We start from the raw sequence: 224120 nt of genomic DNA, 5'->3' as shown, positions 1-224120 counted from the left end.
AATATATCAGTATATTTAATAACCCTTTTCGTTATTTTAAGCGTCCACTATAAGGAAAACATTGTTTAAAAATACTCTTTATGTGACCTGTAAACAAGTATTAATTGAGGAAGATTAATTTCTGATTTAGTAATAATTTGTCGTTTCATTTGTAACAAGCTACTTTATCTGAGTGTGGTCTACCCTTCCGGCCATGTTTCCTGTTAGTGTGATAAGAAAATATGTAGTTACGGACGCATGCGCAAAAACTATCGATAATTCTGAATAAATTTCAGGAAAAGATTCATTACCTATTCATTTTCTGTCTACCTTTTATAAACTATATTTGTATCTCGTACTACAACACACTTGTCATATTGACGTAACCAGATAATAATTATAATTGGTCTATAAACCTTTGTCATACAGCCATTCTTCACAATCTATCGTAAACATATTTAAATCAATTGAGTATAATAACAACAAATAAGCATGGATTAACATTCTCGAATGGAACAAGAGAATTGAAAAAAAAATTTAATTTCCATTTACTTTTCTTTTTTACTAATTTTCGACAAAGATGTCATCGTGGTCTATTTAACTATAATCTAATTTTCATACCAAAGCTCTTTCGTCCCAAGCCTATATAAAATTTTAGAGAATTTACCGATATTTATTTTAAAATTAATTGACACTTCTCTTTGTGTGATATAAACACATTCAGTCTATACATTTATTGCCAATTAGAAGCTTTTGTTATATTTTCGTGGCTTTCCTTGTAGATAATATGAACTTATTAACCGCTGCTGCTACTATTTATTGTGCATTTGTGTACCAAACGTTATAGCGAATGTTTTAAATTGCGTTTTGATTCATATTTTATTAAAATATTAATGTTACTGTGCAAAACTTAAATTTAATTATTTGTTCTCTATCAATATTAGTTGTTTTTTGATGGGCAGTAAACGCGACGATTTAAGATGGTTAGATAAAAGTAAGGGTATTTATGAATTGAGGTATGTATGATATTTAATTTCGTCTGTCTTTAATTATTGAAAAAAAAAACATATGAAGAATGAAGATTATAGAAAAAAAAGCAACTCGTGTCGATTGCGGCTCATCGTAAGGCAGTTTGCTTGGTTAACGCCAGCTGCCTAGCGAAGGGCAACAAACGACAGAGTTTACATCATAAACTTAACATATAAGAAAATAAAGAAGAACAAGGATACAGAATTAGCAAACAAGGATCGTGAGATTAAGGATTCGTTAACCGTCAGCTATACGTGGCACGATATTCATGGTACAGCGTTATGTGTTGCGTTTAAGTGTTGCTCGAGTCAAGTCAAACATGAAGTTAAGACACGATCCATTCTAGTACACTACATCGTTATAAAATATAGGTTGTTATATGAATTCATACTGAATCAAACATATTAAAAAAAGGTCTTGCTATTACTTTATTGACGTTATTTGATTTTATGACGAGAATTCAAAACCTTTTCAAAAATTTTTGTCAGTTTAATAACATCTTCTTGATTCAAAAATCAACTGAATGGCAGTAATGTGGAAGGAAAATTCTTTAAAAAACTACCACAAAGATATTTTCAGTATACAAAGTAATTTCATAGTTTTCAAATACAAGCAATGGACAGAAATTGAGATAAATACAAACTGCAGGAAATGAGTTAACAATTAACAGTATATTTTAAAATGTACGTTACTTAGACAACGTCTCTTGTTTGCCAAACTTTGTAATTACATTTAATAAATTATTTTCATTGATGGCAAGTCCGTAAAATGTAATTGCGGTTTTTTCGAGTACAATGAATGTAATATATATAATTATTTTTAATATTCACCGCTATCACGTATCAAAGTATGTAATATCAGATTATAAATATTCATTAAAGAGCAAACTATTAAAAATCCCATTTAAATACATATCATAGAAACATAATTAACTGGACCTCGCCGTCGCGGCGTCGCTTGCACACCAAATGGAGGAAGAAATATATCTTTTACTTTCATTACTTTTATTCTGTTTAAACTTTTTTATAGCCCTTTATTTTAAACTTAACTTCTATATATTTTTCTAATTAAAAAGACTATCGTTTTAGTTTCTCCGTTGACTTTTTCTTTTCAATCAACATTTATAGTCATCATTGTAATCATCTCATAGTTTGTTTTTCGTTGCAGTGTTGCTATAACTCTCCTTAATTAAGGTCAATGGCCTCAAGGTCGAGCCTGGAAGGAATATATTTATTTGTAAAGACTTAATGGATGTAGTGCATTTATTTTTTAATTAAGGAATTGTGTCATTAATATATATTATAATTTATATATTTTAATACTTTTATAGTATAGTAAGATTACTAGCACAAGCACAAAATACGTGTTGTATTAATTAATCGACTTAATAATGATTTTTTTTTATCTATCCCGCCATTATTTTTATCCACGGTTGCAACCGCTAATGAGCTTGTCATATATTTATTATTAGTTATGGGATATTTAAAGGGCAAATATTGAATTCAAGCTGCGTAGAACTAAAACTTTATTTATTTATTATTGTGGGGATAAAGGAAATTTATCTAGTTGACCAAACTGGGAAAGCTAATAAAGCCTGGGACACGGCAGGTACTAAAAAAAAGTAATTAATATTATTATTAAACTAAAAAATATAATTTCAGGCCATCTTTTCAGCATGTCATTTCATGAAGTTATGTTATCGTAATATAAATAAAAAAATATACATATTTAAGAGAAATAATATTTTCCGATGCGCTATTGCAATCAAAAATATTGAATTCGAATGGGCTGTTATAAAAACGTCTCTACAATTCACATTTTGCATTTATGGGTCAGTATTGTCAGTCCTTGAAGAAGAGCCCACCGGCTAGGAATGCAGTTCTCTGTTGCCAAGTACATTTTTCATTATCAACCTTAACGTTCTTTATTTGTTTGTTTTTGTTGCACTTACGAATATTATATCAAATATACTAATAACAAGGAATTTTTGACGGCCAGTTAGTCACTAAATGCCAGTTTTGTATTTATAGAAAAATAATGTTCATTTTTCTAATAAAAGTTTTATTCCTAAACGACTGATTCTTAATTTAAAATCGAGGCGTTTGGCTGGATTTAACTTTTTATTTTTTTTTTTCTCAACACACACCAATTCACTTCTTTAAATACTCGATTTTTTGTCGAGTTTTTTTTATAATATAGCGTGTAATTAAATGAAATGGACTTTCTTTTTAAACTATTTTATTTAAAATATCATTACTTAAATAAATATAATGAGAAAATTTATACTTGATTTTAATTAGCTGGAAACCTTAAAGTGCTGTTCAGTAGCATGTAAAGGGAACGTCTAAAAATATATTTGATAGGAATTCTTGATAACATTCAATACAAACTGTTTTTTATCTAATTTAAATATCTTTGTTCTAAGTGTCGTGCAGTTTTAAAATGTCTGAATTTATGAACATGCAATTAATTATTTAAATTAAATAAACGGCCATGACAGACGGGCGGCCAGTGACCACATTAATGTTATGCTCTCTTCGACCTTGCAGTATTCTTCATTTATTTTATAAACAATGATATTCTTAGTTTTGAATTTTTATAGAAGGAAAAACACAGATATTTTTTTTTTGGAACATATGCACCATAATATGTAAATTTGTGTAACGATGTTTTTTTTTACTTATTCAGGTACTTTAATTACTCAGGTAGATTACTTTTTTGTTTGATAAAATCTGAATAAAAATTAAATAAAAAAATGACATTTAGACTAATATTCAACAGTTTACATATTTGTGGTCAACTCTTCAGTAAAGGACAAACCTTTGCTTTTTGCTTAATTTTTGCCGTCACTTACTTTCTTAACTAACCAAAGTTACTTGTAAAATTCCTTCAACTGATTTAACAACAGGAACTGATCTAACACGAAATGATATAGACTGATAGCCATTTTTTTTTTATTAATTAATTATAGTATTCGTTTCATAAAAAAAACTACCAATCTATGGTATGTCATAGTTAATTTGAAATTAAAAAGAGATGTAAATTTTATTGATACGTTTAGAAACATCAGTGTTCGCGATTTGCTAGACGAAAGCGGTTTCCCTAATAAAAGTTGTGAAGCCGAATTAAAAATCGATCGTTTCAAGGTTTCTCTGTCAACAGTATTCGATATTCTTCGTTAAGAGTTAAAAATAAAAAAAACCTTGAGTCTGTGGGTGTTTGGGCGATACAGTCGTACTAAAGGTAAAACCAGTGAAATATAAAATTAACGGAGACTTAAAAATTTCTATTTGCGTTATTAGGGTTGAGGATATTATATTTATATTTATAAGTTTTTAAACATTTTAAGCACGTTCCTTAAACATAGCACCCGATAATAATAACTTACATATTCTAAATATTTCAAAAAAAAATTACTTAAACACAAAACGGTACTCCAAATAATTATAAAATTGTTAAATTATTTGTATTAATTAACTTAAATTTTTGTGTATAATGACATACCACCTGGCAGTTACCATAGAAGACTTACAAAAACCAAGTTACCTTATGTCCAAAAACTTAGATAAATCAATATAAAATAATTAAATTATTGATAGTGGCAATGTTTTTTTATTTAAAAAAAAAGGATTCAAAACAAAAGAAATCAACGGTTTAATCCATAAAATTACAGTTATAACTTCGATAATAGACAATCTCTTAGGTGCGTATTTCAATAGTAAATCCTAACTATAGTAACGTTTAAAATATTTAAATTCTTTTCCTACGGTTTATGTCACTATTTTAGCTATGGGATTTGCATTTTTTCCTTTTAGATAATATTTATATCCAAATTAACATTACAAGTTGATGTGCATATAAAAAGATGACAGTGTTCTTATTTACGTGAAGCATTTTATTATTCATTACATTAGTTATTTTATAATTATAAATCACATTATAGAGGAAGAAATATTTTATATAAATATTTTACCCAACTACGTTGTGGGAATCGTAATAAATATGTACTAATGCGTTAATAATATTGTTATTTAATTCTACATAAACGGTAGAAATTTTAATACCATGATATGCTATTTGAATTACTCTTTGTCTTGAACTTTATGGCTAAGGTAAAAGCAATCAACGGTATTTTTTGTAAACAAATAAAAGAAAAAACGACTGCAAATATATATATATATATATAAAAAGTAGGGTTAAACGATGAAAAATTAAAATCAGTAGATTTTAATGATTCAATGCCAAATTACTGGGAAAATTACGTCAAGTTCAATAGAACAAAACGAATTATGTCTATGTATATAATTTTAATCGGATGGTCACACCGAATAAAACATTAAGTTGTTCTCAGAACAATACTAATCTTACAGTGTTAAACCGAAGTCCAAGAAAAACGAACCATCTTGTCCATACCTGTTGGGTGTTTTATGAAGCGCAGTCGTTATATTGTAAATTGACTAGGTTCTTTATAAAGGCTGGACGTTTCATCCCCACGACTGTTCTGTGATTATCGTGCGTAAAGGAGGACCTTTAAGATGTACAAGTAAGTATTATTTATTTCGAGTTCATGAATATCTCCTGTCAAAGCAAGTACATAAAGCCTACATTAAGAAGCGAATTTTTAAGTGTTATTTTTTTTTTACAAAAATCAAAATATATAAATTTTATAAATAACTATTAAATTTTAAATAATTGTTTCGCATGTTAAGCGTTAATTGGCGCGTAAGCAGACAGTTCCCGCCGCTTATTGTCTTTAAACAATGACATTTTTTTAACGTTTCTTCCACTCTAAGTTACATTGAAAATGCTAGATTTTGTGTTAAATTTAAAAGAATAAGCTATTAAAACTTTTGACAATATTACCATAATCAAATAACTGAAATTACGAGAACTTGTTAATTGAAACAAACTTCATAATATTAAAAAAACTTCAAATTAAAAAAAAATTTCGTTTCCGTAAAACAGTCATTTGCAACATATGTGGGTATATAAAAATTTTGATCAGTTAAGTAAAATAATAAATCGCAATAATTCTTATTGCATTGTTTAGGAGATTAATAATTTTAAAGTGTCTTTTTTTAAAAGTATTTACGGGTATATTACTATGAAATATAATATACATATATGAAATAACGCCAAAAGTATCAAGAGAAAAGAAATCTTCATGAGAGAGACGATCTTATAAATATTTATTTTTTTTGATTTCGAATATTTTAGATCAAATTTTTTATATTTTCTAAAAATTTTAATTCGGCTAGATCTGCTTATTCTACATGTGTAATATTTATTTATAATTAATATTAATTATGTATGTAACCTTAAAACATCTGTCTGTAAACAGTACCTTCAATAACTTTTCATAACCACAAGCAAACCTGACCTTAGCCTAGAAGCATTGTTTACATTCCCACATTAACATCAATAACACCATATTTTTAAGGAAAGGCTGGAAAGTTGTAAAATATACAAAAATTTCGAAATTATTAATCGTGGTTATATTAGAGATTTCTAATTATAGTTATCTGTCGACTTTCACTTGTATTTCTTTTTTTTTATTTATTGGTTATAGAAACATTAATTAAGAGATTATCATAAGTGTTTAGCACAAGTTCGCATGGTCACACTACATACGTAGCGTTTTCCGTTTAACGTACAATAACCTACGTTAATAATGTAATCTTGCAAGATTTATTAATGAGAAAAATGTTTACTATACGTATTTACGGTAGCATGCGGTATTTCTTATATACTGATTTAATATGTATAGCCTTTAAACTAAATAGTTTTGTGTAAAAATATTTACTTTAGTTATATCAAATACTTCATTAAGAATTAACGGCATCCCTATTTGATCGATATACGCAAGCGATAGCATTAATTTAAGTTAAGAATTTGTTCTTCCAAGGAAGGATGGTCATGTGCGAATATAAAATATATCATTAACCTTCTTACCTCATTTCATACAAATCCATTGAATATAAGCTAGTTTAACCAACGGTTTTTTAATATCTTGAAACATATATAGAAAAGGACTTATCCATCCATTTACAAACGGAATTTCTTAAATCTTTACGACTAACTCATATTTATGAGCGTATCTGTATATTTTTATAAATGACATACTTCCTTCAGTGTTGTGCTACACAAAATTCGTATTTTAAAAATAATAAATAAGTTAGTGTAAGATCGTCCAGCACAGTATACACGATGCTAGCCACTTTTCTAGCCAGTACTAGACTTTCTCAGATTTATTTACCCCCCCCCCCCCCAAGGTATAATAGATATGTTTATAAACTTTTGTTAAAATGTGGGCGAGAAAAACACACCACTTTCCATATTTGAAAATCAATTTTGAGCCTAATTGTTGAAATGTTGTTGTTGTCTGTGAGTTGTAAGAGATCATTAATATATTTCTCTTTGTTTTAACCAAACTTATAAAAAAATGTAAAAGAGAAAACAAATAGTTTATAAAAACCGGATGAAGCAAAAGGTGGTCTAATCGCTAAATGACGATTTCCATCTAACAACCTTGGGCCTTAAAACCATTTAAAACTGTTGTTGTTAAGGATGATTTTTGCGAATGCAGTTGGAAAATTTATTGATTTAAGAAATTGATATCAAATCTATAATTTAATAAAATGAACTATGGAACATCTTCCTTTAAAATGTTTAAAAGTCGTTACAACATGGGTGGACAAGCTTTGATAATCTAATAAATAGGAATTTCGTGAAATTTCTTTTGGCAAATCATGCCAGAATATTCACAACATTGTTTAGCTAATATATAATTCATGAATTCTGACAAATTCAAGGATGGCAGGAAGCAAAGGAGGTCTCACCTTCAATTATCACCAGTATAACTTTGTTTTAGTAAACTTTATTATGTTAAGTTAATATTGACAGAGTAATAAATATGAAAATAAAAATCAGTTACGTAATTCTCGATATAGCATTAGAAAAAAATGTTTTATTTTATTTACCTTTATATCAATATTCAATAGTCTTATAAAGTTGAGTAAACAATTTTTCATTATATTTTATTGGCGTCCAAAATGGGGCACATTATGTTACTTCTACCATCGGACAAAGGTAATAAACTATATTATGATTTGTAGATATCTTCTCCCGTATCTCTACCTGGCTGTAGTGACGTCAGCGCCGCAGGATTCCAACATTACCTTCGTTGAAATACAACCGTTACCAGAAGACACAGGACCAGACGTTATCAGCACACAGAGAACTAAAGTTGAAAATCTAACATTGGAAATTCCAATAACTACAACCGATAGTGAACTTGAACAATTTACAACTGAATTTGAAGATGTCCAAACGACGTTAATACCAGAGACAACGACACGAAAAGTTACTCAGTATACTTACAAACCAAAACCAACATCTAGAACGTTCTCAAAACCTCGACCCAGAGTCATATCTAATTTAAACTATTCAAATAAACCAAAATATATTTCAAGTACAAATTTAATAGACAAGAATGATAAACGAAAATTCAAGAGCCACTGTCGATGCGAAAAAATATGGAACTGTCCCAAACTTCAGATTACAATACCCAGGTGTCCCAACGAATATTTTCTATGCTGTTTCTAATTTATAGAAGTAAATCTCTGTATAGATTAAACACTAAAGTGCATCATTAATAAAATCGTAATTCAGACGGAAAGGTACGTTTGCTTCGTTTATTGTGTCCGAATTATTAACACTTTTGTGACATACGTTTTGTATTTTCCAACATTAAAGTTAAAATATGATTTTCATATAAACAAATTTATTTTAAACATATAAAACACATCTCAATATACACATTGAATATGGACCCACCGAAATGATTGCGACGTAACAAATATTTTTAATGACGCACTCACATTATTAGGTCCTGTTTTAATAATCTTTGAAATAAGTATATTATATTATATATTATCATTAGGAACGCACCTGTCTTCGAAAATACCTAACCTCCCGATTTGTTTTCTCATACTAAAAAATATACCAAACATTTGTTATTGAGAGACATTATGATTATTTTATCCTTGGACTTAAATAGCGTTAATGATTTTAAATAATTAATTTGATAGTGAGTCTTAGATAATAAAAAAACGAGAATTCTTTCAGCTTAGTAAGACTAAGATAATATAGTATGTATTTGTAAATTTAAAAATAAAGACAAAAAAAAATTTATAAAAATATTTTCATGTAAATAAATTATTGAAAACAAATAGCCTTTTTTTATATTACCTAACAAACTATTCAGTTTCTATATATATATACTTTTTGTTGTAGCAAAGCACCTAATAATAAGCCCATTAGGTCTTGCCGCTGTTAGGTAAAAAAAAAACATAAACATAAAACATTTACTTTATTCATTAACTAACATACAGACAGTTTACAATATATATTTTGATTACACAATATCTAATTAGTTATAATAAAAAACATTGCAAAGAGTAACACAAGAATAACAAGGATGAAAAAATAGACATTTGATGGCAGTGAAAAGAAGGCACTTATTTAGAATAGTTAAAATTATTTAAATTAAAAAAAATATATCTTTTTGCATCTGTGACACCAGCTCCATGTATTCATAAACATAGAAATTATTTAAACAAAACGAGAAAATCACCTAATACACTATATCGACACAACATACTTAATATCTATTAAAAAATTACCAAATATATGCACCTTATAATAGTAATTAATTAACGGCACCAATATAATTATCCCAGCGGGTTGTACCCAGTTATAATAGAATTGTTTCACACCTAATATATTTATAGAAAAATAAACATTTCATTATCAGTAACAGTTGTCATGCTATTAATATGAAATACACTCTAATTATTGTCATTGTTTTTGGATTTGAGCTTAACTTAATATTTTAGTCTGGAAATAAAATGTTTCTCTCTGCTCCGCAACGTTCCTGTAATTATATATACAAATTAATGCACTAGAAAAGGCAGGTAGGTTGTTAAAAAGCTCTCAAGTTTATTTAGTATTAAAAATATGTATATAATTTATATGAGCAACATAATAGACAATTCTACAACTTTTATTATATATACACATTACACGTATTTCTTCTCATAAAGACACAATGCATCGGATAGCATGAACATATGGAAAACTTTTCAATATATTTGTGTGTGTCAGTCACCTGGTGGTGGCATACGAGATGCACGGGCAACAATCTGGTGCAGAACTCGCAGGGTATGAGAGGCGCGGGGGGATCCGGCGAGCGGGAAGCTCTGCGGGGCGGGGGGCTAGCTGCGGGGGGGCGAGGGCCAGGGGAGGGGGGCGGACTGCGGTACTGGGCCAGGTCCGGCCGGCAACCGGTCTAGAACAGAATTTTGCAAAGTAAATAATTTGTTAGCAAATAGATTATATGATAACCCATTGATAAACCTCACCTGATGCAGGACCAGATCTTCCAGCAGGACGCTGGTGCCGCAGAACTCGCATGGAGCCTCCTCCTCATGACGACTGGATCCATAGAAAAATTATTGTTGATAATCTACGCTTATTTTAAGTACAATAAGTTGGAGTACAGACTTACCTGTGATTGGTGTCTGCGTTTGAGTTTGAATTGTACGGCGCTATGACCTATAACAGATTGATGTTGTTATTTACCAAGCCATTAATTGTGGCCAAGATCAATTGTACAACGAACCTCATTGAGTCCTCTCCTTAGTTCCCTTAAAGAGGTCTTTATCTCTTTGAATCGGTCCTGTCTTTCACTTTGAATGTTTCTATATCTGTCATTGAACTCCTCGGGAGTCATCGGCTTTAAGTTTTTTAGTTCCTTCCTCACTTCACCGGCCACATCCGTCTGTCCACTAAGGACATGACCGATGGGGTAGACATGTGGCCTCGACCACACTCTTCCTTGCAGCCGGTTCTTCCATGACTGGTCGTCTGGTTCCCTTTGGTGAAGAGCGTCCATTTTCCGAAGTCTCTCTAATTTCTCAGCTGGGTTCAGAATCGGCGGCAGACCTTAAGCATAACTTAATTCATGAACTGTCTATACATTTCATTTTACTGTTAATTAATTAATGTTACCTTCCCCTAGTTTTCTTATTAGCATCCTCGGATTACATACTACAACATAATTGTAAAGCTACTGGTCAACTATACTGAAAGAGATCGTCATGGTAGAGAGCTCAAAGTTGTGAAAGAATAAAAAGCAATATGCATACAAGTTTCAATAAAAAAAAAAAGGTTATGAAGAAAATAATCTTGTAATAACACCCATTTCTGGTTATATTTCTGCTGATTTAGGTATAGAAAATAATTATCACTAATCTATAAACTTCATAATATTCATATTATTCATTATATTTGAAGTAGATAAAATATATATATATATTAATCTAAAAAATATATACAGGTTAAAATAAGCTTGTAAATTATATAGTCAATATACATACATGGTATATAACGTAAGGTCTTATGTACCTTTGTGATGTATGTGCTCAATAATCATTGATTTTTGTTGATCAACCTCATTTGTTTTAACACCTAACAATATAAAAGTATTTTATATCAATGGTCCAAGTATCTATTCATTATATTTCAGACAAACTGAAAGGGTAGTGACGATGGCTTGTCTCTTCTCCATTCTTTAAATATATAAATAGCCCCAACTCTTCCGGATTACTAATTCATATAAAACTAAAAATTACTCAAAAATAATTGTATAAAACAATTATGATAATGGAAAAAATCTGAGCGGTAATTTCCCTTTGTTTTTCAAGTTTAAAATTCAAAACTGTTGTTGAATTCAATTTGGGATATTTATAAGAACATTTTAATACTGTTTTCATTCAATTTGGAACATTTAGATGCCGTGCTCCAACTAAAAAAGTTTTTCATACCCCTTGCTAAGTTCTCCTGGTTCTGAAGTTGCCGCTGCGTCTCCTCTCGCTGCTGTCGCTGGAGCGCTGCCTGCAGCACGGGCGCCGAGGAAGCTGGGGGAGGAGGAGCAGGCCGCTTCTTCATGGAACCACGGGAACTGGAAGGATAAGTTATAATAAAAATGAAATAAAGAACAAAATTATCTGATAGAAAACTATTCGTGTGAATTCTGAGAAGTCCGCTCATTGTTATACTGTTGCTTGTTAAAATTAAAGTAGATGTAGACAAATAGAATTAAAACAGACTGGACATCGTTTTGAGACGTCAATGATTATAACAGGCCAAAGATTTTACGAAACTTGTTACTTTTTTCATAATAAGAAACTTTCTTGTATTCTGATTGTGGAAAATGGTGCTTCTAATTATTAAAAAAAAAATATCTCCGTACATACCTAGAGTTCTTTACTTTATCTTTACTATCATTCCCTGGATGCTGTCTCTCTATTCTTTTCGCCCTGGGAATAGCTCCGTTGGCGTTCGTAATATTTTCCTCTTTCGTCTTTGAACTGTTCCCCTTACTGGTACTGGCCATAGCGGTGGGTTTTTGTGAACTTGTGGAGGCTGTTTGATCAGCAGCAATGTTCAAGTCTCTTGAATTGTTCTTCCGTGGGAATGCTGAACGATTTAAATTATTCAGTCCGTTTGACAGAGGTGTTTTATCTGTTGTAACCTTCTGCTTCGACACTGACGCCTTAATACTTTGTATTGGTACTGGGTCTGAAAATTCAATTTTAATCACAAACCATTTATTAAGTGTATTTAATATAATTTTCATAACTATATTATTTATTTAGATGCATGTCCTTATTCAAACAATTCTGAACAGTAATATCAACTGAGTGTTTGCATTAATGTTTTTATTAACTAACCATTAACGCGTGAGATTTGAACAAATAATTGCACATTTAATAAAAGTTGGTCTATGTATTAGTGTGTGAGTGTGGAAGTATGTGTGTGTGGGTGTTCTTACCATCATCGAGTCTGATAAACCCGTGGTTGGAGTCGATGTGCAGCTGCCTATACTTCATCATGACCCACTCGCCACACTCGCACAGCTCGGTGCGCGCGCCGCAGTAACGCTCGTGGGCGGGCAGCTCGCGGCGACGCAGCTCTAGGGTACAGAATCTGCAAGCATATGTAACTACATGAACAGCAAAAGAACGTGATATCTGTTTACGTTTTACGTATAAAAGGTAATAATTATAAACTAATCTTAAAAATATATTTGTAGCATCTTCTCGATGCAACCAGTATACCAAGGAACATCTTGTGAAATTAATAGCATTAACACGTTTTCAGAAATACCCACATAAATGATAAATTAGGGTTGTGATATGATAAATTTTAGACAATTGAGCAACATTCTTACATCCAAAATATTTATTTATTCTGAAACCTCTAAAGATTTTACCAACGAGTCAAAAGAGTACTACGTTGACATTATCCGACCTCGGTGATGGTTTGCGGTTGGTGTTATATATGAGTGATTTAATTCAACCACATTCTTGTGAAAAGAATATCAAAGAAAAGAAAATCATGACATCTTTCTTGGAAAGTAGAAGAAGATTAATACACCAATTAGCATCATCGCGTTTCATAAATAGAAACGGTTCTTTCAACAGAAATCGACGAGGGTCCATAAAGCTCGATTGACCCAATCTTGGTACACGAACGTTCTAGAATCCTTCAGAACTGAAGATTGGCTGTTATCTACCCCTGATCTTAGTCCACTTAATCATATCATGAATATGGTCAGTTTTAGAGCGTAAGTTTCTCTGAACTCCATGTTAAATTAGGGTCCCTATACGCCTGGAAGTTAACATTTTTGTCCTAGAAACAGTGGACGCTGCTATTTATAACAAGACTAAAGATTTAAAAGACTGAATACCAGCAAACGGTGACGACTTAGTATAAGCTTTACACATTTCTAACGTTGTCAACAATGTATCATACACAATGAAATTGTAATATACCTTTCGAACAAAAAAATGTCTTTGTAACAGTAATTTATGGCTAGACTAAGTCCAGACTAGTCCACACATACGGACCTGCAAGTCTGCATGGTGAGTGCGCACGAGTCCCTCACGTGATCCTCCATATCGGTACCGCATACGTCCTCGCCGCACTGCTTGCATGGTACTGAGAGCAAGGTATTTGATACATACATAAACTCATACCAGTAGTGCTGGGTTAAGAGAACGTGAGTCCAATAGCAAATATTTTTCATAGGCCCTTAACCTGCTGTGGGTTCTTAAGTGTCTTTATACAAGTATTTTAAGTAGAAACTCTGCGTATAGATTATAATTATTTTCTGAAATCAAGTTTATTTAACATACTATCATTTTATATATTTTAAAATAGTGAATTAGTATCTTTAAGAATGAGCAGGTTTATATAAGGAAGGCCCCATTTCGCACGGGTACCCTAAGCAATTGTTTCTTTTGCTATTTGGTTCATCCGGCATTAGCAGTCGGAAACATATAATTTTATTTATAACTTTCGTCTCAATCGTATAAATAAAATCTATCACGATATCGAAGCTAAGTTCTGTTAATTATTCATATTTCTCAGCAATACATAACATATTATATAACAGGTTGAGAAACTGTTTTATAGGATACAACAATCAATGACAAGCATAAACAAAATATTTACTTCTAAAAATTACCATACGTTTTATTCGTTGGAGTTAAAAAGCATCGCATTACGAAAATCACCGCTAGTGGTCACTATTATCCAGATGTTAAGACAATGTTTGAGATATAACAAGGTATTTATTACCAAGCTTGTGTTGGTCGTCATGATGTTGCTGCAAGTCCTGCACAGGCACCGGCTCCTTGCAAACAGGACAAAGTCGGATGTTGCGAGCGCAGTGCACCGCGTGAATCGTGAAGTTAGCGAGAGGTATCTCACGCTTGCTGTAATTCAAAATAACAAACATATAGGACTTCTATATTAGTTTCATATATTATTTTTAATTTTTATATACTCATATATTTTTCACTTGAAATACAACTTTCCATAGAAACAATCGCTGCGTTACGTATAATTATTAATCAAATATTTTTTTATAAAATTTATAACAGTACAATGCCGATTAGTCTAAGCTATCCTGCTAAAATGACCTCTTAATTGCTACTCTGCATTAAGATTCGAGGAAGTTATAAAATATCTTATGAAAACATATTCTGTAACATGAGTTGCAAAAAAAACTTTTATGGTTAAATCTAAGATTAGATCGTCACATTGCATACTAAGCGTTTCCTGTTTACAATACAATAAGCTACGCTCTACAGAAATACTATACCTATTGTTCGAAGAATTGTGAAAGATGAACTGTTCCCCTGTGGAAAAAGTCTTATAAATTTTTGATACGAAACAGCTAACTGGGTATCAGAATTTATCAGTTAAAAAATATTTATAAGATTGAAAAAAATTTCTGATACAGATTTCTATAAGAATCTATCAGTTATGAGAATTTATGAGACCGTTTCCAAAGGGTCGTCGTGTACAACGATCTGTACGTCGTGTGACGATGCTAACTCTGACTTAGCAGTAAGATAAGAATACGTATAAGCATTCCAAGTTAAATAGACACAATTAAAAATGTTAAATGGTATTAAATTCTTTAATTAGTTATAAATTAAATAAGGGATGGCACAACAGTAATCATTCAATACATCTGCCTAAACTCGGCAATTGTCATATATAATGTTAGAACATATTAAGTTCATAATAAAATTTTATACCAAGATTAAGTATATATATATATATATATATATATATATATATATATATATATATATACATAAAATTATATATCAAAATCATAAGGCTCGAGTCGTACTACGTTGCAAGCGATGTGAATAATTACTAGCTAAATATTCCCTTCAAATTTGTGACGTCAATAATTTATATTCAGCAAAATTATATTTAAGTCACATTCATACGAATTTGTGTAGTCCTATTGGCTATTACCATAGTAAATATACAACCATTCTTTAATCGCCCAGTTTCAAAGAAATGAACCGTAATAACACACAAAAATAACTAGCATTATTTGCATTTCAAATAATAATACGGAATTTACATTTGCGTACGAAATAATTTACTTTTTAAATAATATTACGGAATACGGAATTTTTCAGCACGTGCCGATTAACGGTACTTCGTCCGAGTTGTTTTGTTTTGTTAAAAAAGTTTACGTAAACATCGTTGATTCCTACGTCATTGTTAACATTATATAAAATGAATATACCGCACTTTTTTTATATGAGAGCCAATCGTATAAGAAATAAAACTTGGAAATTGTAATAAAAATCTAAGAGCAGCACATTTTTATGTATGTTAATATTCCTTAATTTTTTGATTGTTATTTCATATAAATATAATGTGAATCATTAATAAGGTCTCTATCATTTACAAGCTTCCTATCGACCTTATTTTCGGTTATGTTACTTAAGAAAAAACCAAACTATTTTAATTTTTAATTAAATTGTGATGCCAGATATTGTCTTCCAATATTCTTAAAAGCGTTGTCATCGTCGCTTCAAACTAAACCCTGTCTTTCTTGATTTAATGTAACTTCTATGGAGATTTAAAAAATACAAGAATATAATATATGTATGTAACTAAAAATACTGTAAAATACATTTTACATAAACCCCTAATTTGTCTTTTGTAAATTATGATAAATTATCAGAAATCCTTAGTGCGAAAATGTGAACTTACGTCTATAATAAGACAAATAATTATTAATTTACATAACAAAATTTCTATGAACGAACGATAAGTTACGGTACATCCGATCAATGTATTAGCTTAAAAAATATCAGTTAACGTTGCGAAATTTTTAAATTAGTCGCGACCGTTAATATTATATTTTAATGATTATTTCGTATTTATTTAAATTTCTTTATGTGTAACATTAATAAGGGTAGATAACGAAATGACTTCAAATCGGAGGTTTCGTTAAATTTAGATAATTAAAAATTTCTTAGTGGAAAGGTAAACAACCGAGAGCAATAGCTGCGAACACATGTAATTCGTTCCATTTATCCAAAAATAAACGGATAACGTATGCAGTTATAAATAGTCATTATTGACACAACATAGTGTTGATGCAATATATACTCACCAGTTATGGCAAACCTTATTCTCCGCTTCTTCCATTATTCACAGGAAATTCGAAGGATTAAATTACTGATTACAATAATTAACGGTAGAAGACAATGACTAAAACATTATACAATCATATTCTGAAAACGAATAAAGCTGTCATAGTTTAGAAATAATATTTGATATAGATTTTCTCTCGTAACTATTTAGATTAAACAGACACGATGACAATGTTTTAAAAACGTAAAATTATTAAAAGTAAAATTTAAATCCCTGGGTTTAGAAAATATTATGACTTTTGACATTGACAACAAAAATCTGTATTGCCAACTACAAATAAATTTATATTGAAATTTGCTTCTAAAATATAAATCTATTTTATAGTAATGATCATATCCATTCCAAAACAGATATACATATTAATATATATATATATATATATATATATATATATATATATATATATATATATATAGGGAACACACATTTAATTCGAACCGAACCTTTAAATTCCCGACCGCACCCGAAGTGACGTTAAAGCGACGACATTTGGTTTGTTCCCATTTACGCGGGAAAGTATTGTGGCTTTTTAAATTGAATTTTAATTATTTAAGGTGTTTAAGTTTAAGCCGTGCGTAGGCAGCGTGGACTCCCTCCGCGGGGAAGAAGTGAAACTACGTAATATAAAAATAAATAGGGGCAGAAATTGATTTTCAGTGAACTCATATTGTTACTTTAAGACAAACCTCATAAACATGACTTCCAATTCACAATTGACGCATCCAATTATTCTCACTACATCTCTTTCTATTACCTCTCCCTAGGAGCGTTAAACATTTAACGCGACCTTGTTGGAAGTTGCATTAGGAAACTACTTAAAAAAAATATATAATATAAAATTTATAATTGTACTGTATATTTATAGATTTATTGCTAAGGATTGTCCCTAGATAAAAATTGTCTACAATATAAAATTCTTAAGTAATTTAAATTCCATAATAAATTTAATATAATCCAGAACAGTTCTATTAGACTTTCCTATATTAACTACATTTTTCTTAAAGTAGGCAAACATTTTATTTAAAAATATATATATATTTTTCTTTCTTTTATTAAAACTACCGATAACATACCTCATACAAAACTAAAAATATCCAATTAATTTTGGAAGTAATATGTACGTGTTTCACCAATAAAATAAAACAAGTATGTGATAGTATTATTTATTTTACATTTTAAAGTAGTACACACTTTTGCAAACTACCATTAATAATGAAACTTAACTAACTACCAGGGAACTACATTTACGACAGTGTTTACAACCCCTACCTTTATACCAATATCACACGAACGCCGGCAAACACTTATTAAATTTTATGATAGGGTTTTAAATAAGTTCTTTTAAATAGCATAGTTTCCTTACTTTACATTATAGTTGGGAAATCATAAAATTTGACACATTATTAACACGCGAAAGGAAAATAGTAATATTTATTTAATGTAATACATGTTGGGAGAGTACTTGCACCATTAGACATAATATACCTCATAACTCTATTATTGATATAAGAAAAATTTGTAAAAAAAAAGTGAGAACGTAATCAGAAGGAGGTTCAGAAAAAAACTATTCATCACATACATTGTATACAATAAAATATATCATACGAGGTTTAAGATTCATATCTCAATAAGTAAGTTATGAATCAGGAACCATGAAAATGAGAAAGCTATAAAAGTTAAAATCTACCCCCACAGGTAGTTAAAATAGTATATTTAAAATTCCATACATATTTACTTTGAATAGAAAGTAACTAGTAAATAGGATAACCATAGAATTAAAAATATTTAAGCCTGAATAATTAAATGATAATCTTTTATCATCTTCATATTCAATCATAAACTTCTACAGACAAATACAACAAGATATTGTCATGATAACACTGTAGAGTCTTAGGGAGACATAGAAGTTACTAAGACAAGTGACAACTAACAAACTACTCCGGTAATTTGAAATTTTTATTTGTCTTTGTTATATAATAAGATTTTACATTTTCAATAACCCAATCAGTCAAAGCTGTCACTGCCTCTCGCATAGTTTACTATATACATTAGTAGTTCCCCCGTTGAAAGCCGAGACCGACTCCCCTCATGGTGTGAGTAGTGGCTCGAGCCACCTCATACTGCGCTTGCATGGCTTGGAACAGCTCCTCTTGCTTTTTATTCGGGTCCGCCACTGCTGCCTCGGGTTTCGCGGTAGCTGCAGCTGTGATTCGTAATTTGTAGGTAACCAAATGTTAAACAATTTTTTCATTTACTTTTCAAAGACAGTTTAGTGTTTGTGAAATATATGTGTATTGATTAATAATGCACACTACTACAGTAATTATGAAATGTATGAGTATATATGGCTAGAAAAGGTATGACAGGTTAGGATAGACCCAAAGCAAATCTTAGAGACTACAAATTCATTACTCTATGTATTCTCAATTACAGATTATGAAATATGCTCATATTTTATTTAGATATGACTGTTTTTTACTAATATGAAGTGTATTTGTCATACTACCATCCTTGATGCCCATAAGCCTCATGAACTTAGAGACTTGTTTCCCATCGGCGTCCTGTGCGAACCTCGCTCCTGACCAGCACGCCGCAGTGGACTCGCTCTTTTCTTTATGAGACCACAGCAACTTGCGTTTCTATATATACACAAGATTTGTTTTAAAATTTTGTTAGTGGAAACTGGAAAGGTATAACCATCAAACCAGTCAGTAGAAATAACAATATCCTTTTGTCTCTTGGTTTGTGATTACTAATTATGGATGTACTATGTACCTGATCAAGTGCCTTGTTGCTATGTACAGCTGCAGGGTTGTAATATGGCGGTAGACCGCTTGGAGCCTCGCTGGCCGCAGCACGTAGTTGCTGCGCCGTAGCCATCGACCCATCCGGGGTTTTAATTTGCAGCCCTAGAGAAACAAGAAATATACATACAATATTAATAATTAAAACAAATATTTTAGACAAACTCAACCTTTTTTCCCTCTAAAGTATTATTATTGTTATCCATAAAAATTGTTATACCCATTTTTTCCATGACATCAAGTTTCCTATTAACTTTGTATGAAGATGGTCTGTAATCAGCAGATGGTGGTGAACCTCGTCTGTCCCTGTCTGAACTGTAACAGGATAGTTCAAATTAACCTCAACAGTTTACTGCACTCAGTTAACAGCATGTAAACTCGAGTTGTGATGCCTCAAATATAAATATAGAATCCGCGTTTTGACAAAATACATAGCAATTTAATGTTTTTGTGTGTATGTGTCTAGGTGACTTTGTTACATGAATTACAAAGAACATATTTTTATTATAGCTCATGATTTTTCTTTGTGTTACATACGCTAATGCTTGTGGTGGGGGATAGGCTGCCCCACGAGAGCGCGACCGGTCATTTCTTCCTGACCTCCTCTCATCAGATCTCTGTGAGTGTCTGTTGTCCCTGTCTCTGCCTCTTTCCCTCTCACGCTCTCTATCCCTCTCGCGACGACCTCGCTCTGTGAATCTAAAACATTAAAATAAAATATATGTAATTATTTGGATAATTTATTCAAAAGTCAATTGCATTTAAAAAATTTCCTGGTAATATTGACAATATCACTTTAATGATAACATAAAGTTTTAATACACGATTATTAATTACTTGCTGAAACATCAATAACTAAAGAGTTTTTATTCCATTTTATAATAAAAGATACAATTGAGCCATAAAAATCATTCTACAAGTATCATCTATTTGTTATATATAAGTGGAGATTATATTTAATAGAGTTGTGGTTTCTAACCACAATAAGTTACTTATTGTTGTATAGTTATATAGGATGCATGATTTAATTTATTGTTGTTTGTTATTTTGCCATCATCTCAGAACATTATTATCTTTTTCTTAAAGCTTAATTTTTATTCATTTATGCAGAATAAACAAGCAAAAATATAGTTGTGATTTTGTAGTAAAACTAGCTTTTTTCAAAAACACTAAATATTTGTACAATACCTGGGGGAGACAGCATCCCGTGCATCATGGCCTCTTCCTGGGGGTGGTTCCCCATCATAGGGCTTTAGATCCGTCAAGGCTGGCATCTAAAATATATATATATATACATAAAACTGATATGTAATTTATGCTAATATTAATGCTTGCTACCTTAAATATTACTTTGGTAATGCTGTGTTGGTCGAGGTTTTATCAAGCCTGTGGGTCATGTTTTTAAATAAAGCAATTGGCCAACTTCGTTTTCTTTAATTATTATTTAACATCTAATCTAGATGACATTATTGATAAGGAAAAATAGTTTGTACATGAAGATGGGCTATGAATAAAAACAAAATTTCCTAAAGTCTCTATAAAAGTAATGTAGACAAGAAATGTTTTACAAACCTTATCAGTTTTTTCATCTGGTCTATCTCCTAACAAGCCACGGCGAGAATCTTGTGCTCCCCGAAAGCGATCTCTAAATGAAAAAAAAAACGGTCTATTAATAAAATGTTTGCATCATATGGCAGTAAGGTCATAAGAGTAGATTAACCTTTGATTCACTGAACATAAAACCCTTGGTTTTTGTAGCAATTTACAGACGTATATATATATTCTCACATACCTATGCCTGTCATCTCTCTTGGGTGAGCGTCTTTCCCGCTCGTCCCGCCGCCTGTCCCTGGGACCGTCTCGTTCCCGGTCTCTGAGACAGTCTCGTTCCCTTTCCCTGGGACCGTCCCGGTGTCGGTCCCTGTCACGCATGTCGTCACTATTGCGATCGCGACCCATATCACGTGTACGATCCCTCTCGCGAGTGTCATCTGACAAGTAGGAAGTGTTAGTTATTGTATGAAGTAAAAGATTAAGTTATTGTCTGTTAACAAGTGAAATTAGCTACTGGTTACTTAGAGATGACTATTTGTAATCATTTGTTATAACCTCAGAAGGACACCTCCCACCAAATTCACCCGTCCTCCTAATCTATTAAGTTTTTCTATTATCCTATAGTGCTTCATAGTTCACTTACTAGATTCTCTTCTATGTTCTCTAGACGATCTTCTTGTACTGGAAGCAGCCGGTGGCAGCTCAGGCTCCGACTCCACACTCTGGGATTCCTGCGACAAACAATTTTTATGTTAGACACTCTAACACACTATTTATTTCAAAATAGGACAACATTCCATATTGTATTTTTACTAAAAGAGGTATAAAATAGATATGAACAAAATATATTAGTGCAAAGAAGGGTCACACAAACTATTGTGACATGCTCTCAAACCACATCATAATAATAATGCCTCTTATAGATATGATAAAATTCTCTATTTTGAAATAAATGTCATAAATTTTATAAATGTTTATTACATAAATTAGTATAGAACCTATGTTTACCTTTCCACCACTTTAAAATTAAAAAAAACAGACATTATTAGACCTTTTTAGTCTAATGTATCTATGTGCCTGTCTTAAAGCTATGTACTCACATGGCAGGGGAGACACCTCAGGGCGGGGGCACTCTTGATGCAGCGCGGTGACGGTATTTGACTTTTTTTGTGTCAATTTACAAATGGGTAACATATAAAATAATAAAAGTGTTAATATCATCGTTGAAAGAAGCGTTTAAATATTTTTGTTTAATTTTTCTTCTTTTTGCTAGTTTTATCTCTATAATTATGATGAAACCTATCACATATAAGAAGATATAACACACTGATATAATATGTAATCCCATTTAGTCATAAATAATACATAACTGTTGCAAGTTATTAGTTGAAATGAGTGCATCATTGATGTATAGTTGTATTAATAGCTCTAACTATTAATACAACTCACAAAAAAAAAAACCTAAAGTTAAATCAACACTTTAATACCACAATAATACAGAGTTACAATACTTATAATTAATGATGATTGATGTAAACTTATAACATAACTAAATATCCTAAATCAGACATTCATATATATGTAATATTAGCAGAAAATTTAAAACATCCAGGATCATAAACATATATTAGCTAAGGGTATGATTATGGAACCTTGCTACTTATATAAGTTATGACTCTTTAAAAACCCACCATTAAGTTAATTGAAGGCTATCCAACCAGATAATTTGCAACATTCAACTTCAAATACTACAACTGAGCACTATTCGATCAGTCAGCCTACTGATTTGGTACTAATACTATGGTGCTTCAAACCAAATAATTAATATGGGACTCACCTCACTCAAATCCATATTGACGTCATCGTAGTTAGTATCGTCCTCCCGACGCCTGGAGGATCCCACCTAAAATATCAGTCTATTGTCAAGCAGAGAAGGCAGATTAATAAGATGATCTTAGCAAAAGTTCAAGATATAATAAATTGCGACGATTTCTCAAAATGAAATCAACAACATACACTTCATACGCATACACAATATAAGAGCTATGGCATCTAGCAATCATTAAATGTAATTTCATGGATCCTCCATTGAATATCATAACAATATTTCATGAACATTTTAATTACCTCGCCTCGTGTACAGAAATACCAATATCATAACGAATTAAAAAAACTACAAAAACTTACCACTGCGTGTCGACTGCTGCGCTCAGTTTCAACATCGTCATCACTTCCGTAACCAATAAGGGATTCCATTACGTTTTTGATATTTTGACTACTAATTATCAATTGAACAAAAATAGTTTTTACGAAAAATATTTTCACAAATACACTACATTCAAACACAGTGAAAATAAAAGTTTACAATATGGCGTCTTCTCGTCATGGCTTATATGACTTTGAAAAACATATAGATTATAAAAATATAAAAAGTAAATTCTTTATGTAGCCATAATAATGATATAGTCCTTGATCATATTATTATTTCAAATTAGATTAATGATAGTCTAAATAAAAATATATTCATACATAAACTTAATCTTTTATTACAAAAATATTTTCTTTTGTTTCTTATTAATAAAAATGATTTTAAATAAGCGATTTTAAGGCGCCTTCGTGAATAATTTATTAATTTTTAAAATATATATGACAATTGACGATCGCTGTTGATCTTAATCAGAATATTGTAATATGCATTATGTAACCTTAATTATTTCATTGTATTAATTATTTTTCTGACCTTATAAATGTGTACTCGTTACATATTATATAAAAAAAACTAGGCGTTAATCTTTATATCTGTATTCTGTTATTCTGCAAATTAAAATCTGGAAAATAATATTTCATGCTAGTTCAGCAACAGATGCACTGGTTTTCTAAAGTAGTTTTATATGCATTGTTAGATTTACATTTAATTGATAATTACGTATATTTCTTATTGCAATAATATGTATAATAATTATAACATATATATTATTCGTTAAAAGAAATTTTCATTTTATAAGAACTGCTTCAAAATAATTTTTTTAAAATTCAATTGGATGATAATGAATTTGAAATATGTTTAGCTCCACGCTTTCAAATTTATTTCAACTCATTTAAGTTGGTTTTGAAAACCTTTTTTATCAGAAAATTTAATAAATTATTTTATAAAAAAAGCAATGCAAAAATAATACTTTTTATTTTAAATTTATTATGAAATACAATAGCCTATTATTTCAAAAGTATGTTTTTTTTTAAATATTTATCATATTTTATTGTTGATATGTATGTGATTCTGAATGGGAGGTAGCGTTTTGCTTTCTTTACATTTAGAACTTTACTTAACAAAAATGAATAACTTTATTGTCTTGAATTTTTTAATTCCCATTATGTAATAAAAATACACATTCATTAAAAAAACTTATCAATGGTTAATAACAACATAATATATTCAGTCGAGAAATGTTTTTACTCCGTAAAATAAGGTATTCTTAACTTTCGAGGTACGTATTATTAAAAACTACAGATAGGTAACACTTTTTTTTACACTTGTGTGTTTCGGCATGCGCCATAGCCATTGATTTAATATCGGATACATTTCCTCTAATCATGGTTTTGGTTTAAGATACAAAAAATATTTTTTTTTCTGAACAAAATATTTATTAGATAATTTAATAGACATTTTTCTATTTGGTATTATTTAAAATATAATTTTATTTAATTTTAGTCAGAAACACTCATATGAGACTCTAATATCCAGTACTAGTATCCAATCGTGTGTAAGTGATTTTTCTTTCTCTCTTGTTCACTTTTTTAATATGGCGGAAGCAATGACCGCCGTCGGGTCGTCAGTTTTTTTATGAAGTGCAAAATAAGAAGTTTCCTATTTTTAAGGACGCGTGTTATACGTGTGTTAAATTTTATTGTATTTTTCACGAAGAAAGCAAAAATTTGTGAATTTTTTAACTTCTGACCATCATTCTATCTTAAAAATGGTAATGATAGTTTTTTGTTTTGATACTTTTTACAAACTGTACATTGTTCGAATTTATACATTTTTTTATTTTCACAACTTTACATTTGATATTCATATCTATAAATGAAATATTAACGAAGTAAATATGATTATTTTTTTTAAAAAGTATTAATAGTATTTATTTTTCTTTGTTTTTAAGTTTTCTAACCAAAAAAAGTGTCATGAGGTGATGGCTGTTTCACATGTGATGTTATTTTAGTGTTTTATACCAAAATATGGTGTGTCTAAGGTGGTCTAAGCATTTAATTATGCAAGTTGGGTGTGGCTGTATTGATTTTCTTGGAAGGTTCTAGGTCTAGTGTTAGAATACGTCCTACTAACTGCACTTTACCTATGCATAGCTCACTTGCACAGGTATACGAGATCGCGTTTCCTTTTTTTGTGTTTCTGTATGGGTTTTAGTAAATTATAACATACGTATAACTAAAATAGCCAAAATTGCGTAATTTATTAGAATTTTTAGAGTAGAAACAGTTATGTCAAAAGGTGAGCTCAGTGTGAGCCTTACGATGTTTTCATGTTTTGTTATAAATTGTATATAATAAAAAAGTGTTATAAAACTGTGTTATCAGTTATATAATAACAATGTAAAATGTAAACTTGTACAGTTGCCAGAAGTAACATTTGAGGTGAAATATTTGAGCCAAACCACTGCATCATGCTACATGTAAATAATAAAAATCTGTTTTTAACGGCTTTCATCACATTTCGTGGTTTACAGTAGTCAATATCCGTAAAATTAGTTTTTAAATTTTGCAAATGCAATTAAAAATATGGTATGATTACCAATGTTTATGGTTGTTTTAGCGGTTTATATGTGATTTAAATATTACTATAGTGTTTTGGAACTAGGATTTAATTTATCTGAAAATATTTTTATAACTGAGTAATAATATTTTGTTAAAATTGTTTTCAATGTTTCTATAAACAATTTTCTTATCATACTAGCAATTGGTGACTATTGTTTTTATTAAACAAAAGAGTTTTCCTGAGTTAAGGTTTTATATTTGGTTAAGTTTAGTTACTCTGCATAGAAAAGTTTTGTTTTAAACAAAAACAATAAGCACATGATAATTAATCTTTACCTATTTAATGTCATTAATTAATTTGACAATTAATAAGTTGTTGACCAGTACAACATTTTAATGGTTTGTGTGCACTGTTTTACATATATTCCTTAATGATTATAAACCTGACTTAATTATTAAATGATCATAAGTTTGGGGTTCATAGTAATTCTGTTGTAAGCTATAAGAATAATACACACATTGGTGTGACTTGAGATAGGCAAATTTCATATATGGTTATTTATTATCAAACACTTATATTCAAATTGTGATTTTAGTCAAAACGCAGCACATTCCCCGCTCCTTCAGATGATGACTCTGATTTTGATGATGATGAGGACCCAGACAACTTGGAAGTGCCAGGTGTGTTAAGCAATTAATTATTTATTGAATAATCAGAATTAAAATTGCAACACTTGTTCACCAAGGCAATAGTCTTTTAATATGTACGCTTACAAAAGTACCTGTGGCTGGATGTAGTATCAGTAATTTAATACATAAGTTTTGTTTTTATTCATTCTCCTAATAAAAGACTTGGGCCTGTCCAGAAGTAATATCTATTAATTCTTGGAACGTACTTCGAAGGCAGCCCTAGTAGGTTAGCCCTAGAAGCCCATAACCTACATTTGGGTCACAAGTCCTAGGCACTGTTAAAGCTCTTCTCGCTGCCACACGATGTATCCGGCACCCGCACGGTGAATCCATTGAATACTACGAAGTTTCGTCTTATTGTTATTAATATTTGTATGCAGGTGGAGGTAAGACTTTGGCAGCGGCAGCGAGAATGGGCACTAAAGCAAAGGTGCTTCAACCTGTAACTGTGAAAGCTACAACTAACCCACTAGCTGGTGAGTATAATTGTAGATAGTGGATGTCAAAATAATACCAAATGTCAGGGATTGCCAAACTTATTTTGTTTACTCCCCCACTTTAATAATATTTTTTTATGCCACTATAACTTATCCTACCTAAAAGAAATTACTAGTCATCCATCACATCTCTGCACACTACCACACTTTGGGAAAGGCTGCCATATATGTTCATATTTTTTACACTATCTATGACTGTTAGTTTCTTTGAGATTTGTATTATATAAATCATTCTTCCATCAAATTATTAAAACTATAATTGACAATTTCTTTAAATTATTTGATATATAAAATAATTTTAATCTATGTTATAGTAATACTCAATGTTCCTCTTCCATCTATTAATGGTTTTGGGGGTCTATGTAATAGTATGTATGTAATATTAAGGTTTCATCACATACAATGTATTTGTAAAGTTTAAAGTTTTCTTATTGGCCATTATTCAAATATAAACACTATATGCATGTATATATGTTCAATCATCCAATTATAGGAAGAATAATGTAAGTGTAATACTACTGGTATTACTCATATATAGTATTGGAAATATAAAAAATATTAATTTTATGTGTGTACACAAAAAAGATCTTATATATTTTTCAAATAAATCTATAGTTTATACACATAATTGTGTATAAAGTGGTAGTTAACAATAGAATATTCTTGTAACGTATTTTTATGTTGATGTAATGTCTTCAATGTTAATTGGAGTAGAGATAAAGTGGATCGATGCCGCCCACTTAAGCGGATGAATATACAGTCAACGAATTCATAGGATTTATATTTCAGGCATACCCACCACGATAGTCCACCGTAACAAATGTTATAGTTTAATAAATATATCTTAATAATCTTAAATGGCTAGATCAAACGTAATTTCTAACCTATCATCACATAACAAGCGACGACAATTTTGTATATTGGATTACTTAGAAATTTATTAACTCTTATGTGCTTTGCATTAAATACACCTATAAACTCATACAATTTATCTTTTTTTAAAATTACGTTTTATAATATAGTATTACGTAATTTTATAATTTGTTTTCATTCTAGCGCCCTCTGGTGTGGCGTTCGGTCAGGCTGCAAACATTAAGCCCATCAAGATATCAGCAAATTCTCTCAAGAAGCCCATCAGTTTACTGGGATTGGGAGGTAGTTATAACGTTTTATAAATTTATTTTTTTAAATGTGACAAATTTATGTATTACAAACTTTACTTTCCGTTAAAGTTAATGGTCTTCTGTAATCATAAATGACTTATAAAGATTTTTAGTGTATTGTAAAAGTTAAACTTTTTCCAGCCGGTGCGAGCTCCTCTGTACCTGTGATGCAACATTCACGTAATCATAGTGAGTATACCGGCAGGAGTAACAGCCGTTACATAATAATTATCATGCCTTTAATGTATAGGTAAAAGAGTAATAATATGTAGTAACTCTATTTACTTGTATTATATTTGCATTTTCATATTATTATTGCCTGCAGTATCAAACAATAATTATTTATTATATAATTATTGATACTCCGGTGTATCTTTCAGTGAATGGTGCAGGAATGACTAGCATGAACTCGTTCTTGCTCCAGAACTTGAACGATATTCTAAATTCGAGCATAAACGGGGTATTGGGTGGGTCTCTAAGCGGAGTGTTGGGAGGGTCGTTGGGTGGTTCGATGAGTGGCTCGATGGGAGGCTCAATGGGAGGCTCGATGGGAGGCTCGATGGGAGGCTCGCTGGGAGGTTCGTTGGGAAGCTCATTAGGAAACTCGTTGGGTGTTCCCCCTTCCCTGGCCGGGATGTTGGTTCAGGTGGCGCAACTGCAAGGCGGTGACAAGGGTGGATGGAATCAGGTTAAGGTAAGATAAAAGTTAATGAGTATTGCCATGATTATATTATGAACCTTATACATCTCTTATGCAATTTAAATATCTCTTATATTAAAACCAGCTACCTGGCGAGGAGGAGGAGGTGGACGACGAGGAGATGGGAGTAGCGGAGACCTACGCCGACTACATGCCCACGAAACGTGAGTGACGTGACATTGTGACTGTAATTATAAGTCATTTCTTGGAGATGCCATCGGTTATACATTGAACCGTACATTTGTAGTGAAGCTGGGTCGTAAGCACCCGGACCCGGTGGTTGAGACGGCGTCTCTGTCGTCTGTGGAGCCGGTGGACGTGACTTACACACTCAGTCTGCCTGACGACACGATCCGCTCCGGCTTGTTGTCCGCTCTACAGTTGGAGGCCGTGGTCTACGCCAGCCAGGCCCACGAGCACACACTACCAGACGGCACCAGGGCCGGATTCCTCATCGGTGAGACTAAATACACTATTATTCTTTAAAACATTGCCTGTAAATGATAAACAGTTATTTTCTCATTAATTTGGAATGATTCATATGTATTCCACTCTGACCTCCAAACGCTTTTTACTACGTATATATATAATTTTAAAATTTATTGTTAACTATATAATAACTGATATTTATAAAAACGACAGATAACTCAAAATTGTACCATTCCACTGTGTATTTGTATTTAACACTTATGAATACATATATATTATAGGAGTTGGAATATGTTCCGTTGTCGCTCAGTAGTTGACGACGAACACGATATTGATTTTTAACGGCTTTGCTATTAAATGAAGTAATCAATAACTGCATATATATTTTTTAATAATTATTATTCTTTTATAGTATTGAATACTGTCGGTGTGTTATTTAAAATGTAATTGTCCGTTCAGGCGACGGCGCGGGAGTGGGGAAAGGTCGTACCATAGCTGGTATAATCTTTGAAAACTATCTGAAAGGTCGGAAACGTGCCGTGTGGATATCCGTATCAAACGACCTCAAGTACGACGCCGAAAGGGACCTTAGAGACATTGGTGCATCTAAGATCGAAGTACATCCTTTGAACAAGGTGATTTGCGAATAATATTACATTTAACTCTGTTTTTTTTTTAACTTTGGAAGTGAATATGTATGTACATAGTTTTATAATATGTTATGAGTTTAAACTGTTGAGGGCTGAGTATTTTATTTTTAAAAGTCTTGCTAGCAGTATAGTATGTATAGTGTTGTGATCATTGCGCAGTATATGAACAATATTTTGTATCATACAAATAAAGCGAAGGCATATTTTTTTTAAAACTAACCGACGTTGGTTTTAATTTACTGCGTCACTTCTAGTCATTTTAGAAAGGAATATTTTACTTTATTTATATCTAGTCAATAAAACAAAAAAAAATAGTTCAATGCATGTAGTATAATTATTATAGTCGTAGTCTCTGCTGTAATGGTTTAGTTATAATTTTATTAATTTATTTCAACATAATTAATAGAAGAAATATTTTTTTTGTGTCTATTGTGGCGAAGGAAATTAATTAATTACCTTGCATAACATATATTATTAAAAAAGGCTTAAAAAATATGCTTTCGACTTAAAAAAAAAAAATTAGTCCCCAGTACTTAGATATTTCAAACAAATAAAAACTATTTGTTAAAAAACTATGTTATTTGAGGAACAATATATAAATAATATATCGCAAAAAAAAAGGAAAATAAAATCCATTTGAAATCAGAACCAATGATAGTTTCTGTTTCAGCGTAATAAGTGAAGTTATTTCATTATTAAAATTAAAATTGATTTGTTTTATAGAAGACTTGTTATAATTGTATTGTTATTTATAGTTTCTGAATATATTTTAAACAATTCTCATCTTTTATTCCTCATACAGTTCAAGTACGCTAAGATCTCGTCAGCTATCAATGGTAATGTGAAGAAGGGCGTCGTGTTCAGTACGTATTCTGCTTTGATAGGGGAGACCCAGGCCAATACTAAATATCGCACCAGACTGAAGCAGCTGTTACAGTGGTGTGGCGAGGACTTTGATGGAGTCGTATCCTTTAAAAAAAAATACTATATACATTATATATATTTTAATTTTATATTTGCCCCTTTAATATTTATTATCACAGCATATATAAGATAATTCGGAAATGAAATCCTTAACGTGTATTAGATTGTATTCGACGAATGTCATAAAGCTAAGAATCTGTGTCCCGTTGGATCGGGCAAGGCGACCAAGACTGGCCTGACAGCGTTGGAGTTACAGAACAAGTTGCCCAAAGCTAGGGTCGTGTATGCGTCGGCCACAGGAGCTTCAGAGCCTAGGAACATGGCATACATGGTTAGATTGGGTATATGGGGCGAGGGTACACCATTCCCAACGTTCATGGACTTCATCAATGCTGTGGAAAAGAGGTAATTTATATTAATATATAAGTAGCAAAAGGTTACCCGTATAAGGTTTGTGGACAAAATTAAATTTAATAATTATTTGCGTGTTATTTTAGAGGTGTGGGCGCCATGGAGATTGTAGCTATGGACATGAAGCTGAGAGGCATGTACATAGCTCGGCAGTTGTCCTTCCACGGGGTTTCTTTCAAGATCGAGGAGGTGCCGCTTTCGGACTCGTTCAGGGAGACTTACGATAAGGCTGTATCGCTGGTTAGTTGGCAACACTAATGTTGATACTCTCAGACTGTGATAGACATGACAGTATTTAGTACAATATTGTGAATATAGTTTGAAATTTCGAATTATCTAAGGCTGGGACTATGGGTAGACGGAATTTGGAGCTTCAATTTCGTTAAGAGATTCGAAACTATCATATAAATGCTAGTATCAAAAAATAAGAGACGATGTCAGCGAGATAGATTTAATAAAAATATATATATCGCATTTTTAACAGTGGGTGGAGGCCATGCAGCGGTTCACTGAGGCTGCAGAACTGATCGACGCTGAGCCCCGCATGAGGAAGACCATGTGGGGTCAGTTTTGGTCGGCTCACCAGCGTTTCTTCAAGTACCTCTGTATCGCGGCCAAAGTCAACCAGGCGGTGGTGACGGCACGCGAGGCCGTCAAGTGTGGCAAGTGTGTCGTGATCGGTCTACAATCAACCGGAGAAGCCAGGACTCTGGACCAGCTAGAGAGAGACGACGGGGAGCTATCTGACTTCGTCTCCACAGCTAAGTAAGTAAATTCGTGTATTAATATTTAATGGGATCCCGCTTTTATTAAAACATAATCTACAAAATTACTATATCGTTTTCTTATAGTTAAAATGAAGGGTGATGTTAAAGACGTTTTGTTAGTAAAACAGTACTATTATACACCTAATGGACATTATAATAATACATAAACTATGTTCCTGCTTTAATTCCAGGGGTGTATTTCAAACGTTAGTAGAGAAACATTTCCCGGCTCCGGACCGCGAGCGCATCAACCGGCTCTTGGGGCTGGAGAAAAATAAGACGATCGCACCTCCTCCGCCAACAGTCAACGGAAAGAATGGACTTGGAGATAGTAATTCTAAAAGGAAATGTAAGGGAGCATTTTATAAGATTCTTGCTGTCTCTGTATAGAACGACATTTCTAATAAGCTGTGAATTGTACCTATTTTTGATTTAATTTTTCCTATTGTAAAATTTTTGTAACGTATTGCAATATTCTGGAATTTGATATGTACAAAGATTTATAAATTCCTTAGTATCAGCAAGGCAACAAGTCAATATGGAGGCGAAGCGTCTCAGAGGCAGGTCGTCATCGGACGAGTTCGTACGTTCAGACGGCGAGGAGGACGGGGACGGAGAGGACCACTCGGAAGACGATCAGCGATCAGACTCGGAGCTCAGTGACTTTAATCCGTTCAAAGCGGGCAGCGATAGTGACGACGGTTAGTACATTGATTATGTTAAGGTTTTATATATGAAAATTAAAAACAAAAATCACTTTAATTAAGTTGTAATTGTTTTGAAAAACATTCTTTGTGCATCTCGTTTCTTCTTCTATATTCTATAGGTCACTAAACCCTAAAAATTATTTATGAAATAAACGTTCCTAAATATAAAACTATGTTATTTTTCAGATCCATGGATTGGCAGAAAGAAGAAAGTTCCAAAGAAGAAAAAGGCAGTGAAGAAGAAAACTGCTAGCACACAGGATAAGATTGAAACTATGTTCGAACGTAAGACGCAGCCAGTGACAGTTAACTCTGGAGGCAAGACTCTCATCGGCACACCGGTGGGGACTAACGGGCTCTATCTTGGTGAGTGTTCAATCTATGACAATACCTGTATGATGAAGTTCTTACAAAAACGGGATTAATTAAATAATTGATAGATTTTTGCCTATTATTTAAATGAAACAACCGGAAATGGGGGTTCATAAAACCTATGTGATTGTTACATCAGGTCCGGGTCGCGGTGCTCCTCCAGCCAGATCAGCTATCGAACGAGCATGCAGCATGAAGGAACAGCTTTTGGCGGCCGTAGAGAGGCTTGGACGCCGCCTGCCGCCTAACACACTCGATCAGCTGGTGGACGAACTGGGCGGCACAGACAACGTGGCTGAGGTTAGATTACACCGCTATATATATATATATATATATATATATATATATAACACAACGTTTCAAAAACAGAGAGACAAGAATATACAATTAAAAGGAAATCAGAGAAGATATTTTATTTGTATCATAGTTGCGCTTTGTGTTTTTAATCGTGATTGTAAGCGTGTAACAGTTTTGGGAGGGTACTTTAAAAGATATACGATAAGTACTGCTTATAAGGAAGGATTTAATAAAAAAGTGGATTGATAGGTTTTTTTTTTTTTTTGGTGTACTTTAGATGACGGGTCGGAAGGGTCGTGTGGTGCAAACGGAGGACGGTCAGATCCTATACGAGAGTCGGTCGGAGGCTGATGTGCCTCTGGAGACGCTCAACCTGACGGAGAAGCAGCGGTTCATGGACGGAGAGAAAGACGTCGCTATCATCTCGGAAGCAGCCTCCAGTGGTATATCGCTGCAGAGCGATCGAAGGTAAAATAAACACACATTTACTTAACCTTTTGTGTATACATTATTTTGTCCTTTAACATTGGATAACGTTTTAGAGCACGTAATCAAAGGCGAAGGGTCCATATTACGCTGGAGTTGCCGTGGTCGGCTGATCGAGCGATACAACAGTTTGGTATGAAAACAGTGTCTATTAACCGTCTCATTTACTTAAATAATATGTAAAACATGTTTGGTCATGTGCCTTCGGTGTATATTTTAGGTCGAACACACAGATCGAACCAGGTAAACGCGCCGGAGTATATCTTTCTTATCTCGGACCTGGCCGGCGAGCGACGGTTTGCTTCAACTGTTGCCAAGAGGCTGGAGTCACTTGGAGCACTTACACACGGGGACAGACGAGCCACGGAAACTAGGGACCTCAGCCAGTTCAATATCGATAACAAATACGGTTAGAGATACACATAATAAATACTACAATCATAATACTATAATTATGATTGTAATCGAAGTCCTATGATTATAAAATAAATTATAATTTTAGTGAAATAAATCAAATGGAATGTCTGACAAGATACTACCAATCGTTCATTAATGAAAACACTAGTATGACATATATAGTGTTTCGAGGTGAGATCATTATAAAATTACTGTACGTATAAAATTGTGTTCAGGTCGTACGGCACTGGAGGCGGTGATGAAGGCGATCATGAAGTACGAGCCTCCGCTGGTGCCCCCGCCGCGGGACTACTCGGGAGACTTCTTCCAAGACGTCGCCTCCGCCCTCGTCGGCGTTGGACTCATCGTGAACAGTGAAGCGGCCCCAGGGTTGCTGTCTCTTGACAAGGTGACTGTGATATACTAAACCATGGGCCCGTGCTAGGTTTTTGGCGGGAAATATCCCGTTAGTATTGTCTGAATTTTACATAAATACGGCACAACTTTATTTTTCAATAGTGGTAGTGGACGACTTCTTTGCTGTTATGCCGTTTATTACCAGCTCCCTGGTGAAAATGCCGCTTCAATACTTCGGAAACTTTCAAAGAGTAGGAAAATTTCGGGGAATTATGGATGGGAAAGAAAATGCTGTCTAATATATATCTATTAGATTTCTTCACTACTCGACCAGTGCATGTGCGAAGAAAAAAATTGTCAAATTGTTATTTTTATGATTTCATCACCGATTCTGATAATAGCCATAAACATTTTAGAAGCATTTTCTATTCAAAGCCACGACAGAGCGCCATATTTTATTTACATAGTATCCTTGTCACTTGAGGTAATTGAATTATAATAATTATATAACTTCAAGGATCCGTGCACTTTTCCTACAGGTTATTTTAATAACTTAAATGTCGAATTCTTCTTTTCTACAGGACTATAACAACATGTCAAAGTTTCTGAACAGGATTCTGGGAATGCCTGTGGAATTGCAGAACAGGTTGTTCAAGTACTTTACTGATACACTCACCGCCGTCATGGAGCAGGGTAAGGGATGAGGTTTATGCTTTCCATAAAAAAAAAATGACGATATGACGAAGTGATTTGCATAAATTATGTATGGTTTGTGTCTGTAAATAAATAGAAAGAACCTTTATCATTTAAGAAACGCCTCCAAATAAACAAATTTTACTATGTAATATATAGCGAAACGCAGCGGCCGCTTCGACCTTGGTATCCTTGATCTCGGTAGTGCCGGCGAATGTGTGCGTCGTGTGCGGTGTGTGAGGTTTCTTAGAAGACACGCAACGGGACAGGCCCCAGTCGAGCTACACACCGTGCAATCAGAAGTATGGGCGGTCATTACCTTTCTTCTCAATTTTTTTTTATGATATAAAACTAGACGATCTACTTTTTATAGCGAGGCATGGAATGGACTGAGGCCCTGGACAAGTTTTCTCAGGCGCAGTCTCAGTCTATGACAGAGAAAGCCGAGGAGGGCTTCTACGTGTCGGCAGCGCGCGGCGGAAAGGCCTCTGCCGTCCTCTGCCTGGCTGCGACCGCGCCTCGTGACCGACGAGAGCGCGCGGACCGCGTCGCAAAGAAGGATCGCATGTTCCACGTGTATAGACCTAACACCGGACTACAGCTGCGGCTCGAGTCGCTCACGGAGATCGAGAAGAAGTATCGCAAGGTGACGCCAGACGAAGCTGAGGCTGCGTGGCGAGCACAGCACGGGGCTTCGCTACGGGTGTGCGCGCACGCATACTGGCGCAGCACGTGCAGGGCGCGCGACACGTGCGAGGTGGGGTTGCGCGTGCGCACGCATCACGTGCTGGCTGGCTCGCTGTTAGCCGTATGGGCCCGTGTAGAAGCGGCGCTGGCTGCACGCGCTGCAACCTCCAAGATGCAGGTGGTACGCCTCAAGACAGACGACGGTTTAAAAATTGTTGGTCGGTACACGACTTGAAACTTTAATGGCTTTGGTGCTATAGTTGTGGATATGACGAAGTCGTTCCATTCCAGGTACACTCATCCCCAAAAATTGTGTGGAGATTCTCAAGGAGACGTTGTCGTCGGATGCGGTGTCGGTGACGGAGCAGACGTTCGACACGACGGACTCGCTCCAGTGAACACGTCGCGGCCCGTAGTTCCTGTCCGTTTATTTTTATACTATAGGCTGTATGGTCCTTGCCAAAGAGACGCGACGACAAACGACACGGGCCACCGGTCCGGGCGCGGTCAATTAAGGACGATACGACGCGGTACGACTGATTTATGTAGGCTCCTCATCCTAAATTTCATTTTATTTTGCTTAAGCGAGATTATGGTATTTGGCTTGATTACAGGGTATGATAAATCTAAATGAGTTCGACCGTTTTTTATTAAGACAAAAAAGTTTCTCGTACTTAAACGTTCAAACGCTGTGTGACAATTAAAGATTTCACTTTTCCATTATAAGGCATCATACTACGTGTCAAAGAGATCTCCACAATATATTAAATGACAGTTTTCGTTTGAGGATAATACTCATCCGGTGTTCAAATAAAAAACAAATTTTTCGGGAAGGTCGTATTGTTGGATGTGTTTTTATTTAGACGATGTATGGTTTATTCCGTGGCGAAAATTGTTCCTTATATACTACTTTTAAATTATATGCATACATGCATGTATCGAATATAAAATATATTATTTATATCGACGTGGTATGTAAACTGCCGCGCCGTACGGCTTTTATAAATTTAATTTACGCCTCGTTGACGCCTTATTCCGCGGTAATAATATACGAAATAGTTTTGTATTGTACAAATATAGTCTGTTAATTTAAAGACTTAGCGTTAGTTTTTATTACACATAGTGGCGATACTTATACCGATAGATTAAATGTTCTACAACCTTTGGAACGGAAAACATTAGTAATAATGTAATATTCAATTATGTTACGGAAGCGATAGGTTGGTACAGCGTGTAGGATTATACTGAGATGCATTTGCGAAATTGCCAAATTGCACTGCCCATTGCAGCAATAATTTTGTCGGCACATGGTTTTCAAATTGAAACTATTAAATTTCTTATCTCACACATTGTGAGCATTATAGTTTTAATCTTGAAATCAATAGATTTTTTTTTATATATTGCAATTATTGTAACGATATTTGTCCCTAGTCCCTTAGAACTGTTGTACATAGTGTTTAGTGTATGAAACTTTACATTTGCTACTTGTATTGCGTACGACATATTTGACTTGTTTTTAATATTATAGTAAATGTATTATAAAAAAAATAAAGTTTCTAAAAGAATAACAAAAAATTTAGAAAAAAAAATATGTTATCAATATGTAGAGCAGTTCAATCAATTACGTCATAGTAAAATGTAAGTCGCACCAAAATTGTTTTCTAAAGTTACTTTCCGTAGGTTTTTAATTATTATAATAATTGAAATTCGTCACAACTCTTTTAATGTAACTTGATAGTATAGTTTAGCGCTGGATCTTACAGGTACATACAACATTGTCACACTTCGTCGGTTATTCATAAGAGTGTTTAATAAAGACTAATAAATGTATATAGTTATAGTGTTGTTTCATTTGGTGTGGCGTTCGTAACCTATTATCAGAGTACAGCGCGACCGCATGAGGCTTTGTATAAGTATATGTTGAAGAAGACTCACTTAGTTTATATAATTCACCGAAATATTGTTGATTTTCATTTAATAGCTACATACAATGTGGACTTGTCGGTACGTAAATAATAAGAATAATTGTTTTGATAGTTATCATGGTGAAGTGGTTGCTTAAAGACGACTTTTTGGACCAAATATATATGAATTCCGCTTGTCGCAAGAAATTTTTTTAGTTTTCTGGGTATCCATCCAAAAATAAGTAAATTATTTATAAGCTCTGTTATATACATGTCTTGTGATTAAAATAGTTTGTTGAAAATTTTTCTTATTCTATATAATGAAACTGAACTTCACGATTAAATTTAACAACCAGTAAGGAAAACCACATTAGAAAACTATCTTCTAGGGACACTGAATTAATCTCTGTTTTGCCTCTTATAAACGTGTATCAAGGATGTTGAGCTTTCGAATGTAAATTCCATTCTGTTTTATTCGTCTTTTTGGACAGTATAAAGAGGATTTGATGTATTATTTGTGATGGGGTTGTAAAAGTTATGAAAATTATATTTCTAGGTTTTTAGTGTACAATCTAGGCTTAATAGAAAAGGAACTGTTTAAAAAATATCCAGTATTTTGTCTGTAACATTCTCGTACCTGTTAATTTTTCCCTTACCTTAACATTATATTTGAAAGATCAATCTTACCAATTTAATATAACGAAGAGTTAATGAAATGATTCTTGTTAACTTATGCTTGAAAGGAAACGCTCTTGACATTTTACTTTGTGTACTCAAATGTCAAATCTGTCATAAAAGTCAATTTTAAAGATGGTCGATTTTGTGGCTCTTTTTGTATTTATTCTGTAATTTAAATTGACTTAAAAATTTGAAGTGCGTGAAAATCATGACTGAAAAAGCGATGACCATGGAACAGCTGGAGGAAACAGTAAGTCTATTATTCGTTACTGAGTGAATACAGTATAATTCTAATAAGAACGTATTTAGGTCAAGCGGCCGCTTTTCTTTATATCAGATTTTTCTATCTTCTGGAATTCGGAAAGACTCACAAATATTTAAACGCATTATTGACACGCTCTACAATAGGTTTAGATAAGCTTGTTTGTCTCATTTAGTATAGATAGAGCTTGTGTCTATTATTAGAACATAAGCTCAGTACATATAACATAAAAACAACAGACGTATTTAGTTCAGATTTCGTAATTAAAGTAAAATGTCGATCAATTCATCAAAGATTTGAATTATAAATATATAATACATATAAAAAAAATATTATATAAATAGGTGAAACATACTGATGAACAATTAGACCTAATGGAATGGAAGATGGACAATGTAGAGAAACAAATGGTGGAGCCCATGGACAATCAGGATGTGTGCATTGTCAACTTACTTAAATCAGTCTCTGAGGTACTAAAATTTTTTACACACACTGAAACAATAATAATCATAAAGACTTACCAAAAGGCAATTCTAATATACCAAATTGCAGAGTTAATGTAACAGAACAATATTTTTCAACGAGTAATCTAACATGTGTCAAATTCAAGTAATTAATAATATTGGAAATATGACTAAAATTATTTAGTATGAGTCATCAGTAATAAAGTCTCTCATTCATGACGATTACCAAAATAATATATTACCAATACTTTAACATGGGCTCTTGATACAAAACATGTGTTAATAACAATTATAAGGAATGAAATTTATTTTTCAGTGACTTGCATATAAGTATTGATAAAGGTCAGAAATGTTAGTGTACCTATTTGTCATGTTGCACAGGGTTTGCTGTTTCTATGGAAATTAATTTTACCTCGGTTATTTTAAAGGAAGCAATGCTACATAACTTCTAAACGGAAGGCTTATAAGCTTGTTTGTTAATATGAGAAACAGCAGACTATGGCTATCATGCTTCTTTACTAGTTGAGTAATGTGGCTTAAATGTGGTACAAGTTTAAGCCTATAAAGCCTAAAGAACAGGGCTGCTTCAATTAGGGCTTTGAAAATTTGTGGATGCCTTTTGAGATATTGTTCACTGTCTATTGATATTATCTATTATCTACAAATGTTTATTGTGTTAGCTGAATTCGTTAATATTCTATATTAAAAATAACTCATCATATACCTTTCTTTTTGTAATTTAGCTAACATGATTTAACTATTTTCTAATGCTTACCTCATAGGATTTTCCTTTTAATCGCATTTTCATACTCATATATTACTTCAAATGCCACATCATGCCCATTTCTTTCTACCATGTTTATTTCTATGTTGGGATAAAAGGAGGTATAGGATTTTTTATTACGCACTAATTTGGAATAAAGTATCCTATACATCTTTATATCTTGATGTTAGTTGAAACAGATAATAGAAATGTCGCTTTTAACACACAATAAAAGGCATACAAATTGTTATTGTAATTTTTTTACGCTCTTTATATATGTGAGGTTCTTTATAAAGTGTATACTTGGCGGCGGGTGCAGGTTCGCTCGGACTATCAGCAGCTAAGACGCGAGCTGGTGGAGGTCCAGGCTCTGCAGCGCGAGCTGTCCACACGTCTGCGCTCCCAGTTGCGTATAGTCCACGGGAAGTTCGCCAGGCTGAGACAGCGCATCGCCGCCGCCTCACCGCCCCGCTAAAACTATGTGACTGCTGTCATACGTCCTTACATTTTATGGCGGCATATATTTTTTTGGTATCTTTTATGTACTCGGTTCTAATATTATCTTCCATTTTTAAAAAAGATTTCTATATGTCGTGGTTTATAATATTTCTTTCTTTTTTTGTAATGTCATTTTAATTGAAACCACGGATAATCGAACACGTGCCAATATTTAGATTTAGGTTATAGAAAGCACTATTAACAAATACATATATCCCACTATTTAAAGATAAATTGATCTCATAGGTAGTTGAAAACTTGCGATCACTAGTTCGTAATATTTTGTAATAGTTCTTAGAACATGAATGTGTGAAATGAGAAACGAAAGGTAAAAAAAAAAATAGTTTTTCTTTCATTAATGCTACTAGTCGAACCTTATGAGTGACATCAGTGTCAAATTTAATTAGTACGCATTTTATAGAACAGTGTAAGTTGGTGCTAATGCAATTCAAGAATTTGTATGTGTGGATGAAAATAGTATTTGATGTTTAAAACTACGGCATCTAAAAATATAGTAACTTGACACATATACGAAGTGTCGAAGTATATTTTTTTTTAATTATTATTATTATTATTTATTATTAAACCTTCAAAAGCTTATGTAGTTTATTTGTTTGTGCTTTATTGTTTAATATATTTCTTTTATAAGAATGTTTCTTAAAATCTATACAGACTTAGCTAAGAAATGCGCTGGCCCAAATAGTAGTTTTTTTTTTTTATATTTTAAATTGAAATTTTCTTATGGAACTATTATTTACAAAATTGAATGTCTATGAGACGGTAATTTAAATTTTATAATGGAATTAGACATTGTAATAGTAATTGGGAATGAGGACCAAAGGAAGGATCCACCCCAGTTACATCGTAGCTTAGGAAATGTTTAGCATTTTTTTTGCATTTATACATTGTAGATAAATTATATTAGAGTAATTATTGTATCACTATTATCATAATGCACATATCTTTTATTGCATGATTGTTCATATAAATGTCATAGAAATACGATCACAGAGTCATATAATAATGATTTTTAATAACTCTGTGATTATTTTCTTTTCAATCATCGTAGTGTTTAAGGAAAATACATGTCTGAAACTATGTCTAAGTCTCGAATGTCTAAATTAATGATTATACCTAATTTAAGTAGTCTAGGATAGATCCCGATCATTTTTGATGTATTTTTGTGAATATTCTGACTCGTTTATAAATTATGAAGTCGGAGAGGCGTGCTTGTGATGGTTGTGAGTTCGATGAAAGTTTAGCGGAGTATGGGCAGAGGCAATACGTATCTTAAACATTTTATACGTTTCAAAAGTCCCCCTAAAATATTTCAAATCGTAATTCTCATCAAGGAATTGAATAAATAATTTATAATTTTCATAGTCAATTCATATTAATCACATTTGATGTATGTTATAAAAATTATTAGATTTTTTCAGCACTTTAAGAGCACGTTGAAAAATTTTTCGTATATCATGATCATAATTTAACTGCACTGGGATTAATATATTTAAACGCATTAAATTAATTACTGTTAAACGTCGTCGTTTATAGAATCGTGCCAAAATACGATTTCACTCTTCAAGTCCAATATTGACAATATGCACTATTCCTATTTATAAGTAGTTTGTTTCTACTTAGTGTGTATTGTATAAATTGAGTTTATTTTTTCTTATTAAGATCGCGGTCTTATCCATTATTTTGATCTGTTTTTTTTTTTAAATTATTTTCTAATAAATGATATTTTACAGTTAAGAGTAGTTTCATTGTTTAAAATCCTTTTGTCAATATGTTTAACAAAAAATAAGAAACTTTTTGTTCTTTGCTAACATCGAAACCAAGACATACTTATCATTTCTAATAGTTTAAGTAATTCTTAAGATTGAAGAATTCTATAGTCGTATGTGTGGTTTTACAGTACAGTAGATTATATATAGTTACTTCAAAGAAAATATGGGAAAGTTTTATAAATTAACCTACTGCTACAAACTCTAGAAATACTTACGAATAGTACCTTTTTGATTTCCATTAGAATTAAATTTTCCTTTAAGTGCCATACTATATTTTTGTTAATATTTAAACAGTAAACGGGACTTGATTTCAGCGTAGAGTCACTTTCAAGCCTTTATTATCAATGATTTTTATTTCTTAAAATGAACAAAGCTTTTTATATTAACAGAATAAAATTATAATGTTTAGTATAATATGCTACACTTCGTTCAAAAATATCTTTAAAAAAAAAAACCTTTCATCTGTGAGTATTAGATAAATAGTCCTTTTTTCGTATACAGTTTAAAAATAATTTGGCATTAATTATTTTGAATTTTTATGTTATTTTAAAATACATTAAAAGTATTGTATTCAGATAGTTCATTCCATGAGTACAAAATACATAAAATCTGATATTTTAAATTTTTTTATTTGAAAGATAGGCCAATAGTTCAACATTTACTTTTTATAAAATAAATAAATAAATATATATATGTATATTTTAAATTGATATTTTATAAACGTACACGGAAAGAGCAATTCATGTCTTGTGCTGGAGGGGGTGAAAATAAATGTCTCTCTGGTCCTTAACTTGGCATATCGTTTACGCCTTAAGCTGTCAACGTGGGAGCCAATGTGTGAGGATGAACACCCCGGCGATGGAGAGAGGAGCTAAGATAAAAAGCAACCTTGGCATCATGTCAAACAGTTCCCCGGAACACATCTCATGTATACAAGTATTAGAACAGACACAGCGAAGTGAGATCACTCCTGAAACTTAATGGCTCAATGCGGCCTGTGAGTACGGGCTCGTGGACGATACTCACTGCTCGTTTTTGAATAAATTAAAAAAGACCACGTTGGTGTGTCTGTGTACCATTCCAGTACTATATATGAGGTTGAACTTGAGCTTTCTATATTATATATTATTTCTAAAGTATTCACTTTTGCCCCGAGGGAGGTAATGCTTTTTCTCTGTTCACTTCACATCAAGTTTATTGGAGGCTAACTTGGCTGTTTGACATTGCTGGAGATTTAGATTACAAAGACCTCAATATTTTTATAGAGTACTATGAGAGTGTTTGGGAACTGTGGGCCCATAGTGATATGGGCTTTCTTTGGAAGATTCAGAGACCCTGTAAATGGTTCTTTCGATTCGATTCGACCATCTTCCACAACTGTAATATGTAAAATTTAAGATACACATATGCATTATTTTTACTTCTAGGACTAAATGTTACATGACCGAAGTTTGGAGATATTTATTATTTTAAAATGTATAACTTGTCAATACCATAAAAACATTTTCCAAATTGGCGGCCCTGAGACCAGGGTTGCAGTCCCACAAACTTAGATTCAACTTCAAAGCAAACCTATTTTTGATATGTAATAAATAAAATGATCCTTTTACAAATATAAAATTAAATAAACCTGTTAATGTATCCAGAGGTAGCGTCATAAAAAAAATGCACGTGAATTTTATATGACCATTTATTCCTTGTACTTAAAGTTAAAGGCGTCTGGAATGCAAGAGACGGAGCGTCCTCACAGCGGATGGTAGTACATTATGTAACTCGACACTCGCTTCAATAACAATTTACAAACGAAATGTATCACAGATAAATTTATATTACTGAGCACGAGATTCAGTGATCAGATTAGATTTCCTCACCCAGATAAAGAATTCCGGGTGTAAAGCATAACTTGCAACTTAACATTCTTAACATTGTTCCTTATTTTAAAAAATGGCACCCTGTCGCTAAATCAGCCTTAAATAACGTCACGCTACTTAATATGTTAATAAATTAATGTTGTTAGCTCAATAAAAAATATAGATATATTTATAAAATATAAGAGAACTAGTAATATTAGAAATATAAAATTAGATAGTAAAAATGGAAAGTTACTGATGTAATGGATAATTTCAAAGCACTTTTTCGATATAAATATGAAAAAATGTATAAAGTATTGTTACGTTGAAAATTTAATATTCAAAAAACCTATTACGTAACATTTGTATATGAGTAACAATTTCTAATATAATATAAAACATGCTACGTTATGATGTCTTTTAAAACATTTAGTTTCTCTGAACGCTTGTGCGAAGCCTATATTGGAATAACAGGTATATGCGATAATAAATCCTTTATATACTCTAATAATGTTATGACACACCTGTGTGTGTGTGTGTGTGAGGGGGAGGGGGATATAAAAAGCTTTTTCTTTTATATGAACCTTCACCTAAGTAACAAGCGTAAGTAAATATTTTTTTTTATCCCGACGTAAGTACAAATCGACAGTTGTATATAAAAAACTTGGCAAGAAATATCAACTACATAATCTTACATTGTTTGCGTTTAGCACGAAATCACCCTAAGGAATTAAAGATATTTGATAAAAAATATCAAACTCTACGGACAACGGTGACCAACTTAATGCTAACATCTCAATATAAAACAGGAATATATTTAACTAGAGGCGAGCACGAGGAGCCAATTTCCTATTACGATAAACTATAGACATATTGCTTATTAAATATCTAATATCTTCAAGTTGGTCACCGGTCAACAAGTATATATATATTACTTAATACTAAAGACGTGTTTTCTCTCGTCATCTTTCTAGTTTACACCAGATGAGCCCCGTCCTTGCTAATCCTTAGATTCTCTAGCTTCACGTAGTTGCTCCTCGTGATGCCGATCGGTCTTCGTTTCACCGCGTCCTTACCGTCTTTGTCCTTGATTTTTTCCGCTAACGTGATGATATTGTTCTTGTTGTCGGCCATCTTGTCCGGGGGTCGAGTCCGGGGCGGATCGAACCTTCTCTCGCGGTAACTGAACCTGCCGTCCTTGAAATCCCTGTCCACGGGTTGGTGTCTCCTGAACGTGGGCGTCATGGGCGTGCCCATGTTGGCCAGCTTGATGTCACATTCAAGGACGTTCCTGTTCAAGTCGCTACGCTCGTCACTCGCGGGTCTCACCCTGTAAGCGGATCGTACAGCGCCAGCCGGCTTCTGGACGAAGAAATTGCTCTTGGAGCGGTCTTTGTCCGTCTCCGGCTTATGGTTCGCATCGGCATTGTTCGGTCGGAATAACCTACGAAGCTTCGGCGAGCCGAGAGTTTTCGTGAAGAATCCGGTTTTCTCCGGCGGTTTGGCCGCTTGTGCCTTCGGAATGTTTTCTATCCATTTAGCTGTGACCGGAGACTTCTTGTTATATTTCCCGGCGTCGTCGTCGGTCGCGCCCCTCTGTTTGCCTGGAGCCTCCTCCGTGACGTCATACCTGCCCCGGGCCGCGAGCAGGGCGCCACCCTTCTTCATAATATCAGTCAGGAGCGGAGCAGCAGGGAGGGGGGAGGGGGACAGGAGGTCATCGTCCGAAGAGTCTGAGTCTGAACACGCCGGTATACTATCGTGACGACAGAACGGAACGCTGGGACGGATCTGACGACATAATAGAGAGATACAAAGTATATTTAAATTATATCATGTATTGAGGTTATTGAAACAGGATAATACTACATACGGAACAGCATAAAACTATATTTTTTTTATTATAAACGTACCTCTCTCTTGGAGCTCGTCTGCAATCCCTCCTCGGACTGGTTCCTCATGAAGGCGGGCAGGTGCGGGTCCACCCAGCAAGAGATGTCGTCGACTCTGGTGACGTCGATGCCGTTTTGGTGGGGTCTTAGTATATAACCCGGCGTGAGTGCCTGCGTGCTGCGAGCGCGGCGGGCGGGGGGCCCGGGTGCCGCGGGGCCGGCGGACCACAAGGCCCCAGCTGACACGCATTTGCCGAGTGCACGACCTTCACTGTCGCGCGACTGAAGCTCCAGCTCCAGTGTTGATTGACTCTTTAGAGGTCACAAATTACATCAGTTGTGATAGATAACAAACAGTTGAGGTTTTTATTAGATATATTATTTAATAATTTCAATGTCTCACCTTAACGACCCCCTGTCCCTCCTGTGACCCTGACTTCTGTGACTCCTCCGGACCGTCGTCCGCGTCTCTCGTCATCACGCCGTGCCTTCCTCCATACTGTAATACGTCTCGTAGTAACGCTTGCGGCAGAGTTCCTCCGGCAGACAGATGCCTCACGAGAGAATCCAACCAAACTTCCATCACCTCGAACGGTGGTCTATAAAATGTAAAAAAATATTTGGAGCAATGTTACCATTGTCATGTATCGTTTGCTACCACTAATTGTTATTTAAATCATAAATATATGTAAAAAACTAGCAGAACCGATATTCAAACTCTATGTATTTTGTGTAACTCACTGAGTATAATTTGGGTATAAAATATTTTATAATAATGACCTGGCGTCCGGGTCTAGTTGACAGGCGAGGAAGGCGAGCCTGTAGAAGGGCTCCGGGCAGGTGGAGCAGAACTTGTCGCGGAATACGCGCTCGTTGAGACCGAAGTCCGACCGCCGAGGCATGTAGTCAGGGTCGGCTGACACGCGACCGATTATCTTAAACAAAATCTTAATAAATACCTTATATACATATATAAATATTAACAAAAGAAGATTTCTCTCTTAACTGATGTTTTTTTTGAGTGTTAGTGTTATAGACGAGAGAGATTACAAAAGATATTTAACTTTCGAGTCTTCTTACAATTTTTAATTACTTATCGAAGACAATTTCGTTCCATTTATAAATTAATATATTTTTTTTATGAATTATTTTTTATTTAATTCTATGGTTATGATGTATTTTCAATTATTAGGATATACAACCTCACAGAGTATAATCCCGAACGAGAACACGTCCACCTTCTCATCATACAGGTTCCCGTTCATCATCTCAGGCGCCATCCAGTACGGGTTGCCGACCACCTGGGTTGTTAAACATACATTATCTATATACATTTTAATCATAGCTTAAAGAAATATTGTACATGTGAATCTAAGTAAGGTTGTGTGTTTATTAATTCAATTCTATAACTTTGACGTACATATAAAGGAATGCTAATCTTCATTTAAAATCATCTAAATAATTTTATGTGTAACAAAATTATAAAAGTAAACATATATAATATGTTAAGTACTAAAGTAATAGACAGTATTTGTTATTTACGAGGTTTAACCAAATAACAATATTAGATTCAATTGTGAATGCGTTTATATCAGATGAAATTTTAGAATTTAAAATTTTATTCCATCCAATGTAAAATCTGTAGTTTGTTGAATGCATTGATTACTTGCGAAAAATTATTGTGTGTGTGTATGTGGGTCCGTGCGTGTATGTGTGTGCGTGCGCGTTCGTGTGTGTATGTGTGTTTGTGCGGGCGTTCGTACGTGCATGTGTGTGTGTGTTTGGGAGTTAGAGTGTGTGTGTGTGTTTGTGAGTTAGTGCGTGTACGAGTGTGTGTGTATTTGTTTGTGCTGACCGTGTACCGCTTGCGGCTCGAGGCATTACGGTCAGTTCTACGAACGATCCGAGCAAGACCGAAGTCCGCCACTACCACTGTCAGCTCCTGTTACATAAAAAACATATCTGCCGTCACTATTCACTTGTGGATCTTTCGCTAATGATATTATTCCCTTTCCTTTCACTAAAAACACGAAAAATGTTGACAAAAACTTAACTTGCATATACGAATATATCAGTTTATAATTTAGAGGCTGGGTTGGAAAGTTACGTCTCGCTAAACGATATCCGTGTTCACAAAACATATCATATTATTAAATATTTTTTGTTCGCTTCCTCCACCGAAGATCTTACCTCACCGGGCCGTATGAGACAGTTGTGTGAGTTGAGGTCCCTGTGTATCACGTTCCTGCAGTGTAGGTAGCCCACACCAGCCGCTACATCCCGCGCCAGGCGGACACGGGTCTCCCATGATAGAGGACGGGACTTGTCCTGGATCAGTCAACATTTTAATGATATCAAAAGTCATGATGATTTATTGGGATAATAATAAAATGAATCACCAAAATAGGTCTTATTGATATGAAACTAGTATTATCGGATTACTAAGCATCATTTTATAGCTACATACTCCTGACGTTTCGGTTACTTCGCAGCAACCGTGATCACGGGCAGACGAGATGTGTGACAAGATCTTGCCAACATGTGTCATAATAATACCTAAAAAATACCTTAAACATAGAGGCAGGATACTCCACCAGGCAAGTAAACGGTAACTTTATCAGGTCTTGTAAGTTATAACATACGAAAAATTAATTAATCCAAGCGTAGACTACCCTCCGACAGGAGCAATAGCATCTCATCATCATCATCAGCCTATAGGAGCCCAGTGCTAAGCAAAGACCTCTTCTCACATGGAGAAGGTTAAAGCATTAATCACCACGCTTGCTCAAGACGGGTTGGCGATTTCAATCTTATAATTTGAAATTATAAGACCAGGTTTCCTCACGATGTTTTCCTTCACCGTCCGTCAGTGGTGTCTAAATACTCTTAGAAAGTATATATGATTCGGAAAAGATCACATTGGTGCTTGCAAGGTTTCGAACCCGCGCCCTCTCGTATGAAAGGCGGGCCTTTTAACCTCCAGGCCACTACGATTTACAATAGCATCTGTGGATGATAAATATCAGTTTGTTAGCTCACCTGCAGTAAGTCGTGTAGAGTGCCGCCCGCCACGTACTCGGTGACGAGGTGGAGTCGCTCGCGGTACAACACTCCCTCGAACCGAAGAACATTCCGGTGCCTCAGTGATCGCAGCACAGCCACCTTGAAATGACGATACTATCATAATACTTGGTAACGGACATCGACTCTTATAGTCGATTACTAGAGATTTGGATGAAAAATTCTAAGTATTAAGCGTTTGCTTAGTCGTTAGTTAAGTTTTAACAAGACTTAAGGCACTTTTTTTATTGTATAACTAGATTTTGTCCGGGGCTTCATCCGATTGGACTTAAGAGATAAGTGTGAAGTGTGTTAAAACAATCGATGTGACAAAACAGACAACGACATTTGTGCCACGTCTTTTCATACAAATACAACAATTTTGCAGTGACAGAGCAGGAATTCCTCGAAATTCCGGGAGCAATTGTATAATTCAGATATTTAAGTGGCACTGTAAAATTTCATCGATATTTATTAAGCAGTTTTCGCGTGAAAGACCAATAAACATCGATACATCCCCAAAGATTTTCGTATTTAGTGGGTTTCTGACTACACTAACTGCTCCAAACCATCGAAGATACGTTTGGTGGAACTTCTTCGACTTACACGTATGTATGTCTCTAGCCACATATATCTTCAAACAGATACCCGTAAAACAAGTAACGATTTATATAATAAGTGATTAAAGGGTTTTTGGACATAATATAATGATCAGAATTCTGTGTTCTGCCTGTAGGAAGGTTAACGCATTAGTCCTTATTTATCTTGATATTCATAGAGACCTCTTTAAGGAAGTTGTTCTGGGCGGTGTCATCGACGCGGTACAGTTGTTTGAGCACCATGAGCTCACCGGTAGCGCGGTGAGTCACCTTGTACACGTGGCCGAAGAAACCAGTACCCAGGAGTTCACCCTGATGATGGATTCAATGGTCAAAGGATTTGCCAAGCAATGCGGAACAGATTCCAACAAATTTATTAGAGCTAGACCCTTACATCGAAATCCTATATTAAGTTTTAATATTTCCTTTGAAATTATATTTCAAATATTATCTAAATATATCACAGTAAAGAAATAAACAATTGACTGACACAATCTAATCATTCTCAGCTTACCTGTCCGCTGAAGCCCTACCTGTATAAGATCCGCGTCCCTGAAGACCCTCTGTTGCGTGTTTGCGTGTGTCCTGAAGGAGCGCGCACGACTCAGGTCGTCCAACACACCAGGAGCTGCGGGTGGACCGCCCTCCGAGCTACGACAACGAGGACAACGTTTTTATAAAACACAAGTTCTTCTAAGCTGTAATATTCGATTATAACGACTCAATTATAAACTTTTAATGAACAGTATAAACATTTTTTTTAATTAATATTTTCGCATCTAATCTTATTGAATTCATATTGAATAAACTTTCAATCCGTTATTAAAGTCAAACCTGCAACTTCAGATTTAGTTGTCTAACGTTTGATCAAGTATCGATATATGTGACATTCATAACTCACACGTCCAACAGTTTAGACATGCTGCTACTTTTCTCTTTCTCCCCCAATAGTGGTGAGGAGGGAGTCTGTCTCCTCTTAATGACCCGCACCTTCCCCCCGTCCTCCCCCTTCCTCTTGAACAGCCGCTCTCTTTTCAGCCCGGCTTCCTCTTTCTTATTCTCTTTCTTCATATCTTCTCCATTACTGGACGTTTTCATTACGTCTGATGATCCCCGTTTAACATTTATTGTGTCCGGATTATGTTCTATCGGTGGCTGTATAAATTAAGAGACCGTTAAAAATATTTCAATAATATTTTTTGGTAAAATTTTCGTAACCTAAAACTCTTTTAGATTAAGAATCAAATTTCGTTATTAACATGATATCTGTACCTGTATGTGATGGATCGTCTGTTCATTGCCTCTTTCATCTACAACCTCTTTGCCTCTCCCCCTAACGCCCTGGAGTACTTTGCCCTCTCCTCCTTTCTCCAGCACACACTCCACTCGCAGCGCTAGGGCTCCGCTGGCATCCAACCTGTCATACCGTACACATTTCTAAGTTACCAAGATTCTACGGCCTATATGACGCCTATATGATATCACACACATGCAAAACCATGCTTTCCATCAAAACCTCAAACTGTTATTTTATTAAATGAGACAACTGTGTATACTATTACGAATAGGGACCATTAAATTTATTACACTAAGATTATCAAAACCATATAAAACGAACGTTCACAACAAACAAATAACATTATAAATAAAGTATGTGTAATATTTATTAATTTCATTGAGATGTTTAATGTGGGCCGTTATTTTATTATTCCTTTTGTTAGTTGTAACAAACATAAAAAAAATCGCTGAATTCAAATTTTACCTTCACATTATAGTAATTCGTTCCCATCTTATATGATTCTAGAAAACATACCAGTTATATATATAAAAAAAAACATAGAATAAATAAATAAATAAATAGAGTACAAATATATTATGTAATAACTGAATGGACAGCTGAAAATCCAAACATCTAAATCAAACAAACAAAAAAAAACAATACATAAAATGTATAATAACGTTAAAGAGAAACAAATCTATCATGATATTGTTCGGATCAAATAAAATATATATAATACTTCACTGCACATAAACAAAACTTTTACTGAAAACAACTAAACTTAATAGGAAACCAAAAAGAGTAGAAATACATCGGAGGAAAATAAGGAAGCTTCAAGATGCAGTTCCAAATAAAAAAACCATACAAAGCGTAATTGTATTAACATTCAACGATTACAAATAATATTAACTATAATAGGAGGATACGGGGTGTGACTGCGCTATGATATCAAACTTGGCGTTTAAAGCACTCGGCGCTATAGCGGCTCGTACCTGGAACAAACTAGCTGGAGACAGGCGGCGAGTGCTGCTCGGAGCAACGCGCGAGGGGCCTCGCGAGGGGGACTGGGCGGGGGACAACACTTTATACATACTAGTAACAACTGAGACAGTTCCCTAAATTAGGGCCCTAACCATGTAACAATAGATTTCTATTTACCATCAGGTGGAATACCGTAGCACTATCGAGTCTTAATTGAAAATATCTATATCTCGTTGATGAATAGGCTATGTGCTGCTGTCGTACATAATTCTATTTGCCAATTTTGTTTCCCTTTATAACAAATAAGATTAAAACAAAGCATGTTTTGTAAGTACGCCATGGAACGTCCGCTACAGTCCATTCAGCATGTTACCTATACTCCTAGAATGCTCAACTACCCGCAATTAACGGCGAAGTTATAAATTTTTCTGTTCCTATAGATATTTGCACAAGAAAATCGTAGTGTAAAATGTTGCAAAATAAAAGAAAATAAATATGTCTGAACAATTTCGATTAGCAAAGAATAGATTTGATGGATTTTTATTTCGATTTGGTTAGAGTCTGTTTGCGTTTAAAACAATGACGATGTTAGTATTATTAATAATAATTTTACCATTAATTTATATTTAAATTACTATATAGTTGTATCTTTTTAATATATTCAAAAATTTATAAACATTACAAGGCATAAAGTAAGTACAATACACATTACACACACATGAAGTCCTTACATATATTTTCGATTGGTACTATATTCTGAGTAAAATTCACTTGGACATGTTTTATTGGTTCCCTGGTTCAGCGTCTGTATAAATTTTTATCATATAAAATAATCTCCTAAGGCCTAGTTGTGTGTCGTCTAGTTGTTACAATATATGGACCTCTAACAACAAACAGGATGAGCGAAAAACACTATCATCATCATCAGCCTATCGGAGCCCACTGCTGAGCAAAGGCCTCTTCTCACATTAAAGCCTAAATATAGTGTACATTTGACAGATTATTTAAGGTATAAGTGACAGAACAGTCAAAACCATTACCATTTTTAATACTATACAAACTTTATTAGTATTTATTTATACATGAATAGTTGAAATAGTGATTTTTTCATACACTTATATTAAGAAAATCTTAGAGTTAAAATACTTACTGAGGTTGGACAAGTGCGGTGGATCTTGAGGACGAAAGATTCGGAGAGCAGCCACCGCTAACATACAATAATATGAATTTAATATATTACACATGAAAACTATACACATACAGACAGCGCTGATTGACACGATAGCTCAATTTATAGTATGGCGGTAAATAACAAGCAGTAAAGACAATTAAATCTCGTAACATTAGTGTAATACTGCTATTTTATTTTACTTAACAATTAACTTATAACTTATAAAACTTTGGTCAGAAAAGGCTTTATTTTATTGATGTAAAAATTCAACTTTTCTTATTATTATTATAGCTGTTTTATGAAAGGAGAAATAATGTATATATATGTTTACATCTTACCAGTACAAAGTGTCTCGGTCCACGAGGGCGTAGAGTTCAGTTTCACCCAACAGCGATCCGCAGGCGGCGCAAGCGAAGCACTCGGAATGATACCTCAGCTCGCCCGCCGCCATTGAGGATCCGTACACCACCTCCATTGTGTAATTAATAAAAAATATATAAATATCTCTTGAATATATTATAATATACGAGTACCTAAAACAACTGTGTTAGGACAAGAACATATAACAATTACGTTTATTTGATTCATGATATTAAGTGCTTGCACAATTATTATTTTTACTTTTAGTTTTTTAATGTTGAAATTGTTTGATAGTATAAATGTGACAGTTGAGCAATATCGTTCTGGTGTCGCGCATGACTTGACCGCCCGTCCGGGTGCTAATCGTGTCACAACGTACGTGAGCTAAGGAATAATACAATACAGAGAATTTTGTAGCAACTTTTCGAAACATGTTAATAAATATTTTATATGTATTTAAGATTTCATCTCTTTAGAATTAAATCGAGGGTAATAATTATTGAAATCTTAGAATCAAACTAGTTATTATGAAGACACACAGATGTAGAGAAAGGACATCAAAGGAGGCTTATTAATTTAATCAATAAAAAAATATATGATTCAAATCGCTTCAATACTTCTGCATTTCACGTAACATTAAAATATAAACTTTCGCAATTTGAATATAAGTTAACTAGAAATTAAAAATTGTCTTTTAGCGCTCATCTCAGTTTCTTAATTTACTTAATATCTAAATAAACATAAAACTTCTTAGTAATGTAAACATCCGTTAAATAGTTTTCCGTAACTGAGTTACTCACATTAATATACAAGTAAAGACTTTCGCGTATATATCAAAATCTTCAAAGACTTAGAATTTGTTTCGTCAAAGTAAAATAAAAGACAGTAAATTTTTTTTCATGCATATATCTTGGGACATGACAGTACTAGCAGCGGCTGCACGTTTTTGACGATACAAACTAGTGTTAGGACCTCATGACTTACAATAGTTTGTTCTTTTTATTGCTTAGCTTATTCGCAAAGAATCTGTATAAAATACAAAAAAAGGACTGTGTCGCACCAATCTACGTCATAATTCAGCCATTTTGAATAAGACGTCTAAAAACTAACGGTGACAGAAGTATTATTTTATAATCTATAAGTGTTCAAGCAAATAAATCGATTCACTTTACCAAAGTGTGAAGTGAATCGATTCTATTGTTTATTTCACTTTACGTTGTATTTATTATATTTACATGAAGATTTTTTGGTTCCGCCTTCCACTTAAGAATTTAAAGTTTTTCAGTTACTGAATTAGAAATACAGAGACAAACGAAAAAACTTTCTTTACTAGCAGGATAAGGTGAGGAAACTTCAATTTATAATTCATTAGCGGGTAACTAAATAATAAAGTTTTTGTCAATGCTATGCTACTTGTATTTTTTCGCAATAAGAACATATGTTAGGTTTCATTCGCAAACATGATTTAAATATTATATATATATATATAGAAAAAATAACAATAATTTTACAACAGAACCGAGTACGAAGAAAAATTAATAAATTTATCAAATGATAAAAAATTCCATAATACAATACCTGTCCACATCTATGGCAGACATCCCCGAATCTGGTCCAGTAATCCTCGCGGCAGAATAGCAAGCCGCCCTTCTCAAAGAACCACGTCGTCAACTGAGCGTCACATACTGAGCACCTAGAATCAATGTATAAGAAATGAAAATACACATATCTTAACAATGTCACGCTTGTGGATATGGCTTAACATAATATCTTATAAACTTAAAAAAAAAGATATATAAAAGACGCTTCGTTATAAAAAGTATGAATCGAAATAGAATATTTACACCCTGTATCTTTATCGGTAACTCAAACCACATACATTGTTTAACTTCCGTAACAACAAAAACTGGGCGACGGTACTACCTCCATCAGGTAGGCCGTCTGCTCGTTTGCCCCCTTAGGTATAATATATATTTATATTTATAATATGGATGGAATAAAAGTAAAAGACAATGTATAAAACAAATTGCATCTAAGTAAATTGCTACAGAATTTGCTTATAAAAAACTGTTGCAAACAAATAAAATACAAATAGTTGCTGCTGGGCTACTATGTAATTTGAAATAATTCTCATAATCTTTGATAGAAAGGATTGTTTCAAAAAAAAGGCATGCTCATGAAACGTCAAAAAGAAATTGATAAATATGTAATAATGAAGAAATATTTTTCAACAACTTGACATGTTTATAATTAATTTGTTCCTTTGGTTATTTCAATTATAACTTAGACATTAATTATTACTGTCTCTGATATTTTAAATCATAAATGTTTTATGGAGAATGTGCGAACCTTGGGAGAATGTTATATACACTTATAATATACTTTTCTTGTCTCTTTAGATAGAATCCTATTTTTATTAAGCTTACAAAGGTTGTTGTAACATTACTTAACATTTGTTAAATAAATTGTGAAACAATCTCAAAACTTCAACAACAATTGGATGCCAGTTACTCTATTATATCTTGTAAGGATATGGATTAGAGAGAAACATGTCTCTTGCCAAATCTTGTTTTTTAATATATCTGTTTTGTACACATTAAGAGGCATTACTGAGCACGGCCAATGTCATTATCCTCATTCCTGGAAAAGGATAATAAATTATGTAGGTCACATTAAACGGTTATTGACATACCGAAAGCAGTCTCTGTGCCAATCCTGGCTTAACGCCGATACATAATCTTCATCGCTGATATCATTTAAACAGCCTCCACATATCAGGATTTCTGAAAGATAAGAATGTTTCATTAATTCTTAAACCAAACTTTTGGTAAAATTAATCAATAACTTAGCTTAATATGTATAAACTACAGTTAATAAATTCTATTTACATATTTTTTTTATTGATGCAGTAACAACACACAAACACATCAACTCACACTCACACACACACAAACTCACAAACAGTACTATCAGGATACAAAAAATTACAACACTTCATAACATTGGTTGACTCAGTTCTCCTATCTGGTTATCATATAAATATTCATACATAGACATATAAAAACAGTTCTTTTTAAGTCATAATGTCCATTCTTAGAAAAAAAAAAACTTATTTACAAGTATTGGCAAGAAAATGTTTAGGTTTTCCTCTCTTAATAAATATCAATACATTTTCCTTCTAATATTATCCACTATTTATAAACAGTCATAAAATCCATTAACAGTCAAAGCCTTTTTTTTGTTATAGTATTTTTCTATATAACTTTCCAATCTGTATGTCTATAGAATAGTTATTATTTAATACCGAAAATCTTTGTTCACAACTATGTCCATAAAAGCTGAATTTACAACCAATATAATTTACATTATGGCTAAGGAATCTTTATCATAAACTTGATTCTATTTTTTCAACAACAACATGATGGAACAAAACACTGATTTTTTTTTAAATTATACTATACTACTACAATATTAATTATAAGAAAAGTTTAGTATTCTTTACTGTTTAATTTTGTTTTTATTTATTACATGATAAATATATTTATGATATTTTAAATTTTTATATCTATATTATAAAAAGCATATTAATAAGTCATTTAAATTTTGTAAACAATATGAAGTTTCAAAACTTTTTTGTTACATAGATTATGTATGGAATAAAAATATATTTTATGTATTTAAGTGCTTGTATTGTCTTTGAGCATTTATATAAATATACAAATGCGGAAGTTTATCATAACTTTAATTACATTGTAATTACATGTATATCCAAGGATTTTTAATTTACCTCTATCAGAACAGATAAATTATAATAATATATAAATCTGATATTGTTAAGTAATAAGCTCGTAAAACAAAAGATAATTACTTTTATGAATATAAAACTAGTTTAACCCACGCAATTTTCAATGTCAAAATTAAAAAACACAATAATAATAATATATTTTCATTTTAACAATACAAATTGATATTAAAATCACGAAGAGCACTCACCTTTTTGATTCGATTCCTCCATTTCATTATATAGTGAATCACTGATGTTTTAAAACATAAAGAAATAATACAATTTATTTGAAGTGATCTTTTAAGTAGGTAGGTAGTACCTACTCAATAGAAAATATTTTCATAGAATTGACATTTACATCATTTACAGAATGACTAATAACCAGAGACATAAGCAAGAGATACACTGTTTTTTAATTTATCTGTATTTTTATCTGTTGTGTCTCAATTCGATCACGACTATTATAGTCAATTGTAAAAGTGACTTTTAATCAAGACTTTAAATAAATCTCACAGTAAAATTTTTATAAAATTAAAAAATTGGTTTCGGTGTGTCTTAAAAGACAACACAGAATTATGTACTCCCAGCTTAACAAAAACTTTTCGAAGCCAGGAATAAATATTACTCTGCTTTCTCTGCCTTAAGTTGATGATGTAAAATATTAGAATGGTGTTATTTCATGTTTGATCTTAGATAATTATGATCTCTATTTTGACTATTTTATAAAGCACTTCACTTAATATTTTTATAACCGATAAAGAATTCTATATACTCGCAGTGTGTACATATCCCATAAAATAATATTTTTTACCATCCACTGCTAATATTAGGTATTGAAAAAGTTGTAGTCTATAATAATGCACTGCTAATATATAATGTTTCTTCTTCTTCCTGGCAATTATCCCAGCATTAGCCAGGGTCTGCCTTCCTGCTCAAACTCCTCCACTTTGCACGGTCTTTAGCATCCGCGGTGGTAAGTCCATTGGCTCTCATATCCTGCTTCACGGTGTCCAGCCATCGCTTTCTTGGGCGTCCTGGGGGTCTTGCTCCAGGGACCGACATATCAAGGCAAATTTTTCCGACGTAGTTCTCAGGCCGGCGTGCAACGTGGCCATACCATCTCAGGCGACTCTCTTGAAGCTTATCCGCTACGTCACGGTCTCCAAGACTACCTCGGATAAATGTGTTACGTATACGGTCAGCCCGCGTTACGCCACACATCCACCTCAGCATCTTCATCTCCGTGACGTGAAGCTCCTGAGTGTGCCTGGACAGTGTTGGCCAACATTCGCTTCCATATAAGAGAACCGGTCGGATTATGCTCTTGTATATTATTCCCTTGAGCTTGGTAGGTATTCTGCGGTCGCAGACCACACCTGTGACCTCACGCCATTTCGCCCAAGCAGCGCTGATCCGGGCTTGGACATCGTGATCGATGCCTCCGGACTCATGCAGAATAGATCCAAGGTACCTGAACTTTTCCGACTTAACGGCTGGTTCAGGACCTATATGGATAGTGCAAGAGTCCGGGCTTCCGCAAGCCATGTACTCGGTCTTCGTCACATTTAGTTTAAGACCACCGTTCTCAAGCGTATCCTTCCAGAGGTTCACTCTTCGCTCTAGCGTCAACCTGCTCTCATCAATGAGCGCTATGTCATCGGCATACATCATCAGCCATGGAGGCTGGTCCTGGATGTTAGCCGAGACAGTGTCCAGCACTATATTGAACAAGAAAGGGCTAAGAGCCGAGCCTTGGTGAACCCCTACTGAGATCGGAAAGGGTTTTGTATCGCCAACAGCAGTCCTAACCATTGAAACGGAATCGCGGTACATGTCTCTGATGATGTCAATATAGGCCTCAGGGATCCCTTTGAATCGCAATGCCCACCAGATACATTGACGAGGCACGCAGTCAAAGGCCTTCTGCAGATCTAGGAATGCGACATGCAGAGCTCTCCTTTTTTCCCTGTATGCCTCCATCAGAGTTCTGATGGCAAAGATGGCGTCCAAGGTGCCCGATCCTGGCTGAAATCCATATTGACATTCCGAGACAGTACACTCTCGGCGGAGCCTGAGGTCGATCATACGCTCAAAGAGCTTCATGGTGTGACTCATGATCTTAACGCCCCTATAACTACCACAATCTTGAACACTGCCCCTGCCTTTGTATATAGGGGTAATGTAACTGTAACGCCACTGATGTGGCATAGTCCCAGTGTTCAAGACGCGGTTAAAAAGGTCCGTCAGTATGAGCACACCAAGAGAGCCCAATGATTTTCACGCTTCGATCGGAATATCGTCGGGTCCCACCGCTTTCCGATTCTTCATGCGTCGAAGACAATTCCGAGTTTCGTCAGGTGTTATCGGGGCAATAAGTCCAAGATTAGGAGGTATTTCGGTTGGAAGACTGCACGGGTGCTGAGTATTTAGCAACTCCTTGAAGTAGCATCTCCATCTCTCCTTCACAGAGGCATGATTACACAGCAACGTGCCTTGGGAATCTTTGACGCTAAGACATTTTGCGATATCTTGCGTCGCCTTATCCCGAGCTCGTGCCAATTTGTAAATGAGCTTCTGCCCCTCCGCAGTTTCAAGTGTATCATATAATGGTGATAACCTAACACTGCGGGCTCTGGCAACAGCCCTTTTACTGGCACGTTTCGCTGCTATGTACTCTAGTCTGTCTTCAGGAGAGTTTGATTGCTGCCACTTCTTAAAGGCAGTCTTCTTTTCACGAATCACCTCCTGCACTTCGTCATTCCACCACCATGTCTCCTTGTCAATGACCCGTCCTCCCTTAGAAAGGCCTAGAACTCGTTTACCTGCTGTGATAATTGCTGACTGGGCTCGATCCCAAACTTCCTGAGCAGTTTCGGTATTAGTCGACAGATTTTGACTCTCAACCTCTGCCCGAAAGCTGGTCTGCATCGTTCCATTCAGCAACCACCACCTGATGCGAGGCTTACGTTTCTCGGCCACTTTCTTTTTCGGGGTAACGACATAGTCCATGACAAGAAGCCGATGTTGGGCCGTCAGGCTTTCACCAGGAATGACTTTACAGTTAGTCACCTTGCCGATATGACACCGTCTGGTCAGCAGATAATCTATTTGGGTTGAGTGGGACCCGCTCTTATACGTGATAAGGTGCTGTGGAGTCTTTTGGAAGAACGTGTTCACGACGGCTAAGTCAGACGCAATACAGGTTCTGAGAATATTTTCTCCCTCTGCATTGCGGCGACCATAACCAAAACCACCGTGTACACGATCAAACGTTTCCGCAGCCCTACCTACGTGGCCATTTAAGTCCCCCCCAACTATGATTACTTCAGCAGCTGGTATAGCACGTAGAACCTCTTCAAATTGCTCCCAGAATGACTCTTTTTCGGACCCGTTACATCCAGCCTGAGGAGTATAAGCACTGATCAAGTTAGTAATCACTCCCTCGATCAGTACCCGCACCCGCATCAGGCGGTCGCAGCGACGATCAACTTCAAGAAGACCATTCCGAAGCTCTTCAGATAGCACTACCGCTACACCAGCTTTACCTGAAGGCGACCCAGTGTATATCAGCCGGTAACCCTGTCCGATGTTCCGAGACTTATTACCCTTCCAGCGAGTTTCCTGGAGGAACGCACACTGGACCCGACGTCTCATGAGTACATCTGCGAGTTCTCTGCATCGTCCGGTTAAAGAGCCAATATTCCACGTTGCAAAGCGGAGTTTCCTTTGGGGTACTAACGTCTTTAGCCGTGCCCGTACTTGACACGGTAGCCCTTGCCCACTTATCGCAGGTGTAGGGCGATGTGCCTGCGCGTCGTTTATCGGCGACGCCCTAGCCGTACCCGGTCCATAAACTTTTGCAACCATAAGAGTGGCGGGAGTGGTTTTAACGGAGCGACTGCCGTCTGACCTCCAAAACCCCGTTTTACGGGTAAAACCAGTAAAGGAGAAGATAGAGAAGGGGGGAAAGAGGTTAGGAAGGGGAATGAGGGGAGGTACAGGACACCACCTTCATGGACTGAGGATAGAGGTATGAAAGTGGTGGCTCGAGGATCCGGGGTCGCGTACCCGTATGCCCAAGACTAAATATCGGAAAAATACTTAGTAGGACACCCTCTGGACATAATATATAATGTTTATATAGTGGGAAATGTTCGGATATGAATGGCGAGAATACTAAAGCTTTTTACTACATACTAAAAACATTTATTTTCTAAAACGGCACATTTAGCTAAAACGTTAAATTTCGGTAAAACAATAGTAGGTTTCAATATAAGAATTGTCTTTTTCAGTTTTCCCGATTTTTAAAGTCGGTATTGGGTTTATCAATTCATTTCAAAATTCAAAAACTGCTTGGTGACAAAACACGCCTAAATCGTGTATTTCGAGTATAATATAGAAAAAAAAAAAATTGTATAGTTGTGATTTAACAGATAATTAAATAAGTGATATATAAGCTTGTCCCAGACATTATGCAAGAATACCATGATAAAATTATTTTAATATAAATGCTGCTGTTAGGTTAGTTTATAGGCAACTAGACGATTTTTTCAGGATATGGTATTATGTCGTCATAAATAATAATAGATACCTATCGGGTATCAGAAACATAAACTATAGAAGAATGCCAAGACATTGTAATTATGAAAAATAAAAATTATAAATGGACGGGCCCAAATCTTATGGTAGTTGTAGAGAGATTTTGCTGTTATACCCCTCGCTCCTACTTCTACAGCGTATAAATTTACAACGAACCTATAATAGGTTACCTACTAACGAACTAACGAACTCACTAAGAATAGGTTACCTATTCTTGGTGAGTTCGTTAGTGAGCTCGTAATACTTATTGGCCTTGTCTTTTGGGATGCTGATTTCTCAAGGAACCGTGAGCTCTTTTAGCACCGCTTTAAAATTTGCAAATATAAATATTGCTTATCATACGTATCCACCATTATAGTCAAATCTGAAGCCGCTTTAATAATACAGTAAGGCTTGACGTTGTATTTTGTAGCCCCAGTATCTTCTCTCACAAAACCTATTTATAGCTTGTTTGTGGTTATTTCTTTTTGCGCTCTGGCTACCGAAAGACTAACCGCTTCACGTATGATTTCTAAACCCCTATCGTGAAGGAGCGAGTATTGACTGCTATCCAAGAGTACCCTACATCCCGCCAGTAAATGATTTGCAGTTCCCACTGCCTCCCCGCAGATGTAGCAAGATTTTTTGGTACCTTTTTTGAGTCATCTGGAACGCATTGAAATAAAATTTTAGCAATGCCTGCAACCAATCAGGAATTAAAGTGCGCCATGTTAGTGCTAATGGGATGCAAAAATCTCGTATGTGTAGTTACTTGCTCTGCATTTCTAAGCTCATTGCATGGATCTTATATTTAGAATTCTCGTCTTGCCGAATAAAAGTCTTAAATATATCCAGATCTTTGGCCTGCCTACTAGATCCTAAACCTACTCTGTTACTCTGTGCTTCCATCATAAATTGTTTATGGAATTGAAGTCTTGATTCCACTCTAGGGCATCGTTTTCTTTTGGGAGTGATGTAACGGCGTTATCATGGGATTTCCCCGGGATATGTCTCTTGGAAACTCTTAGGTATTTATAGAACTCCCATGGCGTTTTTAGATTCATCCCAAAATTATTGCAATACCTGAATAACGCTGACGAATAAGCCGACATGACAGCGCGAATCGAGCCATAACTTCAACATCTTTTTGACGCTTGCATATAACTTGGACAAGAGGGTTTTAATTATCAACGAGAAAGATATAATTTTCAAGGAGAAAAATCATAAACAAGAAATGGCCAATTCAAACGTGATATTTGATAATTATCGTAGATCGAAGCTTGTTTGACGTTACTTATAGGTTGGTTATCAACCTTGTTGAGATCCTTCAAAAAGCTATATACTATTCCTTCTAAGTATGACGTACGACCTATATTATCTATCTTACGACATTTTCCGTAACCGTACAACGCATTGACCGCCTTACTATAATCCCGGATCATATGAGGTATACTTTGTATTACGCCTACCAACACACAAACAGTGACATTTATTTGGTAATGTCCTCAATCCATATGTCCAGTCACAGAATTTATTCACTTCATCCAATAGTACTTGGCAGTGTTTGGGGTTAAGTGTTAGTATTGCGAGATCGTCAACGAAGGCTAAAATGGATTCTGTGTATTTATTATTAAACTTGAACTGATAACCCCATTTTTTTCGTTAGTTATTACTTATTTAGAATCTCGTTACTTAAGGAGAAAAGGCAAAATTAAATTATTATAGTTGGGGTAAAAACAAAAAATAATAATTAGTAATTGAAGGAAAAATAAGTAATAACATATAATATACGAGCAGGTAATTTAATTGATAGGTTATCCTTCGACCGATTCCGATAAACACGGATTTTAAAAATTAAATTGCATATTAAACAGGACATAGTTCATATGGTTATTCTGAAAGCTCATAGGCCAGTACAGGAGGAATAAACAATTCTACTGTTAAAAACAAATAAGTAAAGGAAAAATAATTCATTATTAATCAATTAATGAATGAATTAATTAAATCGCTATTAATTAATTCACTATTAGTCGATGTCGTTAAAAAATTTAATCCAAAGCTTGACTATCAATCAAATTGGAATATATGTACCTAAAATTTTTACACTTATAGTAGAAGAGGACGTATCTCGACAGGTGTGGCGATTTTGGAAAATATATGGACCTATCACTACCATAGCACAGATATTATGAATTTAAACTTTTTAACGTATATCGGCTGTTTCAGAACCATGTTCAATAGGGTAGGGTAAGATATAAGGTGTGTGGATGAAAATGATTAAAACATTAATCGTTGAAAAAAAATATTACATAATTTTGCCTTTTCTAAATAAGTAACGAGATTTTAAATAAGTTATAACTAACGAGAAAAATGGGTTAATCGGTTCAAGTTTCATAATAAATACACAGAATCCATTTTATCCTTCGCTGACGAACTCTCAATACTGACACTTAACCCCAAACACTGCCAAGTACTATTGAATGAAGCGGATAAATTCTGTGAGGACATACGGGTTGAGGACAAAAAACGTATCTTAATATATAGGCATGTGCAAGAAGAGAGTTGTGGTTGAGAAACAGATGTTACATATATTCTTTAAAACAGTCATCTCTTTTTTGGGCCTCGTTAATGTACACTCAAATTTTAGAAAGCGTTTAAGTAATGATGAAATTTCTAGTATTTTATATGAAACGCAATCTTTATATCAATTGACAGGTATCATATCAACTAAACTATTTGAACTTGATATTATTTATATAAAGATAATAGTAATGATGTCTTAGAAATGATTAACATCTGCCTTTTATAATAACTTTAATTCTCATAATACTAAAATTGAATTCACTAGAGAATTAGAAATAAATAATTAATTCTTTTGCTTTGCTTGACATATTTGTAATTGATGATCCGGACAATACTCAAAACAACTACAAAAAAAAGTTTAATACCTACTGTTTATAGAAAAACCCCCATTTGCAGATTGGCATCTCAAATGCCACTGCCTTGGTCAATTAGTTACCACTGCCAAATCTTTTTCTAGAGGATGACACCACTGCGACACTGAAAATCTAGAGGCCGAGTTGCACCATGTAAAGCATGATTTGACCGTCAAAAGCTTACCGTCCCTTGCTTGTTTTGCAAGGACCCTCTGTAGCCACCCACACCCACAATCTGCCACAGTACAATAGGTAAAGTAAGTTACTGCCACATCAGATAACACCTTGAAAAATGCTACAATAAAACAATATATAAACCATATAAACAAATAATATATTTTTTGAGACCAATTAAGAGTGACATTCCTTTACTGTTGTAAAGGAATGTCACTCTTAATTGGTGTATTCAAACATAACAGTTAACTAACTGGATAAATTAAGAGGAACATCAACACTCGTTAGCAGTAGGTGACAACAAAACATGACGAACTGAAAAACATTATCACCTCCTCTAAACGTAGGTCACTACATAATAGTGGAAAAATCAAGTAAAATGTAAAATAAAGATATCTCGAAAAAAAGTCCAAAGATGGAATTTTTTTTTAAATAAAATAGTAAATTCTATGACACGAGCGTTATTGAGAAAAGTTCTAGAGGAATGGGAAGGCAGAATTTCAATTTTCGTTCAAGTATAATCCAAATCGGTTATATAATTAAATTTGCTATCTATCAGGACTATTTTGCACTCAAATATTTTTATCTACAATTATAAGGTTTTCTAATAGAAAAATAGCGTTAACTTATGGTTTAATAATATGATGTTATCTGTTACATTTTTTATCGAGTACAAACATGAGCCGTAAAAAGCAAGTATAATCAATAGTGGTATAGACAGTATGTAGCTTATATATGTAAGGAACAAATATATGTATTAGTTACAAAACAATATATAACATAAAATACGTGTCATTTTTGTTAACTTGTCTTAAACTTTAAAGGAATTCAGGCGCTACTAGTTTGAAGAATGTTAAGACCTGAAAGTTCAAAAAAATCCAAGAGAAACATTCTTGCCAACTTTAATATTTTAGATGTTATGCTTTTTTTAATATGCTTAGGTAGTTACTGATTGCTATAAATAAATTTAATATATATTTTCTCTGAACTTAAGTATTCCTAATTAATTATTGCATTATAGAATAAACTTAATTAAACAGGCTATTGGCATGTAAGTATAGGGTTTTCCAATAGGGACGCTTGAACTTTGACAGCTGATTGCGGCCATGTTGTTTGAGTGACAGCTGTCAAATGCAGTGTGTTATATTCATTCCGTCCTCCCAAACCACCATGGCAGGTTACAGTGTCGAGCAGCACGTGCAAATCATAAAATTGTTTTATGAAAATGGGTCTTCAGTTCGAGCAACGTTCCGCGCACTTCGCCCGTTTTACGGTCGCGGTGATCGTCCTGCCGAGTCGACTATCCGTCGATTGGTGGACAAATTCGAGTCAACCGGGTCAGTTAAAAATCAGCCGGTTCCCGTGCGTCAACGTAACGCGAGATCTGCCGAGAATATCGCCGCTGTGCGCGACAGTGTCCTCGAAAACCCGCGGCAGTCAATTCCGCGTCGCGCACAGGAACTCGGCCTTTCGCAGACGACAACTTGGCGAATTTTGCGTTGTGACTTGAGCCTGCACCCGTACAAGATCCAACTGACCCAAGAGCTCAAGGTTAATGACCATAGACAGCGCCGTGTGTTCGCTGACTGGGCATTAGAGCAGTTGGAAGTTGACGCCGATTTTGGCAAAAAAATCATCTTCAGCGACGAGGCGCATTTTTGGATGAATGGATATGTCAACAAGCAAAATTGCCGTATTTGGGACGAGACCAATCCACACGAGGTTCACCAAGTGGCAATGCACCCGCAGAAAGTGACTGTTTGGTGCGGATTTTGGGCCGGAGGCGTGATTGGTCCGTATTTTTTCGAAAACGATAATGGTGTGGCCGTCACCGTCAATGGTGAGCGATATCGGTCGATGATAACCAACTTCTTTTGGCCTGAAATCGAGAATATGGATCTGGACAACATGTGGTTTCAACAGGACGGCGCTACGTGCCACACAGCACACGCTACGATGGAAGTTCTGCACGAGCAATTTCTGGACATGGTCATCTCGCGCGGAGGCGACGTGAACTGGCCACCGAGATCGTGCGAATTGTACCCCGCTGGACTTTTTCGTGTGGGGTTTTCTTAAGTCGCAGGTCTATGCCAACAAGCCGCAAACCACCGATGCCCACAAAGTCAACATACGCCACGCCATCGATCAAATACAGCCCGATTTGTGCGCCAGAGTCATCGAAAATTGGACCTTTCGTGTGCGCGCCACCAACCGAAGCCGTGGCGGTCATTTGAATGATGTCATATTTCATACATAATGGGGTCGATAGACAATCCAAATAAAAAAAAAATTTCGCAAATATCTTTCCTACATGTATTTTTTTTTGCATTTCAAAGATCAAACGCCCTTAATGGAAAACCCTATATAAGCTGCTAGGAAGAGCTTAAAAGTTGAAGCTTAAGGATTCTTTTCATCTTCCTTACAGAAAATTTTTAAAACTTAAATTTTTTTAGCTTTCATTGTTTTCATTTACCAAAACGTTGTTCCTTTTAACTAAAACGGGGTTTTAAATCGATTTAAAATTGGTTGTCTATTTTGGACATATTTTTCAAACCCACATATAAACCATAAGGTTAATATAATAAATGTATTCTCTGGATGCAGCGTTCACTTCATTTTCCAACACTGTTCTATGAACAGTGTTCCATATTTGATTATCTGCTATTTAACTAACATCAAAATAGTCTATTTTGCAAACAATTAGTAATACTGATTGAAGAGGAGATTCAACAAATATTTTGAAAATTAGTTAGTTTCCTTTAAAAACTTTTATGTCCTAATTCAGGTACGGATGACAATGAGCTTTCAAAATTTTATATATTGTAGCACTTACTTAATTTTTAGACTATATATTCTGAAGTTTTATATTTAATTTTATGATTTAAATTTTACTAGTCCGTGATTATTTTTTTTTATTTTGTAGTAAAATTAAAATGGAGTTAAATGTTGAAAATTAAATATTTTTTGCTTATAATTTACAACTAGTTTTTTGGTATTTCATTCACCATGTATAAGTCTATTGTTTCGTGAAACCCAAACTAATTTTATTGATTTAGATTTCTATTTATGATTTCCTAATTATTATTTTTCTATGATTATGTGATTATTGCGAATTTTGATTAATAAGTATCGTTACGGTCAACTTATATTATATTTATCAGTATACCTAAGAATGTTGTGGCTAGCGGTAGCGTTTGTGTTGGCTCTGGCTACCAACCAGGTAAAGAAAGAAAAATATTCTCGATGCAATTTTCATCCTAAAAAATCGGGATTATGGCTGAAAATCCTATTTAAGAAATTTATTTTTTATTTTGATTTCAGGTCATAAAAATCCCCAAAAATCATGTTTCTTATATTTTAATCCAAAATATCTGTGTTTCCAAAACCAGACAAGATGCAATAACTTTTTTAAATATTTAAAGTATCCTATTACAGGTACTAGGAGAACAAGTAACTCCAGGATTTTTGGAAGACATTGACAATAAAGGTAGATAAAATTTGTTTTTAATTATTATAGGATTTGATAATTTAAAGAGATGGTAAAGAGGGTCGGGTTATCTACTTTACGACTCTTCACATATTTATTGTCATTTTCATATTTTTTGTGTTAATACGACTTCACAATGCGAATGTAAACTCACCAAAAAAAATATTTTGCCAAAAAAGCTTCTCGTTAATTTTTGTTATTTATATCCTTATTTGATTGATCTTCTGCATCACCATCGCTCTCATTATTTTGTACAAACGTTGTTTATGGAAATTAAAATGGCAACTGATTCATATTAATACTGGAGTTTTCTCATTACTGAAGAATTTAGATTTGGTATTGAGATGAATTTTTAACCTTTCAGTACGCTAAAATCAATTATTCGTCCCCAAACTGCATACTGCATACTCTTATGGTCTTGCATTCATAAGTCATTGCACACTGTAATACTAACGTAGTTTACTGAATGCGAAAAGGCTTTCTCTAAAGAGTGATTGTGTAAGCTTGCGCTAAACATACTGGACTAAATTTACATCTTCGGTTTGTTCATCCACAAACATCTATCATCTAGGGTAAGATCTATTAAAATCTGATCAGTTCCTGACGCCGACCAATGATAATTTTTAAAACAATCTATTCCTCTACGGCTAGCGTTATAATTGTCATCTAAGCATGATATACATAAAATAATTTTGTTCAATATAATTTTGTCTTTATTGAAAGCGTAAGAAGCTATTAAATTTTCTTTCAGTTATTGTGCTAAGGCAGGCGTAAATTTTAAATCTTTTCGTTAGCAGGGCTTTGTATTTTGCAAAATATTAATAGGTACTATCTAGTAGATCAAGATTTACGGTATCGCTATCAAAGAAGATTAATAGATTTTTATCGCAACTTATAAGAATAGATATAATGAGAAGATTATTATCGGTATTTAATGATTTTTAAATATAAATTATAATCGAATGTTTATAAGGATTTAAAGATATGGATATTTGTTGCCCTTTCACGCAAAAACTACTTCACGAATTATGATAAATCTTAACAGTAACGTAGCTGGACATGAGAACATGGAATGAACTGTAATTTGTACTCTAATTCCATGTTTCGCAGTCAGATCACGGCGAAACAGCTGTAAATTGCATTAAGTCACTTGACTCAGACGTTCTTAGATGTTGGTTACAATATTTATTGTTTTTGAGTTCTTCTTTTTGAGCTTAATTCTGAACTCAAGCGGACAAAGTTACGGGCAAAAACTTATATGTAATAAGGGAAACAGACTTATCTTTAACCTGGTAACTATCAGCAAAACAACTGTAAGAAAAGTTAGCGAACGAAATGGGCTTATGACATTTTCAGCTGTAAAAATTATTCTCTCTATTATAGTATTTGTTGATATTTGTTGCTTGTCAGTTAAGTACATAGGTTTAATAAAAGGATTTGCGAATATGCAGTTAAAAGTAGGTGTTATTCTAATAATTTATTCGAGGCAAAATGTATGACGAAAATAACTCTTATTTTTTTAAGTATTATTACGTAATAATTGTAATAAAACAAAAATCTATGAATTTAACAGAAGCATGGGACGCTCGGATTGTATCAGGCTGGAAGGCCTATCCTGGTCAGCACCCACATATGGTTTCTTTGCGCATGGTGAATAATGTGGGAACCGTTCAAGCCTGCGGAGGAAGTATCGTTTCCCGACAGTGGATCATCACTGCAGCGCATTGTACAGCAGCGTAAGTTAAACGAAAGAAACACACAAACTACTGGTCTAATGATCAAAGAAACCCATCTAAATTATTACAAACCTTTAAAACTTCACGGCCATCATTGAAAAAACAATATTACAATCAAATGTAAATATGTGTATATTTACAGGCATTACTCCATTAAACTACACAACATTTTCTACCATGACGTGGCTAAAAAAATATTATTTTTTTCAGACAAGTGTCGCTCCTCGTTCGGGCCGGTGTTACTAATCTAACTCGACCAGAAATTTTTACAGAGACCCAGGAATATTATATGTATCCAACTTATAACCCAACAAATCCAGGTCTTGTTCAGCCTAACGATATAGCTATGGTAAAATTGCAGATTTCATTAACGTATTCGCGTAAGTTAATAGTCATTTAAATTATTATACACTACTTAATTAATATTATAGAAGCATTTTTTTAAATAAGTGGCTGAATAGTCTTTATTCTGTTTCAAAAAACTCATAGCTTTAAAGAATAAAAAAATGTAACATTTGTAGACTACATTTTTGGTTAGTTTAGTTAACACTATCGAGATAGTCCTGGTCCATCAGAGCAAAAGAAACAGTAAATAGATTATTTTCATAAGTTTCTGATAACTGAGAAAATATATATTTTTTTTCAGAATATTTAAAGCCTATTCGTATCCAGTCCTCAGTTGATGCACACAAAGACTATGACAACTTAATTGTATATGCAAGTGGATTTGGTAGAACCTGGACAAACGGTAATATTTAACGGAAAAAATATATAGATACATATTTAAAGCTATTATTTTTAATTATAATATGTATTAAATTGATAATTTTTATAGGTCCCACTACTGAACATCTCCTCTGGGTCTATCTCCGTGGAGTCTCAAATGCTGCATGCACAAATATATTTACCTCAAAATACGTTACTGAAAACACCGTTTGCGCCAAATTCTTCAATGTTACCTCTCAATCTATTTGCCAGGTATTTCCAAACTGTCGTAGTAATATACATTTTAGAATACAAATACTAAACAATTTCCTAAATAACCAAAGATTGCTTAGCAAACTAATAGCAATTAATAAATGTCATAAATGTTCTACTTAACAAAAAGAATCGTTGAAAAAAATACTTTTTTTTAAATTTTTAAACAGGGTGACAGTGGCGGACCTTTAGTGCACGTTTCTTCAGAAAATGTACATACCCTCGTAGGAGTGAGTTCATTTGTAGCAGCGTCACCCATCGGCTGTCACTCAGGAGTACCCGGAGGTGAATATTTATAGACTTAAAAGAACATCCTTTAATCATTAATTTCAAACAAAAAATTTTTTTTCAGCTTTTATTCGTCCTGGAGCTTTCCATTCTTGGTTCACCCAAATTTCTGGTATTGATTTTGAGAATCCTGTAGATGATAAACCAACTACAACGTCTACTTCCACAACCACAGCCGCTCCAACGACAAAAGCTTCTACGACTACTGTAACTTTCGCTCCGTCTACAACTTCTACTTTCGCCCCTTCTACAACTAGTAGTAGCACTTCCGCTCCGTCTACTACTAGCTCTACCTCCGCCCCTCCTACTACTAATATGACTTACGCTCCGTCTACCACTAGCTCTACCTCCGCCCCTACTACCACTAGAAGCACTTACGCTCCGTCTACCACTACTCTGAGCCCTATCACTACAACTTCAGCACCATCTACTACAACTGCAGCACCTTCTAGTACTACTTTATCACCTTCCACCACTTCTTTGGCTCCCACTACACCTACCACACCCGCACCAGAAGAAGAAGACGAAGACGATGCAGAACTAGAGGACCTTCTCAAGAGATTAGAAGTGAAAGTAAAAGTTAGGGTCATATTAAGTAAATATTTAAAGAGGAAGAAGCAAATACAAGAGAAAACCCTTTAAATAGAATTGTTTATTATTAAAGTTATCACAGAAAACTGAACTTCTTGAAACTGGTAGACAATTTTTTTTCTCGTTTTGCTCCTTAACTGCTTCTGTGTAACGTACTTAAAAGATGTCAAAATAATAATGTATTATAATTTATAGACATGTATTTTATAAAAAAAAAAAATTCACTATTATAATGAAAATATTATTTTATATTCCTCAGACTTTTACTCTTTATTACGTACACATTTATAGTACATATATAAAAATATAAAAAATTTCTTCTTATATCCACAATTGTATAATAAACACAATTATTGTAATCATATAAAAGACATTATCATTATTAAACCATTACTATTTTGGGCCTGTTTATATCGAAGCAAAGGAATTGATTACCTCTCTTATGCAATGATAATACGTATGACAAATAATGATTAGCGGCTCACTACAAACATGAAATAAGATATTATCGCCTCATTAATATTCGTATTAAATCAAAACGTTATCAAAGATAATTTTGATTCATTGTATGATTTTAGCTACCTACAATTATTACGATAATATGCCACTTGCAATACATAATTCACTTTATAATTTTTTTTTAGAATTTTAAAAAATAACTACCATTTTAATGTCATTGTACCTATAATAACATACCATATTTTCATTTTCGGGATAAGTAAGATTTGTATAAGACTGAATTTACAGATCTTTAATGAGACTGAGGTTGACATTGATTAAACAACATTAGTTTGGAATACACCAGTCGAATATTCTCGATAGAACAGTATATGTAAATGTATGTATATATATATATACATAAAATACAGACAAACTTTTACATTCCTATAATTAGTGAAATGGAATTATATGTAATCAAACGAACTGATATCATAATTGTGAGATTTAAAAATATTCAAGTTGAAAATTTGATTGTGTCCACTTCTTATTTTTTTTCTCTTTCTAATAAAACATTCGAAGATGGCTGATACAATGTGTATATTCCATTACTTACTTGACTTATTATATAATTGTATAAATTATGGGTTAAATTTTTAAGAAAAAAGAGGTGTATTGTTATCTTATGTAGAAAACTTCGAAGAAAGAACCTTCGAAGTCTTTTTAAACTTTAATTATGTTATGTTTTTAAACCAAAAATAGAGACAATGCTACATACTACCACTCATAAATATTGACTTCGGGTCTTTCCTCATAATATAGGTACAATTATTATTAAAAAATATTAATATTTTTAAACGGAGTTTTCTGTATTATTATATTTCAAAATATTTACTATTTTTACTCACTGTAGAATTAACACTAAACGATTTTTAAATTCAAAGAAGCTGTAAATAAATAACAACACCAACTGATTACAAAATGCTATTTATTATTACAAATAAAATTTTTAATACATTTCACTATCTCTATTCACTACATGACTTTTATAAAGTACATATAAACTGGTAACACTTAAACTTTACAAAATGGCAATCAATCACCGAGTGACATTTAACTGTTATAGAAATTTTACATCTATTACGAATGACAAAAGTTCAAAACTATTAAGCAAGAACAGTAAAGTTTGCTTGACAGATAAAATCTATGGTCACTGAAAAGAAATATATGAAAAACAATTTTCAAAAAAGGAAGATTGTGGGTATTTGTGAAGTATTTATGTTGTAAGTATAAATTTTATTAAGCTGTGGAAGACTGTATTAGATGCATATGACAAGTTCTAACAATTCCTTCACAAAGCACAGTCCAATTTTTATTACATCTCTGACAATTAAATCCGATATTATTTTAAAAAAAATTATATGCCGATTTATAAATGTAAATCTATTAATACCAGTATATATGACATTTTCACAATAATGACCCTATAAAATAAGCTCGAAGATTCAAGAAAACCCTAGGCTTCGAGACTCGCAATTAAATTTGGTTGAAATAATACTGAAGATACAAACGGAAGATTTGAACCTCAACAAAAGCGACGAAACATTTTTCTGAAATACATTTACTGTGCTCCAAGATCCTATGCAGTTAAATATTTCTTATAATAAAAATAATTTATTCCATCAGGCGATATCTGAAGTAGCTAAGTGGTGAGAAGAGAAGTATAACCCAATAACAGCTATAATTTTAAATTATCACCCCTTAGACAGACGGATAGAATTACTTTCTCTAATGTCATGACACACTTGATGAAATCATAGTATCATAGGATCTTGGAGTATTCCTAAAACAAAGTGACCAGTAATGAAACCTCATAAACACTACAAAGAATACGTAACACAGAATAACATATTTATTTAAATGCTCCCATAATATAAATTATATCAAGGAAACTTTATGGTGTCGTTTATAACATAAATAAAGTATATATAAATATAGATTATATCAGTGTACATAACAGGTACATTTATGAAATAAGTATATAAACATAAAGAAAATGAGAAACTTGATTTCTCTACTGTTTACAGCAAGAAAATGAGGACACCTCATCTTTAACGACTGATGGATTTATAATCAAATTATAATTTGTACCACATTTACCACTCTCATGAAATATATTTCAGCATTATTGTATACTATTAGACTTTTCTATACAAAATTCAAAACAAATCAACAATTTTATATATATAGTATATATAGTATTTTCATTATGGTCAGACGCAGTAAGTTAACGGAAACAAAAAGTTTTGAATTCCATAGTCGAAGGTCAATCAATTCAAAACTTGATTATTGAAAAATTAAGAGAGTGTAAACGTTCATATGACAAATATATTTAGTTTACCAAATACTTAATGACGTCGCTGTTCTGCCAACAAAGCATGTAGAATATAAGGAATAGTGTACAAGATGGAGAACATTTTACAAGTTTTATTTTTTTAAAGCATTATTTAATAGATATTATAACTAAAATTAGATTTCATTAAATGACCTCAGTGTTCATATATCACTCATGTGTTACTGACTTAAAAAACACTTGATAAAAAATTAAAGATAATTTTTTTGCTCGATCTGAAGAATTTCAAAACGGCGTTATCGGAAACTTAATGGAATAATATTTTGATCTTCTGGTATGTTTTAATAAAAGCAATGTCATTCTCGTATTCAACAGTAATATATATATATATATTAATATAAATATTAAATTATAACCGAAAATTCCAATATTAATTGTCGTATGAACGTCAACGTCTTCTACATCGTATAGGCCGAAACAATATAAGCTCAAATTACATACAATATATGAATTTGTAAAACAATCTCAAAGACCAAAACTCCAGACACTTGAAATATTACTCTAAAGTTATATGTAACTTATATTGAGACAGTGACAGCTTTAAGCACTATGTTACATCAAACTTATAGCAGAGCTAAATTTATTTGATATAAATAAATTTATTGCACCAGATTGTTTGTTAATGAACATTTTTTTTTAATGCTATCGCTTCGCTCGCACTGGAATCGTTGAATATTCTGCCAATGTGAACGTTTTTATTTATAGGACGAATTATAATCCTGAGTACTGTTTGGAGGAAACACGAACGGTTTTGTCGAATTGAATAAAGGCGCTTATACTCTGTGAACTAAGATAATAAATTTATATAACATTTCAAACGACTGTAACCCTGACTTGAGTCATTTGAGCAAAAAATCGTTACAACATGGACGTTTCACAAATATTCATTCTATATATAATTTTCGTTTAAGACAAAAAAAAAACAAGATCATTACAATATTCGATATTGATGATAGAAAATTTACCATAAATAATAAAGGCCATTTAGAATGCTTACATCGTTATGATAAAATATATAAATATATAATATAACATACAGAACTTATTTAGATTCGAGATTATATAAATTTTAATATTAATAACATTATATTATGAAAACTTAAAGCATGAAAACAAATGCAGAGAAACGTTAAAGAATGTTTGATAGAAATGCTTCGGTATCTTTTGTTTAAAAAGCTCTCTATTAACGGTACATGTTCTAGAATGTTCGATGAACATTTCATAACAGCTTCTACGTTTGTGCGTTTCATTTACAGCGGCCGCTACAAGGCACGACGAATTTAATTCTTTGGTGGTGTCCAATTCGAGGCGTAATTTATTAAAAGACGTAACAAGCTCTGAATTTTATATCTAGCGACATCCGACACCGATATCTCCACCACCATATCACACGCACTCTATAAATACCATAAAATAATTAAAACTAAAACATATCTATCTAGTGCGTAGAATACAGCATCCGGTTGTAGCGGACGCCGTAGAGGCCTCAGTGCCTCCGGATGCTCCGCCGAGGGCATCATCTGCGGCGATCCGGCTCCCGGCCGCTTCCGGTGCCGAAGAAAACCTTCACGGCTCCCGCGGACATTAGGTAAAACCAGTACAGTTGCGGCAACAGCAGAATGCAGATGGAAATCTTGCAGCCGAGAGGCAGAGTCGCTATGGCGTCCAGGTACGGTAGGCCCAGGCGACGGGAGTACAACAGACACACGTACGGAAGGCTAAGGACGCGGCACAGAAGAAACACAACCAGCATAGCGAGACCGTTAGCGAGGTACGCGCGGGAACTCTTTAGGCGGAGGCGAGAAAGGACGCCGCGGAGCGAAACGCACGGAGTCGACGCTTCCATCAGATACACGAACCCGAAGACGCAGTCGCCCAGCCCGCCGCGGAGATACTGAGGGGTATAGACACATACACATGTACGAGGGTTCGATACACAAACATTAAAAATAAATATGTCTTATAAATTTTTATTAACATTCTGTTTTTTTTTTTGTTTTTTTTAAACAGGTGCGTTATTTTTTCTATTATTCAGTCCTGCTGACTACAAGTGTTTTTTTTAACTCTTACTTGATCAGAAAACGCTAGCGGGTGCCAGATTTTTTAAATATATACTCCTAAAATCTGAATAAGGATACCAGGACACTATTTACAACACGCGTCAAGTATTGTCTTTATCTGTTTATCACGATACTAACATACGCCATTGATCAGCCAAAACGCTGCAACGGCACACGACTTGCATTAAAAAAATTAATAAGCAACATAGTGAAGGCAAAGATTTAACAGGACATTTCAAATGTGAAGATGTCCTCATTTATTGAATTTGCATGATCCCAACCGATACACAATTTCAATCTAAAAGATTACATTGCCAATTTCATTCGCGTTCTCAGTCACAATTAACAAAGCTCTAGGTCAATCTTCACAAACGAGTGGTTAAGATTTGAATTGCTTTCCACATGGACAACTTTATGTTACTTCTTTCCATGTTGGAAAACCAGATAGCCTAAATATCTACACAAACAATGGGAAAACAAAAAATATGGTATACCCATGAAAAAGTTAACTTATGCTGTCTTTTGTTGTTCATTTGCCACACATGCGACCACAGCGAAGCGTGACAGGCCACATCTAGTTATCAATAAAAGATCAATCAGCAAACTCACCACTATCACCAAAAATCCGAATCCTCCGATGAACAGATGATGCATCAGGATGACGGGCTCGTGTCTGCAGTACGAGAGGAACGAGGGTCGCTTGACCGGCTCCGGGGCTGGACCCTCGGGCTTCGATACTTTACGGATCCTGTTCTTAAAGTAGTCCGCGTTCGTGGTCATGTGGACGTGGACCTGAAAATGATAGAAAGCATCTCGACTTCAGACCATGTTTTAGTATGAAACATCTCACACAATATGTTCTCACATTGCCCTATACTAGTAATACAGATGATGATGTTTTATAGTTTTAGTTCTGAGAAAGTACGTGATTTAGTTTTGTGTGTGTTGCCTAAATTATTTTATATTTACATAGATATAATACTTTTGAGTAATCTGTGTACAAGGCACGTAAATAGTATATCATAGTTTTGGTACAGAAGCTTATCAATGTGAAGAAATTCACAATCATAGTGCCATTAAAGTTTGTGTTACATATTAATACTTACGTAAATAAAATTTAACAATTTGTCTGTCGTCTGAAGCGGGAATCCTCCAAATTTATCTTGATAGTTATTCATCTCAATGCCAAAATGATCTCAAATCTTTTAACTACGCAACTTGTACAAACTCTCACCATATACATAGACCATATGTCATAGAAGAAGTATGCGGCACCGAACCATGCGTAGGCCTCGGACATGAAGTGGGAGGACTTCAACAGGTCACGTGTACACGACCAAGCACACACCACAGCACCAGTCACGCATGAGAAAGCCGCCTGGATAGCCGACACCAATCTGGAGAGAAAAATCAATAAGTCCAGATATCCGGATAAAGATAATCTTCGACAAAGTAGTTTTTGGAGAGCTCTAATATATAAAGCCAAAAAGAAATCATGACCTTTGAAATTCTATTGTAGGAGCTCTTGTTACCATATCAGTGCGTAAGCTGAGAGACTCGCCAATTATATCATAAGAATATTAGTTACCTGTCCTTTCTATTGATGGAGTGTCGTTTTTATAAGAGCTGAACTCACTTGTTACTAATGTCGAGAACCTCTCCGCAGCTGAGCTTGTACTTTTGCCTGAACCGCGCACCAGCCTGGGTGAACAGGGCCGCCATGTTGATCAGCTCAAACAAAGTCATGAAGTACACGAATCCCAGAGCCGTCAGGACAGCCCCACGTTTTATTGAAATTCTGTAATGCAACAGACGCTGCAATAAGTCCATATTCCTAGTCCTCGACTTTCTTTTTATGAACTGAATTCTAATCGAATTACGCATTCAACTATTTAAACTTTATGCGTTCTGAATGAATTTGGAAAAACATTATCAAGTGGAAGACTGTCAATCAAAAAGATACAAAAGCTAATTCGTACCAAATAAGAAATATAAGAAATTTAATGCTCTCCATACAGTTATTACAGATTCAAAACCAATTCATAAGTATTTAAATTTGAAATTCAAATGGCTTCCCAGAATTCTATATAACTCAAAGCACAATGGTTTTTATCAGGACAGAATGATCTAGAATGTCATAATAAGCAGTGCAATGTAAACAGACGAAAGTCGCCATCATAACATCCCATGTTCTAGCGAGCAACTTAACAAATAATATTATAATACAACAAACAATGTATCAGCGTCATCATTGTCTGCGAAATGTTTCTCTATTATTGTATGACTTTAGTAAAGCCACATCACTTGAGTATTATTAATTCAACCTCGAAGTCGACCTTCCATGAGGTCGATGTTGCCACGTGAATCGCTCATATAAACATTTATAACTAAACGAGCTGCACCCGCGGGAAACGGTCGCTTTAGTTGACTGATGACCTTCATATTCTATGCCTTCAAGCTAAGTGGCAATAACGTAAATAGGTTTAGAAATTATTATTTTTTTTTAATTTAATCTGCAAATGTTTTTGATAAACCTCCTGGCTGAGAATTTTAAAACTGAGAAAAGTATTTTTATATAAAATCGAATAAAAATAAATGTAAGAGTAATGGAAAATTCTGGTTGTGGTCCCAAGTTTTGATAGAGACTTGTATGTATATGGGAATGATATTCAAAGAAGACGTCAGAAGCCTTTCCTACGTTTCATAACCATTTAAACATAAGGATTTCTATATATATTCCTGTCCTACCAATAATTTTATCATATTATTTCTACTTCGCTTGCACGATATCATAAAACTAAATAAATAATGACCGATGACGAAACAACAACCTAAAAATTTTGTAATATTTTATTATTTTGTAATTATCACTTTTGAAGAACCATTAAGCATGCTTTAATTGTTCACTTTATCGAGGTTATTCTTAAGATAATGTTAAAAAATTGTCATTGTTATCGTTAAATTTCCATCGCAGGAACATTTTTTATCACTATCGTAAAACTATTTATCTCGCTCCATAAACCTGTATAAACAGTTCGGCGTTTACTAATCGCTACATATGCTGGGTAACATTCGCTTATTTTTAAATCATTCATGTACTCAATGTTACGTAAGACTTTTTTAAACTTACGTAACAATAGTTATTAAAAAAATATCTAAGTGGTGTGTTTTACGTATTCGTAAAACACACCACTTAGATATTTTTTTAATTGAAAGGTATTAAGTGATTTACATTTGACAATGGCTGGCTAAACATTAAACAGTAAAAAAAAATTGTTGGAATAATTCGCCAATAACCTACTTATATAAATATGTTATGTATATAGTCAATATTGGTATATAATATCATCATATTTCCTCATTGCCAACCACCATCCTTGTACTTCGATCTCAATTAAATTTTAACGACAAATATAATCATCTACTAAATATTTTAAAATCTTTTTCCTTGAACTGTAAGGGCATATTATGTTAACACAATTCGCAGCAGCTTCATGAATGTCAAAAAAAAATCGCATCGGCATACATTTTCTTTTAATAAATCAATGTAATAGCAATAGATAAATTTTAAATAATAAGAATTATCGATCACTGTATTGTTCATAATATTATGTAGAATTTATTTGTTAATGGGTTGATTAATTTATGAATTAAATAACGCTTAGCGTTCAAATAGTTTGGACTGTTGAAATTAAAAGAAGTCATAAAAGGAGTCTACCTAAAAAAATTATTAATTATGTGTACAAATATATTTAAAATGTAATTAAACAGCTAATTTCTCTATATTTTTTGTTCTTTTTCATATGTTCCCGTGGGAGGGAACCTTTCTAAAAAAGGTATCAAAGCAGAGAAAAAACCAAGTTCAAAGGCCTTTAAACGCAGGGCTGCTCAGTTTTTTATTCAAGTAAACTATTAACATTCCAATAACTATATTCATGGTGTTAAGCAAGATGAAATTATTAAAAGCAAGTGGAAATTTCCTTAACAGCATCGTTAAAGTAACAAACGAATCCATTACCTTCAAAAATCTAAGAAAACCTAACCATTTAGTATGTTAGATGCAAGTGTTAAGGAGACGCTGTGACGAATCCTTCACGACCTCGGTTACGTTAACAATGTTAAGAATATCGAGTGACCCCAATTTTATACAATAAACACAAAAATCACATACAATATATTCATTACCGTTATTTGATTTTATTTCAAATGATATTGTAATTTTTTTTTTTCATAACTAAAATAACTATATATTTAAATTTTAATTATAAAGTATTAGTGCTTTCGATATCCGAGAAGAATAAACAAAATGTCTTTTTGAGCTTAAAATCTGCATTTATTTTTTTTATTTAAAAAGCAATTAATAGTTTTGAGCAAAAATTAATATAAAACCAACTTAAGGACACATCATCAATATTTCCATTCTCAATAACATTTTACTTATCAACTTACTACATCCCCGAAGCAAAACTTTAAATATATAAAATAATTTTAGTTGCACAACATGCACCATGATTACTATACCCAAATAGGTACATACATTTTTATAGCATAATTTATTTTAAATCTAAGATACTGGTAATTTAAAATTTAGAACATCGTTAGGTGCCGTAATAGATATTTATATCCATAAAAAAAATAGTAAAAAAATTATATCCACACTTTTCCTAAGAGTAAAACATTGACATTTAAAAAAATAATAGCAAAATGTTTTTAATAATTTTAAAGAAAATAATAATTTGACTGGTCCTTTCCATATAGTATATTTACACATAAACTATAGGGTAATTATACCTATAACAATGTCTTGTAACAGCTCTAAATAATTGCTTCTACAAATACTCTAAAATAAATGTGTTTAAAATGAAAGTTGAATATATTTACCTGTCGTCCGGATTAAGTATGATCACCAGATTGATTGCTGCAGCCAGAGAACCAGCATTGCATACACCCAGCACTGACATCATAACTCGGTAGTGACGAGTCTAAAAGACAAACACACCTATAAACACTGACCATTTGTTGATAAGCATATATTAATGATCAGAAATGAATTCAATTAAGAAGAATGCAAACCTGTGACTTTTGACCTGCCATTGTTATCTGTTTTTTGTATTTATCTTCTGTCTCTAACTCTTCAAGTTTCGTTTTTCTTGAAGGCTCTATTTTGCTTTTTGAAGGGATCTTGATTAGTCGAAATATTCACATGCACATACACTATCTTCAAACTGCATACACTATTTAACAAAATAATAGATGCATTTAAATTTTCATTTTCCTTTGTGTCCAATAAACTCTATCTATCTCAAATGACACTATTCTTTTAATTTATGACATAATTGCAATTACTATACATAATTGATATTTATATAAAATATACAAGAAATACGTGATAAGTAACACTTCAACATGTAACGCCAGGAATCAAAGTTATGACTAAAGTTGATAATACTGATAAAAAATTAAGCTGTGAAACTAAAATAAAAAAAAACCTACTCTTAAAGGAGGCAATAAAAATGGTGTTGATAAATATTTTTGACATTTGATGTGATAAGTTAATTCGTCATAAATTGTTAATACCGTTTCAAATAGCTTGAAATACCTGAAAATGGTTTATGAGAGTTATAAAACAAAAAATGATTAGACATCAGATCAAATTACCTTGTTAATCATGTTGTTCTTTGAATAACAGGAACACTAAATTAACAATATCACTAATGCATTCTAATCGCAATTATAATATAGACCGAAAGTAAGAATATGTTATAAATAAATAATAATATACAAATATATTTCTCTGATAAAACTTCGAGGACCGCTAGTGAAAAAAAGTGACAGACCGAAAAGTGACAGTTGACACTGACATAAAATAACGGAAATAGACAAGCCGATATGTCTCTAGAAAATGATTTGGATGACGTTGGCAAAACATTTCACTTTTCCAATGTGGATGAAGCCATGCCATGAAAAAAAAAATTGGCAACAAGTCGCCATCGTAACCTATCATGCAAAATGAAAAAAATACTTATTGTTGTCATACAAATTTTATTACACATTATTTCTTTATTTTTAATAAATCTAGTGAATTTTTCGTTATTATATTCGTAACAAAAGCATTTAATTTCTTGTTATTCCTATTTCAATGTTAAGCAAAGGAATTGAAATGTTAGGCTACTTTAATTATATGGAAAACTTAAAAAAAAAGGAATTGTTACAGATTTCTTGTTTTAATATATTTTTATTAGTAACCTAACTATTATTTTTTTGTTTGTTTCTATTTATTCACATTTATTCGTGTTATGTTTGAGACAAAATTTACTTTTTGTACAAAATAATGTATTACGAGTTCTATCAACAACATATAAAAGAGTTCGTCTCAAATAAATATTTCAACCTAGAGCAAAAATTCTCGAAACGAACCATTTATTGGAAAATAGTAAATAAAGAGTAGGCTAAACCTAAAACTGTAAATTTAAAAATAATATTAATACTAGTGTACAGTGTACGTAATAAATATAAGGACAATTGAAACTCCCAATATTTTATAAAAATGACATAGCACATAACACCATACTTTCAAACTCATTGCTAATAAACATAATTGCTTTGATTAGTTATCTCATGTAAGAATAAAGGACGCAGAACTAAATACATACATATTTTTTTATGTTTTATAAAAATAATTTGAACATGTTTAAAATGAAACGCGTTGCAACCTTAATGATAGAACTCAGTTAATTTAATGAAAAAAATTTCAATCAAAAATCATTAATTTCTTTTTAAAATCTCTCATGAATCAAAATATCATAGTAAGCCGTCATTACGCATCCATTTTTATTATAATTTGTTTATACAAATTATAATCATTAAATGAAAAGTATTTTTTAAGAACAGTACCATTTATAAGTAAATATTTTATTTATACTTCTTTTTTTTACAATAAATATCTCTGTTTACTATTATTTCTACCTATTTATATTTTATATCAGACACTTGAGTAAGAGTGCACGACAGTTATATAGTCATCCAAACACTAACAAAACTACCCTCCATTTAGATTAAAAACTAGAAAGTATCATTTTCGATCACCTGTTAAAATTCCTTAGTTCATCATTTCGTTAATGAGATTCATTGTAACCATATTTTTAAATTAAGATAGTGAAGTAACGCAATGGAAATTGGATAAGGTGGTTAAAATATTATTGACACTAACTAACTAATTTCTAAAGCATTACTATTATTAATTTTAGTCAGGACCCTATAAGACACTCCATATTTCAATTATATACATAAATCCAATTTCAATATCAGAGATAAAATAGGAAGAGAGACTATTGTAACGATAAAACACAAGGTATCAAGAACGCAGCTCAACTTTTGTTCAGACCTACGACGGTAAGTTGATATTATATTTTTTATAAATGTTTTCCTTTAAAATTGAGGTCATAATTTTATTTGAAAGCGAACATAAAGAAATATTTATTGAATATAATATTATTCATATCTGGATGAAAAAAAGATAATTAAGTGAAATGAATGAGTTTTAGTAATTCTATGAATTTGACGTTGATAAGGTGCGTTCGTAAATAATATTTTATTTAGAAATGAAAATCTTAAATTCTTTTATAAAAAGATACCAAAATTTATAAAAAAAATCCTCAATAATATAAAATTTTATTTAGAATAATATTCGAATGTCATAACAACTGAATTATCTTATCGCCAAAAATTTATAATCAGTAAATGCAGTGGCTGTAGGCATTACCAAATATGGAGTTTGCTCGTTTTCCCAACCGTCCTCCCTTCGTACCTTAGCAGCTCTCAATTTTTATTTTCTATATAACATTTAGGGTTACTCAAATGATTTCACTGACATATTTGGCGTAAATAATATAGTTCCTTGTTATAAACAAACGTGAGTTAATTTTTTAAACAATTATAGCTAATGTCAATATAGGTCAGTCAAATATTTGCGTATAGGTTATGTTTTAAGTGAAATTATTAGAATTATATCGAAGTGTGTTCGGGTCTATCGTTGAATGTGCGTATTTTGGTTTCCAGATGTCGTTCAGAGTGGTTCGTAGTTCAAAATTCCGCCATGTATATGGTCAGGCCCTTAAAAGGGAACAGTGTTATGATAACATCAGAGTATCGAAAAGTTCGTGGGACTCTACGTTTTGTGCTGTAAACCCCACTTTCCTGGCCATCATTGTAGAGTCAGCCGGCGGCGGAGCCTTCATAGTTTTACCGCATAATAAGGTAAGTTATTTATTTTACTCAATTACCCGAAATTCATCAAATATCACGTAAATACTATATATTTAAAAGCCATACAAATTTATATAATACACCATTTACTTCAAACTAGAGTAATGAAGTGTTCTAAAGAACCAAACGTTTTTCTAGAGATGTACCTTCTATTATTGAATCAGTTAAGAAAATATACTATTTGTTGGGTACCTATGTCTAATGCATTTTTTATATCTGTAATTGACATATGATTCAAAGTTATACTTTATAATTATATATCATTCATAGCTATTATTAAATAGTAGTTAAGTGAAATCCAAAAGTATCATAAAACTACCCTAATTTACATCATCATTTTATTTTATCAAACTCTGTATGTTTGAATCATGATTTGAACTCTGTACCTTCAACTGCTCCAGTCATAAAATTATTCTGGGCTAGATTATTTCCACAACTACAATCCTTGGTTATTATTGGTTCATGACCATGATTAGTCATCAAAAAGTTTTACTTGAAAAGAAACATATTATTTTAAAATTAAAACTTCCCAGAATCTTTATTTTTAACATTACTAAACACTAACATACAACATATTTCCACTACTATATCCAATACATTTCTATTGTAATAAAAACATTGGACTTGTTATGAATCTATTTTTATTCTCCAAATTAGGTTACATATATATTTTTTTAATTTAATGTACTCTATACAAATTTAGCATTTTTTATTCAAAAATAATTTAGGCCTCTTATAAGACAATTTCTTCTGTTTTCGATGAAGCCACTCCTTAATTTGTTGAATACGAATATACCTGTTTATCACTGACTTTCAGAGGTTTTTTATAAAACATTAAAAAAAGCATTTTCTATATGTCCATATGTAATAACGTGCTTATAAAATATTCTCAAAATCTTTATCTATAGTAATAATTGTGCATTAAATTGGCTGGCGTGTTTCATGATTAATGACAAAAAAGATATAACTTATCAATATATATTTTTATGCAATCTTATTTTATTGATAAACAAAGCTAAATCTTACTAGAAGCAACAGATAAATAATTACATTTTAAAATAACGGATTAAGTAAAGCGACTCATGTTCCTTGCGAGGTTTACGGTGTGCTATGCTAAACAAAAATTCCCCGAGATACAGTTGTGACTATCGTGCTTATATTTTACTGATGAAAAAGTATGAATTTGGTCTATGGCTATGTTTCATAATCTTTCACACAAATACACTGTGTTTTAACAAAATTTTATTAACATCACCCATAAATTGTGAATAGATTATTAAATGTTAAAATTTGTACTTTTTCAATACAGCTCATCTGCTCAATGATGATAATTTTAAAGGTATTATTTGTATGCAAGCTTATATATTAGTTGTTTTATTTAAATTTATAGTTCCAATTTTTATAGACATGATTTCAGACATAACATATCGCAAATGGTAGAGACGTCAAATTATTCTACAATATACACATGGTTTACTAGTATGGAACAAGCACCATAATGTATAGGACTGCAACTGTTAGGAACGAATCCTGTCCATCAATACTAGCCAGTGTTACTATACCATTAAAGCTTATATTGATTTGAATGACTTATGTTATATGCCAGCCGTACATTCACATTGTGCAACAGATATAGGACAATGGGTATTCAACAATCGTTCAAGTTATTGTCTTCTGGGAATGTTTACTTTTTGAGTGAATTCCTAAGAGTGTGTCATAATTGTGTGTAATGTGTTTAAAGCCTTATGATTATGTGAGGTTGCTCAGGTCGTAGAAAAATTAATCTCCTTATTGGCTGAGACCTAGTCAACGAAGTATGCCATCCTTAGTCTATTATTTATATATGAACTAAATTTCATAGTAGTTGTTATGATTACAATAAAGCGAAAATGTCTTGAGTGACAAATTTGACAGGCTTTCTGATGAAGAGATGTAGTTTTGATTAAAATTTTAATCGTATGGTAACTTTGTGATAATTTTGTGAAGAAGTGATTATATTCTTGCTATATCCTAACAATAAACAACTATAACACCTAAGAGAGATGACATTGAATCAGAATAGCAGTAAGCTATTTCATGTTAACGGTGGTCAATAAATTTGATATACAATTCATTTTATAGAAATTGTAATCCTTTTATTATACTGTAGTTTGACATTTCAAACATGATTAAATGACACAAATTATAAGAGCTTAACATAACTCGCGATGTTTTTTTTTTATTTCTTAATCACTTTTTTATGAATGTAGATGTCATTGAGCCAGAATTCAGGTTAAGTCTAAGAGACAATAACAATAAAGGATAATTCAACCTATATTACGTCTAACGGATCGTGTGCTGGATTCCATGACATATGTCTAGGAATGGAAATTTCTGACATTTAATACCGCTCATTCTAGATTTTAATAGATTTCATGTGTTTCTCCCATACTTTATAATTATTGTTTCAATTATATAAGAAGCAAATCCTTAATTATGTTTCCAAAATTTCTGTCAAAAGTGTCGTTATAAAGTCAGGTTATAAAATTAGAGCATCCTTATATTCTATATGTTCTTTTACATGTGAAACAATTTTTTGGCAGTCCCACGAGGAAGATAGCGTGAATCATTATTTTGAAACGATTATCTATATAAAGAAGTCTGATGCGAGTATATAGTTTAATCTCTTTACTAAATATAGTTCGAACGCATTATTGTATAATATTTTTTTTAGCGATGATTCATAGCATAGGTTAGGTGGTATTAAGTTTGTTTTCAAAATGTCTGTTATATTATAGTTATATTTAATATATGTTTTTATTTAGTTATTTATAAACAGCGTTGGGAAATAATTCGCCAGCGTGCGGAAATCGAGTCACCACCCACGCCTGAGAAAATCGGTCGACGTGTGCAAAGGCCAACTATGCTGTAAAAACAGCATCACGAAATTCACAAAACAGACCCTTATACTAACATATGAAATAGAAAATAGAATATTGTAATGGCCAATGATGTATCGGTGTTTTGATTTGAATAAAGTAGATTTATATCGATTTAAATATCGATTAAGAATTTTTTTTTGGTCTAAGTTAACGAAAATACACGTTCAACCGATATAATAACACAGTTCGGACTGTGCAACCAGACTTACACAACATTTGGTGAGATTAACTTTTTTTTCTCTAACGCCATGCCACGCAGACTGGAGCAGTGGACATGCAAATGTGTTCCATTATTATTAATTATGCATCGATTGCGCGGTGAAAATTATAACAATCGTCATTAAAGAGCACGAGGCTTGGATCTAATTCTGAATGCGATGCGTTAAATTATTAGAATCGCAACACGCGACGGTATTTTTGGACGTAATTAGTGTGAATATTTTTTATATGACGTGTGTTTAAAGGCTTTTAAACATAAATTTAACATTACTTTATTACTCTTATTGGGTCTTTTCGAACGTATACTTTATAATATTTAGATCGGGTAATATTACACACTGCGTCTTTAAATGTCAACGGAGAAATGTATTGCACAAATGCGAATTATGCAAAATTGGTTTAAAGGAAAGTAAACTTACATATATATATAAATATATATATATATATATATATATATATTGTTAAGTATAAATGTCAGTATTTATAATAATGTTTTTTTTTTTACTATAGAATTGATTAATTATATATTTAGTTTCATTTCATTTTTTTGGATGAACAAAAGTTTATTATTATTATTCACACGTATCCAAAAATATCTGTAATGTTATCTGTAGATGTATTCATCAACGTTCTTTTTTATATTTTTTTATTATTCCTTATTAAATATTAAATATGTGCAAACCGCTGCATCTTATTAATATATATTTAAACTTAATCAAAGTGTTATTATATTAGCAAAGAATATTTTTTATCAATTTTCGGTTCGAGCGTTCCTTTTAAACGTATTATGCTTCTAAATGTTCGTATAAGCAGAAAATTTTCTCAAAATTGTTCAAAAACACAACTCACGTGTACAAGTAATTTTAATAGTTGACAGCCATAGAATATTTTTTAATATTTAATCGACAGTGATGACGGTTTATGACTGAGAAATAGCTCTTAAATGATTCGTTACTGCTGCGTTGCTTACATAAAAATATATTAAAGGTTAGGAGCTCCGAAGAAGGATTTTAAAAATGAGGTCTAATACCTTATAAATTCATTATTATTGTTAATATCCATACTAACAAAAATTGCAATAAACCTTCTATTCCAAGAGTTTATATAAAAAAAATGATAAGATTTTATAAACAAGATTACTTAATTACTTATTTTAACTATAATTGACATGTCTATTTTTATAGTGTTCTATATTCATACCGCTTTGATGATTGTGTGACATAGTTTAACAATAATAAATGTTATATTTAGAATATGGATATAAATCAGAAGGCAGACATATTGGCGGCGGCGATGATAACCTCAATATAAACGTGTGAGCTTTCATAAAGCTTGCTCCTTTGATATACTATGGCACCCAATGGTGACGTAATAGCAATATCAAGCAATTATTATTAATTTTATAACATATTTTACTATTAATTTATGTTTTACGAAAATTTTGATACAATCAGCCTAAAAACTGATAGATAATATATAGTTTTTTACTGATAAATTTCTTACGAAACGTAATCGGGAAAGATCTATGAATAGAGCTGAACCCGTCAGTGTTCACTGTAAAGGATGATGGTGTTAATGGTAGAAAGTAAATCATTTAAAAAGAATTTGTTGTAAATATTAATAAATGTGATTCGTAAATATATATATATATATATATATATATATATATATATATATATATATATATATATATATATATATATATATATATTAATATAAATACTCCTTAGAATATTAATCCAGCTTAAATGATAACATATTATATTAAATTTTATAAAATGTCGCATCAAGTTCAAGATGAATAATCACAACAGTGTCGTAACTCGTATCAGATATCCACGTAAACCGCATGCAATGTTTCCCTCGGACCATTATAATGTTATGAGTTTCAATAACTCATATACATATATTATTAACAGACTTACATAAAAAAAGTTCTGTTTTCAACAGCTATCTGTGTGGCCGTTTGTATGTGTTTTTTTTAGGTTGGGTTTTCATTATCGAAACGTATATTTTTCAACATTTCATCTTTCGGAGAATAAAATTTGATTTTCGCCATATATATATAATTATGACAATAATTATATCTTTCTCTCTGAAGTCGGCTGTTAAAAAATAGTGTTGTAAAAATTTATTTATAATTCATAATATTATAAAATTTTGCATTTACATTTAATGAATGTAACAAAACTTCTACTGTTATTTGGTAGTTTTAATGCAATCGCAGGTCATTAAGACGTCATAAGCAGAATTCCGATCTTATCTCCGTTTTCTACTTACAAAATTATTCCCAAATCCTCTGTTGGCGATTTTGGAATTTAAAATTAAACGAAAACATCTTTTATGTGTGGCAATAAATCAAAATTCTAAAATAGGAAGTCATTATTACATTCTGCAAAAGATACTGTATCAGATCTTATATATTTCAACCATAGATCATATGTTTTAATATGTGTTCTGTCATGTGCTAAATATAGCTGTCTATTTAAGATGTAATACCTATTTTAGCATCACGAGTGCTACATACATAAACACAATTCTCACGAATAAGATTCATTTTGAAGAACCAGAGAATGGATACATGCATTTTTAATGTGAAACCTTATATTATCATCTACAAACTTTTATATAATATTATGGAGATGAGTTGATAAAATTTTATCTCCAGTTTAGAAATAGAATCAAAATTTTGAGATTTTTGAAGGGCCCATTATATATAAATAAAAAGTAAACTATTGTATAGTATTCTATTTAATCACCGATAAAATTTACTATTTTACCTCTCACATTTACCTTTACCTCTCACACCTAACGCTTCTATTTTTAGCCTAATAATGAATTAATATCTTTGAACATTGAAAACGAACAACATTAAAATCTGTATTCAAACAAATAGTAACAACGCATCACTGACACGAATGTGACTTTCAAAAAAAAAAAAAACTCCGCTCTCAAAATAATTCAGTGAAAGTAATGATTACCGCAATTATATCGGAGTATGTGCTTTCTCACCTTTTGCAGTAACATTCCCCGCAGTTTCCTTTTATTGGTGCCAACGAAATGCATAATGAATTGTAATTATCTCGAGCGATACGTCCAGTTTGAATATATTTTCTACTTTTTCTTTAGGATATTTATGAGATGGACGGCTATCTTCCGTTTTCTATTTGTTAAAATCTTATAATTTTCTTCTATCTAGTATTATATTTACTCAATCGTCCTCACAGTGAGTTTCAGTTTCACTCATTTGATTACCACCGAACGAGTACTCATTCTGTGTCACGTTATTCATATAAGTTATATTGTACGTAAAATAAGTAAATTTCCTTCTTGTCAATCAGCTCAGAGGATGAGAGAAGTGGAATTATAGGCATGCGAACAGATTTAATTGTGGACTATATTTAAAATGACGAAACTTTTAATAATGTTGCATTGGGTTGAAAGGTCGGCCGCATACCAGCAGATCATCCTCTAGTGGGAGGACACAAGGGTCCAGTGTTGGACATAGCGTGGTGCCCCCACAACGACAACGTCATCGCCAGCGGCTCCGAGGACTGCGTTGTTAAGGTATACTTTGGCTCAATTGATAATAATTGATGATTTCGATGAAAAGGTCATGGATGTAAACATTAAGGATTCAAAAGTTGTTTTACTAATATAAAGACGCTTTCCAACCACAATGTTATTGAACAATTTGTTTTAAACAAAGAACAGCGTTAAGATAAATTCTGGTATAAATTGTAAAGTTCCAAGTCTATACGAGTTTTTAATTAACATTATTAAACGTTCCACTAAGCTCTTATAAGGATGGAGGTCACCATACAAGTTCGCTTAAACAGTTCCCAAAAAAAAGCTACATTAAATTAATTGGTTTGTTTTAAAAATATATAAGACGCCAACTATACTTACACACAGTTATAACGCACACGCAATATTGTTATATACACTCAGACAAATACACACAGACGATTTATTTCTTCGAATATCAGGTATGGCAAATACCGGACGGTGGACTGACCCGTACGTTGACGGAGCCTGTGGTGGATCTCGTGTATCATCAGCGACGCGTGGGCTTGGTGCTATGGCATCCAACCGCTCAGAACGTGTTGCTCACTGCTGGCTCCGATAACCAGGTCAGTAGCAAAATCAACGGGATCTTTAACTATTAAAGGTGACAGGTTCCAATAGTATCTCTTTAAATCTTTCCTGCATTCTATTCCAGGTTCTTAGGAAGATAATATTTTTTCGCGGTTTTCTATTAAAATTCCGTTCCTATCTAATCATACCATCATGAATCTGCTAATATTTAAAAAAAATTAGGTTTGGGGGTATAGAATTCTTACTGAAAATAAATTAAACTTCCAACGACCAGAGAGATCGTGCACGTGATTATTTTAGCCGATAGCACATAATTTCCATATAATATATATATATATCAGCTGTTTCATATTTTCCAATAAAATTGTGCCCCATCACAGATAGCGATCTGGAATGTTGGCACTGGCGAGGTCTTGCTGAGTCTGGACTGTCACCCTGACCTCATCTACTCCGCTTGCTGGAACTGGACGGGCTCCAAGCTGCTCACCACCTGCCGTGACAAGAAGATTAGGTATATGCACTTCTCTGAGATAAACAAAACCTATCAGCTATAGAACTTCATAAAATTTTAACTAATTAAAACTGTATTTCTCATATAATCTGTAGGTTTACATGGTGTAATAAAATTAGCAAAATACAACTATTTATGCTTCTTATTACGTAATTGGGTAGAGAAATTTTGTATGACATTTTACTAATGATCATGTGATATTTTAGGATAATAGATCCTCGCAAGGGAGAAGTGGAATCAGAGGCCATAGCTCACGAAGGCAGCAAAGCGTCCAGAGCAATCTTTTTAAAGCATGGACTGGTGTTTACCACTGGGTAAGATATCTTCAACGTTTTGAAATCACCCAATACTTACATTTTATCATTATTAGGAAATATCACAAGAATGTTCCTTAGACTAATAGAAGAAAAACTTGTTCTACCCAGATTCAGTCGCATGTCCGAGCGTCAGTACACTCTCCGTACACCGGACGCCCTCGGAGAACCTATCGTGACGGTGGAGATTGACACAAGTAACGGAGTCATGTTCCCACTCTACGATCCCGACACCAATCTCATCTACCTCTGCGGGAAGGGCGATTCGGTCATCAGATATTTTGAGGTTCCTATCACCCACCACCTGTACCTTAGTCATATAATCAACCACGTACAAAACAACATATGCTAAAACCAATATCATCTAAATGAAATTGCCGTTTTATAGATATAACCAAATTGGAGTCATAAAAACGAGCCCCAAAAAAATTTTACACAAAAAGTGCAGTTTTACACAATTTTTTTTGTGCAGGTCACCCCAGAGCCGCCTTTCGTCCACTACATTAACACCTTCCAAACACCGGACCCACAGAGAGGTAAAATTTATTGTAAAATATTATAAATCTTGTTTTATATCTTTTTATATAACTTTTTTGTTTTAGGTATTGGTATGATGCCCAAGCGCGGCTGTGACGTAGCTACGTGCGAAATAGCGAAGTTTTACAGACTTAACAACTCTGGTCTCTGTCAGGTAATCAATTAAACTTAATCAAATATTATCTAAAAGGGCACGCGTCTTATTGAATTACTATAGCTACATAAGGAACAATTTAAAACAAAATTTATCGTTAATGTTAAGTCACAAACCGAAAAAAAACTAACCCTGGCATTAAATATATCAGAGATGTAGCTCGACTAACAGTTAGCATTAGCGCATTGTTAGCTAATTGTTTAAGGTTAAACATCTTGTTATTAGATGCGAGATCAAATACGAGTTGCATACTTTCATTATATATGAAGATAATATATATGTCTATATATCGTTTCAGGTGGTTTCGATGACCGTGCCGCGTAAGTCTGAGTTGTTCCAAGAGGACTTGTACCCTGACACATTGTCCGATGAAGCTTCATTGACGGCCGACGAGTGGCTCGCGGGTGAAGACGCCGAACCCTGCACCATGTCGCTGAAGGTGCGCCCCCCTCTCCCTCCCTTTTTCCCTCTATACGCCCTTGGTTTGTAATAGAAATCACGAATGTGTTAGTAAAATCGTCGTACCGATATTAATTAATTATTTGACTAGCCAAAACCAGCGTGTATCTTTAGACCAGATTCATATTTTAAAAAACTCAAAATGTACCTTATATATAGATGTCGTTGGCAGTTGATAAAAAAAAAATTATAACGTAGAAGATAATTATCGCTCGAAAACTGAATACTTTTATTTTTCGTCTAAGAATCAAAATCATCCCTTAATATAAAGGCCACTAAGCCTAATAGTATGTTTAGCGGACAGAGAGATAGTAGACATAGAACTTCCAAATGACATAAACACCTGTGGAAGAGAGAAATAAACCTACCACATATTTCTTTTATTTAATAATAAGTTAAATTCATTATTTTTATGTATTGTATTTTAATTTGATGTGAGCATGACATTTTAGAAAGGCGGTAAGTACATGTTAATAGATAAATAATAATAACCATTTTGACGTTATTTGTGATTAATTTTTCTCATATCATACATACATATTACATAATATTAATATGATTATACAGCGCAAAATAAAATGTTCACTGTCGCTTTTTCATTCATTGACATTAAATATAATTTTTAAATACATTTTAAATAATAATAGCAATTATATTTAATGTCAATTTATTTATATACTAAGTAAAATATATGAGTGTGTTGTGTTTGCCTTTAATGTTTCTGTTGGCTTGTTAACAATGAGTGTTATATTACTTTTTTTCAATAACTAAGTACTGTTTTAACCTTTAATATCTTGGACTGTTTGTTTTTTAATAACTTGCATCAAAAGCCTTTATAATGTTAATATTCTCTATTACTAGTTACAATTTAGTTTAAATGGGACTTAACTCATATTTTCATCAGCCTGTATAAATGAATTACTTTGAAAATATTCATTCAAAGCATTAAAATAAAATGACATGCAAAATTGAGCAGAAATCTATTTTTTGTGTTTAAATAAGTTACAAGAATCTTTCCTATTTGCAATATAAGTTATTGGACACCACAAAATTTATAGAAGTAAAAAAAAATATCTATGGTTATGAATATTTGTGTAAGTGGTGATAGTTTACATAATTGCTCCCCCACCAACCCAAACAGCCAACAGGAATGTTATAGACAGATGCTATAGGCTAGGTGGTACCTAACCACGCTACAGGAGCGTGCGCTTATTGTACAGGGTGGTTACGTAGCGGGAAGGGCGCACAACCTCACCGTGACCAAGAGGAACGCGCTGGCGACCGCCAGGGATAAGGAAAAGGAGAAGGAGAAGGAAAAGGATAAGGAGCCCGAGAGGAGCCCCACCCCGGGCCAGAGGGACACACCCGCCACGCCGGCCGCCACCCCACCGCCAGCCTTCACCGCTATGGTGGTAAGTAGCTATAACATTCCTAACACTCTATGTAATGTATAGCACGTATATTAGTGTTAATGTCCAAAATATAATGATTGCACAAATCTAAACGGAATGTTCCTTGAAGCCTTGTCAATAGTTAAAATAATGTATCAAAACAAAGCAGAAGAAAAAACCTACCATTACTACTTTAAATTAAACAGGAGTGGTATAAATCATTGTAGGTACCAATAATATTGACCATTCCCAAAAGATTTTCAGCGTTTATGTTAAAAACATTAAAGTTTGTGGTGAGTTCATACTATCCGTTTAATTTATTACTAATGTTTTTTGTTTTTGTTTTGCCGAACACACACACACACAGGGGCACAATGGTAGTGTTATGTATGTATAACACTACTCTAGCCTTTATAACTGAGTGTTATGCTACACCATATAGCAATATACTATACAATTGGTGCTACCAATTATGCCCGTGTGTAAGGAATATAAATTTTAAAATTAAATAAATACCATCCGGACAAAACCCAGCGATTCTCATTAAATTTAGACCCATAAAACCAACATCATCAATTCCAGGAGAAACAACTATCGGACCTGGTGGAAGAGATCCGTAAGCTGAAATCGGTTATAGTGAAGCAAGAGAACCGTATACGGGCACTAGAGGCTACGGTTAAGGGACAAGTGGCTGCAGCCACACCAGTACCCGCTGATCACAACCACGACGACAACATGGCGCCCGACGAGGTCTGAACACAAGCACACTAAAAACAAACCCCCTGTACCATCATCATACCAGGACATCTATACAACAACCTGTATATACAATCAGGACTAACTGTGACTCATTTGAAACACACCAGGATATCTTTACAACCTGGAATTAATTCAGATTTTATAATGTTAAATATTTGTTTATGTTTTTATATTTCGATTAATCGACACTACTATGATACTTCCGGTTTTTTTCGATGTCTTTAGTCCGTGACGTATGTATATCAAAATTATGCATTAGGGATAAATGTTTATTGATATCGATTGCACATGCAAAATAAAAAAAAAAACTGATTAAAAAGTATTTATACTTTATACAGATTATTGTTTTATACAATTAAAACTCTTATATCAGAACCATTTGTTGATGACTAAAATTTTGTATTTTGATTGCAATTGAAGACAATGGGGGATGGAGGCTATTAAAAAAATATATGACAAAATTGAGTTCATAGATTCGCTGAAACATTCAGACGTATATCAAAACATATCTTACGCAGTGGTTCGAAAAAAAAAATGTGTAAAGCTTTGTAAGTACTATCATATTGTAATAATAAGAGAAAAAAATATTTGCATATTTTATTTGAAGAATTAGTTTTTTTAAATATGCTCATAATAATAAACAAATTACGATCTATAAGATTCTTCCGTGCCTCGATATCGACCTTCTTACAAGTGACATCTTGATTTATATAGACGCTTTGTGGGAATCTTATCAACTTTCTTGTTATCACCTCATTCATAGTTACTTCGTCATGTGTCTCTCTGTATAATTGTCTACATCAATTCTGATCCATAGCACGTCATTCTAAAACTTACTTTTTAATTATCCGTATCCTTTTGCTATGATCCACTTGTCATTCACTTCAAAGATATCTACTACCTTAATACAGTCAGTGAATGTATTTTTCATGAACCTGGTTCTGTAATGCTTTGATAGCGTCCAGGTTTATAAATTTCATAGCCTTTATGCACGTACTGTTCTCCAACAATCCCAAACGGAATCTGAATAAAAATTTACGTGGTGTAGAGTATTCACCTGTAAAGTATTTATGATCAATCTTTCTTTATCTACATATTCACTCCATGCCAAAGACAAATATCTCATCATTAGTCAGTTTCTGTATTTTTCTTCCGTCGACTACAACTGCACATTTTTCTTGTTTTGGTCACCAGTACCATTCCTCGGATATCCCAAAAAGCAATTCTATGACATTTACTTTATTACATACAGGCGATCTTCTTTTCGACACTTGTTCAGTCCAGTAATTTGCAGTCCATTTCGGTGACATACGAAACAGAAATTACAAAGTGAAAGAAAAGTGACATCTCTAAATATAGACTAACTATTAACAAAATGTTGCTATTTCGATCTGCAGTCCAGATTTGTTGACTTAATACCGCTTTTCATATACGCTTCGGAGTTTTTTGTTTGTCGAACACACAAAGTATAAATATAATGCCAAACTTCCTCTATAACTTTCACAAGTGAAGCGAAATATTAACTTGTACGATATTCTTTTAAGGTTTTTGAAATTACTACAAAGGGAATTTAAAATGTTAGGTAATACACAAAACCTTCGTTCAGCCAAGTCTTCAGTTGCTCCTGATTTATTGTAGTCATGGATAATGGATAGATATTTTAAACTGTGCCTTATGAATAACTGTATACAGGTACAAAGAACTGAGATTAAAACTTACCAAAATATTTAATTCTAAACACTATTGATAGATTGTATTCCGACCTTTGTTATCACATTATGAATACAATTACCTTTAATCGTCATGTGAACCATTTTTTTATAGTATTTATAACACTTTCAATATAAATAGTAACTCATAGTTTATAAGTTTATTAACAAATGTCTTATAATTGATAATGGTGCTTTCTATTCCTATCAGCTTCTGAATTGAATGTAACATAGCTTTTATTATATAGAATGTTTCTAATATAAACAAGCTTAAGTCTTAATGCAGTCATGATGTCAATGGCAGGCATTACATTAAAATGTACTATCGCGACCGTAACACAGCTAGTCAAGATATATTTTGACAGGTAAGTTATGCTCCCGAAGCAAGTATTATAGTTTAAAAGATAGTATTATTATTGAACCCTTTTTTTTTTTGTAATATTAAGATGGCGTAATTTTAGATGTTCTATTGTAAGATCATGACAAGGCAGTGTATTTTAGATTGTATGAAATGCTTTTTGTGTAAATTATTTCTTTGTTATTTTGTATGTGATGCTTCTTTGTATTACTGTTTTTTTTTTTTTTTTTGAGTAATGTAAACCTTACATTTTGCAGGAATTATGAGCTATTGTATACTTATTACACATTTTATTTGCGAGTTTCATTAATGTTTTCATGACAATAACATTTTGACAGAAGATGTGCCAAATCTCATCAGATGCATGCTCAATGTCTGAAAGTTTGTAAGTGCTCTTTCACATGGCCGGTTGTTTCTTCTTTAAAGTTCTTTATATTAGTTGTTTGAGTTTGAAAGTATTTTGATTTATATATAAAAAAGTCGTTAAATTTCACACAAAAACGGCTAGTGTGGTAGAGCACTGACATTGTATTTCATATGAACGAACTATCGCTTTTGTACTAAATAAATATAACTGTCTGTATCCGCAGACGCTGGTCGTGTAAATAAACATAGGCGTTTTTATAAAAAAATATGTTATAAATTGAAAATAGTAAAATAAAAGCGCACAATATAGTTATCAGTATCTTAATTTGTAGATATCTTTCATAATCATCATTATCATCAGCCTATCAAAGCCCACTGCTGAGCAAAGGCCTCTTCTCTCATGGAGAAGGTTAGAGCATTAATCACCTTGCTTGCTCAAGACGGGTTGGCGATTTCAATCTTATAATTTGAAATTATAAGACCACGTTTCCTCATGAGGTTTTCCTTCACCGTCTATCAGTGGTGTCTAAATACTCTTAGAAAGTACATATGAAAAGATCACATTGGTACTTGCCAGGTTTCGAACCCGCGCCCTCACGTGTGAGAGGCGGCGGGCCTCTAACCTCGAGGCCACCACGACTTTTATCTTATATATCTTTGAGATATTGATTTATTTATAAGATATTTTCTTTTGAAATTATTATTCTTATTGAAACATATTTTTCTTAAGTATTCATAGATATCTTTCATGTAATAATTATTTATTTCTATATATAAAAAAAAAAATCAATAAGTGTTCACTTAATGTTAAAACGAAAACTATTTTATAAGAATAAATGCAGGATCAATATTATCTATCGTTTATTAATATTGTCGCAACAGAATCGTTTTTGTTTTGAATGTTATTATTTGGCTCTTACCAATTGAAATACTGGTGCTAGATATAAACAAGTGCTAAATGTAGGATAGAAAACAATGGGCGGCTTTTATAAAATAAAATTAGCCAATACGATGAATGATCTATGTAATGTGATTTTTTTTCAGCAATCAAAAGATCGAGTGATTTTTTTTTAGTGCCTTCTTGTTAATACTCAATAACAATCTTATTATACAACTGGAACAGAAATAAATATCTATTTTACTATTTTCACTGCTTGTATTATTTATTTAACCTTTTTTCTTATTATATATTTTAATTGCTATAATTCAATTATTGTTTTGGAAGTCTTTTTTTAATTTATGATTTAATTTTTTTTTTTTTTTTTGGTTTATTCTAATGTAATTGGACTTATTAATAAAACGCATATTCGACTCACCTTAAATTTGAAGAGTATTTTTTTCGTTACCATAAAATTACAACTTGTAAATAGGCGAATTCCAGAGCTAGATATATATCGAAAATATTTTACTTGTTTTATTATATGCCATTGTTAATCAATATAAAATATAGTTAAAAATGATGCCATTCTTTTGATTTTAAATAATGTATTAGTAAATGAAATTGACAAATGATTCATAGAAAGTATAATGATATCGATAATAAAGATTTTTATTCAAATAACCCACAAGAGATTTAGATTTCAAGTTCTGCTGCAGTTAAGTCACTTGTTAAAGCAAAGAAGAATTATTCAACTAATGTCACATACATTAAGTACAAAATCTAATACTGAAGTTGGCTCAGAAAGCTATCAGAACAAAGTACACCTTCCTCAACAACCACAGAGTTATTAGTTTTCCATTGTTGTGCAATTTAATTAAATTTTAAATAAAACTTATTTGATGTAGAAACACAATTCTACAAATATAAAGGCTCATTGTAGGGAGATATTTTAATTAAATGAAGACAAGTAAATAACATATTTTTTTATTTTTATTATTTGTCCATATCAAATGCTTGGTCGAACTGTTCAGCTGTGATCTTCCTCTTCTTCAGCTTCTTTATTAAGGCCACATCAGCTGCCAGCTCATCAAGTTCCTCTTGAGTTACTGTTTTCCGTTTCTTCCCTTTCTTTCCTTCTTCGTTTAACTTCTTTTTTAACTCTTTCCTTTTCTTCCTTTTGTCTTGCTTTTCAAGCTTGTTCTGTTTCGTCTGCTCCCATGGCTTAGATTGAGACTGGAATGAAATTTAAAACAAAAATTACATTGCATGATTATTTTATAAAGATAAAGAATTTCCTTTAATGAACTATTAAGGATTACAAAAACATTTTGAACCTATTGGTTTTGTTCATGTGATATTCATTAAAAAACAGTGAAGCCACACACATTTTCTCAAAATAAATATTCAAATGTCTCTACATTGTTGGTTTATATATATATATATTTATTTCATACAATGAAGATTGAATATATATAAATATATATATATGCAACTCGATTGCCAAAAACATTAATGTACCATTTTCTTTTTCTTTTTTGATGGCCACGTTCCCGTCTTCTTATACTCTTCTAACTTTTGCAATCTGCTTTGTTCCTTCTGTTTGTCTTTATACGGTATGCTGTTGAAATCTATCGCCTCTTTGGGACCCACGAACTGTTTCTTGTGTTCGTCTTTTATTTCTGGCATGAGGGGCAGTTTAATGAGGCCATAGCTTGTAGCAATGTGACCCAAAGGTAGTTCTTTGAGTTGTAAAAGTAAATTGCATTCGTGTTTAGAGTAAGCTCGCATGTGGGATACAAAAGCCCTCTGTCCCTTATCAAATACAGCCCTGTCTTTAACTTGCTGATCGTGAAGAATGGATAGAACCTGAGAAACAAGACGAAAAATACAGTAACTAAAATATCCTTTATTAGGTTTGTTTATTATTTTCATGTTTAAATAATATTCAGTAATGTTGCAGATTTTCAACAATCACAAATGATGGTTCCCACCTTATCTCTGAGTTTATCAGTTATCTTGATCACATCGTTAGAACTCTTGTAGTCTTTGAGCTCCACTTTCTGGTTGTTCTTGATAAAAGGCACGTAAGAATCCTCAGTGGGCAGCAGCGGTAGGAGGGAGGCGCCAGCGCAGCCTCCGCGGGCACTTCTCCCTGCGCGATGCACCAGCGCGGAGGGACTGGTTGGAGGTTCCCACTGGAGCACCCATTCCACCGAAGGGATATCCAGGCCTCTAAAATATAAATCATTAAACGTATAATCTTTTCTATAATTTTGTTTCTGACCACATAATTATCAACTTTTTAACAATGAAATGTTAAAGTAAACTATGACACAATGAGATGTGTGTGTCTGTTTAGAATTCAATATGTATTTAATATTACAAAATACAAGACGGAGTTATATTTTAATATAATTGCAGTAGTACATACAGCATCGCTATTGATTTACTCACCGTGCTAACAAGTCCGTGCACAACAAGATGGTATTTTCTGCAGCTCTGAACTTTTCCAATATTATGTTTCTTTTCTGCTTCATTTTACCGTGTATAGCATATATCTTCATGTCTGGTAAGAAACCCGGCAGAACATCCGCCCAGTAGTCAACACACGCGCAAGTTGGTAGAAAGAAGAGACCCTTTGTTACCTTCCTATTTCTGATGAAATTAAGAAGAACTAAAAGCTTATCTTGGGGTTGCACGATGATGTAAAAATTTTCTAATGCGACAGGGGTGCTGATGCTGGATTTTTCCTTAACACTTATCAGCACCGGGTTCCTCAAACCAGCTCTAACAAGATCTTGCAACTCTTTGGTCTGAGTTGCTGAGAACAGGCCCGTTCGTCGCTGTCTCGGTAAGTATTGTAAAATTGTTGTAAGGGTAGCACTGAATCCCAAATCAAGCAGTCTGTCAGCCTCATCCAGGACTAGGAATTCCTGGAGCAAAAACCTTTAATTTACAAAGAGTTATCCATGATTTTTTATAAAATTGATACACGAATAACAATGGCTATGTGCAAATGTAAAAAAAATTAAGAAATGTTATTTCTTTCAAAACCAGTTTTATGTTATTAAAAATATCAATATTTACTAATTTGCACCTAATTGAATCAATGTTTTAACATAATTATTACCAGATCTCTTAGTCTCGCCGACAGGTTAAGGTGTTTCCTTTCCTCTAACAAATCCTGAAACCTCCCCGGTGTGCAGACAGTAATCTGTGCACCTTTCATCATACTCTCAGCATCCATTTCTATTGGTCTACCACCGACAAGCAATGAGATTGTTAAGTGCTTCAGCTCCGGTTCCGCCAGAAATAATTCTATAACCTGATAATAATTTTAATAATTGCTTATTACTGATTATATAAGACATTTCAATATGGTAATTATGAATACTTAAATCCTACATAGGTCCTTACACTATATATATGGGATAAAAGTAGTCTATGTATACCCTAGGTAATTCAATTTGCTAAATTCTGTTTTACTAAGAGGAAACACTAGGTAATAAGTTCAGAACTGTTACCATATATATTTATACTTTTTACTATGTTTTACATTAGAACAATATAAAAAAAAAACTTTTTAATCAATCACAATATACAAAACAACTGTGTAAATCATTTAGCAGGTTTAAAATTAAGGTTTAATGTTTACATACTATTAGATGGCTAGGTTAGTTTTTCTAATTACTAGCTATCTGTGGTTCTGGTGACATCTACTACCATTAATATTGTGGATTTTTAATTTTCTTATTGAACGCTACAAAAGCCCTAACACCTGCAGTAAAATATTAAAGTTAATTTTAATAGAAATTTATGATATTTTTCATAATTTCTAGAGGAATTCAGATTTGCATTGATGTTAAGTATAGTTGTTATATTGTTTATTTTTATGTAGTTTAAAGAATACTAATTTGAATTAGATTTAAAATTCAACATGTTGGTTTTATTATTACATCACAATATATTTTTCATTTCATATACCTTTACTATTTGTGTAGCTAGTTCTCTAGTAGGAGAAATAATGACAGCATAGATATAATCCTTACGGAGTGGTGAATCCTTTGCTTTCTTCATTAACATTTCTAATAATGGAACCACAAAAGCCAACGTTTTTCCTGAGCCTGTTACCGCTTCAGCTACGACATCCTTACAGGTTAGTATAAGAGGAATAACAGCCGCCTGTATTGGTGTCATAGTTTTAAAACCCTGTTTATCAATACAATTTAATACAGGCTGCGAAAGTGCAGGTGACACTTTGGTCCAATCTTTTATCACCATTGTTACTTATTTTATCATTCCTTAACTTATTGGAACATTATCCTTTAAAAGTAAGCAATTGGTTGGTTGTTTTAAATGTGGCATTCATCCATGCAAAAACGTGCACAGTATATTCTACCAGTGTCGTGTTGAATGGAGGCGACACAATCCGGGATTAACTTAGAAATGTAATAAAATTTAACAGCTTCGACTGAAGTCACAATGAGGAACTTTGTTAGCAGATCTAATAGAAAAAAAGTAAGCGATAATATTGAAAATATAAGTTTGATTTAATTTCTAAGCACATGAGTTTGACAGTGACAATTGACAATTCAATCATCTTACGCCTCAGTTATACCGTTTCGTCTCCTCGTATACTGACTGTAAATAACTATTTGTTTTTTTTCTGATTTCACAAGTATATATCACGAAATATGGAGTATATTTTCTTTAAATCGTATACTGTTTCATTCACTATCTAGAAAACTTATTGCATTGGTCTTAATGTAGTGCAACATAAAAAAGTAGTCCTGGCTCAAGTACTTTTATAGCTACCATTAATTATAAAAATCTTCTTCATCCTCTTTATTCATAAATTTACAATATATAAATTAATGAAAAAATAAAACAAACATTTTTTTAATTAAAAATACAAGTTTCTAAAATATTATTTTCAAACGTTAAGCAATAAATAATCAATATGGCGCTTGTTGATACGATAAATTGACAGCTGTGTTTTGCTTTCGTACAGATAGTACCTACGTTAGGTTGTAATGTTTCTTTTACATCTCCAGCTCGTTAGGAACAAAAATTAAAAATGACAAGACCTTTCGGGAACAGCGATAAACGATTTTCTATTGATGATGCTTTCGAAGAAGAAACCGACGAAGCTATAAAAGTGTACGGCGCAACGGGCGATAGGTCTCCCTTGCAGAATAAATTTAAGAATGGAGGTGACTACCTATCCAGGTAAGTTTATTACCAATCTTTCATATTGTCTTTTTTTTTTGCCTTTCTTATTTTCTAGTATGTACAGAACATTCATATTGCAACAAAAGTAATTTTCTTGATCAACTGTTCATGACCTTTAATGATTCATTCTCATAATGGGGCAAAGACTTCTTTACTGTTGCGGGCGATATAATTCACGCCCCAAAGACCTAATTTGTGTTTTAAAACACTTTAATTACGCTAATTATTTAGGCATTTACGAGAAGTCATTAACCTAACAAAATTCTGCATTATAAAAATTATTGAGGAATTTTAGATAAATCAATTCTAACATACAAAACATAGTACTGTATAACAAAAGGAAACCTATTACATGCATTGTGCTAAAAATAATTATTAAGCCAATTGTTATATGTAAAAACAATCCAGTATATTTTATACTATAAATCTTTATTTATTACATGTTCAGTACATTGAAACAAAGGCATACATTATTTATAATTAATTGAATTGTTTTAATTTAGATGAGTTCTTGATATTGTCTTAATGTTTTAATTGCATTGCTACTTGTATTATATTTTAAACCTTCATTTAATACACTGAAGTCATTTACAAACAAAGAATTAAATAATTTCACCTACATTAAATACTGTTTTATGAAAGTTACATTTATTCCTTCCTTATTTTTGTACACATCACTAATCTGTTGTGTATAAGATAACATTTATTTTTTATTTACCAACTTATTAAGGTCATATTACCAGGGTTACCTCAATGATGCTGTGTTTTAGGTTTGTTTATTTATAATCTATGTCTGTTTGGTATCTGTGATAAGCATGTCTGATACCACTCTGTGTTTAAAAAAACACACAATTTTGTTGTATATTTGAGTTAACTAGAATCGTCAGTATAATGATATTGTATAAACTTTCTAATTATTATCTATCAACAAAACAAACAACAATAGAATGAAATCAATGGATTGGCAAATCATTTCTAGAAAAAGCAACATATTATCTAATCATTATTTCTTGGGGACAACTATATTACTTTTATTCTTGTTACATATGTAGCACTGAAAAATAATGTAGGTATGAAAAATTTATATTTTTTATCTGTCTAATTATTTTCCTTCAACTATTATTTAATTGTTGAATTTTAATCCAGAATGCACAGAGTAAAACTATAATAAAGAAAGTCAGTAAGGACATTTTTCTCCCATACTAAATTATGATTATCATAAATACATAAATTAAAACTCTTTTCTACAAAAAGTTTTCATCTATTTTTCTTAATCATCCACCTAATAGATCTGCTGAAGATGTCAAAGTTATCTGATTTAAATTTTCTAAGTCTTTATTATGTCTACTGTCCACTTTAAGAATAAATTAATTTTTTAGCACCCCCCTTTTTTCATCTACTGAAACATCCCTGTAACTTATGCTAACTAAAGGAAATTACAAAACACCCCCAGGCCTTTCACCATGCCCCCATTTTTTCTGAGTTTCACACTGGCCCCCTTAGGCCTGCAGTACCCACAAGGACCAACATCTCCATAACCTTACCATTATGACAAGCGTCTTAGTCCTATAAATGATGATAGCTTTATATATGTTGCAAAGCAACTCTCTAACATAATGACCTAAATGACGAAATAATGACCTAAAGTTTGTTGTCATTCTATGAAGTTACATTTCAAAACCAAAATTTAGAGTATATAACTCAACCAAATGTTATCATGCAATGAATGTATCTTATTTGGTAATAAAATTAAATGAATACATTTTTTTTTTAAATATTGGCTATTTTATAGAAAATTTAGTTTTAATCTTTAAAATAATTTATAAAAATCGTGATTACAAATATTAAGAAAATCCTTGATTTGATTTGATTTGATCTCTTTTCTTAGTTTGAGATTAGCTAGCAGTTTTATGTTCAGGATTAACTTACATATTCAGTCTTTGTTACCTTTTTCTATTTTATCTTATCTAAGGTCGACTAAAGTACAAGGTGGACATATAAAGCTATGTTAATTGAATTGAATATAGTATTAATTTTTTTGTTAAATATTATAAGATATTTATCTTCCGCATGTCATTTTTGTAAAAATAAAATTGCTCGTTATTACATGTAATATTCCACAATATTTGTGAAAATACTAGATATGTTTAGAAAATAATGAAAAAAATTAATGTAATTTTCTTATACATAATATAAAAATTCTATGAAGCCTTAAAGAAAATAGATGTAAACTTTTTTTTTTTCTAAATCTAGCACCACATAAATGACCGGTCATTGGATAAGTCTACCTTGCCTACAAAGTGTGGATATTTTTATTGACCTACTTAACAAAATAGAAACTAATTCTTTCATTTTTCATAATTAGGTACACAACGTCGAGTTTCTGATGAGATTTTTTATTCTATCAGGGCTTTAATCAAGGTCTTATTTTATTGAGAATATTTATGTATTATGGATCTATTTTTTTTCTAATAATCGATTAGTCTTTGTATGATTAATATATGTTGTTCTTATTGAACTGTAGTATTTCTGTCTATGTATATTATCTGAACTTTTCATTTGATATCCATATATTAGAGAAGTGAACATAAAATAACTATTTCGCCGTAAGACTATTTCATGTAGAGTGAATTTATTTTTGTCTTAGTATTATTAGCCGCGGACGCTTTAAATTTTGTTCCAAAACGAACAAACAATCGTTATTTATGGTCCACGTAACAATACAACTGATTAAGATAGATTACTATCAATATTTCTCGTGCTCACGCTAACTCTTGAAAGCACATCTGCATACAAATTTTTCTATTGTATACCAAGTTCTATGTATGCCCTAAAAATATTTGTCATTTATATAATTATAAAAAAAAATATTCTAGCTGTTGCAATAAAACCAAACAAATTATAAAATGCCATAACGAAGCTCGCACTGTTGATCCCGATAAAAGCATTACGTATGTATAATAAGATTATCTTGCTTAATAGAATCATGTGAATTTGCGAGCACCGAAGTACATTTTTTATATAACCTGTAATATTAACTTTCAGTAAAACCTACAAATGTACGGAAGATACGACGTCCAGGGATTCGGACTCCCTCATCCACGAGTACGTGGAAGCGACCCAGTCTCTCTACTGCTGGAACCATCCTAAAGTGAGAGAGAATTGGAAGACGGTCTGCGCAGCGGTCATACTCCTCGTAGTCGGTGTGGGATTACTTGGTATGGGAACTTTCGCGGTTGCAGAGCCGGAGAATGGATTACAGGGTGCAGTTTTCTTTGTAGCTGGTATGATTTGCTTTGTCCCGGGAGCCTACCACGTAGTATACATATGGCTTGCCGCTAGGGGACAGAGGGGCTACGATTTCTACCACCTACCACTATTCACTTGATTCGTCTTACAATTCTTATGTTTTATTTGAGTTTCTGAAAAGCAATGGAGATGTAATTGAAAAATTAAATTGTGCGTATTTATGAAATGGAAAGCTCTCTACATGCCAGAAATTTGGCCATTATAATAAAAGAAATATTAACATGCGGCATATAAAAAAATTGTAACTTAATTTTTTTTTTTTGTTAATGTAAAATTATACATATTTGTTAATTTCAATAATTAACGATCAACTTTTGCGACACTAACTAAAATAAGATCATAAAAATCTATATTTGAAATTTCATCTACCTGATGTTATAAAACATAAATTCTAGAAATTAAAAAAAATATATATTCAGCTTGAATCACACTATGCAAGGAGTAGGATTAAAAAATAAAAAAAATGTTAAAGTGCCTCTGAATAGATTAATAGCTACAAATTATTGTAAGTTTTTGAACAGCAGATTCTTTAGAACAAATAACTGTATCTATTCAAAATTGTTATTTCATTCGGAATACCCAGCATTTATTTATCCCCTATTCCTGATACATATGTTAAAATATTTTTGTAACTGAAACAGATAAGTGGAATATTTGAAATATAAAGCAGTCACACCACTGAAAGCTATTCTATAATACCATGCATAATATTAATAAAAAAAACTTACAATCTGGTCTTAATTATTTATACTACTGTGACTCAACCCTTATTATTATTAGTATTTGTGTTGTGTTTTATTATCTAAGTTTTCAAGTTTAGGCTAGTCTAGTTTGATGTGTTCTTTTTGCCATTAACAGTTGCATTTTAAATATTAGGATGCTTCCCTAAACATGGTATATTTTAAATTTATTTAGTGCATAATATACATTACCTGTGTGTAATTTTTTTTTTATATTTTATTACAACACTAGAATTGTGTCACATTATTGTATGTACATATGCAAAATTTTATGTAAATCGATAGCATTTTTGTTTTTTATCTGAATTCAGTAGTATATACAAATATATGTACATTTTATATAAAATGTTTTTAAGTCTTTAGTTGTCAATGTAAATAAATATGGTATTTTATTATTTGTTATATAGAAAAAAATCAAACATTCTTTTTATTAGCATATTGTTTAAAACGGTATCCATTTGTGCAAAGAATAGGCTTTTCATTTTTTTTTATGTAATGACTTAAATGAATTTCATTCAAAAGTAGACATTGTCTTTATTCTGGATATTTATGTTTTCAATGAATATGTCACCTTATTTAATTTGTAAATATTTAATAATAAATGATTAAATCTCGAACCTCCCTTTTAATGTCAGTTAACTCCTATGTGAATGGTATTAATATTTTAAACTGCTCATTTCTATGCAATCATCTAAGTTTAATTTCATATGTGTGATACAAAAGACCAATTTTTTTTTACTTGTTACACCTGAAATCACCTAACATTTCAGATATTTTACATTATAATGATACAAATATCATTGCAAAAACCAAATCTTTTAACTTGGACTGCTTACAATGTTAATAAGATAGAAATCTCAAAACAGGGAGTTGTCATAATAAAAACAAATTTAGAATCTTATGAAACATATGATATTGAATACTTATAATTTCAATTACTTCAGCTTTATCAACTGTCTTTTCAGCATTTTCCTTACTAATGGTTATTCCCTAATTTTGTAGCATAAAATATTAATGAATTAAAAAAAAAATTTTTTTTAAGGATATTTATTTTTTATATCTTAACAAAAATGGAAAATTATATAAGAACGTAAACTTCAATATTAAATTAAATGTTTTCTAGCAATTCGTTTTAATTTGAAGTTCTGTAAAAACCGAAGTTCGCCATTCCAGTTCATTAATACTTCCATTTGTTGAGCATCCATAAGGTCTGGCATTTCCAGGCCACAGGTTTCGAATTCTTCCACTTCACGTTTCTTAGTTATATTTATAATATCCTCTCTACTCGCATGTTGTCTGTTCTTTCGTTGACCAATGGAATTTTTCAATGATATTTGCTCTAACTCATCATCAAAGCGACCTAAATATTTTTCAATTAACTGTAACGTCTGTTCTTTATCTAGAATTACACAGCCTTCCGGTATTCTTTCTTTGAACCAAAGTATTTTTTCACCAATTAAATTATTTTTAATATGCGTTCCAAGTTTATTGTTGTTCTTTTTCTCTGTTTTTACCATATTTTTAACCAATGAAATAGTTTTTCTGCTATTTGGATGTTTAAGTTTCTCAATATTCTTTATTTTCGGCATTTTACGTAATTAAACAAGTATTCCTTGTCTGAATTATTATATTAAGTAAAACCACGTGTTAAGTAACAAGTAAGGTCAATTCTGCTTTTTAATAAAATTCTGTCAGTTTGACAGTTACAAAATCACAATCGGATTTCTAGCCTAGGTACTTAAATTAATTTCTCTCAAAAGTTCCTAAAAATATGTAAAGTGCTTAAAAATAGTTATTAAAAAAGAAAAAATCGACATTAAATTTGAATTGCTACAGTTTATACTAGATTTTTTTTTTCTAAACACACTATTAAATTTACATTTAGTTACATTGTTCATTAATTGGGTATTTAATGAACATTGTTTATAGACGTATTCAACTTTTTTATTTTTCTGTTTACGAACATATCTATCAAATACTAAAACACATATAATCATCTAAGCTAAGATAATAAAATATATATAAAAATAATTATTATATATAAAAATAATATAGGTATTATATCTACAGTTTACACTTTTCTATAGGCAAATTTTAACTATCTGTAGGTCATGAACCATAAGTCAGAACTAAATACTAATCAGTCAACAAACGACATTATACCTAGTGTCAGAAGTTGAAACCTATAATTATTGTTTTACAACGAAACATAAATTTACTTGAATTATATTTGTTTTGTTGAATATATATTGTCTTCTTTAAATTACTAATAAAATGATAAGACGTCCCAAAAAAGGTGAAAATGAAGAAGATTTATTGCGAATGCAAGAAGAATTTCTAAGAGAAAAAAATGCGCCTTCAGCACAAGTGGTAAATTTACGTAAAACCGAACACCAAACAACTAAAAGAACTAATTCTAGTACTTCAGACAGAAAGCTATCTAAATATGCTAAATCTAAAGGACTTCAAAATTCGGAAAAAAGGACTAAAGTTGAAAACAGTACTGGTTCCTTTTTTGGAGACATAATGGAAAAGAATGTGTCTGAAGAACCACAACCAGAACGTACGGAATTCGAAGATGATAAAGTTTATTATCCTAAAGTGCTTCCATTTGTTCTTGGTGATATAGTGGAAAAAAGCAATGATGACATTTTAAGCTTGGATTTTAAGATGACACCCCAAGGCTTTCCAGCTGCTATCAAAAATGATTTAAAATTGAAACCTATCCCAAAGAAAGGGTCCCTACCCTTTAAAAAATTAGGTGACATTGAAGAAGAAAAGATGGATATTGATTCGTCTTCCGATCATCATGCAAGTAATACATCAAAGTTAAATATTCCTAACAAAAGTTATATTCTCAAATCAAATGAGGCAAATGCTATTCACAGTGAAAATGTGAATACGCTCAGTAAAATGACAGAAGAACAGATATTATCTGAACAACATAAACTGTTGTCTAGCTTGGACCCAAAACTGGTAGATTTTATAAAAAGTGTGAGGAAACCAAGTAACACTGATCACATACAACTTGAAAATCAGTCACAAAATCAATTAATGGATGTTTCTGAGCCTAAACAAGAGGAGACAGAAAAAGTTGTACAAGAAAATGATCCAGTTAATAATGATATGCTATGGGAGAGTGATGTGCTTTCTCATCCACATATCAATCAATGGATTCATTTTAATGATTTAGAAAAAGAAAAATTAGAATGGATGAAAGGCATTGAAGAGAGTAAAAAACTTAAACCTAATGAACCTTTTGAAGCAAGATTTGATTTTAAAGGCTACCTTCTACCTTATACTATGGAGTATACTGAGGAAACAAAAACTTTGTTTCATCATGGTGAGGAACCACACCGACCAGGCTACTCCATTACAGAACTCATTGAGCTCTCTCGCTCTACTATCATACAACAAAGAGTTATGGCTCTAAATACTATAGCTGAGCTTTTAGAATATTACATTTCAGGTTTTTATAAAGATGTGATAGAAATTCCATTGAGCAAACTATTTTTTGTTATCAGAATTGCTATGGATGAAAATAAGACCATTCTGTTACAAGCAGCACTTAAAGCTATGAGAAATTTACTGTACAACAGAATTGATGAAGCCTGTCTTGATGCTTTATTGGGATTTGAAGAAGGCTCTTATCAGCCTTGTTTAGAAAATGATAAATCAGAAATTTCTGAAATAGAATCGGAGGAATCCGAACTAAAAGATTTTCACTTGGCTGAAATAGATCTTTTGTCCGCTGTGCTTAGAACAGATATATTACAAAGACTTTACTATATCTTGGAATGTGTAAGACCAAGTTTTAATTGTGTGCAGTATTCATTGCAAATACTGACAAGGATATCACGTGACTCAATAGAAGCGGCTCAAACTATTGTCAACATAGAACATTTAATGACTTCGATTATTCAAAACTTTGTTCCAACTACAAGTATAAATTTTTCATTTGGTCCGAACATTGTTTATAGTGGCAAACCTATTATGGCAGCCTTAAAATTAATAAGGATTTTGTCTTTGCAAAACAAAGACATTGGAGAAATTTTAATAACAAAATATAATATATTAGAACCTCTATCAGAATACATACGATCAGGTGTAGATGGTACTTATGGTTTAAGACTGCAAGTAGAAGCATTCAGTATTTTGTCCAACCTTATAAACTATGGACTTGGGGTTGATAAGGCATTCTCATTATTTCCTATAATTATCACTACAATATATAAACACGTTCAAGGCACAGACATCTTTATTTCTTCATCAATAATATCAGCACAACATGCAGCTGTTGTTCTACAATTGTTAAATAAAATGTTCAATTGCAAGATGATTAATTCAGATAATTACAAAGAACAGGCTTATCCATTATTGAAAGAAGGATTGCAGAAATGGTTGATGCAAACGGCTGCGATGGATGAATACACATGTGGACATTTGAGGCTATTATGTTCAGCTCTAGACTGCTGTAAAACAGTCTTAATAAATGAGAAAGTGACACTAAAATTCCTCAATGACTCCTTGACAACATTTGCAGGTTCCAAAGGTTTTAAAAACATTATTAAAAACCTTATTCCAAGCTCTAACCTCGTGTCCAATATAGATGAAAATGATTTAAATTATTTTAAAAATCTTGTCAGTCTTGGTGGATCTATCATCGATTCTACTCAAAAAGTCCTTCCAGTATTGAATATTTTGTCCCCTATTCCAGTTTTGGTGTCATTGTTTAAATTGTTAAACATTATAAATGATATAAATATATCAAAATTATTTTTAGAACAGCTTACAGAATACTTAACAAAGTTGTCAAAAAAAGAGCAAAGTTTATGCAGCAACTGGTTTACGAGAATGGAAATTGATTTTGTATTTAACATAATAAAGTTATATACAAAGACTAACACTTCAGAATCATGGAAAGATTTAATTTACTCTGTAGCCAGCACACTATGTTATATACTCAGGGTTGATAAAAAATTAGAATTGGATTACCTATTCAATAATATAATTTATAACAAAGATTGGTTTACAGCAGAGAGATTATTGAACATTATCTCATTATCTGAAGAGGATGGAATTGGTGAAGTGTTAGTGAATGTGGATGATATTAAAGCATGCTATACAAAAGTAATAAATGCAAACAAAATTGAAACTAGTGGTAATATTGTATTAAACGAGTGGCGGGATCCTGTGTTACCGAGGGACTGGATTTACTTGCCAATATTATCTCTTTATAGCAGTAGCCAGACAACAACAAGCCCGGAAGTAATAGGTGAAGATGCAACACGAGTTAAGCAACAGATTGCAGCTGAAAAGGAAATGTTAGTAAAATGCAGCCTTGAATGGATTGTGTTCAATGAAATCTGTTTTCCTGACTTGTTGAAAGACATAGACATAACAGATAGATTCTGTAGAGTAATGTGTGTATACTTATGTGATAACTCCTTATTTTTAGATAAAACTATACAAATGTTGTTAAAGAAATGTACACAATTGTTATTCAAAAAGGGTAGCGAGTTTAATTTTGATAAACAGTTGACTGGCCTGAATAATTTTCAAGATTTCTACACTCAGTTTCTGGAGCAGTTCCAATCAGTGAGTTATGGAGATCCAATATTTGCTGCCTGTGTTTTGGTTCCATTGGCCCAGAGACATAATGTAAAATGGCGAAAATTATTATGGTCCGAATATGCGGGTTGCTTAAGGGCCTTAGACTGCCCGGAGAGATTTTTATGTTATGAGTTAAATGAATATTTGTGTCCAGAGGAATCAGATGAATCTCTTATAAAATCGTATTTCAGAGCCCTTTCTAGTAACTTACTAAGAAATAACACACTCGCTTATAGAATAGCTAATCATCATGTTAATAGCTATAAAAAACGAATGAACAAGTAATTTGTTATGAAAATAAATGAATGATTGATAGTTTTGTTGTTTTGTTTTTTTACCTTGTGACAATGTGTATTAATTAATTATGTATGTTATTTAAATAAACCTAAAACTCCTACATGTATATTATTGAATTATAAGGAAAAGATTATATGTTCTAAGTGTCGCATCGGTCTCATGATAAAGGAGAGTAGAGATTATATTGATTTTAGTTGTTATTATACGTGTTTAATTTTACATTGAAAACTTGGGTAGGGGCCGTTCATAAAATACGTTCGCATACGGGGGGGGGGGAGAAGGGTTCTGGCCGAGTGTGAAAAGGGGAGACGGGCAATATATGGCAACGTGACGTTCGTCGTTTACTATTTTTTGACACTAGCGCTAGCTCTGTGGCGCGACTCTAGCGGCGTTGCGATCCGTCACAACTGGTTTCTTTGTTTTTCCAATACTTGAGAGAGTAATTTTTCCACGTACTCTGCGCTCTCGATTCAGTAACATATGAAAATACTGTCTCTAGAAGTAGTTTGAGAAATTTACTTCCAAACGGATTTTTGCCTCCACCAATTAAATTACAACAAACTCAAAACGGATTAATGGTATCGGAAGTGAATTCTGATGATGGCACATATTTTAACCTATTTGCTCGTCGCGCTGTGAAACTTCAGCCTGAAGCTCCTGATTTTAAACAAATTCTTTACAATTAGTTTTGTCCGTCAGTCCACGATAAATTGGCGAGTTGAACATGTAAAGAATGTGGCCTATATCACACATCTAATAAAACCTTACTACAGCATTAAAAAATTTACATCCAAAACAAAAACGAAAGTTTGAAGTAATTCGGCGCGTACAACCAACTCGTATAGCAGCTTGACGACCTCGAGAACTGTTATGCATAATAGGAGATGAAAACGATGGCACGGAAGATTCAGAATGGTTAGATGACGATGAAGTGGACGGTAGTTTTGAAGATGAAGAAGAAGATGGTGCAATACCGATTTCGGCCCATTTAGAAAATCCTTGGATTTCTGAATAATAGAAATATTATTTAAATGTTCGTTGTGAAAGATATTAATTATTTTATGTAAATTTTATTGTAATAATTAAATAAATATTTTTTATTTTCAGAATTTGTGTACTATCATTTAGAATTTATCACACTCAGCATGGGCTTTGTTTTTATGACGAAATATTTCTAGGGGGATTACAGAAAGTGTGACACAGCGTGACAATAGAAGGGGGTCAAAAAAGCTGATTTTAGTGTGACGAATTTTGTGAACGGCCTCGTAAATGTAATTAGAAAAGATGTAACATTTTTTTAATATCAGTATAAGGAATCCTATTGTTAACTAAAATTACTAAGATTATAAATGTGAAAGGATCAAGTGATGTATTAATTTCCATTAATCAAATCAAAAGTTAGAGATTTTGTTTCCAATAATTATTTGTATAAAAGTAAGTTCTTTATAATAATTTTCTGAACGCATGTACAAGATTTGGCGGGAAAAATTCTAATTTGTAACTTTGAAGTCTTAAAGTGATCAGTGACAGTTATTAAAACAACTTTTTGATAGACAAAAGTTGACATTGAATTGTATACTCGTGTGGATCATTTGAGCAAATGTTTTTTGTGTTACAAATTATTTGAGAGAGTATGATTCCCTAGATTTATCCGTATATTGATAGAATAAAATGTTTATAGAGGATATACGAAATGATTTTTACAATGTAGTTCTCGGAAACGTAAGTATAGCATCTTTGTTACATGTGTATCAATGGGTACTTTAAAAAATAATTCATAAATAAATTTTGCAGAGGGTGTTGCTACTTGTACACTACGATGTGGATGCAATTTGTGCTTGTAAAATTCTTCAAGATCTATTTAAATGTGATAACATATCATATACATTAGTCCCAGTTGGGGGTATATCAGAATTAAAGACTGCATATGATGAGAACAACGAAGAGATTAAATATGTTGTTTTAGTGAATTGTGGTGGGACTATAGATTTAGTGGATATTCTACAGCCAGAGGAAGATGTTGTGTTTTTTGTTCTGGACTCTCATAAACCAACAGATATTTGCAATGTTTATAGTGATGGCCAAGTAAGAACATTTTGAAATGCATGTAATTCAAATTACTTTATAAGAAGGCAGAAATAAAAAAATAATTTAATGTTATATACTTATTTACATAAACTCTTAATATATGCATTTGAATAAGTAAATTTGATTACCAAATATTAATACTCCATTGATTTATAGGTAAGGCTTATTTATAAGGATGATGAAGAAAACATTCCAAACTTTGATGATATATTCAGAGATGAGGAGGAGGAGGTGAGCTATTTAAATTCTATTTATACAAAATGTACATTCTTGATATCCAAACTAACAAACTTAATATAAGTCTCTTCAAGTAACATGATGTTTTCATTTTCTTAACTTACTTATCTCTCAACATTGTAGTTATGATAATACAATTAATGAGAATCTTTGTCTGGTGGACTCATTAATGTTTTGTGACCCAAAACCTTATCATCTAAAAAGCACTTAATCCTGAAACCTTTTTAAATTATTTAGCAAATATATATGATAAATGTTGCTATCAATAGTAAAGTCACTTGGTTATGGTGCCAATATGATATTTTATATCATGAAGAACTTACAATATACCTGACACATCTTTTGTTTCCTGTTACAGGAGGAAGAGGAGCAAGAGGGTCGTGAAGCTCTTGAGGCGGTTATAGAACGTCGTCGCACCCGTAAAGCATGGGAGGAGAGACGCCACACACTCATGTTTAATTATACTCAGTTTAGCTACTATGGCAAACCGGTATAATATATTTTTGCATAGATTTAAGTCTCTCTATATTATACTTAATGTTTGATATTATGTTTATAACTAAAAATTATTAACATACAGTATTTAGTTGACACATACAGTCAATGATATCATTAAGCTATAATATTATTTTAGAAATATGATATATATAAATAATTGTTTGCTTTAGAGTTCATGTGTGGTCTTGGAGTTGGCTGTGCGGGTGTCGCGGGTGGACGCGGGCGTGCTTTGGGGCGCGGCGGTGGGAGGCTCGGCGCAGGCTGCGCTCGCTGTACGCCCACCAGCAAGAAGGTTATTAGACATGGAACCTCTACAGAGACATGTGGCCGCAGCATCTAGAGGTGATGACCAGCGGGTGAGGAACACTACGTCATTTACACACACACACTAATAATTGTTTTATGTATGTACTAGTTTATGCCCTCGACTTTATCAGAGTGGACTTTGGTATCGGGTTCAGTGAGTAATTCATGTTGTACACCTAAATAAAAAAGATATGGTAACCAAATTATAGCAACATGTATTGTTTTTGACATGATTTCATACAAAACATAAATTTATGCTGTGATCCTTTAGGAACTACACAGAGGTTCTGATCATGTTACTCTGATGTCTAAGTTACATCACGGGCCTATATTGCTATAATCTATTCAATAATTTTTTCATGAAAGAGAAACATACATACATCCTCACAAAGTTTCGCATTAATAATATTATTTGGATTGACTCAGATTTTTGTAAATAAATTTCTATATAGTTATTTAAAAAAAATTACAATGGATGCATTCATGATTGTTGTAAGCATGTCCTTAGAATGTATTTAAAGGAAAAAGTAATTTCGTGAATACTGCAAATAAAATTAACATCAGACTTCAAGTGTCTTAAGCAATCTTTATATAATTAATCATGGAAAAATTTCACAAATTCATTTCTGTATCTCATATGTTCTATGTATGCTAGTATATATAAAATTCCTTTTTCAGTATGCTCAAGTTGTTGTCGATAAGGATCTAAACCTGCCTCTATATCGCTGGTGGTCGGTTGAAGCGGCCCTGAGACATGCTCCATTGATAGCTCCCCTATTGAAACTTCACACGGCCTCAGGCAACGCCAGAGTACGACAACTGCTAGCTGATATGGGGTTAGAATATCGTTGGATTTTTTTATGGTTCAAATATATATTTTTTATAAAATCTGCAATTTTTAAGAACATTAAAATTATGAATTCTTGTTTGAACTCGCTGCTATATAATTCATATGTTTATATTAAATTTTTCATATTTAGGTTTCAATCAAGTGTCTCAAATTTACATACAAAATTTTGTGATTGTGTAGTACAATCACCATATAAAATGAAACATTATCTACTTTCCTTAAACATGTGTTTTTGATTTTGTCTATATTTCGATTTTTATTTTTGTTTACTTATATATATATATAATATAGAAGTACATATATAGATAATCTATTAAATATGCCTTATCAATAAGCTCAATATTTCTGTAATAATGTTTCAGGTTCCCACTTCAGCAAGCTCGTCAGGCTTATCGTTCTATGGATGTGGAACTCCGTCGTTCATTACTAACATCACTAGAGGGTGTCGCCCCTCGTCACCAGCTGCCTCCGCCCGCCCACACAGCCCTATTACTGCGGAGGGCGCACGCCCCTCCTGTATCAGCCCTAGATGCCGTATACGCCATCATGGCGCTGATAGAACATGTACTATATCTACCATATATGATTAATCTTTTTCCTACCATTATATAAATATATAAATAATATAAAGTAACAATTTAAATATGATAGTATGTATGGTTAATTGGTAATTTGAATCATAGTACTATAATATTTTTGTAAAACTGGAGTTATAGAAGAGTATGGGATAAACTAAGATTTCTGTAAATATTTTTTTGTATAAATAATAATTAACCTGTTTTAAATGTTGCCGTTTTTCGTCTATATTTTATTTGATCTTCTCTCATATCCAATAATACCCACAGGAAGAACAATAAGGCATGATATTATGTAAAATTTAATAATTTAACTTACAGATACTAAGAAGTTAAAAAATATATTATCTATATATATATAAATATGTTGTGATTTGGTTTAATTGCGTATAATATATTTAATGAATGTTTCAAAAATACTAATTCAAATCTTACGTGTAACAATAAAACAAAAAGCCATGTATAATAATAACTATGTACAGGAAAACATACCCCGTGAGGAAGGTTTCCAATTGGCGCTGGCGTCACTTCAAGTCTGCGGCGAGAACGACAGTCTCAAGCAAGGCATCACCGCAGCTAAGAAGTCTCTAGAAGCTGTAGCTCGTATGTCACAGAGCACACTCGCCTCCCGGGGTCTCATGCTGGCCGGACCTTTCAATTATTTCATAGTACAGGAGGTGTGTTACTCACAAAGATTATTAATGTAGCGACATTCATGTTGTTTAAACACAAACCTAATTTAAGTCAACATCAGTTTACATAACCAACCCTCATCTTCATCTTCAAATTAATCTTCATCTTATTTATCCATCAATTCAAGCAATAGTATTATTTTAAATGGTAATATTTTTTCACTGTGCAGCTAAGTTAACATTGTTTTCTTTGTTTATTCTATACCTGACGACCTAAGCGTTCGTTGTATTGTCCAATGTTTATGTTATTGTTGTTATTGTTGTTATTGTTAAAATATGGCCCTCACCAGTGTAAAGACGCGCACAGTATATTCTATCAGTGTCGTCTAGAATGTAGACACGATCCTGGATTATCTTTTGAATGAAATAACATTTAACAGCCTTGACTGAAGTCAAAATTATGAAATTTATTAGTGGATCTAAAACGACACAAATTCAATTAGATACAAACATAGCAGATATATACTGTATAACAAATGTAAAACTTATACTTATATTATATACAGGTAAAACAGTTTATTGAAACTTATTTCTATTGATTTTAATATATTTACATATAAATTTACTACAGGGACCAAACACCAACGACAACAAAAAATCGGTTTTTAAAGGACTGGGAATCTTCATTTTAAGCGACCATTTCATTCTTTACCTGTAAATCTAAGCGACTAACATAATATTCAATCCCTATATTAAGCGACCATTTCATTCTTTACCTGTAAATTTAAGCGACTTATATAATATTCAATCCCTATATTAAGCGACTATTTTATTGTCTACCTGCAAATCTAAGCGACTTACATAATATTTAATCCTTATATTAAGCGACTATTTCATTCTTTACCTGTCAATTTAAGCGACTTACATAATATTCAATCCCTATATTAAGCGACTATTTCATTCTTTACCTGCCAATTTTAAGCGACTTACATAATATTCAATCCCTATATTAAGCGACTATTTCATTCTTTACCTGCCAATTTAAGCGACTTACATAATATTCAATCCCTATTTTAAGCGACTATTTCATTCTTTACCTGCCAATTTAAGCGACTTACATAATATTCAATCCCTATATTAAGCGACTATTTCATTCTTTACCTGCCAATTTAAGCGACTTACATAATATTCAATCCCTATATTAAGCGACTATTTCATTCTTTACCTGCCAATTTAAGCGACTTACATAATATTCAATCCCTATATTAAGCGACTATTTCATTCTTTACCTGCCAATTTAAGCGACTTACATAATATTCAATCCCTATATTAAGCGACTATTTCATTCTTTACCTGCCAATTTAAGCGACTTAAATAATATTCAATCTTTATTTTAGGCGACTATTTTATTATTTTCTTTTCAATCTAGGCGATATACATAAAGTTTAAACTCTATTTTAAGCGACTATTTTAATTTTTACCTGTCAATCTAAGCGACTTATATAATGTTCAATCCCTATTTCAAGCGACTATTTTATTCTTTACTTGTCAATCTAAGCAATATACATAATTTTCAATTTTTATTTTTAAGCGATAATTTTTTTCTCTATCTATCAATCTAAGCTTTCGTCATATTGTCCAATCTATATTCTAAGCGAATGTTATATTATATTTCGGTTAATCTAAGCAGTTGTCATTGTTTAATCATTATTCTAAGAAAACATTTTATAATATTGTTTAGAGCTTAAAGTGATTATGTTAAGCGACCAACGTATACATTTCATTTTAAGCGATCATTAATTTCTAAGTCATTATTATTTTTCTCTATAAGTCTAAGCAATCGCAATGTTTGTTATTTAACTTCATCAAGCTGAACAATGATGATATATTAATTTTGTTTATATACAGGGTGCTACGGAGTCGTTGTCGTTGAGAGGTCCACTATGGCTGGGTGAGGCAGCCCGGTGGGCGGCGCGGGCGGGCGGTGCTCGGCGGCCTCTGCTGGCCTCATCACCGCTGTCAGACGGACGATGTCTCCTGCTGGGGATACCGCCGCGGTTCGATCAAGAGCCACGGAAGTCAGTTAACAATCATATATAAGATTAACTAAAGAATTCTATCAAAAATACCATACAGCAATATGTATGCAGCACATTCTATTCTATACAGTAGAGAAATGCAAGTATTGCGTTTTAAATTCAATTAAGTTAAACCGATGTTGTTAGCACTCTAAATATACATCATCATCAGCCTATATTGGTCCACTGGTGAACATAGGCCTCTCCAATTGCACGCCACTGAGATCTATTTTCGGCTACTCGCATCCTGCTCCTGCCAGCCATCTTGCTCAAATCGACACTCCACCTTGCCTGAGGACGTCCTACACTACGTTTGCCGAGACGCGGTCTCCACTCAAGAACTCGTTCACCCCAACGGTTGTCGGTTCTGCGGCTAATATGGCCAGCCCACTGCGACTTCAGCTCGCTAATCCGGTGGGCTATGTCGATGATTTTGGTTCTCTGCCGAATCACCTCATTTCTGATGCGATTCCTCAGAGAAACGCCGAAAATAGCACTTTCCATAGCCCGCTGAGCGACTTTCAGTTGGTGAACTAGCCGTAACGTTAGTGTCCACGTTTCGGCACCGTAAGTCATTACGGGTAGGACGCACTGATTGAAGACTTTCGTCTTTAGGCATTGTGGGATCGACGATGTTAAGACTCGGCGTAACTTCCCAAACGCTGCCCAACCCAGCTGAACTCTTCTACTCACCTCGTGCTCGAAATTATTTCTACCCAACTGCAATACTTGCCCCAGATAGACATATTTTTGAACAACTTCGAGAACGACACAGTGGACTACAATCGGTTCCGGTAGAACATGTTCACTGAACATGACCTTCGTTTTTTCCAAGTTCATCCGTAGGCTGATGCGTATAGAAGAGTCAGCCAGGTCATCAAGCATCTGTTGTAGGTCCTGCAGCGTTTCTGCCATAACGACGATATCGTCTGCAAATCGCAAGTGAGAGATGTGTTCGCCATTGATGTTAATACCTCGTCCTTTCCAGCGCAGCGTCTTAAACATATCTTCCATTGCATTTGTGAACAATTTCGGGGAGATAACGTCCCCTTGTCTCACTCGTCGATGCAACGGTATGGGACTTGTTTGCTGATTCTGTACTTGGACGGACATGGTGGCGGCTTTGTAGAGACATCTTATCACTTGGATATATCGCCAATCAACTTGGCAGAGCTGCAGGGACTCTAGAACAGACCAGGTTTCAATCGAGTCAAAAGCTCTCTCATAGTCCACGAATGCTAGACAAAGGAGCTGATTATACTTTTCGGTCTTCTGTATAATCTGCCGCATCGTGTGAATGTGGTCTATGGTGCCGTATCCGCTCCGAAACCTAGCCTGATTCAGTGGTTGGAATTCGTCGAGTATTCGCGCAAGACGGTTTGTGATCACTCTTGAAAACAGCTTATAGACGTTTCTTAGCAGGGAAATGGGTCGATAGTTCTTCAGCAGGGATTTGTCTCCCTTTTTGAAGAACAGGATCACCACACCCCTACTCCACGCCTCCGGAGTTCTCCCTTCGAAGAGGACAGAATTGAACAGCTTTTGGAGCTCTCTCAGTACGGGTTTACCTCCGGCATTGAACAATTCTGTTGTTATGCCGTCCTCTCCAGGGGCTTTTCCATTTTTAAGCTGCTCAAGAGCCATCTCGATTTCGCCAATACTGACTTCTGGCAGGTCTTCGGAAAAGTGGCGTGTTAATGTGGCTCTAGGATCCTCACACACGGGATCAGGCCGAGATGTCTGCGATGCGTAGAGCCGGCTATAGAAGTCTTCCACTTCTGAAAGGACTGCCGGCATTGAAGCAACGACTTCTCCACTTGCTGTAGTCAACTTCGTCAGGTGGCTTCCTCCAAGAGATTGTAGGAACACTTTTGACCCCCGGTTCTGCTCGATTGCTTTCTCGATCGAAAGAGTATTAGAGCACCGGAGAGCGTGTCGTACGTGTTCGTGGATCTTTTGGTTTAGAGTCCGCCTTGCCGACGAAGTGACGGGTGGGTTTTCGCGTCGTTCCTTCATTAGCCCTAGAGTCTCCTCAGAAAGTTTGGACTTCCTGCTCTTACGCTGCGTTGCACAGAAACTCGTACCCTCTTCCCTAAAGATCCGAACCATATTCCCGAGGGTTTGGTTTACGTCCGTTGTGGTTTCCGCGGCAGCGAATCGGTTCTCCAGATTTGACTGGAACGTTTCGGATCTTATTATGGAATGGAGCAGGATAGGTCGGAGCCTGAATTTCAGAGAGAATCGTACCAGTCGGTGATCACTACTGGTATTAAACCTGTTGATCACGGAGACATCTCTGAATATGTGCTTCTTGTCCGTCATGATGAGATCGATCTCATTTTTAGTCATAGTATCGGGGCTTTGCCACATCCACTTCCTTTGGGGCTGTTTCTTGAAGAACGAGTTCATCAAGAAGAGACCCTCTCATTCCAGGAAGTTAACGAGCATTTGCCCCCTATGATTCCTGCTTCCAAATCCATGGGATGCTACTACCGATTCGTTGCAAGTCCGTACTCCCACTTTAGCGTTAAAGTCCCCCATAACAACGTTGTAGTGAGTCTTAGTAGTGTAGTGGAGGGCCTTCTATATATCATCGAACATTTCTTCCACTTCACCATCCGAGTGTGTCGAGGTCGGAGCGTACACTCGCACCACCTTGAGGCTGTATCTCTCGGTGAGCTTTACTATGAGGTACGCATGAGTTACCCTGTTCGACACACTAGACATTTCCACAACGCTATCGGATAGGGATTTATTTACCAAAAACCCCACGCCACCTTGGGATTGTTAGTCTCCCTCGCGAAAGTACATTAGGTGGCCCGATTCAAGGGTTACGGTGTCCTCCCCCGATCTTCGGACTTCACTTAACCCTAGTATGTGCCACCTAATCTTCCCAAGTTCCACCTCGAATTGCGCCAGATGCTCGTCAAGCCGTAACGTGCGTCCGTTGTACGTCGCCAGGGTCAGTTTATTTTGGTGGGCTCCCGTAGCCCGTAGATTCTTCGCACCCACCGTCACGCCGTTACCATGGTCGCCACCATGACCAGGAATAGCGGGAACGTCGAAAACTGGGGGCCGTGGCTTTTTTGTCGTACCCATTGGATGACTTGCCCATAATCGCCACGCTGGGCAGGCGGGTTGGTGATCGCAGTTGAATGATGTTCGGTTTTCAGAGATCGCTGCCGCCCGGTCTCTGTAAAATGTATACTCCCTTAGTCGGCTCTTACGATATCCGCGGGACGAGAAGGAGTAGTGACACCTGTATTCTAAGCTGCCGTCACTATATGGCAAATACATAAATAAATATACATATACGTGCAAATTAGATATATGAACAAAAATTATGAATGTAGTAGCTTTTTAACCTTGGTTTGCTTGAATCGAACTATTTGAAATCATAAACTTTCCTTCTATAACTAACTTAGTACTTGAAACACGGCTGTAGGTATGACAAAGAGTTATCTAAGTACCTCAATTTTATTATTAAACTTAGTTTAATGATTAGTCTCCCATTCTTATTGACTTATCTACATTTCCTAGCACTAATTGAAGTAAAAACCACAATTAAAAATAGAATTAAATAAATCAATGTTATATAGCGAATGCAATTTTGAAATATGTATATTTACAATAAGTACCATATATAATGTAAATTTAAAGTAAAATTTTTATTTTATTTCCGACGTAGGATGAATCGCAAGCACAGCATTAAAAATAAAATAAGGTGTAATAGAAAAAAATTAACATCCGGTTCAATCTATGATATGAATTTTCACTGCAATTAAGAAATTTTACTAAATTAAACACAAGTAGTTAATTTAGATAAGAATTGATATAATATGAAAGAGCAATCTAAAAATAAAAGTCTTTTATTTTATTTATGAGAGACATGACAAAGATTCAATAATTATTTATGGCTAAGAAAATCCTTGAAATCTTATAATTAGATATAAATTTAGTCAGGTAACTATACATTATTGTTAATTATGTAATTATTGTTTAAAAATGAATGTGGATTCTGAGAAATGTATGTTAGAGACCACATAGTGATAATTCTACATACAGACTGCTATTGGGCTTAGAGATATATCTTGCGGAGGAAGAAGATTTTGTATCTCATCAAAATATGTTATTGTAACAGTATTATTTTTTTAAAACATTACATCTGGTAAAACTTTATATGCTATATATAGTATATGTTAAAAGTGGACTAAGTTTCTTGATGTTATCCTCAACTAAGATAACTTGAGTAAGAATGAGAACGGGAAGAGAACATGTTATTTTAATTTTCATTAAAATTAATATAAAATATCCCATTTGTCATAATGAAGTGATATTAAAATATTTTTTTTATGTTACTAATCCTTATAGACCCAGACTGTGTTCAGTCCACACATTACTCAAGAATACAATTTGTATTACACAAAGTATTACACGATTCCAGTGTGAATGAAGCCACAGCATAAACAAAATAGATCCAAATAACTTTTGATATAAATCTCTCACTAATAGCTAAGCTTATATACTATGATATAGTTACATTCTTGTTAATAGGAAGTTTCTGCCAATCAACTCCTGCTATCATACTGGCAGCGCCACCCAGAATTGTTTGTGATTTTGCAGAATTTACGTTACCAACCTTCCATTTGTAGTCTTGATTTAATCAGAAATTGCAAAAAAATATCTGTCTGTCTTTTATGCATCGGCATAGATATCTGTAGTGTTACACCAATGAATTTTTGTTCTGCGTTCACATATAATATTGTATGAACAGAATCCATTGACTTGGACATTTACATATGTAGATATGTATTGTATAACTGATATTATTCTACCCTTATATGAGCAATAAGCTTTATACTATCCATCATTATTTTTGTTGCGACTTGATACTTGATTAGTTTTTTATTAATATTTTCCTTTTGTAATGATTGGGACAAGGACCGGTTGTTTAAACTGCGCCCTTAGCACGTTCTAAACAATGAACATATTTTGTTGACGTATCAAGCCTTTGCATGACTATAATATTATTATAAATTTATCGTTAACTAATTTTTGTCCGTGGTTTCGCTTGCGTCAGTTTCGGAATTAGAAATGTGTCGGATTAACTTTGTTCTGCCTAAGGGATAGCAAATGAGCGGATTTCGGATTTTATTAAGTCAATTTTCTTTTATTTTTCGTTCGAACGACATGAAAAGTATCCTATGTTCATCTCCGGGTTCTTAGCTACCTTCACATAAATTTTCAGCCAGATCTGTACAGCAGTTCTTGAGTTATAATTAGTGTAATTAATACGATTTTCTTTTATATACATAGATTATTAGTATTTAAGATCAACTGGTGTGATCATTATGTTCACTCATATCACACCTTATTATACCATAAAATTATCCTGTAATATTGTTTTAAATTCTTGTTATATGTATTTTCCAGTCTGTTTGGAGCGGCGTTTGAGCAGGCAGCTGCTAAAAGCGGTGCATCTGTGTCTTTGGACTATGTGGACACATCTGTGGTATCACTGCCAATAGCACAAAGAGCACAATTCCTTGACGCCCTCACTGCACTATTGGCTTGATATATCATAATATATTAGTGTCGGTTTGTAACAGACTAATCATGTTAAGATTAAGAGTAATCATGTTAAGACCTAGAAATATCACTTTTTCCAATTTTTTTAAAATATATACATATATCTCATCCGCCTTATAATAAATTAAAAATATGTATTTTTTAGGCTGATATAATCGTTTCAGTTTATGCACATTTTTGTCATCTCAACTCTCCTAAATAACATTAATGATATTAATATGATTTAAGTCTGTTTAAGATTTAAATTACATTTGATAAATTTGTTTATTGTATTTAATGTAAGTGATAAGTTAATTATTTTATTGACTTAGCTTTATTATTATTTATGAGCAATTGTTCGGAATAATGAAATAAAAGTATGTCAAAAATTTTAATGTTTTTTTTTTAATAAATAAAGACAACAGTCATAGTGCATCATAGATACATCAGAAAGGCATAAAAATATCACAAATCGTGTTTTATCTCAAATTATTATCAGATCCAATTCCAATAAAAAACATGTAAGGAATGACTACAAAAACAAAATTATAATGAAAATACATTAAAGATATGAGAAAAATAATAAAGCTGTACTTTGTTCATTAAAAAAAACCAAGTGTGTGGTTATGAGGGGCATTATAATTGATTCTTAATAAATCGTGTTATAAGATCAAACATCCACTTAGGCTGGTCATGTGGCACCATATGACCAGCATTTCTGACTAAAACCTCGGTGAGATTACCAGCCTTTTTTATATATCCCGCAATTTCATCTCCGACCCTCCAGATTCTTCTTTTAGCCACTTTATATTCAGCTGCTGATGAAAAATTTAAGTTACGTAGGAAGTTTTCTGTCAATGGATATGCAACTATAATATCCAACTGGCCGTTGTAAAACATAAGGCGATAATGTGAAAGAAGTTCTGATATTGATAATGCAACTGACTTTAAAATGTCAAATGCTAAGTGCATTTGAACATCTTTACCAGAGTGAAATGGTAGACCGCCAACATGTACACTGCGCCTTATTTTATCACTGTTTAGAAGTGCCTCAAAAATACTAACATTTGTTTTATCTATAGGCTCTAGTATGTTGTAATAATTCTCAAAGCCTGTATAGTTGTTAAAATACGAGAAGTTAGTGAGGTCTCCATCCATTAATGTGTTCATTAGAATGCCAGCTTCAGCCCAATTCTGTTTCTTGATTTCATCAGATATTTTCTTCTGCATCTTGAGGAAAACTAATTTTTGTTTATCATCTATCATGCCATGTTGGTAGAGATAATTTCCATAATCCATCTGGTTCAACGGATCACAGTAAGCATTTCCCAAAGCTAGTCCCTTTAAGTTTATCTTAGTCAACCCTCGATGGTTTTGCTGATGAATTTCCATAGCTAAGGAGGGAAGGTATTTCCCTGCATATGATTCTCCACTAATGAAAAAATTATTATTCCTTAACTGTGGAAAAAGCTTGTAAAATTGCTGCAAAAAGTTGTACAAACCTTTTGCTACACAATTTTCGTCAGAACAGTAACCATTTTCATTATCTGTAAAACTAAATCCTGTTCCGACTGGGTTGTCAATATAAATAAGATGATTTTCATGAGCCCAATGGTATTTTCTCAATGAGAATCCATCTTTTCTGGCTATGAGGGGACCATTTTCTGTAAATAAGCCAAACAATGAACTTCCTCCTGGACCACCCTGAAGCCATAATACAACAGGTGCTCCAGTGTTTTCATTAAAAGGTGGGAAGTACCAAAAGTATAGGTTGGAATTATACTTAGCATTAATAGTTAAAAATCCTGCATGACTTCTAAAGCCGATTTTTTCAGTAAACAAAACACGGGACATATTTCTTGCTGATTCAATATCGCCGTTTTCTATAAAAGGTGTAAGCAATAGCGGTTCACCCGCATCTCCATGAAGTTTTGCCTCAAACTTTATTCTAGGGTAAACGTAAGGAAAAAATATACCAAACGTGAAGTTCAACGAATTGAGAATAATAAACGAAACTACTATAAAATATTTATGTATAGCCATTATTGTGAGAAATATTATTTGTAAGCAAATAGCAAATTACAAACTCTGAAGATAACATAAAACTTAAAAATCTGATTGTTTTGACATTCGTAGTCTATAATTTCTTGACATTAGAGGAGGTAATAAACAATTTAACTTTTACTGATTTCCACCATTAGAACTACCTTTGAAAACAATTTTATAATCTCTGCTTTGAAATTGGAAATCATTTAGAAATTAGAGAAAATTTAATTGGAAAAATCTCAATATTTTTTCTAAGATAGAATGACTTTGTGAAAACAAACAATTTTTGTACCATGTGTTAAGTTTTAAATGATTTCGTGGGCAACATTAAGAGATTAATACGAAATTATTGATATTGCTGTTTAGCAATATCAAAGTATGCACTAATTTTCATAATATTTTTGTAGAAATTATTTTTAATTAAACATTTATTAGATAAATATAGGTAGTTCTCTAATAAAACAGCTCATTATATTGTTATATGATGTCTCAATAAATTTATAGTATTGTTATATTGACTTTTAATATTATATACGTTTTTCATTAAGAGCATTCATGTTATTTTTTATATTCTTCTTATTTTTAGAATCATAGTTATATATTTCTTTCATTTTTCAATGTAAATTAAAACAATAGCAAAAAAAGTGATAATATATATAATAATATATAATAAAAATATGACAGATTCTCGCTATTGATAGAATACTAAATAAATAAAATAATAGTAGACAAATATATTTTTATGTTTTCTCATAAACTTGCAGTTATTGTTATTTGCAATTTAAATAGTAATTGATTGGAAGCTAGGATTTTTTAATGAAATGTAGATCTTTGTCTCTGAACCTAACCTAACCTAACCTTTGTATCCAGTAAGACAGTCGGATATCTGAATTTTACTAAAAAATTATATTATTATACGAAATCATTGTTTCATTTCATACATGATTCACATAAGTTGGTGCAGATTTGTATTAATATGAAGTAAGAGGTTTTCGTTTCTCCCATATTGATAATGTAAGACCTGATCCCTGAACTCATGATTATTTATGTCATTCTCATATTTGCGTAAAAGAGATAATCGGAACAACATTTATTAAGTTGCTGTAAAATTATTTTGATAACGTTCTTTATAAATTAGAAAATACAATTTTTCTTTAAAAAACAAAATTCTGCTATATCTTCGGAGTTTCGAGCACGTTATAATATTTCTAAATAGTTGCTTTAAATAGAATACTGATTGTTTTACGAAGATATCTTGGTACCATAAATGTTTGATCAAATGACTCATGAATGTAAATAAAATATTATTAGTAGATGTAAATACTTTAATAAATCATTCATCTTTATGACAGAATATTGGAACAAATTTTTATGTATTACACTATTTAGTAACGGACTTTATAAAATTCTTTTCATATTCTTTTCAGATTTGTGGTGGTATGGTGTGTGTTGGGTTGCGACAAAGACAAAAGATATTGAGGTCATTTGGTTACTTATAAGGTTAGTGAAAACTAAAATATGCTGCTAATTTTAAGATTGTAAATAACACAAACATTAATAGACAATAAATATTGATCGTTAAACTTGTTAGGAAAACATGATAAGGAATATAACAACAATTATTAACATAATGTGTTTTAGTTATTCTATTATTTTAAGACAATGTGAAACGGGTACGTTTTTCAAAAAAAGGTACGAATCTATTGGAAGGATTCAATAAAAAAAAATTGGATAATTTTGGTTAAATTTCTCGTAAAGATTTTATTAAAAAAATATTTTTTAAATAAATGTTCATTTTACTTTCATGAAAATAATAATTTTATTAAGGTAAAGACTAACAATATATAAACATTTAAAATAATCATTGATTCGTTTCGGCACTTTCGCAAATACAACTATATAGTAGGTAAATAAAAAAACAGTACCTATGACTTGCCAATCGTACCGTGCGTAGGGTCATCACGAAGGTCAATAAAATGTGGTCCGTAATAAATAATTATTACGATAAATGATAATATTAACTGTTTTATTTGTTACAGTTCACAAAACGCGAACAATCAAGTAACATGTGGAGTTTAAGAATTTTGGTTTTTCTACTAATACAAATATCCGCATATGGATTATTTCATAGATACCCGAAATTAAATTTGAGTGTAGATGGTGGTGATCCTGGAAAGCCTTTATTTTTGACCCCGTTCATTGAGAGTGGTAATATCACAGAAGGAAGGCGTCTTGCTCGCGTTGCTTTTACTGAGACTTTGCAAATTAAAAGCTATGCTGGATACTTCACTGTGAATAAGGAATATGATTCCAATCAATTCTTCTGGTACTTTCCCGCCATGTTGGCCAACAACAAAGATGCACCGGTGATCGTATGGCTACAAGGAGGGCCAGGTGCGTCTTCACTATATGGTCTCTTTACTGAAAATGGTCCGCTAAGGGTTCGTAATAATAAATTTGAGAGGAGAAAATATAACTGGGCTCTAAGCCACCACCTTATTTACATTGATAACCCAGTGGGAACTGGTTTCAGTTTTACCAAGGATTCTCGGGGCTACTGTCAAAACGAAACCCAAGTAGGAGAACAGCTTTACTCCACAATTATACAATTCTTTCAGTTGTTCCCAGAATTGCAAGGCAACAAATTTTTTATTACCGGAGAGTCATATGGTGGTAAATATGTACCAGCATTTGCCTATACTATACACAAGAAAAACCCATCCGCAAAATTGAAAATCAATCTCAAGGCCTTGGCAATAGGAAATGGATTAAGTGACCCTGAACACCAATTGGTATACAGCAAATACTTGTATCAAATAGGACTTTTAGATTGGAACCAAGCCCAAGTATTTGCTGATGCTGAAAGCAAAGTTGTTGATTTAATCAAACAGCAGAAATTTGATAAAGCATTTGAGGCCTTTGATACTTTACTAAACGGAGATCTCATTGATGGAAAAAGTGTTTTCTATAACATGACTGGTTTTGAGTTTTATTTCAATTTCCTTCACACCAAGGACTATAAACAGTTTGAAGACTTTGGTCCAATGTTACAAAAAAGTTTTGTTAGAAAGGCAATACATGTAGGAAATATGACATTCAATGATGGGAAACTAGTAGAACAGCATCTAAAACAAGATGTAATGAAGTCAGTTGCACCTTGGATAGCAGAGTTACTCGATCATTACTATGTTGTGGTATACAATGGGCAGTTAGACATAATAGTAGCATATCCAATGACAATTAATTATTTAAGAAATCTCAATTTTACTGGATCTGATGAGTATAAGAATGCCAAAAGATACCAGTGGTATGTTGACGGAGAGCTGGCTGGATATGTGAAACAAGGAGGGAAATTAGTCGAGATTATGGTAAGAAATGCTGGCCACATGGTACCCGGTGACCAACCTAAGTGGGCTCTGGATTTGATTACAAGATTGACTCATGAGAAAACATACAATAGTTATGATCATAAGCAGTCTCTTGGAAATCTATAAATCTTTCAACCAGAATTTGTGATTGTTTTGTCAATTCTATAAACCTTTGAAAGAATGTTTGTAAAATCTCTGGAACTTACTAACAATAAATGATAAAATAAAAATATTTATTTATGGCTTTTATTTGAGACAAGATAATCATGATCAGAATGTTAATGAGTTTTTACTAAAATGTACCTCAATTATTAAAATATTCGTAAAAACAAGACTGTTTTTATTGCAGGGTGTTATGATAAAATAAAAAAGTTAATTACACAATACCAAAAGAGCTTTAATCAAATCTTAGGTCTAATGTTGTTTATTTATTTGACATAAAATTCCTGTCACTTAGTTACTATAAACAATCTACTAATAATGTAGCCGACAAACATCAAATTACAATCAAGGTGATGGGTAGCAATCTAAGTGATAATATTAGTCAAATAGTAAAAGGAATGATTTGTCATTTTATCGTCCCTCTATGTAAGTGGATAGCTCAATCTCATCAGGTAGCTCTGTTATGTTGACATCAAAACGGTCCTGGACTTCGTTCAGGATTTTTGCATCATTTTCATCCGATACCATTGTTATGGCTAGACCTTTGGTACCGAATCTTCCTGCTCGGGCCACTCTATGGAGGTAGGTATCAGAGTCTTCAGGCATGTCATAATTAAATACTATATTAACTCTTTCAATATCCATCCCTCTTCCAAACAGATTGGTTGCTACCAATATTCTCTTTTGGAAATCTTTGAACTGTTGGTAACGGGAAAGACGCTCGTCTTGTGTCATGTTTCTATGAATTCCAATGGCAGGGAAGTTTTGGTCCGTCAAAAGTTGTGCTAGAGCTATGCATCTTTGAACCGATTTTACAAATATAACTACTTGGTTGAATTCCAACACATCTAAGAGTTCAAATAACTTCTTATTCTTCTCATTTTCTTTAAGTTTCACATAGTGCTGCTGAAGTCCATGCAGAGTAAGTTTTGCTTCATCATCAACATACACTTCCATGGGGTCCTGCATGAATTTCTTACATACGGGTCTGATATCTTTACTCAAAGTGGCAGAAAACATCATCACTTGTTTCCCATGAGGAGTGTTTCGGAATATTTCTTGCACATCTCTTCTCATATCCAGAGATTCCAACATCTTGTCGCATTCATCAAGTATGAAATGTTTTAGATGTTTCAAGTTTAATTTCTTATTGTTAACGAGGGCTAAAATACGTCCTGGTGTCCCAACGACGATATGAGGGCATGCAGTTTTTAAAACATCCTCATCTTTTTGAATCGGCATGCCGCCAAAGAAAACTGACACACGGACGCCGGCCATGTACTTAGAAAAGCGTTCATACTCTTTGCTGATTTGAAAAGCTAATTCTCGGGTGTGGCACATGACAAGAACATAAACATGATTATCCGAAGGCTCTAGTTGCTGTAACGTGGCTAGTACAAACACCGCGGTTTTGCCCATACCGGACTTAGCTTGGCATAAGATATCCATACCCAGTACCGCTTGAGGAATACATTCATGTTGAACTTCTGATGGATGTTCGAAACCACAGTCCACTATGGCTCGTAGAATCTCAGGCTTAAGGAGAAAGTCCCTAAAGCCAGAGCTGTGAATCGATACGTAGGAACCCTTAACCTCCTTTTTTGGCGCCGCTTCGGTCGCTCCGTCAACGTTCTGTTGATCTGCCTGCTCTTCATCTTCATAGTCGAGAAGATCGTCGTTATCAGCCATGTCTTTAGTGATTATTGGAAAATGCACGACGAGTAAATAACAGTATAGATATAGCACGTGAAATATTGGAAAGGAAGAGTTTAATAATGGCGTCGGTTGAATCAACGAAACCAAGCGGCAAAATCATAGACTAGATCAAACTTACTATAGAGTATACATAAACATTGCGCGGCGAATGTGGTGTTGCCATTCACTTATACAATTAATAATATTAGAGTAGAATTTTCGGAAACACACTAAGTATGTAATACTAATTTAATTAAAAAGTTAATTTTGTCTTTCTGAAGTATTTTTCATTGTCAATCTTAAAATTTAATTAAAAGAAGCTCTAAAATTCGTATTAAATACAAAACATAGAATTAGCATATTGAAAGTATGATTAGGGTTTTTCTTATAAAATATTGATGTTATTAATCATTATTTAAAAAACTAATATAATAATGCAATTAAATCAATTACATTTAATGAAAATCTAATAAGCTATAAGGCTTTTTTTAGTTTCATAATTTTTATGTATGTTCTATTTATTAGCAGATGGTTCATTGGTTATCGATGCTTAAAATAGGAATATTCATTAAAGTGGCGTCGGTTGAAGTGCATTTGGTATGGGGGAACGTTAGCGGGGTTCGTTGAATATATTTGAATTGTTTTCACTTTTTTAAATTCACTTTGTCAACTTTAAAATTGAATAAAATTCGATGACTTAGTGAGACTTTGCAAGTTGTATTTTATAAAACTTTTATTTTAACTTGAACTATATTGTTATTTTACTATTTGTTAAAAATTAAATTAAAAACCATATTTAAAATAGCTTTTCTCAGTAGGTATATTAGATAAATGTCTCAGTACTTGAAGCTTTTTTTAATTTCAATACTCATAAATTATCGAGTTATTTGCTTATTTTTAGGATGTTAAATAAAAGTCAACAAAATATTATTGAAAGTTTATTAATATATTTCATTAAATGCGCCCGATGATTGAGATTATTATATAAAACGTGCTGATCGTATAAACAAAATTAAATGTGATAAATTATTTATTGATTGTAGTTCTAAACCTGTAATGTAATTTAACAATAATCCGTTCAAATGTAATATACTCGAAATTTTATACGTAATGTAAAATGAAACACCATTACAAACTTCATTTGAAAAAATCTCAAAGTATGTAATATGGATACATTAAAATACATTGTGAATAAAAAAAAAAAAAGTCAATTTTTTGTAAGTGAAACCTTTTTAGTTGCATTGAACTTATATTTAGAAACTTTCAGTGCATTCCTAGTTTTGTTTAATATATTATACTAAGTTTATGAAATAGTATTCTTGTATCTGGTATCTACCACTACACTATACCCAGAAACAGAATCGTGGTGTTTATAATGCGGACATTACAATGAAACAATTGACAGCCACAGATTTAACATGTGTTAAATTTAGTACAAAACAATTGTCGCAGTTTTCAATATATAGATATTATATTTCTAATAAAAATTAAAAACCGATTTGAAATACAAAAACTGACCAACTAAAAGACTTCATGGTCAGTAAATTATGTTAGGATCTTTGAATTGATCTGGACTTTGGATGAATGAGGAGAACTAGTTAAGAAAATTTCGTAATATAAAAATTATACAATTATTTTACGTATTCTATTTTTTCTCTCAAAAGTCAAAGTCTCAAAAGTGGTGCCGATATTGGTGTGATATTAAAAAATATTGTAAGTTTTCCGAACATTGTTAGTACAAAAGTCAGGTTGGTGTTTAAATATCTAATAGGCAGTAAAGTTAATATTTCCGCAGAGCAATGCTTTAATCGACCATTAATTAGTATAAAATTTGTATAGTTGATAAATACATATTATTCTTTATTATAGTAGAAAGATTCAATCCGTGTATAAATTCTAATGATAGTAAGAAAGAATTATCAAAACCACTTCATAAACAAGGAAACTGCACAAACACACAAAAATACACAGTTCAATTGAAACCTCTTCGTTAAAAGTTAATAAATGCAATTGTATAAACTTTTGCAATTGTATTATTTTATTTTAATTTAAATAGCTTGGCTTGGTATAACGCTATTCACGTAGTCAATTTTAAAAATGTATTTTTCGTCGGTTTGTGCTTCGAATTTTAATATTTTAAGTTAAAATGTAGTTGAAAAATCTAAACATCTAAATCTACAGATCGATTACAAAACTATATTAAATCTAACGTTCTCTAATATTACTTAATAAAATTCTAATGGAAATAATTTTTGAAAAACCTCAGCTGAATCTCTTAATTGTTACAGCCGACTACGTCCTAGAGCTAGCAATTTCTACTATGTCAACTCTGTTTTAGCGAAGAACGACATAAGTGCTATTTCTCTAATATGATTATTTCGATATTAAGAAAAATGATTTCCTAGAAATTAAATATTTTTTTTAATTTCTCAACATTTCTGTGTATACGGTTTGAGGGGTTTGAAGTCGGCGTTGCCACTTAGGAATGCATCGACGAAATTCTGCACCGAATCAGTGGTGATCTCGTCTCCATATTTCATGGTGACCATGCGTTGTTTGGGGAAGTCGATGGCTGTTAGCAATGGGACGGCGTCGTCTAGGCCGATGTGCTCCCTGATCATGTCCGCGCTGTCCGTGCCGTCTATACCGATGTAGAACATCACGTGCTTGAAGGGTTTCTTCTTGCGAGAGGTCTTGGTGGAGTAGTCGAAGTCCATACTCTCGTCGTCGGAGGAGTTCTGGTACGGACAGAATCCTGGATACTGGATGCTGCACTCCTCGTAGTAGGATTCGGCCGATGGAGCCAAAACGGATTCGGAGAATTCTATCTCGGCGTCCTCGTCGTCTGTGAAATTTTAAATATTTTGGCCACGTTTACTTGAAATCGTCGTGTCTTTTATAATAAATGTTGGAAATTGTTTTATTTACCAACGAACAGCACAACAGCGGGGTGTCTCGCCATTTTGAGGAGCGCCTGTTCGTTGAGGGCCGACACGGGTCGCTGCGACCATGGGAAGTTCTGAGGGTGGTTGAAACGAGATAAGTGCATATTATATACATATATATATATACATATATATATATATATATATATATTACTTAGCTATGATAGCTAGTATTTCTAATTGCTTCAGGATATCTGTTTTTGAAGTGTCTAACAGCATAACATTTAATGTTCTAAGTTTCGTACATTATCTTAAAACATTATAATACATAAGATTTTATTGGATAGTTGGACGAGAAACCCTTTTAAATTGTTCCAAAATTAACCAAAAAATAATTTTAAAATTAACGTTTAAGAAAGGTGAACTTATTAAAATACAAAATGTTTATAAAAATAGTAACTCACAAGTCCTGTCGGATCAGCGGTGAGGTGTTGTCTTCCATTGGCGGTGAGTATCTTCCCGGTACCATCAGCTATAACGAGCGCTGGTATACCCGCTACGCCTAGGGCTGCCGGCAGTGCCAGGCGAGCCGGGGATGACCACGGAACGGATAGTGCCAACCCTGGTGTTAGGGACGCTATCGTGCGGGCGTAGGATTGCTCCGATCTGAACGTCAAAATAATCAATATATATTATATTTAATCACCACATCATCCAACCTTTATTGGAATAGTTAGTAACAGTAGTACTGTTTGTTAATGATTTTTTCCATTTCTTTGCATTCGATGTGGGTAAAGTGTTCTTGAAAACTCTGCTAGATATTTTCTCATGTGTAGGCGTCATTTTAAAGTTGTTTTGATATCAGAATATAGATAATAATTATAAAGTACTTATACTCGAGGCAGTGTTGTAGCTAAAACAATTTAAATTATGGTGTTTCGTCATAATATAGACGCTTACCTACAAAGAATTACAACAGTGTTATAAGTCGGAGGAAAAGTTAAAAAAAAAAAATTGTCGCACTTTGAATGAGCAGTATGAAAAGGGAGAAAAAGGGGTTATTTAGAGTCAGATGATAGTTGTTTGTCTTTGAGTGTAGTTTCGTCTGTAGTCGGCTAGTAAAACCTTTAACAACGACCTGCAGTGGGGTTCAGGCAAAATTGCTTCAGGGTAATATACCGGCTAAATTGTATGTTTTGCTTTCAGCGCTATTTTATTACTAATTGCGTAATACCGGCTACCGACTTGTATGCTTTCATACTCATAGTCTGATGCCTCCTTTGTTGTTAGGATATTCAATACAAGCTACTACGTTAGAATAAACAGGCTTTGAAGAATTCTGTCACTGATATTCTTCGTGAATCGCGTATAACATAAAAAATATATTCAAATACGTATTAATTAAAAAATATGATTTTAAAGCAAAATTTTTTCTCTTGGTGCACATAGCATTTTGCATTAATAAATGTGGTTAAAAGAGAATAGAGTAGGTAGCCACTTAGCAGTAAAAGTCAAGCGACCGGGAAGTCCAGTCAAAATATGAATATGTATTGCATATATTATTTATTTGAAAGATCTTATTTTTGGATCACTTTATTTTGTTCCAGCACAATAACACTGAATAGGAATCCACCGCGTTGTCCTAAACAATGGTAATATCAATAAAATGTCTCTGAAGGGGAGTTTTAGGCAATTTAAAATTGCCTTCCATTTTATATTTTTCCATCTGTGCTACGTTTCGGTTAGGGGTTGAAACTACTCCATTGTTTTTTACGTCACCTTTTACGTCAACTTCAAAAGGAATATTCGATTGTGACGGTAGAACATTTTATTTGTTCAATTTGTACGCAGACAATAAATTTCTTTGTAAACTGAAGTTTGTATGTAGATTATAATGTGTATATAAAGTTGTAGATCATTTTAATTTCAGTTCACAATTCAATTAAATGAATGTTAAAGAAATGTGAATCATTGTTTCGTGAAGATAAGTCTCGCAAATAAGATCTAATAGGTATTGGTTCGTCCGCTATAGAACTAATTACAATACTCTCAAAGACGACGGCATATAAGTCAAAGTCACAGACGTTCACAGCACGATTTGATGTGATACATTTCTTATAATTAAAACATAAAAAAAAGAATCTTGAATCCCTGTAATTCCTTCCAATTTAAAATAATTATATTTAATAAAGAAACTTTATCCATACAAAGTCAACTATTAAGACTATTATATAGGATTTCATTGTAAACGTAATGAGTTCAAACATATACAATTTTACGTATCGGTGGTAATTTTACGTCAGATCGTCAATTCACTGTACAATTTCCAAAACGAGAGTCGTCAATTTTCCCGCTGTCCCGGGAACATTCACTGGCGTGGTATAACACGTACGCAATAAAAGGAAAGCGTCCCTGAATCTTGTATATATATTGTTAGAACCAAGTTATGAGTGAGCTTGTGCATATTACGCTGTAAATTTAATGAAATTTCAGCGAAAATATACTTAGTCTGACTAATAAAATTTTATAATATAGCAATTATAACTTTGAAATTGCTGGGCCAAGTTGCTAGAATAGTTTTAATTATTTAATTTAATTGTATTTCCTTATCATACGAGCCATACCCTAATTCTACAAGTTACTGCCTTTATCTATGGCAGTTTATTCGAATACCCTCGCAGAGGGTAAATAAGGTCGTAAACCTGCGAGGGTAGCGGAATAATCCGGGTAACGTTGGATAAGCGGAGCGTTACGGTTTATTGAAACCATAAATCTCTGCATTCTATTTGAATTTAAATTCCAAAGGGTAAGATGACTTACTTGGACTTGGTTTTTATTTTAATAATTTAAACAAAATATTATTATTCTTATGACAAATGTTTAATAGCGAGAATATAATATCACAGTGCTATACACATGCTGTGGTTCCGCTGGGGTTAATTCAAATTTTCCTTAGATACATAAGATATTAAGATAATGAGTCTTGAATTATTAATTCAAAGAGAATTTAGAATTATGTATAAATTGATTGATATCATAAGTGTGTTAAATATTTTTCTAAAAACTAATATGAAGGTACCATCATTTTTTATTCAGTAAAATAAATACTTATTTTCTAAAACGACACTGACATAAGTATGTCTCCCATAACATACATACGATTTATTAATATTTATTAAAAGTTACATATTAAAATCAAGTAGATATAGAGTTAAAGCGAAGAAAGTTCTATCAACTTCCAAATTTGATTTTATCTTTTATCAGCGAAAAAAATGCTTCAAATAAAAGAATGTTCAGCGTAGGATATCAGGGGTTGTAATCAAGGGGCATTATTACAGGCTTTCAAGTCGAACTCTATTAATTGCGAGGGGTTCTATAATGCATGTGGGGAATGTTTTGTCTTGACTGCTTTAAAGGGTTTATCTTGAGCTACGGTTAGTACCACGAAATATATATTTACTGTTGTTAATTTAAAACTGCTACATTGTTATTTTGAAAATATTATAATTAAAAAAAAAAACAGCAATTGAAAGAAAAATTACGAATAAAAGCTGGCTTGTGGTGCTTTCTATCGCTGTTGCTTAATCTTTGTTTTTTTTTTTCAAGGCTAAATCAGTTTTAAATTTGAAATTTGACTGTATTATGTAGAGAAACTGCTTTATCATATTTATGTAATTATAAAATTCAAATAACATTTTCCGTTACAATATAAATTTATTAAACAGTAGATATGAAATATTTCCATCTACCTACCGTTTTTAATTTCACGATAGTTTCTAACAGACTCCACCAATGAAAAGTTGATAAAAAAAATATCAATTTTCTTTTCATCACGAGGTCCTATTGACTATTACGTTAAAACATTTCACATAGACTTACAAAACATTTTATCAGATTTTGTATAAATGAAAGGGATAAATATGACAGCGTCACAAAGGTGAATAGCGACGACTGACATTTATTGGCATCTATCGAAATTTAATTCAACCGAAAAATTTGAGTGTTTTATTCAGTCGATTTTATTTAATCCAGATGTTGAAAGACTTTATATAGTACTAAGACTGAACAGCACTCACGAGAATTCTGGTGAAATGTCGTTTTCAACATTGTTGCAACTAATTGGCACTACCACTTCAATTTTAATATCACATGCAAGTTTTGTACCGTCTACCCTCAATGTCTACCGTGTAGAGCACTTACTTTCAAAGAAATGCACCTTTTTTTTTATTTATATTTGAAACTGAAATATGAATTGACTAGCTTTTTTTTTATATAATTTAAAAGTTATATGAAAATCAAAACCAGTATTTTCTTCAGGTCTATGATATGAATATGAATGTTTGGAGAGCATCATTGAGTTCAGTTTATAAGACATTTTTATTCATAATATTATTACTTACTTTTACCAGCGACTTCGTCTGAGCGGACATTTAAATTGTGAAGTAGAAACAAATAATGTGTGCTAAAAAAATACAATAAGCAACCGGTAGACCCATAATCCGTTTGTCACTTGTCATAAATGGTATATCGCTTTTCCCTCGGGAACCACACGGAATTTCAGAACAGACATATATTTTCTAATCAAAGTTACAATCTATCTGTGTGGCAAATTTAATTCAAATTCATAAAGTAACTTTTGAATTACAGAATGACGCAAGTCTAGTACGTATGTATATTTCGAATACGTTTTTTTAAATATTTCAGGATTCAATAATTGTAGGTGTACCTGAATGAAATTATGAAATGATAAAATAGTGTGAAAGGTAAATTATAAAGAGGTTGATTTTTGGTATACTTATGCAGAGCAAAACCATTTATAATTATTTGAAAATATTAAATAATATCGAAGTCAAATTATTTATGGGCGTTTTGAATTTTTTAACGAAAGAATATATTGTGGACGAAGCTTAGTTTCAGCAATTATATCTGAGAGAGAAAAATGGTTTAAATTCACCTCAGACTCATATTCAATTCAAATTCAGATTTAAGTCTAACGATATCGTTTGTTGCTGAGGTATTTTGATGTAATTGCAGACTTTATTATGTATTGCAGACTGTATTGTAGACTTTACTATGGACAATGTTCACCGCGCGGTCGATTTTCGACCACAATTTTTAATTTTAATAGGTTTAATTTCGTTCGTTTTCCGAATTGAAAGGACCTTTCATCCATCAGTTCATTAATAATAATAATTAAGTGAATTCTGCTAGCTTAATTCATTTTACGGACATCGACATATCTTTCTTGTCTTGTAAATTGCGTTATTAGTATTAGAAGAAGCAGTAATTTTAATAACATATGATTTGAGATAATTTATTTAAAATTTATAATGTTGTGTATATATTGTATATGCTAATTTAATGCAAACTATAGGTTAATTTGATAAAGGTTAATCGCGTAGTAAGCGGTCTAAACTTTGAGTTTTACCTATGAAGTATTAATAAGATAATGCTAGGTTTTGTTTAATTTTTGGTTGCTTTAATGGTCCCTGGTTATTGGTTACCACCAAATATAAAAACATTAAAATTTTTTAGTCAAAGTCGCCTTCTCACGTAAGTATCTTAGTAGTAGACTGTGGGTATCGATCGAGATACACTAAGCACCGTGGATAAAGACGTCTGTCGGATAACAACTGTGACAATATAATGACGTCCTTCATAACAATGAATATTTAAAACATCAGATCATTTGAGGGGCGACTTATATCTAATTGTTAATGAATTATTTATAGGGAATAATTCAAATATATATATGTATATATAAAGTCAAGGAGTAGTGTATTTTAGTATACCAAAAAGTTTTTATACTACATCAAACAGCCCAAGAATAGTTTCTATCCTTTATTTTTTATGAAATACGCACGTCAACCAATACTATACTTAAATTGTATAAACATAAGAAATTAACAGTGTGAACGCTTGGTTTAAAGAAAATAAACAAAGGAATTTCTGTATGCTTTGAACGAGGGTGCAATTAAATTATTGGTGTAACGACGTGGGGATAGAGCTAAGCCACTGTGACCGCCATGTGCATATTGTGGCTATAAATATATATATTTAACTTAGTTCACCTTTAAAAATATAATAGGCTAGCAAGTTTTAAAAATTGAGGTTATAATTTGCCGTCTATTAAATAAATAGAGCGAGCTTAAACAGCGGCCATGTTTCACGGCAGTTAAATAGTCAGTGAAACGGAAATCATAATAAACTCTTATTAATTTGTTAATTACTTGCAACTGGATAATTAAACAGTCGAGCGGTCAAACGTTGTATGCAACTTGTAACCTGTGTGTTTAATTTGTTTAAAGGTTATTTTTAATAAGTGCTTGTTGAATGGTTTGTTGGTGTTGAATTTCATTTACGAAATTATATTGTATATAATGTACGTGTTACTGTACGTTACAAACAGACGTAAAAAACCGCTTCTATCGATATAAATATTAATATCAAGCAGAAAGGCCGAGCATCCTCGCCTTTCTCCGATCCTCTTGACGACACGCGTATCAACACTTGACACCGGTGAAATACATCACATAATTGATTTTCAAATATGTAGGCTACTTCTATGTTATAAGGTAGATTTCCGAGTGACTACTTTCCCCCATTCATTTAGATTGCCTTCAGACCCCGCTATTGTAGGGTAGTTTGTAATTATTTTTGTGGGCGGGGTTGCGTAAACTTGATAAAATATTTTGTTTTTTGATAAAACGTTCAGTTTATCGTTGTTCTGGAATACAACAAGTTTTCTTATACCCTATACAATGGTTAATATCATAGAAATATTAAATCATCTCATTTGTAGATACCTTTAATTAAACTTTTACTAAGATGCGTTCAGTATAAGGAATATATAACTGTTAACAAAAATGTTATTAAGTTTGGAATGTTGTAGGTACGTAAATCAAGGAATACCTACTTTTTGTAACATTATTTTGAGTTAAAATGTTGAATTATCAGAACAATGCGGTCCTTGAGACAATGGCTTTAGTTTCAAACAATTCCCAGTACAAGGTTGAGGTTCTCTTTATTTCGTATAGTAACAATGAAAGGAGATTTGTAACTATAGTTCCCTAGTCTTGTGTTTTCAGTGGCTGTTTAATTGTTATAACTACTAAAATTACAAAAGAGTTAGGAATGTTTAGAACCTTCCAAATGCCTATATATATTTTTACTTTCATATTAAATCGTACAAGTTATTCCTTGCCCGACGTTACATTTTTTATATGCGGCTCACACTCCGATGAATCATACCAAATTTCTCTTTCATTCGCTGAATTGGATAGGAAACGAATTGAATTTACGCTTGTTAAATGTTGCTTGAAAAACTTTTGTTTAGACAATCCGGCCTTATTTTGAGAATTGGAAAAGTTTTAATGTATACTGATTGAGTATTGTTACTTTTTTTTTGCAACGAAACTCTCTGACAAGTAGGTTCATATTTATTCTATGTTACGTATTATTGAAACAGCTGTAATTATTGTTGAATTAGTTGATTACGGAGATAGCTGTGTAGAATATAGGAGAATTAATTAATTTAAAAACAAAACACAACTTTACAAGCTTTTGGAATCGAATATTTTTGGTAAAAATATACCTACATTTGGCAGTATAACAGAAAAAAACAGACTTTATGAAACTAAACAACTAACTGGAATCGATAGTCGATAGCTATCAAAATAGTTAACCTCTCTATGAGCACATAAACGAACAACAAAAAAATTACCTAGCCTAAACTATTTAATTCAAGCGTTTAGTTAATTTTAATTTATCACTAACAATTTACAGTAAACATTAAATTCTGATAAATTACTTTAAATCATATATCAGATTTTATAAAGAAACTCATTGGCGAGAGTATAAGAGTATTTTGATAGTTTGGTGCTTGAGGCACAAAACTATCAAAATCATTGAATGAGTCCAATGTATTGTTTATGCCTTCATCCGACACATACATATCACGTATTATCTCTCATTACTCTTTAAAGACACAGTAAAGTAAGCTCACAATTTAGTGTAAACTCAATACATGCGTACTTAAATATTTAAGAAGTTTCAGAGAAGGAGACGGTCCTAATTGTTAATGATTTTCACCGTCTACGGTGTAATAGAAGATATAGATGTTGATACTTCGAGATTAGTCTCTCGATGAAAACACTTAGTGCTGTGACATCAGTAATTAATTTAGTTTGTTAGTTTTTACTGTTACTGTTACTGTTTAGGTAGTTTAATAATTATCAGTATAGCTATAGAGGAACAGAGAAATTGTTAATTTATACCATGGACCTTATTGTATTTGCATTTGTGTCATCAACGTATTGGGATTTTGGAAAAAGAGGATTAACTATAGGCCTTAAAATTTTCACTCGTCGAACGAAACGAAAAGTACATCAAGCTGATCTTCTATGAGGATTTGTACTACATCGATCGAGTCCATCTAAATAAGAGCTTTAACATTGATTATTAGTGTTTTATTAGAACAAAATATAATAATTCTCTCACCGATCACTGGAGACGACTATAAGCTGTGTGTTCGCGTACTTAGAGCGTCTCTTGCGCACCGCAGACAAAGCGGTGCACAGACCGGGAGCGAACGATCTACAGGGCGGGCACTGGAAAAATAAATATTTTTGTAAATAACTTTATAGCAGCATCAGGCGAGGGTCAGATTAAAATTGTCTTAACTTTTAATAACGCTCTCCATTTCCTAATTACACATTTACTGATTACAAACATTTTATCACATATGGTTTTCTTTGGGTCTAAAACATAAAGAATATTCCACTCAAAGAGGCGACCTGGTTACATTTTTTCATTTTATAATACATATATCACGTATAAAATCTAAAGAGCATTATAATTGCTTAAAATAGATTAGCAATACCAACTCACCCAATGAGCTGCAAAATAGAAGACCCTCACAGCATCAATAGGTAGTTCCTCATACAGCTTCTTCTCTGCTCCTTCAAGCAACACTCCTTTCAGTACTTCATCCAGGGGTGGCGCTGGCCACGGAAACCTTTCACCATTTGGATCCGATAGCAAAGCGTCCCTAACGGCTCGACCGCGGATAACAAGGGTCGGCACCCCTACAGCAATACTGTACTTTTGAGTGAGACGACGCTGAAAGTAAAGTTTTTTATTATTCTTAGTACTCTAGTAACATTTTGTTTAATTAAAAATTACTGTGTTGCAATTTTTTTCAATTATAATTGTTCGAATTACGAAACAAAACGACTATGAATTTTTCCGCGAATTCTAGAATACAAGTAATATAGTTTCAGCTTCATTATTATTGGATTTAAGAGGTTTATTAATGTTTATTGAAAAATGATGAGTATGATCCTAAAAAAATTAAATCGCACAAACTCAACATGAGTGATATTACCGCACAGACACTATGATCAAAACCGTCGAGACAAACAGACATACCTCGTAAATCAATTCTGCATATTAATGTGTGCCCCTCTTAACACGGTTCAACGACGCGTCTGTGTTGGTGTATCACGTTATGGGGTATGTAGGTGCTATATTGAGAATTGAATTTCATAATACTTTTACGGTAATAAAATACGAAGATTAACATAAACATAACAATGAAAGTGTAAAATATTAGAGCTGAGGGAAATTATTCTCTTCTTCGGCGTATTAAATTATAATTAGCCTATATTTATCGGTGGCATCAAATAAATAATAATATCGAGGGATATGAATTCGAATAGGTGAGTTTCCAGAAAGCATATTTTTATTTTTAATGAGTCACAACAGAAAATAACTATAGCGGTGGTCGGTTGTAAGCAATTACTTAGTTATAAATAACATTCACCTCCGGAAACTGACGCTTTTGATGTTAGGCAGAGTTCAGTTACTGACCAATTATAATTACTAAGCTTTCTTCAATGCGGTTTACACTCTTATTTAAATATACCTAATCTTATATATAATACTTTTTTTATAACTAACTTTGTTGCTGATTTATTTAAATTATTTTTTTTTTTAAGTAAAACGTTTTTTGTTTAAGCTGTCTATTTAAATGTAAGGTTGCTTTTTTTTAAAACAAAAAAGAATTACAATAAATTTATTTTTTTAATATTATAAAAAAAAACTGTTCCATGTATATCTATTATCAAATATAAAAAGAGGCAAAGGACCACACTAATTGGAACGTTAAACAATTTCAGCATTATATTTTTTCAAATTTATATATTCGTGTATACAAAAATAAATATATTAAATGTGAAATAATATTGCATTTAAAACACGATACATTAAAAACTAGAAACAGAAATTCTGTAATCCCAGAAGGCTTTTAGCTGATTACTAGGGGTATTGTAGTCCTGATGTAGAGTGATGAACGCATGGATGGCAAACTATGCTCATTTCAAAACAGTTTCTTCATTATAAAAGACTATTTTAAAACTGGAATTTTAAAAATGGGTCAGGCTCCATTCATTTCGGGATATCATTTCAGACTTTTTTTTACATTATACGTGATTAAGTTGTGTAATCTTCTAGCTGTCTTGTTGACGTTTACAAATTTGCCTAACGCAAAGTGAATGATTTATTTTTAATATTTAATAAGTATGATCTATAAGGTTGTCTATATACGGTATAAGCAGGCCAAATGAGATGCTAAAGGTAAAGAGGGAAGATACTATCAATAAATACTATCTACTTTATTTGACGAAACAATTCCAAATTTAAAAATACTATCCCATTAACTGTAAACCCTTTACTCGAAAACGCATAAAAAATATTGTTATATTACGATGTTAATAAATATGTACTACAGTATATATATTTTTTAGAATTATCTATGCAAAGAGGGACAATTAAAAAATGAACACAACATTTTAATATAATTAGTTGAATTACATTTAAGAATATGCTTATATTATTATTTTTAAAACAAATCTTGTAATAAATTATAGGTTGAGATATAATTGTAAAGTGTTTTTACATCCAATACTATTTCTTCCGTAAAATAATATTACATCCAATATGGCTGCCTTGTTTTTTTTTTGTGAACTCAAGATGGGTATAAAATTAAAGGGTAGCCAGGAAGAATACGAAAAATAAATGATTTCAATCAAAAAGCAATATGGCCGACAGCTGGAAATGGCGGATCTATATTTCTATGTACTATAGAATTTGTTTAAATAATTACAAACTAACATATTAAAAATTAAATTATTATCTATCTATTATTCATAATAAGTAATTTTCGTTTTACACTTGATTAGCCCAGAACAGGCCATACATACATACATAATTTGATGAAATATTTTTTTTTATGTAATGAAATGGGGTCTTTTACAAACATTAAACATTACTTTATTATTCAAAGGGATTTCATTACTATTTCTAATATATATTTTTGATATTCGTTTTATCAAGACTACGGGAGTAGAACGCACGGGTGTTCACGAGCAGATTACGCTAACGTACACGGTATAGCTACGTACACAAGAAGAAGTCACCGCACCGTGAAATTTCCTACTATGGCGCTTGGAAGAAAGTCTAACCATTCCTTTTCATTTTTTGACATTTTATTACAAAACATTCGAAATTCTGAGCTACATTAGAAGACATTTTCAAGATTAAGTCTAAGAGATAGGCAAATCCCCCTTTGTCCCGTTCCGCTCTGAACACCCCTCAATTATCGCAACTCTATCTATGGATTGCTTAAAGCCAGCTGACAATTTTATTCTCCTTTTCGACTAAGTAAATAGTCAACGTTTTAATTGTAAAATTATAAAGAAAATTCATTATATCAATTTTGAAATTCATATCTAATGTTAAGACAAAATGAAATTCAACCAAAAATCTCAAGAGACCGCGCTTAATTCAATTCAAAATGGCTTAAATCATTTTATCTTAAAAACTTCACTCGACTTAAAAATATCCTGAAAGTCATTTAGATTGCATCGGAGGTATAATTATATGGTATAAAAAGCATATTTAGCAGCTGAAAGCGGTGTAAACGAGCTGCTTGAAGAGGTCGCATTGAAGTGCTCTCGTGGAGACGACAACCTAGCAGGTTTTAAGTATTTTTGCATAAAACATCGGGGAAAATGCATGTTCTTGGTGGATAGAAATGATTTTATTTAACATTGTGCTATGGTTGAGTTTATCAAAATATATTATTTTTAATTATGATGCCAGCACTTTTGTTTCGATCTCTCTATTTGCCAACATTTTTAAAAAACCTACATATGCATGGAACCTTTTTCTTATTTTAATACCCGTTTCATTTTGTATTTTTTATACATTATAATAAGAACTTTGTTATAATCATTTGTTATACTGGAACTGAATTGTTATTAGAAAATATCGAGTAACGAAATTAGCGTAATTTAATTATTATCGATGTCTTTATGTAAAAATATAATGTATTTATTTTATGCTCACTAAATTTTAATTAGTTAGAAATATATTATTTATGTAAACATGTTAATTGTACCGTCTAATTTTAGGAGGCTTTTTGTAAATGTAATTAGTTATTGTGGTCCCTAAATTCCTAAATTCATATACCCAATAAAAAAATATAATTATCAAAATAAAGCTATTTGAGTTATTAAACATTTTGTTTCACGGAATACACAGTTTGTCACATACGCATTAAAAGCTAGGGAGTTAAATTCGCACAGATAGAATTGTATAAGTAGGTACGTTGATACACGTTTATTTTACTTAAAATACAAGAACGTTCCTGCAGATCGACAAAATATATTCTCAGTTAAATTCTATAGTTTCCAGTCCACAACTTTAGTTTTCGATTTATTGTTATAGAAGAGCTCTCAAGACTTTTTTTTAAGTCCACAAGAGCTTCAATTACTAATGTAACTTGTGTTTCTTCTGAAAATATAAATTCTTTTATTCATCAGAAATCACTGGATTGACATTTATTGAAGAGGTCTCTTTAAATATAAAGGGGTTTGGTCACGAGCTATATACTGTAACCCTGACAATTTAATACTCTGAATCATTTCTTCTTTGTATGGATTTACTGTTGAAAAAACTACGAGTAATTCAGTCAGGACCATACATTTTTATTAATATTATCACCCATTCATTATATTATTCTATTTGTGGACAAAGCTTCAGTATGAACTATTAGGTAATTGAAATTGTAGCTTTATATAATTCCACATCAAAAGGTGAGCTTTGTATACACATGCATTCATTACGGCTTACAACAAATAAAAGATAAATATAACTAATGAACATAGAATTCTAGGTATTTATTTATCAGTTAGAATTACAAAAACTGTAAGTATAAATAAGGTATGGACATTATTTTTCACATTAATTTAGAGTGAAGGATTATATAAAAATAATGCTGAGAATTGATAAATTTTGATGTTGAAAATAAGAATAACTCAATCCCAGCCTGCGATCTGAGATCCACAGCGAAGTGAATAACTCTAGAACATATTCAGAATTAAAAAAAAAATAGCGAAGAAACCATAAGTGAAATATTACAGACATCATTTCGTATAAACCCTTCCTTCTTTGCAAGGTCTAAACCTATGGCTACTGGATTTAGTAGTCGATGCTTATAGAAACTGTAATATTTTTACGTAATAAATTATTATAATAATAAATAATGTTCTTGCCGAAATTTCATAAAATTTAAGTACTGAACATGCCACTCTGTGTTCGTTATGAAATTAAAGGCATATGCTTAGTATCTATAACATGAGTATAGAAGGTGAGCGCACAGTATAGGTATACTATCTCAGCATTCTCGCAGGTTGTATTCGAGTCCGCATTCCGCCTCGTCCGCTTTTGGCATCCGTGACGTCATCCCTTTGTATAATACCATCTAGATTTACATTCTGAGTGATTAAACACTTCGCTGATATTCGTATGTTATCAAACATACATTAACGTATTTCGTGTTTCTAGTGACTTCATTCTACTGTTGACCTTTTCATTATATTTACTTAGTCTCTATTAATGATTCCTGTCCTTAATTTTATCTATTATGTATTGTTGAATACATCCATAAAGCTTCATAAAAAATGTACTACTAACTTAAGTGAAATGTCACATTGATAAAATCCCTTATATGGCGCTGAGCCAAGATTTAACCAATCTTACTGACGCCGTATTGAACTATTTGTCCGTCTAAGACATCGGTTTTTCAAAGAAATCTTTTTGTTTTATCTGTAATTTTATCTGTAATTTCATTGGTAGGAATGAATGTGGTTGATAAATATGTGTAATTTGTATATGTATGAACAAGAGTATAATCAATTTTGATTGTCATCTAGAGGCTCTTCTTCACTCTAGTGGATGGCAAATTGTCGTTACATCCGCTTAATTTCACTGGCAATTGGTAATTGCGCCTGCATTCAAATGCAATTCCAAACCCCTCCGCCATAAACTGATTGAATTTTTATCAGAGCATAAAATCAGATACTTCAACTTATGATATTGAAATTTTTAGTCTAAGTAAGTTTTATTATGACAATTGCCGTTGTTATCTTATTTTGGAGTGTGTTCAATATTTTGGGTCCATACATTTTAAAATGCCTATTTCCAGAAGCATACTACAATTTTTAATAAACAAAACATTCGCCGGAAATCTCTTGTATCCATAGACGAATAAAAAGGTTTTTAATTTTTGGATTTAAACTATTTTTTTTTTCATTTTAAGGCTTTGGATTCTCTATGTTTTTTAAATATTCGTTTTGTTGGTAGTCAAAAAAGTATCGACATCGGTTCATGTGCGGTGCACAGGAAGTTATTGTTGCAATGAGCGCGCTCTGTTGACTTACGTACAATGTGTACTTTTGAAACCGTTTTATAATATTGATTCACATGTACCGTGTTTTACTATCATTTTCAAAACTTTAGTATGTTACTTTTATATTTATTTCAATTTTGGCAGGTATAAAATTGTAAAATTTTATTATAATACATGAGTATAATTGTTTTATTTTAGGACATCAAATTATGACCTTGAATTAGTCTAATTATTTATGTGAGGCCAGTATTTTAAAACTTGATTTGGCTAAAAAGGAGGCATGGTCTATTTTTATTTTTCTTATTTAATTCCCTTTTCTGTACTCCAAGTTTTTTGTGTGTCATCTAAAACATATGACAATCACGATGATCACTACGATTGACTTTGCAAATGAACAACCTGAGGTCATGCATAATAAAAAGATTGGATATTAACTTGTAATAACAGTAGTCTGTGCTCTACAAACAATTTTATTCATTCAATACTACAACAGATTAAAAATAGGAAAAAGTATCTTTAATTCTGAAGAACATTGAAACTTGAAATGGGAATAATTCCCGTCAACGATAAGGTGACAATAGATGCTTCCAACAATAGCCATAACAGTACACCGTGTCGAATGATGCTTGGAAAGTCTGAAGCTCCCGTCTATTTTTCTTCGTTTCATCGAAATAAGGAGTTAGCTATATATACAGACAATAATATTGTAAGATTAAAATGCTTTTAGTGGTTAAAATTACCTTCCTTGACATACTGTTTTAGGTACAAAATGTGTGTATGTCAGTTTCAATATTTTTAATTATTTGATTTAATTGCAAAAGAATATTTATGGTACAAGACAGTGTAGCAGTTTCAGTGTTTTAGAAGTGAAGTATTCATGAGGTGGATGTGGACACTAAGCTCTGGTAGCGTGTACAGATAGACTAGAAAGAAATCGTCATTTGCATAATATGTTAGTGAGTGCTCTGTATTCTTTTATGTCCAACGGCCGTAAAAGCTTTCTACTTATATGACACATAATACTTGTCTGTGTTAAGTCATGAACTATTAAAATAGATAAATAGTTTAAAACCCCAGATCGGTACGAAATACAAAACAGTATAATTGTTAATCTTCGTTACCATTGTGCAAGATATTTTAAAATTAGAATATCTTAAATATTATAAACAACTTCAATGTAATTGAGTTGTAATATGAACAATAACTCAAGATTATTTATACGACCCGACTATCTAATAATTAAAATAAAGAAGGTCGAAGATCTCGCCTATTATTCAGTAATAAAAGATAATCATTAAGTCTATAGTTTTGGTATTTTAAGCATTATTATCCATATCGTATAGCACATTGTCGATATATTTTAAATCGTATCATAGAATAAACCTGTCTTCATTGGTTTTAAAAAAACAATGAGTATTCAACGCCTCACCTCCAAAGCACAAGACGGCATCATAGTGCTGTTTTTTTTTTTTTTTGTGAAAATCGAAATAATGCTCTATTGCAGAATTAAAAACCCATCTCGTTTCTCTGCCACATCTACAAGCTATTTTCGAGAGTCATTACGAACCGTCTCGAGCACTGGTTTTACGAAAAGGCTTTAGTTTTTCAGGCCAGATACATAATATACGTCTGGTTACACGGAACGATCAGACGAAGCGATATGACTTTTGTGAAATGTAAAAAAGCAATCAATTCGATTTAGACCTGGCTTGTACTAGAATCTCTCTAATAGTCCAAAAAACGCAACAGTTCATTGAAGTCACTACTTCATTCTTCACGTCACTACGTGTTTGTAATTTAAAGCCATAATAGATCCTACAGAAATTCCATATTCAGGATCAAGTTTCCCGGTGCCTCCAGTTTCAGCGAGGAGCATGACGACATACCTAATGTTATTTTTCGAATACTGCTTTTTTTCTGCATTTGATAATCTTCGACGCTTCGGACTTTAAAAGACTAGCGGCTAGCCTAACGTTAATGTAAAATAAAAAATCAACCATCTATTTTCAGATGATGAAGCAGTAAAGGCTAATTATAAGAAATAATAATAATATTTTATCAAAAAAATCGCAATATCTAATAGGTTAAGTATGGTTTGTTTGCTACAAATGGTGACTTATGGATCTCAGACATACCCTAAGAGAACCTGACAATAATGGTGATAGCATCAAAAATTAGGATATCTGCAGGAGGATCAGCTCAATAGATTCACGTGGATTACGAGGTTAAATAGGCAGTAGGGATGACACACCCTTGCAAAACAGTTGATAGATGATGCCAAAAACTTCTGGAGTGATGGGTATCTACCGGAAATGTAACGTGGGGATGATTCACAAAGTCAAGTCCGCTGAATACTTGGCCAACACATTACGGATCGCGCAGGAACCGCCAAGTATATATATAAATCAGGTAACCGACGAATGAGATTGAAGAAAATATTATCTGGACAAAATGAAAAAGGGTGTAAGAGGTAGCAATCAAAAGATTTGTTTGCTTACTCAAATGGCCATGATTATTATAGATATAATTACGAATGTTCGACTGCTAATCTTGTTTAATATTTTTATAAGGCGTATCAAGCAAAAGTGTTCTTAATTTCTTAATAATAATGATTTTGAAAAATGTAAAAGTGTTAAATTTATCACATTTTCACTTTTTTTTTACATTTTTCTATTCACCCCGTGAAGCTTGTGTAGCACAGACAACTATGTAAATTTAGATCAAATCGGCAAACACGATTTCCAATTACGAACGAAAATATTAACACGCTCATACACACACACGTTCAGGTTAAAAACACAACCTTCCCCCATTTGATGACTGGAGGCGTATAAAAAGAGACTAGCCAGCCATTGTTTACTGGCACGTCGGCTTACGCCCACTATTGTAGTTATATAATAGAAGGAATTATAAGATAATTTCTAACTTGAAACAGTTAAATACTATTATTAAATAAATGTTTATGTGTAAAAATTATTACTAAATATTTTGAAAAATTTTAAATGGTGCTAATTATTATAAATTCTAATCTTAATGCAAAATTTACTTGGTAGATTTTTATGACTGCAGTAAAGTAGTGTTAACAGTAGAATAACACAAAGCAATATATATATATATATATATTATTTATATATATATATTGCTTATTTATATTTACTACCTATAATAATAGGAGTAAGTAAATTTTTATATATACATACATATTATAAATTTTACTGACTACCTATTATTCTCATGTGCATATGTTTTCCGAGACTGCAGACTAATCTGCAGGAGTTAGTACAATAATCCTGTTAAAAGTACGACTTGTAAAATTAAATTCAAAGTAAACATATATTGTGTTTCTTTTTGTTCTGTATTTTTCAGTTGTTTTACAAGTTAAAGAAGCAGATTATATTATTTATTGTCACGTGACGTGCTGGCGTTCATTGGTCATATTTTTAATATTCTATTTTATCGTTTTGCACATGCGTGCAGGAGCCAGACACCCCGTGTATGGGTTCATAAAATTTTAATATCTATCGGCGATGACCCCCCGCATAGCAAATAAAAACTTAAATTATACATTCAAATCAATTATAAATGGCGTTCAAATTGTTTTTGTACGTTTAAAAATTTTATTAATAATCTATTAACGATTTATATTAATAATGATATACCTGTTATCAAATAATTCGTTCAATCATTTTAACATTGAATTTTCAGACGGAGAATAGGATATTTATTTTTATTAAAAGCTGGTATTCTCTACAAAGCCAACAGAGACGTTGCAGACTGTGTAGATTTAAACAGTGTTATTGGGTTTTTGTTGGTATTGCGATGTCCTTTGATACCCATCTAGCTTTGATAAAACCAATATGTACATATTCGCGTCTGTACAAACTCAACAGAACAAACATAGCCCATGTTTAATTAAAAAAGCTGTATTCAAAAGTATCTTTCGTAAAAATAAAACAGATTATTACAAGAATCTCATTGAAATTCGCAACTATTGTATCCAATTACGAACTTTTTTTTTCATTCCAGCCATTGTTACTAAACTTTCGAATGAAATTTTATAAAGCTTTATTACATTTGTTAGTGACTATTTTATATGTTTTACTCGGAGCCTCAGCCTAAATCCTAATTAATAAAAGTAAGGCGTCGCATGACCGTTATAAAGGAAATGCGCTAAGCTTATGACAATTTTATGGCTGCACTCAGTCGTTCTGGAACTGTGGGGTGGGATCAGTTTACGTTGGTGCAAACACCCCGCTCTTATCGTTATTATGGGGTCGTAAAAAGAAAACTGTTTAGACTGTAGGAAATCATAACTTGCTAAGTTATTCTATGTTTTAAGTTTCAAAACGCCCTTAAAGACCTGTGTTATTTTTCTGGTTGGGGTGTGTTTTTCTTTGTAGGTGAGCTTAGTTAAAATGTACATCTGTTACTTCCATCTTCGTTCAAATGTGTTATTTGTGATTGCTGTACCAGTAGTACACGCTTTGTGTTTTCTCTCTATTTACATACAAATTTATAGTATCATTGTATGTAAACCTTATTTATTTTTTAAAGTATCTTAATTATTGGATTCTTAGCTGTTTAAATTAATAAATTTATACTTTACACACTTAATATTCTAAATGGATAGATTGATTTGTTGGAATTTTATTGTGGGTAGGTAGACATGTTATAAAATATCAGTTGTTTTTTATTTTTCTTCTAAACTAAACAATTATATATTTTATATTTGTACTCATTGAATAAGTATAATTTTTAATAGATGTAAATAGTAATTGTCAATCTAAATATTAATTATTCATATACAAAAGTCTATCTAGGTTTTCAGTCAGTATTTTTATGCTCATTAGACAATAATTGTGTCTATTTACCTATTTTTCTATTTACTGTATAATTGTTAGTTAGCTTTGGACTAGCTAAGAGTGTTATTATAACTGTAACTTTTAGTAGTAGTCATAGAATAAAATAAAATTAAAGGTCCTAGTAAAGGCTTTCACTCCCTGTACAGCCTGACTGATAAGTTGAGTAGATGAATTGTTTGAAGGGTAATTAAAAATGAGAAATTCATCCACAAAAGCAAGATTCAAACCAACAACCTCCGGTTTCGCGATTCGATATCTTTAACAGTTCCGAAGATCCAAGGTTTGATTCTGGCTTATGGCGACGAATTTTTTATTACAGAAGTAGTAGTAGTTTTTGCAAACAAAACCAAACACACAAATATACATAAAAGTTCCAATTTACCATTACTATTTGTCTAGGTTTTAGAAGCGTCGACTTTCTCTTCTTCGCTAACGGAAGCCAAATAGTCTTTATCCTCTAGCGTAAATTAAATGAATAAATTACAATTTAGATATAGTTTTGGTAATTTTCGCATTGCAAAACGTAGCACAGCGTCGCAAACTTTCGCATTGATCATATATAAGTAGCATTTATAAATCAGTATAAATTTCCTGATTGATCGAAGTTAATGTTAAAAATATATATTAATAAAAACGCAGGTGTGAAATAAAGAAGCGGACAAACAACGCTGACTGAATATATTAGAACAACAGATAAAGCAATTAAATTGAAGCGAACATATTAAAATGTTGATATCATTTGTAGCCACGCAACGAGAACCCCAGGTTTAAGGGGGACAAAACATTATTATAAATCAAGATGACGTTTATTTCTTTGTTTAATTTATTATACAGACGTGATTGGATTATTAAAAAAAAAGTGATAATGTTTTCCAATTAAAATAACGCAAAATTCTTCTCTTCGATTTTGTTAGGTAATGTTAGCTTATAAATAATTTATGGTCCGGTAGTTAAATGTTTGTTTCTCGTGATTTGAAATATAAATAAGGACACGTTCAAAATAAAGAATGCCAAAGTATAAAATATATACTATATAATTGTAATTAAAAATAAATATGAAACGAACCTTAATATCCACATCGTGAAATGGCACAGCAAACCATGATTTTCCCGTCAGGTTCCTAATGAAACCGGCTTCCCTTTCTACTGGACCTTCTGGAGTTCCGACGTGGGCCCACAGCACTACTTCAACAACCTTAAGTCTTGGCAAAACCTTCTTGTACATCTCCTCCAAGCGAACTCCGAAATCATCACTCTTGTCACTTATGTTAGCGAATGAGAAATAAATACCACAGACGGCACCCTCGCCATCCTCCACGCAATCCGACAATGCTTCTAAAGTTTGAACAGTTTCAAATTTACCATTCTGAGTGCCCGACGAATCGCACTTGATAAGAACACGGCCGAAAAGTTTTTCCCGCCAATCCATGTTTCTTTTTTTTTGCTCTCTTTACATTTTTAGCCACGGATGGTTATTTTTAAACAACGCGAGGTTACCGAATTTAAAATATTTCACGTTATTGTCTTATACCACCCGTAACGTAGCCGAATAAATTACATTAAAGTATGAATTATATTGTTTAATAGACGCGGTATAGCTGTATATACCATTCGCGCCAAATAAGTTTTATTTTTAAAATGTAAGCTCGACACAAGCACGCGGAGCAACGGCCGAACGCCCTCGTAAACAAAGACGAACTGGAGGTGGAGGGAAAATGAGGGAACCCTCCGGCAAAGAGCAACGACTATACGCAGAAAGTCCTTTGACTTTATTTGATTTTATTATAAGAGCTGCTTTAGATTTTATTTCGAATTTGCTGCATGCTAATGCTCCTTTAAAGTATGGTTAATGAAATGAATATGTATAAATTTATGATTTTTATGTAATTAGGAAAAACATTCATGCGATTTTGTTTAACATTTATTAATTTATTTCCACAGTATACACTAATTGTCAACACATTAATCGACGTAGTTATTTATTTACTGATTAAAGATTGCCGTTACTTTGTACGTTATTTATTTTAATAAATAATAAGGATAAATTCTTATATTTTTAGATACATTTATGATACCTAGGATTATGAACTATGACACGACATAAGTGTTTTAAAATGTTTTAATATTTTTATCTATTATCTATTCGTCGTATTAAATATGTATGTATTTTTTGTAAGTAGAAATTTTTTGGAACCTCTACCTCACATAAATTTATATTGAATCAAATTATTTAATTTTTAGGTCTATGGAAAGCAGGATAAAAATACATATAATTTTTTAATGGATGTAGTTTTTTAAAAATGTATTATGTATTTTATTTTAAAATTATCATATCATATAAAAACGTATTAAAATTACATATCATATATCATATACAATATACATCATTATTCTTTGACTGTGCGATATATATTTCATATATCCACAGATTGCAAAAGACGAATTAATTCATCCACGTTTAAATTCCTCGCTGCGGGCAAAGCAAGGGCAAACAGGTTAACTACTTAGATTTACGTTTTGCTTACAAAATTTAAAGTGTTTAGATCGATAGAATTATACAATGAATATCAATATGTAACACAAATTTTGAATGTAATTATTTCACAAGTAATTATTGTAAATGTAATTATTTAAAAATTATCTTTAAACGTATAAAAAAATAATTTCACACAATTATATATATTTTTTAGAATTTTAAATATTTTTAAAAACTAAAAATGTATTTAATAACGTTTGTGCGGTTTTGTTGTACGTTTTTAAAAATATTTTGGAGCTAATAATTATTTGATAATAAACGTCCATTTGATATTTCCAATATTCTCATGAAAAGTATTAAAGATTTATGTATAGATATCCGAGTTCCTCGTTTTAATTTTTCCTTACAATTATTTTTTTGTCTATAATTTATAAAAAAAAGCAATCAGTATTTATTAAAAAAATGTTAATTCAAAAAAACAAAACTCTAAAATTCATACAATAAATTAAATCAGGCCCAACACCTTCTTTACATGTTCATATAAATATAATGTAGGTATATTATAAACACTTAACTATTTATACTTTTTTATTGTTTATGGTATTCGTTTACCAGTGACGACTTACTATAAACAAAAGTTTCTTAAACTGTTAATGATTGTAGATTAGGTAATTAGTACAAAGCTCCCATTTAAAATTATTCCCTCCACTGGATTCACAATGTAGATAAAATATCTCTTAAAAAATTAAGTAATAATGCCATAAAATTTCATTAAAACTATGTCATCAATTAAAATTAAATCTTTAAAAGTAAATAAAGTTATTTTTTGTATAATGATGAAATTTTATTGTTATTGAATATTTTCTCTAATAAATCGCGAGAAACATGTTTTAAAGGTTTATCTTTATTTATACAAACAAGCAGAGGTCATTTACAGTCTTCAGAGTCGTTGTCTAGGACACACCATGATTTATATGAGGGATTTATGAGAAATCAATACTCCAGCGACAACCGTACGCTCGACATTTGCTTTTAGTATTAGTAATATTTGTATTTGAAGTTCAGGCTTAAGAAGGGTTGATTGTTTTCTGTTACTTCTGTAATTAAATTTATAATTGAGAAGTACAATAAATTATTATAAAAATAAATATAACTATTTATTTTAATAATAATTTATTGTACTTCTCAAAATAAGAAATCGATGAATTAAAGGGTTAAGACTTTTTAATAAAAGTAAATAAGATTATTAAGACTTATTTAAAAAAAATCAATATAATGTGATAAAAAATAAAAAGGTTTTTGAATTGTTATTTGGTAACTCCATATTTCTTCCGAAATTAATTTAGATATTTTTCGTTACTAGAAATAAAAAATTAATGTCAAAGGCTATCGGAATTTATAGGATTTTTTATAATATTCATATGTTTGTTTTTATTAAATTACTATATAGGTATTTTCATTTCGAATTACTAATCTGTATTGGTAAAGTCAATGTCAAATTTAAATAGTGTTTAAGGCACAAAGTGTTTATTATTATCTATTTGAATTGAAACTATCGTTATTTTATAGAAGGTGTAACAAGTTGCTTAATAGAGTGATATCTAAATTAATTTTAAACTTTGGAAGGAAGAACAAGTAACTCAAAAATGTCTTCAGATGAGGAAATTTATATTGCGCCGCCACCGAACTTGTTTTCTAGGCCCTCTACTTCAAAGTGTATGCCAGAAGTTATAGGTGAATATTATTTTATTTAAACCTTATTTTCTTATTTTTATCAGTTAGAATCATAAAATAAATTATTTATTCTTGTTTAGTCATCGACTCAGATTCAGATCCAGAACCAGAACCACCAAAACTTGCCAAGAAAGAAGAGTTTACAAGTCGAGTACTCCGTTCAAGTAAACGACCTCTTTCGATCTATGGAGGTGAGACTACAAACACTGATTTGATAGCTATAACCTTAACTTAATATTAATAATAATATATGAATTATGGTATTTGCAGTCTAATTAATCAATATTCTTAATCTTATACCATTCTCACTTCATTTCAGGGCATACAAAAAAACCCATACCTCCACTTCTTCCAATTTCACTTATAAAGAAAAAACCCAAACATCCAAAACCTGTAAGTGAGAATGAGATATTTAAAAATAATTTAACAGTTTGTAAATTTTTTATTGCTATTTCATTATATTATATGTATATATATATATGTAATATTTGATTAAGAAATAAAGATCTTCTAAAGTAAATGAAATTAAAAAACCTACATGAATATTTAAATGAAACTAGTATTATTCGGATTTACTATGCGGATTTTATTATTTAAAAACTGGTTGCTGCAAAGTAACCGAAACGTCGGGATTATGTAGTTTTTAAATAATAAAATCCGTGTAGTGAATCCGAATAATACTAGTTTCATTTAAATGAATACTCGCGAAAATCTTAGATCTCACTACATGAATATTCACTATATTTTAGCAGCCCAAAACAGAAGTAGAAACTGTTCAACCTATTAAAGAGGAAGAAAACTCTGCAGAGGTGAGTTGAATCATAGTTATTTGATACAATGATAAATCAATAGCATTTATCAATAATTTAAAAAAAATTGTTTAATACTGAATTAATACATATAATAAGTCTTGATTGTGATCTGTTTGTCATTGGTAGGATGCACAGCCTTTTATTATCTTCACCATTATTAATGTTTATCTTTCTTAAATTCAGATCTCACATATTTTTTATGTTTTTCTTTAATACATGTATGCATTTTAATAATAATTGTAAGTAAAAAGAGCTAAAGCAGATCTATTTGTTCTTAGGATGCACATATCAATAAATTTCTGGTGATCAAGGAGCTCAAACTGAGGAAGGGACCGTTGAAGGTATGAAACACAGAATTAATTGTTATGAATATAGTAAAAAGGTATTAATGTCATTTTCTTTACATCGCTTTATTATTATATTATTAGTAAATGAAAATTTAAATACACATGAACTTTTTTGAGTTTTAAGACAGTTTGTTACATGTTCATGGTCAAGTTTTAATAATTGAAGAGATAAGACCTCTTGTTGTTCCTTTATTTTTGTCCAATAGCTTTATTGTTTATTTTGCGACCTTCACCTCCCGAGAGCTGCAGGCTTAAGATATGCTATACTTGGGACGTCTGAAGTATGTTTCACCAAGCAATCAAAGAATCCACTTCCTCCTATACATAAGTAAACATCTCACAACTTATCATATCAACCCTATATACAACTAACAAGAATGTAGTTTTGCGTTTAGGTAATAACATTACTTTAATAGCTTCCAAGGACTATTATGAATAATTGCTAATGAATATCAAACTGTCAATAAAGAAATAGTTTAAAAATTATGCAGAATAATGGTATTGTGGTTATACCACTTGTTTATTAAATGAAGAGAAATCAATGTATTATTTTAATATTGGTCAAGATAATAAATTTTATAACATCTTTGACAGCTCTTCGTTGATATAGATCCGCAGCTCAAGGGCAAATGGTATCTGGCCAGTCTGGACGGTGAGGCGGAGGCTGCGGGTATTAACGTGCGACCCGACTCGTTTCTAGAAGGGACCGGGCTTCTGCTGTGGAGCAAGGCAGAGGAGAGTACACTTGTTAGTGCACAAGGAAAGGTGAGGATATCACATTTCGTGTGTTGTGTGACTGTAAATAGATTTAGCCAACTGAAATCAAGTTTGTAATGGTTTGAACTTTGGTTTTATGGTCTACATTAACTCTTGAGTATATTTCACCAGGAGACATCATGTGCTAAACCCCTCAGATGGAGCTGACTCCCCCCGAGGTCCGCTGTCCCCATGGACTGTATATCTGTGAGATGGTGGATGCGGTGCCGCGGGTGAGAGATAAAGTGTTGGTCAATCACATCAAGAATATAGAAGCTATTGCCTGCTGTAAACTAACCCTTGTATTGTTTGGATATAAAGAATATTTTAGGTAAATACCATTTTCATATACATGTTTCATGTTTTTGTCACAAGCATTTCATGAGATTATAAATCAAATTTCATGTTTCTTCATCATTGTTAATTTTGTGGGTTTATTTGTCTATTTAACTATATTTAAAATATTCCAGAACTGCTTGCAAAAGGTATCCTGTAGTAAAAGGCTTTGATATTGAGACAGCCATAGGAGGTACAAATTTGTTATCTGGCTAAAAGAAATCATGTAATTAAAGTAAATTCTTAGGAAGAGATAAATTTTACTAACACCATATTTTCGCTTTGCGATTTTGTCTTTTATTTTTGATACATGATTATTATTCTGACATTTAAATGTTTCAAAATGAATACAAAATGTCGTTTTTCCAAATTGCAGATTTAATAATCAGCACCAATTGTGATGCTATCATTATTGATGAACCAAGTGAGTTGGTGATGACAGTACTCAAGTTCAATAAGGGATTTACATCTCTTTACAAGTGAGTAGGTCATGGATTCTATTTTACAAACATTTCTGTTATGAATTATATAATTTAAAGTTAAATTCAATGCACTTCTTAAACACATCTAGCCCAAGAGCCTACGGTGGCCAGACCCTCAGTATTTTATAATAGTTGAAACTGTCTCTGTACATGTCTCCTGTACAGGTAAGAACTATTAGCGACTAAAGAGTCTGGATTGTGGTTACTTGGACAGGTAATAGGTGATAAAGGTCTCTAAAATAGGACCATACTCTCATTATAAAGCTGATTTTTTTACATTTTCTTCAAGATAACTTTAGTAATGTCTTCAACGTTATTGGGACACTTATGACGGTTGCTACCCCCTACCAGATACCATAAAACTTTAATTAATAATAATTTACTTCCTTTATAGTATAAGAGCATGTTACAAATCTTATTTGAAGACCTATAAAAATATGTTACCTTAATAATTATTATTTTATAGATAGATACGTCTAAAGTCTGCTGTAAGTGCGAGTGCGAGTGCGATGTAACAACTGTGTAACCGGGTGCGAGTGAGAAAGAGCGCTTCGTCTTAGTATATTCATAAGTTATGATTTTAATCTTGGTTCTTTAAAAAAATGTTCGAGTACCGGGAAACTTTCAAGAACTTCGGCAACAGCGAATTTATTGAAAATTTCAATCATCAGCAAAACATTTTCAATATTATTCAGATATTTATATACAATGTTTACAATGTCCCCAATATAATTGTCATTGATGCGAACAACAGTCTCCGAGGAAGAAGCTTTTGACCGAAAGAAATTGTGAAATTTTGACGGTAGCAACTTACCACCTGCAGGTACTGGAGCAACTTCTGCTAGCAAATTATATATGTACCATTTGGAATAATGTTTATTTGAAAAATCTATTCTTATTGGTATCTTGGTAATATATATAATATCAGCATTTAGTATAACGACAGTATAATTATAACTTATTAAAGTTTTGCCAGGTGATTGGCAAGAGGAAGCAAAGGTCATAAGTGTTCGACGATGGATTCCGAGATTTGTAAATTTATCCCGAAGAAATTATAAGAAAGTTGAGCTTGATACTTTGAGGAGAGTAAGGTTCTTTTTTAGATACCTTTATAATCGCTGATAGTTTAAGAACTACAGGTAAGCCTCTACAGGATACATGTACAGAGAAACTTTCAACTTTTATGAAATACTTAGGGTCGGGGTAATACTCAGGGTCGTGGGCTCTTGCTCTAATTAATATATTATTTTAATCTGAGAAAAAATATCTTCACACATTTAAAAATGTATGGTTAAATTTTAACAGGTATTTTGATTTTTCTTTATTCAAATAAATTTTAACTTTGTAAATTGTATTGAGTAAGGAGTTATATTTCATTGCTTTTAGATATGAGCCTATGAATGCTATTAGTGAGAATGCAGAGTTCTTTATGAACGAATTTAACAGGAGATGTGTTCCGGTTGATGATGATGGTATGTTATATTCAATTGAATATAATTATATTAGGTAATATGTAAAGTTGATTGGAAAAATGACTTTTTGGGACATTAAAGGGTTGCTTTAAAAACTATATATAAATAACAATATATGGTCAAATATTATATTTTAAAGGGAAAACAAATATTTATTTAACAATACTTTATGATGAGACACAAATTCTCAGATTACTATCAGTATTTCAACCAAATTTATTAAATGGTTTGGAACCACAAAGAGTGTAATGTTTTTTTTTTGTATAAGAAGTTTGTAAACAAAAATGTCAAACCAGCAAATATAAGACTTCTTCAAATTCAATATCTTAATATATACTTGTGTATATTATAAATCAATAGTTATCATATGTTCCAGGTGTTGGTCTTGCTCGTCTATGGCAGCAGATGGTATCAGTCCTGCCTCTTACAAGTTTGGAATCTGCTAGAGCTGTGTGTGCCAAATACAAATCACTAAGGAGCTTATACGAGGTGTCATTGCTATAATTTAACAATTATTTTGTTTAATAGCTATAAATTTTAATAATTATGATGAATTACATTGTCAGCGAGGTAGTTTTTCAAGTTTTATGTTCTGAAAATACATTTGATTCGGCATACACAGACTTAATACAGCACTTATTACTAGAAAGATGCTTGTTTACACTTAACAATTAAATAGTTTATAAATGTTAAGACGAGCATTTTTACTTTCAAATTTATAATCACATAAATATAAACAAATTATTCTTGGTTTTAGTCATATTTCATAATTAACTCAGTGTACAAACCTAGGCTTTAATAGTGATATTTCTTGCAGGCTCTTTTCACTCCGAAGGGTTTTAAATCGATTGCTTCTATCGACGCGCCCCGGACGATACTCTCAGGGAGACGTGTTAAAAAACTCGGCCCGGAGATGGCGGAGAGACTTAAGACTCTTCTGATGGAGAAGGATCCGACCGTCATAGTCAGATAGATGTCCAGTATAATATCAAGTTATGTACTAACTACTAAGTATATACTTATGGTGTTATCGATACCGTTTGATCTCGTAATTAATTACTCTTTATGTCCACTAATTCGGCGCACTATTAACGAAATGTCTCCGGATTTTTCTCACGGAGCAAAATTATAAAATTGTCAATAAGACGTCGAATTTAATCTTATGTGAATATTATGTAAATGTAATTGTATCAAGTATAATTAATAAATTATTATTATTTATTATTTGTGTTTAATTTTTTTTCTTAAAGATATGGAAGAACGATTTATAAAGCGGTTAGCGTTAATATCAATGTTGTTTTATAAGACAAAGTCCAAATTACAAAAAGCGTCTTTTTATACAAGTTTCAAACATAAAAATATATTTTTGTAAAGTTAATTGTAAAATGTTAGGAAACCATAACTTATGTAATATTAAAAAATACTGTTATATAAAACTATCATCAAATAAATAAAAATATGCTTTTTAAAATAGTTTTAAAAGAAAAACAGTTATAATCATTTGTGGTAACGAAAAATCCTAGATTTTATTGCCACTATCCAAATATATTTTTGGACCTATTATAACGTGAAAAATGCAAATATTAAAATTGGATAAACTTTTATGCTATAAAACAAAATAATCAGAATTTATGAAGTCATTTATGTAGATACTCTGTGGAAATGGATATGTTGTCTATGTCAACTTCTTGTCAAATTTCAAAATAAAAATAGGTACATTTGCGATCCAACTATAACCTAAACTGATAAGTAGGAAATCATTTAAAATATTAATGACTTTTTGACAATAATTAAATTTCGGTATGAGTGTGTTGATAACTAAAATTTTTACGTCGTCTTTGAGGTGTATATCTGCTAGAACAGTTATTTGTAATACATTTGGCGATTCTGTACCAGTGATAAATAAATTTCTTTTCAATAAAAATGATATTTTTCGCATTAGACAACAAGTTTCTCGAAGCTATTCTAATGACACGATACTACCAACGTCTATGGCTTTGGACAATACAAGTTTGCCATTGAAAAAGAAAACTGTCCACAAAAAAACATTACTCGAAGATGTGTCGCACAAAGAAGGCCATTATTTAACTTTAGCATACGCCACAGCAAATAATTACGATTTGAAAGCTTTAAGAGAAGGACTGGTTAATCAGAAGTTATATGAACCAGAAACGTGAGTTTTCTTTAATCACACTATATTTTAAAAGTATGACGTAATGTAGTAACTGGTCTGTATTTAAAAATATAGCTTAAAGAGCCATTGAAATGCTGTTAAATTTTAGTTTAGGGAACATAAAGACAAACATATTATATTTTCAGTTTAAAATCCCAAGATCTAGGTGATGTGGTGGTCGCCCATGCTGTTTATTCTATTGGACATGAACCGCGTGAGATCATATTCTTCCGCGAAGGTGCTGTCGTATTTTGGAATTGTACAGAACTTGAAGCTAATAATGTTCTAGATTTTGTCAGGCCGTAAGTATATTAATGCCTCAACAATAAAATTTTAAATACAACATATAAAAGTGAAGAGCAAAGGAGAAAAACAAATGTATGTTTTGTTATATTGCATGCGTCACCTCATTTTTGTATTCATTGTGAAATAAAAAACTGATGTATTAAAATGAGACTTCATTTTATCCTATTCATTCTAAACAAAAAAAGTCATGTGTTCCATTTCTGAAAAACTTCAATGCTGTATGAAATATGTAGGTAGCAAATTAACACATTTAATGACTAGCTTAAAAGAAGGACGAATCCTGCAAACAAATTTTGGTAATTACATACATACATTATATTTGCCTGTTTTATAGATTTGAAATGGGGAGCTACCCAAACGAAGTAGTCAACAAGGAAAGAGAAGTGATGAAATATGAGTACCAAGTAAATGTGTAAGCCATTTCTATTATTTTATAGATGATTAATGTTTCTTATATAATAAATTAAGGGAATACAGAATAATTATTCTTATATACTTTTTTTTTTCAGCAAAAGATGTTCTCTACATGAATCATCTAATTGTTTCGTCCTTGTTCCAAACTCGGATAACTCGCTGGAGAGATATACTTTCAGGTAAAATATATATATATAAATATATAGATTATTAAATCCCATTATTGTAAATGAGATATTTTCCCATATTAAAATAAGTAAATGAAAATTTAAATACACATGAACCTTTTTGAGTTTTAAGACAGTTTGTTACAGGTTCATGGTCAAGTTGAAATAATTGAAGAGATAAGACCTCTTGTTGTTCCTTTATTTTTGTCCAATAGCTTTATTGTTTATTTTGCGACCTTCACCTCCCGAGAGCTGCAGGCTTAAGATATGCTATACTTGGGACGTCTGAAGTATGTTTCACCAAGCAATCAAAGAATCCACTTCCTCCTATACATAAGTAAACATCTCACAACTTATCATATCAACCCTATATACAACTAACAAGAATGTAGTTTTGCGTTTAGGTAATAACATTACTTTAATAGCTTCCAAGGACTATTATGAATAATTGCTAATGAATATCAAACTGTCAATAAAGAAATAGTTTAAAAATTATGCAGAATAATGGTATTGTGGTTATACCACTTGTTTATTAAATGAAGAGAAATCAATGTATTATTTTAATATTGGTCAAGATAATAAATTTTATAACATCTTTGACAGCTCTTCGTTGATATAGATCCGCAGCTCAAGGGCAAATGGTATCTGGCCAGTCTGGACGGTGAGGCGGAGGCTGCGGGTATTAACGTGCGACCCGACTCGTTTCTAGAAGGGACCGGGCTTCTGCTGTGGAGCAAGGCAGAGGAGAGTACACTTGTTAGTGCACAAGGAAAGGTGAGGATATCACATTTCGTGTGTTGTGTGACTGTAAATAGATTTAGCCAACTGAAATCAAGTTTGTAATGGTTTGAACTTTGGTTTTATGGTCTACATTAACTCTTGAGTATATTTCACCAGGAGACATCATGTGCTAAACCCCTCAGATGGAGCTGACTCCCCCCGAGGTCCGCTGTCCCCATGGACTGTATATCTGTGAGATGGTGGATGCGGTGCCGCGGGTGAGAGATAAAGTGTTGGTCAATCACATCAAGAATATAGAAGCTATTGCCTGCTGTAAACTAACCCTTGTATTGTTTGGATATAAAGAATATTTTAGGTAAATACCATTTTCATATACATGTTTCATGTTTTTGTCACAAGCATTTCATGAGATTATAAATCAAATTTCATGTTTCTTCATCATTGTTAATTTTGTGGGTTTATTTGTCTATTTAACTATATTTAAAATATTCCAGAACTGCTTGCAAAAGGTATCCTGTAGTAAAAGGCTTTGATATTGAGACAGCCATAGGAGGTACAAATTTGTTATCTGGCTAAAAGAAATCATGTAATTAAAGTAAATTCTTAGGAAGAGATAAATTTTACTAACACCATATTTTCGCTTTGCGATTTTGTCTTTTATTTTTGATACATGATTATTATTCTGACATTTAAATGTTTCAAAATGAATACAAAATGTCGTTTTTCCAAATTGCAGATTTAATAATCAGCACCAATTGTGATGCTATCATTATTGATGAACCAAGTGAGTTGGTGATGACAGTACTCAAGTTCAATAAGGGATTTACATCTCTTTACAAGTGAGTAGGTCATGGATTCTATTTTACAAACATTTCTGTTATGAATTATATAATTTAAAGTTAAATTCAATGCACTTCTTAAACACATCTAGCCCAAGAGCCTACGGTGGCCAGACCCTCAGTATTTTATAATAGTTGAAACTGTCTCTGTACATGTCTCCTGTACAGGTAAGAACTATTAGCGACTAAAGAGTCTGGATTGTGGTTACTTGGACAGGTAATAGGTGATAAAGGTCTCTAAAATAGGACCATACTCTCATTATAAAGCTGATTTTTTTACATTTTCTTCAAGATAACTTTAGTAATGTCTTCAACGTTATTGGGACACTTATGACGGTTGCTACCCCCTACCAGATACCATAAAACTTTAATTAATAATAATTTACTTCCTTTATAGTATAAGAGCATGTTACAAATCTTATTTGAAGACCTATAAAAATATGTTACCTTAATAATTATTATTTTATAGATAGATACGTCTAAAGTCTGCTGTAAGTGCGAGTGCGAGTGCGATGTAACAACTGTGTAACCGGGTGCGAGTGAGAAAGAGCGCTTCGTCTTAGTATATTCATAAGTTATGATTTTAATCTTGGTTCTTTAAAAAAATGTTCGAGTACCGGGAAACTTTCAAGAACTTCGGCAACAGCGAATTTATTGAAAATTTCAATCATCAGCAAAACATTTTCAATATTATTCAGATATTTATATACAATGTTTACAATGTCCCCAATATAATTGTCATTGATGCGAACAACAGTCTCCGAGGAAGAAGCTTTTGACCGAAAGAAATTGTGAAATTTTGACGGTAGCAACTTACCACCTGCAGGTACTGGAGCAACTTCTGCTAGCAAATTATATATGTACCATTTGGAATAATGTTTATTTGAAAAATCTATTCTTATTGGTATCTTGGTAATATATATAATATCAGCATTTAGTATAACGACAGTATAATTATAACTTATTAAAGTTTTGCCAGGTGATTGGCAAGAGGAAGCAAAGGTCATAAGTGTTCGACGATGGATTCCGAGATTTGTAAATTTATCCCGAAGAAATTATAAGAAAGTTGAGCTTGATACTTTGAGGAGAGTAAGGTTCTTTTTTAGATACCTTTATAATCGCTGATAGTTTAAGAACTACAGGTAAGCCTCTACAGGATACATGTACAGAGAAACTTTCAACTTTTATGAAATACTTAGGGTCGGGGTAATACTCAGGGTCGTGGGCTCTTGCTCTAATTAATATATTATTTTAATCTGAGAAAAAATATCTTCACACATTTAAAAATGTATGGTTAAATTTTAACAGGTATTTTGATTTTTCTTTATTCAAATAAATTTTAACTTTGTAAATTGTATTGAGTAAGGAGTTATATTTCATTGCTTTTAGATATGAGCCTATGAATGCTATTAGTGAGAATGCAGAGTTCTTTATGAAGGAATTTAACAGGAGATGTGTTCCGGTTGATGATGATGGTATGTTATATTCAATTGAATATAATTATATTAGGTAATATGTAAAGTTGATTGGAAAAATGACTTTTTGGGACATTAAAGGGTTGCTTTAAAAACTATATATAAATAACTATATATGGTCAAATATTATATTTTAAAGGGAAAACAAATATTTATTTAACAATACTTTATGATGAGACACAAATTCTCAGATTACTATCAGTATTTCAACCAAATTTATTAAATGGTTTGGAACCACAAAGAGTGTAATGTTTTTTTTTTGTATAAGAAGTTTGTAAACAAAAATGTCAAACCAGCAAATATAAGACTTCTTCAAATTCAATATCTTAATATATACTTGTGTATATTATAAATCAATAGTTATCATATGTTCCAGGTGTTGGTCTTGCTCGTCTATGGCAGCAGATGGTATCAGTCCTGCCTCTTACAAGTTTGGAATCTGCTAGAGCTGTGTGTGCCAAATACAAATCACTAAGGAGCTTATACGAGGTGTCATTGCTATAATTTAACAATTATTTTGTTTAATAGCTATAAATTTTAATAATTATGATGAATTACATTGTCAGCGAGGTAGTTTTTCAAGTTTTATGTTCTGAAAATACATTTGATTCGGCATACACAGACTTAATACAGCACTTATTACTAGAAAGATGCTTGTTTACACTTAACAATTAAATAGTTTATAAATGTTAAGACGAGCATTTTTACTTTCAAATTTATAATCACATAAATATAAACAAATTATTCTTGGTTTTAGTCATATTTCATAATTAACTCAGTGTACAAACCTAGGCTTTAATAGTGATATTTCTTGCAGGCTCTTTTCACTCCGAAGGGTTTTAAATCGATTGCTTCTATCGACGCGCCCCGGACGATACTCTCAGGGAGACGTGTTAAAAAACTCGGCCCGGAGATGGCGGAGAGACTTAAGACTCTTCTGATGGAGAAGGATCCGACCGTCATAGTCAGATAGATGTCCAGTATAATATCAAGTTATGTACTAACTACTAAGTATATACTTATGGTGTTATCGATACCGTTTGATCTCGTAATTAATTACTCTTTATGTCCACTAATTCGGCGCACTATTAACGAAATGTCTCCGGATTTTTCTCACGGAGCAAAATTATAAAATTGTCAATAAGACGTCGAATTTAATCTTATGTGAATATTATGTAAATGTAATTGTATCAAGTATAATTAATAAATTATTATTATTTATTATTTGTGTTTAATTTTTTTTCTTAAAGATATGGAAGAACGATTTATAAAGCGGTTAGCGTTAATATCAATGTTGTTTTATAAGACAAAGTCCAAATTACAAAAAGCGTCTTTTTATACAAGTTTCAAACATAAAAATATATTTTTGTAAAGTTAATTGTAAAATGTTAGGAAACCATAACTTATGTAATATTAAAAAATACTGTTATATAAAACTATCATCAAATAAATAAAAATATGCTTTTTAAAATAGTTTTAAAAGAAAAACAGTTATAATCATTTGTGGTAACGAAAAATCCTAGATTTTATTGCCACTATCCAAATATATTTTTGGACCTATTATAACGTGAAAAATGCAAATATTAAAATTGGATAAACTTTTATGCTATAAAACAAAATAATCAGAATTTATGAAGTCATTTATGTAGATACTCTGTGGAAATGGATATGTTGTCTATGTCAACTTCTTGTCAAATTTCAAAATAAAAATAGGTACATTTGCGATCCAACTATAACCTAAACTGATAAGTAGGAAATCATTTAAAATATTAATGACTTTTTGACAATAATTAAATTTCGGTATGAGTGTGTTGATAACTAAAATTTTTACGTCGTCTTTGAGGTGTATATCTGCTAGAACAGTTATTTGTAATACATTTGGCGATTCTGTACCAGTGATAAATAAATTTCTTTTCAATAAAAATGATATTTTTCGCATTAGACAACAAGTTTCTCGAAGCTATTCTAATGACACGATACTACCAACGTCTATGGCTTTGGACAATACAAGTTTGCCATTGAAAAAGAAAACTGTCCACAAAAAAACATTACTCGAAGATGTGTCGCACAAAGAAGGCCATTATTTAACTTTAGCATACGCCACAGCAAATAATTACGATTTGAAAGCTTTAAGAGAAGGACTGGTTAATCAGAAGTTATATGAACCAGAAACGTGAGTTTTCTTTAATCACACTATATTTTAAAAGTATGACGTAATGTAGTAACTGGTCTGTATTTAAAAATATAGCTTAAAGAGCCATTGAAATGCTGTTAAATTTTAGTTTAGGGAACATAAAGACAAACATATTATATTTTCAGTTTAAAATCCCAAGATCTAGGTGATGTGGTGGTCGCCCATGCTGTTTATTCTATTGGACATGAACCGCGTGAGATCATATTCTTCCGCGAAGGTGCTGTCGTATTTTGGAATTGTACAGAACTTGAAGCTAATAATGTTCTAGATTTTGTCAGGCCGTAAGTATATTAATGCCTCAACAATAAAATTTTAAATACAACATATAAAAGTGAAGAGCAAAGGAGAAAAACAAATGTATGTTTTGTTATATTGCATGCGTCACCTCATTTTTGTATTCATTGTGAAATAAAAAACTGATGTATTAAAATGAGACTTCATTTTATCCTATTCATTCTAAACAAAAAAAGTCATGTGTTCCATTTCTGAAAAACTTCAATGCTGTATGAAATATGTAGGTAGCAAATTAACACATTTAATGACTAGCTTAAAAGAAGGACGAATCCTGCAAACAAATTTTGGTAATTACATACATACATTATATTTGCCTGTTTTATAGATTTGAAATGGGGAGCTACCCAAACGAAGTAGTCAACAAGGAAAGAGAAGTGATGAAATATGAGTACCAAGTAAATGTGTAAGCCATTTCTATTATTTTATAGATGATTAATGTTTCTTATATAATAAATTAAGGGAATACAGAATAATTATTCTTATATACTTTTTTTTTCAGCAAAAGATGTTCTCTACATGAATCATCTAATTGTTTCGTCCTTGTTCCAAACTCGGATAACTCGCTGGAGAGATATACTTTCAGGTAAAATATATATATATAAATATATAGATTATTAAATCCCATTATTGTAAATGAGATATTTTCCCATATTAAAATAAGTAAATGAAAATTTAAATACACATGAACCTTTTTGAGTTTTAAGACAGTTTGTTACAGGTTCATGGTCAAGTTGAAATAATTGAAGAGATAAGACCTCTTGTTGTTCCTTTATTTTTGTCCAATAGCTTTATTGTTTATTTTGCGACCTTCACCTCCCGAGAGCTGCAGGCTTAAGATATGCTATACTTGGGACGTCTGAAGTATGTTTCACCAAGCAATCAAAGAATCCACTTCCTCCTATACATAAGTAAACATCTCACAACTTATCATATCAACCCTATATACAACTAACAAGAATGTAGTTTTGCGTTTAGGTAATAACATTACTTTAATAGCTTCCAAGGACTATTATGAATAATTGCTAATGAATATCAAACTGTCAATAAAGAAATAGTTTAAAAATTATGCAGAATAATGGTATTGTGGTTATACCACTTGTTTATTAAATGAAGAGAAATCAATGTATTATTTTAATATTGGTCAAGATAATAAATTTTATAACATCTTTGACAGCTCTTCGTTGATATAGATCCGCAGCTCAAGGGCAAATGGTATCTGGCCAGTCTGGACGGTGAGGCGGAGGCTGCGGGTATTAACGTGCGACCCGACTCGTTTCTAGAAGGGACCGGGCTTCTGCTGTGGAGCAAGGCAGAGGAGAGTACACTTGTTAGTGCACAAGGAAAGGTGAGGATATCACATTTCGTGTGTTGTGTGACTGTAAATAGATTTAGCCAACTGAAATCAAGTTTGTAATGGTTTGAACTTTGGTTTTATGGTCTACATTAACTCTTGAGTATATTTCACCAGGAGACATCATGTGCTAAACCCCTCAGATGGAGCTGACTCCCCCGAGGTCCGCTGTCCCCATGGACTGTATATCTGTGAGATGGTGGATGCGGTGCCGCGGGTGAGAGATAAAGTGTTGGTCAATCACATCAAGAATATAGAAGCTATTGCCTGCTGTAAACTAACCCTTGTATTGTTTGGATATAAAGAATATTTTAGGTAAATACCATTTTCATATACATGTTTCATGTTTTTGTCACAAGCATTTCATGAGATTATAAATCAAATTTCATGTTTCTTCATCATTTTTAATTTTGTGGGTTTATTTGTCTATTTAACTATATTTAAAATATTCCAGAACTGCTTGCAAAAGGTATCCTGTAGTAAAAGGCTTTGATATTGAGACAGCCATAGGAGGTACAAATTTGTTATCTGGCTAAAAGAAATCATGTAATTAAAGTAAATTCTTAGGAAGAGATAAATTTTACTAACACCATATTTTCGCTTTGCGATTTTGTCTTTTATTTTTGATACATGATTATTATTCTGACATTTAAATGTTTCAAAATGAATACAAAATGTCGTTTTTCCAAATTGCAGATTTAATAATCAGCACCAATTGTGATGCTATCATTATTGATGAACCAAGTGAGTTGGTGATGACAGTACTCAAGTTCAATAAGGGATTTACATCTCTTTACAAGTGAGTAGGTCATGGATTCTATTTTACAAACATTTCTGTTATGAATTATATAATTTAAAGTTAAATTCAATGCACTTCTTAAACACATCTAGCCCAAGAGCCTACGGTGGCCAGACCCTCAGTATTTTATAATAGTTGAAACTGTCTCTGTACATGTCTCCTGTACAGGTAAGAACTATTAGCGACTAAAGAGTCTGGATTGTGGTTACTTGGACAGGTAATAGGTGATAAAGGTCTCTAAAATAGGACCATACTCTCATTATAAAGCTGATTTTTTTACATTTTCTTCAAGATAACTTTAGTAATGTCTTCAACGTTATTGGGACACTTATGACGGTTGCTACCCCCTACCAGATACCATAAAACTTTAATTAATAATAATTTACTTCCTTTATAGTATAAGAGCATGTTACAAATCTTATTTGAAGACCTATAAAAATATGTTACCTTAATAATTATTATTTTATAGATAGATACGTCTAAAGTCTGCTGTAAGTGCGAGTGCGAGTGCGATGTAACAACTGTGTAACCGGGTGCGAGTGAGAAAGAGCGCTTCGTCTTAGTATATTCATAAGTTATGATTTTAATCTTGGTTCTTTAAAAAAATGTTCGAGTACCGGGAAACTTTCAAGAACTTCGGCAACAGCGAATTTATTGAAAATTTCAATCATCAGCAAAACATTTTCAATATTATTCAGATATTTATATACAATGTTTACAATGTCCCCAATATAATTGTCATTGATGCGAACAACAGTCTCCGAGGAAGAAGCTTTTGACCGAAAGAAATTGTGAAATTTTGACGGTAGCAACTTACCACCTGCAGGTACTGGAGCAACTTCTGCTAGCAAATTATATATGTACCATTTGGAATAATGTTTATTTGAAAAATCTATTCTTATTGGTATCTTGGTAATATATATGACGGCGTATCAAGAAAATATCATATAACTACCTCATTTTAAGAAAATTATTTGATTATATTTCTTTTGTTTATATTTAAATGTGTTCGTTTATTTATGTGATTATATTTAGTTGATAAATATTACAAATGTAATTTTAAAAAGACACTCAATTTATTTTAATTTTGCTAAGAGCCGACGCTAACGTCAGTTAGATTGTCGAGTGGGGTTGCTAGTGGCGCCAACTTCGTAGCAGTCACCAAGGTATATAAATGGGAGCAGTCGCATTGTAAGGGCAGTGTTCACTTGGACACGGTGTTGGACGCACACTCGCCAATCCACGTGGCTCAAATTCATAATTGCTATTCTATAATAGTAAATTACTTTCGTGGTGTTAATCAAATAGTGACAAGTGAAATAAAGTTATTGCAAAGTGTATTGAAGTGTTAGTCATTGGATTGCAATATGAGTGGTTCACAAGACCCTAATGGGCTCGGCGCTCCGACATATATAATATCAGCATTTAGTATAACGACAGTATAATTATAACTTATTAAAGTTTTGCCAGGTGATTGGCAAGAGGAAGCAAAGGTCATAAGTGTTCGACGATGGATTCCGAGATTTGTAAATTTCCTTTTTATTTATTTTTTGATTCCGGTGCTCAGTGCTAATATCTGTGCTAATATGAGAAAGCGTAGCAAACATTTTTTTCTGGTAAACGATCTCATAATACTGTCGCTTTTGAAAGATATAGGTAAGAAAAGTTTAGTGTGTCATTTACAAATTTTGTCAACGTTATTGATTCAAAACCACAACATTGAGTTATTGTTTCACGTTGTTCCTGATCAGTCACTTTAAAATGATATTTTAGTAGGACGGGATCTTGTCACTTTAGGTTTTACAGTTGAAATATCACCTGAACGGCTAGTTATTAATAAAACTAAAGTCGCACTGTTTAAGATTAAGCATAGATGAACGAATAGTTATTAGGGATAATATTCGTGATCTCAATGCCGGTGTCATACGGGTCATATGTGTGTGTGTGTAATATGTGTCATAAGTTGTTTTCCGTTTTAATCCTGTGTTACTAGGCAAGAAAAGGATGGTACTGATAGACTCTGCGTTGATTATAGTGAACTTCATATTAATACAGTTTATGATAGATACCTATTGCCCCTAATTGGAGATCAAATACAACATTTGGTTGGTGCTAATTACTTTAAATTCCTATTCATCCCGAGTCTATTGAGCGTACTGCATTTGTAACACCAGATGGGCAGTATGAATATGACACTATGCCTTTGGCCTTCGAAATGCACCATCTGTTTAACAACGCGCTATTAATAAAACCCTTGGTGAATTTTCTGAATCTTTTGCAGTTTGCTACATTTATGACATCATTATCCCGTCTGTCACAATTGGACAAGGTATTGAGAGACTTAAATTAGTCATAGACACTCTGACCAAAGCAGGATTTTCATTTAATCTCAAATAATGTGCCTTCTTGAAAAACAGAAGTTGATTACCTTGAATATCACGTTTCTTCTGGTCAAATAAGACCAAATCCTCGTAAGATTTTTGTTCTTACTCAATTACCTCCACCAAAAACTGCTACTCATCTTCGTCAATTTATAGGGTTAGCTTCTTATTTCCGGCAATTTATCCCAGGATTTTCTCAAATAATAGCCACACTTTACAGGATTACATCTAAAAGGGAGTTATTGATTGGAATCCTCAACTAGAGGAAATACGTCAGAGAATCATTACCATTTAACCAAAAGACCTATATTGACTATTTTTGACCCTAATTTTCCGATCGAATTACATACAGACGCTAGTGTTGAGGGTTATGGGGCTATACGTATACAAAAAAATTATAACAAACCTCATGTCATTGAATATTACAGCAAAAGAACTTCTCTATGTGAATCAAAATATCATTCTTACGAATTAGAAACGTTAGCAGTTGTTAAGGCCATTAAACATCCCAAACATTACTTACAGAATCGAAAATTTTTAGTAGTTACAGATTGTAATGCAATTAAAGCTTCTAAGACAAAAATGGACCTTACACCACGTGTGCACCGTTGGTGGTGCTTACTTCAAATCTTTGATTTCGATATAGAATATCGACCAGGTAAAAAAAAAAAAAAAAAAAAATGGAGCATGTAGATCTTTTATCGCGTAATATTATTCCCAATAAAATTACAACAAAAATTAATCAGAAACAAATAAATTTTACTGAAATTTCGGAAAACTGGTTAATGCGGAACAACAAAAAGATTCGGAAATACTTGATTTAATTTCAAAACTTAACAACAATTCCCTAGATAAGGATATAGCAAAAACGTACGAGATGAGGCACGGGGTTTTGCATAGAAAGAAACAATCGCAGTTTCTGGCTACCAATGGTACCTCGTGATTTTCAGTTGGCAGTAATAAATAACATACATGAAAGTCTAATGCATTTAGGTTGAAAAAAAAAAAAAAACTTTAGAAAAGGTATTCTGTCATTACTGGTTTCCTCATATGAATAAATATGTCAGGAAATTTGTGGATAATTGTATAACTTGCTAATCATCTAAATGTCATTCTGGCAAAATCCAAGCTGAATTGCATACCATCCCAAAGGTTGCATGTCCGTGACATACTACACACATAGATGCAACTGGAAAATTGACGGGTAAAAATGACTTGAAAGAGTATGTTTTCGTCTTAATAGACGCTTTCACAAAATATACGATCCTTTATCATGCCAAAAAATTGATTCTCCTAATGCTATATAGGCATTAAAATACAGCGTTTCTTTACTTGGAGCTCCCAGTTGTTTTATTGCCGATCAGGGTAGGTGCTTTGCCAGCAAAGACTTCAAAGAAGTTTGTGATTCGCACTGTATTAAACTTCATTTAATAGCCACAGGTACGAGTCGTTCCAATGGGCAAGTAGAAAGAGTATTGAGTACTCTTAAGAATATGCTTACTTCAATTGAAACTCAAAACCATAAGTCCTGGTAAGATGCCCTTCCCGAAGTCCAAATAGCTTTAAATTGTACTTTCTGTCATGTGACCAAGTCTAGTCCATTAGAAGTGTTGATATAGTCCATTAGAAGTGTTGATATAGTCCATTAGAAGTGTTGATAGGGAAAACGGCGCGTCCATTAAATTTAATGATTCCAAACAGTGATAGAAATGATTCTGTAGATTTACCTTTGGTAAGAGAGCGGGCGGCCCAATCAATACTGACTCACGTTAATACTGATAAAGTAAAGTTTGATAAGACAAAAGTTAAAATTAAACATTTTAAAGTAGATGTTTACGTCCTCTTAGAAAACCATAAACGCAATCAAACCAAATTAGACCCCAAATTTAAAGGTCCTTACCTGATAGCTCAACTTCTAAGCGGTGACAGGTATCTCCTGAAAGATTTAGATTCTAATCGAACATATAAATATGCCCATGATCGCTTACGAGCCTTGCCCGAGTTTTATGTTCCACTCGAATTAGATCCTAATCTTATTGGATGCGCCGGTGACGGCAAAAGTATGTAATTGACTTTTATGTTTTGTGGTAAAATTCTATACTTTCTTTAATTATTAGAAATAAAGATCTGTGTGATTAATATCTTGTCAAAGATCTGTGTGAATAATATCTTGACAAAGATCTGTGTGGTATATATCTTGTCAAAGATCTGTGTGATTAATATCTTGACAAAGATCTGTGTGGTTTATATCTTGTCAAAGATCTGTGTGAATAATATCTTGACAAAGATCTGTGTGGTTTATATCTTGTCAAAGATCTGTGTGATTAATATCTTGACAAAGATCTGTGTGGTTTATATCTTGTCAAAGATCTGTGTGAATAATATCTTGACAAAGATCTGTGTGGTTTATATCTTGTCAAAGATCTGTGTGATTAATATCTTGACAAAGATCTGTGTGGTATATATCTTGTCAAAGATCTGTGTGATTAATATCTTGACAAAGATCTGTGTGGTATATATCTTGTCAAAAATCTGTGTGATTGATCTCTTGTCAAAAATCTGTGTGATTGATATCTTGTCAAAGATATCAATAGTAAGATGTTGACAGTCTTTAAAAGGTTTATGATGGTTTCTGTCAGAATAGCCGAGCGTAACCAAATATCAAATTTCTTTATTTGATTTTAGATTCTGTTAGGACACACGAGGACGTGTGATGTTGCAGGATGGCCGTGACGGCGTATCAAGAAAATATCATATAACTACCTCATTTTAAGAAAATTATTTGATTATATTTCTTTTGTTTATATTTAAATGTGTTCGTTTATTTATGTGATTATATTTAGTTGATAAATATTACAAATGTAATTTTAAAAAGACACTCAATTTATTTTAATTTTGCTAAGAGCCGACGCTAACGTCAGTTAGATTGTCGAGTGGGGTTGCTAGTGGCGCCAACTTCGTAGCAGTCACCAAGGTATATAAATGGGAGCAGTCGCATTGTAAGGGCAGTGTTCACTTGGACACGGTGTTGGACGCACACTCGCCAATCCACGTGGCTCAAATTCATAATTGCTATTCTATAATAGTAAATTACTTTCGTGGTGTTAATCAAATAGTGACAAGTGAAATAAAGTTATTGCAAAGTGTATTGAAGTGTTAGTCATTGGATTGCAATATGAGTGGTTCACAAGACCCTAATGGGCTCGGCGCTCCGACATATATAATATCAGCATTTAGTATAACGACAGTATAATTATAACTTATTAAAGTTTTGCCAGGTGATTGGCAAGAGGAAGCAAAGGTCATAAGTGTTCGACGATGGATTCCGAGATTTGTAAATTTATCCCGAAGAAATTATAAGAAAGTTGAGCTTGATACTTTGAGGAGAGTAAGGTTCTTTTTTAGATACCTTTATAATCGCTGATAGTTTAAGAACTACAGGTAAGCCTCTACAGGATACATGTACAGAGAAACTTTCAACTTTTATGAAATACTTAGGGTCGGGGTAATACTCAGGGTCGTGGGCTCTTGCTCTAATTAATATATTATTTTAATCTGAGAAAAAATATCTTCACACATTTAAAAATGTATGGTTAAATTTTAACAGGTATTTTGATTATTCTTTATTCAAATAAATTTTAACTTTGTAAATTGTATTGAGTAAGGAGTTATATTTCATTGCTTTTAGATATGAGCCTATGAATGCTATTAGTGAGAATGCAGAGTTCTTTATGAAGGAATTTAACAGGAGATGTGTTCCGGTTGATGATGATGGTATGTTATATTCAATTGAATATAATTATATTAGGTAATATGTAAAGTTGATTGGAAAAATGACTTTTTGGGACATTAAAGGGTTGCTTTAAAAACTATATATAAATAACAATATATGGTCAAATATTATATTTTAAAGGGAAAACAAATATTTATTTAACAATACTTTATGATGAGACACAAATTCTCAGATTACTATCAGTATTTCAACCAAATTTATTAAATGGTTTGGAACCACAAAGAGTGTAATGTTTTTTTTTGTATAAGAAGTTTGTAAACAAAAATGTCAAACCAGCAAATATAAGACTTCTTCAAATTCAATATCTTAATATATACTTGTGTATATTATAAATCAATAGTTATCATATGTTCCAGGTGTTGGTCTTGCTCGTCTATGGCAGCAGATGGTATCAGTCCTGCCTCTTACAAGTTTGGAATCTGCTAGAGCTGTGTGTGCCAAATACAAATCACTAAGGAGCTTATACGAGGTGTCATTGCTATAATTTAACAATTATTTTGTCTAATAGCTATAAATTTTAATAATTATGATGAATTACATTGTCAGCGAGGTAGTTTTTCAAGTTTTATGTTCTGAAAATACATTTGATTCGGCATACACAGACTTAATACAGCACTTATTACTAGAAAGATGCTTGTTTACACTTAACGATTAAATAGTTTATAAATGTTAAGACGAGCATTTTTACTTTCAAATTTATAATCACATAAATATAAACAAATTATTCTTGGTTTTAGTCATATTTCATAATTAATTCAGTGTACAAACCTAGGCTTTAATAGTGATATTTCTTGCAGGCTCTTTTCACCCGACGGGTTTTAAGTCGATTGCTTCTATCAACGCGCCCCGGACGATACTCTCAGGGAGACGTGTTAAAAAACTCGGCCCGGAGATGGCGGAGAGACTTAAGACTCTTCTGATGGAGAAGGATTCGACTGTCATAGTCAGTTAGATGTCCAGTATAATATCAAGTTATGTACTGACTACTAAGTATATACTTATGGTGTTATCGATATCGTTTGATCTCGTAATTAATTACTCTTTATGTCCACTAATTCGGCGCACTATTAACGAAATGTCTCCGGATTTTTCTCACGGAGCGAAATTATAAAATTGTCAATAAGACGTCGAATTTAATCTTATGTGAATATTATGTAAATGTAATTGTATCAAGTATAATTAATAAATTATTATTATTTATTATTTGTGTTTAATTTTTTTTTCTTAAAGATATGGAAGAACGATTTATAAAGCGGTTAGCGTTAATATCAATGTTGTTTTATAAGACAAAGTCCAAATTACAAAAAGCGTCTTTTTATACAAGTTTCAAACATAAAAATATATTTTTGTAAAGTTAATTGTAAAATGTTAGGAAACCATAACTTATGTAATATTAAAAAATACTGTTATATAAAACTATCATCAAATAAATAAAAATATGCTTTTTAAAATAGTTTTAAAAGAAAAACAGTTATAATCATTTGTGGTAACGAAAATCCTAGATTTTATTGCCACTATCCAATATATTTTTGGACCTATTATAACGTGAAAAATGCAAATATTAAAATTGGATAAACTTTTATGCTATAAAACAAAATAATCAGAATTTATGAAGTCATTTATGTAGATACTCTGTGGAAATGGATATGTTGTCTATGTCAATTTCTTGTCAAATTTCAAAATAAAAATAGGTACATTTGCGATCCAACTATAACCTAAACTGATAAGTAGGAAATCATTTAAAATATTAATGACTTTTTGACAATAATTAAATTTCGGTATGAGTGTGTTGATAACTAAAATTTTTACGTCGTCTTTGAGGTGTATATCTGCTAGAACAGTTATTTGTAATACATTTGGCGATTCTGTACCAGTGATAAATAAATTTCTTTTGAATAAAAATGATATTTTTCGCATTAGACAACAAGTTTCTCGAAGCTATTCTAATGACACGATACTACCAACGTCTATGGCTTTGGACAATACAAGTTTGCCATTGAAAAAGAAAACTGTCCACAAAAAAACATTACTCGAAGATGTGTCGCACAAAGAAGGCCATTATTTAACTTTAGCATACGCCACAGCAAATAATTACGATTTGAAAGCTTAAGAGAAGGACTGGTTAATCAGAAGTTATATGAACCAGAAACGTGAGTTTTCTTTAATCACACTATATTTTAAAAGTATGACGTAATGTAGTAACTGGTCTGTATTTAAAAATATAGCTTAAAGAGCCATTGAAATGCTGTTAAATTTTAGTTTAGGGAACATAAAGACAAACATATTATATTTTCAGTTTAAAATCCCAAGATCTAGGTGATGTGGTGGTCGCCCATGCTGTTTATTCTATTGGACATGAACCGCGTGAGATCATATTCTTCCGCGAAGGTGCTGTCGTATTTTGGAATTGTACAGAACTTGAAGCTAATAATGTTCTAGATTTTGTCAGGCCGTAAGTATATTAATGCCTCAACAATAAAATTTTAAATACAACATATAAAAGTGAAGAGCAAAGGAGAAAAACAAATGTATGTTTTGTTATATTGCATGCGTCACCTCATTTTTGTATTCATTGTGAAATAAAAAACTGATGTATTAAAATGAGACTTCATTTTATCCTATTCATTCTAAACAAAGAAAGTCATGTGTTCCATTTCTGAAAAACTTCAATGCTGTATGAAATATGTAGGTAGCAAATTAACACATTTAATGACTAGCTTAAAAGAAGGACGAATCCTGCAAACAAATTTTGGTAATTACATACATACATTATATTTGCCTGTTTTATAGATTTGAAATGGGGAGCTACCCAAACGAAGTAGTCAACAAGGAAAGAGAAGTGATGACATATGATCTTAAGATTTCATGCAGCTTCCCATTGTAAGATAATAAATACTGTAATAGATATTACTAATAAGAGGTTTATTATATAATTGTATGTATGTATGCAGGTGGTTCGTAAGCTGGGTGAGCTTTTCTCTCTCCGTCACCAGCTGTGCTTGGAGTCAGACCTGTTGGATACACTGGACTTCTACTGGGAAGAGGAAAGGCTCGAGCGCCTCTACTCACACACAGTCGCATACTTCACCATACCAAGACGTACACGGGTTAGTATGAAATTAATGAACGCAAACTATGACAAACTTCTAGAAATTTATCTAAGACCATCCCTAGCAACATTTAAATAAATACAACTTACGTTTTTTGGAATTACTTCCTTATATAATAATATTTTTAGTAACATTTCAATTAACAGACACTTCGATCTCAACTGCTCGTTCTCCAGTTTCTGTTAATTAATTAGAAAACTAAAAAAATGTTTAAAATCTAGTGCTATTTTCTCAAAATTTTATTAGATTGATTTGTATGATACAAATACAGGCAATACGAGAAGGTACTGCCGATGTTTAATATCCTCACCCGAGAATGAATACTTCTTACATATTCTTGTCAGTTATTTATTACTTATAGGAATTCCATTTGAACTGACCATGAATCAACCTCATGCTATATAGTTGTCATAGATTAATATTCTGCTAGTGTATTTGTGGTTATTTAAGTTCCATTCCTAACTTATAAATTTTTCCAGGTGTTGAACGAGCGTCTCTCCCATTGCGTTGAGTTGTTGGAACTGTTATCCAGCTGGGCGGCTGATCGTCACCACGTGCGCCTGGAGTGGATGGTCATCGCTCTCATCCTGGCCGAGGTCTGATTGTAGATTAGGTAATTAGAACAAAGCTCCCATTTAAAATTATTCCCTACACTGGATTCACAATGTAGATAAAATATCTCTTAAAAAGTTAAGTAATAATGCCATAAAATTTCATTAAAACTATGTCATCAATTAAAATTAAATCTTTAAAAGTAAATAAAGTTATTTTTTTGTATAATGATGAAATTTTATTGTTATTGAATATTTTCTCTAATAAATCGCGAGAAACATGTTTTAAAGGTTTATCTTTATTTATACAAACAAGCAGAGGTCTACAGGTCTACAGTCTTCAGAGTCGTTGTCTAGGACACACCATGATTTATATGAGGGATTTATGAGAAATCAATACTCCAGCGACAACCGTACGCTCGACATTTGCTTTTAGTATTAGTAATATTTGTATTTGAAGTTCAGGCTTAAGAAGGGTTACCACAGCAGAATCGCCTTGCGGGCCCTGTGGCTTAGCAGAAGAGCGGCGCGTGGGACAACCCGTGGGGTTTTAGTCGGTAGTGCGTCCTTATCAGGACGAGAGTCCGACATAACTCCTCTTTCTTCCTCCCCAAGCAAGAGAGTATGCATTAAGCATTTCCCCACGAGAGAAAAAAAAAAAAAAAAAAAAACAAAAAAAACAAAAAAAAAAAAAAAAAAACGCTTAAGAAGGGTTGATTGTTTTCTGTTACTTCTGTAATTAAATTTATAATTGAGAAGTACAATAAATTATTATAAAAATAAATATAACTATTTATTTTAATAATCATTTATTTTACTTCTCAAAATAAGAAATCGATGAATTAAAGGGTTAAGACTTTTTAATAAAAGTAAATAAGATTATTAAGAGTTATTTAAAAAAAATCAATATAATGTGATAAAAAATAAAAAGGTTTTTGAATTGTTATTTGGTGACTCCATATTTCTTCCGAAATTAATTTAGATATTTTTCGATACTAGAAATAAAAAATTAATGTCAAAGGCTATCGGAATTTATAGGATTTTTTATAATATTCATATGTTTGTTTTTATTAAATTACTATATAGGTATTTTCATTTCGAATTACTAAACTGTATTGGTAAAGTCAATGTCAAATTTAAATAGTGTTTAAGGCACAAAGTGTTTATTATTATCTATTTGAATTGAAACTATCGTTATTTTATAGAAGGTGTAACAAGTTGCTTAATAGAGTGATATCTAAATTAATTTTAAACTTTGGAAGGAAGAACAAGTAACTCAAAAATGTCTTCAGATGAGGAAATTTATATTGCGCCGCCACCGAACTTGTTTTCTAGGCCCTCTACTTCAAAGTGTATGCCAGAAGTTATAGGTGAATATTATTTTATTTAAACCTTATTTTCTTATTTTTATCAGTTAGAATCATAAAATAAATTATTTATTCTTGTTTAGTCATCGACTCAGATTCAGATCCAGAATCAGAACCACCAAAACTTGCCAAGAAAGAAGAGTTTACAAGTCGAGTACTCCGTTCAAGTAAACGACCTCTTTCGATCTATTGAGATGAGACTACAAACACTGATTTGATAGCTATAACCTTAACTTAATATTAATAATAATATATGAATTATGGTATTTGCAGTCTAATTAATCAATATTCTTAATCTTATACCATTCTCACTTCATTTCAGGGCATACAAAAAAACCCATACCTCCACTTCTTCCAATTTCACTTATAAAGAAAAAACCCAAACGTCCAAAACCCGTAAGTGAGAATGAGATATTTAAAAATAATTTAACAGTTTGTAAATTTTTTATTGCTATTTCATTATATTATATGTATATATATATATGTAATATTTGATTAAGAAATAAAGATCTTCTAAAGTAAATGAAATTAAAAAACCTACATGAATATTTAAATGAAACTAGTATTATTCGGATTTCCTATGCGGATTTTATTATTTAAAAACTGGTTGCTGCAAAGTAACCGAAACGTCGGGATTATGTAGTTTTTAAATAATAAAATCCGTGTAGTGAATCCGAATAATACTAGTTTCATTTAAATGAATACTCGCGAAAATCTTAGATCTCGCTACATGAATATTCACTATATTTTAGCAGCCCAAAACAGAAGTAGAAACTGTTCAACCTATTAAAGAGGAAGAAAACTCTGCAGAGGTGAGTTGAATCATAGTGATTTGATACAATGATAAATCAATAGCATTTATCAATAATTTAAAAAAAATTGTTTAATACTGAATTAATACATATAATAAGTCTTGATTGTGATCTGTTTGTCATTGGTAGGATGCACAGCCTTTTATTATCTTCACCATTATTAATGTTTATCTTTCTTAAATTCAGATCTCACATATTTTTTATGTTTTTCTTTAATACATGTATGCATTTTAATAATAATTGTAAGTAAAAAGAGCTAAAGCAGATCTATTTGTTCTTAGGATGCACATATCAGTAAATATCTGGTGATCAAGGAGCTCAAACTGAGGAAGGGACCGTTGAAGGTATGAAACACAGAATTAATTGTTATGAATATAGTAAAAAGGTATTAATGTCATTTTCTTTACATCGCTTTATTATTATATTATTAGTAAATGAAAATTTAAATACACATGAACTTTTTTGAGTTTTAAGACAGTTTGTTACATGTTCATGGTCAAGTTTTAATAATTGAAGAGATAAGACCTCTTGTTGTTCCTTTATTTTTGTCCAATAGCTTTATTGTTTATTTTAATCCAGAGGGTGTCCTACTAAGTATTTTTCCGATATTTAGCCTAGGGCATACGGGTACGCGACCCCGGATCCTCGAGCCTCCACTTTCATACCTCTATCCTCATTCCATGAAGGTGGTGTCCTGTACCCCCCCTCATTCCCCTTCCTAACCTCTTTCCCCCATTCTCTATCTTTTCCTTTCCTGGTTTTACCCGTAAAACGGGGTTTTGGAGGTCAGACGGCAGTCGCTCCGTTAAAACCACTCCCGCCACTCTTATGGTTGCAAAAGTTTATGGACTGGGTACGGCTAGGGCGTCGCCGATAAACGACGCGCAGGCACATCGCCCTACACCTGCGATAAGTGGGCAAGGGCTACCGTGTCAAGTACGGGCACGGCTAAAGACGTTAGTACCCCAAAGGAAACTCCGCTTTGCAACGTGGAATATTGGCTCTCTAACTGGACGATGCAGAGAACTCGCAGATGTACTCATGAGACGTCGGGTCCAGTGTGCGTTCCTCCAGGAAACTCGCTGGAAGGGCAATAAGTCTCGGAACATCGGACAGGGTTACCGGCTGATATACACTGGGTCGCCTTCAGGTAAAGCTGGTGTAGCGGTAGTGCTATCTGAGGAGCTTCGGAATGGTCTTCTTGAAGTTGATCGTCGCTGCGACCGCCTGATGCGGGTGCGGGTACTGGTCGAGAGAGTGATTACTAACTTGATCAGTGCTTATACTCCTCAGGCTGGATGTAGCGGGTCCGAAAAAGAGTCATTCTGGGAGCAATTTGAAGAGGTTCTACGTGCTATACCAGCTGCTGAAGTAATCATAGTTGGGGGGGACTTAAATGGCCACGTAGGTAGGGCTGCGGAAACGTTTGACCGTGTACACGGTGGTTTTGGTTATGGTCGCCGCAATGCAGAGGGAGAAAATATTCTCAGAACCTGTATTGCGTCTGACTTAGCCGTCGTGAACACGTTCTTCCAAAAGACTCCACAGCACCTTATCACGTATAAGAGCGGGTCCCACTCAACCCAAATAGATTATCTGCTGACCAGACGGTGTCATATCAGCAAGGTGACTAACTGTAAAGTCATTCCTGGTGAAAGCCTGACGGCCCAACATCGACTTCTTGTCATGGACTATGTCGTTACCCCGAAAAAGAAAGTGGCCGAGAAACGTAAGCCTCGCATCAGGTGGTGGTTGCTGAATGGAACGATGCAGACCAGCTTTCGGGCAGAGGTTGAGAGTCAAAATCTGTCGACTAATACCGAAACTGCTCAGGAAGTTTGGGATCGAGCCCAGTCAGCAATTATCACAGCAGGTAAACGAGTTCTAGGCCTTTCTAAGGGAGGACGGGTCATTGACAAGGAGACATGGTGGTGGATTGACGAAGTGCAGGAGGTGATTCGTGAAAAGAAGACTGCCTTTAAGAAGTGGCAGCAATCAAACTCTCCTGAAGACAGACTAGAGTACATAGCAGCGAAACGTGCCAGTAAAAGGGCTGTTGCCAGAGCCCGCAGTGATAGGTTATCACCATTATATGATACACTTGAAACTGCGGAGGGGCAGAAGCTCATTTACAAATTGGCACGAGCTCGGGATAAGGCGACGCAAGATATCGCAAAATGTCTTAGCGTCAAAGATTCCCAAGGCACGTTGCTGTGTAATCATGCCTCTGTGAAGGAGAGATGGAGATGCTACTTCAAGGAGTTGCTAAATACTCAGCATCCGTGCAGTCTTCCAACCGAAATACCTCCTAATCTTGGACTTATTGCCCCGATAACACCTGACGAAACTCGGAATTGTCTTCGACGCATGAAGAATCGGAAAGCGGTGGGACCTGACGATATTCCGATCGAAGCGTGGAAATCATTGGGCTCTCTTGGTGTGCTCATACTGACGGACCTTTTTAACCGCGTCTTGAACACTGGGACTATGCCACATCAGTGGCGTTATAGTTACATTACCCCTATATACAAAGGCAGGGGCAGTGTTCAAGATTGTGGTAGTTATAGGGGCGTTAAGATCATGAGTCATACCATGAAGCTCTTTGAGCGTATGATCGACCTCAGGCTCCGCCGAGAGTGTACTGTCTCGGAATGTCAATATGGATTTCAGCCAGGATCGGGCACCTTGGACGCCATCTTTGCCATCAGAACTCTGATGGAGGCATACAGGGAAAAAAGGAGAGCTCTGCATGTCGCATTCCTAGATCTGCAGAAGGCCTTTGACTGCGTTCCTCGTCAATGTATCTGGTGGGCATTGCGATTCAAAGGCATCCCTGAGGCCTATATTGACATCATTAGAGACATGTACCGCGATTCCGTTTCAATGGTTAGGACTGCTGTTGGCGATACAAAACCCTTTCCGATCTCAGTAGGGGTTCACCAAGGCTCGGCTCTTAGCCCCTTCTTGTTCAATGTAGTGCTGGACACTGTCTCGGCTAACATCCAGGAACAGCCTCCATGGCTGATGATGTATGCCGATGACATAGCGCTCATTGATGAGAGCAGGTTGACGCTAGAGCGAAGAGTGAACCTCTGGAAGGGTACGCTTGAGAACGGTGGTCTTAAACTAAATGTGACGAAGACCGAGTACATGGCTTGCGGAAGCCCGGACTCTTGCACTATCCATATAGGTCCTGAACCAGCCGTTAAGTCGGAAAAGTTCAGGTACCTTGGATCTATTCTGCATGAGTCCGGAGGCATCGATCACGATGTCCAAGCCCGGATCAGCGCTGCTTGGGCGAAATGGCGTGAGGTCACAGGTGTGGTCTGCGATCGCAGAATACCTACCAAGCTCAAGGGAATAATATACAAGAGCATAATCCGACCGGTTCTCTTATATGGAAGCGAATGTTGGCCAACACTGTCCAGGCACACTCAGGAGCTTCACGTCACGGAGATGAAGATGCTGAGGTGGATGTGTGGCGTAACGCGAGCTGACCGTATACGTAACACATTTATCCGAGGTAGTCTTGGAGTCCGTGACGTAGCGGATAAGCTTCAAGAGAGTCGGCTGAGATGGTATGGTCACGTTGCACGCCGGCCTGAGAATTACGTCGGAAAAATTTGCCTTGATATGTCGGTCCCTGGAGCAAGACCCCCAGGACGCCCAAGAAAGCGATGGCTGGACACCGTGAAACAGGATATGAGAGCCAATGGACTTACCACCGCGGATGCTAAAGATCGTGCAAAGTGGAGGAGTTTAAGCAGGAAGGCAGACCCTGGCTAATGCTGGGATAATTGCCAGGATGAAGAAGCTTTATTGTTTATTTTGCGACCTTCACCTCCCGAGAGCTGCAGGCTTAAGATATGCTATACTTGGGACGTCTGAAGTATGTTTCACCAAGCAATCAAAGAATCCACTTCCTCCTATACATAAGTAAACATCTCACAACTTATCATATCAACCCTATATACAACTAACAAGAATGTAGTTTTGCGTTTAGGTAATAACATTACTTTAATAGCTTCCAAGGACTATTATGAATAATTGCTAATGAATATCAAACTGTCAATAAAGAAATAGTTTAAAAATTATGCAGAATAATGGTATTGTGGTTATACCACTTGTTTATTAAATGAAGAGAAATCAATGTATTATTTTAATATTGGTCAAGATAATAAATTTTATAACATCTTTGACAGCTCTTCGTTGATATAGATCCGCAGCTCAAGGGCAAATGGTATCTGGCCAGTCTGGACAGTGAGGCGGAGGCTGCGGGTATTAACGTGCGACCCGACTCGTTTCTAGAAGGGACCGGGCTTCTGCTGTGGTGCAAGGCAGAGGAGAGTACACTTGTTAGTGCACAAGGAAAGGTGAGGATATCACATTTCGTGTGTTGTGTGACTGTAAATAGATTTAGCCAACTGAAATCAAGTTTGTAATGGTTTGAACTTTGGTTTTATGGTCTACATTAACTCTTGAGTATATTTCACCAGGAGACATCATGTGCTAAACCCCTCAGATGGAGCTGACTCCCCCCGAGGTCCGCTGTCCCCATGGACTGTATATCTGTGAGATGGTGGATGCGGTGCCGCGGGTGAGAGATAAAGTGTTGGTCAATCACATCAAGAATATAGAAGCTATTGCCTGCTGTAAACTAACCCTTGTATTGTTTGGATATAAAGAATATTTTAGGTAAATACCATTTTCATATACATGTTTCATGTTTTTGTCACAAGCATTTCATGAGATTATAAATCAAATTTCATATTTCTTCATCATTGTTAATTTTGTGGGTTTATTTGTCTATTTAACTATATTTAAAATATTCCAGAGCTGCTTGCAAAAGGTATCCTGTAGTAACAGGCATTGATATTGAGACAGCCATAAGAGGTACAAATTTGTTATCTGGCTAAAAGAAATCATGTAATTAAAGTAAATTCTTAGGAAGAGATAAATTTTACTAACACCATATTTTCGCTTTGCGATTTTGTCTTTTATTTTTGATACATGATTATTATTCTGACATTTAAATGTTTCAAAATGAATACAAAATGTCGTTTTTCCAAATTGCAGATTTAAGAATCAGCACCAAACGTGATGCTTTCATTATTGATGAACCAAGTGAGTTGGTGATGACAGTACTCACATTCAATAAGGGATTAACATCTCTTTACAAGTGAGTAGGTCATGGATTCCGTTTTACAAACATTTCTGTTATGAATTATATAATTTAAAGTTAAATTCAATGCACTTCTTAAACACATCTAGCCCAAGAGCCCACGGTGGCCAGACCCTCAGTATTTTATAATAGTTGAAACTGTCTCTGTACATGTCTCCTGTACAGGTAAGAACTATTAGCGACTAAAGAGTCTGGATTGTGGTTACTTGGACAGGTAATAGGTGATAAAGGTCTCTAAAATAGGACCATACTCTCATTATAAAGCTGATTTTTTTACATTTTCTTCAAGATAACTTTAGTAATGTCTTCAACGTCATTGGGACACTTATGACGGTTGCTACCCCCTACCAGATACCATAAAACTTTAATTAATAATAATTTACTTCCTTTATAGTATAAGAGCATGTTACAAATCTTATTTGAAGACCTATAAAAATATGTTACCTTAATAATTATTATTTTATAGATAGATACGTCTAAAGTCTGCTGTAAGTGCGAGTGCGAGTGCGATGTAACAACTGTGTAACCGGGTGCGAGTGAGAAAGAGCGCTTCGTCTTAGTATATTCATAAGTTATGATTTTAATCTTGGTTCTTTAAAAAAATGTTCGAGTACCGGGAAACTTTCAAGAACTTCGGCAACAGCGAATTTATTGAAAATTTCAATCATCAGCAAAACATTTTCAATATTATTCAGATATTTATATACAATGTTTACAATGTCCCCAATATAATTGTCATTGATGCGAACAACAGTCTCCGAGGAAGAAGCTTTTGACCGAAAGAAATTGTGAAATTTTGACGGTAGCAACTTACCACCTGCAGGTACTGGAGCAACTTCTGCTAGCAAATTATATATGTACCATTTGGAATAATGTTTATTTGAAAAATCTATTCTTATTGGTATCTTGGTAATATATATAATATCAGCATTTAGTATAACGACAGTATAATTATAACTTATTAAAGTTTTGCCAGGTGATTGGCAAGAGGAAGCAAAGGTCATAAGTGTTCGACGATGGATTCCGAGATTTGTAAATTTATCCCGAAGAAATTATAAGAAAGTTGAGCTTGATACTTTGAGGAGAGTAAGGTTCTTTTTTAGATACCTTTATAATCGCTGATAGTTTAAGAACTACAGGTAAGCCTCTACAGGATACATGTACAGAGAAACTTTCAACTTTTATGAAATACTTAGGGTCGGGGTAATACTCAGGGTCGTGGGCTCTTGCTCTAATTAATATATTATTTTAATCTGAGAAAAAATATCTTCACACATTTAAAAATGTATGGTTAAATTTTAACAGGTATTTTGATTATTCTTTATTCAAATAAATTTTAACTTTGTAAATTGTATTGAGTAAGGAGTTATATTTCATTGCTTTTAGATATGAGCCTATGAATGCTATTAGTGAGAATGCAGAGTTCTTTATGAAGGAATTTAACAGGAGATGTGTTCCGGTTGATGATGATGGTATGTTATATTCAATTGAATATAATTATATTAGGTAATATGTAAAGTTGATTGGAAAAATGACTTTTTGGGACATTAAAGGGTTGCTTTAAAAACTATATATAAATAACAATATATGGTCAAATATTATATTTTAAAGGGAAAACAAATATTTATTTAACAATACTTTATGATGAGACACAAATTCTCAGATTACTATCAGTATTTCAACCAAATTTATTAAATGGTTTGGAACCACAAAGAGTGTAATGTTTTTTTTTTGTATAAGAAGTTTGTAAACAAAAATGTCAAACCAGCAAATATAAGACTTCTTCAAATTCAATATCTTAATATATACTTGTGTATATTATAAATCAATAGTTATCATATGTTCCAGGTGTTGGTCTTGCTCGTCTATGGCAGCAGATGGTATCAGTCCTGCCTCTTACAAGTTTGGAATCTGCTAGAGCTGTGTGTGCCAAATACAAATCACTAAGGAGCTTATACGAGGTGTCATTGCTATAATTTAACAATTATTTTGTCTAATAGCTATAAATTTTAATAATTATGATGAATTACATTGTCAGCGAGGTAGTTTTTCAAGTTTTATGTTCTGAAAATACATTTGATTCGGCATACACAGACTTAATACAGCACTTATTACTAGAAAGATGCTTGTTTACACTTAACGATTAAATAGTTTATAAATGTTAAGACGAGCATTTTTACTTTCAAATTTATAATCACATAAATATAAACAAATTATTCTTGGTTTTAGTCATATTTCATAATTAATTCAGTGTACAAACCTAGGCTTTAATAGTGATATTTCTTGCAGGCTCTTTTCACCCGACGGGTTTTAAGTCGATTGCTTCTATCAACGCGCCCCGGACGATACTCTCAGGGAGACGTGTTAAAAAACTCGGCCCGGAGATGGCGGAGAGACTTAAGACTCTTCTGATGGAGAAGGATTCGACTGTCATAGTCAGTTAGATGTCCAGTATAATATCAAGTTATGTACTGACTACTAAGTATATACTTATGGTGTTATCGATATCGTTTGATCTCGTAATTAATTACTCTTTATGTCCACTAATTCGGCGCACTATTAACGAAATGTCTCCGGATTTTTCTCACGGAGCGAAATTATAAAATTGTCAATAAGACGTCGAATTTAATCTTATGTGAATATTATGTAAATGTAATTGTATCAAGTATAATTAATAAATTATTATTATTTATTATTTGTGTTTAATTTTTTTTTCTTAAAGATATGGAAGAACGATTTATAAAGCGGTTAGCGTTAATATCAATGTTGTTTTATAAGACAAAGTCCAAATTACAAAAAGCGTCTTTTTATACAAGTTTCAAACATAAAAATATATTTTTGTAAAGTTAATTGTAAAATGTTAGGAAACCATAACTTATGTAATATTAAAAAATACTGTTATATAAAACTATCATCAAATAAATAAAAATATGCTTTTTAAAATAGTTTTAAAAGAAAAACAGTTATAATCATTTGTGGTAACGAAAAATCCTAGATTTTATTGCCACTATCCAAATATATTTTTGGACCTGTTATAACGTGAAAAATGCAAATATTAAAATTGGATAAACTTTTATGCTATAAAACAAAATAATCAGAATTTATGAAGTCATTTATGTAGATACTCTGTGGAAATGGATATGTTGTCTATGTCAATTTCTTGTCAAATTTCAAAATAAAAATAGGTACATTTGCGATCCAACTATAACCTAAACTGATAAGTAGGAAATCATTTAAAATATTAATGACTTTTTGACAATAATTAAATTTCGGTATGAGTGTGTTGATAACTAAAATTTTTACGTCGTCTTTGAGGTGTATATCTGCTAGAACAGTTATTTGTAATACATTTGGCGATTCTGTACCAGTGATAAATAAATTTCTTTTCAATAAAAATGATATTTTTCGCATTAGACAACAAGTTTCTCGAAGCTATTCTAATGACACGATACTACCAACGTCTATGGCTTTGGACAATACAAGTTTGCCATTGAAAAAGAAAACTGTCCACAAAAAAACATTACTCGAAGATGTGTCGCACAAAGAAGGCCATTATTTAACTTTAGCATACGCCACAGCAAATAATTACGATTTGAAAGCTTTAAGAGAAGGACTGGTTAATCAGAAGTTATATGAACCAGAAACGTGAGTTTTCTTTAATCACACTATATTTTAAAAGTATGACGTAATGTAGTAACTGGTCTGTATTTAAAAATATAGCTTAAAGAGCCATTGAAATGCTGTTAAATTTTAGTTTAGGGAACATAAAGACAAACATATTATATTTTCAGTTTAAAATCCCAAGATCTAGGTGATGTGGTGGTCGCCCATGCTGTTTATTCTATTGGACATGAACCGCGTGAGATCATATTCTTCCGCGAAGGTGCTGTCGTATTTTGGAATTGTACAGAACTTGAAGCTAATAATGTTCTAGATTTTGTCAGGCCGTAAGTATATTAATGCCTCAACAATAAAATTTTAAATACAACATATAAAAGTGAAGAGCAAAGGAGAAAAACAAATGTATGTTTTGTTATATTGCATGCGTCACCTCATTTTTGTATTCATTGTGAAATAAAAAACTGATGTATTAAAATGAGACTTCATTTTATCCTATTCATTCTAAACAAAGAAAGTCATGTGTTCCATTTCTGAAAAACTTCAATGCTGTATGAAATATGTAGGTAGCAAATTAACACATTTAATGACTAGCTTAAAAGAAGGACGAATCCTGCAAACAAATTTTGGTAATTACATACATACATTATATTTGCCTGTTTTATAGATTTGAAATGGGGAGCTACCCAAACGAAGTAGTCAACAAGGAAAGAGAAGTGATGACATATGATCTTAAGATTTCATGCAGCTTCCCATTGTAAGATAATAAATACTGTAATAGATATTACTAATAAGAGGTTTATTATATAATTGTATGTATGTATGCAGGTGGTTCGTAAGCTGGGTGAGCTTTTCTCTCTCCGTCACCAGCTGTGCTTGGAGTCAGACCTGTTGGATACACTGGACTTCTACTGGGAAGAGGAAAGGCTCGAGCGCCTCTACTCACACACAGTCGCATACTTCACCATACCAAGACGTACACGGGTTAGTATGAAATTAATGAACGCAAACTATGACAAACTTCTAGAAATTTATCTAAGACCATCCCTAGCAACATTTAAATAAATACAACTTACGTTTTTTGGAATTACTTCCTTATATAATAATATTTTTAGTAACATTTCAATTAACAGACACTTCGATCTCAACTGCTCGTTCTCCAGTTTCTGTTAATTAATTAGAAAACTAAAAAAATGTTTAAAATCTAGTGCTATTTTCTCAAAATTTTATTAGATTGATTTGTATGATACAAATACAGGCAATACGAGAAGGTACTGCCGATGTTTAATATCCTCACCCGAGAATGAATACTTCTTACATATTCTTGTCAGTTATTTATTACTTATAGGAATTCCATTTGAACTGACCATGAATCAACCTCATGCTATATAGTTGTCATAGATTAATATTCTGCTAGTGTATTTGTGGTTATTTAAGTTCCATTCCTAACTTATAAATTTTTCCAGGTGTTGAACGAGCGTCTCTCCCATTGCGTTGAGTTGTTGGAACTGTTATCCAGCTGGGCGGCTGATCGTCACCACGTGCGCCTGGAGTGGATGGTCATCGCTCTCATCCTGGCCGAGGTCTGATTGTAGATTAGGTAATTAGAACAAAGCTCCCATTTAAAATTATTCCCTACACTGGATTCACAATGTAGATAAAATATCTCTTAAAAAGTTAAGTAATAATGCCATAAAATTTCATTAAAACTATGTCATCAATTAAAATTAAATCTTTAAAAGTAAATAAAGTTATTTTTTTGTATAATGATGAAATTTTATTGTTATTGAATATTTTCTCTAATAAATCGCGAGAAACATGTTTTAAAGGTTTATCTTTATTTATACAAACAAGCAGAGGTCTACAGGTCTACAGTCTTCAGAGTCGTTGTCTAGGACACACCATGATTTATATGAGGGATTTATGAGAAATCAATACTCCAGCGACAACCGTACGCTCGACATTTGCTTTTAGTATTAGTAATATTTGTATTTGAAGTTCAGGCTTAAGAAGGGTTACCACAGCAGAATCGCCTTGCGGGCCCTGTGGCTTAGCAGAAGAGCGGCGCGTGGGACAACCCGTGGGGTTTTAGTCGGTAGTGCGTCCTTATCAGGACGAGAGTCCGACATAACTCCTCTTTCTTCCTCCCCAAGCAAGAGAGTATGCATTAAGCATTTCCCCACGAGAGAAAAAAAAAAAAAAAAAAAAACAAAAAAAACAAAAAAAAAAAAAAAAAAAAAAACGCTTAAGAAGGGTTGATTGTTTTCTGTTACTTCTGTAATTAAATTTATAATTGAGAAGTACAATAAATTATTATAAAAATAAATATAACTATTTATTTTAATAATCATTTATTTTACTTCTCAAAATAAGAAATCGATGAATTAAAGGGTTAAGACTTTTTAATAAAAGTAAATAAGATTATTAAGAGTTATTAAAAAAAATCAATATAATGTGATAAAAAATAAAAAGGTTTTTGAATTGTTATTTGGTGACTCCATATTTCTTCCGAAATTAATTTAGATATTTTTCGATACTAGAAATAAAAAATTAATGTCAAAGGCTATCGGAATTTATAGGATTTTTTATAATATTCATATGTTTGTTTTTATTAAATTACTATATAGGTATTTTCATTTCGAATTACTAAACTGTATTGGTAAAGTCAATGTCAAATTTAAATAGTGTTTAAGGCACAAAGTGTTTATTATTATCTATTTGAATTGAAACTATCGTTATTTTATAGAAGGTGTAACAAGTTGCTTAATAGAGTGATATCTAAATTAATTTTAAACTTTGGAAGGAAGAACAAGTAACTCAAAAATGTCTTCAGATGAGGAAATTTATATTGCGCCGCCACCGAACTTGTTTTCTAGGCCCTCTACTTCAAAGTGTATGCCAGAAGTTATAGGTGAATATTATTTTATTTAAACCTTATTTTCTTATTTTTATCAGTTAGAATCATAAAATAAATTATTTATTCTTGTTTAGTCATCGACTCAGATTCAGATCCAGAATCAGAACCACCAAAACTTGCCAAGAAAGAAGAGTTTACAAGTCGAGTACTCCGTTCAAGTAAACGACCTCTTTCGATCTATTGAGATGAGACTACAAACACTGATTTGATAGCTATAACCTTAACTTAATATTAATAATAATATATGAATTATGGTATTTGCAGTCTAATTAATCAATATTCTTAATCTTATACCATTCTCACTTCATTTCAGGGCATACAAAAAAACCCATACCTCCACTTCTTCCAATTTCACTTATAAAGAAAAAACCCAAACGTCCAAAACCCGTAAGTGAGAATGAGATATTTAAAAATAATTTAACAGTTTGTAAATTTTTTATTGCTATTTCATTATATTATATGTATATATATATATGTAATATTTGATTAAGAAATAAAGATCTTCTAAAGTAAATGAAATTAAAAAACCTACATGAATATTTAAATGAAACTAGTATTATTCGGATTTCCTATGCGGATTTTATTATTTAAAAACTGGTTGCTGCAAAGTAACCGAAACGTCGGGATTATGTAGTTTTTAAATAATAAAATCCGTGTAGTGAATCCGAATAATACTAGTTTCATTTAAATGAATACTCGCGAAAATCTTAGATCTCGCTACATGAATATTCACTATATTTTAGCAGCCCAAAACAGAAGTAGAAACTGTTCAACCTATTAAAGAGGAAGAAAACTCTGCAGAGGTGAGTTGAATCATAGTGATTTGATACAATGATAAATCAATAGCATTTATCAATAATTTAAAAAAAATTGTTTAATACTGAATTAATACATATAATAAGTCTTGATTGTGATCTGTTTGTCATTGGTAGGATGCACAGCCTTTTATTATCTTCACCATTATTAATGTTTATCTTTCTTAAATTCAGATCTCACATATTTTTTATGTTTTTCTTTAATACATGTATGCATTTTAATAATAATTGTAAGTAAAAAGAGCTAAAGCAGATCTATTTGTTCTTAGGATGCACATATCAGTAAATATCTGGTGATCAAGGAGCTCAAACTGAGGAAGGGACCGTTGAAGGTATGAAACACAGAATTAATTGTTATGAATATAGTAAAAAGGTATTAATGTCATTTTCTTTACATCGCTTTATTATTATATTATTAGTAAATGAAAATTTAAATACACATGAACTTTTTTGAGTTTTAAGACAGTTTGTTACATGTTCATGGTCAAGTTTTAATAATTGAAGAGATAAGACCTCTTGTTGTTCCTTTATTTTTGTCCAATAGCTTTATTGTTTATTTTAATCCAGAGGGTGTCCTACTAAGTATTTTTCCGATATTTAGCCTAGGGCATACGGGTACGCGACCCCGGATCCTCGAGCCTCCACTTTCATACCTCTATCCTCATTCCATGAAGGTGGTGTCCTGTACCCCCCCTCATTCCCCTTCCTAACCTCTTTCCCCCATTCTCTATCTTTTCCTTTCCTGGTTTTACCCGTAAAACGGGGTTTTGGAGGTCAGACGGCAGTCGCTCCGTTAAAACCACTCCCGCCACTCTTATGGTTGCAAAAGTTTATGGACTGGGTACGGCTAGGGCGTCGCCGATAAACGACGCGCAGGCACATCGCCCTACACCTGCGATAAGTGGGCAAGGGCTACCGTGTCAAGTACGGGCACGGCTAAAGACGTTAGTACCCCAAAGGAAACTCCGCTTTGCAACGTGGAATATTGGCTCTCTAACTGGACGATGCAGAGAACTCGCAGATGTACTCATGAGACGTCGGGTCCAGTGTGCGTTCCTCCAGGAAACTCGCTGGAAGGGCAATAAGTCTCGGAACATCGGACAGGGTTACCGGCTGATATACACTGGGTCGCCTTCAGGTAAAGCTGGTGTAGCGGTAGTGCTATCTGAGGAGCTTCGGAATGGTCTTCTTGAAGTTGATCGTCGCTGCGACCGCCTGATGCGGGTGCGGGTACTGGTCGAGAGAGTGATTACTAACTTGATCAGTGCTTATACTCCTCAGGCTGGATGTAGCGGGTCCGAAAAAGAGTCATTCTGGGAGCAATTTGAAGAGGTTCTACGTGCTATACCAGCTGCTGAAGTAATCATAGTTGGGGGGGACTTAAATGGCCACGTAGGTAGGGCTGCGGAAACGTTTGACCGTGTACACGGTGGTTTTGGTTATGGTCGCCGCAATGCAGAGGGAGAAAATATTCTCAGAACCTGTATTGCGTCTGACTTAGCCGTCGTGAACACGTTCTTCCAAAAGACTCCACAGCACCTTATCACGTATAAGAGCGGGTCCCACTCAACCCAAATAGATTATCTGCTGACCAGACGGTGTCATATCAGCAAGGTGACTAACTGTAAAGTCATTCCTGGTGAAAGCCTGACGGCCCAACATCGACTTCTTGTCATGGACTATGTCGTTACCCCGAAAAAGAAAGTGGCCGAGAAACGTAAGCCTCGCATCAGGTGGTGGTTGCTGAATGGAACGATGCAGACCAGCTTTCGGGCAGAGGTTGAGAGTCAAAATCTGTCGACTAATACCGAAACTGCTCAGGAAGTTTGGGATCGAGCCCAGTCAGCAATTATCACAGCAGGTAAACGAGTTCTAGGCCTTTCTAAGGGAGGACGGGTCATTGACAAGGAGACATGGTGGTGGATTGACGAAGTGCAGGAGGTGATTCGTGAAAAGAAGACTGCCTTTAAGAAGTGGCAGCAATCAAACTCTCCTGAAGACAGACTAGAGTACATAGCAGCGAAACGTGCCAGTAAAAGGGCTGTTGCCAGAGCCCGCAGTGATAGGTTATCACCATTATATGATACACTTGAAACTGCGGAGGGGCAGAAGCTCATTTACAAATTGGCACGAGCTCGGGATAAGGCGACGCAAGATATCGCAAAATGTCTTAGCGTCAAAGATTCCCAAGGCACGTTGCTGTGTAATCATGCCTCTGTGAAGGAGAGATGGAGATGCTACTTCAAGGAGTTGCTAAATACTCAGCATCCGTGCAGTCTTCCAACCGAAATACCTCCTAATCTTGGACTTATTGCCCCGATAACACCTGACGAAACTCGGAATTGTCTTCGACGCATGAAGAATCGGAAAGCGGTGGGACCTGACGATATTCCGATCGAAGCGTGGAAATCATTGGGCTCTCTTGGTGTGCTCATACTGACGGACCTTTTTAACCGCGTCTTGAACACTGGGACTATGCCACATCAGTGGCGTTATAGTTACATTACCCCTATATACAAAGGCAGGGGCAGTGTTCAAGATTGTGGTAGTTATAGGGGCGTTAAGATCATGAGTCATACCATGAAGCTCTTTGAGCGTATGATCGACCTCAGGCTCCGCCGAGAGTGTACTGTCTCGGAATGTCAATATGGATTTCAGCCAGGATCGGGCACCTTGGACGCCATCTTTGCCATCAGAACTCTGATGGAGGCATACAGGGAAAAAAGGAGAGCTCTGCATGTCGCATTCCTAGATCTGCAGAAGGCCTTTGACTGCGTTCCTCGTCAATGTATCTGGTGGGCATTGCGATTCAAAGGCATCCCTGAGGCCTATATTGACATCATTAGAGACATGTACCGCGATTCCGTTTCAATGGTTAGGACTGCTGTTGGCGATACAAAACCCTTTCCGATCTCAGTAGGGGTTCACCAAGGCTCGGCTCTTAGCCCCTTCTTGTTCAATGTAGTGCTGGACACTGTCTCGGCTAACATCCAGGAACAGCCTCCATGGCTGATGATGTATGCCGATGACATAGCGCTCATTGATGAGAGCAGGTTGACGCTAGAGCGAAGAGTGAACCTCAGGAAGGGTACGCTTGAGAACGGTGGTCTTAAACTAAATGTGACGAAGACCGAGTACATGGCTTGCGGAAGCCCGGACTCTTGCACTATCCATATAGGTCCTGAACCAGCCGTTAAGTCGGAAAAGTTCAGGTACCTTGGATCTATTCTGCATGAGTCCGGAGGCATCGATCACGATGTCCAAGCCCGGATCAGCGCTGCTTGGGCGAAATGGCGTGAGGTCACAGGTGTGGTCTGCGATCGCAGAATACCTACCAAGCTCAAGGGAATAATATACAAGAGCATAATCCGACCGGTTCTCTTATATGGAAGCGAATGTTGGCCAACACTGTCCAGGCACACTCAGGAGCTTCACGTCACGGAGATGAAGATGCTGAGGTGGATGTGTGGCGTAACGCGAGCTGACCGTATACGTAACACATTTATCCGAGGTAGTCTTGGAGTCCGTGACGTAGCGGATAAGCTTCAAGAGAGTCGGCTGAGATGGTATGGTCACGTTGCACGCCGGCCTGAGAATTACGTCGGAAAAATTTGCCTTGATATGTCGGTCCCTGGAGCAAGACCCCCAGGACGCCCAAGAAAGCGATGGCTGGACACCGTGAAACAGGATATGAGAGCCAATGGACTTACCACCGCGGATGCTAAAGATCGTGCAAAGTGGAGGAGTTTAAGCAGGAAGGCAGACCCTGGCTAATGCTGGGATAATTGCCAGGATGAAGAAGCTTTATTGTTTATTTTGCGACCTTCACCTCCCGAGAGCTGCAGGCTTAAGATATGCTATACTTGGGACGTCTGAAGTATGTTTCACCAAGCAATCAAAGAATCCACTTCCTCCTATACATAAGTAAACATCTCACAACTTATCATATCAACCCTATATACAACTAACAAGAATGTAGTTTTGCGTTTAGGTAATAACATTACTTTAATAGCTTCCAAGGACTATTATGAATAATTGCTAATGAATATCAAACTGTCAATAAAGAAATAGTTTAAAAATTATGCAGAATAATGGTATTGTGGTTATACCACTTGTTTATTAAATGAAGAGAAATCAATGTATTATTTTAATATTGGTCAAGATAATAAATTTTATAACATCTTTGACAGCTCTTCGTTGATATAGATCCGCAGCTCAAGGGCAAATGGTATCTGGCCAGTCTGGACAGTGAGGCGGAGGCTGCGGGTATTAACGTGCGACCCGACTCGTTTCTAGAAGGGACCGGGCTTCTGCTGTGGTGCAAGGCAGAGGAGAGTACACTTGTTAGTGCACAAGGAAAGGTGAGGATATCACATTTCGTGTGTTGTGTGACTGTAAATAGATTTAGCCAACTGAAATCAAGTTTGTAATGGTTTGAACTTTGGTTTTATGGTCTACATTAACTCTTGAGTATATTTCACCAGGAGACATCATGTGCTAAACCCCTCAGATGGAGCTGACTCCCCCCGAGGTCCGCTGTCCCCATGGACTGTATATCTGTGAGATGGTGGATGCGGTGCCGCGGGTGAGAGATAAAGTGTTGGTCAATCACATCAAGAATATAGAAGCTATTGCCTGCTGTAAACTAACCCTTGTATTGTTTGGATATAAAGAATATTTTAGGTAAATACCATTTTCATATACATGTTTCATGTTTTTGTCACAAGCATTTCATGAGATTATAAATCAAATTTCATGTTTCTTCATCATTGTTAATTTTGTGGGTTTATTTGTCTATTTAACTATATTTAAAATATTCCAGAGCTGCTTGCAAAAGGTATCCTGTAGTAACAGGCATTGATATTGAGACAGCCATAAGAGGTACAAATTTGTTATCTGGCTAAAAGAAATCATGTAATTAAAGTAAATTCTTAGGAAGAGATAAATTTTACTAACACCATATTTTCGCTTTGCGATTTTGTCTTTTATTTTTGATACATGATTATTATTCTGACATTTAAATGTTTCAAAATGAATACAAAATGTCGTTTTTCCAAATTGCAGATTTAAGAATCAGCACCAAACGTGATGCTTTCATTATTGATGAACCAAGTGAGTTGGTGATGACAGTACTCACATTCAATAAGGGATTAACATCTCTTTACAAGTGAGTAGGTCATGGATTCCGTTTTACAAACATTTCTGTTATGAATTATATAATTTAAAGTTAAATTCAATGCACTTCTTAAACACATCTAGCCCAAGAGCCCACGGTGGCCAGACCCTCAGTATTTTATAATAGTTGAAACTGTCTCTGTACATGTCTCCTGTACAGGTAAGAACTATTAGCGACTAAAGAGTCTGGATTGTGGTTACTTGGACAGGTAATAGGTGATAAAGGTCTCTAAAATAGGACCATACTCTCATTATAAAGCTGATTTTTTTACATTTTCTTCAAGATAACTTTAGTAATGTCTTCAACGTCATTGGGACACTTATGACGGTTGCTACCCCCTACCAGATACCATAAAACTTTAATTAATAATAATTTACTTCCTTTATAGTATAAGAGCATGTTACAAATCTTATTTGAAGACCTATAAAAATATGTTACCTTAATAATTATTATTTTATAGATAGATACGTCTAAAGTCTGCTGTAAGTGCGAGTGCGAGTGCGATGTAACAACTGTGTAACCGGGTGCGAGTGAGAAAGAGCGCTTCGTCTTAGTATATTCATAAGTTATGATTTTAATCTTGGTTCTTTAAAAAAATGTTCGAGTACCGGGAAACTTTCAAGAACTTCGGCAACAGCGAATTTATTGAAAATTTCAATCATCAGCAAAACATTTTCAATATTATTCAGATATTTATATACAATGTTTACAATGTCCCCAATATAATTGTCATTGATGCGAACAACAGTCTCCGAGGAAGAAGCTTTTGACCGAAAGAAATTGTGAAATTTTGACGGTAGCAACTTACCACCTGCAGGTACTGGAGCAACTTCTGCTAGCAAATTATATATGTACCATTTGGAATAATGTTTATTTGAAAAATCTATTCTTATTGGTATCTTGGTAATATATATAATATCAGCATTTAGTATAACGACAGTATAATTATAACTTATTAAAGTTTTGCCAGGTGATTGGCAAGAGGAAGCAAAGGTCATAAGTGTTCGACGATGGATTCCGAGATTTGTAAATTTATCCCGAAGAAATTATAAGAAAGTTGAGCTTGATACTTTGAGGAGAGTAAGGTTCTTTTTTAGATACCTTTATAATCGCTGATAGTTTAAGAACTACAGGTAAGCCTCTACAGGATACATGTACAGAGAAACTTTCAACTTTTATGAAATACTTAGGGTCGGGGTAATACTCAGGGTCGTGGGCTCTTGCTCTAATTAATATATTATTTTAATCTGAGAAAAAATATCTTCACACATTTAAAAATGTATGGTTAAATTTTAACAGGTATTTTGATTATTCTTTATTCAAATAAATTTTAACTTTGTAAATTGTATTGAGTAAGGAGTTATATTTCATTGCTTTTAGATATGAGCCTATGAATGCTATTAGTGAGAATGCAGAGTTCTTTATGAAGGAATTTAACAGGAGATGTGTTCCGGTTGATGATGATGGTATGTTATATTCAATTGAATATAATTATATTAGGTAATATGTAAAGTTGATTGGAAAAATGACTTTTTGGGACATTAAAGGGTTGCTTTAAAAACTATATATAAATAACTATATATGGTCAAATATTATATTTTAAAGGGAAAACAAATATTTATTTAACAATACTTTATGATGAGACACAAATTCTCAGATTACTATCAGTATTTCAACCAAATTTATTAAATGGTTTGGAACCACAAAGAGTGTAATGTTTTTTTTTTATATAAGAAGTTTTAAACAAAAATGTCAAACCAGCAAATATAAGACTTCTTCAAATTCAATATCTTAATATATACTTGTGTATATTATAAATCAATAGTTATCATATGTTCCAGGTGTTGGTCTTGCTCGTCTATGGCAGCAGATGGTATCAGTCCTGCCTCTTACAAGTTTGGAATCTGCTAGAGCTGTGTGTGCCAAATACAAATCACTAAGGAGCTTATACGAGGTGTCATTGCTATAATTTAACAATTATTTTGTTTAATAGCTATAAATTTTAATAATTATGATGAATTACATTGTCAGCGAGGTAGTTTTTCAAGTTTTATGTTCTGAAAATACATTTGATTCGGCATACACAGACTTAATACAGCACTTATTACTAGAAAGATGCTTGTTTACACTTAACGATTAAATAGTTTATAAATGTTAAGACGAGCATTTTTACTTTCAAATTTATAATCACATAAATATAAACAAATTATTCTTGGTTTTAGTCATATTTCATAATTAATTCAGTGTACAAACCTAGGCTTTAATAGTGATATTTCTTGCAGGCTCTTTTCACCCGACGGGTTTTAAGTCGATTGCTTCTATCAACGCGCCCCGGACGATACTCTCAGGGAGACGTGTTAAAAAACTCGGCCCGGAGATGGCGGAGAGACTTAAGACTCTTCTGATGGAGAAGGATTCGACTGTCATAGTCAGTTAGATGTCCAGTATAATATCAAGTTATGTACTAACTACTAAGTATATACTTATGGTGTTATCGATATCGTTTGATCTCGTAATTAATTACTCTTTATGTCCACTAATTCGGCGCACTATTAACGAAATGTCTCCGGATTTTTCTCACGGAGCGAAATTATAAAATTGTCAATAAGACGTCGAATTTAATCTTATGTGAATATTATGTAAATGTAATTGTATCAAGTATAATTAATAAATTATTATTATTTATTATTTGTGTTTAATTTTTTTTTCTTAAAGATATGGAAGAACGATTTATAAAGCGGTTAGCGTTAATATCAATGTTGTTTTATAAGACAAAGTCCAAATTACAAAAAGCGTCTTTTTATACAAGTTTCAAACATAAAAATATATTTTTGTAAAGTTAATTGTAAAATGTTAGGAAACCATAACTTATGTAATATTAAAAAATACTGTTATATAAAACTATCATCAAATAAATAAAAATATGCTTTTTAAAATAGTTTTAAAAGAAAAACAGTTATAATCATTTGTGGTAACGAAAAATCCTAGATTTTATTGCCACTATCCAAATATATTTTTGGACCTGTTATAACGTGAAAAATGCAAATATTAAAATTGGATAAACTTTTATGCTATAAAACAAAATAATCAGAATTTATGAAGTCATTTATGTAGATACTCTGTGGAAATGGATATGTTGTCTATGTCAATTTCTTGTCAAATTTCAAAATAAAAATAGGTACATTTGCGATCCAACTATAACCTAAACTGATAAGTAGGAAATCATTTAAAATATTAATGACTTTTTGACAATAATTAAATTTCGGTATGAGTGTGTTGATAACTAAAATTTTTACGTCGTCTTTGAGGTGTATATCTGCTAGAACAGTTATTTGTAATACATTTGGCGATTCTGTACCAGTGATAAATAAATTTCTTTTCAATAAAAATGATATTTTTCGCATTAGACAACAAGTTTCTCGAAGCTATTCTAATGACACGATACTACCAACGTCTATGGCTTTGGACAATACAAGTTTGCCATTGAAAAAGAAAACTGTCCACAAAAAAACATTACTCGAAGATGTGTCGCACAAAGAAGGCCATTATTTAACTTTAGCATACGCCACAGCAAATAATTACGATTTGAAAGCTTTAAGAGAAGGACTGGTTAATCAGAAGTTATATGAACCAGAAACGTGAGTTTTCTTTAATCACACTATATTTTAAAAGTATGACGTAATGTAGTAACTGGTCTGTATTTAAAAATATAGCTTAAAGAGCCATTGAAATGCTGTTAAATTTTAGTTTAGGGAACATAAAGACAAACATATTATATTTTCAGTTTAAAATCCCAAGATCTAGGTGATGTGGTGGTCGCCCATGCTGTTTATTCTATTGGACATGAACCGCGTGAGATCATATTCTTCCGCGAAGGTGCTGTCGTATTTTGGAATTGTACAGAACTTGAAGCTAATAATGTTCTAGATTTTATCAGGCCGTAAGTATATTAATGCCTCAATAATAAAATTTTAAATACAACATATAAAAGTGAAGAGCAAAGGAGAAAAACAAATGTATGTTTTGTTATATTGCATGCGTCACCTCATTTTTGTATTCATTGTGAAATAAAAAACTGATGTATTAAAATGAGACTTCATTTTATCCTATTCATTCTAAACAAAGAAAGTCATGTGTTCCATTTCTGAAAAACTTCAATGCTGTATGAAATATGTAGGTAGCAAATTAACACATTTAATGACTAGCTTAAAAGAAGGACGAATCCTGCAAACAAATTTTGGTAATTACATACATACATTATATTTGCCTGTTTTATAGATTTGAAATGGAGAGCTACCCAAACGAAGTAGTCAACAAGGAAAGAGAAGTGATGACATATGAGTACCAAGTAAATGTGTAAGCCTTTCTATTATTTTATAGATGATTAATGTTTCTTATATAATAAATTAAGGGAATACAGAATAATTATTCTTATATACTTTTTTTTTTCAGCAAAAGATGTTCTCTACATGAATCATCTAATTGTTTCGTCCTTGTTCCAAACTCGGATAACTCGCTGGAGAGATATACTTTCAGGTAAAATATATATATATAGATATATAGATTATTAAATCCCATTATTGTAAATGAGATATTTTCCCATATTAAAATATATTTATACCATTAAAACTGTTTCTATATCTATTATGGTCAGCATAACAATATTATAGATATATAAGAAAATATCAAAACTATAAGTAATAATAAATTATTATAATTTCTTTCATATATGTTGAGGAATGGTAATGTGTTGATGGGGGTTGGGTATCCGGTGTGATATAAAATAATATTTTACTATCAGTCATGCTATGGCACAGTCAGCTCGTCTTGGAGCGTGGGAGGCTCGTCTTGAAGCTCTCGCTGCTGACGTAAGAGCACTCTCTATGCACATGGAGAGGGACGGAGCTGCACATGTTGACAAGAAAGTGGTAAGTACATTCCACTTTCAACAATTTTTCTACCTCGACAATAAAACTCATGCCGTTACTGTTATGGGTTATTGTATGAAAGTACATTTTAAATGTTTAAGATAAAATTACTATTAATATTTTATGATGTTTACAAACAACTAAGAATATAGAACATTTTCAAATTTTAAGACTTATTTAAACAAACAATCTTACTTATTCAATCTGGTCAATGCTACTTCACTGAATTAAATATTTGGCAGAGATAATGTTTTACATGTATCTTGATCGAGTTCCTGATAAACCTGTATTGTCTCAAGTAACTTATTTTTTAATGATGTAATAATCAATGTGCGGGATTGGTTAAATACTATTTGGGTTATTTGTGTTGAAGGTCCCAGTTATTGAGACAAATGTTGTATTGATATTATTATTATTAAATGTTGTATTGATATATTCTGAGCTTTTCTTCATAACTACAAGTCACTGCGAGTTAAGCAAAGACGATACATAAAATATATGTATATCTATACAAGTACATATTATACAAAATACATGAAGATCACTTGATCTTAAGATTTCATGCAGCTTCCCATTGTAACATTACTTAATAAAATACTGTAATAGATATTACTAATAAGAGGTTTATTATATAATTGTATGTATGTATGCAGGTGGTTCGTAAGCTGGGTGAGCTTTTCTCTCTCCGTCACCAGCTGTGCTTGGAGTCAGACCTGTTGGATACACCAGACTTCTACTGGGAGGAGGAAAGGCTTGAGCGCCTCTATTCACACACAGTCGCATACTTCACCATACCAAGACGTACACGGGTTAGTATGAAATTAATGAACGCAAACTATGACAAACTTCTAGAAATTTATCTAAGACCATCCCTAGCAACATTTAAATAAATACAACTTACGTTTTTTGGAATTACTTCCTTATATAATAATATTTTTAGTAACATTTCAATTAACAGACACTTCGATCTCAACTGCTCGTTCTCCAGTTTCTGTTAATTAATTAGAAAACTAAAAAAATGTTTAAAATCTAGTGCTATTTTCTCAAAATTTTATAAGATTGATTTGTATGATACAAATACAGGCAATACGAGAAGGTACTGCCGATGTTTAATATCCTCACCCGAGAATGAATACTTCTTACATATTCTTGTCAGTTATTTATTACTTATAGGAATTCCATTTGAACTGACCATGAATCAACCTCATGCTATATAGTTGTCATATATTAATATTCTGCTAGTGTATTTGTGGTTATTTAAGTTCCGTTCCTAACTTATTAATTTTTCCAGGTGTTGAACGAGCGTCTCTCCCATTGCGTGGAGTTGTTGGAACTGTTATCCAGCTGGGCGGCTGATCGTCACCACGTGCGCCTGGAGTGGATGGTCATCGCTCTCATCCTGGCCGAGGTCTGCTTCGAACTGCTCCACTGTTATGAGAGGTCTGTGACGTCATGTAAATAACTAACGTTAGATTCGTCACGAAAGCTGATAGTGCTTAGTAGAGCAAAGAGGTCACAGTTGAGATTATATCGACAAGTCTCCAGTCGGTCAATAATTTTTTTTATACTGTGGTACAGATTCCAAATTTAATGGTATATCAACGTGTGTGAATTTTTTGAGATGTTATTTAATACTTTTTACTATATCCATGAAATTGTTTGGAAATTTAGAGAGATTATGTTGACAGATAATAACTAATTAGTTGCGGCAGAAACTACAATAGATGTAAAATTATTGATAGAAATGTGAGGTAGTGTAGTATTGCAATTTTATTGAATTTTTCCTATTAAAGTGTTAAGGCCTCTTCTAGCAGAAAGACATGACAAAGATATTAAAAATTTTACTTATTCTTATTTTACTTATTCCTATGTTTAGATACTTGGTGAAATATTTATTTATGAAATCAATCAAATTTCTATTTATTGGATGTATCATAATTTTAAATTCTGTGTGGTCAAAATACAAAGGAGATAAGTCTAATGGAATAAAGACGTTGTTTTAGGGAAATAATTGTTAAAGCGCCATCTATCGGGGAGTAGAATCAAATTACTTAATAACGCCATCTTGTTTCATAATATTAGTAAACAATAATGTGAGAAGTATTTTAAAAACTGTTGATACAGAAAGATTGACTAATAATAATATATTTAATCTTTACAGGTATATGTGGAACGATTCAGGTCATAGTGGAAAACAGCTGGCGCCAACTTTGGGATGAAAAATACAAACAGAATTGCTTGATAAAAAAATATTTCAAATTCTTTAGGGGTTTGTTATTGTTTAAACAGATGATTAGTAGCAAAGAAAATTATTGAAAAAATTTATAACCAAAGGCTTAGATTATTGTTATATAATCAGTGATACGTAACTCTACAACTCAGAACATTATTATTTTGTAACTAAATCGACAGAAATGAAACTTATTGTATATCTTAGTGATACGTCTGTAAGATCAAGCACTGAATGTGAATGTTAAAGTTTATATTTACAGTAAGTGATGTTAAATAATTTTAGTTATTAAGGATAAATATACAAACAATAATAAAGTACTTTTATTATTTATCTCTTCGAAAATCGGTACTCGAAATTTATTTGTCATATATAGATCACATGGAAGTGAAGTACGTACGAGTATAATAATGACACAATATAGTATAAACCTAAAAAATATTTTTATTTACTGATCTACATAATTTTGGTCAGATTAGAAAAGTTTACCAGTCATTCGTTACTTTATAATTTTTAAGTTTCTATTCATGTAACACGAAATTCACTGTATATAATACTAACTAGTTTTTTATGGTCTAGTTTAGAATTCTTAAGAACTATTAATTTAAATCTCAGTATATTCCCAGTTTTCTAACTTAATTATCGCAAACACTAACGGACATCCGTTAAAAGGGAATGTTATGTTGAAATTCGTTGAAATTATACGCATATGCTCTCGATAGTATCCAGAATGATAAAAAATTAATATGTATATATATATTGTATATTTACTGTGACAACACTTGAATTTAAAATTTTCAAATAATAAGTATGGAACCTTTAACCCGCATATATAATAAATACCCTTCTATGTGTGTATTTTTTAAATATTAGTAGATACTATACCAAAGCCTAAATATATCCCGTCATCATGATACGATAAAAGATGTACATCAAAATCACAGCACATGCGTCCCGCGGCGTCCAACCAAATTTGCCATTCAAGCTTTAATAATTAATAATGGCTTTCACGAAGTCGTAAATAGTGAGGACGTCATTACACTGTAAATCAATTTTTTGCTCACATGATAGTACAGATCTCGAGATAACAGAGTAATTAAACAATGAACTAATGAAATTTAACGAGCAAAAAGCAGAGGAATGAGCTTTATGTTGGTTCTGGAACATCGGATGTAATCGACGAGATGCTGCGATAAGGCGGCATTTTTAAAGAATTGTGGACAATCGTTCATTAGCGATCGTTATTTTTAATTAAATCGATGCGCCTTCAGGGTTATATAAGATAGTTTTTTGACGTCATACGAATTAGCCGAATTGTCCAATTCATTGTTAATATATGCCCAAACGTTTGTGTTGTGATTCTGAATCATAAATTTAGAGAACGCGTAAAGAGAATTATTTTTTAGTTAATTTCGCTGACTATAACCGTCGATTGTGATTCGAACATGCAATAGGACAGGGCTAAATGTTCCGTTACACTTGTTAATTATGTGCCCCCGACACACGCCTCCAATAAACGTTTTATAGTGGGTGGTTGACCTGATTTTGTATTACAAAACAATCATGCATCTACAAAGACAATGGCTCGTGGCACCTGTCATGTATGGTATATGACACGCGTCTATACGATAATATCACGAACTATGACCTGCTATGCTAAAACCATCCATATAGCTATGGAGTTTAGGCGTTTATTGTATGCTAATAAACAGGAAGTGCTGTCGTATTGAAGAGCTGCAACACGTTTGTCATTTCCGTGCGAATGCTGTTCAGCTTTAATTGATTCGGTATAAACTGTAATGCTGACCGTTGCTGTATGGAAATAATGCAGATATTCTGTGTCTTTGATTATATTTATAAATAATATTATTCTTATTTTCATATAGCATTACGTTACACCGCTTTGATTAATAAGTGTATAACATTGTAGATAATAATATGTAAATGTTTATATAAACAGATTTTTGTGATCAATATTATACTGAACGTAATCTGGATGCGTTGTTTTAAGACCAAGGCTTCGCAAAAAATAAATGTTCTGTCTTTGCATCTATTAGTTGTTTTATTTTATTGAAAAAAAGGGGTTTTCATTCATTATATATAAAGAAAACACTTTTGGTAAAGAAATTTGATTAGGTATTACTCTTTATAAGAAGTTAAATAATAAGTTCAACGAAATGCTGACACACATTTTTACAAATTCGAAAAAGCGTTTTATAAAAACTAAAAAAACACTACCTCATTGTACTATGAAGATATTGAAAATTTTGTTTCTTAACTGTTTTCCTTTGGTTTCACTTTCCCTTTGAAGGTAATTAAAAGTGCGTCTTATGAGTCCAACATAATAAAAGGTTTAATGAAATGTAATATATTTTTGATGTATACGGAAATATACAAAAAGTTAGTTATAAATATCAAAATGTCTATAAAACCGCGCTTAAATCGTTTTTAAATTTTAATGGGGCGATTTATATAAGAAGAGGTTTATTAAATATGTTTTTCAAATTTTTTTATATGTAAGCACTGCCTATATAAATAGATCAAGGAAAAAGTTACATGTTCAACAAGTGTTCTACTTAAATATTTTAAAATTTTAATTCAAAACCAAATTGCAGTATATCAAATACTTATAACATTAAGAGATTTACGACTAAAAGATAACTCGGGCATAAAGTTTTATATAAACAAATTTGTTAATAAATCTTATTGAAAATCATCAAAATCATTATTACAACAGATTCAAAATCACTTCAGAGTCCCTATTGTATCCCATCTTCTCCGTAGTCCGTACATATGACGGTACAGGGGCGCATGCGCGGAGTCCTACGCATTTTTTTTGCGCCAGTCAGCTGTCAAACGTCGAGGGTGGGTTCACGTTTGATTTTAAAGATATCATAACTAAAAAGGTTTTATATTCAATAATAACTATCGCGTGGTGTTGAACTTACTAATATACTTTACTACTGTGGAATAAAAGTATAAGTCGTTGTTCTTAAGGCTGACTAAAACTAAGTGGTGATTACATATCCTTTTATTATTTATTTAATATAGTGAACATTAGCGCAAAGAAAACACAATCTTGGAGGTTAGAAGGTTTGTATTTTTTTTTGTAATGTAGTTTTATTGTTGCTTTGGCGATATTCAAAGAATTGTTTTTTTAAACCGATGTATACTTATTCTGTAATAACATTACTTTATATTTTTGTTTGATTAATATTTTAATTTATAGTTTAGGAAATTTATTAAATGAAGATTATTTTAGTAAGAATATAAATTGTAATGGAAGCCTATAAAATGTAAAACTTAAAAAACAATTTTTTTTTTAAATCTCGCTTTAGATGGCGTTAATTCTTTTATAAATATAACTTAAGGAATAAATTCTTAAAAATAATATCTTTTTGTTCAACAATTTTCTAATCGTATGTAATGAAAAACCTGATTTTTTACTGTTGCTGTTACACGAGAGAACAGATATTTATTACACAACATAGGTATATACTTACATATTATGTTGTGTAGGTACCTATAGCATTTTTAATTGGCTTATTTTATTTTCTAGACATATATTTCGATCTGTGTCACAAAACATGTAATTCCTATTGATCACAAATAATCATTACATTAATAATAACCTGTATTTATTTGCGTAAATTTTCGTTTCTACTTCATTAACAGATTTTTATTCTAAATTATTGTAACTTAAATTATTTTTCCTAAAAACATTTTTTTTATGAGTCCGTAACTTTTATAGATCCTTTAATTACGGCCACCAGACATTCATTAGTACTCTGCAAGCTTAATATAAATCTTTTCAACGAATGAAAAGAACAAATTATACTCCAGAATACAACTCTCAGTATCAACATCACTTCGAAAATATAAAGGGAGTGAAAAGCTTCATTTAAAACTTCTATTTTAAGTTTGTTTTCTAAAGTGACGCTGTGTTGATCACTACGTTATTTAAGACAAAATAAAATGTTTAGCTAATAGTAAAATATGTATATATTTCTTATTTTAATGTTCATATGATAGACATTTTTGTCATTTTAATTGCCTATGCAGTGAAACGGATAATTTGCGGATTTTCCGCTAACCGGGGTGGGGATTATGGGAAATACCATGACTGTAGTGTTGGGGTTACTCTATGTGATTGGGGTTTAAATTACTAAGGGGTTTAAAGCAATTAGTATAAACATAAATTTTTGCGTAGAAAAAGCTCAATAATTTCTAAAAAAGTGTGTAAAAATATAAAATATAGGAAATTATATTTTAAAAATGTTAAAAAGTGTTCTAAAAAATGAAAATCGGAAAAAAATTTCAGTCGACCCTGCCAGGATTCGAACCTGGAATCTTCTGATCCGTAGTCAGACGCGTTATCCGTTGCGCCACAGGGCCTACGTAAGAGTTAGTTAAATTTATCAGAGTATTAGTACTGTTCGAATGTCTTGTGAACTTAAAACGAAAACTATTTTAATTTAATATTTATCTATTTTTAAATTCAAGTCGAATTTCACTACATGTCTATGAAAATATATTTTTTTAATAATAAGAAACCAGGATTAACAAGATGGTTTACTATAATAAATGTTAATAAAGTTAAATATATTCAAATCACTTTCGGGAAATTGTAATAATATAAAAGGGCGAGACGAGACCGGGGGCAGCACGCGACGTCTGGGTATAACGATTCCACCATCCATTTCGTATGACGCACTGTAATTATATATGTAACAGTTCCATCGCCAGTTTATGGGGTTTTATGCCCTCTAATCACGTAACATTATTAGAAAAATATAAAAATTTAAAGTAACGCTCATTGCTTCCTTAAAACCGAGTATTTTTTATATATTTATATATAAAATATAATTCCAATAGCGTAAAAGAATATATTATTTTTATGAATAAGCAAAGAATATTTATACAACTATATTTACAACTATGTCTATATATCTTTATTGTTTTTTATCATTTTCTAATTCTCTATACCGCTGTGATCTTTATCCGCTCTTTATAGATGTTATTGTAAAATTTAAAAAATATATATATGAGGAACTTAATATTGTAAATACTATTATATCTACTAATCAGGTATGATGATATATAATATAAAATTAAAAATCTACAATTTAAGGCAATAAATTCGTGTAAAAGTTAATTTTCATGATCATCTAATGTATTTGGTATTTGGTACGTTGTACCAAGTCATTTTGATTGTAAGTTAATTAAATTATTATTTTATTCCCATTACTATTAAATATTAGTTTTCGAGCAGGTACTTTTTTTGATTTTATTAATAAAAGAATCACAAACATTAATAATGTTATCGATATCAAATAAAGACAAAATCTCAATTTATAATAGTTCGTACGATACAAAATATACTGTGTCGTAAATCTATTGATTGCAAGTTACAAATAATTAACTAGTTTATATGTGAAGAGCTGTTATTTCTATGACAAATTTTCTCATAGGTATGATTTACTTTGTCCCAAGCGCATTATGCATAATTAAATATTTGAAAATTCATGGTTAAAATAGTGATTTTATATAACATAAATACAATTTTGTCAATACGTCTCTCAGTCATTTTTTTTAGTTTTACCAAGGAAATAATTAAAGTTGAACCCTTGGCCATATTAGGAATACGTTACAGCCAAAACACGAAATATCTCCATATTAGATATTTTATTTTTTAAAGTCTGTTTCTTAGGCGTTCAGAAGGCATTATTTTGGAATGTTTTTACTTTGTTTTCCACTTAATAAGTGAAGTTTTGATTACAAACATATTCATTCACAGTGCCAAATAAACGGTGTCCGATATGGATTTGTGCACAATAGTTTTAAAACGATAAAAAACTATCAATCCTTCCATATTTCTTTATGTTTTAAATTAACTTGTTTGAATATAACCAAGATTATTACAACTTTAAGTTATTCACCATTTTGTTTGACATTACTGATTTTTATATTTTTAATCTTCATATATATTATCAAATATACCAAAAAAAATTGGTTTTATTCGTGAGTTTAAATTGTTCCTAACAAATAAATTACATATCAATTTACTGACCCTATTTCCAGTTAAGATTTCGTTCCCGTCCAAAGCGACACTCATACGCACTTCCGCCGCACCCACTGATAGTGATGTACCGTGAATAATCGATAACGTTAAATATTTACTGTTCTTAAAAAACTCATCGTGAGTCACGGGAATTGTTTTAATTTGATTAATATTATTATTAATAATATCATTATTATTACAATGTTACTGCGTTTTTAACAAAAACAGTTTTATATAAAAAATGAAACCATCACAATGTTAGTAAATTATTAAACCTTACAAGTGTTGTTATAAATGGCGTATATAAGTGAATTAGATCGGATTTGAGATAATGAAGTCGTCCTGCAAGGTCACAGTCTAATTTGATTGTATTCAACATTTTGTCACCGCTGTACTCTATTCTTTTAATCTTAATGACGTTTATTTATACTATGTACTTCATAATACGAGCAGTTTCGCTATATAATTATGATATGCAATTCATTGCAGTATTATGATTAATATTTTATATATATATATCTTATCGTTATCATACATCTAATCATATATATTAGAGTGCACGGGTGTCAAACGTTTTCACCCTTTCGTTGCATAAATATCGAATATTTTTATGAAAGTACTTACACATTGACATATATATATATATGTATATTTCATTAGCTAAAACCAATTAACTCATTTCACAAGCTCTTTTTGACGATGAATAAGTGTCTCTATTGATTATATTTCGACTTTACATTGTTTAGTGATTTTTTTTGGACAGAGTAATATTTTCAATAAAACCTTCCACAAATGAATTATTTTCCTATTTTTAGTTGCGTGTGATGTTTTAATTAAATAAGTCAGATTATCAGTCGTCTTGACATTGACCGTCTGACGTCACCACATTATTGTAAATAGTTATACATGTGAATGGACAAATATTATTCCTTTATTTTATGTACTTAAATGAAATGAACATGAATGTTAAAAATATTTTTATTTTTAAACATTATTGTGTTTTTGAAATAACAAATGAATTAAACAAGAAAATACATTTAAATATGTAAAAAAATATATATTATACATTTTTTACAACCACAATACTTGCTTCTTTAACAAGAATTAATGAATTCTGACTCCTCGATACTATATGTCGATGTTCGTTGGTGTACATCACTATCGGATATGCCCGTTTGACTTCATTGCTCTCGGTCAGATGGAGTGCACTTTATTGTCTAAATGGGATATTGACGATTCGCTTTCAACAAACCTGAACTGTTGTATATTATTGAACAGGATTCTAGGCTTTGGTGTAGCTGTTATAAAGACTAACATCGCGTAAAGCAATATGAAAGAATGGCTGAATCGTTTTGAATAAACTAGTTATAGATTGCCTTATTTAAAAAAAAATATTTTATTGGAATAAGCATCTTATATCCACTGCACTAAGTATTACAATTCCTTAATGAGAATGTCGCAATGGGTTTGTTGTTCAAAATGTTTAAGTGTACCGAGAGGGCTTTTGATTTGAAATGAATTGTGCGTCCATTAAAGGAAAGTTTAATATTTATGTTTAATTGTTAGTTCAGGCATTGTATTTATCAATAGCACTTGAGTATGTTTGTTTTTCTTGAGAGTAAATCACAAAGTACCTCATAGAAGTAATATGGTGTAGTTAAATAAAATTAATATTTAAAATAAAATTTCCGTACCTACTGCGGTTAAAATGGAATTCTGTTTGTACGCCGTCGTCATGACTTCGGCCGCTGAAAAAACTAACATTCTATGTCTGGGTGCGATAAAAAGAAAGGTTTTATCGTTTCACTCATAATTCTCAAAATGAATTTTATTGTTTTTTCATCAACATCAAAACCAAAAACGACTTTTTTCGTATTATGTTTTTGTGTTATTTTTATTTATCATACCATTATTTTACTTACCCCTTATCATATAAGCACTATTACTCTCTCGTTTTACGAACTACTTACTTCCTCTTTCAAATATTTAATTTACCTAAATCATTATCAATTGATTAATTATTTATCAATCAAGCATTTTAAGTCGTATTGGATAATTTTTTTACGAGTTCTCTTATCGGTTATATTATTTTTATGTTCCGATGGAGTACGTGCTTGCCATCACATACACATGTTACTTTGTTCTAATAAACTTCTCATAATATTGCAATAGATGGCGATGTAATAGCATGAAGGTTTTATTTAAAAAGTGGAATAATAACTTATGTCCATCGTATTTACGAAGTAAGAATTAGTTCGTTTGTTAACACTCGTCGCCGTTAGCGATCGTTTTCGTTGTAACTGCTGGTATATTGAAATTCTAGAAAATACTTGATAATTTTCATATTTCTGTTAAATGAACTTAACTTATTCCGATCCTCATTTTCACTAATAATTATTATTACTGTACAATATTCCTTCTAAATTGTTATTTAAATATTTTGCGGTCATTTTATATAGTTCTTAGTTTTATTTGCCTTATATATTTATTTATAACATTACTGTTATCTACGATTATCGTGATTGTAAAATACATAAGTCGAACAACTTGTCTTCATTAAAGAGAATTCATTTCGTAAAATTATATATTTATATTTCTGGGAATAAAAATTGATATAGTAAACAATATGAACGTGAAATATTTGTTTACGATAATATAATTGGTGTAGCATTTCATTTAATAGTGCCATTAAAGTTATCCAAATTATTTGTGTAAATAAAATAACTTTGCTTCGTATAAGGCGTGCTGTGCATTTCCCGATGGGATTGTTGACATTTTATTCATTCGTGAGCAAGGAAGCATTGTGTCGTGATCAATTGATTCTGAGGCTCGAGTGTCACCAGCGTCTATTATCTTTAAGGATGTGAAATATTATAAAAATATTTGCATGAATTTGCATCCTTTGGCTGATTAAAAAAAAACAGTGAGTCAGTTATCTCTGCCTATACGTATAATATTTCAATAGATACTCTTTGGTTTAAATCTCTTTTCTCTTTCATACATTTAAATTATCTTTTCAAGCGACGATATCCAAAACTGTTATTTGATTTAATTATATCTACTTACGTTCCGTTAGTATTATAATTACTTCTTGTTTCATTATTACTACGATAATATCAAACCGGTATAATTTACGTAGAATATTTTACAAGGACGTCAACTGGTTACAATATTTATTGATCGCTGATAAAATACGCTCATTAAAACGAATTATGAAATTAGATTTTGTTTTGAACGACAACATTGATTCAATATACTGAGTGATATGTTCGATTTACATACAATTTACATGACGATTAGATTTTTAATTGATTTTAACGAAACTTTTTGGTTTTGACCTCTTTGTTTTATTGGCTTATATAACTTGAAATTGACAAATATGATATATAAAATGACAGATCGAAGTTGAGAAAAATAATACATTTTATCTTGTTTATGTTTATTGAAGTAATTCTATAATTTTTAGTTATTTCTATATTCAAAGAACTTCAGATCCAATCGTGGTTACTTTTATTGTTTTTATTGAATTTTGTGAAATTAATTAGACGAACGAACATATTGATTTTAACATAAAGGATGTTAATATGGATATATCGTATATACTACATAGTTACTGCATTACATTGGACGCGGCGCGGCGCAAGCGTCGCGTCTATTTCGAAACAACCAAGTTCATTATCGTCGGTTTACTACGCACTAGAGATGGCCGTCACAACGATATCGATAGATTAAAAATATACGATGCCCCATATATAATATACTAGTACATTATTGTATAGCACAGAGACTTAATTTTAAAA

General features: G+C 32.7%; 27 protein-coding genes and 1 non-coding gene across 55 annotated transcripts; 18 read left to right on the top strand and 10 right to left on the bottom strand.

The window, feature by feature from the left end:
* The first annotated feature begins 836 nt into the window (after positions 1 to 836).
* On the top strand, positions 837 to 8686 carry LOC116777991 (uncharacterized). Of its 2 annotated transcripts, none has more exons than XM_032671826.2 (2): positions 837 to 995; positions 8124 to 8686. In XM_032671826.2, exons 1-2 carry the CDS (start codon positions 934 to 936, stop codon positions 8611 to 8613), a joined length of 552 nt encoding a protein of 183 aa, XP_032527717.2. In that variant the 5' UTR covers positions 837 to 933; the 3' UTR covers positions 8614 to 8686. The 2 variants fall into 2 exon arrangements, with proteins under 2 accessions (XP_032527717.2, XP_032527718.2); XM_032671827.2 differs by lacking the exon at positions 837 to 995 and adding an exon at positions 5196 to 5551.
* Positions 8687 to 9362: 676 nt separating this feature from the next.
* LOC116777936 (uncharacterized) lies at positions 9363 to 17343 on the bottom strand. The gene is made up of 11 exons (XM_032671747.2): positions 17072 to 17343; positions 14716 to 14852; positions 13983 to 14073; positions 12905 to 13059; positions 12327 to 12651; positions 11895 to 12031; positions 10691 to 11013; positions 10577 to 10623; positions 10431 to 10503; positions 10178 to 10357; positions 9363 to 9943 (listed from the first exon to the last, which is right to left on the bottom strand). The coding sequence occupies exons 1-11, from the start codon at positions 17104 to 17106 to the stop codon at positions 9902 to 9904; spliced, it is 1545 nt and encodes a 514-aa protein (XP_032527638.2). The 5' UTR covers positions 17107 to 17343; the 3' UTR covers positions 9363 to 9901.
* A 920-nt stretch (positions 17344 to 18263) lies between these two features.
* On the bottom strand, positions 18264 to 23867 carry LOC116777460 (arginine/serine-rich coiled-coil protein 2). Of its 3 annotated transcripts, none has more exons than XM_032671013.2 (11): positions 23658 to 23867; positions 23308 to 23373; positions 22114 to 22201; positions 21709 to 21907; positions 21489 to 21561; positions 21105 to 21190; positions 20454 to 20615; positions 20137 to 20231; positions 19888 to 20021; positions 19616 to 19751; positions 18264 to 19315 (listed from the first exon to the last, which is right to left on the bottom strand). In XM_032671013.2, exons 1-11 carry the CDS (start codon positions 23724 to 23726, stop codon positions 19161 to 19163), a joined length of 1263 nt encoding a protein of 420 aa, XP_032526904.1. In that variant the 5' UTR covers positions 23727 to 23867; the 3' UTR covers positions 18264 to 19160. The 3 variants fall into 3 exon arrangements, with proteins under 3 accessions (XP_032526904.1, XP_032526905.1, XP_032526906.1); XM_032671014.2 differs by having other exon boundaries at positions 19619 to 19751; XM_032671015.2 differs by having other exon boundaries at positions 23308 to 23386; positions 23658 to 23851.
* A 1394-nt stretch (positions 23868 to 25261) lies between these two features.
* On the top strand, positions 25262 to 38301 carry LOC116777178 (protein strawberry notch). Its single transcript, XM_032670574.2, has 25 exons — positions 25262 to 25447; positions 26834 to 26918; positions 27308 to 27403; positions 28481 to 28579; positions 28729 to 28776; positions 28968 to 29281; positions 29373 to 29451; positions 29535 to 29744; positions 30176 to 30351; positions 31169 to 31330; positions 31454 to 31695; positions 31788 to 31941; positions 32186 to 32466; positions 32660 to 32817; positions 32984 to 33169; positions 33362 to 33541; positions 33687 to 33847; positions 34122 to 34312; positions 34387 to 34463; positions 34551 to 34739; positions 34963 to 35135; positions 35665 to 35776; positions 35936 to 36078; positions 36150 to 36681; positions 36755 to 38301. The coding sequence occupies exons 1-25, from the start codon at positions 25445 to 25447 to the stop codon at positions 36859 to 36861; spliced, it is 4158 nt and encodes a 1385-aa protein (XP_032526465.2). The 5' UTR covers positions 25262 to 25444; the 3' UTR covers positions 36862 to 38301.
* A 773-nt stretch (positions 38302 to 39074) lies between these two features.
* Positions 39075 to 42787, top strand: LOC116777882 (uncharacterized). Its single transcript, XM_032671657.2, has 3 exons — positions 39075 to 39295; positions 39652 to 39777; positions 40854 to 42787. The coding sequence occupies exons 1-3, from the start codon at positions 39254 to 39256 to the stop codon at positions 41007 to 41009; spliced, it is 324 nt and encodes a 107-aa protein (XP_032527548.1). The 5' UTR covers positions 39075 to 39253; the 3' UTR covers positions 41010 to 42787.
* Positions 42788 to 44496: 1709 nt separating this feature from the next.
* Positions 44497 to 58150, bottom strand: LOC116777467 (LIM domain kinase 1). Of its 2 annotated transcripts, XM_061526189.1 has the most exons (18): positions 58008 to 58150; positions 56707 to 56797; positions 55593 to 55707; positions 53993 to 54123; positions 53634 to 53690; positions 52495 to 52566; positions 51496 to 51640; positions 51125 to 51378; positions 50757 to 50874; positions 50407 to 50535; positions 49604 to 49726; positions 48755 to 48892; positions 48420 to 48506; positions 47767 to 47865; positions 47345 to 47499; positions 46968 to 47163; positions 46586 to 46876; positions 44497 to 46463 (listed from the first exon to the last, which is right to left on the bottom strand). In XM_061526189.1, the coding sequence occupies exons 1-18, from the start codon at positions 58027 to 58029 to the stop codon at positions 45648 to 45650; spliced, it is 3039 nt and encodes a 1012-aa protein (XP_061382173.1). In that variant the 5' UTR covers positions 58030 to 58150; the 3' UTR covers positions 44497 to 45647. The 2 variants fall into 2 exon arrangements, with proteins under 2 accessions (XP_061382173.1, XP_032526913.2); XM_032671022.2 differs by lacking the exon at positions 52495 to 52566.
* A 10464-nt stretch (positions 58151 to 68614) lies between these two features.
* On the top strand, positions 68615 to 72826 carry LOC116778138 (collagenase-like). Its single transcript, XM_032672043.2, has 8 exons — positions 68615 to 68706; positions 68922 to 68973; positions 70547 to 70709; positions 70920 to 71089; positions 71356 to 71457; positions 71545 to 71687; positions 71858 to 71972; positions 72040 to 72826. Exons 1-8 carry the CDS (start codon positions 68659 to 68661, stop codon positions 72615 to 72617), a joined length of 1371 nt encoding a protein of 456 aa, XP_032527934.2. The 5' UTR covers positions 68615 to 68658; the 3' UTR covers positions 72618 to 72826.
* A 1149-nt stretch (positions 72827 to 73975) lies between these two features.
* Positions 73976 to 83321, bottom strand: LOC116777332 (ceramide synthase). Of its 2 annotated transcripts, none has more exons than XM_032670825.2 (7): positions 83136 to 83321; positions 82551 to 82711; positions 82359 to 82459; positions 79114 to 79275; positions 78712 to 78874; positions 78087 to 78269; positions 73976 to 77311 (listed from the first exon to the last, which is right to left on the bottom strand). In XM_032670825.2, exons 2-7 carry the CDS (start codon positions 82569 to 82571, stop codon positions 76934 to 76936), a joined length of 1008 nt encoding a protein of 335 aa, XP_032526716.2. In that variant the 5' UTR covers positions 82572 to 82711; positions 83136 to 83321; the 3' UTR covers positions 73976 to 76933. The 2 variants fall into 2 exon arrangements, with proteins under 2 accessions (XP_032526716.2, XP_061382174.1); XM_061526190.1 differs by lacking the exon at positions 83136 to 83321 and adding an exon at positions 82971 to 83079.
* Positions 83322 to 85229: 1908 nt separating this feature from the next.
* On the top strand, positions 85230 to 100688 carry LOC116777306 (coronin-6). 3 transcript variants are annotated; one of them, XM_032670781.2, is made up of 12 exons: positions 85230 to 85389; positions 85536 to 85733; positions 92327 to 92449; positions 92872 to 93015; positions 93361 to 93491; positions 93698 to 93805; positions 93917 to 94091; positions 94278 to 94341; positions 94408 to 94496; positions 94795 to 94935; positions 96176 to 96367; positions 96929 to 100688. In XM_032670781.2, the coding sequence occupies exons 2-12, from the start codon at positions 85536 to 85538 to the stop codon at positions 97100 to 97102; spliced, it is 1539 nt and encodes a 512-aa protein (XP_032526672.1). In that variant the 5' UTR covers positions 85230 to 85389; the 3' UTR covers positions 97103 to 100688. The 3 variants fall into 3 exon arrangements, with proteins under 3 accessions (XP_032526672.1, XP_032526669.1, XP_032526671.1); XM_032670778.2 differs by having other exon boundaries at positions 96155 to 96367; XM_032670780.2 differs by having other exon boundaries at positions 85252 to 85431; positions 96155 to 96367.
* Positions 100689 to 101386: 698 nt separating this feature from the next.
* Positions 101387 to 105006, bottom strand: LOC116777830 (probable ATP-dependent RNA helicase DDX55 homolog). The gene is made up of 6 exons (XM_032671576.2): positions 104403 to 105006; positions 103549 to 103743; positions 102873 to 103351; positions 102410 to 102650; positions 101937 to 102284; positions 101387 to 101651 (listed from the first exon to the last, which is right to left on the bottom strand). The coding sequence occupies exons 1-6, from the start codon at positions 104697 to 104699 to the stop codon at positions 101412 to 101414; spliced, it is 1800 nt and encodes a 599-aa protein (XP_032527467.2). The 5' UTR covers positions 104700 to 105006; the 3' UTR covers positions 101387 to 101411.
* A 371-nt stretch (positions 105007 to 105377) lies between these two features.
* Positions 105378 to 110316, top strand: LOC116777809 (transmembrane protein 134). Of its 2 annotated transcripts, XM_061526455.1 has the most exons (3): positions 105378 to 105647; positions 108527 to 108601; positions 108696 to 110316. In XM_061526455.1, exons 1-3 carry the CDS (start codon positions 105496 to 105498, stop codon positions 109036 to 109038), a joined length of 570 nt encoding a protein of 189 aa, XP_061382439.1. In that variant the 5' UTR covers positions 105378 to 105495; the 3' UTR covers positions 109039 to 110316. The 2 variants fall into 2 exon arrangements, with proteins under 2 accessions (XP_061382439.1, XP_032527422.1); XM_032671531.2 differs by lacking the exon at positions 108527 to 108601 and having other exon boundaries at positions 105384 to 105647.
* A 422-nt stretch (positions 110317 to 110738) lies between these two features.
* On the bottom strand, positions 110739 to 111402 carry LOC116777484 (translation machinery-associated protein 16 homolog). The gene has a single exon (XM_032671046.2). The coding sequence runs from the start codon at positions 111286 to 111288 to the stop codon at positions 110803 to 110805; it is 486 nt and encodes a 161-aa protein (XP_032526937.2). The 5' UTR covers positions 111289 to 111402; the 3' UTR covers positions 110739 to 110802.
* A 445-nt stretch (positions 111403 to 111847) lies between these two features.
* LOC116777679 (RNA polymerase II-associated protein 1) lies at positions 111848 to 115627 on the top strand. Its single transcript, XM_032671353.2, has one exon. It carries the CDS (start codon positions 111974 to 111976, stop codon positions 115595 to 115597), a length of 3624 nt encoding a protein of 1207 aa, XP_032527244.2. The 5' UTR covers positions 111848 to 111973; the 3' UTR covers positions 115598 to 115627.
* Positions 115628 to 117157: 1530 nt separating this feature from the next.
* LOC116778051 (cell division control protein 45 homolog) lies at positions 117158 to 128832 on the top strand. The gene is made up of 10 exons (XM_032671903.2): positions 117158 to 117331; positions 117404 to 117694; positions 117854 to 117928; positions 118293 to 118424; positions 118603 to 118788; positions 119417 to 119574; positions 119951 to 120152; positions 120646 to 120840; positions 122704 to 122873; positions 128307 to 128832. Exons 1-10 carry the CDS (start codon positions 117281 to 117283, stop codon positions 128446 to 128448), a joined length of 1602 nt encoding a protein of 533 aa, XP_032527794.1. The 5' UTR covers positions 117158 to 117280; the 3' UTR covers positions 128449 to 128832.
* On the bottom strand, positions 128826 to 130626 carry LOC116778053 (venom serine carboxypeptidase-like). Its single transcript, XM_032671907.2, has one exon. It carries the CDS (start codon positions 130482 to 130484, stop codon positions 129078 to 129080), a length of 1407 nt encoding a protein of 468 aa, XP_032527798.2. The 5' UTR covers positions 130485 to 130626; the 3' UTR covers positions 128826 to 129077.
* Positions 130627 to 131223: 597 nt separating this feature from the next.
* LOC116778052 (venom serine carboxypeptidase) lies at positions 131224 to 134091 on the top strand. 4 transcript variants are annotated; one of them, XM_032671905.2, is made up of 3 exons: positions 131224 to 131468; positions 131915 to 131987; positions 132527 to 134091. In XM_032671905.2, exon 3 carries the CDS (start codon positions 132554 to 132556, stop codon positions 133979 to 133981), a length of 1428 nt encoding a protein of 475 aa, XP_032527796.2. In that variant the 5' UTR covers positions 131224 to 131468; positions 131915 to 131987; positions 132527 to 132553; the 3' UTR covers positions 133982 to 134091. The 4 variants fall into 4 exon arrangements, with proteins under 4 accessions (XP_032527796.2, XP_032527795.2, XP_061382564.1 ...); XM_032671904.2 differs by having other exon boundaries at positions 131224 to 131501; XM_061526580.1 differs by lacking the exon at positions 131224 to 131468 and adding an exon at positions 131633 to 131779.
* Positions 134092 to 134231: 140 nt separating this feature from the next.
* On the bottom strand, positions 134232 to 135841 carry LOC116778054 (ATP-dependent RNA helicase WM6). The gene has a single exon (XM_032671908.2). It carries the CDS (start codon positions 135704 to 135706, stop codon positions 134429 to 134431), a length of 1278 nt encoding a protein of 425 aa, XP_032527799.1. The 5' UTR covers positions 135707 to 135841; the 3' UTR covers positions 134232 to 134428.
* A 796-nt stretch (positions 135842 to 136637) lies between these two features.
* On the bottom strand, positions 136638 to 159900 carry LOC116777387 (nucleoredoxin-like). Its single transcript, XM_032670906.2, has 6 exons — positions 159278 to 159900; positions 147487 to 147717; positions 147097 to 147206; positions 139062 to 139263; positions 138641 to 138731; positions 136638 to 138557 (listed from the first exon to the last, which is right to left on the bottom strand). The coding sequence occupies exons 1-6, from the start codon at positions 159638 to 159640 to the stop codon at positions 138142 to 138144; spliced, it is 1413 nt and encodes a 470-aa protein (XP_032526797.2). The 5' UTR covers positions 159641 to 159900; the 3' UTR covers positions 136638 to 138141.
* A 2051-nt stretch (positions 159901 to 161951) lies between these two features.
* LOC116777120 (uncharacterized) lies at positions 161952 to 167847 on the top strand. Of its 4 annotated transcripts, none has more exons than XM_061526311.1 (12): positions 161952 to 162421; positions 162502 to 162612; positions 162741 to 162814; positions 163174 to 163230; positions 163512 to 163574; positions 164175 to 164345; positions 164495 to 164667; positions 164807 to 164865; positions 165049 to 165151; positions 166541 to 166626; positions 167003 to 167115; positions 167444 to 167847. In XM_061526311.1, the coding sequence occupies exons 1-12, from the start codon at positions 162334 to 162336 to the stop codon at positions 167597 to 167599; spliced, it is 1254 nt and encodes a 417-aa protein (XP_061382295.1). In that variant the 5' UTR covers positions 161952 to 162333; the 3' UTR covers positions 167600 to 167847. The 4 variants fall into 4 exon arrangements, with proteins under 4 accessions (XP_061382295.1, XP_061382296.1, XP_032526382.2 ...); XM_061526312.1 differs by having other exon boundaries at positions 161953 to 162421; positions 162502 to 162585; positions 163171 to 163230; XM_032670491.2 differs by having other exon boundaries at positions 161953 to 162421; positions 163171 to 163230.
* A 469-nt stretch (positions 167848 to 168316) lies between these two features.
* Positions 168317 to 170426, top strand: LOC133319928 (required for meiotic nuclear division protein 1 homolog). 6 transcript variants are annotated; one of them, XM_061526242.1, is made up of 6 exons: positions 168317 to 168469; positions 168569 to 168799; positions 168946 to 169101; positions 169440 to 169517; positions 169615 to 169698; positions 169824 to 169955. In XM_061526242.1, the coding sequence occupies exons 1-6, from the start codon at positions 168429 to 168431 to the stop codon at positions 169948 to 169950; spliced, it is 717 nt and encodes a 238-aa protein (XP_061382226.1). In that variant the 5' UTR covers positions 168317 to 168428; the 3' UTR covers positions 169951 to 169955. The 6 variants fall into 6 exon arrangements, with proteins under 6 accessions (XP_061382226.1, XP_061382228.1, XP_061382225.1 ...); XM_061526244.1 differs by lacking the exon at positions 169824 to 169955 and adding an exon at positions 170290 to 170426 and having other exon boundaries at positions 168321 to 168799; XM_061526241.1 differs by having other exon boundaries at positions 168321 to 168799; positions 169902 to 170023.
* Positions 170319 to 173962, top strand: LOC133319929 (uncharacterized). 2 transcript variants are annotated; one of them, XM_061526246.1, is made up of 7 exons: positions 170319 to 170460; positions 170584 to 170782; positions 170922 to 170980; positions 171164 to 171266; positions 172656 to 172741; positions 173118 to 173230; positions 173559 to 173962. In XM_061526246.1, the coding sequence occupies exons 2-7, from the start codon at positions 170610 to 170612 to the stop codon at positions 173712 to 173714; spliced, it is 690 nt and encodes a 229-aa protein (XP_061382230.1). In that variant the 5' UTR covers positions 170319 to 170460; positions 170584 to 170609; the 3' UTR covers positions 173715 to 173962. The 2 variants fall into 2 exon arrangements, with proteins under 2 accessions (XP_061382230.1, XP_061382231.1); XM_061526247.1 differs by having other exon boundaries at positions 170325 to 170460; positions 170610 to 170782.
* A 469-nt stretch (positions 173963 to 174431) lies between these two features.
* LOC133319963 (required for meiotic nuclear division protein 1 homolog) lies at positions 174432 to 184753 on the top strand. 6 transcript variants are annotated; one of them, XM_061526366.1, is made up of 11 exons: positions 174441 to 174914; positions 175061 to 175216; positions 175555 to 175632; positions 175729 to 175812; positions 175938 to 176574; positions 176724 to 176895; positions 177035 to 177093; positions 177277 to 177379; positions 183449 to 183534; positions 183910 to 184022; positions 184351 to 184753. In XM_061526366.1, exons 6-11 carry the CDS (start codon positions 176777 to 176779, stop codon positions 184471 to 184473), a joined length of 603 nt encoding a protein of 200 aa, XP_061382350.1. In that variant the 5' UTR covers positions 174441 to 174914; positions 175061 to 175216; positions 175555 to 175632; positions 175729 to 175812; positions 175938 to 176574; positions 176724 to 176776; the 3' UTR covers positions 184474 to 184753. The 6 variants fall into 6 exon arrangements, 3 of the variants coding, with proteins under 3 accessions (XP_061382350.1, XP_061382349.1, XP_061382348.1); XM_061526365.1 differs by having other exon boundaries at positions 176698 to 176895; XR_009753429.1 differs by lacking the exons at positions 177035 to 177093; positions 183449 to 183534; positions 183910 to 184022; positions 184351 to 184753 and adding an exon at positions 177849 to 178383 and having other exon boundaries at positions 174432 to 174584; positions 174684 to 174914; positions 176698 to 176797.
* Positions 184754 to 185738: 985 nt separating this feature from the next.
* LOC133320000 (uncharacterized) lies at positions 185739 to 187276 on the top strand. The gene is made up of 5 exons (XM_061526506.1): positions 185739 to 185743; positions 185850 to 186005; positions 186344 to 186433; positions 186505 to 186660; positions 187143 to 187276. The coding sequence occupies exons 1-5, from the start codon at positions 185739 to 185741 to the stop codon at positions 187147 to 187149; spliced, it is 414 nt and encodes a 137-aa protein (XP_061382490.1). The 3' UTR covers positions 187150 to 187276.
* On the top strand, positions 187151 to 197267 carry LOC133319962 (uncharacterized). The gene is made up of 13 exons (XM_061526363.1): positions 187151 to 187276; positions 188477 to 188584; positions 188665 to 188748; positions 188904 to 188977; positions 189334 to 189393; positions 189675 to 189737; positions 193596 to 193766; positions 193916 to 194088; positions 194228 to 194286; positions 194470 to 194572; positions 195962 to 196047; positions 196424 to 196536; positions 196865 to 197267. The coding sequence occupies exons 2-13, from the start codon at positions 188497 to 188499 to the stop codon at positions 196985 to 196987; spliced, it is 1197 nt and encodes a 398-aa protein (XP_061382347.1). The 5' UTR covers positions 187151 to 187276; positions 188477 to 188496; the 3' UTR covers positions 196988 to 197267.
* Positions 197268 to 197738: 471 nt separating this feature from the next.
* LOC133319898 (required for meiotic nuclear division protein 1 homolog) lies at positions 197739 to 199793 on the top strand. 2 transcript variants are annotated; one of them, XM_061526012.1, is made up of 6 exons: positions 197739 to 197890; positions 197990 to 198220; positions 198367 to 198522; positions 198861 to 198950; positions 199022 to 199177; positions 199660 to 199793. In XM_061526012.1, exons 1-6 carry the CDS (start codon positions 197850 to 197852, stop codon positions 199664 to 199666), a joined length of 681 nt encoding a protein of 226 aa, XP_061381996.1. In that variant the 5' UTR covers positions 197739 to 197849; the 3' UTR covers positions 199667 to 199793. The 2 variants fall into 2 exon arrangements, with proteins under 2 accessions (XP_061381996.1, XP_061381995.1); XM_061526011.1 differs by having other exon boundaries at positions 197746 to 198220.
* Positions 199668 to 209786, top strand: LOC133319897 (uncharacterized). Its single transcript, XM_061526010.1, has 13 exons — positions 199668 to 199793; positions 200997 to 201104; positions 201185 to 201268; positions 201424 to 201497; positions 201854 to 201913; positions 202195 to 202257; positions 206116 to 206286; positions 206436 to 206608; positions 206748 to 206806; positions 206990 to 207092; positions 208482 to 208567; positions 208943 to 209055; positions 209384 to 209786. Exons 2-13 carry the CDS (start codon positions 201017 to 201019, stop codon positions 209504 to 209506), a joined length of 1197 nt encoding a protein of 398 aa, XP_061381994.1. The 5' UTR covers positions 199668 to 199793; positions 200997 to 201016; the 3' UTR covers positions 209507 to 209786.
* A 471-nt stretch (positions 209787 to 210257) lies between these two features.
* LOC116777816 (required for meiotic nuclear division protein 1 homolog) lies at positions 210258 to 214579 on the top strand. Of its 2 annotated transcripts, XM_061526402.1 has the most exons (9): positions 210258 to 210409; positions 210509 to 210739; positions 210886 to 211041; positions 211380 to 211457; positions 211554 to 211637; positions 211903 to 212029; positions 212683 to 212838; positions 213321 to 213469; positions 214191 to 214579. In XM_061526402.1, the coding sequence occupies exons 1-9, from the start codon at positions 210369 to 210371 to the stop codon at positions 214246 to 214248; spliced, it is 1080 nt and encodes a 359-aa protein (XP_061382386.1). In that variant the 5' UTR covers positions 210258 to 210368; the 3' UTR covers positions 214249 to 214579. The 2 variants fall into 2 exon arrangements, with proteins under 2 accessions (XP_061382386.1, XP_061382385.1); XM_061526401.1 differs by having other exon boundaries at positions 210266 to 210739.
* A 4002-nt stretch (positions 214580 to 218581) lies between these two features.
* Positions 218582 to 218654, bottom strand: Trnar-acg (transfer RNA arginine (anticodon ACG)). The gene has a single exon. It is a non-coding gene; the product is annotated as a tRNA-Arg (tRNA).
* Positions 218655 to 224120: the final 5466 nt, after the last annotated feature.

This window comes from Danaus plexippus, chromosome Z (genome assembly GCF_018135715.1).
Source record: "Danaus plexippus chromosome Z, MEX_DaPlex, whole genome shotgun sequence".
Classification (NCBI taxonomy): domain Eukaryota; kingdom Metazoa; phylum Arthropoda; class Insecta; order Lepidoptera; family Nymphalidae; genus Danaus; species Danaus plexippus.
Note: the sequence above shows the minus strand (reverse complement) of the source record. Positions and strands in the feature narration are given on the sequence as shown.

Bases quoted from the DNA above. Each gene is read 5' to 3' on its own strand.
- LOC116777991 (XM_032671826.2), top strand. From the start codon at position 934: ATGGGCAGTAAACGCGACGATTTAAGATGGTTAGATAAAAGTAAGGGT. The intron at 996-8,123 runs GTATGTATGATA...TATGATTTGTAG, and splicing joins AAGGGTATTTATGAATTGAG to ATATCTTCTCCCGTATCTCT.
- LOC116777936 (XM_032671747.2), bottom strand. From the start codon at position 17,106: ATGGAAGAAGCGGAGAATAAGGTTTGCCATAACTG. The intron at 13,060-13,982 runs GTCCGTATGTGT...ATATGCTTGCAG, and splicing joins CTCACCATGCAGACTTGCAG to ATTCTGTACCCTAGAGCTGC. The intron at 9,944-10,177 runs GTGACTGACACA...ATATAATTACAG, and splicing joins ATCTCGTATGCCACCACCAG to GAACGTTGCGGAGCAGAGAG.
- LOC116777460 (XM_032671013.2), bottom strand. From the start codon at position 23,726: ATGGAATCCCTTATTGGTTACGGAAGTGATGACGATGTTGAAACTGAG. The intron at 21,562-21,708 runs GTATGTGAGAAT...TTTTTCATTTAG, and splicing joins AAGAGAGATGACAGGCATAG to AGATCGCTTTCGGGGAGCAC. The intron at 20,022-20,136 runs GTATAACAATTT...TTGTTTCTCTAG, and splicing joins TGATGTCATGGAAAAAATGG to GGCTGCAAATTAAAACCCCG.
- LOC116777178 (XM_032670574.2), top strand. The intron at 31,331-31,453 runs GTATCCTTTAAA...AACGTGTATTAG, and splicing joins GCGAGGACTTTGATGGAGTC to ATTGTATTCGACGAATGTCA. The intron at 33,170-33,361 runs GTTAGTACATTG...GTTATTTTTCAG, and splicing joins GGGCAGCGATAGTGACGACG to ATCCATGGATTGGCAGAAAG.
- LOC116777882 (XM_032671657.2), top strand. From the start codon at position 39,254: ATGACTGAAAAAGCGATGACCATGGAACAGCTGGAGGAAACA. The intron at 39,296-39,651 runs GTAAGTCTATTA...TTATATAAATAG, and splicing joins TGGAACAGCTGGAGGAAACA to GTGAAACATACTGATGAACA. The intron at 39,778-40,853 runs GTACTAAAATTT...CGGCGGGTGCAG, and splicing joins TACTTAAATCAGTCTCTGAG to GTTCGCTCGGACTATCAGCA.
- LOC116777467 (XM_061526189.1), bottom strand. From the start codon at position 58,029: ATGGAGGAATCGAATCAAAAAG. The intron at 54,124-55,592 runs GTATTGTATTAT...TACACAATGGAG, and splicing joins TCTGCCATAGATGTGGACAG to GTGGTGTACGGATCCTCAAT. The intron at 52,567-53,633 runs GTAAGTATTTTA...TCCCCCGCCCAG, and splicing joins ACCGCACTTGTCCAACCTCA to TCCCCCTCGCGAGGCCCCTC.
- LOC116778138 (XM_032672043.2), top strand. From the start codon at position 68,659: ATGTTGTGGCTAGCGGTAGCGTTTGTGTTGGCTCTGGCTACCAACCAG. The intron at 71,688-71,857 runs GTATTTCCAAAC...ATTTTTAAACAG, and splicing joins CCTCTCAATCTATTTGCCAG to GGTGACAGTGGCGGACCTTT. The intron at 71,973-72,039 runs GTGAATATTTAT...ATTTTTTTTCAG, and splicing joins TCACTCAGGAGTACCCGGAG to CTTTTATTCGTCCTGGAGCT.
- LOC116777332 (XM_032670825.2), bottom strand. From the start codon at position 82,571: ATGGCAGGTCAAAAGTCACAG. The intron at 79,276-82,358 runs GTAAATATATTC...GTTGCATTACAG, and splicing joins ATACTTAATCCGGACGACAG to AATTTCAATAAAACGTGGGG. The intron at 77,312-78,086 runs GTGAGTTTGCTG...TATACCCCTCAG, and splicing joins TCGGATTTTTGGTGATAGTG to TATCTCCGCGGCGGGCTGGG.
- LOC116777306 (XM_032670778.2), top strand. From the start codon at position 85,536: ATGTCGTTCAGAGTGGTTCGTAGTTCAAAATTCCGCCATGTATATGGT. The intron at 93,016-93,360 runs GTCAGTAGCAAA...GCCCCATCACAG, and splicing joins CTGCTGGCTCCGATAACCAG to ATAGCGATCTGGAATGTTGG. The intron at 93,492-93,697 runs GTATATGCACTT...GTGATATTTTAG, and splicing joins TGCCGTGACAAGAAGATTAG to GATAATAGATCCTCGCAAGG.
- LOC116777830 (XM_032671576.2), bottom strand. From the start codon at position 104,699: ATGGTGATAAAAGATTGGACCAAAGTGTCACCTGCACTTTCGCAGCCT. The intron at 102,651-102,872 runs GTGAGTAAATCA...TTTATATTTTAG, and splicing joins TGCACGGACTTGTTAGCACG to AGGCCTGGATATCCCTTCGG. The intron at 102,285-102,409 runs GTGGGAACCATC...CTTGTTTCTCAG, and splicing joins CTGATAAACTCAGAGATAAG to GTTCTATCCATTCTTCACGA.
- LOC116777809 (XM_061526455.1), top strand. From the start codon at position 105,496: ATGACAAGACCTTTCGGGAACAGCGATAAACGATTTTCTATTGATGAT. The intron at 105,648-108,526 runs GTAAGTTTATTA...AAAATATTCTAG, and splicing joins GGAGGTGACTACCTATCCAG to CTGTTGCAATAAAACCAAAC. The intron at 108,602-108,695 runs GTATGTATAATA...ATTAACTTTCAG, and splicing joins GATCCCGATAAAAGCATTAC to TAAAACCTACAAATGTACGG.
- LOC116777484 (XM_032671046.2), bottom strand. From the start codon at position 111,288: ATGCCGAAAATAAAGAATATTGAGAAACTTAAACATCCAAATAGCAGA.
- LOC116777679 (XM_032671353.2), top strand. From the start codon at position 111,974: ATGATAAGACGTCCCAAAAAAGGTGAAAATGAAGAAGATTTATTGCGA.
- LOC116778051 (XM_032671903.2), top strand. From the start codon at position 117,281: ATGTTTATAGAGGATATACGAAATGATTTTTACAATGTAGTTCTCGGA. The intron at 117,332-117,403 runs GTAAGTATAGCA...TAAATTTTGCAG, and splicing joins ACAATGTAGTTCTCGGAAAC to AGGGTGTTGCTACTTGTACA. The intron at 122,874-128,306 runs GTCAGTTAACAA...TGTATTTTCCAG, and splicing joins TTCGATCAAGAGCCACGGAA to TCTGTTTGGAGCGGCGTTTG.
- LOC116778053 (XM_032671907.2), bottom strand. From the start codon at position 130,484: ATGGCTATACATAAATATTTTATAGTAGTTTCGTTTATTATTCTCAAT.
- LOC116778052 (XM_032671905.2), top strand. From the start codon at position 132,554: ATGTGGAGTTTAAGAATTTTGGTTTTTCTACTAATACAAATATCCGCA.
- LOC116778054 (XM_032671908.2), bottom strand. From the start codon at position 135,706: ATGGCTGATAACGACGATCTTCTCGACTATGAAGATGAAGAGCAGGCA.
- LOC116777387 (XM_032670906.2), bottom strand. From the start codon at position 159,640: ATGGATTGGCGGGAAAAACTTTTCGGCCGTGTTCTTATCAAGTGCGAT. The intron at 139,264-147,096 runs GTGAGAGAATTA...TTTGACGTTCAG, and splicing joins ATAGTCGTCTCCAGTGATCG to ATCGGAGCAATCCTACGCCC. The intron at 138,732-139,061 runs GTGAGTTACTAT...AACCACCCTCAG, and splicing joins CCGCTGATCCGACAGGACTT to AACTTCCCATGGTCGCAGCG.
- LOC116777120 (XM_032670491.2), top strand. From the start codon at position 162,334: ATGTCTTCAGATGAGGAAATTTATATTGCGCCGCCACCGAACTTGTTT. The intron at 162,613-162,740 runs GTGAGACTACAA...ACTTCATTTCAG, and splicing joins ACCTCTTTCGATCTATGGAG to GGCATACAAAAAAACCCATA. The intron at 163,575-164,174 runs GTATGAAACACA...CATCTTTGACAG, and splicing joins TGAGGAAGGGACCGTTGAAG to CTCTTCGTTGATATAGATCC.
- LOC133319928 (XM_061526240.1), top strand. From the start codon at position 168,429: ATGAGTGTGTTGATAACTAAAATTTTTACGTCGTCTTTGAGGTGTATA. The intron at 168,800-168,945 runs GTGAGTTTTCTT...TTATATTTTCAG, and splicing joins AAGTTATATGAACCAGAAAC to TTTAAAATCCCAAGATCTAG. The intron at 169,699-169,823 runs GTAAAATATATA...GTTTTAAGACAG, and splicing joins CTGGAGAGATATACTTTCAG to TTTGTTACAGGTTCATGGTC.
- LOC133319929 (XM_061526246.1), top strand. From the start codon at position 170,610: ATGGAGCTGACTCCCCCCGAGGTCCGCTGTCCCCATGGACTGTATATC. The intron at 170,783-170,921 runs GTAAATACCATT...AAAATATTCCAG, and splicing joins GGATATAAAGAATATTTTAG to AACTGCTTGCAAAAGGTATC. The intron at 173,231-173,558 runs GTGTCATTGCTA...TATTTCTTGCAG, and splicing joins CACTAAGGAGCTTATACGAG to GCTCTTTTCACTCCGAAGGG.
- LOC133319963 (XM_061526364.1), top strand. From the start codon at position 174,544: ATGAGTGTGTTGATAACTAAAATTTTTACGTCGTCTTTGAGGTGTATA. The intron at 174,915-175,060 runs GTGAGTTTTCTT...TTATATTTTCAG, and splicing joins AAGTTATATGAACCAGAAAC to TTTAAAATCCCAAGATCTAG. The intron at 175,813-175,937 runs GTAAAATATATA...GTTTTAAGACAG, and splicing joins CTGGAGAGATATACTTTCAG to TTTGTTACAGGTTCATGGTC.
- LOC133320000 (XM_061526506.1), top strand. The intron at 186,006-186,343 runs GTAAGTATATTA...CCTGTTTTATAG, and splicing joins GTTCTAGATTTTGTCAGGCC to ATTTGAAATGGGGAGCTACC. The intron at 186,434-186,504 runs GTAAGATAATAA...GTATGTATGCAG, and splicing joins ATTTCATGCAGCTTCCCATT to GTGGTTCGTAAGCTGGGTGA.
- LOC133319962 (XM_061526363.1), top strand. From the start codon at position 188,497: ATGTCTTCAGATGAGGAAATTTATATTGCGCCGCCACCGAACTTGTTT. The intron at 194,287-194,469 runs GTACAAATTTGT...TCCAAATTGCAG, and splicing joins TATTGAGACAGCCATAAGAG to ATTTAAGAATCAGCACCAAA. The intron at 196,537-196,864 runs GTGTCATTGCTA...TATTTCTTGCAG, and splicing joins CACTAAGGAGCTTATACGAG to GCTCTTTTCACCCGACGGGT.
- LOC133319898 (XM_061526011.1), top strand. From the start codon at position 197,850: ATGAGTGTGTTGATAACTAAAATTTTTACGTCGTCTTTGAGGTGTATA. The intron at 198,221-198,366 runs GTGAGTTTTCTT...TTATATTTTCAG, and splicing joins AAGTTATATGAACCAGAAAC to TTTAAAATCCCAAGATCTAG. The intron at 198,523-198,860 runs GTAAGTATATTA...CCTGTTTTATAG, and splicing joins GTTCTAGATTTTGTCAGGCC to ATTTGAAATGGGGAGCTACC.
- LOC133319897 (XM_061526010.1), top strand. From the start codon at position 201,017: ATGTCTTCAGATGAGGAAATTTATATTGCGCCGCCACCGAACTTGTTT. The intron at 201,105-201,184 runs GTGAATATTATT...ATTCTTGTTTAG, and splicing joins GTGTATGCCAGAAGTTATAG to TCATCGACTCAGATTCAGAT. The intron at 201,269-201,423 runs GTAAACGACCTC...ACTTCATTTCAG, and splicing joins AAGTCGAGTACTCCGTTCAA to GGCATACAAAAAAACCCATA.
- LOC116777816 (XM_061526401.1), top strand. From the start codon at position 210,369: ATGAGTGTGTTGATAACTAAAATTTTTACGTCGTCTTTGAGGTGTATA. The intron at 211,042-211,379 runs GTAAGTATATTA...CCTGTTTTATAG, and splicing joins GTTCTAGATTTTATCAGGCC to ATTTGAAATGGAGAGCTACC. The intron at 213,470-214,190 runs GTCTGTGACGTC...TAATCTTTACAG, and splicing joins CTGCTCCACTGTTATGAGAG to GTATATGTGGAACGATTCAG.